This window comes from Sorex fumeus, unplaced genomic scaffold (assembly GCF_029834395.1).
Source record: "Sorex fumeus unplaced genomic scaffold, SorFum_2.1 ptg000029l, whole genome shotgun sequence".
Taxonomy (NCBI): domain Eukaryota; kingdom Metazoa; phylum Chordata; class Mammalia; order Eulipotyphla; family Soricidae; genus Sorex; species Sorex fumeus.
This window is the reverse complement of record NW_026606086.1, coordinates 5,961,487-6,249,844: the sequence shown is the minus strand read 5'-3', so window position 1 is coordinate 6,249,844 and position 288,358 is coordinate 5,961,487. Positions and strand designations below refer to the sequence as shown.

Genomic DNA, 288,358 nt, shown 5'->3' with positions numbered 1-288,358 from the left:
AACATCCAGAAAAGCCAGTTAATTGCCCCTTTCCTACAGATGTTAAGGAACAGAGCTAGAATTTGGACTCTAGACTTTTTTTTTTTGTTTTTTGGGGGTTTTTTTGCTTTTTGGGTCACACCTGGTGATGCTCAGGGGTTACTCCTGGCTCTGCACTCAGGAATCACCCCTGGTGGTGCTCAGGGGAGCATATGGGATGCTGGGAATTGAACCTGGGTTGGCTGCATGCAAGGCAGATGCCCTACCCGCTGTGCTATTGCTCCAGCCCCTCGACTCTAGACTTTGAAGCAGTGTTTTAACCATTATTGATATTCTATGGAACCAACAACTCAGACTCTTTTCCTGGGAAATCTAAAACTTCAATAATAAATGTATTTTTAAGGGCCAGGAATGTGGATCAGTAGACTTACCTTGCATGTTCCATTACACACACACACACACACACACACACACACACACACACACACACACACACGAGGAAAAAGAAGAATGAAAGAAATGAAGAAAGAGAAGGAATGAAGGAAGAAATAATAAAAAAAAAGAAGACTCTGCTTTGTGAGTAATTTTAGAAATCTTAATAAAAATGAAGTTAAGTTTAATTCAAACAAATTTAAAAATATTGTAATCATTTCTAAAGCAAAAAGTTTTAGAGACACTAGAAGATTACTATTGTACATATTCTTTCCCATATTTTATAAATACATTTACATTACCATACACTTAAAAAATAACTTTAGCCAGATAGTGATAACTGTGTGTAGAATTTGTCAACCACAAGAGTAAAACTGGTTAATTTTTTTGTATCTCTATAAATAAACCTACTTAATTCTAGAACTGATTTTGAGTTAATTAATTCAGAATCATGAACATTCAGAAATTTTGCTGCATTCTGAATTTGGAAAACAATTCCTGAAAATACCTGGACTCAGTGTCAGGTACTTTCAACCAGTTTCCAAGAGTTCCAAATACTTCCAACCAGTTTCCAAGAGTTTATTTAGCATTTTGCCTATCAATAGAACAATAAACACTAAGGTTCAGAACAGTGAACCAGTGACTTGCAGAATTTTGATAAAAATTTAGTTTAATCATGTGTTTAGTCCAGTCACTTCCTACATTCAAATATTCCATTAGAAATGTGAGGCCACAAGAACAGACGACTGGTTAAAGAAACTTTGGTACATCTACACAATGGAATACTATGCAGCTCTTAGGAGAGATAAAATCATGAAATTTGCTTATAAGTGGATAGACATGGAGAGTATCATGCTAAGTGAAATGAGTCAGAAAGAGAGGAACTGACATAGAAGGACTGCACTCATTTGTGGAGTATAAAATAACAAAACATACGAATGACACCCAAGGAGAGTAGACACAAGGGCCAGGAAGATTGCTTCATAGTTGGAAGCCTGCCTTATGAGTGGGGGGAGAAGGCAGCTGGAATAAAGAAGGGATCACTAAGAGAATGATGGTTGGAGGAATCGGTCGGGATGGGAGATGTGTACCAAAGGGTGGGAGAGATACTGGGACCCATGGTGGTGGAAAATGGGCACTGGTGGAGGGATGGGTACTTGATAATTGTATAGCTGAAACCCAAGCACAAAAATTTGTAAGTCTACAACTGTACCTCATGGTGTTTCACTAATAAAAATTTTTTAAAAATTTAAAAAGTAGATTAAGGACCAAACATGATAACCTCTCAGTATCTGTATTGCAAACCATAATGCCCAAAAGTAGAGAGAGTATGAGAGAAACTGTCTGCCATCGAGGCAGGGGAAGGGTGGAAAATGGGTCGTATATTGGGGAGATTGGTGTTGGGGAATGTGCACTGGTAGAGGGATGGATGTTTGATCATTGTATGATTGTAACTCAAACATGAAAGCTTGTAATTGTATCTCACGGTGAAATGTGGGGCCAGCGATTGAGATAGATGGGAACTCCCTGAGAAGTCACAAGCCCCACTGCCGTGTGGAGACAGAACTTCACCTTCCCTAACAGCCCTCAGGGCAGAATGGAATTTCTCTGAACTACCAGACACCAGTATCATTATTGCCAAGGGCAGAGACCAAACATATCCAGGTGCTCAGTTAAAAAAATTTTAAAAGGCAAACTCTTTTGGAACCCTTTAATACCCTCTCCATGGAGACCACCAGCACATTGCCTAAAAAAGAGCCCCCTACTATGTGCCAAATCCTCCCTTAAGGCAAAAGTAGACCTGTCCCCTCAATGTTGGTAACATTTATTTTTAATTCTTTTTTTAAAATTTTTTTCTGGGCCCGCTTGAGAAAATTGATGAACAGCAGGAGGACAGTGACAGTGAAACACCATGAGGTACAGTTGTAGACTTATAAATTTTTGTGCTTGGGTTTCAGTTATACAATGATCGAGTACCCATCCCTCCACCAGTAACCATTCTCCACCACCCCTAATCCCAGTATCCCTCCCACCCCCTATCCACCCCATCCCACCCTGCCTCTGTGGCAGAGCATTCCCTTTTGTTCACTGGTAGAACTCCACAAGAAGAAAACATCCAACCCCATCACAAAATGGGGCGACTAAATGAACAGAAACTTTCTCAAAAAAGAACCTGTTGGTGACTTTTTGTCTGTGGCACTCAGTGAACACAGTTCACGCTGAGTCTTCTTGCTCCCCAGTGAGGGTTTTCCAGGGTTCAAAACTCCAACTGCAGTAGAATGAAGTGTCACTAATGTAAATGAAGTGCTTATGTTTTGGAGACACCTTATTTGCACCTATGCTTCTTCAATAGAATGGCTGGGTCTGGAAATTTTCATTTTACTAAGAGTTAACGCATACCTTTGTTTTTTTAAGACAGGTCTCAGTGATATCAACACAGAAGTACCGCATGCAAATGGATAATGTAGTAAATGGAAAGAATGAAGTGATTCTACCCTAGTTTTTATCTCTATGATGACTAACTTTAGCCAACCACTTAGGATTTTCTTTTCCATTTGAGAACTTAATTCTGTACTTTATGTTTTTTTTCCCCTTTTAGCTTAAAAATGGCAGGGTGTGAAAAATTGGAGGTATGCAGCAGAAACAATGTCTAAATATAAAAATATTTACTGTCACTGTCCTCCCGTTGTTCATTGATTTGCTCGAACGGGCCCAGTTACGTCTCCAATTCGAGACTTGTTACTGTGTTTGACATATCGAGTATGACACGGGTAGCTTGCCAGGCTTTGCCGTGCGGGCGAGATACTCCAGTATCTTGCGGGGCGGAGGAATCAAACCTGGGCCGGCCTGGTCGGCCTCTTGCAAAGCAAACGCCCTACCGCTGTGCTATTGCATTTCCTTTACCTCCCCACACCTCATTCCGGTTATTCAGGAAAATTCATCACTGAAACAAAGGAGTAAACAAAGGTGATTTCCAAAAAAAAAAGAGAAAGAAAGAAAGAAAGAAAGAAAGAAAGAAAGAAAGAAAGAAAGAAAGAAAGAAAGAAAGAGAGAGAGAAAGGGACTCCCTGCAGGGTGATCCAACACAGGGACTTGCTGGCATTTAGGGTGGGGTGCGAAGCTACCGAGGAGGCGGCGGCGGTTTATGGCTGCCTGTAAACCATCACCTGGGGGAGTGGGGGACCACCGCGGGATGGTGTTCTAAGGTGGGCGTGGGGTGGGGAGAAAAGCAGAAATAGCTTCCGTTGAGAACATCTCAGATTCACCCAACCCCCACGCTGGGGAGACAAAGGGCCCTTTGGGGAGCTCAGGTCCCGGCCCTCGTCCTCTAGGGGACCCTGGCGCCCCTACCCCGCCCTCCCACTGGAGCTGGTCTCCAGCCTTAGCCTTTCTTCCAGACCCCACACCCGGGGCTGCCTCCCCTTTTCCCGGCGCGGACCTCAGGGTTCCTAAGCCCCAGCCCGGCGCTGTCAACTCTGGGCACCGCGGGCGGACACTGGGCCGAACCCGGCTTCTTCCCATCGCCAGGACGCTGGCAGGCTGGCATCACACGCGCCCACCCCCTCCCCATCCCCAGCTGGCGCGGCCAGGGCCCGGATGCTTACCGCGGGGACCCGAGGGTGGCGGGGACGGCGCGCAAGCTCAGCACCACGGTCAGCTCCGAGCCGGGCTGGTGCCGGGAGGCGGCGGGCGGGCCCCGGCAGGCGGAGCTCCGGGCTCGGGGCCTCGGCCTCGGTTCGGGCCGGGCCGCCTGCGAGGTGCCGCGCTCGGGATCTGGGCCGGGGGCTGCTGCGCGCGGAGCCGCGCCCGGGGCTGGGCCGAGCGCTCGCCGGGGCGGCCCCAGCGCGCTCGCTTTGTTCGTGCTCCTCCCGCCCCCGTCGCGGGGTGGGAGTGGGAGTGGGGGTGGGGGTGGGGGTCTCGGCTCCCGCTCTGCAGCCCCTCGGACCGCGCCGCGCACACCCGGCGTGGCCCGTCCCCCCCCTGCTCCTCTCGACTCCGTGGACCCCCTCCCCATGCCCCGCCCAAATCCTCAACCCCGGGAGCTAATCAGAAACCCTGGCATCATTTCCATCCCGCTTAGAAGAAATTGGGGGTGCAGGCTTTCTGGGGGAGCAGAGCAGCCTTCCAGAACATTCCTTATCAAGACCCCTTCTCAGCTCCAGTGGAAAGGAAAGAGCTGCCTCCCGTCCAGGTACTCACTGGCCCGCCGCTGCTGGTGCTGTGTCCTGCCGCAGTCTCGGGGGAGGAGCAGAAATGTGGACTCGCTGGCCACCGCCGGGGCTGTGGACGGAGCGTTCGCAGCGTTCGCGCCGCGGGGCAGCAGTGAAACCTGGGCTGGGCAGGAGGACCGGAGCAGTGCCAGGAGCGAGGCGGTCAGTCGCGCCCGCCGGAGCAGGAGAGGGAGCAGGTGCCCCGAGAACAGGCGCTGAGGCGATGAGACCCTAGTCCAGGCCAGCAGAGGGAAGACGGCAGGGAACTCCCAGGGTACTGCAACCCAGGTTTGGGATGAGGCTCAAAGGGTTTTTTTCTTGGTAAGTTTATGATAATGGGACATGTAAAAAAAATAGGAAAAAAATCCAGAGACAGTGAGTGTTGATGAGGATATGACATCCCCTGTTGGTGGGAATGGCCTCTATGGAAAGCAATATGGATATCTTTCAAAAAATGGAAGGGAGGGAGGGAGGGAGGGAGGGAGGAAGGAAGGAAGGAAGGAAGGAAGGAAGGAAGGAAGGAAGGAAGGAAGGAAGGAAACTCTCATATGACCCAGTAGTACCACTTCTTAGCTTCTATCACAAGAAACAAAAAAAAAAAAACATTCATTCAAAAGGATCTATGCACACCATGTTCATTGCTGCACTCAATATCCTGGCTGTACAATAGCCAGGATTTGGAAACACCCAAATGTCCAACCAGAGATGAATGGATCATGAGGTTGTGGCATATATGCACAATGGAATACTATACAGCTGCAAGAAAGGACAGTATCATGCAATCTTCAACAGCATGGATGGAACTAGAGGATCTCATGTTGAATGAAGTCACAGAGAAGGGACAGACACAGAATGATCTCTACAGAAGACCTAAGATTCACCATGAGAGAGCAACAAAGGGTCAAAGGCAACACAATGGGAGATCCTCACAATTGAGTTGAAGGGGATGGAGGAGGAGGGGCATGGGGGCTTTGGGGGAAGGGAGACAGGTACACAGTGATAGGTGTGGTGTTGGAATTATGTGCATAAGAATCCATTTTAATAGTTTTGTAAACCCCCCCAAAAAATACAGGAGGTCAGGGCTTGGGAAGATGAGAGGTCATGCTCTTCTTTGGTCCTGATGAGCCCCCTTCCTGTTCCCATGCTCAGTAACAACCCTAGACACCAGCATATTACACAAAAGTGCCCAACCCCACTTTCTGAATTGTGTGGACATAATTCAGCCATCTTAAGTATTAGTCTTTGGGAGTGGGCTTCACCCTGCTGCTGGGTCTTCACAAATTTAAGATGAGCCACTTTCTTGCATTTCTCGAAGTTTGACTTTCTCACTACCTGGTGACGATCTCTCCCTGCTCCCCACTCTCCTTGATAGCACTATTAGAGTGCTCTTGGTAGTTACCCTCTTAAACAGAAAACATAGATCCAGGTTTGTTGCCACCAGGATCCAGGAAATACACCCCCAAGTCAAGAAAGAACTCCCACTGGTTCCAGAGTTTGGTCTCCTGGAGGTCGGTCAGCATTTAACCTTTCCTATTATGTTCTGCTTCCCTTATGCATCACAAGGACTTTAAAAAAAATTATTGCAGAGGCTGGAGCAATAACACAGCTGGTATGGCATTTGCCTTGCACACGGTTGACCCGGGTTCAATTCCCAGCATCCCATATGGTCCCCTAGCACCGCCAGGAGCAATTCCTGAGTGCAGATCCAGGAGTAATCCCTGTGCATCGCTGGGTAAAGGTAAAGGTAAAGGTAAAGGTCCTCCCGTTGATCGTCGATTTGCTCGAGCGGGCCCAGTAACGTCTCCATTGGAGACTTTGTTGTTACTGTGTCTGGCATATCGAATACTCTCGGTAGCTTGCCGGGCTCTCCGAGAGGGGTGTGACCCAAAAAGCAAGAAAAAAACAAATTTTATTGCTTAAACTTTCCCCCTTGAGCATAGCTGTGGACTCAATTCTTCAAGTGCTCGATTTCTCATCACTGGCCAGTTAAAGCTATCCTAAGCAATCCCATTTGCCTTTCAGAGTGCCTAAAAACATCCAATTTGGGGGCTGAAGTGATAGCACAGCAGGGAGGACGTTTGCCTTTCATGCGGCAGACCCGGGTTCGATTCCCAGCATCCCATATGGTCCGCTGAGCTATCACCAGGAGTAATTCCTGAGTGCAAAGCCAGGAGTAACCCCTGTGCATCGCCAGGTGTGACCCAAAAAGCCAAAAAATAAAGAGAGAGAGAGAGAAACATCCAGTTTTAAGTAACAAAATACAAATACATGTACTTTAATATGTGTTGGATCACTAGCACAGCGATAGGGCATTTGCCTTGCACGCAGCGAACATGGCCGACCCGAGTTCGATTCCTCCGCCCCTCTCGGAGAGCCCGGCAAGCTACCGAGAGTATCTCGCCCGCACGGCAGAGCCTGGCAAGCTCCCCGTGACATATTCGATATGCCAGCCACAGTAACAACAAAGTTTCCAATGGAGACGTTACTGGGCCCGCTCGAGCAAATGGATGAACAATGGGAGGACAGTGACAGTGATAATATGTGTTTCCTTTCCTAAAATATGGTATCAGGTTTTCTCCACAGGTCCCGGGGGAGATTTTTCACACCAAGATTTCTCAATTCAGGGTTTATTGAATCAGTGTTTTTCAATGTTCTCCTATAAATTTACTTTATGCTTCTTTTTGTAGCATATTGACTTAAATTTTCTCATGCATTGCTAATTATTTCCCCTTCTTGCTCCTACTCTTGGGGTTCTCTAGCCCTGCTCTCTTGATCACCTGATTGACACCCCTGGTGTTCCCCACAAGCCCCTACAGATTTCACTTGACTTTGAGCACAAATGCTCCTATTCAAGCAGATTCATCAACAAGGGTGCAAATGAATTTGCCCCTGGGGCCCCATATCTGAAACTAGAGCCAGTGAGAGGGACCTCACATATTTGAGGAAGACTGTCAAGGGTAGGATTGCAAACCAGGATAAGAACAAGCTTCAAGGTGAAATTATGGGATAGGTAGCTGGTGAACAAGAAACCCTAGGACCCTGAAAATGCATGTGAGATCCCTCCCGTGGAAGAAAGATATGTTCTTTTGTTGCCAGACAGAGGTTGCTTGCTTGTTCTTTAAAAATCATTTTGAGCCTGTGGAGAGATAATACAGTACACAGAGCACTTGCTTTGGAGGCAGCTGACCCAGGTTCTATCCTCAGCTCCCCATATGGTCTCCTGAGCCCCACCAGAAGTGATCCCTGAGCACAGAGCCAGATGTAAACCCTGAATATAGCTGGGTGTGTACCAAAATTAGAAATAAGTAAAAATTGTTTTGAAATCCTTGTTTTTTTTCACAAAACAGAAGTTTAATTTTTCTTTTAGAAATCATGGCAAAATATATCTAATAGATTTTTTTTCATTTTAAGTGTACTATCTTATTAAGTAGATTCACACAATTATAAAAATGCCATTATTTCTAATATTCTATCACTTCATACAGAAATTCTATAACATTTAAGCTCTTGTTCTCATTCTCCATTTCCCTTAGCTTTTGGTAATCATGATTTATTCTTTTTCTCTAAGAATTTGTTCTAAGAACTCACCATACAATCTTTTCAAGTCATAAATTTTCCCTTTTATGTCAAGTTTATTTTATTTAGCATAAGAATTTTTACTATGCTATAAGACACTGTGTTGACATAGTAAGATTTCATTCTTTTTAAGACTGAATAATAGTCCATTGCATGTACACCATATTGTTTTTATTCATCTGTCCAAATACGTAGGTTGTTTCTACCTTTTGTGTATTTTAAATAAGGCCCCTATAAACACTGCTGTACAAATATTTCCTGTGTTCCACATTCCCCCTATTTAAAGTACATAGCTAGAAGAGAACTTGTATCACTGTATCACTGTCACTGACCCTGTCATCCTGTTGTTCATCGATTTACTCGAGTGGGCATCAGTAACATCTCCATTTGCCCCAGCCTGGAGATTTTAGCAGCCTCTCCTAACTCATCTTTCCCTCCAATTGGAGGCTTTTTCAGGCTCAGGGGAATGAGACCTGTTATTGTTACTGGTTTTGGCATATTGAATACGCCATGGGGAGCTTACCAGGCTCTTCTGTGCAGGCGGGATACTCTCAGTAGATTGCCAGGCTCTCCGAGAGGCATATATATAGAAAGAGAGAGATATATAGAGAGAGAGATATAATAAATATATATATATTTCCCTCTATGGTCCAGGAATATGTATAGATCTAGATCTAGATCTAGATCTAGATCTAGATCTAGATATAGATATAGATATAGATATAATAAATATATTTCCCTCTATGGTCCAGGAATATGTTCACTCATGTGTGAGGCTCAGTCCGAGAGTATAGAAAGCAGCCTGAGGCATGGCGGTGGTTGGGTAGTGGAGAACTTGTACTACACCAAATTTAATATTTCATGTTTTGATGTACGATAGTATGTCTCTTCACAGTGGCTGCATCAAGGACTCCAGTTACTCCATTTGACTAATAATTCTCTTCTCTGTGTTGTTATTTTAAGTAAACATAATGGACAATGGATGTGAGATGGTATTTCACTGTAGTTTTTGGTTTGCATTTTTCTAATGATTAATGATGGATAAGTTTTTTTATTTCAGGTGATTATTGGACATTTTAACATTTTTCTTTAAATGAGCATTTGAATCTGAGGTTCATTTTTTAACTGGATTGCTTGTATTTCCCTTCCACTCACTGCCCTCCACTAGTGTTACTGGGGAATTAATGAAACACAAGTGTGATTTAAAGGTGTAGGCAATGATCTGAGACACAAATATTACAAAATATAAAGTTAGTTTATTCCTTCAATTCCTCGCCTAATAACTTTGGGAGGGAGGTATGGTGATACATTAAAGATCTGTTTTTTAAAAGAATTTTAAGTACAGGGCCAGGGATATGATACAGCACTACAATGCTTCCCAGATGTGTGAGACTCTGGTTTGATTCTGGCAACTGCCAAATACTAGTAGTAGTAGTAGTAGTAGTGTAGTTATTGTCATCATGCTGTACTATTCAGTCTCTAGATCTTATTAAGGTTGTGACTTAAAATTTTTGCTCTTTGACCAATCATCTCCCTCACCCTGCTATCACCATTCTATTCTCATGTCCAAGTTTTTTGTTTTTTGTTGGGTTGTTTTTTTTTTCTTCAGATTTCACATACAAGTGTAATTAAACAATTTTGTCTCTCCCTTGTTTGACTTATTTCACTTATAATAGTAGTCCTCAAGATACATCTGTATTATTCCATTAGGCAAAATAACCTTCTGAATAATATATCATTGTGTGTTTGTGAAGGCATTTTTCTCTGTTCTTTCATCTGTCCACAGACACTAGGGTTTTTACTGTGTTGATTGTTTAGCATGATGCTGTAATAAAGTGGGAGTGCGGATAGTTCCTCGAAGCAGTGTTTTCATTTCCTGTGCTCTAAGCCAGGGAGAGAAGTTGGTGCATCATATGGAAAATCTACTTTTTAATTTTTTGAGAATCTTCCCTACTATTTTCCACAGTGATTATATACTATTTAAATTTCTGTGAATAGTGCTCTAGAGTTTCCTTTATGTGCTTGGCAACAGAAGGACTAGCTGACTCTTGTACTTTTGATAATAGTTGATCTACATGTGGGAAGTGATATGATTTTGATTTACATTTCCTGATGATTAGTGATATGTAGCATTTTCATGTACCTGTTACCCATTTATATGTCTTCTTGTGGGGAATGTTCTTTCAATTGACCTATTTCTTTTTTATTTATCAAATCACCATGAATTATAAAGTTACAAAGAAATTCATGATTGTGTTTCAGGAGGACCATGTTTTAAATATCAGTCCCTTCACTGGTGTACCCTACCATCCAGAAATGGTCTCATTTTCCCTCCCAATCCCCCAACCTCTGTCCATTTTTAATTAGATTTTCATTTGTCACTGTGTTGAGTAGATTCCTTGTTTATTTATATAATATATCCTTTAAGATGGTTGGTTTGTAATGTTTTCTCTAATTCCATAGGCTGCCTTTTCTATTGTTGTTCTTTTCCCTTTGTTTTGCAGAATGTTTTTAGTTTGATATAGCCATACTTGTTGATTTTTGCTCTGGCTTCACTGTCAAGACAATATAATAAAGTCTTTCCTATATTTTCTTTCTGTATTTTCCTATTTCAGGTTGTATACTTAGGTCTCTAATTCATAGCTTTTATGAGTGGAATAAAATTGAGATTGTTTTATTCTTTTGCATGTGAATATTCAGTTTCCCCAGCATCATTTATTGAAACAACCATTCATTCACTATTGAGTAGTCTTAGCTACCTTGTCAAATATTAGCATGCATTTATTTTATTCATTTATTTCAGGGGTTGACCAAGCAGTGCTCAGGACATCCTGGGAACCCCACGTGGGGTCCTCGATTTTTAGCCACCAATTGGGCTGGTGGTTCAAAGCAAGGGCATGAGGATTCTGTGCTGTTGATACCAGGTGGTTCTGGGGAAACTGGGGTCACATCATGTGATGCCTAAGGTCATCCAGAATAGCACCTGGCAACACTTGAAGGACCATCTGGTGCTGAGAATCGAACCTGGATCAGGTTCTAATCACAGTGTTAGGGAACAGTTTTCCCCCTAATGGTGCCTGAACACGTTGAGCACCGGGTCCGGACAAACATGGGATGAAGGATGAATGGTGCTCAGAGAAACACCCTCCCCCGGGAGCGACTGATAGCTGTTCACCTTATTGTCAAATACACACATATTTTATAAGGGATCCCAACTTACAGAAAGATCCAGTTACAGAAAGTTCAGCATTATTGGCCTATCACCTCTCCAACTCTGCTTTGCCCTAGTCGAATCCCAATCAAGGCTAGATGTTGCAGTTAGGATGACTTGCTAAGCCCACCTGACAGTTTCTGTGTCTAGGACTCAAGTGAGTAGGAGGTCAAGTGAGGCTCAAGGCTGAACACCCAGGGCTGGATAACACGCTGTTCTTGCCAACTCTGCCCAGATACTCCCTCTTTTGAGGCTTTGCTTCTGGGCTGCTTTGCAAGGTCTTATCTGCAACAGTGTCTCTCACCATGCTCCACATAATCACAGTACCATCCCTTAGTTTCTGCATTTGTATTTTGACTCTTCATTTCATTCTGTTGACCATTTTGCTTTTATGCCAATAAAATGCTCTTTTGATTACTATAACTTTGTGATAAATTTTCAAATCAGGCAGTCCCATATCTCAGACTTTGCTCTTTCTTGGAACATCAGCTACTCGGTATCTTAGGCTATTCTGGGTCTTTTATGGTAATCTAAAGTTCAAATGGAGTTTTCTATTTCTACTGAAAATTTCATTAGGATTTTGATAAAGAAAGCATTGAGCCTGATTTTGGCAGTGTGGGCATTTTAACAGGTTTGATTTTTTTTCTGATCCTTGATTCTGAGTTTTTAAATTTAGTGTCACAAATTTCTCTTTTATAATTATTTTTTATTTCTGCTCTCTTGGTTTTCACTAACATGGGACATCTTTTTTTATCCCTTTATTTTGAGTTTGCGTCTTTCCTTAAGCTAAGTGAATCTCTTATAGGAAACAAATAGTTGAGTCTTATTGTATTATTTTTATCTATTTTGCCACCCTATGTTTTTTGAAGGAATACTATTTACATTTAGCATAGTTATTGATTTTTTCTGTTTTATAGTTCCTTTCTTTCTTGTTGCATTCCTTTGTAAGTTGATGATTTTCCATAGTGGTATGCTATGATTCTCTTTATAGTTTTTTAATTTGCTATGGGTTTTTGCTTTTTGGTAACCATGAGACCTAGATCAAACATATATAAATATATACATATATGTAGCACTGTAGCACTGTCCTCCGGTTGTTCATCGATTTGCTCTAGCGGGCATTAGTAACGGCTCCATTGTGAGATTTGTTGTTACTGTTTTGGGCATGTCGAATATGCCACGGGGAGCTTACCGAATATGCTTGGTAGTTTGCCAGGCTCTCTGAGAGGGACAGAATAATCGAACCCAAGTCAGCCACTTGCAAGACAAATGTTCTACCCACTGTGCTATTGCTTCCTCCACACACACATATATATGCATATATATTACACATATATATGACTGTATAATTTGAACTTACAAACCTTAACTTACATCATATACAAGAATTCATTTTTTACACATCCCACATATTGTTTGGTAACATTAGTTTGTCCTTTCTCCTCCACCACAGAGAGCTTCGATTTATTGAATAACGCCCATCCCAGTGCTCCAGAGGCACTCCTGTTACTCTGTGTTTGTTTTTAACTTCTCCTTGTGCTCTGCTTCCCCTATTTGTTGATCACTTATATCCCCAAACCAGACCGTGTAACTTGTAAAGTCAGGTTCTCTGAGGACTCTAGATTTTGTATATGCAAGTGAAATATTTTTTTCTCTTTCCTTTATGTTCTGTGCATAGTTTATTTTAGAGCAATGTCCTTTTTGTATTGATACGGGAAGACAGTTAATGCTATGCTTTTGTAACTTGGGAGTTAATTGATTGAATAATATTTACTCCTGGGCATCTGTCATATTTACTTGACTTAAGCCTCAGCTGCCCTACGTTCCTAACATCCTGAAACAGGGATCTCTCCAAGGGACATGGATAGGGCCAGGGCAAGTTGAGAGCTATCCTGGCATCAAAAAGGGACAGGCTAAGTGCCATAAAACATATAATAAGTTAGGAGCATGGTCATGAAACAAACTATGTCATGACCCGAAAAGAAGTAACTGGATAAGGACCCTGATGGAATTAGGAAAGACTAACACCTGGCCTGAAGATTGTAGTGTAGCCTGGGATATATACAAGATGTCCCCAGGAAGAGCCACCCTTTAAGCTTAATATATCTCTTACTGTGTCCATAAAAATGACTAGAAATATTAAGAAGTAAATTTAAGATGAGTTAATGGATTTGAACTAAGGAAAGGAGAAATACACTTTCAAATGGAATTTCGCCCTTGAGTGGATCTCCTAGCAGAATGAGATTTTGTCCTAGAAGACCTTCTCCTGAGGGAAGGGCTTTACATTTGTAAATTGTGCAACCATGTCAATGTGTATTGCTACCCTCAGCCCTTCATGATTGCTCTATAACTAACACTGTGAGACTGGAATAAATGGCAACTGATTACCAACTAGCCTGGAGGCCCTCGTTCCCTCCTTCATTACTCATTGCCATCAGTCAGCCTGAGTGGGAAGTCAGCTCTTTGGCCACTGAATGCACGAACCCACCCACACTATGAACTCACAACATATATTCTTTTTTAAGATTTTTATTTATTTTTTTCTTTTATTGAATCACCATGAGATACAGTTACAAGCTTTCATGTTTGAGTTACAATCACACAATGATCTAACACCCATCCCTCCACCAGTGCACATTCCCCACCACCAATCTCCCCAGTACACCCCCCTTTCCCACCCTCCCACTGCCTCCATGGCAGGCAATTTCCCCATAATCTCTCTTTACTTTTGGGCATTATGGTTTCCAATACAGATACTGAGAGGTTATCATGTTTGGTACTTTATCTATTTTCAGCACACATCTCCACTGATCCCTCCAACCATCATTTTCTTAGTGATTCCTTCTCTATTCCTGCTGCCTTCTTTTTCTAGTTTCTTAACATGTGTAGTTAGGTCATTGATTTGAGTTTTTCTTACTTTTCTAATGTGGTCCTACTTGATCACTTGATCACTTGACTTCCCATTAATCATCGATTTGCTCTAGCGGGTGCCAGTAACATCTCCATTTGTCCCTGTCGCGTGCTAGTGTAGCCCAATGGCATCTGTTCATTCTAGGAATATGAAGAGCCTCAAACCGATCGTTCATGATCTTGATGAAGAAGTCTGACCATCTGATAGGTGGGCAGCCATGCAGTCTTTTGACATCCCGTGGAATCCAGTTGGTAACAGCTCCAGTTCAGTGGTCATCTCTAAATCTCATTACGTGACCAGCCCATCTGACTTTTGATACCTTGGCAAATGAGACAGCGTCCCTGATTCTTGATCATCAACAGAGGTCAGAACTCCGGATTCTTTCTCTCATTTGAGTGAAACGTGATATTCCAAGCATAGCTCTTTCAATTCCTCTTTGGGAGACCCGAATAGTGTTCTCATCCTGTTTGCATAGGGTCCAGGTCTCTGAGGCGTATGTTAATGCAAGAAGAACAGTGGAATCAAAGAGATGTGCCCGGAGCCGGAGGTTCTTGGTCCTCTTAGCTATTTCTTCAACGCTCTTGAAAGCGTTCCAAGCTGCTCTCTTCCTCCTTTGCAGCTCGGGTGCCAGGTCATTTGTCATGTTGACTTCTCGACCTAGGTACACATAGCTGTTGCATTCGGAGGTGGTCGTTCTGTTGAGAGTGAATGGGGCGTCAGGAACAAGGGCATTGTTTCTCATAAACATTGTCTTCGTAAGATTCAGCTGTAGTCCTACCTTTCCACACTCACGGTCAAAGTCGGCCAGCATTTGTGCCGCTTGGCTAATGTTTGGTGTTATTAAAACAATGTCATCAGCAAAGCAGAGGTGGTGTAGTTTCTGACTATCTATCTTTACTCCCATTCCTTCCCATTCCAGTCATCGCATGATGTTCTCGAGGGTGGTACTGAAGAGTTTCTGTGAAATAGTAACACCCTGCCAAACCCTCTCTTGACATCAATGACTACTTCTTTGTAGAATGGTGAGATCCTGGTAGTGAATCCATAATACAGCTCACGGAGGATCCTGATGTATTGAGTTTGAATGCCTTGATTGGCTAGGGCTTCAATGACTGCTTCCGTCTCAACAGAATCAAAGGCCTTCTATAGCAATGTGGTCCTACATTGCTATAAATTTCCCCCTTAATACTGCTTTTACTGTGCCCCCGTAGGTATTTGTAGCTTATTTCTTCATTGTTTCTTCATTTATTTTGAGGAATTTTTTAAATTTATTCTTTGATTTTATCTTTGATGCACTCGTTATTTTACAGCATTTTGTCTGGTTTCCAAATGTTAGAATTATCCACCTACCTTCATTTTATGGTTAATTTATACCTTCATGGCATGGAGGACTGCAACAATTCTTGATATGACTTCTGTGTTTGTAAGTGCATGAATGTTGGAGTTATGCCTTTGCATGTGTCTATCCTGGATAATGTTCTGTGTATACTTGAGAAGAATGATGTGCACTCAGCTATTTGAGCTAATGTGCATATATATATATATATATATATATATATATATATATATAATTGCCCAATACCAGCTCTTTCAATTTTTTATTTAAGGGCATTGTATCTTTACTGATATTCTATCTGGTTGATTTGATCCATTTAGCAGACAAAAATGGAGTGTTTAAGTCTCCCTCTTCAACTGTGCTGTTATCATTGTATTATTTTAGGACTGTGAGCAGATTTATGAACTTAGCTGTCCTTTTATTTGAAACCTATATGCTAGTAAGAGTTAGGACTTCTTGATCTGTTATTTCCTTAACCAGTAGGTAATGTCCATCCTTATTGATTACCTTCTTTAGCTTGAATGCTATTTGGACTGATGCAAGTATAGCTATCCTTGGGTTATTTGGGGTGGTGTTGTTTTGTTTTTTGGTTTCCCAGGGATTTGTTTTCCATTTTTTCACACTAAGCCTATGTTTATCCTTTGAATTCAAGTGTGTTTCCTGAAAACAATAAATCATTGAGTGTTTTCCTAAGTCATCCAGTACCTCTGTGCCTTTTGATGAGAGTAATTCAATGACATTCAGAATATTAATTGATATATATGAATGTTACCATTTTTTTCTGTGGAAATTTTATGTCATTAGGTAATTTTGTGTCTGTGTGTCAGAGGTCATTCCATATTCATCGCGAGACTGGATTAGATACAACAAATGTCTCAAGTTATTGTTTGTTTGATTTGAATAACTAAGCAAATTCAGATTTAGAGTGTCTTCCAATTTTGAATAACAGTTTTGGCAGGGTAGCAAACCCTAGGCTGAAGATTTTTCTTCTACAGTGTGTTTAATGTGTCATTTGTCTACTTCCTTGTATGATTTTATGTGAGAGGTACATTGTGAATTTTATGTCCTTTTGCTTGTATTTTAGATTTCACTTGTTTCTTGCCAGTAAGTAATCTGTTTCTCTTTGTGACTCTGGCCATTTTGATTATGATGTTCCTCAGTGCTGTTCCATTGGGTCTATTTTGCTTGGTCTCTTTGGACCACTTGAATCTGTGCATAGGTCTCCTTGAATGACCAGGGAAGTTCTTCACTATTATCTCTTCCACGGTCTTTCATCAACAATCTCATTTACCCTTCCTTCAGGTACTCCTCTAGTTTCTTTACACAAACTCCAATTTGTGCAAAGAATTTGGGGCAAAGGTGATTATGGAAAATATCTACACTTAACCTTTCCCACAATACTACTTTGGTATTTTCTCCACTCTGGAGAGTTTTATGTTCTCTCTTGAGTATGTATTGGGTTTTTGGTGGGTTTTTTTTTTTTTGGCTTCTGGGGAAACACCTGGCAGTGCTCAGGACTTACTCCTGGCTCTGCACTCAGGAATTAGTCCGGAAGTGCTCAGAGAACCATATGGGATGCAGGGAATTGAACCTGGGTTGGCTGCATACAAGGCAAATGCTATCAGTCTGGTCCCCTTGAGTGCATATCTTTAACTACCTTTCTCCTTTCCTCCCTTTAATTCTCCAATACATTTGCTTTACTTTAAAAGAATTCTCAGATAAATAAGAATTAGAGCCATTTGCTACATATAAGCCAGCCCTTCAACAAATATTTAAAGATCACCTGCACACAAAAATTGAACACCTAAGGGCAAAAATAACAAAAATCACCAAGAAAAATTGATGAAAAACTCGCTATCACTAATCCCCCTGAACATCAATGATGAAATTCTCCCATCAAAACACTAAATGGATTATAAAACGGAACCCATCTGTTTGCTACTTATAGGAAATAAACCTAAATTCACAGGCTAAATACAGACTCATAGGGAAAGGATAAAAAACATCAAACAACCCAATGGTAGAACCAAGAGAAGCTGAGAGCCATCTTTGTATCAAACCAAATAGCATTCAATCTAGAGATAGCAATTAGAAATAAGGATGGACTTTATTAAGGAAATGATAAATTAAGAAGTATTACCTCTTATAAACATAGACATGCCAAAGCTTCTACTCACACATAAGAAAAACATTGATAGAAACAAAATAGTAGTGAGGGACATCAATACCTCACTTTGCGGGGCTGGAGCAATAGCACAGCGGGTAGGGCGTTTGCCTTGCACACGGTTGACCCAGGTTCGATTCCTCTGTCCCTCTCGGAGAGCCAGGCAAACTACTGAGAGTATCCCACCCTCACAGCAGAGCCTGGCAAGCTCCCCATGGTGTATTCAATGTGCCCAAAACAGTAACAACAAGTCTCACAATGGAGACTTTACTGGTGCCCACTCGAACAAATCCATGAACAACGGGAGGACAGTGCTACAGTGCTTTAGTGCCTATCTGGGTGCCCCATCTTTTTCCTCCTTAACTGCTATTGCAAGTACTTCCAATACTATATTGAATAGAAGTGACTAGAGTGGGTATCCTTGTTCTGTTCCTGATCTTAGAGGGAAGATTTTCAGTTTTTCCCCATTTAGAATAATGCTTGCCATGAGATTGTGGTAGATGACTTTGACTATATTGAGGTAAGTTCCTTCAATTCCCATTTTGCTGAGTTTTTATCATAAACAAGTGCTATATCTTGTCAAATGCTTTCTCTGCATCTATTGATATGACCATATGGTTATTATCTTTTCTTTTATTGATATGATGGATTGTGCTGATTGATTTCCGAATATTAAACCATCCTTGCATCCCCAGGACGAATCTCACTTGGTCATGGTGTATGATCTTTTTGATGAGTTGTTGGATTCTATTTGCTAATATTTTGCTGAGGATCTTTGCATTCATGTTCATTAGGGATATCATCCTGTAATTTTTTTTTTGGTGTCTCTGTCTACTTTTCTTATTGGGTGACATGTGCCTCATAGAAACTGTTTAGAGGTGTTTCTGTTTCTTCAATTTCCTGGAAAAGCTTGAAAAGGACTGGAAATAGGTTCTCTTTAAATGTTTGAAAGAATTCACTAGTGAATCCATCTGGACCTGGGCTTTTGTTTGGGTAAGACTTTTGATTACTATTTCAATTTCCTTGACAGTGATAGGTCTATTCAGGTATTCCAAATCTTGGTTCAGCCTTGGGAGGTTATAGGAATCCAGGAATTTATCTATTTCTTCTAGATTCTCCTGTTTTGTGGCATACAGACTTTCAAAGTAATCCCTGGTGATCTCTTGAATTTCTTTGGTTTCTGTTGGTTTCTGTTGTGATGTCCCCTTTTCATTTCTGATTCCATTTATTAGGGTTCTCTCTTTCTTCCTTTGTGAGTGTTGCTAGTGGTTTATCAATCTTGTTTATTTTTTCGAAGTACCAGATCTTGGTTTATTGATCTTGAGGATAGTCCTATGGCTTTCCTATATGCAAATAATGGCGCCGTGTAATCCCATCAACGGCCAAGACTCAGAGACTCTAAAACCCAGCTTCCGGAAGAGAACAGCGCAGAGCCTCCTGCCCCCGCGCCTGGCTGTTCTCGCTGGGGCCCCTTGGAGGGGAGCGGGTTGAGTTTCCCTCCCCGCCCCGACCAGGGTGCCGGCAGCCGAAGACCTCCAAAACAAGCCATCACCATGCTGAGACCACTCTCCACACACATGAAGGTACCGGCAGAGGAACAAAGACATGCGGATCCCGGGGCTGAGATCTCCCAGCCTGTTCAGATCAGGGTTGAGCATCCTCCACCCAGATCCTCCAAATTCCAGTAGGCGGGGGTCACACCCACCAACTGGCCCCCTGACGCTGTGTAATCCCATCAACAACCAAAACTCAGAGACTATAAATCCCAGCTCCCGAAACCACGCGACATCTTAATATCTCATTCCTACTTTGGACAAACTGGTAGGCTACCGAATGTAACCTGCCCACACAGCAGAGTCTAACAAACTCCCCATGGCATACCCAATATGCCAAATACCAGTAACAATGATGGGTCTCATTCTACTAACTCTGAAAGAGCCTTGAATATGGCACTTTTTAAAAATCTCAGGGCTAGGACGAAGGAGACGTTACTGGGGCCTGCTCGAGGCAATCGACAAATAACAGGATGGTCGTGATTGTGATCGTGAGAGAGAAGAAAGTTCACAATCATGCCTCAGAAAATCAAGTACCTCAGAATCAGCTTAACTAAGGAGGCCCTTTACCCTGAACAAAACTAAAAAACGCTATTTCAATAAATAAAAGAGGAATGTAAACACATCTTCTGCTCATAGATTGAATTAACATTGTCATAATGGCAATACTCTCAAAAACATTATACAGATTCAATTCAATCTCTATAAGGACACCCATGACATTTTTCAAAGATTGATCAAACACTCCAAAAATTCATATTCAACAGTAAGCCCCCACAATAAGTTAAAGCAATTATTGGGGGGAGAGATGGGAGGCATCACCTTCCCCACCTTCAAACTGTACTACATAGTGGTAATAATTAAAACAGCATGGTATTGAAATAAAGTCACATCCACAGACCAATGGAATAGGGTTGAATATCCTTACACACACTCTCAAATTTATGATCATTTAATCTTTGATAAGGGGGCAAGAAATATGAAGTGGCACAAGGAAAACCTCTTTAACAGGTGGTGCTGGCGAAACTGAAAAGCTACATGCAAAAGCAAAGGGGGGCGGGGGTGGGTTCAGACCTCTACTCAATACCATGCACAAAAACCAGATCAAAATGGATTAAAGACCTCAACATCAGTCCAGAATCCATAAGGTACATTGAAGAAAAGTTTAGGAAAACCCTTCACAATATTGTAGCTAAAGGTATCTTCAAAGATGAAACACCACTGACCAAGCAAGTGGAAGCAAAGATAAACAAATGGGACGATCTTAAATTAAGAAGCTTCTGCACCTCAAAAGAAACAGTGACCAGGATACAAAGACAGACTATGGAATGGAAAAGGATATTCACCCAATATCCTCATGATAAGGAGTTAATATCAAAGATAATATCAAGGCACTGGTTGAACTCTACAAGAAAAAAGATATTAAATCCCATTAGAAAACAGGGAGATGAAATGAACAGAAACTTTCTCAAAGAAGAAATTCAAATGGCCAAAAGGCACATGAAAAAATGCTCTTCGTCACAGATCATCAGGGAGATGGTATGAGATATCATCTCACACCACAAAGACTGACAGACATACAAAAGAACAGAAGCAAACATTGTTGGCATGGATGTTGGAGGGAATGCTGACTGGCCGAGTCTTTTCGGGAAAAAAATATAGACATTTCTCAAAAAACTAGAAATTGAACTTTCATTTGATCCAGCAATAGCACTTCTGGGAATATGCCCTGGGAACCCAAAAACACACAGCAGAAACACCATCTGTACTCCTATATTCACTGTAGTACTATTCACCATAGCCAGAATCTGGAAACAGCCTGAGTGCCCAAGAACAGACGAAAGAATAAAGAAATTATGGCACATCTACACAATGGAATACTATGCAGCTTTTAGGAAAAATGAAGTCATGAAATTTTCCTATAAATAAATGGACATGGATAATATCATGATGAGTAAAATGAGTCAGAAGAAGAGGGACAGATAGGGGCTGGAGCACAGCAGGTAGGGTTGCACGCGGCCAACCCGGATTCGATTCCCAGCATCCCATATGGTCCCCCGAGCACCTTCAGGAGTAATTCCTGAGTGTAGAGCCAGGAGTAACCCCTGTGCACCACTGGGTGTGACCCACAAAGCAAAAAAAAAGGAGGGACAGATAAAGAATGACTGCATTCATTTGTGGTATATAAAAATATATATACATATATATATATATTAGAAGACTAATATCCATGGCCAAGGAAAACGGGTTAGGAGGACTGGTCAATGGTTGGAACTAACACAAGTGTTTGTGGGGCTGAGGGAAGGTAAGATAGAGAAGAGACAAGAATGACAATAATAGCTGGGAATGATCATGCTGAACAAGAACTGAGTGTTAATAGAAGATAAAGGGATATTCTTGATAACCTTTCAGTCAATATTGCAAACCACAATGCCCAAAAGGAGGGAAGGGGAGAGAGAGAGAGAGAGAGAGAGAGAGAGAGAGAGAGAGAGAGAGAGAGAGAGAGAGAGAGAAGAAAATCTCCTGCCATACAGGCACGCAGGAGAAAAGCGCCTGCCATACAGGCAGGTAGGGGACGGGGGCCAGGGGATGAGGGAAGGAACCTGGGGACACTGGTGCTGGGAAATGTACACTGGTGGAGGGATGGGTGTTGGAATACTGTATGACTGAAATCCAATCAATCATGAACAGGTCTATCTCACAGTGATTCAATTAAAAAGTTTAAAAGTTTAAAAAAAGAAAAAATTTCTGACGAATTTCTCTGATGAACATAATGTAAACATATGTATATTGTAAAAATCCTTAATCACTTAATCACTTAACTTCCCGTTAGTCGTCGATTTGCTCGAGCGGGCGCCAGTAATGTCTCCATTTGTCCCTGTCGCGTGCTACTGTAGCCCAATGGCATCTGTTCGCTCCGGGAACATGAAGGGCCTCAAAGCGATCATTCATGATCTTGATGAAAAAGTCTGACAATCTGGAAGGTGAGCGGCCACGTGGTCTTTTGACATCCCGTGGAATCCAGTCGGTAACAGCTCTAGTCCAGCGGTCGTCTTTAAATCTCATTACGTGACCAGCCCATCTGATTTTCGACACCTTGGCAAATGAGACAGCGTCCCTGATTCTTGATCGTCGACGGATGTCAGAACTCCGGATTCTTTCTCTCATTTCTCTCATTAAAAATCTCTCATTTCTCTCATTAAAAATCCTTATCAAAATCTAAGTGTACTGAATCCAACAACATATCAACAGGATCATACACCAGTATGAAGTGGGATTCAGGTCAGAGATACATAAATGGTTCAACTTAGGCAAATCAATTAATATAGTGCATCAATAAGAGAAAAGAAAAGTATATGAATCATTCAGAGAAAGCATTTGAGAAGATTCAACATCCATTGATTTTTAAAACCCTCAACAAAATAGAACTGGAAGGAATTTTTCATGCTCTCATGGAGCCAGGAATGGGTGACCTCCCCACATCTTCCGGTTCTTGTGGGAACCTGACAGTTAAACCCAAGAAATGCCTCTGATGCCATATAAGCTCATTAATGGCCATGACCCAGATTCACAATTATTTGTGAATTATTCACCATTATTTGTGAATCTGGGTCATGGGTCTCTCAGAAAAGAGCCACAAGTTGCAGTGATGCCTCCAGACCCCCAGGTCACCATCCAGTTAAAACTGTAACTCCAGTTCTACCACCCTATTGAAAATTTTAGAATTTCTAGAGTGACGTCTCATTCTCTAAAATACTGATATGCCAGGAGTAGCATACCACGTTTGGTGGGTATAAAGCAGAACGCAAGCAATCTCAATTAAAAAAAATTAGAACACAAAGCTCAACCTGTAACAACATGTTAGTAATCTCTTAGACAAGAGCTTAATATCTCAGACGAGACATAACAAGCTTCATACAGTTTCCTATAAGAAAACTTTTGGGGATCATTTTTAACTGACTATTCATAACAAGGAATACAAAATAAATTATTTAGGATATGCCTTTGGGGCAGGCTTGAGTGGTGGTGGGAAAATCCAAAATAATGGTAATGAGAAGGTGCAACGGTGGTGGGATTGGTTTGGAATATTGAGTGTAATAAATTATTGTGAAGAATTCTATAAGAAGAAGTGCCTGTTAAGGAGGCAGGCTGGGATTTGCAAGGGTTATCTGTGGGCATTAATGGAGGGAAATTGACACTGATGGTGGGATTGTTCTCACAACATTGTACGTTTGAAACTCTATTATGAACGTGTAAGTCAAAGTTCCTTGAAAAACAAAACTTGAAAAATATTTTGCATCAGTTTTTCTCTGAGTTGACTAAATTTCTCTTCCAGTTTTCCTTTTATTCAGGGTATAGACTATGGTTCTGAGGTCCTCCTTGAAGGGTGTCAAGAGTTTTGATACCCTTAAAGACTACCTTGGGCTTCTGTCCCATTGTGCTTTATAAGCTCATTTCCTAGGATTTTTTTTTTGTATTACTCTTAGTATTTTGTGTGTGGTAGCAATACAATCTCCGATGGAAGATCTCGGTGGTGATAGATAAGAATTTCACATATCACTTATCCTTCTATTGTTTTCCCACTATTGCCAACGACATATGAGAATATTTCAGCAAAGCAGGCTGAGTAAAACCAGGTTCCATGTTTTAATGGTGGAAACTTCTGAGGGTCAAATGGAGTTCTAAAATGGCGTTTTGTGTGTGAAGCTGGTAAAACAGAGCTCCTGGTGCCATGGGGCAGGAGAATAACTAGTGGCCACAGCACTAGGCCGTGACCTTTGCTGCTGAGGTGATGGTGGCTGGAGCACTGCAGCCCCAATATCCAACAGCAGGGATGGGTGGTTCAGGTCTTTTGGCACCATTTATTTTGTTTCTCTCTGGAAGCATTTAGCTTTATTCACGCAGCTTTGAAATGTATCAGTAATATATACACCTTAGAGTCTTGTTTTCCTTTATTGTGAATACTAAGTGAGCTTGTTAGATGTGAAAACAAAATTTGGAGCAATTTATATAATTAATATTTTTCCTCTTTCTGGAACTCCTGGTATTTTTATTGTGGGCTTGGTGAATTAATCTTAGGACTTAGTTAATTTTTCCTACTTCTTAACATATTTTACCCTATTCTACTGAACTTTTGACTTTCCAGAACATAATTTTCATTTCTAAGAGCTCCTGACAGGTCTTAGAAGTGCTTTGTGACAGTTTGTTTCTTATCTTACAGCCTTTCTTCTTGTGCCATGGATTCTATATTTTATTAGTTTTATTGAAATTATCTCTTCGAATTTCCTTATGACACTGCTTTGCTAAATTTTTTGTAAGATCTCATTTTATCAAAAAGCAATCATTTTTATCTCTATATTTCACTTTGAATGCTTTTCCCAAATGTTTGATACTCTGGGCTTTTATGTAAGGATCCTGCAGGCAATGGCGTGCTCAGGTCTGCTCACACACACCTCCATGCCTATGCAATATCTGGGCTCATTTCCTATGAAGAGTTCTCCAATTTCCTGCCTTTGAGTCAAGGGTCAGACTCCTGGCACCTGGTGCAGACACAGGCCCGGGTCCCCGGAGCTACAAACACTCTGAGCAGTAGTTCTCTGCCTCCTCTCGGGCCTCACTTCTGCTTGCCGCCATGTGAATGTCTAGAACTCCGATCTCCCCGGGGAAGGGGAAAATCTTGGAGCTCACGTTCCTTTAGTTAATCACCTTGACTACAACTCCCCTCTTTGGGAGCATGTCTGGGAACTTTCAACATGTCACTGCTGTCTCTGCTCAGGTGGCTCAGCTTCTCCGTGATTGCTACCCTTCTTCCTTTCCGTCTGTCTTTCTTCCTCTCTTGCAGCATTTGATGTTGTCTTTGCTTCCCATTTTTCTCCCTGTAGCTTTATACCTTTTAAAAAGTCCATGTAAAGTAAGGGCTTAGAAAATAAAGAAGTAAAGATAAATGTCCCATCAACTATTTTAATAAAGAATATTTCTCTTGGGGGACAAGAGTGATAGTATAGGGTAGAGTATTTGCTTTGCACATTACCAACCCAGGTCAGAACCCCAGCACCACATATGGTGCCCTGAGACCATCAGGAGTGATCCCTGAGCAGAGCCAGGGTAAATACTGAGCACCTCCAGGTGAGGCCCCAAACCCGTTCTTGTGCCATGGATTCAACATATTCAACATATTCAATATATTTATCCAGTATATGTATACCCAATATATGTATCATATATATCCAACATATATTTATCCAGTTCCTGTGTCTATACAAAAAGGACACTGATCTGAATTAACTATGCAAAGGACATAAGGATAAGAGAAGAGCAATATTTACAAGTTAACAGAGTCTGTTTAGGAGAGAAAGGTGACTGACCAGTTGGGGAAGCAGAGCACAAAGAAAGAGGTTACAAGTAAACACAGAGGAATGGGAGCACTGTGATGTGTGTAACACAACAAACCTAAACTCCCTGTAGCAAGGCAGAAAGGACAAACCAATGGTATCCTACACTGCCTGGTCATCTCCTCTGGATGCCTCTACAGACTTGCTTGATGAACAAATCTGCATTTGTGTTGCATGTGACCTCTGCCTCTCATGCACAGAGACGTTACTCAGTTATGTTGATTCAACAGCTGACAAGAGGCCTGATGTGTTTCCTGACCCGCAGCTTCAGGGAAGGAAGCATTACACCCTAGGAACAGGCATCTTTCTGCCCTGGATGTGCTTCCTTGATCCCCAGATTGTGAGATGGAAGCATTACACCCCTGCAGCAAGCATTGTGGTACCTTAGAGCTTATCACAGAGTTGCTGGGCTCTCATGGAGTCAGTCATTCAGACCTCCCTGAAATTCCAGTAGCCCCACCAGACTGCAGACAGCCATAAGCTCTTTTCTCTTTTAACACATCCACTGTTGGACATATTCCAAACCATTCCAACCAAGAAATGGAGGAGGAGGAGAAGGAGGAGGAGGAGGAGGAGGATCGGAGAAGTAGGGAAGAGGAGATAGAGAAAGGGGGTGCTGTGGGGAAAGGAAAAGGAAGAAGATAGTGTGGAAAGGGAGTCGAGGGAAGGAGGAGGAAGAAAACTAGAGACCTGGTAAAACCAAAGGGCCAGGTGGGCTACCCCAGGAGGCTAACATTGCATTGAGGACATACAGCAGTATCTCCAGGACACTGAGTTTGTCCCTTCACCCTCGTGCCTGAGAGGCAGGGAGTCTGACTGGAGGCCTGTAGATCTCTAAGCTTTCTCTTCAGATGTGCTTCCGAGTCCAGAGAGCCACTCTCAGTGATAACTGATCCCAAAGTGTGTGTCTGATGTATACTCAGGCCTAGTAGTGCTGGGGCTCTTCCGTTATACTGAGGTACTAAGGTACCATCAGGAGTACATCTGGTAACACTTGCAGAACGTGCCCTGGGGAATGATCAAACTTGGAACCTTGAGTTTGCAGAGTATAAGGTCCAGTCCTGTGAATGACCTCCTCAACCCTCTGACTGCTCATATATTCTTGTCAATCTGTACTTCTGGGTCCTGGAATGATGCTCAGGGTCCCCTGTGCCGCTGTGTAAAATAAATTCAGGTACACACCTTTGAGGTTTGGATCAGGGGGTCAGCATAGAGTCCTATGTGTAGACTTTTCAAACCACCCAGATCATTCTGAGAACAGCACCTTACCACACCACTTGGCCCCAGGCCAACTTAAGCCCACTCTGAAGGAGCACAAGGGGATTGTTTTACATAGTCCGAGGAATGAGTGTCCCTCTCGCTTCAGCCCTCCTCACCCATGTCCTCTTTTTCCCCAGGGCGATACTGGTGGACCCCTCGTCTGCAAAGTAAATGGTGTCTGGTATCTCATTGGGGTCTCCAGCTGGGGTTTTGAATGCAAAGACTCCGTTAGCCCCAGTGTTTTCACCAACGTCAGGAACTTCAGAAACTGGATCGATAATGCTAAGAAACTCGTACGTGAGCCTTCTGGTGCTGTTGAATCAATGAAATTAGCTCCTCCATTATCTAACCATACTTTTAGTTCCCAAGACTGTCTGGCCCTGAAATCCAAAGCCAAGATCATCATTTTGCTGCTAGTTTTCCCTCTCGTGAACTTTTTGATAAACTCCTGCCCCTACTGACCCTCCTCCTACAAGTCTGTATTAGTGCTGAGGGCCTCTGCTCTCTGCAAATCTCTCCCGCTCTGAGCTTCGCAAGCAAACTCTCTGAGGTGTGATCTGAGATTGGCAAAATAAAAGTCATCAAATAATCCTCTAATTTATTTTTCTGTTGCCTCAAACACTTCCCTGCTCCTTCTCTTACCACTGTGCTATTTCTACCTGCAGGTTTTGGTGAAGAGAGACAGGGGCAGAAAGTGAACTGTCTGGTATCAAAGCTCAGTGTTTAGTCTCTGGGAGTTTTCCAGATGAGCTATTGTGGCTCAGGGGTCTAGGGTGTTACTCCCTTAACAACTAGCATGCTTTGAGGCCTTCTGAACACTGGTGATCTGTACAGAGGGGTTATCTTAGCAGTGATTGTTTTCCCTGAGCTGTGGGGAAAGAAGCGTCTGTGAAGACTTTGCCTTTCAGTGCTCTGCCCAAAGACTGAAAGGTCTTCAGCACCAGAGACTCTGGTCCTGCCTAAGGTCGGCAACATTCGGAGTTCTGCTCCCGGCCTCCTCTTACACCTGACTCCCATTGGGCCCATGGCTCTAGCCCACATTGTCTCCGTGGGCCAGCCCACCCCTGTTGTGGGCATGTGTGACCTGTTGTTTTGTGACCCAGCACTGAGTCCCGATGCTCTGTCCTGAACTGACCTCTAACAGAGCTAGCCTTAATTAGCCTTAATTACTCATCAGACACTTCCAACTACATTGCCTGAGTGAACCCTCCATAATCGTGGGGCAACTATCAGTTATTAAAGGTCCACTGTGTTGTCGGTTCAGGGTAGGTGATATTACCCCCTGCCCAACATGCACATGTGCATGCCCATGTGTCCACACACACACACACACACACCTTACAGTCATTAGACTGGCTGAAACCTTCTGCCTTTCTTGCAAATCATTCTTCACCAGCTCAGCAGTCTGCAGATGAGAAGAAAGGTGTTGCCTCCCTAAAAGGAGACTCAGTATGGACTCCAGATTGCTACTCCTTGGGAGTCAGCACTTAAGACAGTTCAGTCTTGACCTGTCAGCTCTTCTGTGTTCTAGACCTCCATCCCCACTCTTCTTCAACCTATGTGCTTATGAGCTAGCTACCCTTGGCCTCTCACCACTCCTGTTTCATCCATCCAATGGCATGTTTCTGCGTGATTTGTGTAGTGTTAGATGATGGTTTACCCTTCTGTCAAGTTCCTCGTGTTTCCTCATCCCTGCCAACCCAATGGATGGAAACGGCTAGGACCATTCTACAGAACTGCTAAAGGACGACTTTCATCCACATTGCTTCCTTGCCCATGTAAACAGCAGACTGAATAGAATTACTATCCGGCTTTGGTCTCACTTTACACAACCCAAGACTTAATACGGCTTAGTACCTCTTCTTGGTATTGGAGATGGGGGGGTTGGAGATGGGGGGGGCTGTCTCGGGTAGCTCAGCACAGCAGGAGACACTTCCACACCACACCTGTCTGATTTTCATTACCATCATAAAAAGAAATATGAAATAGACAGGGAGTAAATTAATTTTATTTGGGAATCACGAGAGCAAGAGAATTGCTTAACTAAAGGAAAGAGTGCCTGAAAGGAGGGCACAGGTAACTCCAGAGGAAGATGGCAGAGAAGAGATCACGGATCAAAAATGAGATTGGACACTTCTAGGCAGGCTGTGCACTACTTGCTTTGGAGAGCTGATGTTACAGATCCTTTCCCTCTTAGCTACCTCAGCATGGGCTGAGGATTGTCTTTGGAGGTTGTCATGGGAAAAGGACTTAGAGACTGGTGGGTTTCTTTGTTTCCCTCATCCCTGTCAGGGCTCATTTCTAACCACCATCAGTCATCTGTGAGTCTGCCTGCCTGCCTGCCTGTCTCCCTCCTTCCCTCCCTCCCTCCCTCTTCCTTCCTTACACAACCCAAGACTTAGTATGACTTAGTACCTCTTCTTGGTATTGGAGATGGGGGGGGTTCCCTCAGGGAGCTCAGCACAGCAGGAGAAGTTCCACAACACAACTATCTGATTTTCATTACCATCATAAAAAGAAATCTGGAATAGACTGGGAGTAAATTAATTTTTTCCACCACCAGAGTTAAATATTCATTTTATTAATCCATAGTATAAATATACTCCCTATATAGTTATCAGTCCCAATTTGACAAGGTCCTTAGCAAATAGCTTTCTTATCTTCCTCTTCCTTCTCTTTTTCTTCCCCTTCTCCCCATTTGCCTCCATTTTTTTCTTCTCTTCCTCCACCTCCTCCTTAAAAAAAATTTTTTTAACTTTTTTATTATTAGTGAAACACCATGAGGTACAGTTATAGACTTATAAATTTTTGTGCTTGGGTTTCAGTTATACAATGATCAAGCACCCATCCCTCCACCAGTGCCCATCCTCCACCACCACAGGTCCCAGCATTCCTCCCACCCCCCATCCCCCCGTCCCACCCTGCCTCTGGGAGTAAATTAATTTTATTTAGGAATCACTAGAGCATTGCTTAACTAAAGGAAAGAGTGCCTGAATGAAGGGCACAGGTAACTTCAGAGGAAGATGGCAGAAAAGAGATCACGGATCAAAAATGCATAAAACACTTTGGTCTCAGATGTTCTGATGGCCGGCCTTTCACTTCCTTCCTCCCTCCCTCCCTCCCTCCCTTCCCTCCTTCCTTCCTCCCTCCCTCCCTTCCTTCCTTCCTTCCTTCCTTCCTTCCTTCCTTCCTTTCTTCCTTCTTTCTTCCTTCCTTCTTCCTTTCTTCCTTCCTTCCTTTCTTTCTCTTTCTCTCTCTCTTTCTTTCTTCCTTCCTTTCTTTTTCTCTTTTTACCCTTTTGTTTCCAGGAAAAGTAGATTTTATTGAAAGAAATTTACTTAAAGCAGTATGAGAGAAGAGACAGAGAGGAACACATGTTTAAGAGAGATGACAGGCTTGGAAGAAAGGTCCTCTTTCTGACATAGTACATGTATTTATGTGGCAAAAGTAGTGTTAATCTTCCTGGTTTTGATGAAAAACATGCCTGCACCTTCACTGCCATAAAGTGCTCCTTCCACTATCCCTGGGGCATTCCTAATCCTCAACTGCCAGTGGAGTGACCCTTTTCCAGAATAGATCTGTTGTCTCCAAACATTTCTCAGTTGCTTTATTTTTTGTCCCTTTCTTAAATTTTCTGCCAAAGAGTCATCTCCTGATTTTCCTACTTCAATCTTGGTCACACAAACTGTAAATGCTAGTTAATCCTAAAAAAAAAAAAAAGAATAACTGGATGAAAGGACATAATGGATTGACTAATAGAACTAAAACAAAAGAGAAAGGCCAATGTTACTTGGGATATTACTTAAAGTAGGATCATCTGTACTTGCAAAAGCACCAATAACAAACGTGTAACTGGGGTGTACAGAAAGAGGGCACAACTCAGTAGTTGGCATATGGTGCAGCACCAGAACATCTGCCCACACCCCAACTCTAAGGGTCAGGGCTGAGAGAGAATGGAGAAGAGGCTGTTTTGAGAGTAGCAAGGACCTTCAGCTGAAGTACATAGTGGGAGGAAACTCACATTAAAGGAGCATCAGGGAAAATAAAAACCCAGTCCTTTGTCTCTTCAATAATTATTCAGCTGAGTATCCCCATTGCCTGAACCCAACTTGACCAGAGGGCGCAGGGACTTATGGACTTAGTTTTCATAGCTAGAGAGGGTAAGGGGGTACAGCTGGAGGTACAATTAGAAGATAGCTTCTACAGGTGGTCTGGATGGTTTGGGTCAACTCACCAACTAAGAAATGAAGAACTTTGAGAAATTTGTTTTTATCTAGACTCGGAATACAAGATGATTAACATAAGAACAAGGGTCCAGTCGCAACCTCCCTGCCTGATTGTTGCCTCAAAAACTCTTTCTCAACCCATCACTGTGTCTCTGGACAGGGCTGACCCTCCAGTGGCAGCTACACTAGACTTCCTCCCACATGGAAGATGCTTGAGGAAACGTTGAGGGAAGGCCTGCTGGCAGAACATCTGAGACCACAGTGGTTTATGCTATGTGGATATTCTCACATTTCAAAACTGTGTTTCAGCAAAGGCTGAAGCAAAGAGGAGCAAGAGAGTGGGGAGCTTGCTTTGCGTGCGGGTGACCCAGGTTGGATCCCTGGTTCCCCATTTGGTCAGGAGTGATCCCTGAGCACAGAGCCAGGAATAGGCCTTAAGTATAGCCTGCTGTGGCCCAACTCTGACCCCCAAATAAAGGCTGAAAAAAAGGCTATAAATCCACTGGAAAAGGTTACAGGAAGATAGTCATGTTAGTCAGAATTCTCCAAAGAACCTGTAAAATATGCACCATGATTCCACAGGCAAATTTTACAATAATATTAGATAACATTTGATAACAATTATAGCATAATGGAACATTTTATTAAATGTTTAACTGTAGGGGCTGGAGTGATAGCACAGTGGGTAGGGCGTTTGCCTTCCACACGGCCAACCCGGGTTTGATTCCCAGCATCCCATATGATCCCCTGAGCACTGCCAGGAGTAATTCCTGAGTGCAAAGCCAGGAGTAACCTCTGAGCACAGCCGGGTGTGACTCAAAAAAGCAATAAATAAATAAATAAATAAAAATAAAAAATGAACGTTTAACTGTATAACATATAGTTGAATTTGACTATAGAAATGAAACCAGAATAGACATTTCAGAAGAACTGACTTACACATCTTGTTTCTTAGGACCTCTGGACTGGATCAGACCACAATTAAGTATATGTAGTAAGCCAACTATTTTAAGGATTGGTCATGGTCACGGTCCTCCCGTTGTTTATTGATTTGCTCGAGCGGGCCCAGTAACATCTCCATCATGAGAATTGTTACTGTGTTTGGCATATCGAATAAGTCATGGGTAGCTTGCCACGGGTAGCTTGCCAGGCTCTGCTGTGCAGGTGAGATACTCTTGGTAGCTTGCCGGGCTCTCCGAGAGGAGCGGAGGAATCAAACTTGGGTTGTAAGGATTAACATTGTTAAATTGACTGTGATAAGTAAAGCAATAAGCTGATTAAAAACAATATTTACCAAAATACCAACAGCATTTCTCACTGAACTAAAACAAAAATTATGGGATTATCTCAGAACTACATCAGACTCTGAATAGCAAAAACAATTTTGAGAGGAGGTGCAATACAACAATAGAGGCATTATACTCCTTGATTTGAAATGTTTGAAAATGTAACTTAGCTAGTATTATAACATAATAAAGCATATACAAAGATCAGCAGAACAGAATCAAGAGTTTCTGAACTCTTGATTAAAAATAAATGCGGCCATCTTTGAAACGTTCAGAATAAGAGAAGGAACACATGGAGGGTGCGGGATCCCGGAGGAAAAGAAAAAAGAAAAAACAGGTTCCAAAAAGAGCCGAGAGCACCGGCAAGTTCCAGATGGAGTAGGCGCCGCATCCCGCCTCCCCCAGATGGAACCCTGGTGACCAGAAGCCTCTACAAACACAGCTCGAGTATGCGGGAACGAGGACTTTTTCTCAAAACCGCGCGGCCACTTACACGGCCGCGTGACATCTCTCTATATACAAAGTGATCAATGAGAAGTAAACCACCCAATCTTTCTCCCTGAAAATCAGAGTTAAGTTTGGAGCATGGCCACAGCCCCAGAAACACAAGGACTTAATGCAGAAACCAGCAGCTTAGAGCAGAAAAGTGAACGGACTATGCGTTAATCCAGGCCATCAAGTCTGCCAGAGGGGAAAGGGTGTTGCCCCATTCGCCCTCTCCTCTCTGGAAAGAAAGATGGCGGCCACATGGGAGCCTTGTGGACAGCAGGTATGAGCCGGGAGTGTGGGGGCGACTAAAACCTCATGGGAACGGGGGCGTTCCGGTCCGTCCTTCACGCCCTACCGAGGTCACCAGTTGCCCCCCACGAACGGCTCTCCAGCACGGCCACAGCCCCAGAAGCACAAGGGCTTAATGCAGAACCCAGCAGCTTGGAGCAGAAAAGTGAAAGGACTATGCGTTAATCCAGGCAATCATTTCTGCCCAGAGGGGAAAGGGTGTTGCTCCCTTCCGCCCTCCTCCCTCTGGAAAGAAAGATGGCGGCCACATGGGGGCCTTGTGGACAGCAGGTATGAGCCGGGGGTGTGGGGGCGACTAAAACCTCATGGGAAGGGGGGCGTTCTGGTCCGTCCTTCACGCCCTACCGAGGTCACCAGTTGCCCCTCACGAGCGGCTCTCCAGCACAGCCACGGCCCCAGAAGCACAAGGACTTAATGCAGAACCCAGCAGCTTGGAGCAGAAAAGTGAACGGACTATGCATTGATCCAGGCCATCAAGTCTGCCGGAGGGGAAAGGGTGTTGCCCCATTCGCCCTCTCCTCTCTGGAAAGAAAGATGGCGGCCACATGGGAGCCTTGTGGACAGCAGGTATGAGCCGGGAGTGTGGGGGCGACTACCGAGGACCAGTTGCCCCCACGAGCGGCTCTCCAGCACGGCCACAGCCCCAGAAGCACAATGACCTAATGCAGAACCCAGCAGCTTGGAGCAGAAAAGTGAAAGGACTATGCGTTAATCCAGGCAATCATTTCTGCCCAGAGGGGAAAGGGTGTTGCTCCCTTCCGCCCTCCTCCCTCTGGAAAGAAAGATGGCGGCCACATGGGAGCCTTGTGGACAGCAGGTATGAGCCGGGGGTGTGGGGGCAACTAAAACCTCATGGGAAGGGGGGCGTTCTGGTCCGTCCTTCACGCCCTACCGAGGTCACCAGTTGCCCCCCACGAGCGGCTCTCCAGCACGGCCACGGCCCCAGAAGCACAAGGACTTAATGCAGAACCCAGCAGCTTGGAGCAGAAAAGTGAACGGACTCTGCATTGATCCAGGCCATCAAGTCTGCCGGAGGGGAAAGGGTGTTGCCCCATTCGCCCTCTCCTCTCTGGAAAGAAAGATGGCGGCCACATGGGAGCCTTGTGGACAGCAGGTATGAGCCGGGAGTGTGGGGGCGACTAAAACCTCATGGGAAGGGGGGCGTTTCGGTCCGCCCTTCACACCCTACCGAGGCCACCAGTTGCCCCCCGCGAGCGGCTCTCCAGCACGACCAGGACTCCAGAACACAGAAACCAATTTCTTAACTATCTGACTTTCAGTAGAAATACTTCCAGGGTCAATAGGTAAAAGAGCAGAAATCCAAAACCAACATTTAATTCTTGAACCCAGCCGTAGAAAGCAAATCACTTCACAATGCTTTTTCAGCATGTCTGATTTGGGGGGGGGGGGGTAAACTCTAAATAATAGTGGTGAATCTTTTATTGAAACAATGAATCTAATCAAAGCAGATAGAGTGTTAACTAGAATTCATCTGCTTCACAGGGATGGGGAGGGGTGGGGGGTGGGGTTTTATTGGGGTTCTTCATGGTAAAAAATAAGTATTGGTAAAGGGAAATGCGTTTGATATTTGCATGACTGAGACATAAACCTGAAAGCTTTGTAACCTTTCCCACAGTGATTCAATAAATAAATTAAAAAAATAAAAAAATAAAAAAAATTAAAAAAAAAGAAAGAAAAAAAAATAAATAAATAAATGCACAAATGTATGGACAACAGTTTCATCAGCATACAATAAAAAGAAAAATTTCTTCAGAAATGTTGATGGGGAAATTGAACAGCAATGCACATAGGAATTGAAATTAGACCAACACCCTATCAAAAAAATGGATTTTAGATGAATATAAGACCTGAGGTAAAAAATATATATCTATATCTATATCTATCACTTAATCACTTAATCACTTACCTTCCCATTAGTTGTCGATTTGCTCGAGCGGGTGCCAGTAACGTCTCCATTTGTCCCTGTCACGTGCTAGTGTAGCCCAATGGCATCTGTTCGCTCCGGGAACATGAAGGGCCTCAAACCGATCGTTCATGATCTTGACGAAGAAGTCTGACCATCTGGTAGGTGGAAGGCCACGCTGTCTTTTGACATCCCGTGGAATCCAATCAGTAACAGCTCTAGTCCAATGGTAGTCTTTAAATCTCATTACGTGACCAGCCCATCTGATTTTCGACACCTTGGCAAATGAGACAGCGTCCCTGATCCTTGATCGTCAACGGATGTCAGAACTCCGGATTCGTTCTCTCATTTGAGTGAAACGTGATATTCCAAGCATAGCTCTTTCTATTCTTCTTTGGGAGACCCGAATAGCGTTCTCATCTTGTTTGCATAGGGCCCAGGTCTCTGAGGCATATGTTAATGCAGGAAGAACAGTGGAATCAAAGAGATGTGCCCGGAGCCGGAGGTTCTTCATCCTCTTAGCTATTTCTTCGATGTTCTTGAAGGCGTTCCAAGCTGCTCTCTTCCTCCTGCGCAGCTCGGGTGCCAGGTCATTTGTCATGTTGACCTCTCGACCTAGGTACACATAGCTGTTCCATTGAGAGCGAATGGGGCGTCAGGAACAAGGCTGTTTCTCATAAACATTGTCTTCGTAAGATTCAGCTGTAGTCCTACCTTTCCACACTCACGGTCAAAGTCGGCCAGCATTTGTGCCGCTTGGCTGATGTTTGGTGTTATTAAAACAATGTCATCAGCAAAGCGGAGGTGGTGTAGTTGCCGACCATCTATCTTCACTCCCATTCCTTCCCATTCCAGTCGTCGCATGATGTTCTCGAGGGTGGCACTGAAGAGTTTCGGTGAAATGGTATCACCCTGCCGCAACCCTCTCTTGACATCAACGATCACTTCTTTGTAGAATGGTGAGATCCTGGTAGTGAATCCGCAATACAGCTCACGGAGGATCCTGATGTATTGGGCTTGAATGCCCTGATTGGCCAGAGCTTCAATGACCGCTTCCGTCTCAACAGAATCAAAGGCCTTCTTTAAATCAATGAACGTTAAGCAGAGCGGCATCTTGAACTCCTGAGAAACCTCAATGAGCTTGGTTATCATGTGGATATGGTCGATGGTGCTGAATCCTTTGCGAACCCGGCTTGCTCGCATGGTTGTCCTTCATCTAGTGTTCTGCCAATCCGATTCAGGATGACTCAAGTGAACAGCTTGTAGATGACAGACAATAGGCAGATCAGGCGATAGTTGCCAATGTCATGGATGTCTCCCTTCTTGAACAGTAGTATGGTCCTGCTGGTTTTCCACTGGGACGGAACTTGGCATTCAGACAGGTAGCGAGTGAAGAGCCGAGCCAGCGTATTGATGAGTACTGACGGCAGGTTCTTCAGGTGTTCAGGTCTGACCTTGTCTGGGCCAGGTGCTGTTTGTTTCTTTACCGAGGAAATGGCGTGTCGGATTTCGGAAGGGAGAACGTTGGGAACGACATATCCATCCTGTGGAATGTGGTATGTCGGCAAGTGGACATGGCTATCGAAGAGATTTGAGTAGAAGTCATGGATAATCTTCTCCATTGCCGTTCTGGAGGATGTGATGGATCCATCAGGACGTTGGAGGGCAGTCATCTTGGTCTTATAGTTGGCGAAGGACAGGCGGGCGTTACGAATACTTTTCCCGGCTTCTGCCACATCTACCAGTACTTCTGCTCTTCTCTCTTTGAGGTCTTCCTTGATCGCATCTCTGCACTGCTTTGCGAGCTCGGACGTTAGCTTGCGGTTGCCTGAGGCATGCGCCAAACCACGCTGGCGAATTAGCTCAAGAGTTTTCAAAGATAGGCGATTTTTTGTGGCTATCTCTCTCTTGGCGTTCCTCGCACATTCATGGAGGTGCTGAACCAGTCGATCGTATTCCTCGTCAATGTTGTCAACAATGGCATCTTCCCATGTTGCCGCAATAGTACCAAAGAGTTCCCAGTTGGTGGTCATTCTGGGAGTTCTCTTTTTGAACTTTGCAGCCCTTTCTCCACGCTCTGTGAAGTAGAATTTTGCATGAAGGAGACGGTGGTCCGATCCCGTTCGAAATTTTGGGACACCAGCGACATCAGTCAGGCAAAACCGTCGATTGAATATGATGTGGTCTATTTCGTTGTGGAATCGTCCACCGGGAGACTCCCATGTCCATCGTTTAGATTCTGCCTTCTGGAACTGTGAGTTACCATGAATGGTCTTCGTCGACATGATGAACTCAGACAGTCTCTCACCCTGTTCGTTCCATTCTAGGCCATGGGTCCCGCTGTGAAGTTCTTCAGCTGATCTTCTCGGTCCTATCTTGGCATTAAAATCACCCACAATGATCTTGTAGAAGGTGTGGTCTTCTTTATAGAACTTCTCTAGCTCCATGTAGAACTTCTCGATTTCTCTTTCATCATAATGAGATGTTGGTGCGTAGACAACGAAGATAGAAACTGCAGGCAGTGAGCCACATCTATTCAAATGTAAACATCCGATTCTGGTTGTTAGGCATTCGAATGAATCAATGCTCTTGGCCAAGTTTGTGTTGACAAGGACACCGACACCTCCAACACCTCTTTTATCGCATGTTCCGAGGAACAATTCTTCTCCAGTGTCGAAAACGGCATGGTGAGATTCGTGCCTTCTTGTCTCGGTCAGACCAATGATGTCGTACTTGATCATTCACGCTTGTACCATCAGGTCCTCGATGGATGCATCTGATGCTAGCGTACGTGCATTCAAAGTACAGACGATCATTTTTGTCTTCCTTCATTGTGGCAGCCTAGGTCGGCCTTGAGATTTTGTCGGCCTCTCCTTTCTCATCCTTCTCAGTGCTGCCATGTCGGTGAAGCCTTCAGGGTCAGGTGAATATATCTATATCTATATCTATATCTATATCTATATCTATATCTATATCTATATGATCGTGACCATCCTGTTGTTCGTTGATTGCCTCGAGCAGGCCCCAGTAACGTCTCCTTCATCCTAGCCCTGAGATTTTTTAAAAAGTGCCATATTCAAGGCTCTTTCAGGATTAGAAGAATGAGGCCCATCATTGTTACTGGTATTTGGCATATTGGGTATACCACGGGGAGTTTGCCAGACTCTGCTGTGTGGGCAGGTTACATTCGGTAGCCTGCCAATTTGTCCAAAGTAAGAATGAGATAATAAGATGTTGCGCGGCTGTGACATAAATATATATATATATATATATATATATATATATATACACACACACAGAGACGAATAAATAGGATACCTAGGCAATATGTTTCCTAAATAAGCATGATTTATTTGGTTTTATTATGCCCTAAGCACATCCAGCAGTGCTTAGGGCATATTCCAGGCTCCATACTCAGGGATACCTCCTGGCAGACTTGGGGAACCATATGGTGTATCGAATTGAATCTAGGTTGGCCATTTGCAAGGCACATGCTCTGCCATTGCACTGTCTCTTTGGCCCTCTTAAAGTCAGTTTTAGAGGTATGTTTGGGGGGTTGACTCAAGATCAATGGAAACAAAAGTAAAAAATTTTAAACGGCATGATAAGCAGTTTCTTACAGTGAAAGAAGTTTGTATTGAAATGAAATGACTTCCTACTGAATGGAAGAAAACAAAGTACATTTGACATGGGGTAAATATCAAAAATATATACATTCATAAAAATCAACACCAAGCAACCAATTTTAAAATGTACAGAGAGAGCCTGAGAGCTAGTATCAGAGTTCAGCCACTTGCCTTGCATGCAGATGAGCCTGATGTCAATGGGCCCCATGGGTGACTTAAGTGAAGTGGGGAGGAGAAAGATGGTCACTTTCTCCCCATTCGCCTCTGCCCCCCGGGACCCAGGGTTATTGGGTTCTTGTCTTGCCTCGCAGAAAGGAATTTCAGGAGTAGACGAGCAGTGAAGTAAAACAGACTTTATTGGAGGTTTTTGAAGGGGAGGAGGAAGAAAAAGTGGAAGAGAGTGGAGAGTCAAGTGCTCAAGAGAGAGTGTGGGCTTTTCCAAGGGCGGAGAGAGCCCCTACATACATCCCAGAATTAGACAGGAATGCATGAAAGTACATATCTCAAGAGGGGAGATGCGGGTGATACATGTGCTCAGTCACTTGGGCACAAGCAGCACATGGGCTCGGGCAGCATATGTGCGCCCTCCCTTTGTTCAAGGTGGCCTTTGTAGGGTTTTTCCAACCTGCCCCCACGTGGGGCTTCTACCTAGATGAGTCCATTGCAAGGGTTGTTGCTAAGTGGGTAGAATTGGGGGCAGACTTTGAAACTCCTTTTCTTGATCTTTGGTCCTGCTGGATTTTCTCTCAGAGGATGGGTCCAGCCTTCTCTGGTCTGGGCTAACTGAGGGTTAATCAGATTAAAGGAAGGAATTGAGGGTTCTCAGTAATTTCCCTCTGGCCCTTTCTGTAGGGAGGGGTCCAGTCTACTCAGGGTCTGTTGGAGAAGTCTTAACAGGTCTTGCTTTCTGTATCCACAAGGGGGGGTCACACTTAGGACTGGTGGCTTTATTACTTCCAGATATTTCATTGCCATCCTGGGGCTGGGAGAGGGGGGGCGGGAGGGGGCTTCCCTAGCCTAACTGCCTGCATCGTAATCCTCCCTAGAGATTTCACCGCCTTAAATCTTTAAGGGGAAAATGGTAGAAGTTCTGACTTCTGGGGCTGCTTCATGCTGACAAAGGGACACTGACCCCACCTGCACAAGGGGTGAAATCTCACGCTACCTTAGCTTTTTTTAAAAGGCCTCAGGCAATGAATTGCTTGGTTTCCTGAAGTTATCAACATCTGAAGGAAAAGATCAGATCAACTAGGCTGAGAAATGCCACTTTGAAATGATTAGACCTTGGAAGCGTAAAAGACCCTCTCCAACCTAGTAAGGGCAGAGTGGTTTGCTGTTTTGAAAACACAAAAGTTAAAGCCACAAAACTCAAGCAACATAATGCCATACCCATTTCTATCATATAAAGAAAAGGAATAATTCCTTCACCCATGGGTTTGGTTGATATAAAATGTGTCCAGATTTTTCTAATGGACATGGAAACACCAAGCCACCTCTCTGGCTCTCTCCGTACAGACTGGAAAAGCTTCTGCCCATCCACTGAAGTAATTAATAAGAACCAATAGATATTTAAACCTTGAACATTTGATCATTGCATGAAGTCAAGCTGCCAATCCTCCCTGGATAAGTTCCTTGATGTTGAACAGGTAGTGTTAGGAGAGGAGGCCCAAGATTCCACTAGGTTTATTAATGGCACAGAAAGCACAGTTCTGAGTTACTTCTACTGTCCTGTTCAGTTTCTTCCTATGAAAGATGGTTAAGAAATCTCTCCCTAGGTGGGAAGCTTCATGTAACTCTTTAATAACGTTCTACTGCATTGGTACAGGGATTAGCAATTTTCTTTGTTTGGTAAACTATCCACTAACTTCCTTTTGGAAACCTCATTCCAATGTCCCTTGTTCCTCTTCTGCAGAGTATTCTGGCTTAGAGAAAATATTCTCTGGATGGAATTAATCCCATGATGGACCAAGAATTAAGAGCTATTAAAAATCCTTGTTCTCTCCAAATGACTATATGTGCTTATAGGACTAAAAATGGATACTTAGAACCAGTTTAGATGTCCTCTTGGAAGTCCCTTTGGCTCCTCTTGGGAATGTGCACTGGTGGAGGGATGGGTGTTTGATCATTGTATGATTGTAACCCAAACATGAAAGCTTGGAACTGTCTCACGGTGATTCAATAAAATAAAATTTTAAAAAAGGCTGTCTTTTTGCTGACATTCTCCTTGGTAAACCTCTGGCTTCAACTATCTTGGTCAGACTAGTGACAGCATGTACAACTTGGAGTTTCTTTAAAGACAAGGCTGGAGATGGCCTCGAGCCTGCAGGTTTAGCTAGACATGGCCTTGGACCTCATTTTTCATAAGAGTGTCCTGACAGAAAGGAGCCCATTCCATCCCTTTTTCAGAGCTGGGCAAGATCCAGGTTTCCAGTTTTTTGACACTGAGAAACAGGCCCAGCCTGAGTCAGTTATTGCAAATCTCCAGATTCCTCATTTTCCATAGCACAGATGATGTCCAGTCCTTCCTTGAGCTGTCCTACCTCTAGAATCCCCCTGAGGTTTGTAGGGTACTTGAAATAGTACCTGTTAAGTACCTGCTCCTGTCATTTAGACCAATCCCTTGACTATTTCCCTGGAAGAGGGCTTTGGGATCCCATAGCTGGTTTTCCTGTCTGCATGAGGAGTAGACCCTATTACAGAGAGGAAAAACACTTATCCGAATTAATGCAAACATGAAGCATCAAAAACATACTTAAGGTACAAAGAAGAGAAAAGCGAACATTTTACTTTACTCACAGTGAGATAACACCCATCTTCTGTGGGTCCTAGTCAAAATAAGCTAAAATCTGTAGAGATAAAGCATACATTTTATCGTGTTTAATTCATTTAATCCCGTGTTGAAAAGCCTGATTTCCTGCAACTTTTAAAGAATTCAATTATCTAAGAACACTATAACAGGAGTCCTGATAATTCGTCTAATATCTTTTCCATAGATCTTGCCAAAAAGACATTAGAATAATTCTGCTCATGTAATTTAAAGATTTTCTTATAACAATATAGTTTGATCATAGTTTTTCCTTAAAACATATCCTCAAATCTACACATTCCTTTATGTTCACTCTTCCTTTATATAACCTTTCTTCATTCCATTTCAAAACCAACTTCACTTTAATAGTATTCCTTTCCTTTCCCCCACTGATATCTCCATTCATTATCTTTCTTATTAAAAACATATATTTAGATTCCTATAGTCACATCCCACAAGTTTAAATTCCTTAATTTACTGGACTTAGTACAACATGATCTCCCAAGTTTGGACACAAATTGCTAATCATCTCACTTAGCATGACAAAATTATTCTCTTCACACTATTTCAAAAGCATTAGATCAGTTCTATAAATATTCAAAAAGGCTTACAATGCTCACAAAGTTCATATAACATATACTCACTTGGCAAAAGTTCACTTCACATTAAAAATTAACTGGGAAACATCTTTAAAGTTCTTTTTTCTAGGAAAAACAGATATAAAAGGATTAAAACACTCACAGGTTACCATGAAACAATAAGGATTTCACACTTGTGTATGAAGTGCTGTTAAGGTCAGAACTAGGTTGATACCGGGGGATGGAGCTTACATGAAATAAGGTTATCCTAAAAATAGCATGCATTTTCATGTACTGGACAGTCTAGTTAACAATATAGTCATGAAAAGTTAACTAGTTATTTTCCCACATTTTCCATGCAATTCTTCATTCTCAGAAACCTCTAAAGCCGAAGAGGCTATTCTTACCTGCTTGAATTTTAAAGTGTCTCTCTTTTTTAAAAAAATAAAAGGTTCTGAAGCTGGTCTGGAATTCCAGCAGGAAAACCTATTATTTTTGTTTGTTTGTTTGTTTGTTTTTTGCTTTTATGGGTAACACCCGGCGCGCGCGATGCACAGAGGTCACTCCTGGCTCATGCACTCAAGAATTACTCCTGGCAGCATTTGGGGGACCATATGGGATGCTGGCAATTGAACGTGGGTTGGCTGCATGCAAGGTAGGTGTTTACCCTACCCGCTGTGCTATCATTCCAGCCCCAAGTCTGTTATTTTTTTTCCCTTCGTGCCTTTGATTTTTTTTTCCAAGCCTGTTATTTTTAAAATTTTTACCAAAGCACAATGATGTGGCTTCAGGATATCAGGCTGAGGTCTGAGATTATCTCATTATTAACTCTTTGCTAAGTTGCTCTAAAAATTTAAGTTACCAAAAGTCTTAGATCAAATAAAACATTGGTAGGATCAGTTTTGCAACCAGTTTTATAACTCTAGAAATTCATGTTTTAAATGTAACCTTTACTCTTTGAACCTGTTTTTATGTACCACAATTATTTCAACTCACAAGATTTTCTGGGTCAGATATTCTAATAATCCAATGCAGATACAAACAAATATGTACATTGACATACCAGCATAAGAAGACCTTAGAATCATTCATTTTTATGAAACACGAGAAAACCTTCTTTGGCTTAATTTCAATAGTTCTTGCGCCTTAGTAATTCCAGATCTTGAGCTTTTTACACAAGATACTTCAACAATTGCACAAGAATACAAATACGCTTTCAGATACAGGAAAGGGTCGTTGGTTCTTACTAAACTTTTAGGTATCAGCATAACACTAGAACTACCAATGTTTATGAAAACATGAGAAACTTTGTTTTGATGGTTTCTATACCTCTGTTGTTTGTAAAACAGCCTAATTTCTCATAAAGTTCATGTCTGCACTGTCTCGCAAAGTTCCTATTGATGTCGGTGGGCCCCACGTGTGACTTATGTGAAGCGGGAGGAGAAAGACAGTCATTTTCTCTCCAACCCCCTATGCCACCCGGGACCCAAGATTACTGGGTTCTTGTGTTCCTCACAGAAAAGAATTTTAGGACTAGACAAGCAGTGAAGTGAAACAGATTTTATTTAGAGCGTTTTTGAAGGGAAGGAGGAAAGGGAAAATGGGAGAGAGTGGAGAGTAAGAGAGACAGAGCAACGTGCTCAAGAGAGAATGTGGGCTTCTCCAATGGCTAATAGAGCCCCTACACATACCCCAACATTAGATAGGAAAGCATAAAAGTACACATGTCAAGAGGGAAGATGCGGGTGACACATGTGCTCAGGCACTACATGTGCTTGACCACGTGGGTGCAAGCAGCACACAGGCTCGGGCAGCATATGCTTCCTTCCTTTGTTCAAGGTGGCCTTTATAAGGCTTCTCCAACCTGCCCCACATAAGGCTTCTTCCCAGGTAAAAGTCCGTTGCTAAGGAGGTTACCAGGGAGGTTGGGAGTGGTGATGGTCTTCTTTGGGCTGAACCACTAAAGTTAATCAGACTGAGGGAGAGGTCCAAGGAAATTCGAGGAATTTCCTTCATGGGGAGGGGTCCAGTCTCTTCAGGGCCCCCTGCTCAATATCTTATCAGCTACAGTGTGGACCAGCCTTGGAATTTTCTTTCTTTTAAAAATAAAATGTTTATGATAAAAACATGATTTACCAAGTTCTTCATAATACAGTTGTTTCAGGGATTAAGCATTCCAAAAGCAATCCCAGCACCAGTGTGACCTTCCCTCCACCAGTGTTCCAGAACTTTTGCTGACCTGTTTCATTGTTCAGGGCCTTTCCGTATCTACCTGCTTACATCACTGTCTCTCTGCTGCTTTTGGCTCTAGCTTCCCACCCTTTCTAAAACAATACAGGTTCTGCCAAGTTGAAATCAGAAGTAGAAATCCTTAGACCTGGGCAAGCAGCTTCTTCACAAGAGGTCATAGTGATATGCAACCCAGAAATTTAAACGGTTTTGTCATTTTGAAAACTTGTTAGAACTGGTTTAAACAAAGATTTCTCATCAGAGTGTTGAGCCTTAAGAGAAATTAAAATTCTCAATCTAAAATTTCTTATTGGAAAAACATTAATGGTCATTAAAAGTTGAAATTCCTTAAGTTTCAGAATCTGTACTATCTAGAAAGAGCTGCAGAACTGGAGCCTGAAATAAAGTGAAATAAGAGTTCAGAATATGTAAGGCCTTATCTTACAAGCCTCAGCCAATTTTAACAAAAAATTAGGCTGTTTTTACAAACAACAGAGGTACAGAAGCCACCAAAAAACCTTGGTAAATGTTCTAAAGATAACAGGCTGTACTGCCGGAATTCCAGACAAGTGAGTCACTATAGAACTCAAGCAGCTAAGAATAGTCCCTTTGGCTTAGTGACCTTGAAGCTGAACAGAGGCAGCTGCCCCCCTGGCGAGTCCCCCTCCCTTTTTAGCTGAGGCACTAGAGAGCTGAGAATGGTGACATATCACAGCATTATGCTGATTCCAGTCTTGAAGTTAGGAAGTTAATATCTAAGTGTTAAAAGTTCTGAATGCCTTTTGAATAGACAATATCCAGAAAACAAAATATGTATTTGTGGCAAAAAAAAAAAAAGAATTTAAAGTTTAAAACATTCTGGCAGAAGAATTGTATCTCAAGAAAAATGAAAGGAAAAAGTAGATAAAACAGAAAACTAGAAGGAATATTTGACCTTCATACTAAGATAAATATCACTTCACTTGATCAGTTGACTTCCTGTTAATCATCGATTTGCTCAAGCGGGCGCCAGTAACGTCTCCATTTGTCCCTGTCGCATGCTAGTGTAGCCAAATGACATCTGTTCGTTCCAGGAACACGAAGAGCCTCAAACCGATCATTCATGATCTTGATGAAGAAGTCTGACCATCTGGTAGGTGGGCGACCACGCGGTCTTTTGAGATCCCGTGGAATCCAGTCAGTAACGGTTCTAGTCCAGCGGTCATCTTTAACTCTCATTACGTGACCAGCCCATCTGACTTTTGATGCCTTGGCATCCCTGATTCTTGATTGTTGATGGAGGTCGGAACTCTGGATTCTTTCTCTCATTTGAGTGAAACATGATACTCCAAGCATAGCTCTTTCAATTCCTCTTTGGGAGACCGAATAGCATTCTCATTGTTTGCGTAGGGCTCAGGTCTCTGAGGCATATGTTAATGCAGGAAGAACAGTGGAATCAAAGAGATGTGCCTGTAGCCAGAGGTTCTTCCTCCTCTTAGCTATTTCTTCGACGCTCTTGAAAGCGTTCCAAGCTGCTCTCTTCCTCCTGCGCAACTCAGGTGCCAGGTCATTTGTCATGTTGACTTCTCGACCTAGGTACACATAACTGTTGCATTCAGAGATGGCCATTCCATTGACAGCAAATGGAGCGTCAGGAACTAGGCTGTTTCTCATAAACATTGTCTTCTTAAGATTCAGCTGTAGTCCGACTTTTCCACACTCATGGTCGAAGTCGGCCAGCATTTGTGCCGCTTGGCTGATGTTTGGTGTTATTAAAACAATGTCATCAGCAAAGCGAAGGTGGTGCAGTTGCCGACCATCTATCTTCACTCCCATTCCTTCCCATTCCAGTCGTTGCATGATGTTTTCAAGGGTGGCACTGAAGAGTTTCGGTGAAATGGTATCACGTTGCTGAACCCCTCTCTTGACATCAATGATTACTTCTTTGTAGAATGGTGAGATTTCCTGGTAGTGAATCCGCAATACAGCTCACAGAGGATCTTAATGTATTGAGCTTGAATGCCCTGATTGGCTAGGGCTTCAGTGACTGCTTCAGTCTCAACAGAATCAAAGGCCTTCTTTAAATCAATGAACATTAGACAGAGCAGCATCTTGAACTCCCGAGAAACCTCGATGAGTTTGGTTATCGTGTGGATATGGTCGATGGTGCTGAATCCTTTGCGGAACCCGGCTTGCTTGCATGGTTGTCCTTCATCTAGTGTTCTGCCAATCCGATTCAGGATGACTCAAGTGAACAGCTTGTAGATGACAGACAATAGGCAGATCGGGCGATAGTTGCCAATGTCATGGATGTCTCCCTTCTTGTACAGTAGTACAGTCCTGTTGGTTTTCCATTGGGACAGAACCTTGCATTCAGACAGGTAGTGTGTGAAGAGCCGAGCCAGCATATTGATGAGTACTGACGGCAGGTTCTTCAGGTGTTCAGGTCTGAACTAGTCTGGACCGGGTGTTGTTCGTTTCTTTACAAGATAAATATAAACAATCTAAATTTCTCTATAAGGGAGTATGGTGCTGGCAACAGGTCAATCTGTACCTGTGAGGCAAGTGCATCAGCAGCCTGATGGCAGCGTCAGGCTTTCAGATACCCCTAAATTACTGCTGTGCCTTTGGCCAGACCCCAAAACTTGGGGCAAAGTTTACCAAGAAAGTAAACGGCCAAAAGTTAGGTATGTGGGAGAAACACCCACAAACCACCTCCAACCCAGCTATATAATTGGAGGCATGGCCTCTGTGTCTCCTGATTGAACTGCTTAATGGCCATGATCCCAGAGACTCAGAAAGGAGTCTCGGAACCCAAAGGCTTTTGGCAGAAATGCGTCCTGTTCCTGCAGTAGGTTACTGGCACTGAGCCACTCCAGGTGGAATAGGTTTCATGCCTTGGCCTGTTCCCCTTGGCGGCCCAGTGACTGCCATCCTCCAAAGGCACAGTCAGGTTTGGGCCTGCAGTGTTGAGACACGTGGGGCCTCACCAGATGGGGTGGAGCGGCCCTTTCCTCCCCATCCCAGTGAGACCCCGAGTCACCGCCTACAAACAGCCTCTCTGGTTCCTGATCAAGCAGCTTAATGGCCATGATCCCAGAGACTCAGAAACAAATCTCGAAACCCAGCGGCTTTTGGCAGAAATGCATCTGGACTGCATTCAAGGTGGCCGCCGCCTCAGAGCTTATAGGAAAGCCAGGTATGAGCTGGCAGTGATGGGGCAAACTGCAGTCTTACGGGAAGGGGGTTGGTACCGGCTCATCTTTCACGCCCTACCGAGGGTCACGAGTTGCCCCCCACGAGCAGCTCTCCGGCACAGCCATAACACCAGACACACAGAAACCAATCTCGTAATTATCTGGCTCTTTGCAGAAATCTAAAATCATTATATGATTCTCATAACCAACTATAGAAAACAAAGTATTTCACAATGCCTTTTCAGCAATTCTGATTGTTGGGGCGGGGATCGGGGAATTCTGAACAATAATGGTCCATCTCTTGTCGAAATAATGAATATAATCAATGTAGAGAAGAGTTAAGTAGAAATCATCTGCCTCACAGGCATTAGGAGGGGTAGGAGAGGGGGGTATATTGGGGCTCTTGGTGGTGAAAAATGAGTACTGGTGAAGGGAAAGGTGTTTGATCATTGTATGACTGATACTTAAACCTGAAAGCTTAGTTACTTTTCCCACAGTGATTCAATAGATAAATATAAGAAGAAAAAAATAACTAAAATTAGGGGGAAAAAAGTAAGGTGGAGTTCATGCCCAATTCAATCAGCTAATCAGTGGCTGAATAAATAGCTGTACTCCTACATTAAAAAAAAAAAAAATAAAAAAGCCGGTCTGGATTCTAGCTCGAGTGCACAGTTTCTCCCCTCTGATCAAGCGAAAGAGGCAACTCACGCTACAGGAGCATCACCTGCTGAAGAGAAACGTACCAATGTGACAACACCTGGAGTACCCATCAGCGACCGGTAGCAAAGACACCACCCATATGTCCAAAAGGCTGCCTTACCTCTGCTATTTTTCTCTTAGCTTTGCTGACCTTCATTTATGCTTGTACCAATCTCCCAACCAGTGTTCAGTGGGAATTTTCCGTAATTCAGACTACCCTAGGAAGCACCACCATTGAGGCCCAAATAGCGGGATGTGCCTGCTGCCCAAGGACCGGGTGTGCCTCGGCCATCGAGATCCCACTTACCAATGGCATGGATAACACCTGAGTCCATACTTACATCTGCTTTCCATACCGGCTAGCTAAAGAGTCCTGCCTCCAGCAGGTTGTTATCATGTCTCCTGCAACCAGGAATACTTTCTATTCAAACATGGGACCAGGCTCACCATTGAGCTCACCAGGCTCACCAGGCTCACCACTTTCTACTTAACACCCTAACAGGAAAAACAGTTACAGATACGGGACCCCTGGCACCAACACTGGCAGGAGGGAGCTGACGGGTTTCTGTATACCTTCAGTCGGGCAAGTAAACGCGCAGGTAGGCTGCGGATCTCCAGAACACTGGTCCCTGTCCTGGCATCGCTCTAGTGCCACAGATCATCCAGGGGTCTGAGTTTTTCCTGAAAGAGGTATCAAGAGGGACCACCTTGCTCCCTCCTGGCCCAGTACCTACAATATTCACTTAATCTCCTGAGGGACTAACATCTGCAGATGGCAGAGATTGTTTCCTATGTGCCTTCCTCTAACGGCCACTGTTTGTGGCACTGCCTTTAACTGGTGTGACTCTTATGACATGTTCCACCCTCCCCAGTAAAAACCTGCTTTTTAACTGCTATTGTCCCCCGGTTTACTCTCTACGGTTCAGGTGAACTTGCCTGGCTCCTGCCCAGAACTTGACAGAAGCGTGCAATTTTCCTGCCCCTTTTGGCTGCCTCTGGTCTACTAGCCTCGGTGGGACTATCCTCTGACACACTCCTGACAGCCCAAAACTTCGCCAACCAGCTGCAGGGAGTGATTGACCCCACTACATCATCCCTGGCAACACTGCAACTGTCGGATTAATTCCCTGAAGTTGTTCTTCAGAATCAGAGAGCACTGGACTTAATAACAGCAGATGAGGTGGGGGGAGGGGGCGGGATCTGTGTGTTTCTTGATGAACTATGTTGTTATTTTATTAATGAATCTGGGACAGTTGAGGATAATGTTAAGAATATGGTTAAAATTTGTGATAATCTTAGGAAATGCTTCAATGACCACCCCCTCTTCTCCCGGTCCATTGCCTCAGTCCCACCTTGGATATGTGCTTTACTTACCACTTTTCTTGTGATTCTTTGTTTATTAGCCATAGCCCCTTGCTTACTTAGATTTGCACAAGCATGTCTTCAGGAGATGACTCAGGTAATGCTCCATCAATTTACAGTCCAGCAATATATGGCCCTAACAACCAATTTTCCTACATGTGGCAATTCCCAACTGTAATCTATGGGTGTGCATATATTCCTTTTCTCTGTCCATTATGTCCTTTCCATAGTTTATTTTAGAGCAATGTCCTTTTTGTATGTACACAAGAAGACCGTCAACGCCATGCTATTATATCATAGGACTTAAATAGACTCTGAATAATATTTATTCCTGGACATCTGTCATATTCACTTGACTTCAGCCTCAGTAGCCCTTGTTTCCTGATGAAGGGACTGGATGGATCCCCGTTTCGATGCTATCCTGGCATCCAAACGGGATAGGCCAAGCGCCATAAAGCTTATAGTAAGTTAAGAGCATGGTCGTGAACAAATTCTGTCATGACCCTAAAAGAAGTGACTGGACAAGAGCCCTGCTAGGGTTGGGAAGGAGTAATCTGGCCTGAGAACTGTAATCTGATAGTGAGAGTTCCCCAGGAGGAGCCGCCTTTTAGCTTAATACATCTCTTGCTGTGTTCATACAAAATGACTAGAAATCAATTTAATATGATAGCTTAAGTGTATTACTAGCAAAAGAAATGAAAAGGCAATATACCTTAAAACAGGATTAACCCTTCACGATCTTTTTATTATTAATACTGTAGCCTTTGAATTAAATACAAAGGGGGAGATGTGGAGCATGGTGACGGTCACTGGAGCAGACAAGACCCAACCTTGTAAAGCAGCCCAGAAGCAAAACCTCGCAAGAGGAGTATCTGGGCAAAGTTGGCAAGAACAGGGTGTCAGTCAGCACCGAGTGTTCGGCCTTGAGCCTCACTCGACCTCCTAGCCACATGAGCTCAAGACACAGAAACTGTCACATATGCTTAGTAAGTCATCCTAACCTCTGGATCTAGCCTCAATTAGGATTGGACCGGGCAAATCAAAGTTGGAAAGGTGATTGCCCAATATTGCTAAACTTTATGTGATTAGACCTTTCAGTAAGCCAAGATCCTCTATAAAATATGTGTGTAGCACTCAAAAGGAGAGCGATAACAAAAGGGAATACCCTGCCACAGAGGTAGGGTGGAGTGGGGGGTGGGGGGTGGGAGGGATACTGGGATCAGTGATGGTGGAGAATGGGCACTGGTGGAGGGATGGGTATTCATCATTTTATAACTGATACCCAAGAATAAAAATTTGTAAGTCTACAACTGTACCTCATGGTGTTTCACTAATAAAAATTTTAAAAATAAATAAATAAAAATAAAAGGAACTGATTTAATAGGGGAAAAATATGTGTGTATTTGGCAATAAAGCTAATGGCCATCAGCTGCTCCCCAAAAGTGTTTTTATGCCCACCCGTCATTCTTCACCCCAAGTTTGCTCGGACCTGGTGTACAATGTGTCCAAACACGTTGGGGAAAACTGTTCCTCAACAAAGTCTATGTCCTCTGATACTGGTATGGTCTCCTCAGCCTTTTTTAAGGGGTTGTCTTGAAGAATTGTCTTTTAACCTTTGACTGACTCCTCTGACTATTCATATTCAGGAAGAAGAATTTTAAGTTCAATTTTCTTATCCATCATGCTACTCTGATTCACTGAGAGAGATTATTGTCAAGGCATTTTGTCCCATTTTACTGCAGGAATTTGGCATGTTTGTGGCACATGTCTTGTCTTAAAGTAATTCTCTTTATTCTTCTTGTAAAGATGCTAGAGCGATAGCACAGGGGTAGGGCATTTGCCTTGCACGCAGCCAACATGGCCGACTCGAGTTCGATTCCTCCACCCCTCTTGGAGAGCCCCGCAAGCTACCGAGAGTATCTCGCCCGCACCGCAGAGCCTGGCAAGCTACCCGTGACGTACTCGATATGCCAGACACAGTAACAAGTCTCACGATGAAGACATTACTGGCCCGCTCAAGAAAATCAATGAACGGGAGGACTGTGACTGCGACCGTGACTTCTTGTAAAGATAGATTTGAATCTACGAAGTTTCTGAGTTGTTTGTTTACCAATGAAGTTGTGTATCATTTCTTCAAATCTGATGATAGCCTGGCTGGGTAAAGTATTTTTGGTGAAGTGTTTAGTTTTTTTATATTTTTCTACTGTATCCCACTTTATCTTCAGGCCAGGAGGGTTTTGTTTATATACACAATTCTTTGTATATAATTTCTTCCTTTGATGAAATTGCTGCTTTTGGCATCCTATCTCTACTTGTGGTTTTCATCATTCTTATTGGGATATGTCTTAGAGTAATTTTATTTGTATTTACTTTAGCTGGTATCCTTCAGGTCTGCTGGAACTGGGTGAAAGCACTCTTCAGCTCTGAGAATTTCTCAGCAATGATCTCTTTGACTGTTGCTTCTTCATCGGGATTGTCTTCCTGTCGCTCTGGGACCCCAATGATTCTTATGTTATTCCTTTTGAATTAATCCCAAAGTTTTTGAGACTTCCCCCCCTCCCCCTCTTCTGCGACTGTTTTTCTGTACCTCATCTTGGATCTCACTGATTCTGCTGCTGAGGCCTTCCAGTGAGTTTTTCATTTCACCTACTAAGTTTCTCAGTTCTGTCATTTTTGTTTATAGTTTCCTCATTTCTGCTCTCATATCCTCTTGTGTTTTATTGATGGTCTGTTTCTTTGAGCTTCATAAACACCTTCAATTATTCCTCTCAGATTTCCTCATAAGAGATGATACAGCTTGTTGTTACTGGTTGAGTCTTCTGGGCTAGCATCTTCACTCACTAAGCTTGGTGGGGTTCTGCATTCCTTTACCATTATGACATTTGCAATTTGGAGTTGTTTCTTGTGAGTTTTTTTTTTTTGTGGCTATGCGACTACAGTTAAAATACCTTGGTATGTTTATGGTGAGTTCTGGAGAGGTGAAGAATGTGCAGCCTTGGATAACCCCAACCTGGGGGCAAGATAGCCATCAGGAATACCAAGTCAGGCACCGGCAGCTGGCTGCTGCCACACTTGCCTTGGTGTCCTGTCAGGCCCAAATCTGCCCCTGGCTTCCCAGGTCTGTCGCCACATCTCACAGGAAAGAGTTTCAGGAGAAAAGGAATAGTGAAGTAAACTAGTTTATTGGTGGAAATACAGGGAGAAAAACAGAGAGAAATATAAACATGCTTACAAAAAAAAACATGGGCATCTCCAATATGTAAAAAAGCAAAACACACCCCCCAAGCATAGATGTACAAGCCGTTTGCCGAGAATGGGAAAATGTGCCCCAGAGAATGAAAGTCCAGAGCTCAAGTCAATGCAGGCCAAATGGGCAAGACTGGGAGTCCACATCTCAGGCCACTGTGGGCCAAGTGAGCAAGGCTAAGGCAATCCTCATCACAGGGTGCTGCAGGCCACTGATGAGGCATGTTTTACTCTAAGTAACTTTATACATAATTTTCCCAAACCACCCCTCCCTACCCCAGGCAGTTCTATGGTGGTTGCTAAGGGGAAGAGCTCAGAGCTATTTTCAGCCTGATGTTGAGGTCTAGCCTCTGTTCCCAGGGTGGCCAGAGCTGCTCCTTCCAGCCAGCCTTTCTCACACTTGGTAGCTCTGTATCTCGGTGATATCCAGACTCCAGACCGTGCTTTTCCCAACATCCATTGCCAGAGTTCCCCTATTTCCAGCCCGCAACAATGTCATCAGATGGTAAATGAAATGTCTCCAACTAAATTGTTTTTGGCTCATTTAAATTCATTGTTCCTTCAGATGGTTACCGGTAGTAACAGTTTAATAGGAAGGTATTAAGAAGAACAGCAGGAAGGCTGCTGGTGATCACAGTAAGGAAAGAGGATGTAGGGCCACAGACATCCCAGTAGGTGGCGATCGTCTCCAGCCAGCTCTGTCCCACAAAGCCTACAGTGCAGACTGCTCCGAGTCCCACCAACATCCCAGCTGTGTCCCTGGTCCTCAGGCCATCAGTTTTTTCCCAGAATCCCCTGCTGCATCTTTCCTACCAAAGGCTCTGGCTAAATCCTGTTATCACAGGGACCCTTGATCTGGTATTAAGTCCTGGGTTTTGTGTTCATTGCTCCCTTTCCCTTTATGTTCCTTCTGTTGGACTAATGTTTACAGAAAGATAGTGAGAGCTCAAGGCACTTGCCTTCCCCGCGACTGATCCAGGTTGGTCCTAACTACCGCATGCGATCCCCCAAGCATTACCAGTGGTTTTCCCTGTGTCATGCACAGAGCCAAGAGTAAGAACTGAGCACTGTGGGGTGTGGGCCAGAAAACACCCACACCCCAATAAACAACAATAACAAATGGGCAAAGCAAAAGAACCCTGAAAAATCTAATGTCCACAAGGAAAGGTGGCACAGATTTAGTTTTAGCCCTAATTTCCACATGTGACCCGTTGCTTGATCTCTTGTGCCTGTTTCCTCATATCAGTTGGCTGGAAAGAGAGGGCAACCCAGGGGCATGGTGTTAAGCCCAGGATTCTGGGTTCCCAAGCGGCGAGACAGAAACACTAACTCGATAATGCAAAAGCAGTAGTTTTATTCCAGTACACTGGGGTCAACTATCTCACCCATAGACTGGTCTCTTGATAGCGACCCCAACTTCAAAGAGCAAGCAGTTTATATAGGGTTTGATTACTTAAGCAGTACATGCCTTATTGTTTCAGAAAAGAATCTGACTTAGTTACCAAACACAGGTGTTTTGGTAAGTGTCTAGGGTAACAGTGCTTAGGCAACAATTAAAAAATAATTTCCAGTATCAGTACCAATTGTATGATTACATAGACTTCTAGTTCTTTTAGGGTTAACAAAAAGCAACTTCTGGAGCATTATGAGAATTGATTAATTGAGCCCACTTGCTGAGCCCAGGAACTTTCCCAGGCAGGTTCAGGATGGCTAGTTACGTGTTGTTTCATGGCCGGGAAACTGAATCTGTTTCAGTCCCAGGAACTGAAGCTGAGGCCTACCTGATTTTTCTTATTCCTGTTGCCTGTCATGGCATCAGTTTCGCCATTACAATGGAATAAAAAAAATCTGGAAGGCCATGAGCAGGGAAGGGCTGCATTGTCGTGGAAGGCCTCCCGGCTCCCCCTACAAGACCATAAGGAATTACAGAGGGAGTTTGAGTAGAGAAGAGGAAGCATCCTGAGGAAGGATCCGCTTACACCCCCAGAAAGACCATGAGGAGTGATAGAGGGTGTGTGAGCAGAGAAGGGGCTGCATGGTCAGGGAAGTGCCCCGCTACACACACACACACACACACATACACACACACACACACACACACACACACACACACCAGTTCCCCCTGCTCCAGGGCATAGCTATAACTTTGTTCAGTCCAAGCCTCATCCATGACACTGGTGGCTGCTTGCTGTCTGAGCCCCACTCTGGTGACTGCCACCAAGTCTGAGTCAATGTGGGGTCACTGGGCCTATGTGTGAGGTCTGGAGAGCTCACTGCAGGCTGAGACCTAGGGTACCCTTTCCTGGAGCATGAGAGGTGGCAGCAATGGCACTGAGCAGTCCCCGAGAAAGCTCCTGTGAGGAACAGAAATGGGCTGAGCAGTTCAGGGACATGTAGGGTCCATGGATGGTCTGCCCTGCCCGACGGTGACTCCCTGTCCCCTCCATCCACGTGAGCCTCTGCTTCTGGGCCTCTCCTTCTCCTGCTTCTACACTCTCAGCCTCTCAGTCTGTGTCCCAGCCTCTAGCTAGAGAGTGAGCAGTGAGTCTGTGATGACCTCGAGCTCCGGGATCTCCTCAGTTCCTCCAGAAGTGAAAAGATTCAGTAATATAGATCCTCAGACTCAGAGACAGAAACAGATAGAAACATTTATCCCAAAAGTCAAGAGAACTCCCCTTCCAGGAAGAACTTAGCCCAGTACCACATTGAGCCGCCCCAGTGGTGCAGGGGGTTTGGAAAGAAAATTTGGGTCTTTGAGTTTCTAATCCAGTGACGGGGACAGGGCTGTGATGGGGAATCAGAACCTTCCCAGCTGTTTCCTAGAGATGATTGGTTGATTGATAAGATGCCTTGGGTGTTGCTAAAATTGGCATCTGGTGTATTAGTGTATCCATCTATGCTGAAGGCCATCTGTGCATTTAAGACCTTTGCAGCTGTCATTTAACTATTGTCCCATGAGCCCAAGGTCCAGGACACAGTTTGTGTTCTTGAGAAACTGCGTTCCTGCAGACCTAAGGAGAGCCCCAGGAATTCACAGGAATGTCTCCAATGCAGACTGGCAGCAATTCAAGTGGAACCACTCTTAGCAGTTGAGACCTCCTCCCTCATACCTACCTACCCCCTGTGGGGCATGTCTCCCTGGATTTCTTCCCATGCCTCCTCTGTGTGAACTGTCTCTTCCCTTGTCCTGAGCCAGCCCACTCTCCACTACTGTCTCTGTTACCCCACTTGGCTGGTCAGATGAGGGATTAGATAATACTGTGAGTTACATCGTCCCTGACACTTGTGAGGAATGGGTGATCAGTCCTCTCCCTGCTCCTATTTTAGGTTGAGTGTGATGGTCAGAGTAGGAGTAAGAGAGTTAAAACCTCATGTCAACCTGGTCCTCTCAGGGAAACAAGATTTCTGGACACTCAGACAGCTTTCCTGCAACTGAAAGTATGAGAAGGACTGAAATCAGACAGAACTCAGACCTCAGATCTAAGATCTTAGAGAGCAATGCCATCGGATCTCAGACCTCAGCATCAGACACCAGGCTCAGACATCAGAACTCTGACCTCAGATGGCAAAGTCACACCTCAGGCTTCAGACCCAAGACATCAGGTGTCACAAACCTCAGACCTAAGAATTCAGACCTCAGACCTGAGATATCAGCCATTAGACCTCAGATCTCAGTCACCAGACGTTAGACCTCAGGCATCAGACATAGACATCAGGCATCAGGCCTTAGACATCAGACCTCAGACGTCAGAACTCAGACCTCAGATGTCAGCTGTGACCCAGTCCTCAAACACCAGACCTCAGACACCGGGCATCAGACATTAGACCTCAGAACTCAGACCTCTGATGTCAGATATTAGAGTATTAGACCTCGGACCCTCCCACCAACATGAGACTTCAGACCTCAAACCTCTGATATTGGACACTAGATTAGGCCTCGCATTCCCCTAACCCCTGCCCAATGCCTAGAGAGGAACTTGCAAACCCACACCCAACACTGCCTTGGGAAGCTTTGGGCCTTCCCCCATGTACCTCATTTCTCTCTCTATGAGTGTTTTTTTTTTTGTTTCGGGCCTGAGAGAAACCCACTCCTCGTGAGCAGGCCTCATTCTTCTGTATTCCTGGAGATGAGCCAGTAGCACTTGGTCTCTCCACCTGTTCTCCACCTGTTGCTGGACCCAGCCTTCTCTCAGGTTTTGAGTTGTATCTCTGCTCACCCCAGCCACACAGAGATGGAGAGAAACAGAGGAAGGACTCAGGGCCGGGGTGGACGGGGCTGCTCCAAATCAGGGGCTGAGCCCCGAGACCCTGCTCCATGGAGCCGAATACTGCAGGCCTTGCTCATCTCATCTCAGTACTGCCTTCACTCCCAGAGAGTTTCCCCATGGCCACAGGCCCCTCAACTGCCTCTGACCCCCCCCTTCGTCTTGCTCACTGCCAAGCTTACCTCCCATATGCCCCTACTAATGGTGCTGCAGCCACAGCTTCAGCTCTGATGGATGGAAATCGGAGACTTCACTCAAGCCCCACTCACCCACCCCTTGTTGCTGTTGTGGTTGCTTCTTACAGAGAAGGACCGACAGTGGGGTGTGCTAGGCCGGGCACCTTGCTCCAGACCACTCCAACCCAGACACAGCTAGCTGCTGGACCCAAGCAGCAGTCTGGAAGAATAACTTGGGCTCTCTGTTGTAGAGTTAGGTTTGTTTCCGTTCTACCAGGCATTTTTCCACTGAGCCCTGCCTTTTAGTGCTTTTCCTGCAGTGACTGGTAGAACATGCCTGGTTCTCACGCTCCGCAGGGCTTACACTCCTGGACAGTTTGATGTGGCTGCACACCTTAGTTGGGATCGCACACATCAGACTGTGTGCCAGAGATCGCGCACTTGGTTGTGGCACCAGGGGTCGAACTTAGAGCCTATCACTTGCAAGGCAGGTGTATTTGACCACTGAACCATTTCCTGAGCCCTGAATCTGCCTGGGTTGTGGGTTCTGTCAGATGTGAAAGGGGAAACCTGAGAATAGTAAAGGGGTCACACGACTTGCCATGCCTTGCACATGGCCAACTTGGTTTGAAAAATCTTGATGGTTTGGGACTTGGTGAAGAGTTAAACAATTACTTTCTAACTATGGCAAAAGGTGCAAAACATAACATTCGCCCTCTGAACCACTTCTAAGTATATAGTACAGTGGAGAGACTAGGGATATGGCTCAGGCACTTGCCTTGCATGTAGAAGGTTGTGTGTTCCCATCTCTAAAACAAATACAAAATCAAATATGGAAGCTTGATCCTGTCTGACTTTAAATTATACCCCAGACATAGTAATCAAAGCAGTGTGGTGCTGGCATGAAGAGCTAGAGTGACCCCAGTGGTATAGAATAGCCTGGAAATAGACTGTTGGGCTGTGTGTGTATGTGTGCATGCTTGTGTGTATGTATGTTAAGGTTGTTTGGCTAGCCAAGGCTCTTTGAGATTACATAAGAATTTTAGGATGGAAAATATCATTTTAGGATGGAAAATAACATTCTCCTGCCACCATCATGGAAACTCATCTATTGCCTGACTTCAGTAGAAATTTCCTCAGATATAACAATCTTTGGCTGAGGCCTCCCAGGCATCTCAGGAGGGCCCAGGCCAAGTTCCTGCCAAAGCCCCTGCAGCCACACTCACACACAACCGTTGCCACCTTCCCTAGGGCCCGACCCCACGGCCTCGTGACTGAGCTCCACAGAGATTGAATCTGCCAAAAATTTCATATACACTTTTTTTTTGGTTGAAAACCCTGGGTCTTCTTGGAGTCAGGGTGGATGACATCCCCACACGTGCCCACCCCCCATTCGTTCGGAAGTTATACCCACATTCATTAAGGTTTGTCAGCTGTTTCATCCTTCTTTTAAGGACACAGTTCTTAACGTTACTATTTTAACCTACTGTTCTTGGATTTTCAATTTACTTTTCTTCTCATCTTCATTTCTTTATTTTTCTCCTGTGTGGTTTATTTTGCTCATTCACTTCGAGTTTCTAAAGTCGATACTTCGTCAATAATTTGAGACCTTTGTTTCTTTCATGCAAGTGTTCATAAGTCATGAATTTCCGTTATCACTGCTTTCACTGCATCACAGACATTCCATTTTTTAATATGATTTCAAATGTTAACTTTTAATTGATAATCTGATTTGTACTATTATTGATGGTTTCCCTGTGTACAGTTCCAACACCTCACTCATTTTTTTTTGCTTTTTGGGTCACATCCGGCGATGCACAGGGGTTACTCCTGGCTCTGCACTCAGGAACTAGTCCTGGCGGTACTCAGGGGACCATATGGGATGCTGGGAATCAAACCTGGGTTGGCCGGGTGCAAGGCAAATGCCCTACTCGCTGTGCTATCGCTCCAACCCCAACACTTCACTCATTACCAGTGTACACACTCCTCAGCTCTCCTTCCTTTCAATACCCCCGAACCACTTCTAAGTATATAGTACAGTGGAGAGACTAGGGCCCCCACTACAGCGACTCATTTGTGTGGAACAGCCTCTCACGGTGCTACCTTTGGCCTTTTGTTGACCCATTGCTGTGTGTCTTTAAGTCCCCCATGAGACAGAGCAGTATGTATCTATCTCCTTCTCTCTGACTTCACATTCAGCAGGATATCCTCTAGTCAGATCCTTGTTGTTGTACATTGCATGATTTTGTTCTTTCTTTGAGCTTCAGAGGCTTCCACTGTATCTGTACTGATTCCCTCCCTTGGCTAGTGTTCTAAGTGCTGTGATAAACATAGGTCTGCATACAGACACACGCAGACCTGCTCCTGGATACTGTGTACTTGTTCCTGGGTGTCTTGTACTAAGCCTGTCACCATCAGGATGGGCAGTGAAGACCCTGTTCCCAGATTTCAGGATCTGAGCTCTGATGGCAAGCCCAGAGAGACTACCTGGACACTACCTTGGGGTGCCCCTTCCTTGTTGCTGTGCTCCTAAGGGCTGAAAGGACCCCAAGCATCGGAAAGCACTAAAACATCCCGTTTCTCCTCCCTTTCTTTTGGACTTCTCCACAGGGAGCTGTATTCTAAAGGCAAGGGAAATGCAAACAACTGAGTGAACAGGACCATGTAGAGAAGCCACACACACCTGGGAAAAAGACTTCGAGAGGAGCCTCAGTGACACACCAGACTGACCCAAGCTCACTTAAACTGAGAAAAATGAAGGGGGTCAGAGAGAGTTCAGTGGTATAAGCCTTCTCACAAAGGCTCAAGGCTACAAGTCTCATCCCCAGATCACAGCCCAACTTCCCTAAAGGGCATGATTGCCTGAGTGTGAGTTGCAGTGCACTGTGCAAGCATTGAGCACAGCACCCCAAAGTGTGCAACTACCACTGCCAAACATGCAATCCTAGTGAGCACCACAGCCAAAATACATGTGAGCACAACTACAGTATGTGTCCCCACCAAGCACTGAAAAGAGAGACCATCACCAAGTCTGCACAATCCCTGATCATCAGAGTTACAACAGTGGGAAGGGAAGGAAGAGAAAAAAATTTCCTTTAGTGGCCATCTTTTTGTTTGTTTCTAGTTCACACCCAGCAGTGTTCAGGGACTATTCATGGCTCAGTATTTAGGAGTTAGTGGTCCCAATGGTGCTGGTGGAGTAAAGGTTGGGGTGGGGAGATTGTCAGGGATGTATACCTCACAAGACACTAGAGACTCAGACCAGGTCAGCAGTATTCAAGATTTTTCCTCCTATCCAGCCATCTATCCAGCCCACAATCACTTTTCAACTGTAATATGACATGATATTTCCTAATTCTAGCAGACTTGTAATATCCTGATCTCAAAAGCAGGTCATGGCAGTACAGGAAATGAAATCTACAGACCAACATCCTTTACAGAGTTCTACAAAAATCCTCAACAAAATGCAAAACTTGTGAGCCACACCTTACCCAAGAGTAAGCCCTGAGCAGAGCCAGGTGTGTAATCTCCCTATAAAAAAAATAGTCATGACAAAGATAGCATAGGAGATATGTTACTTGCATGTGGCTAGTCCCATGTATTGCCCCATCATCACATCAGGTTTCCTGAGCACTGCTGGGTATGGCCTGAAATAGTGCCTCAAGCTCCCCAAAGCAAATTGACCAACATACCCACAGTAGCAGCAGAAGAAAGTTCTGTTGATGTGGATAAAAATAGACAGAATGCTACCTTTGTTCACGACAGAAATAGTAAAAACCCAGGATAGGTAAAACTTCACCTTAAATTCAAGAGGAGCAACAAAATGGATTAAAAAATTCAATCCAACATGTTTTTTGCATACAAGCAACACATTTGAATAGTTGGAACAAAGGCAGACTCAAAGTTAAAGGCTGGAAAACTATTCTTCAAACAAACAACTCCTTCCAAAAAGGCCGGTGTGGCCATAGTATATGATCATTTAACCTTTGATAAAGGACCAAGTAATATAAAGTTGAGCAAGGAAAGCTTCTTCAGCAAATGGTGCTGGGAAAACTGGGCAGCTATAATGCAAAACGATGAGCTCAGACTTCTTTCCAATGCTATTCACAAAGTCAGATCAAAATAGATTTAATACCTCAATATCAGATATGAATCCATAAGGTTCATGGAGGAAAATGTAGGCAGATCTCTCCGTAACATTGAAGCTAAAGGTTTCTTCAAATATGAAATACCACTGACCAAGCAAGTGGAAGCAAAGAAAACAAATAAACTAAAAAGTTTCTGCACCTCAAAACAAACAGTGACCAAAGTGAATGGACTATGCGTTAATTCAGGCCATCAAGTCTGCTGGAGGGGAAAGGGTGTTGCTCCCTTCCGCCCTCCTCCCTCTGGAAAGAAAGATGGCGGCTGCATGGGAGCCTTGTGGACAGCAGGTATGAGCCGGGGGTGTGGGGGCGACTAAAACCTCATGGGAAGGGGGCCTTTCGGTCCGCTCTTCACGCCCTACCGAGGCCAACAGTTGCCCCCCACGAGTGGCTCTCCAGCACGGCCACGACTCCAGAACACAGAAACCAATTTCTTAACTATCTGACTTTCAGTAGAAATACTTCCAGGGTCAATAGGTAAAATAGCAGAAATCCAAAACCAACATTTAATTCTTGAACCTAGCTGTAGAAAGCAAATCACTTCACAATGCTTTTTCAGCATGTCTGATTTGGGGGGGGGGGGTAAACTCTAAATAATAGTGGTGAATCTTTTATTGAAACAATGAATCTAATCAAAGCAGATAGAATGTTAACTAGAATTCATCTGCCTCACAGGCACTGGGAGAGGTGGGGGGGTGGGGTTTTATTGGGATTCTTCATGGTAAAAAATAAGTATTGGTAAAGGGAAATGTGTTTGATATTTGCATGACTGAAACCTAAACCTGAAAGCTTTGTAACCTTTCCCACAGTGATTCAATAAATAAATTAATTAATTAAAAAAAAAACAGTGACCAAGATACAAAGACAACCATGGAATGGGAAAAGCTATTCACCCAATACGCATATGATAAGGTTAACATCAAAGATATATAAGGCACTGGTAGAACTTTACAAGAAAAAAGCATCCAACCCCATCAAAAAAAGTGGCAGAAGAAATGAATAGAAACTTCCTCAAAGAAGAAATTTGAATGGCCAAAAGGCACGTGAAAAAAAAATGCTCTATACCACTAATCATAAAGAATGCAAATCAAAACAACAATGAGATGTCATCTCACACCACAGAGGCTGGCACACATCCAAATGAGTAAGAACAACCAGTGCTGGTGTGGACAGAGGGAGAAAGGGACTCTTATTTACTGCTGGTGGGAATGTCAACTGGTCCAGCCTTTTTGGAAAATATGACATTCCTTAAAAAACTATAAGTTGAACTCCCGTTTGACCCAACAATACCACTTGGGGACACAAAAACATACAGCAGAAATACCATGTGCACTTCTGTGTTCTTTGCAGCACTATTCACAATAGCCAGAATCTGGAAACAACCGGAGTGCTTGAGAATAGACGACTGGATACAGAAACTATAGTATATCTACACAATGAAACACTACATGCTATTAGGAAAAGCGAAGTCATGAAATTTGCCTATAAAAGAATGGACATGGATAGTATCGTGCTGAGTGAAATGAGTCAGAAGGAGACAGATAAAACTAGAATGATTGTCACTCATTTGCAGGATACACACACATACACACACACACACACACAGAGTATATGAATAATACCCAAAGACTAGCAACAAAGGCCAGGAGGACAGGTCCATGGTAGGAAGCTTGCCACTGAAGGGGAAGAGAAGAGCAGTTAAGGTAGAGAAGGAACCACTATACAGTAGTTGGAAATAATCACTCTGGACACAAAAAGTGCTGGAAGGAAGTAAAGTGATATGCATGATACCCTTTCAGTTAACCACAGTGTTGTAAGAGAAGGGAGAGAAGGAGAAAGAGAGAAGAAAAGTGTCTACCATAGAGAGAGGGCTGGAAGGATACTGGGGACACTGGTCATGGGAAAGGTACAGGTGTTATAACATTGTATGACTGAACTCAATCATAAACAACTTTATAATTGTGTGTCTCATGGTGATTCAATTTTTTAAAAATTTTTTATTAATTCACCATGAGGTACATTAACAAAAATTTCATGTTTGAACTTCGATCATATGGTCATCAAAACCCATACCTTCACCAGTGCACATTTTCCACCACCAAAATCCCCAGTATTCCGCCCCCCCAATTCCACACTTTCCCCTGCCTGTGTGGCAGAAATTTGCAAAATACTCTTTCTCTACTTTAGTTGCCTTCGATATTTTGAGATCAGTCCTACCACCCCTCACACCTGACAAAAATACAATGCTAGACAATATGTTTTGTATTGCTTGTTATGGATATAATATGGATACAATATAATGTTACTCTTGCGGCCGCATGCTCCAGAAATTCTAAGATTTTAATAATTAGGGTCTGAAGAGATTGTCTCAGCAAGTTGCTCGGGTTCAAGGTTCGTTTGTGTCTCTTTGGATCATGGCCGTGTGGGAGCTTAAGTAGCCGGTGGGCATATGTGGCATTATCTCGAAATTTCATCAGGTTGGGGGGGGGGGCAGAGGAAGGAGGAGGGCCCACTCCTCCCCTGTCCCATGAGACTTGAGATTTGCCGTGGTGATTCAATTTTTTAAAAGAAATGTCCCATACACTGCAGCTGAAATTTTGTGACCACCCAAAATCAGGCTCCAGCTGAACCCGCGGTGCCGGCACCATGTGAGCATTGCAGCCAGCCCCAAGTGCACCCAAGGCCGCGATCATGCAACACGACTCAGAGTGGGGGCCCAGCGAGCCTGAGTGTGACCACTGCATGCCTCGAGAAGCCCAACAAGAGCTCTCGATTGAAAGCGCGCACCACTGCTCCGATGGGGACATATGAGTACATGGGCCCCCCACCAAGCTCCACAGCTGCGTGCACACCCTCAGTATCCACAGTGACAGCAGTAAGAGGGATGGGATCATGACACACACCTGCTTCCAAACTGAATCATGGCCAGGGGCATCATATGGGGATTAGGGCGTGCTGTGCATGAGTCTGATCCCTGACACCACAGGGCCTCCTGAGAATCTCTGGTGCAGCCCTGAAGGCCCTGAGCATCGCTGTGGATGTCCCCAGCACCATCAGGTGTGGATGGCCCCAACACCACAGAGCCTGAGCATCCTGGAGAGCCTACCGGAGAATCTGCCCCCACCCAGAGAATAAAATCTTTCCTTGGTGTGTTTCACACCTACACACATGTCAAGTTTAGGTTCAGTTGAGGCCTGGAACCTAAACCTTTATGTCTAAGACATAAAGCCCTTGAAGCATCAGAGCAACAAAGAGGTCATAAAACCCCTGAGATGCAGATTCCAGGACCCAGAGCATGGGAGCCCCTGGAAGTCAAGACTCCTAAGACATATAATAAGAAAGATCACGTGAAGAATATCAAGGGAGGGTCAAAGTGATAGGACAGCACATAGGTCCCATGCCTTACCCAGGATCCATCCCACCAGGAGTGATCCCTGAGTGCAGTCTGGAGAAAGACTGAGAATTACCACGTGTGGATCAAAAATCAAAATCAAAGATTAAAATAATATGAAAAGACCACCAATGGCTCCAAGCACCCCTACCTCAGCACCACCCACCAGTAACAGAATTTTAGGATGGCAGTTTGAAGGAACTAGCTTGCCAGAAGCTAAGCTCCCCTTTCCCCCTTCTAGAGCAGTGCCCACGTCTTTGACTGAGGTGGCCACTTTATTAGCTGGGGGCACTCATTCACCAAATGGAGACTTGGGATGGATTTGGTTTCTTGCCATTCTGATCAAGCCCACGCTCTCTCTTTTTTGGGGGGGAGTCACACCCGGCAATGCACAGGGGTTACTCATGGCTCATGCACTCAAGAATTACTCCTGGTGATGCTCAGGAAACCATACGGGATGCTGGGAATCAAACCCAGGTCAGTTCCGTGCAAGGCAAACGCCCTACCTGCTGTGCTATAGTTCCAGCGCACACCCCTCCCCCCCGCGCTCTCTCTTGAACAGGAAACTTCTCTCCCCTCATTTCCCAAATCATCTTATCTCCTTTCACTACTATTCCCTTCTTGAAATTCATTCCTATGATGGAAGTAAGCACCCAGCAAAGCCTGGTATAGAAGTTGGATTGATGCTCCTTTCCTTCCTGCGTGCCACAGCACCCCAGACACAGGGTGGTGGGGAACACCTCCCGTGCCAGGTGTAACAGTGAAACCTAGCACGGATTGAACCATGGAGGTGCTGAGACCTGAGGTCTGCATCTCGAAGGAGCTCAGAGCAGACTCCCTCCAGTCCTGAATTTCCCCAAGCCCTTCCTGGGGTGACCCAGGTGGGGAGAGAGGGAACCAGTAAACTCTCTTCTCCAGGACGCCTGGTCCTCTTCACTCCACTTCCTGTAATATGTGTTACGCAGTGTGTTAGTTGAAAATGAAACATGGGGCCACGGCCAGAGTATAGCCAGTGAGGTGACCGCCCAATATGTGGCTGGCCTGGTTTCAAGCCCCAGCACCTTACAGGGTCCTCTAAACACTGCCATAAGCGAGTCCTAAGCACAGATTCAGAAGCGAGCCTGAGCACAGTCCTGTGCAGCCCAATATCAAAGATCAAAAACAAAAAGAAGCCCCCGCCCCAAAGGAGACCACCAGTCGCCTCCCACCAATGAGCCCTCTGGCTACTCAACAAGCGGCTTAAACCTACTCAACAACAATAGGTGGGAATAGGTTTTGTGCTTTGGCCCGTTCCCCCTGCCAGATGGGGGCCTGCAGTGAGGAGATATGTGGGGCCTCATGGGATCGGGGCAAGACCAACCCTTTCCTCCCCCGCCCCAACGGAGACCCCAGTAGCCCGCCCACGAACAAGTCCTCTGGCTACCCAACAAGCGGCTTAAACCATGATCCCAGAGACTCAGAAACAAATCTCTGAACCCAGCAGCTTTTGGCAGAAATCCCTCCAAATTTAATTATTAAGATTTCAGAATTCCAAAAGTGGTAGCAGCTGCACAACATTGTATACTCTTCATTATCAGCAATAGAAAACAAATTGTCTAATGTTGCCTTTTCGGCAGATGTGAGTGTTGGGGTAAAATCCCAATAATAATGGTGGATCTGGTGTCAAAATTTGCATGTAATAGAGAGTAATGTGGAAACCATCTGCCACACAGGTAGGGGAGTGGGTGGGATGGGGAGTATAATGGGGAGTTTGGTGGTGGGAAAGGTGCACTGGTAAAGGGATGGGTGTTTCATCATTCATTGTAAGACAGAAAAGCGATAGCACAGCGGTAGGGCGTTTGCCTTGCATGCAGCCAACATGGCCGACCCAAGTTCGATTCCTCTGCCCCTCTCGGAGAGCCCGGCAAGCTACCGAGAGTATCTCGCCCGCATGGCAGAGCCTGGCAAGCTCCCCGTGACGTACTCGATATGCCAAACACAGTAACAACAAAGTCTCCAATGGAGACGTTACTGGGCCCGCTCGAGCAAATCGATGATCAATGGGAGGACCTTTTTTTTTTAAGACAGAAACTTAAACCCGAAAGCTTTGTAACTGCTCTCACGGCAATTCAATAAATGAATTTATAAAAAAAAAAAAAAAGATGTAGTCAATTAGACCAAAGAGAGGTGCTCTTTACATTCAAACTGTTGACACACATTGTGTTTGATTTTAATTCGGAGGCCTTGGGCTTGCACATAGCTCAGAACTTTCTGGTTCTCAATATCGCTGAGAATTTCTCCCTAAAACCCCTCTACTCCTCACATGTGTTCAGCCCTGACCTGAGGGCCTTCAGTGAGATGCTGAGAGCAGGGTCAGGAAGGGCCTGGCCTGTGATGGCTGCACTTGGCCGATGTCTTCTCAGGGTCTTTCCAAATGCAGTTGTCTCCATAAAGTTTCAGGCCTCTGGATCATTCTGAGGTGCAACTGACCGGTATGGGTGCCCTGCGACCCATGTAACAATATTTTTTCAGGCCACAGTGTCTCCAGGCAGCTGGTCCTTATCTCAACAAGGAGTCGAGAGGCTCCAACTCACTGAATTCATCCTGTCAGCAAGGGGAGGTCTTCAGAGCAGCTCCACTGGACTTCTCTGTCCCTCTTTCCTCTGCTTTCTTCATCCCAGCCTGTCCCAGTCAGGAAACAAAACCTTCCCTCCTTCCATGCCTTCTGTGCCTGCAATGATCCACCATGCCTGGGAAGTCAGGAGACCAGAGAGTTCATTTTCATATTTCTTCAAATCACCATTATTTAGTGCACGAGTGGATGCGGGCAGGCTACCAATATTTTGTGCAAACAGACACAATGCTTTTGGACAGAGAACACAACAGACCTGCGCAGGAGCACACAACACTTTAGTGGGCCCACGGGGGGGGGGGGGGGAGCAGCAGGGGAGATGGTGCTCCCTAGCATGATCCCCCAGTGCTCAGAGACTTGCGTGCCTGTCTGTCTGGGGCTCTCCTTGGCTCCTCTTTGCAGCCAGCTCAGCCACACGGGGACCCTGCAGGACTCTGCATCAGCCACAGATACCAAGGTCAAGCTCTTACTCCCCTCGCATACATTGCAGTGGGCACTTGGAGGCAGCACTAAGGCCGTCAACCGTGTCAGTTCACATCCTCACCACCCTGAACCCATCAGTGTCGCCACACAGTGCCCTGCAGCCCAGACACAGCCTGACAGCTCTGGGTCCGAGTCCAGGCACAGGGTGGCCTGCCACGTCAACTGCACTGCCGTTCACTGCTCCTTCATCCCAGGAGTGCCTGGAGACCGTCCACCCACACTCTGCCCGCGCTGGCAGGGCCCAACTCCCACCTGCCCCTGAACTCCAGGTCAGTCACCCCTCAGAACGGTTCTCCTGAACAGATGGGACTCATGTCAACACCACCTCCTGCCCAGGTATGGCCTCCTGCAGCCCCCTTTCCCACCCACGGGAGGCCCCTCAGACAACTTCTCCTACCAGATAAAGCCACAACAACACCACCTCCTAGCCCTGTTGGTGGGTAGAGCTCCCACCTGGGCCCTGACCTCCACATTCTCACCCCTCGGAATCCCAACCCCAGGAACTCCAGGCCCCCAAGGCACAGGTAGTGCTGGAAGCCAGACTTCAGAAATCTGCACGAACTTCACAAAACTTCTGTTCCCAGAACTCCACCCCGCACGGGTCAGACCCAGCCCCTGACCGCCCTTCCATAAGCCCAATGCTCCCCCTCCAGGAGAGGGACAGACAGTCCCAGCAAGAGAGCAGCCCAGCACCCTGAGTCCACCCTCAGGGGCAGCTCCCACAACAGGAACCCAGATTTGTGACATTTTCTTCCATGGGTTTTCAAGCTCAGCTACATCTAGGAAATCGGATGCCCCAGTTTGGGTGGCAGCTTAGACAACTGGACCCGCTCTCAGGGGCAGGTTATACAACAGCCCAGTGACCTGGTATATATCACTTGAGCATGTTTTCAGGAAAAACTTTAATAAACTTGGCCTAAACTTTCTGCCATTACCACAGAAGAGAAAAATTGTGGGGAAACATTAGCCTGTATAAATTTGAACATCATTTCAGTAACCCTCCAGACCCCTACCTCTAGCTTCAGGACCTAGACTGCCAAGAAGGACACACAGTCGACCCCAGCCTGGAGAATCTGGGGCCTGGCCTTTATCTCTGAGAGTCCAGGTGGCACGTGACTCCTGGAGGTATTCGGTCATACAGTGACATTTTAGAAAAATAGGTCAAAAGTGCAATTGAAGAAAGAAGATTCAGCTGAATAAAGAAGACTGTGTAGTCTTCTTGCCCCGCCAAGACCATGAGTTGCCCCCCATGAGTGGCTCTCCAGCATAGCCATGGACCCTGAGGCACACAAACCAGTCTCAGAACTATGCGGCTTTCGGCAGAAATCCCTCCAGACTTAAATAGTAAAATATCAGAAATCCAAAACATCATATGGTCTTCGTAACCAGCAATAGAAAACAAATTATTTCATGATGCCTTTTCAGCAGGTTTGATTGTTGGGGGAAAATTCCAAATAATAATGGTGCATCTTTTGTCAAAATAATGAATGTAATCAAAGTAGAGAGTTAGGTGGAAATCATCTGCCTCACAGGCATGGGGAGGGGTGGGATGGGGGTATATTGGGGTTCTTGGTGGTGGAAAGTATGCACTGGTGAAGGAATGGGTTTTTGGTCATTGTATGACCGAGACTTAAACGTGAAAGCTTTGTAACTGTTCTCAAGGTGATTCAATAAATTTAAAAGAAGAAGAAGAAGAAGAAGAAGAAGAAGAAGAAGAAGAAGAAGAAGAAGAAGAAGAAGAAGAAGAAGAAGAAGAAGAAGAAGAAGAAGAAGAAGAAGAGGGTATGGTGCCGCCAGCAGGTCAATCTGTACCTGTGAGGCCAAGTGCACCAGCAGCCTGATGGCACCTTCAGACTTCCAGATACCCCAAAATTGCTGCTGTGCCTTTGGTCAGACCCCAAAAACTTGGGGCAAAGTTTACCAAGAAAGTAAACGGCCATAAGTTAGGTATGTGGGAAACACACCCACAAACCACCTCCGGCTCAGCAATATAATTGGAGGCATGGCCTCTCTGGTTCCTGATTGAACTGCTTAATGGCCATGATCCCAGAGACTCAGAAACAAATCTCAAAACCCAGCGGCTTTTGGCAGAAATGCATCCGGTCCCTGCAGTAGGTTACCGGTGCTGGGCCAACCCAGGTGGGAATAGGTTTTGTGCCTTGGCCTGTTTCCCCCAGCGGCCCAGTGGCCGTCATCCTTCAGAGGCCACTGGACAGTCAGGTTTGGGTCCCCAGTGACAAGACACGCAGGGCCTCACGGGATGGGGGTAGAGGCGGTCCTGTCCTCCCCACCCCAATGAGATCCCAAGTCATTGCCCACGAATGGCCTCTCTGGCTCCTGATCAAGCTGCTTAACGGCCATGATCCCAAAGACTCAGAAACAAATCTCGAAACCCAGTGGCTTTTGGCAGAAATGTGTCCGGACCCCACAGTACATTACTGTCGCCAGGCCACCTCAGGAAGGAAAGGGTGTTGTCACTCCGCCTGCTCTCCCTTGGCAGCTCGGTGGCCATCATCCTCCAGAGACCATTGGACAGTCAGGTCTGGGCCTGCAATGACGAAACTTGTTGGGACTCACAGGATGGGGGTGGGGAGCCAGCCCTGGTCTCCCCGTTCCAACGAGACCCCAAGTCATCACCCACGAACAGCCTCTCTGGCTCCTGATCAAGCTGCTCAATGGCCATGATCCCAGAGACTCAGGAGAAAATCTCGAAACCCAGTGGCTTTGGCAGATATCCCTCCAGATTTAAGTGTTAAAATTTTGGAATTTCAAAATCACATGGCCCTACTGCAGGCCCACAACATCATATGTTATTCATAACCAGCAATAGAACACAAATTGTCTACTGTTGCCTTTTCAGCAGATCTGAGTGGTGGGGTAAAATCTCAAATAATAATGGTGAGTCTGGTGTCGAAATATTGAATGTGATCAAAGCAGAGAGAGAGTAATGTAGAAATCATCTGCCCCACTGGTATGGGGAGGGTGTGGGATGGGGGTATACTGGGGTTTTGGATGGTGGAGAATGGGCACTGAAGGTATGTGTGTTTCATTGTATGACCGAGACTTAGACCCAAAAGCTTTGTAACTACTCTCACGGTGATTCAATAAATAAAATTATAAAAAATGAAAAAAAAATAAAAATAAAATCACCACTGGGGAAAAAATAAAATAAAACCACTGGTCTATGACCAGAGCAATCGTACAGCAAAAAAAAAAAAAAAAAAAAAAATTAATTAAAAAAAAAGAAGACTGTGCTGTGTAGTGATGAGTTTGAAGATAAGAACAGCAACAACAACAGAAGAGGCAGAAAAAAGAGATTTTTTTTTCTCTCCCTGGAAGATCGAAACCCAGGACGGACAGGACATGAAGCACTTGCAGGAGGGCTGGACTTCCCTGGGTAGGAGAGCAAGTCAAGGGGGCCCAAGTGCAGCCTGTGCAGCATCGAGGCTGAACTGGGCTGCTGTGAGGATACCCAGTGCTCCGAGATGGAGGGGAGCTGCGGAGATGTCCGGTGCAGAGAGAGCAGAGCTACTGTCACAGGCAGCTCTCCCTCGAGGGGCAGCCTCCCCCCAGGCCAAGTAGGCACTGTACCTAGCACCCAACAGCCAAGTCTGAGACACCAGTTTTGGAAAACAACATGAAAACCCAGATCCCAAATTCGAGGGTCAGCTAGGACATTGGAGAACCAACCAGGTCCCCACATAATGGCCAATGCCCAACTTCAGGGGTGGGCTTGGACTGTTAGAGCTGCTGCCACTAGTATCCAGGGCCCCCTGGGTCCTTGTCCTCTTGCGCCCCCACCTGCCCAGCGTTCTGCCCCTCAATGCTCCTTCAGCAAGACTGAGCTCTGCGCCCTCAGTTCACTGGCAGCTGGGATAATAATGTCACCCCAACAGCCTCTCGCCCTAAAATCCTCAGAGCTCCCTGGACCTTAACACCAGCTCTTCCCAAACCTGGTAGTTCCCGGTGCCCCCACCCAGGAACAAGTCAGATCTGAACCCAGTCACCAATACAATATGCAGTGAGCCTCCAAACCAGACCATGATAAGAGTAACCCTCAGACCCAAGCCTGACCCCAGAGTGTTCGACCTCAAGAGATGGGGTAACTAGCGCTTCCCCACTTCCCCACGAAGTCCAGTGCTCAGCTGGTTCCACTTGCCCCGATGCTGGTTTCCCAGTGGCCAGAACAATTTGGGACTTGAGGCTATATCTTCACTTGGGCTTGTTTGTGGGGGAGTAATATTAACCCTTGGTAAATCATGCTGCCACATTACAAAAAAAAAACAATTTTCATTAATATTTTATTTTTCTGGACACATGTGGCATGATAACCACAGAGCCGTCAGAATCCCTGGACTCACTCTGAAGATCTGAGTACTCCCCACCCCCTGCTGTCCACAGCTGAGAGATGTGCAAGGACCCCAAGACTGTCCACACTGCACAGCAGGAGTCCCGTCCTCATCTATTCCTCCTCCACTTGACAAGCTCAATAACTCAAGAATCACCATCTGCCTGTGGAATGCAGGATACTGATGGGCCAAGGTCACAGGCAACAGGGAGCTGTTACCTGCTGTGGAGAAAGATTTGACTCCAACCACGTGGCACCCACGGGCTCCCTGGACCTGGTGCATCAGGTACAGACATCCCTGCAAAGCTGCACTATTCCCTCCCCAACCCCAGGCAGACCTGGAGGCTCCCAGGGGCTCCCAATTCAAGGGACAGAACAGACCCAAGGGTCGGCCATTAACAATTCGGCCTTGGGTGCTGGTCAAAAATATCTGTACACAAATTCAGGGGTGAGCTTTGACCAACTGAATAGCCAATAGTTCAATTAGATGTACTCCCAACAGCCTGGATTCCTGTGACTTGCAACCCTTAAAGCCAGCACTCTGTCACTCAGTGACCACTCAGCATGGCCCAGCTCTTAACTGCCCCAAGTGCCTTCCCATCATAGTTCTGAACCTAGTGGCTCCCACAGCCCCCATCTAGGGTCAGACAGACCTCACCCCTGTCATCAACACAGGATGTGGTGACCATGGAGAAAGGTGCAGAGCAAGGGAGCAATTCTTAGTCCTAGAGACCAAATCTGGGGTGTCCTGGCTCTAGAGACGGTCATTGCTTTCGAATGGAGTCCAGTATCCAGCTAGTTCCTGTGTCCAGCTGATGGTCCCAATGGCCGGAACAATTTTCTGCTTGGGTCTACCCCATCATACAAGCATGCTAGAGCAGACAATCTGCGTCCACATGACCCAGCTATGAAAAAAAAAAAAAAAACTTTTGAAGTGTACATACATAAAGTTTCACTAAAAACAATGAATAATCCAAGCGATTGGAAGGAAGATTCTCAAAGAACATCCTTGGACTTAGGTCACATTGGGCCTGAAAGCAAGTACCAGGAGGCCGTACTGCAGCTTGAGTGCCGTCCAGGCTGACTTTCTGTGTGAGCCCTGTGCTCCCTGTTGGAGGGACTGCGGGTTTCCAGCCACTGCTGCAGCCACAGGCACCTCACACCCCCCGCCCCAGGCTTCCCTACCCCCACGCCAAGCCAGCACTGTCTTTCAAGTGGACACTGTCCCCAGCTTTCCGACAGTCCACTCTGAGCCTTCCTCAGAGGGGCAGTTGGATGGGCCGCGGGTGCCCGCCTGAATAACAGTGGATGCGTTAATGAAACTACTCTTCAGCAGGACTCCCGGTGGGCACGTTTGTCCCCGTCATCTGTTTCTTGTCCCCACACTGACCCTCTGTCTGTTGGCGCCTGAGACAGGGCTTGGTGTCTGAAAGGCTGATCAGACCATAGAGGGACCCCACACTCTGCCCTGTTTGAGGTGAACCTGCTGACCAGCTGGCCATGTCATGGAGGTTGTGGTAAGGCGAGACGGTCACTGTAGAGCAGCCAGGCCTGCAAGTCGTTGGCTGGGCCATCCTCTGACTCTGGGCTGGACTGGAACATGCTGAAGTTGAAGGCCTTGGCCCGCGGTGCCCCCTACTGACCCCATGGCCTGCTGGGACAGGCCGTGGTCATGAGACTCAGAGGTCAGGCACTGCTGCACGGTCAGCGGCAGGAGTTGCCTCCCACTAGGTTTTCGTGTGTGCCCATGTGTGTTGCTGACACAGGGGAGACTTGTGATCGCAGGCAGTCACCCAGCTTCTGAGAAGGGGGAGGGAGCTCCCAGCCGGGGGTCTGGGCTGTGGGGGCACTCACCAAGCCCGACGAGGAAGCACCTCCGGAATGGACTCGATGCTGGCACACCTGTGCCCTCCTAGGTGCCCGTTGCAGTCATGTAACCCTGCAGCACAGGGCGAGGATGGGGCAGGGACATAAGGGACACAGGGCAGAGCCGGCCACATCCTCTGTGGATGCAGCAGACATGTCACACACAGCAATGCCTGAGGACAAACATTGACAGTCACGGGAGGTGTCCCGCTGTCACAGGAGGCACGACCTGGGTCTGAGGCCTCATGACCTTAGTCCTAGAGACCAAATCTGGGGTGCCCAGGCTCTAGAGATGGTCATTGCTTCCTGATGGAGTCCAGTATCCAGCTAGTTTCTGTGTCCAGCTGATGGTCCCAATGGCTGGAACAATTTTCAGCTCACTGGAGCCTGCCTGCTTAGAAGGACATGGCCATCAAGCCCATACCAGTGGTGGGTCAGACCCCAGCACCCACCTCAGCCTCCCTGGCACACAACTCCCCAGCTAAAGGTCCTTGAGCCTCCCTTCCCCCATTGCCCAGTGTGCACCTGGACCCTCTCTCCCCGTCCCCCATGATCCCCTGGACAGCCTCCCCTAGGCCTTGTGCTAGGAGTGCTGGACCTGCTGACCAGGCCCTATCACCCTGTCCTGAGGCTCAGTCTCCATCTGTGCCTCCTACAGCCAGTGACCAGTGTGTGAGACCTACACACGGTACCTGGGCTGGCTCTTCCCTAGCCCCCACCAGGTTCCTGACACACAAAGCTCTTTGGGTTTTTTTTTTTGTTTTGGGTTTTTAATTAATTTATTTTTATTATTGAATCACTGTGAGATACAGTTACAAGCTTTCATGTTTGACTTTCAATCATACACTGATCGAACACCCATCCCTCCACCAGTGCACATTCCCCACCACCAATGTCCCCAGTATACGCCCCCTTTCCAGCCCTCCCCTGCCTCAAAGGCAGACAGTTTCCACCACACTCTCTCTCTACTTTAAACAAAGCTTGTTGTCTCTGACACTGCACCCCCCTCCTCAGCCCCCTATGAGGACATCACCCAAGGGACTGGCTGGGCTGCTCTCTCGATAGACAGCTCCGATGACACTGTCGAGTCCCAGTTACTCTCGGGTCCCCCAGTCAGGCCAAAAGGAAGCTAAGTGACACAACTGGGTCATCTTGGAAGACGGGGCAGACCCAGAACCACTCAGCCCCACACTGTTGGCACCTTCCCGGAGAGGCTGCCCAGCACCAGCAGCTGGTGAACAGGGGACAGGGGCCTGCAGGGGCCCACAAGAGCAAAAGACACCCAGAATAGCAGGTCCCACACTTGGGCTGCCCAGAACAAAGACTGTGCCAGGGTACTGGTATTGCATCTGTGGCCAGGGCAGCATCAGCCTGCCGCTTCCTCTGATCCATATGACTTCACCTGACCCTGTGACCTCACCCCACCTCTTGTGACTTTCCCAGCAGGAACCCCCAGAGCCGAGACCCCTTCTGGCACACGGCCGCCCCCTCTCTGGGCTCTAGGGCTGCCCGAGAGACCCCCAGGTGTGTGGTCACCCACCCGCCAGGGAGGGGCAGGGGACTCGTTGCCCACGCTGAGGCTGACCACTAGGGTTGCTGCCTCTCTGCACATCAGGACAGCCTCCTGTTCCTACCTAAGCCACTAACAGACCTGACGTCCACCTGTGGTGGCCAGTGCCCACATGCCCAGGGAGCTGCAGGGCCTTGACCTTCTCCAGGCCTCCCTTGTCTGTTCCTAAGCACAGCCCCTGCCCGTCCAAGAACTCGCGGGTCCCCAGGAAGGTCTGCGCTCTGGGCATGGCCCGCTGTGCCACCCAGAGGTCACAGATCACCTGTCCCACCCAGCGGGAAGGTCAGTCTCATCCCTGTAGCCTGGCTGCTCTGAGCAGAGGGGTGTGAGCGCCCCCTCTTCAGCGCTACAGTGGGAGACAGGCCTGCCACGCAGTGCCAGCAGGGCCGTTTGGCAGTTGGTCCAGCGGCAGTTGGCCAGTCACGCCTACCGCATCCTGCCCATCCCGCCCCGCCTCGCTCCCCTCACCCCACCCATCACATCCGCCCCGCCCTTGCCTCTGCCCCGCCCACTGGGTTCTCAGGGTCAGCGGGGCCCAAGACTGCAGACTCCCGCTGAGTGGTTGCACGCAGCAGGCCTTGTTGATGGCCTTTGCTGGACAAGCCCCTCTGTGGCAGGGGTCCTCTCCAGTCCTCCTGGCAACCCCGTCAATGGGCACGTGTTCCTGACTCTCACACCTTTGTCTGGCTTCTGCTCAGACCTGTCTCCACTCCAGGTGTCCTGAGGGGTTCCCTACCTTCCCTATTTCTAGGTGATGCTTGGGGGGAGGGAGACCAGGTTCAGGGCTCCATGGGCTCCTGCAGCTAATGCTTGTAAGCTGCAAAACCCCAGTTTCTCTCAGGGTTTCTTCCATGTCGTCAGGACCCACTTGCAATTGCTCCCAATGCTGGGGGCTGAGGGGAGGGGATTGCAGCTGCTGCCAGGGTGCAAGGAGGGGCCCCACAGCCCAACCCAGCACCAACAGGGAACAGTTGGCATGACAGAGCTCCAACACAAGCACCCAGGGACCACACACAGACCAGAACACTGCAGTCTTGAGGCACTGGGCACCACAAAGGCATCTCAGGGACCCCCCCACCCACAAGCCAGCTCTGGGGTCCTGCTCCACTGATGACAGCCTATTCAGTGTGTGGATTCCAATACTCCTTTCTGTATGTGGATCCCAAATACTCCCCTCTATCTCTGGATCCCAACATCCTCCTGTTGATTCTGTTGATTCTGTTGATTCAGAATCAATCAACCTGTTGATTCTGACAGCCCTCTCTGTGTTGACTGAGTGAGGGGACCCCTGTCATTGCCCAGGTGGGGTGTCACCTGCGGCTTCAGTGCCTTGATGCCATGGCTCCATCTCCTCTTGCTCTCCACATTGCCACAGTTGATATTGCAGGATGTGCCATCGGGTATATGTGGTCATGAGAATGGTAGTTCTGGGTGAAAAGAGTGGCTTTTTTTTCCATCTAAAAGTCCCAATATTTGAGGGGTTTTTTTCTTTTTTTTGTTGCCAGAGAGAAAACACTGACCCCTATCAGATAAATAAATCCCTAGGGTTTAGAGCCATTGTGCAGTGACTAGAGCATGTGGCTTGCAGGTGGCAGACCCCATTCAATCACTGGCATTCCCTGAGGTCCCTGGAGCCTGCCAGGAGTGGTCCCTAAGCAGATTCTGGTGCAAGCCCTGAGCAATGCCAGGTGGGGCCCAAAACACAAACCAAAAAACAACAGGGGCTGAAGAGATAGCACAGTGGGGAGGGCATTTGCCTTACACGTGGCCGACCTGGGTTCAATTCCCAGCATCCCATGTGGTCCCCCGAGCACCACCAGGAGTAATTCTTGAGTGCAAAGCCAGGAGTAATCCCTGAGCATCACCAGGTGTGACCAAAAAAAAAAAAAAAGCAAAAAAATAAAATAAACAACAACAAATAATCCCATCCAGACATGACATATTGAATATATCTGCATGTTTTTAAAAAAAATTTCGAACTATATTTATTTGTAGCACTGCACTGTCCTCCCATTGTTCATCGATTTGCTCGAGTGGGCCCAGTAACGTCTCCATTTTGAGACTTGTTGTTACTGTGTTTGGCATAGTGAATACATCACAGGTAGCTTGCCAGGCTTTGCTGTGTGGGCGAGATACTCTCGGTAGCTTGCCGGATCTCCGAGAGGGGTGGAGGAATCGAACCCGGCTCTGCTGGGCTGGCTGTGCGCAAGGCAAATGCCCTACTGCTGTGCTATCGCTCCAGCCCATGTTTGTTTAATTTTTTTATTCATGTTTTCTCATAGTGATTATTTAAACTTGTTTCCTTGCAAAGATCATTAAGAACAGCATGAACTGGACCTCAACATCATCTCTGTTTGTGGATTCTGACAGCCCTCTCTGTGTTCACAAATTGTTTTATTTGTATTACAATGCATGGAATTTCAGGGGTGTGCTTTCATGCCTCTGTGTGTATGTGATTTTTACCACTTTCTCCTTCAGTGTGCTACTATGGTGAAGGTATTAACAATTATACATTATATAGTCAAAGCTTGCAAAACTTAAAAAGATCCCTTTGCTCATTCTTATCATTCCCTTCCTATGCCCTTTAAACTACCGTAGTTTTCACAAAGTTTAGCAGTTAGTTTTGTATATTAATAGTTCATTTGCTTTAGTTACTCATATCCCACTCATGGGTAAAACAGTAAATAATTCTTTTTTTTAATGTTTTTATTGAATGACTGTAAATTTAAACACTTTTAATTATACTTTCATATATACATTGTTGCAACACTATACACCCCAAAGAGTTGCTTTCTCCACCCCTGTCCCTAGGGCCCCACCCAGCTAAATCTATAGATAAAACCTCCAGTTCTTCGGCCTTTGACAACTTGTTCTTTTATTGTATTATAACCCACAGATGGAAAGAGATTTTTTTTAACTGTGGAAGTGGTGATATCTATACACATATATAGATAGATGAAGCTAAACCCAGATATTCCACAAACCCACAAAGAAAAAGATAAATTGACTCCAAAAACTCTCTCAAGGGCTGGTGAGAGTATATAGTGGATAAGGTACTTACCTGCATGGGGCTGACCCAGATTCGGTTTCCGGGTGGTCCCCCAAGTCCTGCCAGGAGTGATCCATTAGTGCGGAGCCAGGATTAAGTCCAGAGAACCACAGAGTATGGCTCAAAAAACTAAACCAAAACAAAATATGTATGTCCTTATTTTTTTTTGAGACACTGTGATTTACAGAGTAATTCAGGATTGGATTTCAGGCAGACAATATCCTATCACTAATCCTGTCACCTGTGTCCACTTCCTTCCACAATGTCCCCAGTTTCCCTTCCACCAACCAGTCTGCCTCTGCAAGAGGCATCTTCTTTTTGCCTTTTAGGCACTGTGATTTATAAAATGTCACTGTTATGGTTTCATGCATAACACTCAACCCCTTTCTAGCTCCCTCTCTTCCCCCAGAGTGACCACTTCCCTCCACCATTGTTTAGTGTTCCCCTCCCCCTCCTCTCATCACTCCACCCCAATGTTGAGCTTCCTTCTGAAGACCGGTTCTCATTTTCTTAGTTTCTATTGCCTACTGATTCTTTGGGCTGGAGCTATAGCACAGCAGGTAGGGCATTTGCCTTGCACGCAGCCGACCTGGGTTCGATTCACAACAGAGCCTGGCAAGCTCCCTGTGGTATATTCGATACGCCAAAAACAGTAACAACAAGTCTCACAATGGAGATGCTACTGGTGCCCACTCGAGCAACTCGAGCAAATCGATGAACAAGGGGAGGACAGTGCTACAGTGCTACTGTTTCTTTATATCCCACAGGTGAGATAGATCATTATGCATCTGACCTCCCTCCACTCACTTCCACTCAGTATAGTACTCTCCAGATCCATTCACGTAACAACACATTGCATGATTTCATCTTTAATACTGCTGAGTAGTATGCCATTGTATATATCCACAGTTTCTTTATCCAATGATCTGTTCTTGGGCACTTGAGTTGTTCCAAGATTAATTCTTGTGGATAGTGCTGTAACAAGCATAGAAATACAAATGTCTTTTCTGTGTTTTGCTCATGGACCTTTGAAGTATAGTCCAATAAGTGAAATGGTTGGATTATATAGAAGATCAACTGCTAGGGGTTTTTTTGAAAAGTGTCCATAATGTTTTCCCAAAAAGCCAGATCAGTCAACATCCCACCAGCGGTGAACAAACATCCTTTTATGCCCACATCCCCACCAACACTGGTGTTTTTTGTTCTTTATGATGTGTGTCAGTTGCACTGGTGTGAGCTGATAACCTCTTTGTTTTTATATTTCCCTGATTATTTATTACTGATGCAGAACAATTTTTCATATATCTTTTGGCCATTTTTATGTCTTTTTTGAAAAAGTTTTTGTTCATCTCTTCTCTCCATTTTTGATGGAGTTGGAATTTCTTTTCTAAGAAGTTCTACCAGTGCCTTACATATCATGAATTTTAACCATTTTTCAGATGAGTGGTGAGCAAATAGTCTCTCCCAGTCTGTGATCTGTTTTTGTATTCACTGTAGAGTTTGTTTGCTGTGGGCTTGTGGCAAATGGCTTTAACTATGTTGAAGAAAGTTCCTTCAACTCCCATTTTATTGAGTTTTTATCATGAATGGGTGCTGGATTTTGTCAAGTATTTCCTCTTCGTATGATTATATGATTTTCCTCATATTGATGTGGTATGTTATGTTGATTGACTTGTGTATATTGAACCATCCTTGCATCCCAGGGATAAATCCCACATGGTCACAATATATGATCTTTTTGATATGTTGTTAGACTTGACTTGCTACTATTTTTTGTTGAGGATCTCTGTATCTATGTTCATCAGTGATATAAGTCTGTAGTTTTCCTAATTTGTGCTATCTTTGTCTGATTTTGTCAACAGGATATTATATGTCTCATAGTAATTGTTTAGGAGGATTTCTATCTCTACAACTTTCAAAAATAGCCTGAAAATGATTGGCAGTAGGTCTTCTTTAAGGTTTGGCAGAACTCACTAATGAACCCATCTGGGCCCAGACTCATACTTTTGAGGATACTTTTGATTTATTATTTTAATTTATTCAATAGTGATTAGTCTGTCTAGTTGTTTGTTTCTTCTTAGTTGAATCTCTGGAGGTTGTAGGAGTCCAAAAACTTATCCATTTATTCTAGGATTTCTGTTTAGTTACAAAAAGATTTTTAAGGTAATCCCTGGTGATCCTTTACATTTCTGTGGTATATGTATCCCTTTTTATTTCTAACTCAGTTTACTAGGGTTCTCTCTGTGAGTCTTACTAGTGTTTTGTTGGTCTTGTTTACTTTAGAAAAAACCAAAACCTCTTGGTTTTATTAATCTTTTGGTTATTTCCTTCCTTCATTGATGGAGTAGGAATTCAAAATATTAATCTTTTATTATTTCCTTCCTTCATTCTGGGTCTTTTCCTCTTTCCTAATGAACACATGCATTGTTATGACCTTTCCTTTTAACACCGTCTTAGCTGTGTCCATAAGCTCTATCAGCTAGGATTCTCATTGTTTCTAGGAATCTTTTGATTTACTTTTTGTATTACTGGCTGGGGCTGGAGCGATAGCACAGTGTGTAGGGTGTTTGCCTTGCATGCAGCCAATGTGGCCGACCCGAGTTCGATTCCTCCACTCCTCTCGGAGAGCCCGGCAAGCTACCGAGAGTATCTCGCCCTGACATATTCGATATGCCAAACACAGTAACAAGTCTCACAATGTTACTGGGCCCACTCGAGCAAAATTGATGAACAACAGGAGGACCGTGACCGTAACCACTGGCTGTTCAGTTGTAAGCTATTTAATTTTCAGTTGTTTGAGTTTTTCTGCATTTCTGTTTGCAATTAATTTCTATGTTCAACTCATCATGTCTAAGAAGATAGTTGATATAATTTTTTTTAATTATGCCATATTCAGCAGTGCTCGGGGCTTACTCCTGCAAGTGCTTTGGCTGCTATACTATCTCTCCTTCCCAGTCAATACAATTTCTATCCTCTTGACTTTATAAAGGTATGTTTTGTGGGTCAACATGTGGTCTATTTTGGAGGCTATTCTATGTACCTTGGGGGAGAGTGTGTATTCAACTTTGGGGGTATAAAAATCTCTATATATCTCTACTAAACTCATCTCTCTAATTTATAGCTTCAAAGACAGTTTTTTCTTATTGAGTTTAGTCTAATTGATCTATCCAGAGGTGATAAAATGATGTTAAAGTTTCCAACTATTATTGAATTGCTATCAATGTCTTCCTTCAAGTCTATTAGCAGCTGTTTTAAGTATTTTGCTGGTGTATAATTAGGTGGATAAATGTTTAGGAACATGAATTCTTTATGAGATCTCTAGATCATTAAGAAACAACCCTCCTGTTTCATAACTCTTTTTAGCTTAAAGTCTATCTTGTCTAATACAAGTGTAGCCACCCCAACCTTTTTAAGGAAATCATTTGCTTGAAATATTGTCTTCCAACCTTTTACTTTGTGTCTGTGTTTGCCCTTACTATTCAGTTGTGTTTCTTGGAGGCATCAGAAGGTTAGATTTAATCTTCTAATTCAGCCTGCCATTCTGTTTCTTTTTATTATTATTATTATTTTATTTTAATGAATCACCGTGAATTCAGTTACAGACTTACAAACTTTCATGATTATATTTCAGTCACATAATGTTCGAGTACCCATCCCTCCACCAGTGCCCATTCTCCACCACCAGTGTTCCCAGTATCCCCCCCGCCACCCCCACCCCATCCCCCACCCCCCAACCCTGCCTCTGTTGTAGGCACATTCCCTTTAATTCTCTCTCTCTCTTTCTCTATCTCTCGCTCTCCTTTTGGGTGTTACAATTTGCAATACAGGTACTAAATGGCCATCATGTTTGGTCTATAGTCTACTTTCAGCATGCATCTACAGTTCCAAGCAAGCCCTCAGACCATCATTTATTTAGTAATCCCTTCTCTATCCCAACTACTTTTTCTCCCAGAACGTGAGACCAGTTTCCAAGCTGTGCAGCAATCCTTCTGGACCTTATCTCTACTATCCGTAGGTGTTAGTCTCCTGTTATGTTACTTTATATTCCACAAATGATTGCAGTCATTCTATATCTGACCTCTCTTTCTTACTCATTTCTCTTAGCATAATACTTTCATGTCCATCCACTTATATGCAAATTTCATGATTTCATCTTTTCTAACAGCTGTATAGTATTCCATTGTATAGATATACCAAAGTTTCTTTAATCAGTCATCAGTTCTCAGGCACTGGGGTTTTTTTCCAGATTCTGGCTATTGTAAATACTGCTGCAATAAACATACAAGTGCAGATGTCATTTCTACTGTACCTTTTTGCATCTCTGGGATATATTCCCAGAAGTGGTATTGCTGGGTCAAATGGGAGCTCAATTTCTAGTGTTTTGAGAAACGTCCATATTGTTTTCCAAAAGGTTGGACCAGTTGGCATTCCCACCAGCAGTGAAAGAGAGTCCTTTCTCCTCACATCCATGCCAAGACCAGTTGCTTTTGTTCTTTTGGATGTGTGAAATGAACAGAAACTTTCTCAAATAAGAAATATGAATAGTCAAAAGGCACATGAAAAAAGTGCTCTTGGGGCTGGAGCAATAGCACAGCGGGTAGGGCATTTTCCTTGCACGTGGCTGACCCAGGTTCGATTCTCAGCATTCCATATGGTCCCCTGAGCACCGCCAGGGGTAATTCTGAGTGCATGAGCCAGGAGTAACCCCTGAGCATCGCTGGTGTGACCAAAAAAAAAAAAAAATGCTCTTCATTCTGTGTTTCTTAAATAGTGTATTTAGGCCATTATTACTGAATGGGATTATTATCATAGTTTTCTGCCTTTCTGTAGAAGTTTGGCATGTTTGTGAGATTTAACTTGCCTTAAAGAAGTCTCTTCAATTCTTGTAAACTTGGTGTCAAGTCTAGGAAGCTTCTGAGCTGTATCTGTATCATTCCTTCAAATCTGAATGTTAGCTAGGTCTCATTTAATAAATCTGCTGTGAATCTTAAAGATGCTCCTTTGTATATTATTTTCTTCCTCGATCTTGTTCTTTCAATAGTCTATCTTTGGCTTTCATCACTTTGATTATGATATTTTTTGAAGTATTTTTATCTGGGTATCTTTTTTGCTGGGATCCTTCAAGGCCTTTTGAATTTGGATGCATGCAGTCTTCTACTCTGGAAACTTCTCAGCTGTGATTTATTTGACAAATGCCTCTTCGTCAGATTTGCTTCTTGGTTCTCCAGAATTCCAGTGATTATTATATTTTCCCTTTTGAACTCATCCCCAAATTCTCTTGTCAGCTCTTCATTTATTTATTAGAGATTTTTTTCCATCCTCTGCTATTTTCTAGAGTTTTTCTCCATCTCATCTTGAAGCTCAATGAGTTTTTTCCTCTGCTGCTGTTTCTCTGCTGCCAAGACCTTCAGTTGAGTTTTTCATTTCTCATACCAAACTCTTCAAACTCTTCATGCATGTCACTTCTCATTGTAAAGAAAATTTCTGCTCTCTTACTGTCTTGGGCATTCTTCACTACATGGACCAGTGTTTCTTTGAGCTCATTAAAATGTCCTCTCTAATGTTCTGATCTGAGGGGTAATCCAGCTGACTGGTACTACTGTTTAGTCTTCAGGGCTATCTTCTTAGTCCACTAGGTGGATGGGCTCTGCTCTGCCTTCCCATTGGGCCTGCTGCCATTTGGGTGTGAGTCTGCAACTCATTCTTCATGCTCTGCACCACCAGGGGGCTCTCTGAGGGCTTGGGGGATCAGCTGGTCAGTGCTCTCAATTCATTCCCTGTCAAAGTTATCCAACCCAATTTGTTGTTACTAGTTGGAATTTCTTTTCTCATACCAAATCTGCAGGATTACATGAAAACATGATGTTGTAGGACCTCCAGTTGTGAGAAAGCTCCGACTCGCCTAGGACCAAATACATCCTTAGAGGCGAAGGCAAAGTGTTCTCATAAACCCACAGATGCCAGCAAGAGCCGGTCTCAACCCTGATCCAACCTGAATAAAGCATATAAACACATGATGGCGCTAGACAGCAGCTGTGCTGATATGCTCTGCAGGAACAGTAAATGCTATTAATAAATCACCGGAACTGGATCATTAGGGAGGAGGGAAGTGATGGAGTGTGTAAGAGTTAGACACAAAGAAATAAACTTTGCCTTGGAGCTCTTCTCGGTCTCTGCTGCTTACACCTGAGAGTGTCAGTGTTACAGGAGCCCAGTCTCCTCAAGAGGATGGACATTGGTCCTGGGAGGCAGTCAATTCAATGTCACTCACACTATTGCTGCTCCATTGATAATTTAGGGCTTTATGATCTCTTGCTACCACTGCTGCCTTTGTAAGTTTTGTGTGTATGTGGGAAATGATTGGAGTTAGGGTTGAGTAAATATTACAGCTGTGTGAGTGGGGAAAGCCTAATTAACACTGCATGAGTTCATATAAGAGTTCGGTTTAAGTGTGTTCCATGTGGAATGTGTAAGGGGGATGTACTGTACAGTGGTGGTTTTGCTGATGTGGTAGGTAGGGCCAGATCTGCATATCTTTTTTTAAAACAGGTATATAAAAATTTAAAATCAATAGTATGAATAGTTCCTTATTGATACATTAAATAGATCCTACAGATATACATTAAATAGATCCTACAGATATATTTATTAAATAAATCCTACAGATATACAATTTAATAAGAATGATGTTGGACGTGTGGTGTGGTCAAAACCACCACATAGCCATACTTGACAGACACAGAAGTATTCCCGGGAAGCTGAGACCACACTCAAGCACAGGTCTTATTGTCAAGACTATCTGCAATATAGCCCACATCTCACATACTCCCTGAGTTTCTTTTGAAAATAGATAATGATAGCCCCTCCCTTCCCTGAAGCCCTGTCAGTCACAAGCCTGCAAGACTGGGTGGCCCCAGCCTTCTGGACTGAGCACCACACCCCTCCCCAGGCCAGGGATTTGCCCTGTCTGCTGTCCAGCCTGTGTGCTATTGCTCCAGTCAAAATAATTTAATATACTTACACACCCTCCATAGCACAGTGGGTAGGACATTTGCCTTGCATGAGGCCGACCCCGGTTCGATTCCTCCATCCCTCTCGGAGAGCCCGGCAAGCTACCGAGAGTATCCAGCCTGCACGGCAGAGCCCGGCAAGCTCCCCGTGGCATATTCGATATGCCAAAAACAGTAACAACCAGTCTCACAATGGAGACATTACTGGTGCCCGCTCGAGCAAATTGATGAACAACAGGAGGACAGTGCTATAATACATTGAAAACAAACCTGCTGTGAACATGAAAGCCAAATATCCTTCCACATTAGTGTTTTCAAATCATTCTGATAAATGTCTAGTAGTTATATTGATGTAGCATATGAATTATGTTTGTTTGGATTTTACTATCTTTCCCCCCCTACAGTGCCAAGCATCAAACCCAGGACTTTATATGCAAAACATGTTCTACCTCCAGCTAGAATTAGAGTTCTATCCCCAGCCACAACCAGGTGGTAGGGTCAGTGAAAGGGCCTGAGGGAGCTGATGCTTGGCCAAGCAGCGCTGGGGGCCTCCAGGGCTTCACCTGCCAATGTGTAAGGGACCATGTGGTGGTAGGAACAAAGCCAAGTCAAGGGCATGCTCAGCATATGGGTCCTAACCCCTGGACTACCTCACTGTTGGGTTCATAGGTCCTTTAGTAGGGCTTTTCTTCTCCCGTCACTGTGCTCGTCTCTGCCCTGATGCACATGGCATATTCTTTTATCTCCCTAGGAAGAAAGTCAAATTTCACCCTGATGTTAGTCCCCAAAGATCTTTTGCTTTTCCTTTTATTTGTTTTAAGTATCTTATACATCACACCAAGACCATCACTATCACAAGTAAAGGAAATAGATTTTCCACAAAGGAATGACATTATTGTTGGCAATTGTAGTTGAAACAGAATATTAGGCTTCATTTGGGAGATTTGGAGAGGATGTCCTCCATCTCTGCCCCATAGCTTATCCGCCGCCTGGGGACAATCTACCCAGGAGAGAGTTCTGTGTAATTGCTCTAAGCTTTTACTTCTGTGGAGGGTTTACTCTGAAACTGCCAGTGAATGAAATAAGTCAAGCGAGGAAATCCCAAGGGGGGAATTTATATCTGATGCTAAAAGTATTTGAGGGATCAAGGACTAGTATCACTGCAGATGCTCCATGGGAAGAGACCAAGAGAGAAGGATTCCAGTCCTGAGTGTAGAAACGAGTCTCTTCCAGAAACTGTAGGACCAGAGAAGTGAGAGAAGGGGCATAGACTTTGGCATCCAGGCACCCAAATTCCAGTATCCAGTTTCCCATTTCCACACTCTTTCACCTGCTTACTCACTCATCACTCAAGCCTCATGTATCAAAGACAGTGATGTTGACCAGCAATACCACTTCTGGGAATATATCCCGGAGAGGCAAAAAAATATAGTAGAAATGACGTCTGCACTTGCATGTTCATTGCTGCACTGTTTACAATAGCCAGAATCTGGGGAAAACCCGAGTGCCTGAGAACAGTTAACTGGTTAAAGAAACTTTGGTACATATACACAATGAAATACTATGCAGCTGTTAAAAATATGAAGTCATGAAATTTTCATATAGGTGGATACAGTTACAGACTTATAAACTTTCATGCATTACCGGGCCCACTCGAGCAAATCGATGAACAATGGGAGGACTCTCCTCTCTCCTACATTTCAGTCATACAATGATCGAGTACCCATCCCTCCACCAGTGCCCATTCTCCTCCTGAAATGCAAACACAAAAATTTTTAAGTTTGCAACTGTACTTCACTGTGAGAGCCTGGCAAGCTACCGAGAGTATTCGATATGCCAGACACAGTAACAACAAAGTCTCCAATGGAGACGTTACTGGGCCCGCTCGAGCAAATCGACGATCAACGGGAGGGGTGATTCACTAATAAAAAAAATTTTTAGAAAAAAGAATTATCAGAAAATAAATTCATAAGAGCCAATTAATGGTTACCAAATGATTTTGACTTGTGTCACTGTCATTGTCACTGTACTCCCATTGTTCATTGACTTGCTCGAGCAGGCCCAGTAATGTCTCCATTGTGAGAATTGTTGTTACTGTCTTTGGCATATAGAATACTTCACGGGTAGCTTGCCAGCCTTGCCATGCGGGTGAGATACTCTCGGTAGTTTGCTGGGCTCTCCGAGAGGGGCGGAGGAATCAAACTCGGGTCAGCCATGTTGGCTGAGTGCAAGACAAACGTCCTACCCGCTGTGCTATCACTCCAGCCCTTGACTTGTGTAAGAAAATTAAAAACACTGATACAAATTTATTAAAATGCCTATTCTCATTTACATATATATGGTTTCAACTCTGAAACCTAAAGTATATTACATTAAATTTTATTTTATACTTGGGAAAAAAATTTTTTTAATTCAAATAAAAAAAGACAGTGATATTGATTTTCTGTTCTCATGATTGATCAAATTCTATTAGAGATATGTAAAAGCCTGCTCCGAGGTGAGATTTATTAGTAGATGGATTTTTATTGACTATATGGTAGGATTTTATTATCAGCAGGATTTATTATTAACTATATAACATAATTTATTACTGACAGTATAATCACAGGACTCTGAAACATGATTTTGTCTATAAAATTTTGTGAACATTTTCTTGAACGGTGATGGTATATCCCCCAGGTTTATTGTACCTCTGGCATACAACTCTATGTCTACTCTAATTGTCCAGTTATTCACTGTTCTGGTGGGAACCTCTGTGTGAAAATTACCTTTGTGAAAATTCAGTCAGCGCTATATAAAAGATTATTTTGCTAGCATTTGCAGGAACTTCAGCAGTGATGACCCAGCACTAATGCTTGAACAGGTCTTTAAGCCATTATAGTGCTAGTGGAATGAGAAGCTTTTGTGTATTTGTATTTAAATTTAGTTTCTATGAATTAGGAATGTCAAAGCATTAAAAACAAAATTTAAGGGCCAGAGTGATAGTACAGTGGTTAGGATGTTTGCCTTGCATGTGGCTGACCCAGGTTTGATCCCCAGCATCCCATATGGTCCCCCGAGCATCACCAGCAAAGCCAGGGATAACCCCTGAGCATTGCCAGGTGTGACCTCTGAAGCAATCATTGTATCACTGTCATCCTGTTATTCATTGATTTGCTTGAGCAGGCACCAGTAATATCTGTATTCATCCTAGCCCTGAGATTTTAGCAGCCTCTCCTTACTCGTCCTTCCCAACTATGTGCATTGGAGGCTCTTTAAGGGTCAGGGGAATGAAACACATCATTGTTACTGTTTTTGGCATATCGAATACGCCACAGGAGCTTGCCAGGCTCTGCCATGCAGGCAGGATACTCTTGGTAGCTTGCTGGGTTCTCCGAGAAGGAGAACTAGACTATAAGAGAGCTTTGTTTTATAGTCTCCGGATCTTGGCCATTGATGGGATTTCATGGCACCAGGGACAGTTTGTGGGTGTAACTGCCTAGCTACTGAAAGGTGGGGGATCTGGGTGGAGGATCCCAGTCTCAATCCAAGCAGGCTTGGAGATCTCAGTCCCGGGCCCCACGCACCTGGGTTCCTCTGCCGTTTCCTTCATGCATGAGGTTCATCCGAGCATGTGGAGAGTGGTCTTAAGCATGGCTATGGCTGGGGTCCAGAGGTTTTCAGCTGCTGGGGCTCTGCTCGGGGCAGGGAAGGAAACTCAACCCACCCCCTCTGAGGGGCCTCGATGAAGACAGTGAAGACAGCCAGGCGTGGGGGCAGGAGACTCTGGATATATATATATATGCACATATGTATATATATATATATAAATATATGAACACACACACATATATAGAGAGAGAGAAACTGCACCTTTTCTAAAATAGTGGTTCAAGCAAACATTAGGGATGATAAGCTCTCTAGTGATATAAACAGAAGAGAATTAGGGTGAGATTAGAAGGAGAATGGTACCAGAGAAATGGGCCCAGGAAATGCAGAAAATAATCCCATCTTGGGGCAGAAGATAGTACAGCAGGTAAAAGCATTTGCCTTGCACTAGATCCCAGGCACCATATATGGTCCTGGAGCACTGCCAGGAGCAAGACCTGAACACTGTCAGCTGTGGCAAAAAAAAAAATCCTCCAACATTCTAACATTGGACCTAAGAGATCAAAACAATATTATCTATTTATTGCCCCAAAGCAATAAATCATCTCAAGAGGACTTGCCATGCAGGTCCACAAGGGGAAAACACCAGGATCAGCCAGGAGGCAGGGGAGCCAATGTACAAAGTAATAATGGGCACCTCTTAGACCCCAGAATTTGCTGAATTATTCAAACAAACCAATACTAAACTTCCTCACCTTACCTCACCTATTTTCCTCATGAGAGTCCAAGTTAACGCTTTTGCCTAGATTTTTCTTTCAATCCTTTTCTCTCTGACCAATACTGGCACTCCCTAATGTAACTTGTGTGGCATTCCCAGCTTCTTAGGAAGTCTGTATTATTTTTTTCCTATTTAACAGTAATTTCTGTGTCTGTATGTCTTGTTGCACCAGATTAAGAAAGATCCCGGCCTCTTCAACAAGTGGTATTGGGAAACCTGGTTAGTTATTTGTAGAAAAATAACTCAACTGGGGCAGGTAATGTGCTTTGCAAGTGGTTGACCTGAGTTTGATCCCAGACATCTCATTTCATCCCCTGTGTCTTTCCAGGAACGATACTTGAGTGCAGAGTCAGGAGTAAGTGCTGTGCACTGTCAGTTGTGGCCCAAAAATAAAAATTTAATTGAATGAATGAACTCATACCCCTATTATAGAAGAATTCTTCATGATATTGAATCTAGAGGCATATTCAATCAACGCCACTGGTCAAGGAAACAACACAAAGATAATTAAGTGTGACTACATCAAAATAAAAAGCTTCTGGGGCACAAAAGAAACAATGACCAGAATAAGGAAACAGACTTGTATAAAATAAGTTCTCACCACACATCTGATAAAGGATTAGTCTCCAAACTATGTAATGCACTTAGTAGCAGGGCCAGAGCAATGGGTAGAGCACTTACAGTGGGTAGAGCACTTACCTTTCACCCAGCTGACTCAGTTTGATCCCCGGCACCCCATGTGATCCCCCCAGAACCACCAGAAGCAATTCCTGTGTGCAGAGTCAAAAGTAACCCCTGAGCACTGCTGGAGGTGGCCCCAAAACAGAAACGAGAAGACACAGATGGCCAACAGATAGATGAAAAACTGCTCATCATCAGGAAAATGCAAATCAAAACAATGAGATATCACCTCACACCAGTGAAAATGACACCTCAAAAAGAACGAAAACAACCAGTGTTAGCATGGCTGTAGGGACAAAGGAACCCTCATCCACTGTGATGGAAATGTCACCTGGTTCAACCTTTTTGGAAAATAAAATGAACAGTTCTCAAAAAACTAAGAATTGAACTTCCACATGATCATTCTGGGCATCTGCCCAAAAACTGTTCAGAAAAGACATTTGAGCTTCCATGTTTATTGTAGCACTATTCACAATAGCCAAAATTTGGGAGCAATACAAGTGTCCAAGAACAGGTGACTGAATAAAGAAACTATGGTGCTTATACACAATGGGATGCTATTTGGCTATAAGACAATGTCATGCAATTTGCTCCTATGTGAATGGATTTGGAGAGTATCATGCTGAATGAAATCAGAAGGAAAGGGACAGATGCAGAATAATCTCTCTCATATACATAGAAACTAAGGAATAACAGATGCCCAAAGGCAACAGAAACTAAGAACTGATCAACAGAACTTAGATTATTATCACTGGAAGGAAGAGGAGTTGGGTTCGAGGTGAGGGACATTCTGATGAAGTATGTGAAATCAGAACACAAAATTATGCCATTAAAAGAATACCACAGTACCTAAATTAAAAAAAGACTTTTATAGACAAATCTGAATTATATCACAGAACAGGAAATAATACTCATGTCCAAAAACAAGTGAAATTTTCTCATATGTAAGTGTCAATATTCATAAAGATTTGTATTTACTTACAGTATTTTTGTAAGAATTGGAAGTAGTTTTGTCATAATTTACTTTCCAAATTTAATGAGAATAAGGTTACTGGAGAGAGAGGCAGTGAACAGGATGTCAGCTTATTCTTTGATCACAACCATCGATTGGGTGCAGATATAAATTCAGTAAATATCAACAAATTTATTGACTTTATTAAATTAATATGTTACATATTTTATTTATATCAAACTACCGAGAGTATTCCGCCCACACGGCAAAGCCTGGCAAGCTACCTGTGGCATATTCGATTTGCCAGAAAACATAACAACAAGTCTCACAATGGAGATGTTACTGTTGCCTGCCCTAGCAAATTGATGAACAGCCAGAGGACAATGCTACAGTGCTACATGTATAATAAATTTTTCAAAAGATTGGCTAGTGAATATTTACCAACAGATCAATGGCTAAAGCACTGTAGAAATGTACAGCTCATCAGCTTGGTAGTGCATCAGCTGAGGATGATTCTATCATCTCTGTGTGTACAAACTTCCCTAGCGCCTGGTTTCACAGGAACAAATGCTAATCGGAACACTAGGGGTGTGGCTGTAAAGAGAAACATAGTCACTGGTTTCCCTTTACCAACTGCCAGTAGTTCAGGAAGAAGAGAAACGTGGAAATCTAATGCTTAGAGAGTTCAATTAATATATTCAAAACAGAATTCAACAGAAAGGGCAACTATAGACCTGTGTGATGCGCAGCTACAAATGTCAGTGACTTCTACCAGCAGCAGAATCTGAAGAAGCATCCAGAGGCTGCTCCCGAATGCAGCCAGAAACGGTCAGTTGCTGCCTGTGTAGAAAGGGGGAAATTGTGACATGACTGAAAGGTGCCACAGGGCCCTCTCTTAACCAGCAGGCATTGGCTCAGCTTTTCCTGAAGTAAAGTCTAGAGCTGACAGGCATGGGCACCAGGAAATACAAACCAAGGAACTGATACAGATCCTGCAATTTTCTCTGTTTCTGTTCCTTCAATAAGAATACACAATAACAATAACCAGTGAAACAGCACTTCCGTTCCTAGGGCGGGTTCGGGTAGGTGGGGAGAAAAGTAAGTTCCTTCTGCCATCAATCTAGAGTGGAGAGAGCGTTTCCCAAAGGCAGGTACCCTCCTGTCAGGGTGAGCAAAACCAGGGATACCAAAAAGGCTCCACCCTGGGGAGTGAGCACTGAGATAAGGGGCCAGGAAGCCTGTCTCCACCAGCTCTCAACAGCAGGAGACAAGCCAAGGAGATAAGCCAAGTGGCACATTTATGTGAAGATTTCAGCCCTCAGCCAGGCTCTTTTTATCTCCCAGAAAGTTCCTACTCTTTACAGATCACTCTGAGCACCAACGGTATCTTTTAAGGGGAAAAAAAAAAATACCTTTTATTCACAAAATCTCAAAGCATAATAGAATAGTCAGTGGTTTACTTGTCACCGTTCTTGCATGAGATTGTAAATTATTTTTAGTTAGCCAGTTAAGAATTCTCAATTATTCTGTTTGTTAACTGGCCAACGACTAGAGAGGGAAATAGGTAGGTAGACAGGATTAAAAATCATCATTACGTAAAAAGGCTTATGTCTCAAAAGCCAAACTACTATTTCTCATGAACCAATTTCCAAGTCAATCATTTACTAAATTTCACCTTTTCCTTTAATATTCATCTATTACATTGGATTTCTACTTCCATAGCCAATGGTTAAAAATAGTATAGATTAAAAATAAATAAAATAATGTGCTACATGGGCACAAAAGTGAATTTAAAAAACTAAAACTCAATAGCTACGCTTCTGTGTGCTGTTTGAGGGAATGCAGCTCCATGTGCACGAAGCGTCATCTTCCTCCTAGGCGCCTTCAGCACCTCTAGCCCACCTATTCAGGTAGTTTCACTTCCAACTTTCAAGACTGTGTCACTGAGCCCTTTATACAGTGAACTTCAAAAATATTTGCAGAGAGAAATTGAAACCCAAGCACAAAAATTTGTTAGTCTACAACTGTACCTCATGGTGTCTCACTAATAAAAATTTAAAAATTTAAAAAAATTAAAAATAGGGGCTGGAGAGATTTGCACAGCGGGTAGGGTGTTAGCATTGCACACTGCAAACCCGGGTTCGATTCCCAGCATCCCATATGGTTCCCTGAGCACCACCAGGAGTAACTCCTGAGTGCAGCGCCAGGAGTAACCCCTGTGCATCGCCAGGTGTGACCCCCCAAAAAAATGTGTGAAAAAAATTTTAAAATAAAAAAATAAAATTAAAAAAATAAATAAAATAGATATAAAAATAAATAAATAGATAAATAGGTAACACTTTACATGGCAACTATGCAAAAAAACTATTTGCAGAATTGTGTGCGCATGCGTGTGTGTGTGTGTGTGTGTGTGTGCATGTTCGCACGTATTATGTAGAACCCATTAAGTTCTACATGACTTTCCATTGCAGTTATCACACTGTGCTATCTGATCCTGTACGTGAGCTCTCCTAGCCTCTCTGGGTCACACTGATATAGCAGGAGAGGAAGGGTAAAGGATCAAGAGAACTAGCTAATTTAGCTGTGGTCAGTTTAAATCCCACACACCAAAAAGATCTCCAATCAGAACAGGTAATGGGATGGCTGATGGGTGGGAGATAACAGCAGATAAAAGTAAGTCCCCAGCCAGGCTCTCTCTGCCCTGTCACCTACGCCCAGGCAGACAGACAGCAGGACCAGCTCGGCTCTCATGACTGGACACTCGGACAGGGGTTGTACACCCAGACAATGGCCAGGTAGCGGAGACCTCAGCCACGCACAGGTAGCTGTGGCTGGAAGTTAAAGAAAAGCAACCGGTGCTGGCGCGGATGTGGTGAGAAAGGGACCCTCCTTCACTGCTGGTGGGAATGCTGACTGGAAAACAGTATGGACGATTCTCAAAAAATTAGAAATTGAGCTCCCTTTTGACCCAGCTATAGCACTCCTGGGAATATATCCCAGAGAGGCAAAAAGGTATAGTCGAAGCGACATCTGCAATTGTTTGTTCATTGCAGCACTCTTTGCAATAGCCAGAATCTGGAACAAACCTGAGTGCCCGAGAACAGATGACTGGTTAAAGAAACTTTGGTACACCTACACAATGGAGTACTATGTAGCAGTTAGAAAAGATGAAGTCATGAATTTTACATACAAGTGGAACTACATGGAAAGTATCATGTTAAGCGAAATGAGTCAGAAAGAGAGGGATAGACAAAGAAAGATTGCATTCATCTGGGGAACATAAAGTAACAAAATAGGAAACTAACACCCAAGAGTTGTCGAAACTAGTACCGGAATTTTGCTCCGTGGCTTGGAGGCCAGCCACACATGCTAGGGGAAAAGGGAGCTGAGCTAGAGAAGGGAACACCAAATAAAGAGTGTTGGGAGGATCCTCTCAGGATGGGAGAAGCATGCTGAAAGTAGACTATAGACCAAACATGATCGCCACTGAATGCCTCTCTTGCAGGCCACAGAACCCAAAAGGAGAGAGAGAGAACAAAAGGGAATGCCCTGCCACAGAGGCAGAGTGGGATGGGGGAGGGGGGTTTGGGAGGGATACTGGGACCCGTGGTGGTAGAAAATGGGCACTGGTGGAGGAATGGGTATTTGATCATTGTATAAGTGAAACCCAAGCACAAAAATTTGTAAGTCTATAACTGTACCTCATGGTGTTTCACTAATAAAAATTTAAAAAAAAAAAGCTTTAGAAAATCAGGGGGGAAAAAAGAAAGAAAAACCAAAATGACGGAGAACTGCACAACCCAAGAGAGACCCAGCAACAAAATTTCAGAGTAGGAAAGTGCACACTGGACAGAGCTCAGCCAAGGGGCAAGACCAGGCCATCATACCCTGCAGATGAGCAGCTGGTGAGGGACTTCGGACATTTTCCATAGACTGAGCATGGAGGGACAGGACGAGACGTCCTCCAGGGCTGAGAGGAAAGGCTGGACACTGGAAAGGAGCCTAGGCCCAGGCACTGGAATCACACAATCAATTCTAACTACCTAATTTTCTGAGTTTTCTACACAGATCTTTCAAACAATTTTCAAAAATCTATTAGAAAAAAAATCCACTTTCTTGTTAATGACACCTACAGCATAGTTTTTCCTTAGCCAAGCACCAGATAGATAAGTGTCTGCTGGGAAAGGGGGTTTCTGAGTACAGAGTGAAAGATGGTTTTCTGAACACAAAACTGCTCTAGGGGCCAGAGCGATAGTGCAGAGGGTAGGGCATTTGCCTTGCATGCAGCCATCCTGGGTTCAATTCCCAGCTTGCGACATGATCCCCTGAGCACCGCAAGGAGTAGTTCCTGAGTGCAGAGCCAGGAGTAGCCCCTGAGCATCGCTGGGTGTGACCCAAAAAGACCAAAAAAAAAAAAAACTGCTCTAAAGGCATAAGCCTCTATCTCACATGAGCAATAAACCCTGTGGTGGTTTCTTCAGTGAATTTAGTTTTGAATATTTTAAATGAAAGTCCTGAGGTTTATAAAAGATCATGAGTTTGGTCAACCAATTTTCCAATTGAGGCCATCTATTCAGCGTCTCTCTTCCCTTTCAGAGTTTATTCTCTTCAGCGTATTTGAGAAATGTGTTGTTTGTGCTTAGGGGCTCTGCCCAGCAGTGCTCAGAGGATGCTCCTAGCTCCGTGCCTGAGACTTCCCTCCAGCAAGCAGTGCATGCACACTAAGCTTCTGAACTGCCCCGGGTCCTCTGTCACTCTTTCTATTTCTCCTTCTTGCTGGACAGACTGTGAATCACCACTGGAGCTGATATTAGCACCTGTCTCCAAGTACCAAGTAGTTTGGATTTCTTTTATTTGTTTGTTCGTTTTGCTTTTTGGGTCACACCCAGCGATGCACAGGGGTTACTCCTGGCTCTGTGCTCAGGAATTACTCCTGGCGGTGCTCAGGGGACCATATGGGATGCTGGGAATCAAACCTGGGTCGGCTGTGTGCCAGGCAAATGTCCTACCCACTCTGCTATCACTCTAGCCCCCCGGATATTTTGTTAGGCCCTCAAGCCCTTTTTATTTTCCCTGTTGGAGTTCAGATTTGCTAGAAGACAAGACTGACTTTCAAGAGATAATTAGGGTCCTTAGAAAGGATCTAACTCTTCTCCTTTATTAGAAATCTAAAACAATTTTATTTATTTTGTCACTTTGAATGGGTTGGAGCGATAGCACAGCAGGTAGGGCGTTTGCATTGCACGCAGCCAACCTGGCTGTCCCAGGTTCGATTCCTCCACCCCTCTCGGAGAGCCCAGCAAGCTACTGAGAGTATCTCGCCCACACGGCAAAGCCTGGCAAGCTACCCGCGATGTATTCAATATGCCAAACACAGTAATAGGTGTCACAATGGAGACCTTACTGGCCCGCTCGAGCAAATCGATGAACAAAGGGAGGACAGTGACAGTGACAGTGACAGTGAATTATAGTTACTTATGACTAGGTTTCACGCATACAATGTTCCAACACCAATCCCTTCACCAGTGTCCACTTCACTCACCATCATTCACTTCTCTCCCTCAGTGTCAACTTCTCCTCAGTGTTCCCAGTTTCCCTCCCACACCCCACCCTGCCTCTGTAACAGGCTCTTTTAAATAATCTTTTTTTTAATTTATTTCATTTTAAACAGGCACTGAGTAAATTTTAGGCACAGTGGTTAGGATCTAACTCTTCTGACAGAATTCTCTCTCTGCTTAATTATTATAAAGGGTTTATAATTATTATAATTATTATAAAAACCTTTATAATTATTATAAAGGTTTCGCTGTGTAGCATCTTCTTTTTTTAAGGGAAATGTTGGTGGAAGGTCTTAAGAAGTGCCGACTGGCCTGAAAGGGTGTCACAAAGGAGCAATTACAGGAGGGTGGGAAATAGGTGTTGGTGCCCAGCTGTCTGCCTTTAGTCTTCAGTCTCTGTTCTCTCCTTGGCCTTCCTCCTCCCTCTCCTCCTTCCTGTATGTTTGGAGCATTTTTAGGCAGCTGCTCTTTGCCAAAGCAGTAGTGCTGACTGGCCCTCCAAGGACTTAGAGTCAGTGCTGTTGAGTGTGGAAGGATCTGCGTGCATCGTGCACAAAGAGCTCAGGGCACTCAGAAGGACTTGATCAGCTATCTCAGAAGAGGGCTTCTGTGCTCTGCGGGCTCTGTGTGAGGACCCAGGAGGTCCCAGTCTCTAATATTCAATCACACGTGTCAGTCATCTGCCTGGATGACACAGGAAAGCAAGACAGACTCCTCTTGAACACGTTTATTAAACAAAAGAATTGGTAGTGAAACAGGACACATATCCAAGTAATATTTCAGCTTCTAAGAAACCAATCAAATCTGTTGCAACCTAGACAGTCAGAAGCGATGCCTAGAACTGCCGGGGCTTCCGTGGTACCCCAGAGTCTGAGCAATCCTCTCTTCCTTGAGGATGCTTTGCAGCAGGAGGCAGGGCACAGTGAGGAGGAAACTCAGCAAGTAAGGTGAGCTCAGTCCATTAGCCCTGGAGGCCAGAAAGTCTTGCAGGTCTGAAACAAAATATCCAGAGTCTTTTAGATGTAGTGTGGCAAGCTTGCTTTAGAAGAGAATTGTCTATTCTCTCAAACCTTTCTCTCTCCTTGGCCTCCTCACAAGACCATGGCCCCTGGGCAGTGGATGGGCTAAAAACTCCACCTTCACACAAGAGCCACAAAAGGAGGAACACGGAGTGAGCAAGACTCGCCTTCCCTTTAAACTTTCTTTTCCTCTTTGTTTTGTTCTGGTTTGGGGGTCACAGCCGGTAGTGCTCAGGGTTTAACTCCTGGCTCTGCTCAGGGATCACTCCTAGAGGGGCTTGGGGAACCATCTGGGATGCTGGGACTCAAGCGCAGGTGAGCTGAGCAGAAGGCAACACCCCGTCCTGTACTAGCCCTCAGCCCTCCTTTAGACATTCTATCCCTTTCACTGCAAGCAGAAACCAGGGGATTTTTATGGAACCAGGAGAGGTGAGAGAGAAATTTTGAAGGCTAACACATAAATAACCTTCCTCAGCTTCAGAATTCCACACAACTGAGTCAGTCACTGCGGGCTCAAAGATCTAATTTAAAATAAAATAGTGGTGCTGGAGCAATAGCACAGCGTGTAGGACATTTGCTTTGCACGCGGCCAACCCGGGTTCAACTCCCAGCATCCCATATGGTCCCCTGAGCAACACCAGGAGTAATTCCTGAGTGCAGAACCAGAAATAACCCCTGTGTATCACCAGGTGTGATACAAAAAAAAAAAAGCAAAAATAAATAAGTAAAATAGGTAGCACAATTAGGACATGGAAGGGACCACTATGGTAATGGTAGTTGGAAATGATCATTCTGGACAAGAACTGCATGCCAAAGGAGATAAAGGTTATACATAATAAACTTTCAGTACCTATATTGCCAGCCTTAATGCCCAAAAGTAGCAGGGGTATGGCGGGGGGAGGGGGGGGAAGAGCAGGGAGGGAGAGAGAGGAGGGAGGGAGGGAGAGAGGAGGGAGAGAGGCAAGAGAGGGAGATAGAGAGAGAGAAAGAGAAAGAGGAGGGAGGGAGAGGTGAGAGAGAGGAGGGAGAGAGGGAGGAAAAGAGAGAGAGAGAAGTGTCTGCCATAGATTCAGGCTTGAGGGGCAGTGCGGTTGGGGTGGTGGGATGATGGGAGGGAAACCAGGGACATTAGTGATGGGAAATGTACACTGATGAAGGGATGGATGTTGGAGCATTCGTGTGTGACTGAAACCCGATCATGAACAACTTTGTTATTGTGTATCTCCCGGTGATTTGATAAAAAATAAATACATAGTTGACAATAAAATGACAGTTAAAAGGAAATCCAACTTGCCTGTCCCCTCCCAACCCTCAAGAAGTCCCGGCCTGGTTTATTGACCGGAGGCTGCTCACACAAGAGTTGACTCCCCGTTCCTGAAGTCTTGGCTACTGCACAGCATGACAGACCCTCTCTCCCCCCGTCCGGCACCGTCTCCTCCTGTGCCCATACCCTCAGCTGCAACCAAGTGGCTGTAGTGTGGCAGCACTGACTCTGAGCCCAAGAATCCTAGTGTCTGACTCTTCCTCTAGCTGGGATCCCCAGCCAAAGCTGCTGAGGATGGATCTCTGCATGGGGACCAGTGCAGGGGTCTCTTTAGCTAACAATCTGTTAGCAAGCAATGAGCGTGTGAAGCTGACAAGCCCCACAGCCTGGATACCAGCAGAGGGGCCAGCAACACTGAAATATTCTCACGAGCAAATCTGGGGCTGGACATAGGAGGCCGGCAGAGAAGCCTGCAGACCAGCACCCAGCTACTGGGACGTCTTCTCAGGGATGCCCAAGAAGAGTCACCCGACTTTCCCCTGCACAGGCCTACGTAGCCCTGCCATCTATCATCCTGGTGAGTCTGAAGTGGAGATTTTGAGTAATGAGAAAGGAAGGCACTGCAGCTGGGACTCCTTCTGCACCTGGGCACAGCTGTGGGGAAGGTGGTGAAGAGGGATAGAGACAGACTTGCTCTGAGCCAGTCACTGCGGCCTTGCTCTCCCCTACCTCGGGGAAGAACCACACAAAAAAAGGAATCCAAGCATCCAGTCCCAGAGGACACTGGTGAGGACACAGGGCTGATGAGGAAGAGCTGACAGGGACACTGTGTGAGAACGAGGTTTGCTCTCTCGAACCTGGCATTGACTTCCCCGGGCACAGGAGGGGATTTTGTCCTACAGCCGAACGTAAGTGCTTTCTTGTGCATAAATTCAAGGGCCCCTGGTTGGACCAGCTTTGTGAATGTGGTTGGAGTGAACAAACCCCTCCTCCAGGCAGGCATCCCCAGAGAGATGTTGGAGCAGCAGTGGGTCTCTGTGGAAGGGCTCGAGGTCACGGGCTGAGCTTAGAAGGAAAATCTTAGAACTTCCACCAGTACTTATAGAAAACTTTTCAAATAAGCATTTTCAAACTTAATGCGTTCATCACACTCCATGAAATCAACAGATGGGTCCACTATTATTTTATATAATTGCAAAAAGAAAAGGGCAATTGGTAAGTAAATAATGAACCTACTGGTAAAGGAACAAGCATGATAACCTCTCAGTATCTGCATTGCAGATGATAGTGCCCAGAAGGGGAAAGAGAGAGAGAGAGAGAGAGAGAGAGAGAGAGACAGAGACAGAGACAGAGACAGAGACAGAGACAGAGACAGAGAAGGAAAGTGCCTGCCATAGAGCCATAGAGGCAGATGGGGATGGGGGGGGGGGGGGGGAAAGAGGTTACAGGAGGGAAACTGGGTCATTGTTGGTGGGAAATGGACACTGGTGGAGGGATGGGTGTTGGATTATTGTATTACTGAAACCTGATCATGAACAGCTTCGTAACTGTGTATCTCACAGTGATTCAATCAAGTAGCAGTGTAGCACTGTAGCACTGTCCTCCCTTTGTTCATTGATTTGCTCAAGCAGGCACCTGTAAAGTCTCACAACAAACTGTAAGACTTGTTGTTACTGTTTTTGGCATACTGAATACATCAAGGGTAGATTGCCAGGCTTTGCCTGTGGGCCAGATACTCTCATTAGCTTGCCGGGCTCTCTGAGAGGGGTGGAGGAATTGAACCCACGTTGGCCACATGCAAGGCAGATGCCCAACCCGCTGTGCTATCAAAAAAAGTAAAATTTAAAAATAAGTAAATAAAAATAATGAACCTCAGGGGTACGGTGCCACCCAGCAGGTCAACCTGTACCTGTGGGGCGAGTGCATCAGCAGCCTGATGGTGCCGTCAGGCTTCCCAGGCTTCCCGACACCCCAAAATTGCTGCTAGGCCTCTGGCCGGACCACAACAACTTGGAACAACGTTTCCTGAGAAATATGGGAGTCACACCCAAAAACCGCCTGCAGCTCAGGTATGCAAGCTCAATAAACTATTTAGCATCTGCCCAAGGGGCAGATTGGGGTGGTGGTAGGAAGACTTAAAGTAATGGTGGTGGGAAGGCTCAATGGTGGTGGGATTGGTAATGAAATAGTGAATGTAAACAATTACTATGAACAACTTTATGAAAAATTTAAAAAGTAAAAAAAGAAAAGAAAGAAATTTCAGTTGCTACCAGCTACTCCTGAGAGTAGGGATGGAATCTAAATAATTTTAAGATAAACTGATGTAATAGCGTACGTGTGCAACCTCAGGGAACCAGCACTTGTGTAACTTCAGAGAGTCGGCATGCATGCACAACCTCAGAGAACCAGCACCCGTGCAACCTCAGAAAGCCATCCTGCATGTGCCATCCCATACATCTAAACAACAACCCCCATGACAAAGGGAGTTATTATTATAAGAATAATAGTAATTTTTCAGTGTGTGTTGTAACAAGCAATAAAAACTGAACAATTTTGTGCCCGCCTAGGGGGCGGGCTTGGGGATAGGTGGGAAATTGGGGTGGGGACAATGGTGGAGGGAAGGTCCCACTGATGGTGGGATTGGCACTGGAATATTGAATGCCTGAAACAGCTGTATTATAAACAACTTTGTAAGTCAGGATGTTTAAATAAAGTAATAAAATAAAATAAAATGCATTCAAAAACAAATTTTTTTTTTTAAAAAATGAACCTACCAAAAAGCCTTTCAAGATTTCGATCCAGCAGAGATTTTTATCATGCATATGAGTATGGCACATATGGGAAAGGCATAAAGTAAAGTAAAAGTAAAGGCCCTCCCGTTGATCTTCGATTTGCTCATGCGGGCCCAGTAACATCTCCATTGGAGACTTTGTTGTTACTGTGTTTGGCATATCGAATACGTCACGGGGAAAATGTCATTTATGCATATGGTTCAGCAGCTGAATGAGGCCCTTGCTCAGATATTCTTACTGACAAGCACTGGGGTACCCTGGATGATAGGAGTATGGTTCAGTACAAGGATGAGAAGCAGCCTTCATACTCTCCAATGTGCAGACTCAAGTGTCTCTGGAAGTCAGAGACTTCCTCTCCAACCAGGATACTAAGAGAATTTTGCACTCTTACGGGATGACATTCACAGACAATTTGACAAAAGTCTACCCTTCTTTTTTCATTTATTTTTGGGAGATTTGTTTTGGTTTCGTTTGAGTTGTGAGCCACACCTGGAGGTGCTCGGGGCTGATTCCTGGCCCTGCACTCAGGGATCATTTCTGGCAGCTCAGGGGAACCATGTGAGGTGTGGCGTTAGAATGGGTCGGCCGCACACAGGGCAAGCACCCTATCCGTTGTACTATTACACCAACCCATTTTGTTTTTGTTTTGTGGCCACACCTGGCAGTGCTCAGGGTTTACTCCCGGCAGGGCTCAGCAGACCATATGGGATGCCGGGGATTGAACAAAGCAATCGCAAAGCAATCGCCCTCCCCATGGTGCTCTGTTTCTAGCCCTGGGTAAAGTTCTAGTCATTCATCCTTACCTAGGGGCTAGAGTCCCATTCCCTCCGCAGAGCACCAGCTGCCTGTTGATTGTTGACTGGCTTTTGCCTAACATGTGTGTTTTATTAGGATTATTGGGGTGAGCTCCTGAGCAGTGCTGGGGACCCACAGGCCTCTTGGGGCAGATCTTGCCTCCTGGACCAGATGGGCTGCTGCTCAGACTGGCATGGCTGTGTCTGGCCCAGAAGTTCTGAGGCCACTAGGGCCAAAGCCTATGTTGCTTAAACGGGAATAAATAAAGGGCAGGATATTGAATGTGGGGCTTTTGCATGCAAGGGAAGCATCCCACCCCCTGAGTTGTGTCTCAGCCCCACAAAATGTATTGTGATTTTCTTTTTGGTTTTATAATTGTGTTTGAAGCGTGAGGTTTGGCTTGGCCTTACCCCAATCTGATATTTACATGGCTTGTTTATCTCTGAAGACTCTTGAGTTTCTTCTTCATGGGCAATGTGTTACAGCTCATATCTATGTGACTTCATGGAAGTTAAAAGAGACAGTGCCATCATTTTGATAAAGATATAGCTATAGAATCATTCATTATGCTGTATAGGTTAGCTGATATAATGTCTTATATCGGGGCCAGAGAGATAGTACAGCGAATAGGGCATTTGCCTTGCACACAGCTGACCCGAGTTCAATCCCCAGCATACCACAATCCCCAAGCACCGTCAGGAGTAATTCCTGAGTGTAGAACCAGGAGTAACCCCTGAGCATGGCTGGGTGTGGCCCCAAAGAGCAAAAAAAAAAAAAGATTAATTTTTTAAAATGTCTTATATCAATTGTCTCTCAAAAAAGTATCTAGCATATTTCAGAGATGTGCTTACTTACACAATGTGAATGATAATAATCTTATTCACAGATTAATATTACATATTAACCATCATTCCATCAATGGTTATACTAATATGACATGGTGTTAATATTTTAAAATAAAATGTTCTTATAATATAGCTTGTTTTCAGGTGAACAATAATCTATCTCTTATGGTTATACATTAAGAAAAAATAGACCCTGTCTACTAGTTTTCAGAGTTTCACTGGCCTCCAATCCCAAAGAGACAACTGACTGTGTCCAGTGCAATATTACAGGTTTTTCCATAGGCTTCCATAGAACTAAATGGTTCAGCTGTATGAACTGCATGAAATACATGGAGAGCTAATAAGCAGTTACCATGATGCTGCCATCATAAACCTTCATTATGCAGCTGCCACAACCCCCATCACTATCATCCTTACCACTGTTTGTACAATTCTACTGTCACCACCATCACTGTCATCCTGTGCTGCCATGATCAGTACCACCAGCAGCCGGAGGCAGGATCAGTGGGTGAGAGAGCAGGGGTCTTCACGTGCCTGACAAAGTACCCTGCGGATGGGTCAAAGAAGACAGCAGCCCCAGACTTGGAAGACTCAGAGGATGTAAAATAGTGACCCCATCTCCTGGAAGTCAGTTTTCCTCCAGTGCTTTTGCCCGGAGACTAGAAATAATCCCTGGTACCTTCCCCACATCCCTGCTGGGAGCCAATGGCAAGTGGGAAGTGACTTACCTGTCCGAACACAGATGCACCACCTACAACTCCCACGCCTGCTCCCTACTTCCTGCCCCCCTTTCTCTGAAACATGGGAGGAGGCCGACATCCTCACACAGATAAGCGGGGTAAGGTGGCTTTGGGGGATGTGCCTGGGCTGGAATCAAAGAGCAGTGGCACAAAGAAGGCGGGAATGAGACCAAAGGGCTGTGCCTTCATGAAGACCCCCTTAACTGTGCTGTGAAGATTGCCTTGCTTCACCAAAAACAGCTGCAGATGGGGTGAACACTGACCCTAGGAGTTCAGGGTTGGACCCTCATTGTGGCCCTGAGCTGTCGCCCACAGCAGGGTATTGACAGGTGGGGAGGACAGGAGGTCGGCTGATAGGGCTACTCACTGGTGCTGCCCTCACGGTAACCTCCCGGTGGGCATGGAGAGGCTGTGGTGTCACTGTGCCCTTCCATAGGGGTTGGGTGGAGGGTGGGGCTGGACGCCCCCAATAGAGAAGCCCCCTGGCCGGCTACTTGGCTATGTCTCGGTTAACGGTGGCCTGACTCTTTCCCCAGGCAGGGTGAGGCCTTCTCTAAGTGCCCCCAGCCCTGCCAAGACAGTCCAGCACCGCAGACCGATTCAGCCGCGCGCCAACCTAGGACTTGCATGTTTCTCATTGCGTTTCAGGAGGGAAACTTCTGCGTGGCCTTAGCTCAGAAACCCCTACAAAGGTTGTTGGTGCGACGCCTCGGTCGCTGTCCTAGGAGCGAAGCTAGGCGGCGGGAGACGTGCAGGGGGCCCGGGGGCTTACCGCAGCGGCCAGGAGCGCGCGGGGGCAGGCAGCGTAGCGCGGCGAAGACGCAGCGGCACAGGCGGCAGCCGCCGAACGTCCAGGCTCCGTGCTCCAGGGCGCCGCAGCCACTGCGGGGACAGACGTCAGTGCCGACCGTGGGCGCCGGGCCCGTGAGAACCCAGGTCGCTAGCGCCGGGCCCCGTTAGAACCCAGACCGCTTAGCGCAGAGAACCCGTTAGAACCCAGACCGCTTAGCGCCGGGTCCCGTTAGTGAAGGATCCCGGTTAGCGGCCCGCGTCCACCCGCGTCTTGCCCCGCGCCCACCCCGCGGCCCACCCCGCGCCCTGCCCCGCGCCCACCTGTGCCTCTGGTCGTGCTCGCAGTAGCGGCCGGTGAAGTGCGCGGGACACACGCAGAAGCTGCCCAGCACGCAGGTGCCCCCGTTCCTGCAACAGCGCCGGGGCTGGGGCTCACCTGTCGGAGAAGAACGAGGGGCGAAGGGGGGCGGCGGCTCAGCGCCTCTGCGCCCCTCGCCACCCGGCCTCTGCTCCCCCACCTACCCGAGACCAAAGCAAAAGTTCGCCTCCCCGACCACCCTCCCCCGCCAGCAATAAAATTAGCACCTGGCGGGAGTGTTTGCTCAGGTACTTGGTAGGATGAAAAGCATCCCGGAGGGGGCGGGCGAGGCTGAAAGGCCGACGGGGCCGCGGGGCGCCGGCTCCGCCTTTGTCATGCTAAGCCCGGCTGCCGGGCTTCACGAGACGGTGATTAAAGACAGGCCTCCCGAGCGACCACCCACGGGAGCCGCGACACCCCCTCCGACGCCGAAAACTCCCCCGCCCCCGCCCCACTGCAGGGACCCCTGGGGACACGAAGTCTTGGATGGAGCCCGAAAGTCTGCAGACAGCCGTGAAGGCCCCTGTTACGAGGAACATTTGTTCCAAAAACATCCCAATCCCTGGACCTGCAAAAAATCCCTGGTCGAGGCAAACGCAGACGCCAAGCGGCCTTGACAAAACATCCAGGAAGTTTTTACCAATGAACTGTCAAAGTCTTTTTCAAAACTAAAGAACACCTCCCACTGTGAATTCTTTTAAACCACAATGCATCATCATGAAGATGAGAAAATGTTCTCTGTTTCTGTTTGTCTATTTAATCTTTTTTTTTTAAATTCTGCCTGTATTGCACTGCATAGTATCAACACACTGGTTTTTGGTTGATTTTTCTTGGGTTTTTTTTTTTTTTTGGTCCAATTTGTTTTAAAATCTTTAAAAAGACTTAACCCAGAAGTGAAAACCAATGATCCAGCGTGAGTGGGCTGGCCTGCCTGTTGGTTCTGAGTGCAGAAAACTGATTCTGTTAGAACTCTAAGCAGTTTAAGGAGCTGGTTATTGGACCCGCTGCGCAGAAGCCTCTTGATGACGCTGTCAAGAGAATTTTATCTATGATGTGAGGCTGGATTAAGTGATGAATTCCCACTTAACTCTAAATTTTGTGATTTGATAACTCCAGAAGTTAGCTCATACTCAGCATACTTTATTATCACAAATAGGTGCTAGATACCTTTAAGTATCTTACGAAAATGAATAATTGCCCATAATAATCATTGCACACTATTCAGTATAAGAAATATGCCATTAATAGAGAAGAATGACGAGGAAGGTGCTTTGAGACAGAGCTCATGTTTTATCCTACCTTTGTGGCCCTCAAAACTCAGTGTCTGATTATTACCAAACGGAGGGAGGGTGCCCCCATTTATATTGAGAGATCATCTGTGAAAATACCTTGTAACACAAGCAAGCACTGCAGAAAACTACTAAAATAAAAGCCATTTTTTTAAAAGTTTCACATCATGGTCACACCCTACATTTTGTGTAGGCGCACACATACACACACACACACACACACACACACACACACACATACCCCCGCAGGCCTATTGTGGTGTAATGTGGCAGCTATTTCAGAATCCACAAACCTCCTTCTGTCTGTGGGTGGGGCAGTACCAAGACTTACTTTCCTGGAAACTCTGGGAGTAAATGCGTGAATCCGGCAGCCTCCAGCTGTCCGCGCTATCATTCACTGTTCTAAAATTGTCCGAGGATGAGTGAAACGTTTTCTGCTGGAACTTTTGAGCTGTGACATTGTGGATTTCTTCTCTATTCTTGTGTCTCTCTCTTTGATGACCTTTTAAAAACATTGAGAATCTGAGACTGATAATGACTGAGAAAGAGACATAATAAAATCAGACTATAAATAAAATGCTGCTTACTGTTTCCCAATTGGATTGTCTGGAATGCCAAACTGATCATAAACAGAAGCCTGTAATAATCAAAGAAAATAATTAAAATATAAAAAGTTAGAAACATAACATATGCATAAAATGTCGTGCAATAATTCTATACAACATTTAAGCATATAAAATACCTAGAAAAATAAGATCATTTTTCAATTATAAATAAAATAACAGTGCAATTATTTTTCATTTATTTTGCTACTTGCTCAGTTTTGTTATGCAAAAGCAAATGTACAAATTACAAATGTACAGAGTATGGCTTGGAAAGATTTTGAGATCCAGAAAGTGCCTTATTCCTTAATGAGAAGAAAAAATTGTGCATACATTTTTTTCCAAAGGCTTTTAAATGCCCCTCTTGGCTCCAATATAGGCACCATCTATGTCCTTACCTAACAGGGCAGCTCTGGGTCATTTTCCCACTGCTTGAGTGTTCTCTCACCAAAACACTGAAGCTAGACGTCCAAGAAAGTTGAATCTGAAATTATCTTCGCACCCAGATCTGGAGAAACTTCATCAAGCGGCAGCATGGGTAAGAAGACAGCAATTTCCTACCTTCTGCTCAAGTCAAGAGAAAGATCTTTGAATTCTGCTATGCTAACCCAAGGCAGTGGCCTGCTGTGACAGGCAGAGCCCATGCTGAGCTCTTTCCTCAATGGCTGGGGGTGGAGTCTGGGCTGAGTAGATACTGTAGTGATTGCAGCTTCAGAGGTTGACCTTTGTAAAAAACACTGCCAAGCCTTTCCCTCACTGAAAACAATCAAATCAAAACAGAATTGAAATTTTGACATGCACAAAAATAGAAAACTTGATTTTGCACTGCATATATTCTGTATGTATGCATCATCGTATGTTGCATATTTTCATAGGCAAATGGAAATTGATGATGCATAGGCTTTGTATAGATAAATGGTCAGGGCCCAGCTAAAAAAGAAGCTTCTTAAGGAGCATTGCTCCCCCAAATCCCAAAGTGAGAACACTGTATCAAAGGATAGTTCCATATCTGCCTGATAGAAACCTGTCACTATTCCAAACCCAGCCTTTTCTCTACATAGCATGATAGCGAACATGTAAGATCTGTCACCAGAGAGAAAAGCACAATCCATCCTGGAAAGGCATTATCCCCCATACAAACGGCAAGCCAACTATGATTGGCAATTTAAGCTCCATTTATGGAGCAATACTGATTCCAAATATATCTGATAATGTATTAAGTTTTTTTGGTGGGTTTGTTTGCTTATTTGTCTTTGGACCAGTGATCCTGTGGCATTGCTCCTGATTTTGTGCTCAGAGGTTGTTCCCAGGAGTGATGGGAACTGGGTGGGTGGGAAAGACCATGCAGTGACTGGGATCAAACCAAGTCCTCTCACCGGCAAAGCAAGTGGGCAATCTTTTAAGCTAACTTTATGACCCTATCAAAGTTTTGATTGTATTTGAAGTTTAATTTTGGGGGAGTCACACCTGGCAATGCACAGGGGTTACTCCTGGCTCATGCACTCAGGAATTACTCCTTGCGGTGTTCAGGGGACCATATGGGATGCTGGCAATCGAACCCAGGACGGCCGCGTGCAAGGCAAACGCACTCCCCGCTATGCTATCGCTCCAACCCCTGAAGTTTCATTTTTTAATGAAAATTTGTACTAAGAACATTTCAAACATATGCAAAAAAATGGACAATGATCCAATCATGGATCACTACAACTGAGGTTAACAGTAGAGAGCTTACTTTGCATGAAGGAGGTCTTAGGTTAGATTCTTGGCACTGCAAAAACATGTTGGTTGAACAATTGATACAAACTTGATACAAACTTTTATCAATCTTCATTTATTTTCTATGTCATTTGGAGTTTACTGGAGGTATTTGGGGCTGTTGTTTTGTTTTGAGGTTTTTGAGTACTGGTAGTGCTCAAAAGTTATCCCCAGCTCTGTAAACAGGGGTCACATCTGCTCTGGGCCTGTATGGTGTTGGAGATTGAACCAGGATTCCTGTGTGCAAGGCATGTACTCAACTCATTAAGCCCTCTCTCCAACCCCTTTTGGAGCTCTTTTTTTTTTCCAGTCAAATCTCAGGCATCATGACATTTCCTTCATCAAATGAGTTTTTTTCAGGTTTGTGTTATATAAGTGGATACTAGAAAAGTATCTTACCAGCAAGAAAGGCTTAAGAGACTAGAACAGCTGTGGCTGGTCCTCTGGCTGTTTGCTGATTGAGCTCAGGGAGAGGTAAATGCCTGTGAATGTGCATATGTGTGTGCATGCGTGCACACACAAGGAGGGGAAGTAGGCTAGAGTTCCAACTTTTTGGAATTCATTTGTTGTTTTTTCTATGTAATGGGGGGGGGACATTTCTAGTTGCATTTCTTTTCATTCATTTCAGAGTCTTTGGATTTTAGGTGTGGTAGAAAAAGCAGGAAACGGAAGAAAGTGATTGTAGCTCAAGAGAATAATGAAGACTAAAGATGGGAAGAAATAAGACTTCTTAACTTAAAGACACAGAGTGCCGAACAAATGGCCTAGTCCTTTCTTAAGACAATTGCATTGTTTGTTTTTTTTTTTATCTCAGTTACCTAAATATTTTTTTGTTTATACATGTACTGGAGCGATAGCACAGCGGGTAGGGCGTTTGCCTTACAAGCGGCCAACATGGCCGACCCGAGTTCGATTCCTCCGCCCCTCTCGGAGAGCCCGGCAAGCTACCGAGAGTATTCGATATGCCAGACACAGTAACAACAAAGTCTCCAGTGGAGACGTTACTGGGCCCGCTCGAGCAAATCGACGATCAACGGGAGGGCCTTTACCTTACCTTACCTTAAATTTATTATTTAAAGCATGGCTGGAGCGATAGCACAGCGGGTAAGGCGTTCGCCTTACAAGCGGCCAACATGGCCGACCCGAGTTCGATTCCTCCGCCCCTCTCGGAGAGCCCGGCAAGCTACCGAGAGTATTCGATATGCCAGACACAGTAACAACAAAGTCTCCAATGGAGACGTTACTGGGCCCGCTCGAGCAAATCGACGATCAACGGGAGGGCCTTTACCTTTACCTTATACATGTACTTAAAATTTTCTGCATGTTTTTCTTTGTTTGTGGTGGAGGTGCACACCCAGCAAGCAGTACTCATGGCTTACTCTTGACTTTGCACTCAGTAATCACTCCTATTGGTGCTTGGGGTTCAGGGATAGTACCTGGAATGGCCATGTGCAAGGCAAATGCCCTACCCACTCTACTTTCTCTCCAGCCCCAAATATTTATACATTTTTTTTATTAGTGAAACATCATGAGGTACAGTTGTAGACGTACAAATTTTTGTGCTTGGGTTTCAATTATACAATGATCAAATACCCATTCCTCCACCAGTGCCCATTTCCTACCACCACGGATCCCAGTATCCTTCCCACCCCACATCCCCCCATCCCACCCTGCCTCTGTGGCAGGGCATTACCTTTTGTTCTCTCTCTCTTATTGGGTGTTGTGGTTTGCAAAAGAGGCAATGGGTGACAATCATGTTTGGTCTATAGTCTACTTTCAGCATGCTTCTCCCATCCTGGGAGGATCCTCCCAAAACCCTTTATTTGGTGTTCCCTTCTCTATCTGAGCTCCGTTTTCCCCTAGCATGTGTGGTTGGCCTCCAAGCCATGGGGTAAAATTCCTGGTACTAATTTCGGCCATTCTTGAGTGTTAGTCTCCTATTTTGTTACTTTATGCTCCCCAGATGAATGCAATCTTTCTATGTCTATCCCTTTCTTTCTGAGTCATTTCGCTTAACATGATACTTTCCATGTAGTACCACTTGTATGTAAATTTTATGACTTAATCTTTTCTAACAGCTACATAGTACTCCATTGTGTAAATGTACCAAAGTTTCCTTAACCAGTCATCTGTTCTCGGGCACTCAGGTTTTTTCCAGATTCTGGCTATTGTATTTACACTTTTATAAAGTTAGTGTCAGCGAGTTAGTTGAAGTTTTACTTTCATGCTGAGACACATTTGAGTCTCTAAATTACATAGTACTGTAAGTGTATGACCTAGTTTTAAATGTATGATTTGGAATCTTATAACAAAAAGTACAAAGTTATTTGTGGATGAACTAAAAAAGTAAACAGCTGAATGAAATTAAACTTCTAATATTATCCTATGAAAAAAAAATTTTGTTCTTTTTCACAATCAAGCTCTCAAACTTTTTGAAGCTTAAAATACATAAAATGTTTATTGTTAAAAAAAAAGATAGGGGCCAGAGTGATAGTACAGCGGGAGGGCATTTGCCTTGCATGCGGCCAACCTGGGTTCAATCCCCGACATCCCATATGGTCCCCCATGCACCACCAATAGTAACTCCTGAGTGTAGAGCCAGGAGTAACTCCTGAGCATCACTGGGTGTGACCCCCCTCAAAAAAAGAAAAAAAAAACAATTATTGTACCTTCATATTAATTAACTATTTATTTATTTATTTAGAAATAAATGTAGAAAACATATGGCAGAGCCTGGCAAGCTGCCCATGGCATTTCGATATGCCAAAAACAGTGACAATAACGGGTCTCATTCCCCTGACCCTGAAAGCCTCCAATGCAGCAGCGCTGGGAAAAACAAGTAAGGAGAGACTGCTAAAATCTCAGGGCTGGGACGAATGAAGATGTTACTGGCACCCGCTCGAGTAAATCAATGCACAACGGGATGACAGTGACAGTGATACAGTGAAGACAACATGAAAACAGTTTTAGTGCCCATAGATGAATGAACAAATAAAGAAATATGGTGGCTGTAGCTACATGTCACCAAAATACGACCACACAGCCTGAAAAAATGTATCATTAGTCAAGTTCATCATTGTGCAAACCTCAGTGAGTGTGATGATACAAGTCTAGATGGAATGGTGTAGTCCAAGGCTCTTCAGCCTTTTTCCACCTGCAGACCATATACTGGTCCACAGAGCCGTGTGTAGAGAATGCTGTTGTGGTGCATTGGGATCATGTGATATATCATTGGCTGAAAGATGGTTAAGTGAAACATAGCAGTAATAGAACATTTTTCAGTCAAAAAAAAAAAAGAAGAAGGAAACTTTGTGATTTGAAACAACATAAAATTAGCTTGAGGAAAGCCTGAAGTAAGTCTGACATAAGCAAATACTGTACGATCTTACTTTACGTTCACTTTAAAAAACAAAATTAAGAATCTGGAGAAATAGTACAATGGGTAGGGCACTTGCCTTGCATGCTGCTGACCGGGATTCAAGCCCCAGCACCCTGGCTGGGCTCCCTGGGCACCGCCAGGAATAATTCCTAAATGCAGAGCTGGGAGTAACCCCCGAGCATTTCCAACTGTGACTCCAAAACTTAAATAAACAAATAATCCTATCTATCTTTAAGTCCCACACATGAAAGAGATCATTCTGCATCTGTTCCTTTTCTTCTGACAGATTTCACTCATGTGATATCCTCTAATTCTGTATATGTTGCTGCAAATAGTCTAATTTTGTTCATTTTTAGAGCTTATCATATTGTGCTAGGTGTGGTATTTAAGTTATGTCCATGAGAAACAATTATTAAATGTATTATAAACCAAAAAATTATATTAAATTTTAAATAAATAAATAAAACACTCCATTTTAAAAAATCCTAGGTTTGGAGGAATAGTGCCTTGACTTAGAACCTCTGCCTTGCATGAGAACTCTGGGGTCTTCTCCGAATAGAGCAGGCAGCCTTCCCCCAGCCCCTGGACTTCTAAAAGCCCCTGCAGCCACCACCACAATAGCTCACCCAGTGGGACTCTCTACAGATTCAAGACTAACTCTCTGAGGGGTTGACAACCACTAAAAATTCATGAAAACCCTAGTCTCCTGAATAAAAACTCTGGGGAACCCTTGGGAGGGGGCAGACAGAGGTCCCGCCCTGCCAGATATCTGACAGTCACCCCAACACTCCAAGCTGCTACCATGCCAATGACCCAACCCTGTGGTTTCGCTGATAAGTTCTGCGGATACACCAAACCACAAAAATCCCATGTGCTCCAGTGTTGGGGCTGAGAACTCTGGGGTCTTCTTGGAATGGGAACAGGCAACCTCTTCATCTGCCCAGCTCTATGCATCCTAAAGTTTCTGGACACCTACAAATTCCACAATACTGACATCCCAGTAGGAGTCACCAAATTAGATGGGAAATTAACACAGAAGCCAACAAAACTCAACAAACAAAAAACAATAACACAGAAAGCTCAACTAGCAATGAACAGCTTAGTAAATCCTCAGAGAAGGACTTAAGGACCCCATGGTGAGATATAACAATTGTCACAAATTTTCTTTTACTGAAGTATAACTGTATCACTGTCCTGTTGTTTATCGATTTACTTGAGGGGGCACCGGTAACATCTCATTTGTCCCAGCCCTGAGATTTTAGCAGCCTCTCCTTACTCATCTTTCCCAACGTATTGGAGGCTCTTTCAGGGTCAGGGGAATGAGGCCTGTTATTATTACTGTCTTGGGCATATTAAATATGCCACAGGTAGCTTGCCAGACTCTGCCATGCGGGTGGAATACTCTCTGTACCTTGCCACAATCTCCGAGAGGAACGAAGAATACAAGCAAGTATGTTAAAACCAAACACATGTGTACTGCTTTAGGTACATCAGTGGGCTAGAGTATAAGAGGTCTTGCAGCCACAGATGCGGCCACGCATTCAAGAAAATACTGCATCGCTCTCTTCCAGGAGCTTTGTTTTATAGTCTCTGGATCTTGGCTGTTGATGAGATTATATGGTGCCAGGGATAGTTTGTGGGTGTGACTGCCAAGCTACTGCAAAAAAAGGGGGATCTGGGTGGAGGAGGCCCAGTCCTGATGCAAGCAGGCTTGGAGATCTCAGCCATGGGGCCCGCATATCTGGGTTTCTCTATTTTTTTACTGAATACTTTCTACTGAAGTATTTTTGATAATAGCAACAGCCATTTAGTTGTAGCAATCAATATGAAATGAATTGTTTTGTGCCTCCTAAGGAGACAGGCTTGGGTGACTGGGAAAATGGGAACAATGGTGGATGGAAGGATAATTTGATGATAGGATTGGTGTTAGAAAATTAGACTCCTGAAACAACTGTATTATGAACAACTTTGTAAACCAGTGTTTAAATAAAGTTAAAAAAAATCATACATGATTTTTTTGTGTGTGTGAACCATGGCACAGCAAGCAGTGTCTGGATGTATAATAGTCGTGTCTGTGAGAGCACCACAAAAGGGGGGCAACCCCTGGCAAACGCAACTGAAAAAGGAGAGAGAGAGAGAGAGAGAGAGAGAGAGAGAGACCCTGCCTTGCAAGTTTCCCACCTGTGCTGAGTTGGGTCCTGGCAGCCCTGCTGCTCGACCCTGGAAGTTCTGCCAGCTGTGATCCATGGTAAAGCAAGCAGCGTCTGGATGTACAATAGTCGTGTCCGTCAGAGCACCACAAAAGGTGGGCAACCCCTGGCAAGAGCAACTGAAAAACCTGTGAGCCCCACAGCCGAGCAGTGTGAACCCTGGGGAGAACGTGTGTGAGAAACACAGTGAGATCTTCATTACCATAAAGCTTTGTAGTAGGTATGTTTTCCACACTGAAACTGGTGTTCAAATACTATTGTTTTGAGTCTCAATAAAAATGAAAAGGAAATTTCCTTATTTCAAAGTCTGTTTGCCTGTGTAACAAAGAAGCTTCTGTATAACTTCCATCTGTATATAATCCACCTGCAATGTAATGACATGCTAATGCAATTAGCAAGCAAATGACTCAAGAAATATCTTCCAAAAACAGTATGGAGAGTTCTCAGTAAACTTAAAATTGAGCAATGACGCAGCAATTCCACCTTTTTTGGTATCTACCTGTAGAAGAGGGCTGGAGCGATAGCACAGCGGGTAGGGCGTTCGCCTTACAAGCGGCGAACATGGCCGACCCGAGTTCGATTCCTCCGCCCCTCTCGGAGAGCCCGGCAAGCTACCGAGAGTATTCGATATGCCAGACACAGTAACAACAAAGTCTCCAATGGAGACGTTACTAGGCCCGCTCGAGCAAATCGACGATCAACGGGAGGGCCTTTACCTTTACCTTTACCTGTAGAAGAACACAAAAACATTCATTCAAAAGGACATACGCACACCGTTATTCATTGCAGCACTCAGTACAATAGCTAAGATTTGAAATCAACCTGAATGTCCAACAACAGATCAGTGGACCATGAAAATGTGGTATATGATGAAATCATGCAATTTGCTACAACATTGGTGGGACTGGAAGACATCATGTTAAATGAAGTAAGCTAGAAGAAGGACAGACACAGGATGATCGCTCTTATCTGCTCTTTAGAGTAGCTGGATGAGAAAATGCGATGTTTTGGGGAGGAAGCATAGATTACCCTTAGCCTTATAGGGAGAAGGAAAGAACTAGAGGGAAGGGGACAGGGAGAAGAGATAGATGAGAAACAACAGGGGCTGAGCTCAAGGGCCGCAGGCACAGTGATTGCGTTAAAGGATGACAGAGCTAAATCTCCAAACCAGAGTCCACAGCACTAAAAATGCAAAACCCAAATCTTAATAATCGAATTTAAAAGGTGCTTGTCAAGATGGCAGTCTGGGGGCTGTTGGGGGGTGTTATGAGAGGGAATGTGGGAACACTGGTGACGGGAAGTCGTCATTGATGATGGAACATTGTCAAAAACGCAACTATGAATAACTTTATAATTCATAAAAAGTTTTAATAAAATAAAATTGGTGCGGGGGGCTGTGAAGACTTACACAAAGAAAACTATTTTTTAAAAAAAAGGAAAAAGAAATATCTTCCATAAGTGATCTCAAAGTCATGACTTTATGAATGGATATCAGGATTTGGCAATATTTATGTGAGGGAAAAAAAATGTTCAAAGACATGCTAAAACTCACTACAGATCAGTAGCAACTAGTAAACATCTGCAATTCATTTTGACAATAGGAAAAACCAACTTTGAACCCCACGGAAGCAAAATGTTCTTGACCAAAATAATTCTATTTTTCTTGTTAGTATTTCTGTTGTACTAAATAGTCCTCAGCTATTTTATTTTAAATTTTGTCAGTAAAAATTATGTGGAAATTTGTCTTTCTTATTGCGTAGGACTTAAAATAATTGCTCTCTCGAACTTCAAATCCTAAAATGTTTACTATTTGGTTCTTTACAGAAGAAAATCTCCTGAAAGGGAAAGTTTGATCTATCACAAGGACTTTATAATCTAATTTGAGACAGACAAGACAATGTCCACAACAGTGCAAACAATCCCAATTTCTTTTCTCTCTTTGTTCTTGAAGTTAAAATACTCTTCAGAAGTATAGAAAGGGCAAGGAATTCTTGACCACCCACCTTTCTGTACACACAGTCCCTGTCCCAGAGGTCGACAAAAGGTCACCTGACCTTTCTCCTTTCTCCTCTATCTAACCTTACTGAGCAACCAGAGACGCTGTTGGCAGTCAGGGGCAGCTCTTCACCGTATAATTCTAGTTTCCATCAGGATCACACAGCTACTCCGCCCACAAACATTCCTTTTTATAAGTGGTCTAAAACCATGTCATGTTTTCCCCGATGTAAATATATTGACTAAAAAAATATATTATAAGGATGACTCTGACATGGTGACATATTTTTCTGGGGTTCACGCTCAGTAATGCTCAGAGAGCCACGGCAAACCAGGCACCCAACCCAGCGGCCGCCCAGCACACACTTGGGCCGTGTCCCGGAACTGATAGGACAACATTTAGCAGGAATGTCAACTTTAAGAACTGTGGCACACTAATCGCCTGAAGGAAGCTGTTTTATTACATGATTTATCTTCAGAAGGAAGGAAGGAAGATAAGATGATAAAGGTGGAACGGGAGACATTCTCACATAGCCACAGAAAACTCAGCAACATCACCACCTTCTGGTCTGGAAGTCCAGAAGCTGGGTTGCGTGCTATGGTCCTTGCAGAATTCCACCTATCTTTTTGATTTTTGTTTTCTTTTGTTCTTTTTGGTTTGGTTTGTTTGATTTGGGGGCCACACCTGGCAGTGCTCCTGGCTCTTCACTCAGGAATTACTCTTGGCAGTGCTCAGGAGACCATACGTAGCGCGGGGATTCGAACCCAGGTTAGCCACAGGCAAGGCAAGTATCCTGTCGCTCCTGTATTGGGGAGCTCAGAACTCTGGGTAGATCTGGCTGGGCCTTTTTTATTTCTTAGTCTGGGTCTTCTGTAAATCTATAAGATTCGTGGTTATACCAGTCTGATTATCAGAGGGATGGTTCTGGGACTTCGAGAACATACAAGACTCCCTCCAAACCCTAGGAAACGCCTGCAAAAAGCAGTAGGAGTAGACGTTTCCCTGAGTCTGGCGCCACCTGCAGGTCCTCAGGCAATAATCCCAATTTTACTGTTTTGGTTTTTGGTTTGGAGGCCATGCCTGAAGGTGCTCAGGGTTTACTCCTGGCTCTGCATTCAGGGATCACTCCTGGCGGCCTCAAGGAACCATAAAGGAGGCTGGGGATTGAATCCGGCTACAAAGCAAGCACCCTACCTGCTGTACTAGGACTCCAGTCTCAATGATTTCTGATTTTGTAACACGATTTATCCTTGTAGCTTCTTTTCCTGAGAGAAAAGGAAGCCAAGAAAATGTTCCCAACAATTATAACAGTAAGGCAATAATGGTGACCTTCCATTGTTGTCTTTGGCTTCAGTATTTGTGAAATCTTAAACCCCCTTCCAAGAGACAGCAGGAGTAGGAGTTCACATATAGGATGTGTCAAAAAGAAATTCTTGTCTTCGAATATTAGACTAAAAGCCAACCAGGCATTTTAGTCAATCCCACACCCCAGAGGAGATTTCAGATAAGTTCTCAAAACCACGAAGAAGTTTGTAAGGAAAACACTGTTAACACCCTAGCAGTATTTGTGCAGTAAAAGTTACTCTAGGCCCAAGTAGAGTTTTAATAGCACGTCTTTTTGTTATGCATTATCACACTCTGAAAAAAATTAATCTAAACTAAACTGGCCTTCTGAAGGGAACTGGACTTTTTGTTCGGTTGGTTGGTTTGGTTCGGTTTTGGGGCCACACCCATCAATGTTTAGGGCTTGTTCCCGGCTCTGCCCTCTGGTATCACTCCTGGTGGTGCTGGGAGATGGTGAGGGGCTAATGGAATGTTGGGCACAGAACCTGCATCAGGTGCAAGACAAGCATCCTCCTCGCTGAACTCTTGCTTAGCTCAAGCTGTATGTTTCTGAAGTGGAGACACCCAGTTTTTGAGAGTGGACATGTTTAATCTTAATGTATATAAAGTACAAGATTACCTGAAGCTGATATTGAGGCAAAAGGAAAAAGTGAAATACATGTGTACATGTGTGTGTGTATTTTCTCCTTACATACTCATTTTATCTATTTGGCCCCTGTGTCCCAAAAGGCATCCTCAGTCATTGGTCGAAAGAAATTTTGGTGCTCACTGAATTGAATACGGAGGAATCAAAAATAAACAAAAACAGTACACAAAACAACTACTTCAACTAATGATTATTTTCCTAAAGGAATTGGGGGGTGGAGGGTGTCTAGGCCACACCTGGCTGTGCCCTGGCTCTGAGCTCAGGGTCATTCTTGGTGGGACACAGGGGACCGTATGGGGTGCTGGGATCTAACCCAGATTGGCCACATGCAAGGTAAGTGTCCTACCCACTCTCCGGTTCCTATAAAGGAATATTTTTCCCTTTATTTAATCACCCACCTACCCACCCCCCTCCCCCCACTATGGAAGACCATCAAGATTCTTCCCATTGAAAATTTCAACAAAAATAGTTTTTAATGATTGCTTCCTATTGCATCTTTGTAATAGAGAACAACCTGCCTGATTCTTCCCCGTAAAGTTCTTTCTCAACTGTCACCTTGTTCCCTTATTTGTTGTTGTAATTCTTGTTGTTGTTGTTTTTCAATTATTGAATCATGTAAATCCACAAAATCTGGACCAATCTGCATTCCCACCAGCAGTGAACGAGAATCCCTTTCTCTTCGCATCCACACCAGCAATTGTTGTTCTTTTTGATGTGTGCCAGTCTCTGTGACGTGATATAATATCTCTTTGTTGTTTTGATTTGCATGCCCCCAATAATTTGTGATATAGAGCACTTTCTCATGTACCTTTTGGCCATTTGTATTTCTTCTTTGAGGAAATTTCTGTTTATCTCTTTTCCCCATTTTTTGATAAGATTGTATTTTTTTTCCTTGTATCACTGTGTCACTTTCGTCCCGTTGTTCATCGATTTCATCAAGCGGGCACCAGTAACAACTCCATTCATCCCAGCCCTGAGATTTTAGCAGCCTCTCCTTACTTGTCTTTTCCAACGCTGCCGTATTGGAGGCTCTTTTTTTATGTATTTTTAATATTAACCCCTTATCAGATGAATGTTGGATAAATAATTTTTCCCATTTCGAGTGCTGTGTTTGTATTCTGTTCATTGTTTCCTTTGGCAGAAGCTTTTTAGTTTAATGTGGTCCCATTTATTTATCTTTGTTTCCACTTGCTTCAATATCATGAAGAATTCTGCCTACATTTTTCTCTATGTTCCTTATGGATTCAGGTCTAATATCAAGGTCTTTAATCCGTTTACATTTGGCTTTTGTCCATGGCATTAGAAAGAGATCTGAGGGTTTGGGGTTTGGGTTTTATTTTTGCATGTTACTAACAAGCTTTCCCAAGACCACTAGTTGAAGATGCTTTTCTTGCTCTATGTCATATTTTTGCTCCTTTATCAAAGATTAACTGATCATATCCCTGAGTGCCTGTCTCAGGATATTCAAGTCTATTCCATTATTCTGGGGGTCTGTCTTTATTCCATTTTCTTTTTCCCAAGGATTGCTTTGGCTTTTCAGGAGCAGGGATTTATTGTTCCACATGAATTTCAGTGTTTGGTCTTTTTCTTTAAAAAAATGACATGGGTATCATTATAAGGACTGCGTTGAATCTGTACAATGCTTTGTGGAGTTTTTCCATTTAGATGATATTAATCCTCCCAATCCATGAGCAGGGGATGTGTTTCCATTTCCTTGTGTTCTTTCTTATTTTTTTGGGGGGGTCACACCCAGCAATGCTCATGGGTTACTCCTGGCTCTGCACTCATGAGTTACTCCTGGCAGTGCTTGGGGGACCATATGGGTTGCCGGGGATTGAACCCAGGTCAGCCGTGTGCAAGGCAAATGCCCAACCCACTGTAATATCTCTCTGGCCCCTTATTTCTTGAAGTAGTGTTTTGTAATTTTCTCTGTACAGGCCTTTTACCTCTTTAGTTAAGTTGATTTTTGAGGTACTTGGTTTTCTGAGACACAACTGTCATACAACCAGTAGCAGCAGCTGCTGTGAACTGAACATTCTGTGTTTTTTGTTCCTGGTAAAGTATAGGTTCACTTTACCAGAACTACTTCTTCCTCATCCTACTTCGGCTTTTGTTTTGCTTTTGTTTGGGGGTCATGCCTGGTGGTACTTAGGGCTTACTCTTGACTGTGAGTTCAGGGGTCACTCCTGACGGGGCTTGGGGTACCGTATGGGGTTCCAGAAATCAAACCTGGGTCAGCTTCATGAAAGGCAAGCACCCTGCCTGCTGTTCTATCAACTCCAGGCCCCTAAGCCTATTTTTAATATCACTGAAAAAATAAGTGTTTTCTGAGAGGGGAAGGTGATGATAAAATCTATTTCATAACATTTGGTCAGAGCAGAACCCTTTCTAAGCATGTTTCTCCTGTGGGAAACACAGGGTCCTGAAGGGGGCCCCAAGGACACCTGCAGAGGCTCACAAGTGAAAATTGCAAAAATCGGGGGAGGCGGCGGCGGGCACAGCATGAGATGAGGATGCCAGCCGCAATGACGGGGGTAACATCACAAAACAAGGCTGGGAGAAGCTTGGGCAGTGCTTCTATAGACTATAGCCCGGACTTTTCCTGTCCACCAACTTTCTAGAGAAAATTAGAGTAAGGAGATAAAAGAGACAGTTAATGGTATCTTCACTCTAAGCTGTTCTCAGGATAAACCAGTTTTTGCTATAGAAGTGTAGTTTTTTTGTTTTGTTTTGTTTTTGCTTTCTGGGTCACACCCGGCGATGCACAGGGGTTACTTCTGGTTCATGCACTCAGGAATTACTCCTGGCAGTGCTCAGGGGACATAAGGGATGCTGGGAATCGAACCCGGGTCAGCAGCGTGCAAGGCAAATGCCCTACCTGCTGTGTTATTGCTCCAGCCCCAGGAGAGTAGTTTTCATGCTGAATTGGTCACAGTGTCTGTGCTGGAGTCTTCTAAGAGTTCCCCAGAATGGCGTTAACTTCCATGTGACAGAGGTTAATCTGGAGAAATATTTATCCTGCACTACTAAATTCTGGTCAAGGAACTTTCTAAGGAAAAAAACATCCCCTCACTGTTCACAGTGACTTTGATTCTCCTGTTATCTCTAAATGTGGTTTTGTGGCTTGGTTTGTTGCTGGTAGCCTTGCAGGAACTGGAGGATCATATCTTCAGCCCAATGTCTGTTATGCACGCCTTGCTGGAGCTCAGGAACAAAGCCAGTGTCCTGAGAGTCCCTCTGCTGATCGGCATACCCGCTAAACTTAGTAATTCATTAAACAGAACTAATGCTTCAACCAAAAATGTGCTTCCTCTCATGCCTTCTGTTCTCTTGTCCATGATTTATGTTTTCCTGGGGATGACAAAACACAGGAACTCTAATGAACTGTTTATTATTTTAATAGTTTTAAAAATAAATTTTACTATGCATTGAGAAAACGTACAGGGGCCCTGTGGGATAACTCAACAGCAAAGCATCTGTTTTGGGAGCACAAGCCTGAGTTTGATTTCTTGTGCCACCCACATGCCTTAAACTCAGTCCCTGAAGCTCTGAGTCTGGGACTCTGGTGGCATAACTAGTGTGGTCTCCATCCCATCCAAACTTGGCCGTGTGCAGCACAATTGAAAGGTGTGCAAGTTCCAAGGCCAGGAACACACTTCCGGCCACCATGGATATGGGCACCACAGTGACCCCCACGATCACAGTGGGCATAAGTAAATAAAAATATAAATAAAACTGAAACAAAATTTTCAAAAACAATGTCAAAAGAGGTCAAGGGCTATGGTTGAAATGGTGGAGCATCTGTGGCCTTGGTGGGCCCTGAGAACTACCCAACTCAACACAGCTAGGAGTGGTGACTATTATTTTTATTTTAAAAGTGCGCAGGTTGGGGCTGGAGTGATAGCACAGCAGGTAGGGAGTTTGCCTTGCACACAGCCGACCCGGGTTCAATTCCATCATCCCTTATGGTTCCCCAAGCACCACCAGGAGTAATTCCTGAGTGCAGAGTCAGAAGTAACCCCTGAGCATCGTCGAGTATGACCCAAAAATAAAAAAAAATTAATTAAAATAAAAAATAAAAGTGTGGCAGGAGAGTTAGTGCCGCAGGTAGGGTGCTTGTCTTGCATGCAGCCCACGTGGGTTTGATCCCTGGTATCCCATATGGTCCCCTGAGCACTGCCGGGAGTGATTCCTAAATGCACACTCAGAAGTAACCTCTTAGTATTGTCTGGTGTGGCCCCAAAAACAATACAAGGTAATTTTTAAAGGATTAGAAAAGAAAGAAAATATATAGCAGCTCCCCCTTATCTATGATTTTGCTTTCAGAAGCTCTACTTCTAAAATACAAAGAAGATATTTTGAAAGGAAAGAATCCATACACACATAAATTTTATTACAATATGTGAAAATAATTGCTTAATTTTATTATTGACTACTGTTGTTAATGTGTTACATGACTGATTCAAAATTTAAGCTTTCCTGGGAATGTATGTATATAAGAAATAAACATAGTCTACAGAAAGTTTGATACTGATACTATCTGGGATTTTAGACCTCCACTGACTGTTTTGTTTTGTTTTTGTTTTTTTTTCCTTTTTTGGGTCACACCCAGCAATGCACAGGGGTTACTCTTGGCTCTGCACTCAGGAATCATTCCTGGCAGTGCTCGGGGGACCATATGGGATACTGGGAATCCAACCCGGGTTGGCCATGTGCAAAGCAAACCCCCTACCCACTGTGCTATTACTTCAGCCCACCACTAACAGTCTTGAAAAGGATCTCCCTCCACAAGGGGAGCAACGATTACTAGCAAAATATTGCTATGAGTTAAGGTGTCACCAAGTTATAAAAAAAAGATTGGACTTAATCACTGGTATCATTTGTCATCCCTTTGATCATCGATTTGCTCGAGCGGGCACCAGTAATGTCCCCATTCATCCCTGTCTCATGCTAGTGTAACAGTCCAATGGCATCAATTGGACTTAATATCAGATAAAAATAGAATAAAAATATAGCACAGAAACCATCATAAAATTATCTTTCAGCGACTGACGCTGTGAACTGAGGGTGAGGAGGGAGGAAGGTGTTCTCACTCGGGCAGTATATCCATTCATGCAGAGCCAGCAACCTGCTAAGGACCCCAGTGCCCCCTCTGCAGTGCCCCCCTGCCCTCAAACCTTCTAATGGTAAATGATTTGCTTAATGCCCACATTAAGGGAGTCTTCTACAATGTCTCCTTTCATACAGCTGCTCCACGGTTCTATATGTGTTTCCAGGAAGAGGCCATGTGCACAAGATTATTTCCATGAACATATTTCCATGGCAGTTGTGATCATGCAGATGGTTTGCATTTATTATTCTATTACTTATTCAATTGGATATTATATCAGAACCATTTTGTATGTCAGATATATTTTAATTTTAAGGATTTGTTGTTTCCACTTTTTTTAAAAAAGCAGTGAATATCATTGAACTCATAATTCTTCTCTAAACCTTTAGTTATTTTTTTTTGAGGAATGAATGCATACAAACAGGCTAATTGGCCCAAAGTGTGTTTATTTTCATAATTTTTTAAAAAATTTTTATTAGTGAGACACCATGAGGTACAGTTGTAGACTTATAAATTTTTGTGCTTGGGTTTCAATCATACAACTATTTTCATAATTTTTAACTGTATACCCACTCAGTTTGAGGCCTCTTAACCTATAAAAATAGTCACCTTTGTTCTTAATCCCCTCTCGGAGAGCCCGGCAAGCTACCGAGAGTATTCGATATGCCAGACACAGTAACAACAAAGTCTCCAATGGAGACGTTACTGGGCCCGCTCGAGCAAATCGACGATCAACGGGAGTTGTTCTTAATATGTAAAGAATATTATCAAAGAAAGGGATTTTTAAAAGAGTACAAAGATTAGATATTATCTCAGAAAAAGAAAGACACTTGGCTCAATTCCATTGAAAACCACAAATTTGTATATTCAAACAAAGAGTTACCCGGAAATACTTGTAAAACCCCACCCCTCCCAACCTCGGCACTCCCTGTGGTAAGGCAGAGAAACACCCACACTTTCACTTCATCTCTATAGCCATGTCAGTTGACAAGAACTCCAGCATTCTTGATGTTTTTGTTTTTCTTAGGGGCCACTCCCAGTAGTGCTCAGGATTTTCTCCTACCTCTGCACTCAGGGTTTACTCCTGTCTCTGCACTTAGGTACCATTACTGGTGGAACTCAGGGTGCTGGGGATTGAACCCAGATCAAAGATAAGGACTTCAATCCTCACTCAGCAATTCTAAAGCTCTACCATGCAGACTCACTTACAAAAGCACACATTTATATTCTGCTTATATACTATTTGAATTTTATATTAGAAGGACACAATTCCTTTTTAAATGTCAGCATTGAAGAAAAAGAAAATCTCTTAAGAACAAGAATAATCGACATTTTTAATGTATATAAAAGAGTCAGTGCAAAAATTATGTTGGGAATATAGCTCAAAGCAAGCTTTGCATGCAGGAGGCTGGCTCTCCAAACCCAGCATTACATGGTCCCCCAATAGTGTCAGGAGCGACCCGCAAGCACAGAGCTGGTAGTAGACCCTGAGCACCAGTGGGTGTGACCCTCAACTTTGACAAAGGAGTGGCAGTGTTTTCATCTGAATGTGATGGTGAGAGGGTTCTTTTAGTGGATCTGAGTACCCCAAATTTGGTCTGGGTATCAAAAGTGGATCCCTTTGCTGCTGTCACTGGCTATGTCATAGACCATCTATGACAAACTAGAAACTAGTTGGGAAATTTAAAACTCTTATATTTATTGCATGAGAACAATGAAACCCAGACAATGTTGTGAGTCTTGGGATGCAGAGTCAGAAGAGTGGTGGCCAGCGTTAGCTACAGACTCAGACTCATTTGCTCTCTGCTGTGTGGAAACAGGTCTGTGCACTGACCCAAATTCGCATACACCGCAGCCACCAAATTCTGACCACTGTTCACAGAGGTCAAGAGCAAGCACCATGCAAACTGTCAGCCTTGAGTCAGCACTGTCCAGAGCATAGCAGCACTTCCTGTCGGGGCGGAATGTTCTGGAGCTGTGTAAACAGCCTGCCCCAAGATGGAAGGAGGGCCCTTGGATGAATCTCTGTGAGGAGTGGTACTCTGGGTCAGTGACCTGTGACTCATGATCAGAGAGAGGCCAAATGGAATCTGGCATTAGTATGAGTGAAGAAGAGATAGGATTCTTACTGTGTAGCCTAAAACTTTAGACCTAGGGGATATGGTGCCACCAGCATATCAGCCTGTACCTGCGGGGCGAGTGCATCAGCAGCTTGAGGGTGCCTTCAAGCTTCCTAATATCCCAAAATTGCCACTGTGCCTTTGGCTGGATCTCAACAACTTGGGACCAAGTTTACCAAGAAATTAGCCCAAAGTTAAGTATGTGGGAGCCACATCCACAGATCACCTCCAGCTCAGCTATACAAGCTCATTTATTGGCCTTATTTCAGAGACCCATAAGTAAATCTCAAAAGAGATCAAGTCAACATACACCCGGCCTGACTCCACTGTCTCAAGATGGACCTCACCAAGATAAAATTTGCTGAAAATTCAGGTATGTGGGTTTTGTGACAGAAATCTTCAGTCTTCTCAGAGTTGGAATAGGCTATCTCCCCCACTTCCCAATACTCCTGGAAACACTGATGGTCACCTCCACGAACCAACTCCAGCACCACCACTACCGGTCTTGCTTCAGAGACACATCAATAAATCATGAAAGAGATCAAAAGTCACAGCTAATCTCTGACTCACATATGGCTAAACAGACAGGGAAAAACCAGAGGGAGGAGGGTCAGCCTGGTGCTCACACAAGCAGAGCCCCTGGCAACCACTTGCTCCCACAATCCAAAATTGCCTCCATACTCCTGGTCTGACACCACCATTTCATGATGGACCTCACCGAGATAGAATCTGCTGGAAATTCTGATGTGCATGTTTTGTAACTAAAATCTCCAGGTTTTTTCAGGATGGGCTACCTCCCCCCACCTCCCAGCACTTTTGGAAGCCTCGGCAGTCACATCCACACCCCAAAGCTTCCACAGAATTAAAAATCTACTCCAGTCTTACTTTCCCAATAAAAATACTGAATGCCCTGAACAAATACCATAACCTCTTAGCACCTATATTGTGAACCACAATGCACAAAAGGAAAGGGAGAGAGAGAGAGAGAGAGAGAGAGAGAGAGAGAGAGAGAGAGAGAGAGAGAGAGCAAGAAGAGAAGTCCTGGAGTGGGAGGTGAGGTGTTGGGGGATGATGGTAAGGAAACGGAACTTTGGTGATGGGAAATGTACACTGGTAGAGGGATGGGTGCTGGATCATTGTATGACTGAAACCCAATTATGTATAGTTTTGTAATGCTCATCTCATGGATGTTCAATTAAAAAAAATTTTAAGTAGTGTGGAGTTTGTGCCCAATTCAATCAGCTTAATCAATGGCTGAATAAATAGCAGTACTCCTATGTTTAAAAATTTAAAAATTAAAAATTAAAACTTTAGACCTTATGGCGACAGCACAGCGGGTAGGGCCTGTGCCATGCATGCAGCCAACATGGCCAACCGGAGTTTGATTCCTCCGCCCCTCTTGGAGAGCCCAGCAAGCTACCAAGAGTATCTCGCCCTCATGGCAAAGCCTGGCAAGCTCCCCGTGACGTATTCAGTATGCCAAACACAGTAACAAGTCTCCCAATGTTACTGGGCCCGCTCAAGCAAATTGATAAACAACGGGAGGGCAGTGACAGTGACAGACCTTATGAGTTTTAATTTGTAGGTTTAGAACATACTACGTAATCAACTAAATAACTTAATAATTTCACAGTGACTAATATAAAGAGAAGTTTTTTAAAAAGAAAACTGAGATCAGTTTCGCGCTGAGTTTGGACTGGAGTCTCTTGCTCCCCTGCAAGTTCGCAGCATCTGCCACTTCCGAAGTGGATCACCCGCTGAACTGTGTTGTCACCGTGTCGCAGAACATGGGCATCAGCAAGAATGAGGAGCTGCCGTGGCCCTCACTCAGAAATGAATTCATATATTTCTGGAAAATGACCACCACCTCTTCAGTAGAAGGTGAGCAGAATCTGGTGATAATGGGTAGGAAGACATGGTTCTCCATTCCTGAGAAGAATCAACCTTTAAAGGACAGAATCAATTTAGTTCTCAGTGGAAGGCTAAAAGAACCTCTAGCAGGAGCTCACTTTTTTGCCAAAAGTCTTGATGCTGCCTAAAAACTTTTTGAGCAACCAGAATTAACAAATGAAGTGGACATGGTTTGGATAGTGGGAGGCAGCTCTGTATATCAGTTATGAACAAGCCATTTGAGACTGTCTGTGACAAGAATCATGCAGGAATTTAAATGTGACACATTTTTTCCAGACATTGATTTGGAGAAATACAAACTTCTTACTGACTACCCAGGGATTGTTTCTGATGTCCAGGAGGAGAAAAGGCATTAAGTACAAATTTGAAATGTATGAAAAGAAAGATTAATACTAAGATGTTTTCTAATTTATGTCAAGTTACCATCCCTCTAAAAAGCATATGCATTGTAATATTTTAATATATTTTTAAGACCTTTTGTTCACTTTAGATCTGTAAATAAATGTTTTCAGAGAGTGGCCATAAATTTTTTTAATTTTAAAAAATTTAAAAAATAAAAAAACTGAAACATAATCATAAACAGTTTTGTAAGGGCCTATCTCACAGTGATTCAATTAAAAATTAAAAACAAAAAAGAACTGATCTTCAGTAGAAAACAAGCCACTTGAGTGGGGCTGGGGGACAGGACAAGGAGGGAAGAGACTACGGTGGAGGGAAGTGTTCAGCTGTGAACACAAGATGAGTCAGTTCCAATCTCTGCACCATGACTGTGGGCAGGTCACATCTGGGACAAACTACTTTGGGGAAGTGGAGATAGGCCAACGCAGTGTACTGAGTTTCAATCCATCATTCAACCCATCCTGTCCAGCTGTCCTTTCCATGGCCATCTGGACTTGAGGAAGAAAACACTGTGGCTGGAGAGATAGTACATGGTAGTACATAGTAGATAGTGCATGGGAGCACATGGTACATGGTGAGGCTCTTGCATGCAGACAACCCAGGTGGGATCCCCACCAACACCTAAGGTCTCCCGGGTCCACAAAGGAGGAGGAGAAAGCATAAGAAGGAGGTACAAGGAGTTCCAAGAAGGTCCACGAGGGCACAATGGGAGTCCAGGAGGCACATGGAGAATGTCTTTGCATCACTACTTGGGCACCTACACAGTTCTAATACAGGGTTTCTTTTCATTGCTTCCAAATGCCGCAGTGCACGTGCTCTGCTCAATAAAAAATAACATTGCTTCTTCTTCATTTTTTTTTTTGCTTTTTTGGGTCACACCCAGCGATGCTCAGGAGTTACTCCTGGCTCTGCACTCAGGAATTATCTCTGGCGGTGCTCAGGAGACCATATGGGATGCTGAGAATCGAACCCAGGTCGGCCGCATGCAAGGCAAACGCCCTACCCGCTGTGCTATTGCTCCAGCCCCAACATTGCTTCTTATAAAAGAAAAATTCATCCTTTTTTTCCATTTGCTTTGCTCACCTGTATCATTTACAAATAAAGTTTGAGTAGATGTTCTAATAAGTATTACACCCATGTTTCATAACCTTCTCAATAAAGGAAAGATATATAACAAATTATACATTTTCAGATGTTTCATTATTTTTCTCTCATGTAACTTATGTCTCTGGAATCCAGGGACACACAACTATTTTTCCCATATTTATAATCTGCCCTCTAGTCATGAATCTGTTTCCTTTTCCCTCAACCCAATGAAAACACTCCTCCACACATAGCACAATCCCAGATATTAAGACTTTTTTCTAGAGTTAAGATCTCTGCCATTCTGGTTTCTAGTTTTCATACTTCTTTAAAATTTTCTTTGCTGTTGTATATTTTCTCTCTCAGATGGATATTAGAATGAGTTTGTCAGGTTTAATTTTAAAATTCCGTTGGTGATGTGGTTAGTCATGTAATATGTTCTAAGCCTACAAAGAAAAGAAATGCAGTGTCTGAGGTTATAGGGTACCCAATAAGAGTCATGGGTGTTTTTCCTTCCATGCACATACTAACCCCAGGTCCCACCTGACCTCCCTCTGACCATGAGCCAGGTCTCTCGCTCAGACAGCACTTCTCACACAGGTCACATCCCAGACCCTTCTCTCTTGTATCTAGTTTCTTCATAGCACATATCTAAACCAATCTGGTGATGTTGCTCATGCATTCATGTTTAGATTTGTAATTGTGTCCTGTATAATGAAAGTTTAGTGAAAAGTCGTCAAGATTTCATTGTCCTATTCAGTATTTTATCTTCAAGAGACACATCAAAATGCACTCAATCTTTGTAAAATGAATGAACAAGTTTAGAGCAATGCTGTGTCATCTGAGTCACAATCCTTCCCACCAGAATGTGTCTGTAGGTCCATCTGTTTACTACTCACTGCAGTGAGAGCTAGTGCCCTGGGTATGTGTTAGGCATCTCATGGAGGAGGGGTGTGAAGAACGCAGGCCAGGATTGCCTTAGTCTGTCTGAAGGAGAGGAGCCAAGACGTGGCTCAGGCTGCTACATGGAAGTGGTGGGGGGTTGAGGGGGTGTCTATGATCCAGCATCTTTATCTAGAAGACAGAATTGAGGCTAAAACTGGAATTGATGCCACACACTGAAGCTCAGAGTGGCAGGTGCAGGGCTCTCTGGTCCTGCTGTTTTTCCTGCACCCAGCACAAACTCAGAGGGAAACCTTCTCATGCCTGATGATGATGTTATATGACATGGCCCAAAGGACACTAGGACCTGTTGGTGATGTCAGCTCAGTTCCCATATACCAGGGCTACTATTGTCCTCCTAGTCTTCTTTTAACGCAAGGACTCCACTTGGGAGATAATTAATAAGCAAATATATATGCATGAAAGGAACAGGTATGCACATGTCAGCATTTCTCTGAGAGACGAGTACATTTGCCTTGTGGACCGAGTGTGCGGGAGTGTGGAAGAATGTGGGCAAGGCTGGTGGAGCCCTGGGCTGTGTGCAGGGACTCTGAGCTAGAACATGATCAGTCCTTCAGAGTGACATCTACCAAGACTACAAATGGCTGGAGACATGTCAGGGTTAATGTTAGAGGGAAGAGCCGGGGGCGGGGATGGAGGTAGGAGGTAGACACATGTGACTTGCATGTGGCCGGCCCAGGTTAGATTCCTGGTACACATGTGATCCTTGAGCACAGAGCCAGGAGTAAGCCCTGAACAACACCAGATGTGCCCCCAAAATAATTTTTTTAATTTAATAGAAATAAAACCTATATCCATATAAGTGCATTTTAACAGTGTAAAAGGAAATTATGGGGCTGGAGTGATAGCACAGAGGTAGGGCATTTGCCTTGCATGCAGCTGACCCGGGTTCGATCCCCAGCATCCCATATGGTCCTCCGAGCACCACCAGGAGTAATTCCTGAGTGCAGAGCCAGAAGTAACCCCTGAGCATCGACCGGTGTAACCCCCCCAAAAGACAAAGGGAAATTATTTGTGCAACTTGATTATTATTGAGTATTCTGATCTCTTCTTTTTTTTCCTAAATGGGGTGCCAGAAATCGAACCTGAGGTAGCTGCATACAAGGCAAGTATGTTACAGCCCTGTCCTGAGCTTTTTTTTTTTTTTTTTTGCTTTTTGGGTCACACCTGGCGATGCACAGGGGTTACTCCTGGCTCTGCACTCAGGAATCACCCCTGGTGGTGCTCAGGGGATCATATGGGATGCTGGGAATCGAACCCTGGTTGGCTGCGTGCAAGGCAAATGCACTACCCGCTGTGCTATTGCTCCAGCCTGAGCTATTCTTTTTATTTTGGGATTTTTTAAAAAGATGTGACTTGCACAACAGAACAAAGTTTACATGTCTTCTCCATTTGGGGATTCTGGGATCCTGGGCTTCTGGTTCTAGTGCCCCTTTTCCTTCTAAAGCTAGACAAATCAGATAAATAATTCTCTGCCAGGACTCCATATGTGGTACAATGACTTTTACATTAACTACCATGGGTTTTCCAGAAGGTTCTTGGCACCAAGCTTGTGGTGTAGCTCTTCAATGTCCTGGGTGCTTACTGCTATCCTAGTCTTACTGGGCTACAGTCACTGACTCAGAGGGGCCCCCCTCGGCTTGACCTTCTCGGGGAGTGGTGAGACCCCAACAGCTGGGCTGGTCTTCCTGCAAAGACCCGTGGCTTGGCCAGGTCCTGAGTGAGCGTTCCCCCCAGTCACACTGGGTCTTCTGAAAGTCAGAGTCCCACTTTCCACACTAATTCCAGCCCCCGAAATGACGACTCACTTTGGTAAAAGCTTCTGAAATCCATGGGGCTGGAGCGATAGCACAGTGGGTAGGGCACTTGCCTTGCATGCAGGCAACCTGAGTTCAATTCCCAGCATCCCATATGGTTCCTCAAGCACCTCCAGGAGTAATTCCTGAGTGCAGAGCCAGGAGGAACCCCTGTGCTTTGCCGGGTGTGACCCAAAAAAGAAGAAAAAACGCTTCTGAAATCCAGTCACATTTGAGCTTGGGTGAGACCCTGTCAGGTCAGTCTGGATTCCTGCAGAGACGAAGCCTGTGGACCTCAGGACAGCTGGGGGGTGGGGGGGCCTCTGGCAGGGTAATATGAGCTCACCCCTGAGCTATCCTTCTAAGAAAAAAATTTTTTCTGAGTTATTCTTGAGCTGTCTGTGACTTTGGGGCCAGAGTGATAATAGCAGCTGGGATAATGCTGCAGCTCACTTGCCTGTGACATTCTGGGAAAAAAAAATTAATGAAAGAAAAGCCAGGAATTTAGCGCATGGTAGGATACACGCTTTGATAAAATAAAAGGCAGGGATTTAGTGCAGGAGCACAGTAAAAAGTGCATGCTTTCATGCACTCAGTTTTAGGTGTCCTGTAGCATCACCAGGCCCAGCCCTCCACAGTCCTGAGCAGGTCCCCAACACCACAGGACCCAAGCAGCATCATATCCTCAGCTCCTAGCATTCATCCACTGATCCAGCTGTCTGAGAATCACAGGAAGCTGTTCCACAGTCCCCTGAGTATCACATAGGAACCCCTTCAAGATAGAATGGAATAAAATAGAATGAACTAAAGGATTTGGCATTTAAAAAAGTCCTTAAAAAGGGTGGACGCTGATGCAGGGGCTGGTGTTGTGAAATCATATGTCTGAAGCCTGATCATGAATAACTTCGCAATTTCATGGTGACTAAAAAAATAAATAAATAAATTATTTTTAAAAACGTCTTTAAAAGAGAAGTTGAGGAAGCCCTGTACTAATTCCCTGCACTGCAGGAAGTATTGCCACCAGCTGTTCAGGTCCCTGAATTTGGCCCCAACTTCCACACCCAAAATTGAAGAGGCTTTTGAGTACCAAAAAAATATAATTAATTCATAGTTTAATCATTGCCAGGATGGCTTGTGTAAAGTATGGTCCCAGTTCTCCAGTGCCAGTGGGGAGTTTAGACTCCAGGACTCTGACCCTCGCACACCCTGACTCAGCCCTACCTGCCACCTGACTGACCAGGAACCAAAGCCAAGCAGAGGTGGCTAACAGGGGCGCACCAAGGCATTGGTGAGGGAAAAGGGGGCCCCTGGAGTGAGTGGGCTCCTGCTCTGAAGGTCTGCTCTTGGGGGACTCTCAAAAAAGAGGCTGACTCCTTTGGGGTGATACATCGTGCATGGATATCTATCGTGTAAAACATCTTTCCAGGCTAGAGAGAGTAAAGTAAGGCACGTGCTGAGCTCGACTAGGTTGACTAGTTAACATGCCCAGCACCACACAACCACCATCCCCACCATGCCTCCAACACCACGGCACTGATCCCTGAGCACAGAGCCAGGAGTGAGCCCTGAGCACCACCAACTGTAACCCCCAACCAAGCAAATAAAGGAAACAAACCTTTCTCAAGCTTGCAGGCTTAAGCAGCAGCACCTATATCTCGAGAGCGTGGGCTCTCTCAGGGCAGAGTCGCTCGGTCTGGTGGGGCTGCAGCGCTGGGTTCCGATGGCATCCGTGGTCTGGGGTTCACATGCTGCGTGTTTGTTATTGTTGTTGTTGTGTCTGGGTCAGACCCTGCTGTGACCAGGGGTTGAACCCAGGTCGTCTGCAGGTGAAGCACGTACTCCAGCCCTTGGATCTATTCCCCTGCAGGTACTTTGCAGGCTTGCTTCCAGCAAAACCTTCCCCATGACTACACAGCTAAGCACAAGAAGTTTTGATGCTGGTGTTTTATTTATTTGTTATTTTTTTTCACAGTAACAAAACTCTCATGTTTGAACTTTGAATATACAGTTATCCAACACCCATCCCTTCACCGGTACATGTTTTCCACCAACAAAATCCCCAGTATCCCCCCCCCCACCATTCCACACCTCCCCCTGCCTGTGTGGCAGACAATTTGCACAGTACTCTCTTTTCTCTACTTTAGTTACCTTCGATATTTCAAGACCAGTTCCACCACCACTCACACCTGCCGAAAAGGCAATGCTGGACAATGTGTTTTGCATTGCTTGTTATGGATACAATATAGTGTCGCATGGCCGCTCTAGGAATTCTAAAATTTTAATAACTAGGGTCTGAAGAGATCTCTGCAGCAAGTTGCTTGGGTCCGAGATTCGTTTGTGTGTTCGATGCTGGTGTTTTAAGTCTGAGTATTAAAATAGCTCCTGGCTAGGCCATCTGATTGGATTAAACCTGACCCAGTCTGCCCAGTGCAGTCCATATCAGTGGGCTGAAGTAAGCCCCCAATCCCCTCTCTTCCTCACTTCCCTGAGTCAATAGGGTACCTTGCTCAGGGCAGGTCTAGCGCCTGACAACTCCTATTCCTTAGTGAAATCATGGACCCACAGGGGCAGGGCTGCCTGACTTTTCCCGAAATGAAGATGACCTGAGATTGATAAACTGGATTGAACAAAATATAGCTCACATTCCGTTTGCAGAAACTGCTATACACAGATGCAGTACAACTGCTGTGCAGGAAAGAAAAACAAGCAAAAACTCTTATGTACACATCTTCATTCCTGCTTGTCTCTGATCTTCAGGGCAGATACGCAGCTTAAGTTCTGTTGCAAGGGGCGGGTGAGGGGGGGAGATGTAGGGTGGGAGTGATAGTATAGAGGGTAGGGCACATGCCCTGATGTGGTTAACCTGAGTTTTGATTCCTGGTACTCCATTTGGTCCCCTGAGCCCATCAGTAGTGATCCTTGAGCACAAAGCCAGGAGTAAGGCCTGAGAACTGCTTCGTGTGGCCAAAAAAATAAATTTTTTTTTAAGAAAGGAAAAAATGCAGAGAAAACACATAATCATCCAGGAAGTCATATGACCCAATGACCTCAGGGCCCGTCCTGTTGATTCTGAAACCCACTTCCTGTTCTTCAAGAAATAGAAGTTTCGGTCGCCCTTCTATCTCTATAAATATTCTCTCACACAGATGGATGAGATGTAAACCAACATTGCCTATAGGCACATAAGAACAGGGTGTGATAGAAAATATATTTGCTAAATGAATAACATCGGATTTCCACGGACTTTTCTGTACCAGATACTAATCTAAGCTAATCAAGAATATAATAAAATGTTGGTGTGGGCTCCATCCTCTGTCAGAAAGGGAGGAGATTGGGGCCATAGCAGTAGGACAGTAGGTAGGATGCTTGCCTTGCACACAGTAGACCCAGGTTCTATCCCTGGCATCCCATATGGTCCCCCAAGCCCACTAGAATTGATCCCTGAGCGCAGAAAAAGGAATAAGCTCTGAGCACAGCTTAGGTTAGGTGTGGCTGAAAAAAAAATTAAAAAAAGAACAAGGAAAAAGCAGAAGAAAGAGTGGAGACCAAGAGTCCAACAATATAGAAGATGCTGTTTAGTACAAGTAGGAAATTTCAGTGTTGTGGGAATTCAGGTTGGAGACATTATTTTAATTTTTTTTAAAAACTGTATTGAATCACCAAGTTACAAGGTAATTACCAAGTTACAAGGCAATTCATGATTTTCAGGTGTACATTGATCAAGCATCTTTTGTTCCCTTTCCTCCAACAATGTCCCCAGTTTCCCTGCCATTCTGGTGGACAGCTTTCCCTTTCTTTCACCTTGTAGGCACCGTGGCTAGCAATACTGTTGCCGAGAGGGTAGTAGACAGAGCAGGCTGTCCTGTCGCTTTCCCTCCTTTCAGCACCCAGGCCTTGTCCTGGGTGACCACTGTCCCCTATCATTGTCCTAGTGGCAGAGACACTGTTAACCCTGCTATTAACCTGACTTGAGCTGTTAATTGGCTCCGTAAGGCTGACATATGAGTGCTGATGCAATTTAAATGCCCTGTCTAGAGAATATAAATGAGGGCAATACAGATAAGGTTCTATGAGGTAGACTCCCTAGACACAGAGAAGCTAAGTAGGGCAGGAGCTTCAGTGACTTAAAGTTGCTCCTGCGACTGGGCAGAGAGCTCAAAGGGTGGTGTGTACATGCGGGATTCCCAGTCCAATCCCTGGTACCATACATGGTACCCCCAGCATCACCAGGAGCTGTAGGTGTGGTCCTGAGACAAAAACTGAAAGCTGAACTCAGAGAGCTGCAGGCTGAACCCAAGGAGACTCGGTGTAGAGAAGCACTGCGCCCGGTGCCCTGAGGGCTGATCCAGGATCCTTCAGGCTCCCAGTGTTCCCCAGTCCCACATCCTTCTGACTCCGCGAAACCCCAGTTACACTGTGGGCTGCAATTAGACTCTCTCCTCCCTTGCAGGTGTCCGCGTCCGAGTTTGGCCTTGTGGTACACTGGGAAGTCAGCTCATACTTGGGTTCGTTAGTCCCACAATCCCATCTTACAGGCCAGAGACTAACACCCCTGGTCACTAGGCTGGTCACATAGCCTTCCCCCCACTGCCCATCTCCGGTTCCCCTCGCTTTTCCTTCCACACATTAGAAGTATCATTCCTGTGGGTATAAACGTGGGGATGAGATCCAGAGTGGCCAAAGGTGCTGGAGGAAATTCTGTCCTGCACAGCATGGAATGGGAATCAATGCAGGTCTCAAGTTCTAGGCCTTTCGCCCCATGGTCCCAGGGCCCTAGGCCCGCGCCCCAGCAGCTCATCAGGCACACACAGGACTATGCGGTGTTGTATATGCAGAGGGAACATTTGTGGGGAAGTTTGGTATCCCTGAAAACAGTTTTTTGGAGTTTTGAGATAGGGAATAGAAATGTGTTTCAAATGCCTGCTTCATCTTGTCAGCCCATTTAGAATCCTTCCTTTTTTTTTTTTTTCGCTTTTTGGGTCACATCCGGTGATGCACAGGGGTTACTCCTGGTTCTGCACTCAGGAATCACTGCTATCGTGCTATTGCTCCAGCTCCTAGAATCTTTTTCACACTCACAACTTTGCTCATGAAAGTAAGAGACAGCCACGAAAAAAAAAAGTCATTCTTGTGTCCCCCTTATGTTTTGCTTCTCTGAAATATGAGAGGAACAAGGGCATAGATGACAGCTTGTCATACATTTACTATTCTCCCCCACCATGCTGACTGATAACAGAACCCAAACGTAATTGAAGTAACTCTGAATTATAAGTTCCAGATGTAACATGTCTGGCTGGAGCAATACTGCCATGTATAAGCCATCTTTCATGTGGCTGGTCCAAGTTTTATCCGTAGTACCTTATATAGTCCCCTGAGTGATGTCCGTAGTGTCCCTGAGTGCAGATCCAGGAGTTAAGCCCTGAACACCACTGTGTATGGCTTCAAAACAAAAGAAAATTACCAGGAAATCAAAGTTTAAAATCAATTTTTGTTGTTCAAACAAGCTCATGTATTTCTCATTGTGTGTGTATGAGAGAGAGAGAGAGAGAGAGAGAGAGAGAGAGATCCATCTGTGCATGCACTCGTGTTATCAGGGACTAAACTCGGGGCTTCACATATGTAATATACATACTCTACCTCTGAACTTCATTTCTGACCCTTCTATATTTTCTTAAGGATTTATATGCCATGAATCAATTCATATAATCTTAAAGAAATATGCCAGCAGATAAATAAATGTAAAATTTTAAACTTTCAGGATGTCAACTGAAATACCAATTCTGGGAAGTGAATTAAAAGTTTAGTAAGGGGCTGGAACAATAGCACAGTGGGTAGGGCGTTTGCCTTGCATGAGGCCAACCCAGGTTCGATTCCCAGCATCCCATATGGTCCCCTGAGTGCCTCCAGGGGTGATTCCTGAGTGCAGAGCCAGGAGTAACCCCTGAGCACCTCCGGGTGTGACCCAAAAAGCCAAAACAAAAAAAAATAGTTTAGTAAGATAATGGTGGTTGGAAGGTACAATGGTTGTGGGATAGGTGTTGGAATATTGGATGTCTATAACAAATCATAATGAACTCTGTAAACCACAGTGTTTATATAAAGTGTAAGGGGAAAATAATTTTTTATTGTTTTTTAAATTTTTTTATTATTTTTAATTTTATTAAAATTAAAAGATCCCTGGACAAGGAAGGAAGGAAGGAAGGAAGGAAGGAAGGAAGGAAGGAAGGAAGGAAGGAAGGAAGGAAGGAAGAGGGAGGGAGGGAGGGAAGGAAAACAGGCAAAAAAATCAAACTGACAGCTCAGCCTGCTCTGTCATGGATACTGGCAGTAGATAATGCAATGATCAGAGACATTGGCATAAACAAACAACTGCAGTTCCTGGCCCGCTCTCCTGAAGGCATGAGAGGTGAGTTCCAGCCACACCAGGGCTGCATCTCAGCCTAGCAAAACTGAACTCAAGTGTGGGAGTGGCCAGAAACCCTGGGATTAATTAATAAGGGGAAAGTCAAAGCAGACCCGAGGTTATGAGGATGGTGAAATTAATGTGCTTGACCCTTAGTAACTAGAATTTAGGAGCAGAGAAATCACCATGGGCAAGATCAAGTACAGAAAGGTTGTGTGCATGTGAGACAAGGTATCATGGTATCATGTTTTACTAGAAATAAGAAAGTGTAGGAATAACAAGAGGAAAGAAATGAATTTGCATGTGAATTAAGGGCCAGACACTGTACTTGGAAATGAAGTTGTTAAGATAAAAGTTCTTGCACTCACCCAGTCTTCTCTTCAATGGGAAGACAGAAAACAAACAGCAGCAAAGGTGCATTTTTCTAATTTGGGAGAAACCATCCCGGCATAAAACAGCTGGTGCAAATTTTTGTGATTATAAGAGGCCAATGGATATAAAGTTAAACACTTTGAACCTCTGAGATTTGCCTTTGCAAGTTAAATATTCTGCTCATTTTATATCTTTATAGTTAGATATCTGGATCAGAAATAGTTCGTTACTAATCGTAAAAACAGCGGCTGAACAGTCTCTGTGAGTTTCCCACATCATATTCCCCACAAGGGGATGCAATGTTCCTGTGTGCACAGCAGGTTTGCATCAAAGATGAACCTCCACATCAGAAGATCCGGACCATGTATCCCAGCTGTTCACGACCTGCCCTTTCCCTCCTAAAATCAGAAATTGCCCAGCAGTATTAGCAGTCAAGAGAGAGTAGAAAGAAGCGTCTTTGAGCATATTTCCTGGACTACAGGCTGGTCTGCAGAAACAGGGAACTTGACAGTCCAGAAACTCTGTCCTCTGTTTGCCATTCAGTCGCCTGATCGACCTGGCTAGTACCCTATGCTGTGATGTACAGCAGTATGAGAATCAGGACAACTGACTTCCAACATGTGCAGAGGTGCATTGGGAGCAAGGACAGCTTCAGGATGAGGTTCTACTGTGATCAGCCCTTTGACATTTATATACAAGAGGAAAGTAAAGGGGTTTCCAGACTAGTCGTGATCCAGAAGTAAGTCCTAAGCACCACCAGTTTTGACCCAAAATAAATAAATAAACAAACATCAAAACAATTCATGCCCACTAGCACCATGACCGGCAGAGCCTGGCAAGGTAGCCGTGATGTATTCGATATGCCAAACACAGTAACAACAAAGTCTCCAATGGAGACGTTACTGGGCCCATGACAGCTGATATTTGTCATGACCACTCAGGAAATGGTAAACATGGTCAGAGCCTTATTCCACCCATTGAAAGAGGGGAATAGGAAGGACCTGAGAAGCAAGGAGTGTGAAAACATCAAAGAAGAACAAGCAGGAGAAGGCCAGAAGTGGTATTCCCTACCCCACCCCCCTGGGATGCCCTCTCCCTTTTAAGGGCTTCCTATTTCCTTCTTTCCTAAATAAATGCTTCACCGCACCACCTGCAAGGTGCTTGCTTTTTGTTTATTTTCTAAAATAAACACTTGTGGTAATGCTATGTGTTCCCATGACATCTTTCCTAGGAAAACACAGGAACCAGAGAACAGAGCAGCCCAAGTGTCAGACTTGAATGGCACTTTTACAATGAGAGCCTCGAGCAGTGGTCCTCAGCATCTGTCCATGGACTGGTGCAGGTCTGAAAATGCAGAAAGTCTGAAAATCACTGGTTAACCGCCTTGGTTAAAACTGTTGATCCAGGGGCTGGAGTGATAGCACAACGGGTAGGGCATTTGCCTTGTATGTAGGTTCAATCCCCCAGCATCCCATATTTCCCCTGAGCACTGCCAGGAATAATTCCTGAGTTCAAAGCCAGGAGTAACCCCTGTGCATTGCTGGGTGTTACCCAAAAAGCAAACAAATAACAACAACAACAACAAAAACTGTTGATCCATGGACCTGGGTCAGGACAGGTGCCCCATCTGTGAGTGTCAGGAAGATCAAAAAATCCTAGTATAGAGCATACACATTTAAAGTGATATATGAGAGGCACTTTTAAGTTTTGTTTTTGGGTCACACCAGGCAGTGCTTGGGGAAAACTATTCCTGACTCTGTGCTTGGGGAGCCACTTTCAGCAGTGTTCAGAGGACCATGGGATCAAACCCACATGGAGAGCAAGTACGCTGCTGTTGAGCTCTCTGTGTGAAGAATGGCATAGAAAGGGGGCCTGGGGCTAGTGTTTTCTAGAACCCCACATCATTTGTAGTGGTCAATGATTCCTCAGACTCTCCTGGTCTTGCTGGAGATGATGTGTGGGAGGGGATCGTGTGCAAGAGCAACTGGCCACAGGGATCATTCATGGGGAAGCAACAGTTTCTTGCTGCAGCACAGTTCTGGGTCGCTTCAGCGAGACATCGGGCAGGGGTGGCAGTGGGGGAGGTGGCGGCCAGCAATGAGTTCTTGGAACACAATGAAACCAAGATGGGATTTGAAGAAATTACTCTGTTACTAGCCTGAACGCAACCAAATGTATTATTGCCGGACACACTTTGTGGACACAGGAACTGAGGTCTAATAAAAACTATAATTGGTGCCAAAGTTGACTTAGGAGAAGCCTCAATCCCTGCAGGAGAGGGCAAATTTCAGCAGTAACAAAAAGCTGTGATACAACTAATCTCAAAGAGATGCCTTAGGGCCGGAGCAATAGCACAGCAGGTAGGGCGTTTGCCTGGCACGCAGCAGACCCAGATTTGATTCCCAGCATCCCATATGGTCCCCCAAGCACTGCCAGGAGTAATTCCTGAGTGCATGAGCAGGACTAACCCTGTGCATCACCGGGTAAGAAAAAAAATATACCTAACTCTGGTCTGACAAAGAACCCTCAAAGTTCACAGCACTACAGCAGAGTAGGAGCAGAGAAAAGTAGACGGGAAAATTGTGTAGAAGCCCATTTAGAAGCTCAATGAGTGAAAACAATTACACAGAAGGTTCAACAAGCACCTAACAGCTCAGTAACTCCTCAGACAGAGGACTTTAGCAACACCATTGTGAGATATTTGCTGTAATAAGCAATATAAGTATATTATTGTGTGCCTGCGAAGGGGAAGTGCTTTAGGGGGTGGGGAGGTTGCTGGGAAATGAGAGACATTGGTGGAGGGAAGGTCCCACTGGGGGTGGGATTAATGTTGGGACACTGAATATCCAAAACAACTGTATATGCATAGCTTTGTGGATCACAGTAAATAAATAGCTTTATTTACTTTTTAAATAAAGTTTTAAACATTTTTTTAAAAAGCTGTGATAAGAACTTGAAGGAGGACCACCAAAATAAAGCTCTTCCTTTATTACAATACTGTTATCAGCTCTTGTCCACTGACAGCTCTAGGCAAGGCAGCCTGAAGAATATCCATATTTAAATCAGTCTTAAAAGCCATTTAAGGCTCTTGCTCCTTGCTCTAGCTGCCTCTAGAAGTCCATATGCACTCTCTCTCTCTCTCTCTCTCTCTCTTTCCCTTTCTCTCTCTTTTTCTGTGAGTTTGTGTATTTATGTGTGTGTGTGTGTGTGTGTGTGTGTGTTTCTTATTCTTCAAGACAGAGTGGTTTATGTATAGCAGAGAAGAGCAAGATGACCACTTTCTCCCAACCCACCTTGGCTACACCAGAAGGAGCTGGGAAGTCTAGAATGGTTAAAGTCTGCTCTGAGGCCCTTCTCAACGCAGACCTCAAATCCTAGGTAGCTAGGTAGCCAGCAAGCCACATTTGGCATCCACTTGTTTTGCCCAGCATGGGCATTAATTCCCACCACCTGATTTCTCAAAGAGCCATGGACGGAGGCAGGAGCAAGGAGTTGCTCTCTGCAGGAAAGAAAAACCAGTACTAGGCCCTCCTCAGGCCTTCCAGGTCCTTGCCTTCTCTTGGAGAATTTCACGAGAAGGTGAGCAGTAAAATAAAAACATTTTATTTGTAGGGTTTCTGAGGGAGGGAAGGAGGAAAAGAGAGAGTGTGTGTGTGATATGTGTTCAGAAGAAAGTGTAGACTTCTCCAAAGTCAGAGAGAGCCCCTGGTACAAGTCTCAAGAGATGAGATGCAGGTTGTAGGATAACATTGGTTTGTCCTTTGCCCCTTGCTACAGGAAGCTTATATTTATCAGGTTACACCCATCACAGTGCTCCATGAGTCACTCCCATTCCTCTGTGTTTATCTGTAAACTCTTCTCTGGCTCTCCTCCCCAACCAGTTAATCACCTTTCCCCCCAATCAGATTCTGTTAACTCATAAGCTCAGATTCTTCTAAGGACACTGAACTTGTATTGCAAGTTAAATATTGCTTTTCCCCATCTTTTGCATAATTTACTTTAAAGCAATGTCCTTTCTGTATGGACACAGGAAGACAGGTAATATTATGCTTTTGTAACTTGGGAGTTAATTGACTCTGAATAATATTCACTCCAGGGCAACTGCTTCCTTGGCTTAAGCCTCAGTTTCCCTTTGTTCCCAGCACCCCAAAAGCAGGGGTCCCAAAGAGGGACTGAATGGACCCAGAGCAAGCTGTGATTTATCCTGGCTGGCATCAAAATGGGCCAGGCCAAAGCACCATAATACTCAACTATAAGTTAAGAGCATGGTCATAGACAAACTCTGTCATGACCCAAAAGAGGTAACTGGATAAGGACCCTGCGGGGGTTAGGGAGATTAACCTGACCTGAGGACTGTGGTCTAGAATATATAGTGAGATGTCCTCAGGAAGAACCAAACTTTAAGCTTGATATTTCTCTCGCTGTGCTCATACAAAATGACATTGCTAGAAATATTAGAAGTAAATTTACTACAACTATTTAAGTGGATTACTAGCTGGTGAAAGAAGAAAGCAACACGCCCTGAATGGGAATGGCCTTACCTCTCTTTGTTGACTTGTTAATGTTCAACCCCACTTTTGTATCTCCGCCCTACATGATTTCTATATAAACTAGGCTCTAAGAGTGGACAGGGGGAACAAGAAGGAGAACAAAGGGGGATCCAGAGAGAGAAGCCGGAGGGGAATCAGAGGAGACTAGAGAGGAGATTGGAATAAACTGCAATTGATACCGACCAACCTGGCCCTCGTTCCTTCCTTCGTCTACCCATCGTCATCAGCCCCCCCACCACGGGGGTGGGGAAGTGGAGACCACCAAACACAGGCAGCTAGAGAGATTGAGAGCCTCTGCCCTTTAGTAAATACAGAGCAGATGACATATGTGCTCGGGCACCACATGTACTTGGCAGCACACAGGCAGCACACAGGCTCCAGTAGCATATGCACACACTTACTTTGTTCAAGTTGACTCTTGGAGGGTTTCCCCAATGTGCCCATGAAAGACTTTCTGCATAGGTAAGAGTTTTGCTAGGGTTCTTGCCAAGGGGGTAGAGTTGGGGTGGTCTTCTTTGAAACGCCTTTTCTTGACCTTTGTTCCTGCTGGAGCTTCTCTTTGAGGGTGGGTCCATCCAGCCTTCTCTGGTCTGGGCTAGCTCCAGGTAAAGGTCTCATCAGTTCCTGAGCTCACAAGATGGGTCCTGGTGGCCTTAGGACAGGTGATTATTACTTCCTGGGAATTCCACTGCCCTCTTCCCTCATTTACCTGACTTCATCAAAAGTCAGGCAAAGCAGGGCATGTACATCATGGCAATTTATCAGTATGACTACAGGGAGGTTTTCTTAGCATGAAACAGGGAGGTTCATCCAAAGTGCAGACAGGGTGAGCATCTTTAAATTTTTCCACCCACAAACAACATTTTCTCTTTTTGAGTATTATCTCTATTAACTCATAAAGTCAGTGCTATAAATCAATTATAAAAACTAAAGATACATGTAATAAATTTCCATCATAATATGTCATAGGAACATATAGGGCCCCTAGCAATGGAATTTTTGGGAAGTAATAAAACCAATTTAGCCCCAAGGCCGTCAGGACCCACCTTGTGGACACAGGAACTAAGGCCTGATCAGACCTTTACCTGCATCCCAAACCCCCCAGGAGAGAAACTGCAGCAAGAAAGGAATTTCAAAGAAGACCACCAATTAATCCCAGCTTTACCCCCTTGGCAAGGACCCTTAGCAACAGAAAGCCCCATGTGGGGAGCTTGGGAAAGACCTTATAAAAGCTGACGAACAAAGGAAGCCCTGGCATATGCTGCCAGGCCCATGTACTGTTTGTGTCCATGTGTCATGGTCAAGCTCATGTAGTGCCCGGGCACATGTGTCACCAACATCTCCCCTCTAGAGATGTGTACTCTTCATGCTTTCATATCTGACATTGGGATGTGTGCAGGGGTTCTCTCCATCTTTAGAGAAGCCCGTGCTCTCTTTCTCTTTCTTCTTTTTCTTTCTTTTCTTTTTATAGTTTTAATGAACCACTGTGAGATACAGTTTACAGACCTACAAGCTTTTGTGATTACAATCAAACAATGCTCAAGTACCTATCTCTCTACCTGTGCCCATTCTCCGCCACCAATGTTCCCAGTATCCCTCCTGCCACCCCCGCCCCTTCCCACCCCCTGCCTCTGTGGTAGGCACATTCCCTCTTACTTTCTCTCTCTCCTTTAGGGTGTTAGTACCTATATTGCAAACCATTCTTCCCCTTCTTACAAACAAACAAACAAACAAACAACAAAATACCTCTAAATAAAATGTTTTTATTTCACTGCTCATCTCCTGAGGTCTCTTTTCTGTGAGAAGGCAAGGACTGGAAAGGCCTAGGCTTTCCTCTCCTGCAAAGAGCAATTCCTCACTCCAACCTGAGTCCACAGCTCCTCAAGAAACCCGGTGGTGGGGATCAACTCCCATGCCGCGCAGAGCAAGTGGAAGTCAGTTGTGACTTGTGGCTGCCTGGTGGGGTTGAGGGCATGTGCTGTTCATGCCAGGCAGGGCCTCATCACAGGCTTTATCAGTCCTCACCTTCCCAGCCAGTCCTGGGATGGCAGAGGTGGATTGGGAGAAAGTGGCTGTCTCTCCCCTCTCTGCTTCACTTAAGTCACCCGGAGGTCCACTGGCATCAAAACCCAGATCAACTACTGCAAGGCAAACACCTTACCCACCATACTATCACTCCAGTCCCCCCAAATTATTTTTCACTTTTTATACACACCCAGTGGTGTGTAGGGATTACTCCTGGCTCTGTGCTCAGGGATTATTCTTGGTGGGACCTGGGGGACCATAAAGGGTACCAGGAATGAAACCCAGGTCTTCTGTGTGCAAGGCAATTTCCCTGCCGGCTATACTATCACTCTGATCCAAAAAATTTTATTTTTAGTTTTTAGTTTTTGGTTTGGGGGTCATATCTGGCAGGGCTTGGGGGACCATAAGGGGTGGTGGGAATCACCCAAGATTAGAAACAATCAGTGCTGGTGAGGAAGTGGTGGAGAAGAAGTGCTCATTCACTGTTGGCAGGAATGCTGACTGTCTTAATGGAAAACAGTACAGATTCCTCAAAAAGAAAGGTAAAGGTAAAGGTAAAGGCCCTCCCATTGATCGTCGATTTGCTCGAGCGGGCCCAGTAACGTCTCCATTGGAGACTTTGTTGTTACTGTGTCTGGCATATCGAATACTCTCGGTAGCTTGCCGGGCTCTCCGAGAGGGGCGGAGGAATCGAACTCGGGTCGGCCATGTTGGCCGCTTGTAAGGCAAACGCCCTACCCGCTGTGCTATCGCTCCAGCCGACAGTTTTTATACGATCCAGTGATCACACATTTTGGTATTTACCTTCCCCAAAACACAAAAACATTAAATCAAAATATGGACTAAGGAAAGGAGAAATACACCCCTAGATGGTATTTTGCCCTTAGGCAGATCACCTTGCTGGATGAGAGTTTGTCTTAGAAGCTCTCCCCACCCCCACCCCAGGGAAGAACTTTACATCTGTTGACTGTATGACCACACTTATATGTTAATTGCTACTCCCAACTCTTCATGATTTTCTCTATAACTAAGGCTATGAGGGTGGGCATGCGGAGACAGAATACGGGTACTGTAGCACTGTCCTCCCGTTGTTCATCGATTTGCTCGAGCAGGTCCAGTAACGTCTCCGTTGTGAGACTTGTTACTGTGTTTGGCATATCGAATATGTCACGGGTAGCTTGCCAGGCTTTGCTGTGCAGACAAGATATTCTCGGTAGCTTGCTGGGCTCTCAGAGAGGGGTGGAGGAATCGAACCTGGGCCGACCAGGTCGGCGCATGCAAGGCAAACACCCTACCCACTGTGCTATCGCTCCAGCCCCCCAATAAAATAAAAAATAAAAATTATGGACAGAGGAAGGGTGGATTGAGACTGCATGCCCTGCATGTGAAAAATGTTCAGTCTCTGACACCATATGGTAACCACCCGCCACGAGCACCACCGTTATATCACAGCCTGTTAGATACTGCAGTAATATTGAATTGGTAAAGAAAACACTGTTGGAGCAAGTAAGGGTTAAAAGTTTTCCCCTGAGATTTATGGGCACCCATCTATACTCTAACTCCCTGCTAGCCCTTGGATATGGGCAGTGGATGAAACTGGAAGGAGGCAGAGGGAGACTAGATTGGAATAAGCGGTGACTGATCACCAGCCAGCCTGGCCCTCATTTCCTCCTTCATTCACCCATCGCCATCAGCCATCCAGGGTGGGGAAGCAGCTCCTGACCACCAAAAGCACGCAGTGTGCACCCACACTTTTGTGAACACACAGTCATGCTCAGGGAGAACATATGATGCGAGAGACCGAAGCAAGGCTCCCCACATGCCAGGCATGCCCTCCAGAATGAGCACTGTTTCCCTGGCCCTACAGTTCACTGCTCAGGAGTGCCTCGGTCTGCTCGTCTAGGAGACCTCCTTGTGCTTTGAGTCAGGCAATCTGTCTACAAGGCAAGAGGTCATTCTCACACTTGCCTGCTACACTGTCAGTCTGTGTGCATCTGTCAGCACAAGGGCTGTGTGTGCAAGGACAGGGCTCTGTGTGTCTGGGGGCTGGAGGTCTATCCAAATGGTACCTACCACCTATTCCTCCGATTTGAGGCCATCCTGCTCTGGCTGAGGGACATACCTCACTGTCCGACTGGTAGTCCGACAGTGTCCATCAGCCTTGTGGGGATCCATCTGGCTAGCAGGACATGTCTGTGCTGATCTACAATGTCCACCAGACTGCACATGGTCCAGAATGAACAGAGGGAACTGTCCGGTTCTTTATCTGTGGGTTCATCTGCCCACCTGGCTCCTGACTGCCTGGAGTCTTTCTACTTAGCTGCAGGTCCGGGTGCCTGGCTGACTGTGAGGTTTTTGTCTATCTAAGAGTCTGTCTTGGTCCTCCTCCCGCTTACTGTGTCTGGCATATCGAACACACCACGGGGAGCTTGCCAGGCTCTGCTGTGCGGGTGAGATATTCTCGGTACCTTGCCGGGCTCTCCGAGAGGGGTGGAGGAATCGAACTCGGGTCAGCCATGTTGGCTGCGTGCGAGGCAAACGCCCTACCGCTGCGATAGCACAGCGGGTAGGGTGTTCGCCTTACAAGCGGCCAACATGGCCGACCCGAGTTCGATTCCTCCACCCCTCTCGGAGAGCCCGGCAAGCTACCGAGAGTATTCGATATGCCAGACACAGTAACAACAAAGTCTCCAATGGAGACGTTACTGGGCCCGCTCGAGCAAATCGACGATCAACGGGAGGGCCTTTACTTACTTACTTTAAGAGTCTGTCTTACCAGACAGTCTGCTCACTTAGAGCTAAGTCTGTCTAGCGATCAGCTTGTCTGTGTCTCTGGCCATCCAAGGGCAGCCTGCAAAGGACCCATCTGGCTACTGCCACACTGTGGGGAGGGGTCTGCTGGTCTCTCTTGCTGGCAGTGGACCTCCAAGTGTCAGTTTGTCTGGGTGGTCATCCATCCAACTGTGCGCTGCCCTGCTGCAGGTCTGACTGTCCAGCTGCCTGGTCAACTGGGGGCCTGTCTGTCTACCTGCTCATCCAGGGGTGTGTCTTGACCTGAAAGGTGTGTGTTGAAAGTCAGTCTCCTTTGACTGCTGCTGTATTTACCTGGGGCGGACCTGCCATTGGGGTGCTGCAATACTGGGGAGCAGTGAGGAAGGTCAAGTCCTGGAATGAAACTACACGGTGATGGACTCATCCACCACTCACACGAGGACAGCCCCTGGGTGGTCTGGAGGAGGAGGCCATTCTCAGATGGGAAGGCGGTCATTCTCAACTGCAACCCAGCAATCTCGGTGGCATCTGCTACCTTCGACGCTGCAGTCACAGGGGCGACACTGCAATGGTTCCCTCCCCTTAAGAAACTTTATTCCGCTCACATCCTTGTCCCCACATTGCAGCCAGAGGGCAGCGGTCAGGGCGCCCCCTGAGAAGCCGCAGGCAGGGGCTGGGGGCCAGCAGCTCACATGCGTGTCCACTCGGCAGGGGGGTCACGGGGCCCTTTGGGCTTTCCAATGCGCACATTGAAACCTGGGAGAGGAAATGTGCCACGGGTGAGTGACACGAAGAAGGGAGGTGAGGAGCAGTGGCACAGGGCAGAAGCCACCCCCAGCATCGTAGCTCTGCTGTGCCGCGGCCACGCCCACCAGCACTGGATGGTGCAGGCAGCCACCACCTCAGGACCCCCGAGCTCCCCGCATCCAGGGGAAGCTGCCTGACTGGGGCTGCCTAGGGTGGACTTACCCAGACTGCCTGTCTGCACGACACCTGTCACGTCCTCATAAGCGCCCCCCGCAGCTGGGTTCTGAGTGCTGGCCGCTGTGAACAGGGAAGTACAAATTTGGGTCAGGGAGCGCAGAGCATGGATGGGGGACTGCGGGGTCGGGTCAGGGAGCTCAGAGCATGGACGGGGGACCACAGGGTCGGGTCAGGGGGATCAGGGCATAGATAGAGGACCACAGGGTCAGGTCAGGGAGCTCGGGCATGTAAAGGGGACCACAGGATCGGGTCGGGAAGTAGGGGTGTCCAGGGAGCTCCCGGGTGGGATTCTTATGGGTTGTGGGTGTGGTCAGCCTGGGGATGGGGAAGGAATGGAAGCCTGGATGTTCTCAGGACCTGGGGCGCCAGGGTGGGTAGGGGAGGGAAAGGTCAAGGGGTCCCTATGTCAGCCCTGGTGGGACACGGGCCGGATGTCGGCCCGGGTAGGTCATGGGGCCCGCCCCGGTGGGCCTCAGGCGGGGATCTCAGGCCACACGGGTCCCCTGTCGGGTCTGGAGAAGGAGCGCGTGGCCGCCCTTCCCAACCCTGGACTCACCGTGGCCGGGCAGCGGCCCCAGAGGGTCCTCGGCCGGCGCCTGGGAGTCCCGAGCGCGCCGCACCACCCGGCTGTAGAGCGCGTCCGCGTCCCCGTCCCCGCAGCGGCTCGCCCCGCCGCCAACGACGACGCTCCCGCGCTTCTGCACCACCGCGTAGGTGTCTGCCATGGCCCGGCCCCGGGCCCGGGACGCCGAGATGCTCCTGCGGGGAGGGAGTCAGCGCGGTCGCTTCCTGCACCCGAGGGTGGCGGCCCCGACCGGGGCAAGGAGATGCTCCAGCGGGGAGGAAGTCGGCGCGCGCGGCTGCTTCCTGCACCCGGGGGGCGGGCCTGGAGAGCGGTGGCGGCGGGTGGGGGCAGGTACCCACAGCTGGAGGGAGGGCGCGCGGGGACCCAAGGGACAGGCTCCGAGTGTGCCCGCGTTTGAGGAAGTGGCGTCTAAAGAAGAGGAAGAGACGGCCCAGCAGAGACTACGGCCTGGGCGAGCAGCCTCTGTCCAGGGGCTGGTTCTCTGCGTCCTCCGCGCCCGACCACCAGGGCGCGAGGGCAGGGGGCGCGCGGGGCACGCGCAGGGGACTCCTGATGAAAGCCTGGAACAGGTGGCAAGGCAGAGAGAGGGGGGTATGAGGGCAGGCCTGGTACCTGAGGACTCCGCCGGGCAGGTCGGGCGCGCGGAGAAGGGCCGGGGAAGTGCACAGGGATTTGAGGTACTCATAGTGCGGAGCGCAGTTCTGGGGGGACAGCAGGAAGGCACTCGATGATGCGTGAAGGGGACGGGGACCCTGGAGTGGCGAGGGTGGAGGAGTATAGGGGACAGAGACGGGGCGGGGGGCGTCCCTGCTGCCAGGGCTGGCCAGGGTTGAGCCCACGGGAAGGGGCCTGGGTACCTCCTTGAGGTTCTGGTACTGGGGGCTGGCATCCTGCAGCGCGGCGTTGAACAGCTGCGTCACCGCGTGGTGCAGGAACCGGTACTGCTCCTGCGAGTGAGGTGGCGTCAAGAAGGGGGGCCAGAGAGGAGGGGGAGTCTGGGGTCCCAGGGACGGGGTCCCACCTCGGTCTGGACAACAGCTGGCCGCTGCCGCCGCATCTCAAGGACCACTTCGAAGAGACTGAAGTTGGGTGGGATCGTCTGTGGCAGAGACGGGGCGGTGAGACCCTTGAGCCGGTGGGGGTGGGGCCATCCCGGCAGTGCCCCCCCACAGCCCCACACCTGTGTCAGGAGCAGCTGGCGCACGTAGTCCACGGTGCACAGGACCCCTGTCCGCCCACAGCCAGCGCTGACAGACGTGAGCAGAAGGAACGGTCAGGGCTGGGCTGCGCATTCGGAGGTGAGTGGGAGGGTGAGTCTCCCAGGCACCTCCTGAGTCCCCAGGAGCCTTATATTATCACCTAAAAGGAAAACTTCTTTTCGTTTTGTTTTGTTTGTTTTGGGGAGGGGGGTGCCACACCTGGTGGTGTTCGGGGTCTGCACTCAGGGATCACCCCCAGCACGACCCGGAAGACCATGTGGGATGTGAGGCATTAAATCTGGGCCTCCTGTGTGCAAGGTAAGCGCCCTACCCGCTGTACTATCTCTCTGGCCCTAAAAGAAAAAAACTCATGAATTGCTTACACTTTCAGGCATCAACTGTGTGCTCCCGCCCGCCCGGGCAGGCGGCAGCCGAGACTCAGCAGATGCCGAGCATCCAGCGTCCGCGAACACACGTGATCAGACAGGCACCCAAACATGCAGGACTGATGCTAAGCCCCAGCCTGCTCTCCTTTCTTTCCTCCCTCCCAAACAGATCCCTCTGTCTCACCACCCTCCCACCTCCCCCAACACCTGTTTCCTAAACCTGCAGTGGATGCAGAGGGGGCTGCGGTCAGCTCCCTGCAAGCAGCGGGCTTTCTCCACCATGGCAAGGACATGCGCTGGCTGGCTGGGGACCCCGCGGTCTGGCCAGGACACAAACTGCAGCTGGTGCACACAACGGGATTCCTGAGCACCGGAGAGAGAGAGAGAACGGGGAGAGGAAAGTGAGAGGAGCAGTTGGCCACGCAGTCCCCATCACCCATGCTTATTCACAGATGAGAGAGTGACAGGAAACAGCTCTCCCCGGTGCAGAGCCTCAGAGCCTCCCCGGACCTCACCTTCCCCATAGTACCTTCTGGAAGGTGACCTGCAGCGTCCTGAGCATGATGTCCACATTCAGCCATGTCTCTTCTGTCTGAGGAGGTGGAAGGAATAAGAAAAGAAAAGCACTCAGATCCTGGGCACCGACATATGCATTTGTAGGGAAAAAAAAGCATTTATTTTTATTTATTTTATTATTATTATTTTTTTGCCTTTTGGGTCACACCCGGCAATGCACAGGGGTTACTCCTGGCTCATGCACTCAGGAATTACTCCTGACGGTGCTCAGGGGACCATAGGGGATACTGGGAATTGAACCCGGGTTGGCAGCGTGCAAGGCAAATGCCCTACCTGCTGTGCTATTGATCCAGCCCCAACAAAGCATTTTTGATCAAATACAAACCACGTATTTGTTTAATTCACTTAGCCAAAGCATCTCTCACATTATTCACGGAGAGAACATTTGAGAGCCTGGAATATGTGATAAAAAGAACAGAAACCCAAATAAACTCATTTACAGTCGTAAACTATTTCCTTTGTCCCAAAACAGAACAGTTTTCTTGTATTTATTAAGCATCAATTTATGATGAGGTGAAAGATTATCCTGAATTCTTTGGAAATGGTGAAGGAAATGAAGATTTTAATAACTTTACCAGGCACATTTGCTGTACAGAAATTACAATCATCATAGTAAAATGGAAAAGCAATACAAATATCAAGTCCTATGTGCACGCTATGCCACTTCCCAGTGGTGTGAGAGAACTATAAGAAAATGATTTAACCTTTCAAGTCAGCTTGATATTTCACGGAACAAATATTATCCAAGACTCCAGAAAACACAGTTTTAGCCTGTGTTTCTTTTCAGCTCACCAGGTTGATGCAGAAGCACCCTATCTGCAGTGGCTCCTGTGCTTGGGCCCAATAACGTTCACACTTTTTCTGCAAAAGGCAAGAAGAAAAGGGCAGCCATGAAGATGGGGAGTCTCCTTCACAGCTTCAGCGCAGTGCGTGCACGTTTCACAGGCTCTTCTGTGGGGAAGTACAGCTGGAGTAGAAGGCAGCTGGAAGGGGTTTGTCAAAAGAAACAAACACAGATTCAGTAGAGACAGACTTGGGCTTCTCATTGTGCAGAGGAAGACAGTCCAGAAAAAAATGCATGTAAAGGTGGCAACAGAGATTCGAATGCTGCAATATAATGGGAGAACTGATTCATACAATTTAGTTTTGAAGTTGGGGTGGTGTTGTAAAAAGGAGGGGCGTTGGAGCCCTTGGGTGAAGAATGCGTACACTAGTGATGAGAATGGTGTTAGAATCATGTGCATGAGAAATGACAATTAAAAACACTGTAAATCACAAAATCTCAATAAAATGTGTGTATATGTATACAAAAAAATATTCTTTAAAAAATTGGACAAAAAGGGCTGGAGCGATAGCAGAGCGGATAGAGCATTTGCCTTGCACGTGGCCAACCTGGGTTCGATTTCCAGCATCCCATATGCTCCCCCCGAGCACTGCCAGGAGTAATTCCTGAGTGCAGAGCCAGGGATAACCCCTGTGCATTATTGCCGGGTGTGACTCAAAAAGGAAAAACAAAATTGGACAAAATACATGATTTGCCATTTTCAGAGTCTGGGCCACAAGCTATGCAAAATAACAAAGGATCTGGAGCCTCTGGTGATCTCAGACTTGAGGAACCAGAGATCACAGCCAGAGAGGTCAGAGCAATTAGAATTTGAAAGGCAAAGTCCTAGAAAAGCAGAGTTATGCAACCAAAGCAAAATCCCAAAAAGTCTCCTCCAGTCTAGCTGAACAATAATCTCATGCTAAGTAACATGAATTTCCATAAGGCCAAACAAAAATAACTAACCATAAAAAAATGTTTGTTTGGCAAAATCTGGTGGTGCTCAGAGGCTATTTCCGGTTCTGTTCCCTCCAAGCAGTGCTCAAGGATCCATGTGTGGTGCCAGGGATCACAGGCTTCACACATGCAAAGCATGAGCCCAGCCCTTTGAGGTTTCTTTCTGTTCCCACTAGTCTTGAGAGAATATTAAGGATCAGTGAGGCAGCCATTTCCTACAGCTCGCACTGGAACAGAAATGACATTGATTTCAGCAAGAAAGGAGAGACCTGACTGATTTTATAAGGAACATTCAGTAGAGAACCCAGATAGATTTAATTTAAATTAAAAGTAGAGCAAAATTAGTTCTTAGAACTAAAGACTTCCTAAGAAAAGCTTATAACTGTTGACAATAGCCAGAATCTGGAAACAACCCAAGTGCCTGAGAACACACAACTGGTTAAAGAAACGTTGGTACATCTACACAATGGAATACTATGCAGCTGTTAGGAGAGATGAAGTCATGAAATTTGCTGATGAGTGGATGGTCATGGAGAGTATCATGCTAAGTGAAATGAGTCAAAAAGAGAGGGACAGACATAGAAGGACTGCACTCATTTGTGTAATATAAAATAACATAATATGAGACTAACAACCAAGGACAGTAGAGACAGGGCCAAGAAGATTGCTCCATGGTTGGTAGCCTGTCTCACATGCTGGGGGGAAAGGTAGCTGGAATAAAGAAGGGATCACTAAGTCAATGATGGTTGAGGAGATCATTCGGGATGGGAGATGTGTGCTGAAAGTAGATAAAGGACCAAACATGATGGCCACTCATCATTTGTATTGCAAACCAGAATGCCTATAAGTAGAGAAAGAGTAAGAGGGAAACTTCTGTCATAGATGCAGGGAGAAAGGTGGGATGCAAGTGAGGGGGTAGGGATACTGCGAACATTGGTGGTGGAAAATGTACACTGGAAGAGAGATGGATGTTCGATCATTGTATGACTGAAACTCAAACATGAAAGCTTTGTAAGCATAACTCACAGTGATTTAATAAAAATTAATTAATTTTAAAAAGAAAAGCAACAAAAGAAAAGCTTATAAATATTCTTTAAGTGATCAACATTCAAAAGTGACAATTGCTTTTAGGAGAAGTCTAATACACTCTAAAGAAAGAGTAAAATGCAACACAACACTTAACTGTGTAAAATTCAAAATATCCAGCAGTGAATAAAAATTTACTACAAAATATGGAGAAGCAAAACAATGTAACTCATAAGCGGGAGAAAAATCAGACAGTACAAAAAGACCCAAACTATAAGAAAAGAAGATCTCAAAACAGATTTATAAGTACTATAAATATACTCAAAGATAGTTTTATGAGTATTATAAACATACTCTATGATGAAAAAAGAAAACATAAACATGATTGTTTAGCCACTGTAATATCTCCCAACCCCCAAATTTCCAGATTTGGTGAAACTATGAACCACCTATCAGTGAAAATCAACAAACATAGTGAGAATGTAAGAAAGTCATAAAGAAAGATCAAACTGTTGAAAAGCAAGGAAAAGAGGACATTTTAATCATATTGCACAGAGAGACATATTATATGCTGAGAAACAAAGTTAATAACAGCAGAATTTCTTCTGAAACTGCTAGGCTGAGAGGGTGACATCCTAGAAATGCTAAAATTTAAAACGCAATTTCAGAGTAACAGAAGCTGAAAAAATTATCATGACAAAAATTACACTATGAGAAGTATCAGAGTAAGCTCTTCTTACATGATCTAGACAGAATCTAGATTGAAGAAAGAGTAAAGGGGCTGGAGCAATAGCACAGAGGGTAGGGCATGTGCCTTGCATGTGGCTGACCCGGGTTCGATTTCCAGCATCCCATATGGTGCCCTGAACACCGCCAGGGGTAACTTCTGAGTGCAGAGCCAGGAGTAATCCCTGTGCATTGCCCGGTATGACCCAAAAAGGAAAAAAAAAGAAAACAAAAAGAAAAAAAGAAAAAGTAAAAAAATAAATATATGAAAAGGTAAATGTGAAAGAAACAAAAGAAGATGGTAAATATGAAAAATGTTCTCATTTTTAGGGGCCAGAGCGATAGTACAGCAGGTATAGCATTTGCCTTGCACGCGGCTGACCCAGGTTCGATCCCCAGCATCCCATATGGTCCCCTGAGCACTGCTAGGAGTAATTCCTGAGTTCAAAGCCAGGAGTAACCCCTGAGCATTGCTGGGTGTGACCCAAAAAGGAAAAAAAAAAGAAAAATATTCTCATTTTTTACATTGGGGGGTTTGGGGTGTTTGGGTACCTGGTGGTGCTCAGCCATCAGTCCTGGGGGGGGGGGCTTAGGGCCCATATATGATGCCCAGGATTGAACCCAGGCCAGCAGCACGCAAGGCAAGTGCTCTACACACTGTACTATTTCCCCACACCTTGTTATTAGCATCTTTAAAAGATAATCTAATATTAATCCTTTACAAGCTTTTCCAAAATAATGAAGATATTTCCCAATATAATGTATAAGGCCCATATTAACTGACATCAAAACCACACATAGCCGTCACAAGAACAATTACTAACCACAAAATTCCTCAGTAAGTATCATGCAGAGTGAAGTTAGTGGGAAGGAGAGGGACAGCTATAGAACGATCTTCCTCCTCGACAGGAAATAAAGAGAAGTAATGAGGAATAACAAGGGGCTAAAGGCAGCGGAAACTGAGAGCTGTCCTTATAAAAAGCTTCCCATGGCAAGGGTTCGGGGGCACAGAGTACAGTGGGGGGAAGTAGACACGGAGGAAGGTGTGGTGGTATAATGTTTTATGCATAAAACCCTGCCACTAACAGCATTGTAAATCACAGGTACCAAAAAGAAATTTTAATTAATTTATAACCAAAAAAAAAAATCTTCAAGAATTGGTAAAGGATTATACACAATGATCAAGTGGATCAATGCCAGGAATGCAAGGTTGGTTTAATACATGGCAAACCAATCAATGCCATACACAATATGAATATAAATTTTTAATTACAAAAGAAAACAAAAGCATCTAAATAGATGCCAAAAGAGTAAGCAAAATTCAGTATTATCTCATGATAAAAATCTCAAAGGAAAAAAAAATTCCCCATAGTTGAAAAAGGAATAGGAATGTATTCAGTTCTCAAGTATGTGCTGTGTAAGTAAGACCCAGAATATAAATCTGGCACCAAATGGGCAGATTGCACAGTCCTGTCAAAATCCCAGATGGCCCCTGGAAGGCTGCACTGAGCACTAATGTGGATTCACACCTGTATCATGGGCTCTGAGGACTTCCCTCAGGTTTGGGGATTTGCTAGGAAGACTCACAGAATTTCAGAGTAGTGGTTGGGGCTGTAATAAATTGCAGTATAAGAGTAAAGATTAAAATCAGCATAAGGGGGTATGGTGCCGCCAGCAGGTCAATCTGTACCTGTGAGGCGAGTGCATCAGCAGCCTGATGGCGCCTTCAGACTTCCAGATACCCCAAAATTGCTGCTGTGCCTTTAGCCAGACCCCAAAAACTTGGGGCAAAATTTACCAAAAAGTAAACTGCCAAAAGTTAGGTATGTGGGAAACACACCCACAAACCACCTCAGGCTCAGCTGTATAATTGGAGGCATGGTCTCTCTGATTCCTGATTGAACTGCTTAATGGCCATGATCCCAGAGACTCAGAAACAAATCTCAAAACCCAGCAGCTTTTGGCAGAAATGCATCCGGTCCCTGCAGTAGGTTACCAGAGCTGGGTCAACCCAGGTGGGAATAGGTTTCGTGCCTTGGCCTGTTCCCTCTGGCAGCCCGGTGGCCACCATCCTCCAGAGGCCACTGGATGGTCAGGTTTGGGCCCACAGTGACGAGACACGCAGGACTTCATGGGATGGGGGTGGAGCCAGTCCTGTCCTCCCCACCCCAATGAAACCCCAAGTCATTGCCCACGAATGGCCTCTCTGGCTCCTGATCAAGCTGCTTAATGTCCATAATCCCAGAGACTCAGAAACAAATCTCGAAACCCAGTGGCTTTAGGCAGAAAAGTGTCCAGACCCCACAGAAGGTTACTGTCACCGGGCCACCCCAGGGGGGAAAGGGTGTTGTCCCTCCGCCTGCTTCCCCTGGCAGCTCAGTGGTCGTCATCTTCCAGAGACTATTGGATAGTCAGGTGTGGGTCAACAGTGACAAGACATTTTGGGCCTCATGGGATGGGGGTGGAGTTGGTCCTGTCCTCCCCACCCCAATGAGACCCCAAGTCATCACCCACAAATGGCCTGGCTCCTGATCCAGCTGCTTAACGGCCATTATCCCAGAGACTCAGAAATAAATCTTGAAACCCAGTGGTTTTTGGCAGAAATGTGTCTGGACACCGCAGTAGGTTCCTGTCACTGGGCCACCCCAGGAGGGGAAAGGGTGTTGTCCCTCCACCTGCTTCCCCCTGGCAGCTCGGTGGCCATCATTCTCCAGAGACCATTGGACAGTCATGTTTGGGCCCGCAGTGACGAGACATTTTTGGCCTCACGGGATGGGGGTGGAGCCGGGCTGGTCCTCCCCACCCCAACAGGACCCCAAGTCATCACCTATGAATGGCCTTCCTGGCTCCTGATCAAGCTGCTTAATAGCCATGATCCCAGAGACTCAGGAGCAAATCTCAGAACCCAGCAGGTTTTGGCAGAAATCCCTCCAGATTTAAGTGTTAAAATTTTGGAATTTCAAAATCATGTGCCCACTACGCGTCATCATATGTTATTCATAACCAGCAATAGAAAACAAATTGTCTACTGTTGCCTTTTCAGCAGATTTGAGTGTTGGGGTAAAATCTCAAATAATAATGATGGGTCTGGTGTCAAAATATTGAATGTGATCAAAGTAGAGAGAGAGAGTAATGTGGAAATCATCTGCCCCACTGGTAGGGGGAGGGTCTGGGATGGGGATATACTGGGGTTGTTGGGGGTGGAGAATGGGCACTGGTGAAGGTACGGGTGTTTCATTTTATGACCGAGACTTAGACCCGAAAGCTTTGTAACTGCTCTCACAGTGATTCAATAAAAAAAATTATAAAAAAATGAAAAAAAAAAAGAATAAAATCAGCATATGGTGGGCCGGAGTGATAGTACAGAGGGTAGGGCATTTCTTTACACTCAGCCAACCTTCAACCTTTGATCCCCAGCATCCAAAATGGTCCCCCAAGCACCACCAGGAGTCATTCCTGAGAGCAGAGCCAGTAATAACCCCTGAGCATTGCCGGGTGTGACCCAAAAAGCAAAAATAAATAAAATAAAATCAGAAGTAGGCAGAAGTTCCAGCCCCAAGCTGCAATCTCACTGCGCCCAGCCCTGCATTGCAGGACACACACTAGGCCAAGTCCTGCTACATGTGGCCCCTATGCAACAAAAAGTAAAGCAGGAAGGAGGTAAGACAAGTGCAGGGGAGTCTGCAGGAAAAAAAGAAGAAGCCTCTATCAAAGACAGCCCAGAGGGGCCATGTGGGCAGTGCTTAATTCCCCAACAATGAACTTTGGTCACATGAGTGAAGTATCCACAAGAAAGCGCATTATGGACTTGGCACAATTTTTATTGGAATGCCCTATATAGTTACCCGTGATGTATTTGATACACCAAACACAGTAACAAGTCTCATAATGGAGACATTACTGGGCCTGCTCGAGCAAACTGATGAACAACAGGACAGTGCAGTGCACTGCTACCCTATATAGTCTATAGGCACTTTCTCTTGGAATGTACAACTTCAGGTTCCCAAAGAGAAAATAGGTGTCACATAAAGACTGGGCTACTCTTATCAAGACTCCAATTTCTGGGGTCAGAGGGACAGTACAGTGGTTAGGGCATTGGTCCTGTACTTGGCCTACCCAGGCTCAATCCCCAGCATCCCATATGGTCCCTTTAGCCCATCACAAGTGATCCCTGAGTGGAGAGCCAGGAGTAAGACCTGGGTATGGTCTAAAATCAAACAAACAACCCTCCCCTGCCAGGATGAGACTGGAGTGCCACCCACGAATGGCTCCTCTGCTCCTGAATGGCCATGATCCCAGAGGCACACAAACCAATCTAGGAATCCAGCGGCTTCTGGCAGAAATGCTTCTGGACTGTGAACTAAGCTATGGCCCGGTGCCGCCCCAGGAGGGGAAGGGTGTTTGTCTCTCTGCCTTTCCCCCTCAGCGGCAGCATGGAGACCGCCATCTTTCAGAGCCTATTGGACAGAGAGGTACGAGCCTGCAGTGACAGGGAGCACAGGGCCTCTCGGGATGGGGACAGAACCAGCCCCTACCCCTCCCCAGACAAGACCCCAAGTTCCCGCCCATGAACAGCTCCTCCACTCCTGAATGGCCATGATCCCAGAGGCACACAATCCAATCTCGGAACCCAGCGGCTTCTGGTAGAAATCCCTCTGGACTTAATTACTAAAATACCAGAAATTCAAAATCACGTGGCTGCTGTTGCGGCCATGCAACATCAAATGTTCTTCATTATTAGCAATAGAAAACAAATTATCTAATGATGCCTTTTCAGCAGTTCTGATTGTTAGGGGGAAATTCCAAATAACAATAGTGGGTCGTCTGTCGAAAACTTGAACGTAATCAAAGTAAAGAGAGAGTAAAGTGAAAATCATCTGCCACACAGGCAGGGGGAGGGCTGGGATGGGGGGGACACTGGAGGTTTTGGTGGTGGAACATGTGCACTGGTGAAGGGATGGGTATTTGATCACTGTATGACTGAGACTTAAACCTGAAAATTTTGTAACTGTTCTCACGGTGATTCAATAAAAATAAATAAATAAATAAATTTTTAAAAATAAAAATAAAAACAAACACACACACACTGTCCTCCTGTTGTTCATCGATTTGCTCGAGCAGGCCCAGTAACGTCTCCATTGGAGACTTTGTTGTTACTGTGTTTGGCATATCGAATACGTCACGGGTGGCTTGCCAGGCTCTGCCGTGCGGGCTAGATACTCTCGGGAGAGAGATACTCTTGGTAGCTTGCCGGGCTCTCCGAGAGGGGCGGAGAAATCGAACTCGGGTCGGCCATGTTAGCTGCGTGCAAGGCAAACGACCTACCGCTGTTTACTTTAAAATATGTTCTATTGAGGATTTTTAAATTTGTATTTGTGTGTGATGCTAGGAACCAGTTTGAATGAACCTTATTCATACGCTGGGCTCAAGAGGCATCTTAGTGGGCTGTAGGGGCGGGGGTGGTGTGTGTGTGTGTGTGTGTGTGTGTGTGTGTGTGTGTGTGTGTGTGTTTGGGCTATATCTGGAGTTACTCAGGGACTACTTCAATTTTGAGAACCAGGTGTTACTAGGAATTGATCCTGTGCCTCTTGTGTACAGGGCATGTTCTTAGCCCATTGAGCTATCTCCTGGCCTGGAAAGCAAGCCTTCCATGCGTGAGGCTTGGCTTTCATCCCTGGCGTCCATTACTTTTCTCCAGAGCTACCTTCAGGAGCTATCCATGAGCACTGCTGGGTATACCCTAATGCCCCTCATAAATAGTTACAGAAATTCCCCATACTTAAGTGATTCAACAGATTATTATTGCCATGTGTTCCTTCACGGATAATGAAATAATAGATTGTTTTGTTCATGCATTTTGCTTAGAAGAGGGAAAGGGTTGTCTTGTATCCTGGAGGAAGGGCAGCTACAGCTCCTGCATCGTTGAAGAGGGTTGCTCTGCCTCACTTTTCTTTTCTCTGCTTTCTTTTGCATTAGGACTGCTGTCCCTTCCTGTGAACGGTGCTGAGGTAGCATCAATGATGATGAATGTGATCCAGACGGTTCCTAACCTGGATTGGCTCTCTGTGTGGATCAAAGCATACGCTTTTGTGCACACTGGTGACAAAAAAACAAACAATCAAAAAAAAATCCAATTTCAGGCCAAGTGCCAACCTTACAAAGTGCCAACCCAACTGAGAACTCTGGGTTCAATGGTACCAGGGCGAGTTCCTCTGCCTGTATCTCCCTGTCTCCAGCAACTCCACAGTCACGTCCATAAGCCACCCCTGGTTGGCACTAGATAATTGCTTCATCATTCACCATCCAGATCGCATGTCCTTCTCTCCTGGAAGGGAGCAACATGACACTCGCCATAATCATGCCACCATAGCCATGCCACCGGACCCCGCGCCAGGCTGTTTCACTTGGGCTCTCCAAAGGAGGGTGGGTGAGACCACCCCCCCACACACACCAAAGGACCCAGTCCCAGCAGCCGAAAACCTCCAGAACTCAACTGTGGCCATCATCACGGCCACTCTCCACATGCTTGGGCCGAGCCTCACCCATGAGTGAACCTATTCCTAAACCACACGGCCGCAAATGTGGTCACACAACACTTCATAGAACACATCCTACCTACCCATACTCAAAGAGCACCGCACCACATTTGATGGAATTCAAAGTAGGAGACAACCAATCTTAGAAGGAAATATTATATTATTTCAGTTCTGCTTTGGGGCAGGGAACAGGGTTTGGGATGGAAACACCCAAAATATGGTGGTGGGAAGGTGTAATGATGGTGGGATTAGTGTGTGAATATTAGAGGTAATCAAATATTGTGAACTACTTTATAAAATTTTTAAAAAGGTCGTTTATTTATCATTTTTTTGGTTTGGGGTGATACCTGGCATTTCCAGGGTTCAAATCCAGGGTCATCAATGTATAAGATAAGCACCTTAACCTCTATCCTCCTGCCACAAAAAAAAATCTCTTGTTTTGTAAACAAAAGAAGTTATGCTTACTAGAAATACTTTCCTGCACATCAAGTGACCCAGAATAATAAAAATAATCCTGAAAAAAATATGAGCAAATCTGGAGGCTTCACAGTTCATAACTGAGAATTTGTTCCAAATTTACAATAATGAAAACCATTTAGTACTGCACAACAAAGAAACAAATCAATGAATGAAGCAAGAATTTTTGTTTTGTTTTGGACCATACCTGCAGTGCTCAGGGATGACTCCTGATATTAGAGGTAATCAACTAATGTGAACTACTTTATAAAATTTAAAGAATTTAAATTTTTAGAATTTAAATTCAAGAATCACAAGTAGTGATGTTTGGGGGGCCCTAGAAAGTGCCAGGGACTTAACCCTTGTGGGCTATGTGCAAGGATAGCACCTTGCTTGCTGTACTGTCTCTCCAGCTAAAAATAAAAATTGGTTTAAAGTCCAAAAATAAAATTTTTACATTTATAGACTATAGATTCTCAATAGCATCCAGTGGAGAGCAATCCTTTCGATAAATGGTGTTGGGGAAATAAGATGTAATTACACGCAAAAGAATGTATTGGGACCCTTATCTCACACTATTTACAAAAATTATGAGTCAACCAGCGCCAGGCTGTTTCATTTCTGGCATCCTGGAGAGGGGCGGGTGAGGCCCTTCTCGCCCCAAGTGACCCAGCCCTGGCAGCCAAAAACCTCCAGAACTCAACTGCCATCATGTGCATGGTGGCTCTCCACATGCTCAGGCTGAGCCTCACCCACGAGTAAACCTATCCCTGGACCATGCGGTCGCGACATCTCATACCTCACACCACTCATACTCCAAGAGTAGCGCACCCCATTTGATGGGGTTTAAAGTAGAAGGCAGCCCATCTTAGATGGAAATATATTTTATAGATATATGTACACATATGGCTGGAGTGATAGCACAGCGGGTAAGGCGTTTGCCTTGCACGTGACCGACCTGGTTCAATTCCTCCATCCCTGTTGGAGAGCCTGGCAAGCTACAGAGAGTATCCCGCCCAGACAGCAGAGCCTGGCAAGCTCCCCGTGGCATATTCGATATGCCAAAAACAGTAACCACAAGTCTCACAACGGAGACGTTACTGGTGCCTGCTCGAGCAAATTGATGAACAACAGGAGGACAGTGCTACAGTGCTATACATATATAAACACACAAGGCTCAATGCTTAAGAACAGGTGAGTAATCTCTTATAGAAGGGCTTAATGGCCCCTGGATGAAATACAACAATCTTCACACACTCTCCTCTCAGAAAAGTTTTTTGGAGAATTTTCAGTGGTTTATTCATAATAAACCATACAAAATAAATTATTTCGGTTCTGCTTTGGGGCAGGGGTTGGAGCTTGGAATGGAAACATCCAAAATATAGTGGTGGAAAGTGTTAGGGTGGTGAGATTGGTGTTCAAACATTAAATCTAACCAAATATTGTGAATTACTTTATAAAAATAAAATTTAAGAAAAGAATTACAAGTCATAGCTAAATGTAAGGGATAAAACTATATAACAACTAGAAGAAAACATAGGAGTAAATTGTTATGTTTGGTTAAACAGTGACTTCTTAGTAAAACATCAAAAACACAAACAAAAAACTCTCAAGTTTAGAAAACTACTTCAAAGGATTTTTATCAAGTAAATAAAAAGATAATCCACAGAATGAGAAAATATTTGTAAATCATATACTGATAAGGGGCTTATATCCATAGGACTTTCATGAAAAGGCAGAGCTGCATGCGTGTCTGAGACCTGGGCTCACCCCTGGCAGCACATGGTACCCTAAGCACTTTGGACTGTCTCTGAGCACTGCCAGGGTGCCCCAATCCTGAAACACAAAAACAAACCTATATAACATAACACAGCAAAAACAGCATAAATCATGGAAAAGAAAACTTGAAATATGTGATTTTAGAATCCCCACATTTTATATAAAATGGTATTTGTAGGTTATAAGTTAAAATATATCTATCTATCTAGGTAGATAGATAGGTAGATAGATAGATAGATAGATAGATAGATAGAAAATATAGACCCTAATGGCCCCCAAATAAGCAAATAATGCAGAGTTGTAGAACCAGTAAGTAAATAATGACTATAAGTGAATTTATAAGTTCCTTTGTTGTTTGTTATGGGGCCATACTTAGCAGTGTTCAAGAATCACTTCTGGTGGGCTCGGGGGACCATGCAGGGTGTCAGGGATCAAACCTATTCAGTTGTATGCAAGGCAAGTGCCCAACCCACTGTCCTAACTCTCAAGCCCCCAGAATTCTTAGTCTGGAAGAAAAGGTTTCTTTTGAAGAAAAGAATCTCAGAATTCATCAAAGAACTTACTTTCCTACTGTTCCAAGAAAGAAAGAGAGAGAAATAAAGAAAGAAAGGAGGGAAGGAAAGAAGAAAGAAAGAAAGAAAGAAAGAAAGAAAGAAAGAAAGAAAGAAAGAAAGAAAGAAAGAAAGGAAGGAAGGAAGGAAGAAAGAGAAAGAAAGAAAGAAAGAAAGAAAGAAAGAAAGAAAGAAAGAAAGAAAGAAAGAAAGAAAGAAAGGGAAGGAAGGAAGGAAGGAAGGAAGGAAGGAAGGAAGGAAGGAAGGAAGGAAGGTAGGTCATTCAGCACCCCTGAACATCTACCTTTCCCTTAAGTGACCAAACAGAAAGGCCCCCTTAGCACCAGAGGCTCCCACAGCCTCTCCACATGCTTCCAGCACCACAGGGAGAAGATACACTCTTTCTTCGAGTAGAAACAGAGATAGCAAAAAGAAAGCAAGATGGCAGCTTTCAACAACACTGCTGGTGGTTCCATGAAATCTAATACTCCAATCAAAGGCAGAGATTGCCAAACTGGTTAAAGAGCTAAGCCTCTAGTAAGCCACCAACAAGAAATTCACTCTAAGAACAAATATGACAAGGTCCTGGGATATGGCGCAAATGGTGAAGCAAGTGTTAAGTACGCGTGAGACCCTGAGTCTGGTACCTGAAACAACATGATCCACCATGTTTCATCAGGAGCGGCCCTGGGCCCCAGTACCACTGTTCCCACACACTGAACCATCCTGCCCACACAGGCGCGGCAACACTGGGAATGCCTCGGGGGCCCCTGGAGCTCTACTGGAAGTGAGGATGACAAATGTGAAACCCATCTGAGCACTGCTACCAAGTCTGCGTCACAAGCGAGTGCTTGCAGCCCATAGTCATTGAGACACAACAACAGAGGGAAGAAAAGGGAATAAAGAGATCAATCAAAATAAGTAAACTAAGGAGAGATAATTCAGTGGGAAGGGCATTTGCTTTACATGCAGCTGACGCAGGTTCAATCCCCAGCACACTGGGCCCTACCAGGAGTGATCCTGGAGCACAGACAGAGCTGTAAGAGAGAAAGAAGGAAGAGAATGAGGAGGAAGAGAAAGAGGAGGAAGAAGATGATAACAACACTTAGGGCATGGTTTGTGTGACCCTCAGTTGCAACACCAGAAAAAAAAATTAGTTCCAAATTAAAATAAAGAAATCAGAGAGCTAGTACAGGGATGAAGTCACTTGTCTTGCATACGGCTGACCCCAGTTCAATCCCCAAACACTGCCAGAAGTTACCGCTGAGCACAGAGACAACAGAGACAGGAGCAAACCTTGAGCACACACACACACACACACACACACACACACACACACACACCTCCAAAAATAAAACCATGAAACGCATGGTGCAGCCAGTTAAGCCAACTGTGCTCTCTGTCTGTGGGAACAGTGTGCATGGCTGATCACAGCAGCTTCCGTGGAGTGGAGCAGCCTGTGGTCTGGGTGGGTTATTATTGGGGACCTTAGAGACAGTACTTGTGTGCACATTCCTATCTGCCCTCATGCTGCCCCAATCTTAGACTCTACCCAGAGATATGGGATACTTCTGGAAAGCCCCAGGGCACTCCAGGGTCCACAAAGGCCAAGTCACCACATCCATCCACACTAAATGCAGAACTAGGAACAAAGGCTGCACCGGGCCAACTTCAGGTTCCCCAGCTGCAGGAGAGACACATCTCCAAGAGGTGGGGCTTTGCCAAGTTTAATGTGGAAAAGTGGCTTATCCTAGATATGTAGGATCACATACAACCCAAATTGTGGGTCTCTGCACACAAGGCAGGCACTGCACACCTGCACACCTTTGCTCGAACTACTGACATGAGAGAGAGAGAGAGAGAGAGAGAGAGAGAGAAAGAGAGAGAGAGAGAGAGAGAATGTGTGCTTCAGAGCTGGCCTCATTCCCTTCTCCCCACACCACCACAACTCAGCCTGCTTATTAACCAAAATAAATTAATTAAATTTAAAACTAAATTAGGGGCTGGAGTGATAGTATTGTGGGTAGGGCATTTGCCTGGCCCATGGTCAACCCAGGTTTGAAACTCAGCACCCAAGGACACCAGGAATGATCCTAAACACAGAGCCAAGAGTAAACCTAAGTATGGCCGAGTGTAGACCAAAATCCGAAAAAAAATACTAAATTAAAACAAAAATAAACATAGATTAAAAAGCAAAAGAGTGATAAGATATATCATGCAAACTCTAATTTTAAGAAATTTAAATTGCTATATTACTGTCAAAGTATCACTGTCACTGTCACTGTCCTCCCACTGTTCATCAATTTGCTCAAGCGAGCCCAGTAACGTCTCCATTGTGAGACTTGTTCCTATGTTTGGCATATTGAATATGGCATGGGTAGCTCAAAGTATACTGCAGAAAAAAAATATTACCAGAGGGGCATTAAATAAACAAAATATTAAAGAGGGACATTATGTACTATTAAAGGAATCAATTAATCAGGAAGACACAATCCTAACTGTGTGTGGACTCAGAGTTCTAAAATACCTAAAGCAAAAACTGACAGAACTAAAAGATGAAGTAGATATACCTGTTGTGGGAGTTTTGCATACTCCTTTTTTAAGCAAAGTAGACTCAAAAAATGAAAGTAATAAGACTGGAATAATACTACTGACGGCTAGAGCAATAGCACAGCGGGTAGAGCATTTGCCTTGCACGCAGTCGACCTGGGATCAATTCCTTCGTCCCTCTCGGAGAGCCCGGCAAGCTACCGAGAATATCCCGCCCACATGGCAAAGCCTGGCAAACTCCCCATGGCATATTCGATATGCCAAAAACAGTAACAACAAGTCTCACAACGGAGACATTACTGGTGCCCGCTCGAGCAAATCTATGAACAACGGGAGAACAGTGCTACAGTACTACAGTGCAATACTACTGACAAATATGTCCTAATTGACAAGCATGGGATAGTTGGAAATCTCACCACTTTTCTCTCAACAACTAATAGAACATTTAGACAAAAAGAAATGTGTGTGAGTACCACAATGAACAAGATCAATCACCAGGTGTAAACTAAAGGGCAAGTCCTCAGCAAGCACCTGCGTAAGTTCCCCCAGCCAAGCAGCAGGGTGGATTAGAAACCAGCTGAAGTCTGCGTGTCTTTGCCCAGCTACTTGACATGAGAGAGAGAGAGACAGACACAGACACAGACACAGAGACACAGACACAGAGACACAGAGACACAGAGACAGACGATGATGATGATGATGATGATGATGATGAAAAGGAGGAGGAGGAGGAGGAGGAGCAGAAAGGGCATCACTACAGATCATATAGACTGTCTGTCAAACAAACACTGTCCTCCTGTTGTTCACCTATTTGATTTGCTCGAGAGGGCCCAGTAATGTCTCCATTTTGAAACTTGTTGTTACTGTGTTTGGCGTACTGAATACGTCATGGGTAGCTTGCCAGGCTTTGCCGCGCGGGCAAGTTAGTCTTGGTAGCTTACCGGGCTCTCCGAGAGGGGTGGAGGAATCAAACCCAGCTCGGCCGGACTGGCTGTGCACAAGGCAAACGCCCTACCACTCTGCTATATAGACTCTACCAATTATAACAACCCAGACAGATGGTATCAATCCATCATCCCAAGAAATATTTACCCCCTCTTCCAACCCTGTCATGGAGCAGGCAGACCAGGACGCACAAACCACACACCTTCAAAGATATTCCACAATACATATAATCCAGTGATACATATTTTTAGTAACTAGCTTTTACTAATGGGCAAATCATGGGCAGGGGAGATAGTCCAGCAGGCAGGGTGCTTGCCTTGCATGTGATCAGCGGGGGTTCGATCCCTAGCACTCTGTATGGTCCCCCAAGCACTGACAGGAGTGATCCCTGAGCACAAAGCCAGGAATAACTTCTGAGCAACACAAAGTGTGACCAAAAAAAAAACAAATTAATTCATTAATTAACAAGCAGAGCAAAGATGCCTGCCCTCCTAGAACTTCTATCAGGGAGACTGAAATAAACAACATATAGAATACATTTATAGTTTATCTTACATAGTGTAAGTTGGCAGAAACTGTAAAAAAAGGGAAACCAGGGAAGGAAAATTGGAGTGCTGTTAAGTTCAAATGATCTGAAGTCCAGTAAGGTCTGAGTGGAGAATTATAAGAGTCAAATAGAAATTCAATTCCTCGGAAACCCCACTTTTCAGAATATACCCCCAAGCGCCCAAAAACAAAATGGAGGAAAGACACTGACAGACAACCCTATGTTCCCTGCAGCACTATCCACAACAACCAAAATCTGGAAACAGCCGGAGTGTCCAAGAATAGATGATTAGATAAAGAGACTGTGGCACATATATACAAGGAATATTACTCGGCCATAAAAAATATAAAGTAAAGCAGTTTGCTGCTGCACAGAGGGACCTGGAGAGTACCATGCTCACTGAAGTTAGTCAGAATGATCTTTCTCATATGCAGGGTCTAAGGAAACATACTGGGGGAATAATGAATGCCTAAAGACAGTGGAACAAAGAACATGAGAACAGATATTCAGCAGGAAACACGCCACCTGAAGGGACTGGGGTTGAGACAGGGAGGGCATAATATGGCGGAGGGAAGATCAAACAGAAAGAGAAGGTGGTCCTGAAAGATGGTCAAGGGTTTGTATGAAACCCTCTCGACAGCAGTGCAGTGAACCACAATGCAGAAACTTAAATATCTTAAAAAGTGCCCCTCAGAGAGAACAGACTCGTGGGTGGGAGGCAAATAAGAAGTTGGTGGAGGGAAGTGGTACTGGTGAAGGGATCAGTGTTGAAACAACACGTGTTTTGCCATGAATATCTCTGTACTTTCACCGTGACTAGTAAACATGGAAGACAAAGAAAGAACTATCTGAGTCAAGACCTGAGAGAGCCAGGGAGAGAAGCCCGCAGGCAGAGTAGAAGTCCCTGTGCAGAGCCCAGGACAGAGCTGTCCTGGCCAGGATGACAGCCAGGGCTAGAGAAGTCAGAGTGGAGTGAATACAAGAGAAAAGAGCTGGAAATTAAGATCGGAGCCTTCTCAGCTACAACAGAGAATGAGGCAGAAAAACCAGCAGGAATGCTGCCAACCCTGGCATGAAAAATAAAAGGGAGAAGTCAACAGAAAGATTAATAACCGAGCCAAGGGAGTCCCCCAAAGACTGACACCAAGAGGCGGACAGCAAGTCTTGCCCTCCCTGCACAGGGCAGACATCCTAGGGGCTGGGGACACCTACCCGCCCGTTCTCCACCTCTCGACATGCCATCAGGATGACCTGGACAAGAGAGGTAAGGAAAGAGGGCAGGGGTTTGGGTTAGGGGGGGGGGCAACAGGGCTGCACAGGGCCCATAAAGCTGTCCCACCTACCCCTCCCACAGCTGACCTTGACCCCATACTCCCAGATCAGGCGCCAGAAGTCCAGCAAGGTGTGAGGTAGTGGGCCCTGTGTGGCGATGTAGGTCTGACTCCCATCTGTGCCCTGTGAAAGCCGACCTTACTGCCATGGCCTCCCACAACCCCACCAAACCCCCCTCTTTGGGCTGCCCCCTGACCCGGATGAAGTTGCCATTGATGTAGTCACCAAGTCCCTCCTCCTGGAGCAGGGAAAGGATCACGCGTGTCTGATCATCTGCCAGCGGGAGAAGGAAGGAACAGGGATTGGGGGGTGATGGTCACCAGGATGCCGGCCAGCAGGAAGAAGGCTTCTCAGCCAGGTGTTCAGTCGTGCACTCAGGGGGCAGGGGGCGGGGCTGGGGCGGGATGTGGTCACTAAGACTCTGGGAGGGCAAGGGCTGGAATACAGTGGTGACACTGACCCACAGCAATGCCTCACGGTCACACGCGGGTGGGGAGTCGTGCAGAACTTACACGGGAGCACGTCTTTGTAGCGGTTCTTGTTCACATTCTCGGGCCTGCTGCCTGCTTCGGTGGAGCATGCAAGGTCTGTCTTCCAGGAGGCCGAGTGGGCCCGGATGTCCTGGGGGCGGTGGGAGAGAAAAGAGAGGCCCAGGTCAGTGCTGAGACACAGAGGCAGTGCACAAGGCACCTGTGTGGGGCTGAGCAGACTCCTGAGGCAGCACGATACCTCATGAGGTCCATGGGTGCAGTGACGACCATGACTCAAAGCACTTCCTCCATGTCAGCTCTGAGTTTGGGGACCATCAGGGACCAGGTCCCCGCACAGCGGACACCAACACTGACTCACTCGCTGTGTAAGAGAAAGCTGAGGCAGCCCCAGCATTCACCTCAGGTACACGCAGCCATTCTGCATTATGTTGTGATGCCCGTATTTTACACAACATGACTATGTAACGCTTTCATGTATTATACAATATATGTGATACACCATATAATATTACTAATGAAACAAGACTCTAGGCACTTCACTGCTGTTCATTTTCATGAGTCACTGGTGTCCACTGTCACCTGGGGTGCTCACCCACCACGCTACTCGCCATAGGGCGCATCGTGACTCTAAGCTCTCTCCTGAGCTCACCCATCACTAGCTCCAGAATAGAGGTATCACTGCTGATGCCACTATACTGATATGGAAACTGAGGATCAGAGAAGTCCAGCAACTACTGTGGCCTCTAGTCATGTCACAGGCACCCCCAGCTGGCACAAAGGGGCTGGCTCACAACCTACTCGCTGTCCAGGGCTGGATAGAGCCTGAACTGAGAGGGTCACATGCCACATGTATCTTTACCTTGATCATGAGAATTTCCATATCGTATACATCACATACCTTTCATTAATTACACATTTCCTACTATGCTAAGATGTCTGTCTTTGTATGTGTGAGCTATTTAACTTTACACTTTTCTGTTTGCTTGTTTTGTTACTCTTTTTCTTACTCCTGGCTCTGTGCTCAGGAATCACTCCTGGGGAGCCATCAGGGGCACAGAGCATCACCTGGGCTGACCATGTGCAAGGCAATTGCACTGCCAGCTGTACTATTTCTCTGGTCCCTGCTTTATCCATTTTATCTATTACCTTATTACATCTTATTATCTCATTCCTACTTTGGACAAACTGGCAGGCTACCAAATGTAACCTGTCCACACAGCAGAGTCTGGCAAAGTCCCCGTGGAGTACCCAATATGCCAAATACCAGTGACAATGATGGCTCTCATTCTCCTAACCCTGAAAGAGCCTTGAATATGGCACTTTTAAAAAAATCTCAGGGCTAGGATGAAGAAGACGTCACTGGGGCCTGCTCGAGGCAATCGACGAACAACAGGATGGTCGTGATCGTGATTATATTTACTTTGAAATGTACTGGCTTATGCTTATTGAGCTTATTTTATAAGTTTACTTATAGTATATAAGTACTATATATAGTACTTATATACTTATATAAGTACTTATACTTAGTACTTATATAAGTACTTGCTTTCCCTAACTTTATAAAGTTACATGCTTATTGTATAAACTATAATCTATATATGTTCAGATATTTTTATTATGTAATGTGGTTATAATAAAATTATAACATAGGTGCAGTGTGATGTTGATGCTTATGGTATTGATAGGTATTTACAGGTCCTGCGCCCCAGCACCCTCAGATGCCCAAGACTCTTCATCACTATTCACAAAATCTTAAACATTTTTATTTCTATGTATTCAGCATGGACTGGAGCGATAGCACAGCAGGTAGGGTGTTTACCTTGAGCGCCGCCAGCCTGGCCGAGCTGGGTTCGATTCCTCTGCCCCTCTCGGAGAGCCCAGCAAGCTACCGAGAGTATCTTGCCCACACAGCAAAGCCTGGCAAGCTACCCGGGACGTATTCAATATGCCAAACACAGTAACAACAAGTCTCACGATGGAGACATTACTGGGCCCGCTCGAGCAAATCGATGAATAACGGGAGGACCGTGACTACATTCAGCATTTATTTTATATTTATTAAATAAAATATCAAATTTGGCTATTTTATTACTTTTAATGATTAAAATTTACATATATTCATCAAACTAATTTATATCATATCTAAATTTCTAAATTTGCCGTCACTGTGTACTTTGCTTTTCTATCTGCATAGCATTTTTCTATCGTTTTTCAATTAGCTATATTTAAAACATCTCACCACGTGTAACATGAGGTGCCTAGAGCTAGGAATTAACGATCCTGACACGTGGGTTGCACAAGCCCACAGTAACGTCCGAAATCTTTGAACCTGGGCGGCAGCGCCAGGACAGAGGGCAGGGCCCTCGCCTTGCACGCGGTCAGCCAGAGTCCAATCCCGGGCAAGGGACAGGGTCTCCGGCCTGCCAGGAGTGACCCCCGAGCATAGAGCCGGAATCGGCACCGAGCACCAGCGCTAAGACCCTTGCAAAGGGAGCACAGAGCCGGAATCAGCACGGAGCACCAGCTAAGGCCCTTGCAAAGGGTGCACAGAGCGGGAAATAGCACCGAGCACCAGCGCTAAGGCCCTCGCAAAGGGAGGACAGAGCGGGAATCAGCACTGAGCACCAGCGCTAAGGCCCCTTGCGAAGGGAGCGCTCGAGGCTGGCTGCAGCTTCCCCCGGGCCGGGGACCCGGGACAGCGCCCGGGAGGGCCGGGACCGACCCTCGCTGCAACCGGCTCTGGGCTCGGCGCCTGCGGACATGAAGCAGGTCCACTGTCAGGGGCGGACAGCTGCGTGCGGGGAGTGCGGGAACAGAGGGGCCGGACAGAGGGGCCGGGCAGAGGGACGGACAGAAGGACGGACAGAGGGACGGACAGCGGGCCGGACAGAGGGGCCGGCGCGGGGCAGGGGCGCGCAGCAGGGGCGGGCAGCAAGGAGGGGAGGCGAGCAGAGCCCCCAACCCCGCCGCCCTCGCGCACTCACGCTGAACTCGCTCGCGAGGACCGTCCCCTCCCGGCCGCCGCGGGCCGCCAGCGAGTCCAGGAAGCTCCGCGCCGCGTCCAGGCTGCGGCTCATGGCGCCGCCCGCGAAGTCCGCCGCGGCCCCGGCCGGTCTGGACGCGTCCGAGCCCCGCGGACAGCGCCCGCCGCCCGGCCCCGCCCCCTGCCCGCTCGGCCAATAGCGGCGCAGAGCGGCAGAGCTGTCGACCAATCAGGCGCGGGGAGCCGCCTGGCCCCACCCCCGGCTCGCGGGAGGCCGGCCGGCCGGGCTGGGGTGCGCGCCGGGGCGCCCGGGCAGCGACCAACGCCCGCCTGCAGCTTCCCTTTTTCGGCCGCCGAGTCTCGGCATCCCGAACCAGCTTCCGCCTGGACCTGGGTCTGCGCCAGCCCCGACTGCAAGTACTGGCGCACCCTGCCCCCGGGCCGGTTCTCCAGGGCCAAGCTGCGCGCGCGGCGGCGAGCCTGCTCGGGCCCGGGTGCAGATAGCTGCGGGCCCGTCTCCAGGCCCCCGGCCCGGCGCCCCGCACTGACCACACCGTAGAAGCCGGGGCGGGACCGAACCGGTCCGGGAGGGGCTGCCGGGGAGGGAACTCGGCACCGCTGCGCTTCCCGACCTGTGCTTTCCCCGGGTTCTGCCTTGGGCTTAGTCGGGCAGTGGAGACGGGGTGGAGGGACGCGTCTGCGGGCGTTAGGGCCAGTCCCGATCTGAGAGTTTCGATCCGTAAGAGCCCAGAGGAACCAAACCGGGGCTCTGAAAGTGCCTCTTCCTAGGGAAAAGGCATTTCCAGCTCGGCCGCGCCAGGAGGGAGCTGGAAACGCGCTTCGGCCCGACCCCCTCGCGGGCTGCGGGGGCAGGGGGTGCGGGGCAGCCCACCCCTCAAGGGCGCCACGAGAGAGGCCGTGGAGGTGTGAAGGGTTAAAAGAGCCACTGGCCCAGGTTGTGGATTTAGTTCATCAAGAGGTTCTCAGGATGCTAAGTCAGAGACTGGCAAAACTTCTTTTTTTTTTTTTTTTACTTAATGTAATTTAGGTTTTTAGGCCAGACCCGCCAGTGCTCGGGATTTACTCCTAGCTCTGTGCTTGGGCATCATTCCTGGAGGTGATCAGGGTCAAACCCGGGTCTAGCGCTGCACTCTCTCCCCGCCCCAGACAACCCTGTCCTTTAAATGACTTTGGCCCCTACCCTGCACTCCACTTCTTCCTCCTTTGAACACAGCCACACAGTATGCAAAGGAATGAGCCCAGTCAATAAAAATTTATGGACACTGAAATTTGAATCTGATGTAATTTTCACGTGTCAGGATATTGTTTCAACGATCTATATCCCGGTGGCCTGCAAGCTGTGGTTTGCTGACCAGGGTTTAAATGGCTGGAATTGCAGTAGGTGAATGGGATGGAACAGCTGGAGAGGTTTTCTTTTGGAAGTCACTGTGGTCTCTGAGTTTGACTGGAAATAATGCGGGAAGGAAGGGGCTGGAGCCATCGTGCAGCGGGGAGGGCACTTGCTTTGCATGCAGCTGTCTTGGGTTCAATTCCCAGCATCCCACAGGTTCCCTAGAGCACTGCCAGGAGTAATTCCTGAGCTCAGAGCTGGGTGTGGCCCCCCAAAAAATAATTCAAAAAATAAAAAAATAAAAAGTGAGTGAAGGAAATGAGTTCAAAGATAATGGGCTCTCAAAAAAAGAAAATCTCTGGGGCTGGAGCAATAGCACAGCGGGGAGGGCGTTTGCCTTGCACGCAGCAGATGTGGGTCTGATTCCCAGCATCCCATATGGTCCCCTGAGCACCACCAGGAGTAATTCCTGAGTGCATGAGCCAGGAGTAACCCCTGTGCATTGCCGGGTGTGACCCAAAAAGAAAAAAATTAATAATGGGCCCAGTTAAAGGGACCCAGGAAGGCAAGACACAGAGAATGAGGACTCTTGAGAAAATATGAAAATTCACTTGAATAATCCTGGAGACTCAAGTTCAGAATTTGGGGATACAGAGTGCAATCTGGGACTAGTGGATGGAGAAGAGGCCCTGATTGGACAAGGATTTGTGGAACGTGGTGGCAGTGGGTACCATCGGAAGTCACTGGACATCTGTGTCACTTAGCACCCAACCATATCTAGTGTGACCAGAAGCAGAGGCTACTCTGGCCAGCTGGAGTTTGTGTGACTTGGAACTGGGGGTTCATTTGTCTGGCCAGGTATCTGTGTTCACCTGGCTTGAGGGTCTTTCCAGCTGCGCGGGAGAGGTGGGACAGAGAGCCAGGCCCTGTATCCTGCTCAGGGTCTGTCTGGCTAGGGTTCATCTGTTGAGCTGAGTCTAAGCAGGTAGGACATTCCTCTGTTGGTTTAACCTTCTCCCACTTGGGGTGGTGACTGCCCTGGAAGGATTCTCTCTTGGCTTGCTGTCCCAACTGACAAAGATGGGGTTTGTGGGGGTCTTTCTGGATGTCTGGCTTATTATCTTCCCTCTGTCCGTTTGCTGCACTGGACTCTGTTTCCCAGGGTCTCTATCAGTCTAGAAGCTTAACTAACCAGGAGTCTGTGTCTTCCAAGGTCTTCCAGGTTCTCAGGGTCTACAAACCTAAGTGCTGATGCTGTGACCATCAGTCATGCTTCTACTCAGTTTAGGGGTGTCCTTCTAGCTGCATACTCAGCCCCACTCTGTGCTTCTGCTCTTGGTAACAAACTTCCTACCATGATCATTTTTCCCAAACATCCAGACTTTCCCAGACCCCAAGCCTCAGGGCTAGAAAGAAAAAACAGAAGGGAGAGTGTTTCCTTGCATGCAGCTGCTCTGGGTTTAATCTTCAGCACCCTATATGGTCCCTGAACACTGCCAGGAGTGATCCCTGAGCACAGAGCCAGAAATAACCCCTGAGCATCACCAGGTGGACACTGCCCCCCCCCCCAAAAAAATAAAACAAAAAATAGATCTTCAGCAAAATTCCCCTTCCCCAAAGGGATACTGCCATTAATATTATATCCAATGGGCACCATAATGATCAGAGCTTATTATACTTAATTAAGATTTTATACACACCAGTTCCCCCACTGTCCCTGTCCTCCCATTGTTCATCGATTTGCTCGAGCGGGCACCAGTAACGTCTCACAACAAATTGTGAGACTTGTTGTTACTGTGTTTGGCATATCGAATATGTCACGGGTAGCTTGTCAGGCTTTGCCAGGGTTGGGGGGTGAGATACTCTCGGTAGCTTGTTGGGTTCTCCAAGAGGGGCAGAGGAATCGAACCTTGGTTGGCTGCGTGCAAGGCAAATGCCCTACCCACTGTGCTATCGCTCCAGCCCAGTTCCCCTAGTAAATGAAAATTTAACAAGAAATTAGACATGTCATATGTTCAAAATACTCATGGTAATCATTTGGCATTCCTTCAAATAGAATTGTTTTATACTGTAAGTTGGAGGCGAGTGTAACTTATTTTTGTAATTACGTTTTTATTTTTTTATGTGTCATTTAATATAAATGTATGTTAGTGTAGAAATATCCTGGTTTAAAACTTAGAATTGCACACATTTCAGTATGTTTATTCGTACTAACATAATTTTAGAGTAGTGGTTGCCAATAGCCTGTATGTTTCACATTAATTGATTTTTTTTTTATTTCAGTAAACCATTTTAGTATGTTGTATGTCAGTTACTGAGCTAGCTGGGACATAGAGTGTAATTTAAAATTTGTCAATAAGTATTCATTGGAATATATGTAAATGTGCCTTGCCGGTTATTGAAACTTATCTACAAAATGAGTATGTGGTGACAAAAAAAATATATATATATGTATATATAAATAACTTGTGCAAGTTATATTCTCGCAGTGGCTCCCTACGGCTGGTGGCCTTTTGTTCACGCACTTGTGGAGGCTTCTGCTTTCTGCCACCACCCCTGCCCAGCACCCAGTACCCACACGCAATCTTCCCCCTGCTTAACTCCAAGAACCTGCAGCAGAGCTGAAGAGTCTGAGCGCTGAGGCTGAGTTTGCAAGGCTTGTGAGGAGTCCAGATGCACACTAACGGTGCAAAGGGGAACATCGGAACCCTGCAGGGGAGAAGCCTCAACCTCGCTGATACCACTTTAACCACGGAAACTTGTGAGGAGATACTACTGACAGCCCCCTTCTACCACTCTCTGGCTTCCTTTCTTGCTAGGCTTGAAAAAGAAAGAAAAGTCAAAGAAATGCGACAGAATTCTCATACTGCTCCACTGTGTTAAGACTGTGAGAGCCGGCTGGACTGACCCCGGGCCCACCCACAAGTCTGGAACTTGGCAAATAGAGAATTGCCCACCAACTCTCGCAGGTACCAGCAGAGCATGTGCTATCTGCCCCCAGAGCCAACTGCCCTTGGGAAGATCCTTGCTACAATCTCCTCTAACTCCCCTCCAGGTTTTGTTCTGCACCAAGAAGGGCTTCCAGTTTCTAGAAAAATGCTCAGCAGCTTTTATAGAAAATAGAGCTGACCAGGCTCTCACGGCGTCAGGGATGGGCAACCTCCCCCCATCTCTCTGTTCTCCCAAGAGCCTGGCAGTCATGCCCACGAACTGCCTCTGGCACCACACAAGCTCATTAACAGGCCATAATCCAGAGACTCACAAATAAATCTCAGAAGAGATCAACAAGCTGCAGAGATGCCTCAGACCCCAAAGTCACCATCCAGTTAAAAAGTTAACTCCAGCAGTATTACATTTAAATTTTTAGAATTCCTGGAGTGACATCTCATACTCTATACCACTGATTACCAGGAATAGCACACATTAAATAGGAAGTAAAATAGAAAGCAACCAATCTCAATAAAAAAAAATATTAGCACACAAGGCTCAACCTGTAACAACATGTTAGTAACCTCTTAACCAAGGGCTCAATGGCTCCAGGGTGAAATACAACAATCTTCACACACTTTCTTCTAAGGAAATCTTTTTTGTTCATTTCTAGGGAATTATTCATAACAAGCAATACAAAATAAATTATTTAGAGCCTGCTATTGCCGCAGGCTTGGGTGATGGTTGAGAAAATTCTAAGTAATAGAAAGGTGGAAAGATGTAATGGTAGGGGTATTTGTGTTGGAATAGTGAATGTAATAAATTATTGTGAACAACCTTATGAGAATAAAATAAAATTTAAAAAATTTTTAATGAAAATAGAGCTGGGGTAGACCAGAGATATAGTGCAGCGGTTAGGGTGTTTGCCTTGCACGTGACTCATCCGGGTTCAATCCCCAACATCCCACGAGGAGTCATCACAGAGTTCAGAGCGAGGAGTAAGCCCAAGCCCAGAGCACTGCTGGGTGTGGCCCCCAAACCAAAAACAAAAAAAGTGAAAAAATAAAATAGAGCTGAGATAACAAAGCCCAAGGAGCCAGCCATCCCACTGCGGCCTCAGACAAGCTCTATGGGGGATGGCCTCTGCCTGGGGAAATGCCCTCTTGCCCTGCTTCTTTGGGGTGGGGGTGGGGGGAATGAAAGTCCTTTCCCTAGGCTATCCCCTTTCCTTCCAGGGCAGAGCCACTTTCCCCAGAGAAGTCCCAGGTATTAAAAGGAGCCTCTGCAGGAAAGGAATTCAGCACTGGACTTTCTGATCCAATAGTAAGGGCTTCTGCGGGCTCTAGGCGATGGTCTATGAATTTGGGAGAATCCTGGGCCCTTTGGGCAGGTGTTCCCAAACTTGACCTACAATTTCTTTTTTATTTTTGTGCCACATCCAGCAGGGCTGGAGCAATATTACAGCGGCAGGGCGTTTGCGTTCCACGTAGCCAACATGGCCGACCCGAGTTCGATTCCTCCGCCCCTCTCGGAGAGCCCGGCAAGCTATCAAGCGTATCTCGCCCGCGCGGCAGAGCCTGGCAAGCTCCCCGTGACGTATTCGATATGCCAGACACAGTAACAACAAAGTCTCCAATGGAGACGTTACTGGGCCCGCTCGAGCAAATCCATGAACAATGGGAGGACAGTGACAGTGACAGCCACATCCAGCAATGCTCAGGGCTTACTTCTGCCTCTGCATTCAGCAATCACTCTTGCCAGGGCTCAGGGACCATATGGGATTCACATGGGCTCTCGGCCAGCCATATGCAAGGCAAGTGCACTATTTTGCTGTACTATTGCTCCTACTCCTGCAGTTTCTACACCTCAGTGTGCAGCATTTGACTTCAATGGAGAAGACCAATGGGCTGTACTTGAAATTGAGGCTAGCAGGGGTCCCGCACAGCTAAGGGTCATGCGAGGGTGCTTAGGAGAACACGAGTTCACAGCATCCAGAGGGAGATCTGAGCTGCCTGCATATTGGATATTGCCATTTCAGTTAGAAAACCAAAGAGAAGCAAGTACCTGCATGAGCATCAGAGTTCACTGGAGGAATTCCTGTCTGAGCCCAGGGGCAAGGGCAGAGCTAGGGAGCTGCTGTCACAGTTGCTGTTGGGGACCCTGAAGTCTGAGCCAGTGCCCAGGGCAAGGCAGAGGGAGGCTCTGTTGGAAACACTGGTTGGCACAAAGCATGATTGGCGAAAAGCTTCAAGAAACTCTTAAAGAAGCCCTAAGGTTTATTTAAGAGGTATACAGTGAAAATAATAATGTGCACACACGACACACAAATAACACACACAAATTCACTTTCCTGTACAAAAGCAAGACCTAATTTGAAACTTTGATGTATGAAAAGAATCCAGGGGCTGGAGTGACAGCATAGTGGGGAGGGTGTTTGCCTTGCACGCGGGCCAACCCAGGTTCGATTCCCAGCATCCCATATGGTCCCCGAGCACTGCCAGGAGTAATCCTGAGTGCAGAGTCAGGAGTAACCCCTGTGCATCGCTGGGTGTGATGCAAAAATAAATAATTAAATAAATAAAAACCACCTTAATGCTAAGAGAAGCCACAAAACACCACACATCTTACAACCTCATTCCTATGAACTACCTTTTCTAGGAAAATTTAGAAAGACAAATTTGGGGTTGCAAGACACTGAGGGTAGAAGCATGGTTGGGGCACTGGAGAGTGACTGCTAATAGGTCTGAGTTTTCTTTTAGGAAGAGCAAAAATATTATAAATTTAAATTGCTATGATACTTATACAACCCTGTGGATATTTTAGAAATGAACACTTTTTTTTTGTTTTTTTGTTTTTTTTGTTTTTGCTTTTTGGGTCACACCCGGCAATGCACCGGGGTTACTCCTGGCTCATGCACTAAGTATTTACTCCTGGCAGTGCTCAGGGGACCATATGGAATGCTGGGAATCGAACAGGGTAGGCCGCGTGCAAGGCAAATGGACTCCCCACTGTGCTATCGCTCCAGCCCTAGAAATGAACACTTTAAATGGTAACCATGATATGAATTATATCTCAATGATGCTATTTATAATAAAGACATTCAATGCCCTGGGTACCACTTGACCTCCCAAGCACAGGATCAGGGAATAGCCCCTAAGCAAGTCGGAATGTGGCCCCAAAATCAAAATAAATAAAAGAGCAGAAAAATATAAGGCTGAGGAGGTATCTCAGTGGTACAGCAATTGCCAGACATGTGTGCAGTCTGGGCTCAATCCCTGGCATTGCTCGAACAAAAATAGAAATATAAAAGATAAGTAAAATAGCTAAAGCTAATCCTTAAGAAAAAAATGACATGTTAATTTTCAATGAATGAATCTAAGTTTGGATTCTAGTAACACAGTTCAATAAATATACTGTAATCAGGGAAAACTGGGTATTTGAAATGATGTCTTTGGGCCATATAATATATAATTTTGGCTGGAGCAATAGCACAGCAGGTAGGGTGTTTGCCTTGCATGCGGCCGAGATGGCCGACACGAGTTCGATTCCTCTGCCCCTCTCAGAGAGCCAACAAGCTATTGAGAGTATCTCCCCTGCACGACAAAGCCTGGCAAGCTACCCGTGACGTATTCCATATGCCAAACACAGTAACAAGTCTCACAATGTTACTGGGCCCACTCAAGCAAATCAAGGAACAACAGGAGGACAGTGACAGTGACAATATATAATTTAGAACAACTGCTGACCTTTTTTAATGATTGCAAAATGTTTTTCATGCATATACGTATGCTTTCTTACAATTTCATACAACTGTACATGAGGATATACACATTACATAAATGTATATGTCTTATAAACATGCACAATATACTTGTAATTACATATGTACATGTCACATATACATGAAATAAAGCTATTCTACACTATATTCTACACTATAACATGAGATATAATTTCACTGAAAGTTTAGAAAGCAATTCAGAAAAGAACTTTTAATATCAGTTTAAACTGCTTACAATTCATGAAGCTTTCCCATATTCCATTACCCAGAAACAAATTTGCCTTTCGCCTTCTGGGGCTTATGTCTTGGTACCACTTTCTGAGAAATTTTTTTTTTAATTTTGTGGGCCTCCCCACAGTTCCAAGGGCCACCAAGTTTCCATCTTAATGGGCTCAGGAGGCTGTTCAGTGCCAGAGCTTGAACCCTAGCCCTGTACATGCAGGGATGCCTTCCAACCCTTGGAGTTCTCTTCCTGGCCTTGGTAAGCTCCTGACACTTTTGTTGCTGTTTTAGGGACACTCTAGGTTTATGCTCAGGGATCAGTCCTGGCGGTACTGGGGACCAAATGTGATGCTAGGTCAGCCACATGCAAAGCAAGCACAATACCCGCTGCACTATCTCTGGCCCATTGCTGACTTTTATTTAGATGACAATGGCACTGTTGTTATTGTTGAATCTATTTGTGCATGAAATGATGCTCTCCGGGATTTGCTTCAAAATGAAACTAATATAGAGGAACTGGTGCAATAGTACAGCAGGTTGGGCACTTGCCTTGCACATAGCAGAGTTTGAGTCTTTGAAATGGCACTCATCCTTTCAATTAAAGAAATGCAAACTGGGGTCAGATAGTGCAGTGGGGAGGAGATTTGCCTTGTATGTGACCAATCCAGGTTTGATCCCAGGTACCCCATACGACCCAGAGCCCAGTCAGGAGTAATTTCTAAGCACAGAGCCAGGAATAACCCCTGAGCATTGCTGGGTGTGCACCCTCCCTCCCCCCACAAAAAATGTAAACCTAAATGGGAACCAGTTTACATGTAGACCTGGGCAAAGATATAAAGTATGATAGTGCCCAGTATGGACAAAAGCACTGTTGACAGGCACTTAGAGCACATGGCAGTGGCCAGGACAAACCTTCTGAAGGACCAGGCAGCAGCGCCTATGAATGTTAAAAAGAAAAATTCCTCAAATATATTTGCGTAAATATGCACAGAGATATCTTCAATGTTGTACTTTAAAGCAATGCTTATGGAAATAAACAGGAAACTTGAAAAGAACACTCGTTAAAAGAAAAGAAATACCCCATTACCAGATGTCTGAGGTGACATATCTGAGGGGGGGAGCTCAGTCACGGGGGCATCAAGCACTGAGAGGCAGAACAGTTTCAGAATGTTGTTCACATGGTCCTTTTGGGGTTTAAACAATGCCATAAATAAAAAAGGTCTGACCACATGTGGTTGGGACGAGGGGTTGGGGGTTGGGGGTTGGAACTTGTACCAGGGTCCAATCCAGGGCTGTAAAGTCTGCAACTGACCACTGAGCTACAAACATCCCCAGTCCATAACCAGAGCTTATGATGAGGTTATGTATGTGCTCTGTGAGCTCATTAGAGGTCATCCTCTAATTAGGAAGAAGGAAGGTGGGTTGTCTCTCTAACCTGAAGCTGTTAACTTTTACCACTTAAAGAAAAATCAGTACTAGAGAAATAGCTAATAGTATTCTTTGTTGTTTGCTTGTTTTGCTTGGGGGCAATACCCGGCAATGTTCAGGGCTTACTCCTGGCTCTGCATTCAGGATCACTCCTGGCAGTGCTCAGAGGAATATGGGGGCCAGGGAACAAACCCAGGTCTGATGTGGCAAGGCGAGTATCATACCTGCTGTACTATGGCTCTATCCCAAATATTCTTAAACTCTTGTGAACCAACAGACTAAATGCAGTGCCTCACCTGGACCCCAAAGGAAAATGAGAAGGAAGCAACTCCCGAGTGCTGAGCAAGTAAACAAGCTTTATACCCCACAGAATCACTGTCACTGTCCTCCCATTGTTCGATTTGCTCGAGCGGGCCCAGTAATGTCTCCGTTGTGACAATTGTTACTGTGTTTGGCATTTCAAATACGTCACCAGAAGCTTGCCAGGCTTTGCCGTGCGGGTGAGATACTCTCGGTAGCTTGCCAGGCTCTCCGAGAGGGGCGGAGGAATCGAACTTGGGTCGGCCATGTTGGCCGCTTGCAAGGCAAATGCCCTACCCGTTGTGCTATCGCTCCAGCCTACCCACAGAATCACTCAGGAAAAAGTCTCTCCCCTGGATTGCCCAGTGCGACCCCCTCCCCACTCTAAGCAGGCACAGCAGGTCTACAAACAGGCCAATACAGCCACATCCAGACACAGGCCCTACCTGATCCCTGCAGCATCATTACTGCACTCCAGTCCTCCAGTCTGGATGTGATCACATGTGTTACTGCAGTCATTAATATTATCTCATATTACTGCATTCCTCGATGTGATCTCATCTGTTACTGTAGTCCTAGATGTGATCTCATGTTACTGCATTTCTGTTGATGGATATTAAGGCCTTTGCTCTGCTTTTGCCTCTGCCAGTTGTGGATCTGGCCTCTTTGATTCCCACCAAGTGCCTGACGTGGAGCATGTCAGCCATACTCCTAGAGGTCCTGCATTGGGGAGAGTAGATGTGTCACTACTTTGAAATTCAAAAACTGCCCTCTAAATCCTAGGGATTATAAGACCTACCACCTTCACCAACCATATCACTCATCTTTGCCAGCTTGGTCAAAATGGTCTCTTCCCACCAACTATCTGACAGTAAACATCAAGAAGCTTAGACTTAGGGCCAAGGCAATAGTAGAAGCAGCAGGGTGCTTGCCTTGCACACAGCTGATGCAGGTTCAATCCCTAGCATCCCATACGGTTCCCTGAGCACTGCCAAGAGTGGCCCCTGAGCACACAGCCAGGAGTAATCTCTGAGCACAGCTGGGTGTGGTCCCAAAAACCAGAGAAAAAAAAAAGGCCTAGATTTGTACATACCCTTGAGACCGGAAACTCTATTTGTAGAATATACCATTTTGGGGGTCTGGGGTGGGGGGAGGGTTTGGGCCATAACTGATGATGCACAGAAATTATTCCTGGTTCTGCCCTAAGGAACAGCTTCCTGTTGGTGCTCAAGGTACCAAACGTGGTGCCTGGAATCACTCAGGTCAGCTGCATGCAAGGCAAGAGCCCTAAGCATTGTATATCTCTCTGGCCCCACAGAATATACCTTTTAAAGGAAGAGTAATGGGGATGGTCGTAATGATCCCTGTAGCATTTAGGGAACAGGAGCCTAAAATGCATGTTATGCATAATTTTTCATTTTTTGGTACAAGTGAAAATAAATCTATTCTTTCATAAGCATTCCAAATACACAGACATGGAATAAATTTCTCTATCACACCTAATTCTCAGTGGCTTTCAACCATCAATATATTAGCAAGTATACTCTTCAATATTTTTTATAACTTTGACAGAAAAATATGCAAACAATGCCAAAGCACTTGCAATGATTTTCCTTTTAATATTTTACTATAAGTTAAAGCACACAAAACGATGTCAGAGCTATAGTATAGCTGGTAGGGTGCTTGCCTTGCAGGCAGCCAACCTAGGTTTGATTCCCAGCATTCTATATTCACCTGAGCACCACCAGGAGTTAATTCCTGAGTGCAGAGCCAAGAATAACTCCTGAGCATCACCGAGTGTGGCCTAAAAGCCAACAATAATAAAATTTAATTAAAAATTAATTAGGAATTACTCCTGGTGATGCTTGGGGGACTTTATAGGATGCCAAGGATTGAACCCCGGTCAGCTGCGTGCCAGGCAAGCGTCTTACCTGCTACAGTATTGCTCTGGACCTGGAACCCTAAAACTTTCAAGTTAGTTGCAGGTGGGACTAGAGGCATTTCTTGGGTCGCTGTGGTGTAGTGAGACCTCACTCTGAATACCAGAGCCCAACCTGTCTCTTTCGTTCTTACGAAACTACTTGCTAAAAAAATAAAAGAAGAAAAAAAGGAGAAGGATGGTCCTGTCATGTCTGTAATATCGGCATTTGCAACAGAGGCCACACCTGCAGCCAGGTAACAGCCAGCCCTGAAGCCAGAATCAATCCCTAATTCCTACAATCCACGAATGGGATCTTCCTTGGGAACAAGGTCTTGGCAAAAGTAAACCTTGAGGAGGTCACATACATTTTCCGATAGGCTAAAATTTCAGTGACTGCACATGTAGAGAGCTAAAGATTACATGGAGATGAGGCAGAGCTTGGGCAGTACAGTGACAGCCAAGAACCTGAATCAGTTACTGGAGGTCGCAAGGGGTGAGGTGGATAGAGATGGACACAGAGGACACTCTGACCTGGCCCTTAGGTGAGTCGTGTTTTCAGCCACTCCATCAGTGGCAGTTGTGACATCCTGTCCCCACCTCCCCAGAAATACAAGCCATCATATTCCTCTACTTCTGTGTCAGAATTTCCACACCTTACCCAAAGACCCCTCCATCTGCCCCATGGCCCAGGCCGCCCCAGCTGGGTGAGTGGCCCAGGGCCCACCAAACGCAGGCAGTGAGGAGGAGAGCTGTCGGGGCCTCCCCTGGCTGCCCCAGGAGATTTTATACACAAAGGTATGAACACCAGGAGGCAGTGGGTATTGGATCACCATAATATCTGATCTTCACATTGTAATTAATTTTTCAAAATCTTGCAAGATTATTATGTTCTTATTATTTACATTGGAACATTTGTATCTATGCTTTACAATAGGTAAATTAAAATTCAGAGATTTAAATTTTTTAATGATACATAGCTTGTGGGGCTGGAGCGATAGCACAGCGGTAGGGCGTTTGCCTTACAAGCGGCCAACATGGCCAACCTGAGTTCGATTCCTCTGCCCCTCTTAGAGAGCCCGGCAAGCTACCGAGAGTATCTCGCCCGCATGGCAGAGACTGACAAGCTACCCGTGACATATTCGATATGCCAAACACAGTAACAACAAGTCTCATGATGGAGACGTTACTGGGCCCGCTCGAGCAAATCGATGAACAACGGGAGGACCGTGACCGTGACCGTGACATAGCTTGTGGGCTGGAGCGATAGCACAGCAGTAGGGCGTTTGCCTTACACGCGGTCCACCCAACTGACCCGGGTTCAATTCCTCCACCCCTCTCCGAGAGCCCAACAAGCTACTGAGAGTGTCTGGCCTGCACAGCAAAGCCTGGCAAGCTACCCGTGACGTATTCAATATGCCAAACACAGTAACAAGTCTCACAATGTAGATGTTACTGGGCCCGCTTGAGCAAATCGATGAAAAACAGGACAGGGACAGGGACAGTAACCATGACATAGCTTGTACAGCGGGTAGGGCATTTGCCTTGCATGCAGTGAAACTGGGTTCGACTCCTCCATCCCTCTCGGAGAGCCCGGCAAGCTACCGAGAGTATCCCACCCGCACGGCAAAGCCTGGCAAGCTCCCCGTATTAGATATGCCAAACACAGTAACAAGTCTCACAATGGAGATGTTACTGGTGCCCGCTTGAGCAAATCGATGAACAATGGGAGGACAGTGCTACAGTGCTACCCAAAGACCTTAATGACACTTTTCCTCCCTAGTTTTGGAATCATACTTGGAAATCCTTTGGGGGTGGGTCTCGGAGGGAACCAAACCCAGAGCTCCTACGGGCAAAGTGCATGCTCCCGTCCATTGAGGGGCCCCAGACAGTAAGAGTATCCTCTTCCTCTTCTGTCCACACCAAGCGGTACTTAGGTTCAAACCTGGACTGGACGTGTGCAAAGCAAGTGCCCTATCCCTGTACTATCTACCAGTACTCTTAATTCCTGTGGTATGAGACAGGCTGGGAAACTCTGAGAGACTAAAGCCTTTCTGAAGAGACTATCCTGAAGGGGGAGGCACAGCCCTTCTTGCAGCCTGACTGCTCTTCCTGAGTGCCATGGCCCGGAGGGGCCTTCCTGCCCCAGAGCCTCTCGGAAACCACAAGCCGCCCTCACTTCCCCAGCTCTCCTCTCCTGGGCCCTCTAGGGGCCAGCTGGGTCCAGGTTTGCACTGTCCATCCACATGGCCCATTTTTTTTGGCATGCTGTTGCTTTCAGGACACTCCCCACCCACTCTCCAGCCCTCCCCTGAGGTGACATCTGCCCATCACCATCTAGCACAGTGTCCTTCCTCCTCACTCATCACTGCGCAGCAAGTTCCTCTGTGCACACTTGACGGCCGTGACACCCATCGTGGGCAGAACCAGGGCCCTTGGGTACAGACTGGGAAAGTGGGCATGGAGGGGGTGCAGAGGCAGAGCCCAGCCCTTCCTGAAGCTCTATTCTCCGTGATCGTAGATACATGTTTCTGACAGAAAGCAGGGAAAGGAGCAGAGGTCCCAACTGTCATTATTCCAGGGAATGCCGCAAGGGTCATGCACATCCTGCACGGACCATGTGTGACCTCCCCACGCCCCCTGAACATTGTGTGACCGCTCCAAGTCCCCACACTGTGTGATCCCCATGTGACCCCCCCCAAACCCCTGTGAACACCATGTGACCCCCCACACCCATGAACATCATGACTCCCAAACCACTATGAATACAGTCTGACTTCCACACCCATGAACACTGTTACACCACACCCATGCACACTATGACCCCCACACCCACGAACACTATGACGCCCACATCCAGGAACACTGTGTGAACACCCTCCTGTTCAGTCCGCATCTAGGGCACCTTACCTGCTGCACCAGGCCCAGTGTGACCCCAACCCCAGGGACAGCAGCACAGCACCCCTGGGCCCAGGCTGAGAGGCACCCGCCTTGTCCGAGACTTGACACTGCCCAGATTAGAGAATGTCCCTCCTGCCCAGTATGCCCAGCTGGGGCAGTCACCGCCTAGAGGACACTCCCACAGACTGTCACACGGAGCCCTGGGACAGAGACTGGATTCCAGGCTTTATTTGTCCCCGCCCGTCAGGTCCCCTCAGCACTGAGGAAGAGCCTCTTGTGTGCGGTGTTGGTGTAGGGGTGCCAGCGCCACTCCACGTCGGCTGTCGCCTCCTGCTCCAGCGTGCCCAGGCGGATCATGTACACTGAGGAGGGAAAAGAGTTACCCCCGGCCACAACCCCGCTCTTCCCGGCCCGGCCAGGGACAGACGAGACTCACACTTCAGCTCGAAGCGCGGTCCGACCTCCGTCAGCTCCACATTGCGGTGGTCCATCTTCTTGTACACGTGGTGCCTGGGTGAGGGGCAGACAGGTGAAGGCTGCGGAGGCAGCTGTGCCAGGAACTACACAGCGTACACCCAGCAGTCAGAGGGCAGCAGCACACCTCCCAACACCCAGCTCCACATACGGTCCCCGAGCACTGCGGGGGACGGCCCCCAAACCAAAATAATAAATAAATAAAGCAAAATACTCGAACCGGAGCGACAGTATGGGAAGTAAGAGGATTCCTTGCCTTGGATGCAGCCAAACTGAGTTTGATCCCCAAATGGTCCCAGGATGATACCTGAGCTCTCCTGTCCAAGGTTTACTCCTGGGTCAGGGTTTTGCTCTTGAGCCAGGTGTGGTCCCCAAACCAAAATAAACAGAGCAAACGACTCAAACAGAACAGCGACTCAAACAGAATAGCGGCATTCAGAGTTAGGGTGGCCTCCAGGGGCCCGGTCTGGGACATACCGAAAGGAGATATAGTCATCCTGGTTTGCGAAGGTGATGACGCGGCGACTGTCGTCTTTGGGGACAGGGAACAGGTATCGAAGTATGTCAGAGACCTGGGGAGCAGGGAGGCAGAGCCGTGAACGCCCGGCCCGGCCCGCTCTTCAGGTCCACCCGCCACCCAGGGCCCCCGACTCACGCGCTTGCCCAGCCGGGAGGAGAAGCCGTGCAGGATGAGGTGCGGCTTGGCCTCGGACATGGTGCCCAGGTCGGGGATGTCGTGACGCATGACCACGTTGCACAGTGTGAAGTAGGCGGTGGGCCCAAAGGGCAGGTGGCTGACAATGAGGCCCACTGGGGGGCGGGGGACAGGCTTTCAGCGACCTGCCTGACCACAGGCCCCTCACCTGCCCCGACCCCGTAGCCCCTCTGATGCCCGCAGCCTCACCAGGCGTGCCCCTGTGCTCGTGCACCACCAGCAGGTCTGTGACTCCGTTGGCCTTGCAGGCCCGCACGAGGGCGCCCACCTCATGGCGACCACGGTTCATGCGCTGGGCGCCCGGGAACACCAGCTTCAACTCCTGGACACGGACACGATCCAGTCAGCAAGCTCCCCCCTTCCCCCTCACGGCTCAAGGCAACACCTCAACCCTTCCACGCTGGTACCTTGGCAAACATCTTGAGGCGGGAACTGGGGTCACGGGAGGTCGTGATCATGATTTTGGGATCCTCCACCCCTGCCCATCGGTATTCGTCATCCATGTGACTGGTGACACCTGATGAGGGAATGAGGACCAAGAACTGGACATTACTGGGGAAGTTACACACTAACGTGGGGGTGGTCGACTCTTTCTAGAGAAACACAGGCAATGCCGTTGGTGATAGATGGTCTACACTGCCCTGGGTTTGGAGGGTAGGGCAATGCCTCCCACACCATGAGGTGTGAAATACAGGGAGGACAATGCCACAATACTGTCTACGATGGATGGTCTACAGTGGGTGTGGAGGGCAGGGCAATGCCCCCCCACACTGTGAGGTGTAGAATCCTAGGGAGGACAATGCCACAGTACTCCCAGTGATGGGTGGTCTATATCTGCATGGGGTAGTGGGTGGCTCTGGGCATTTCAAGTACGGGAAGTGGGAACGGAGCAGTGGACACCAGCTGCCCGGAGAGGGGAGAGAGGGAACAGAATGGCAAACATCAGGTGTCCCTGGAGCAGGGAGAGGGTGCAGAGCAGAGATGCCAGTCACCCCAGCAGAGCTCACAATCCAGTGGGCAGGATTCTCAGCAGCTCAGAGAACCGCATAAAATCTGGGTGTCAGGAAAACAGGACCAAGAGCCTCAGGGAGGACCTCGAGGTAACATCCAGCCAGCGTTACAAGGACAGCTGAGGGGACAGTTCTGGAAGCAGGTGCAGGGAAGGAAGCAGAGGCCAGGGGAGGTCACCTTCAGCGCCAGCATCGTCGAACTCCAGGGACTTCTGCAAGGCCAGAGCCTCCCGGCGCAGTTCCGTGGGAATCAGGCGGTTCTCTGGGGGAAGAGGGGCCAAGTGAGACACAAAGGTAAAGGTAAAGGTAAAGGCCCTCCCGTTGATCGTCGATTTACTCGAGCGGGCCCAGTAACGTCTCCATTGGAGACTTTGTTGTTACTGTGTCTGGCATATCGAATACTCTCGGTAGCTTGCCGAGAACAAGGAACTATCAGCAGCTCTCGGCTGACGTAACCCTGTGGTCTGTCAATCAATCTATCCACAAGCTAGAAAAAATCTTTCTTTGTGTTCTCTTTTCTCTTGTGTTTTTTGGGCCACAACTGACGAAGCTTAGGGATGACTCCTGACTCTGCTTCACTCCTGGTGAGCTCAAGGGGCCATATAGAGGTGCCAGGAATCGAACACGGGTTGGGCGCATGCAAGGCAAGCACCCTGCCTTCTGATAACCCTCTACTATCTCTCTGGCCTCTCAAAAGACCTCTCTTAATCTTTCCTGATCAGGAATGGAGACTGGGGGAACCAATTCACATATGTCCTCATGCCCAACTAAGCGAAAGCCAGGGGTGCCTGTGTTGTTTCCATTGTTTCGTGAGTCTTAGGGTTTGATGACTTGCTTTACAGCCATAAGTATGACTTACTTATGCAGTCAGAACAATTTTTTTAAAAAAATTTTAAACATTAAATACAAAGTTCTCTGTATGAAGGTCTACCGGAATCTTTGAAACCCTCTGACAGTGAAAAGGTAGCTGAGATGCTCTGAGTCAAAAGATTTCCTCTGAAACGTTGGAGCTGGCGGAGACAGTCACTTGGAGCACAGAGCTGAGTGCAGGCACGAATCTCAGCATGGCCTGGGGAATCTTCCAGTTAGAAAACAGGTCTTAGGGGGCTTGAGCAATAGAGCACAGCTAACCTGGGTTTGATCCCTGACACCCCACATGGTCCCACGAACTCTGCCAGGCGTGATCTCAGAGCCAGGAGTAAGGCCTGAACAGAGCAAGGCCTAGGGTATAGAAAAGCAGAGAAAAGTTCTTAAACAACGCCACGAACCCAAACTTAAAGTCATTTCCTAAATCTGACCAAAAGAGACACAGATAATTCCCAAGGGCTGGGAATAGGCCTTAACTTACAACTGAAGCTTCACCCACAGTTATGCTCAGTTTTACCCAGCCGCAAAATGAATGCAAACATTTTGGGAGCCAAGTTCTCGGAACACAAAGAACAGATGCAAGGAAACAGGCATCTGATGGTTAGGGGTTGTCCTCCTTCACAAGAAGGACACAAAGGACAGTGGATGGCGAGGCGAAGGAAAACAGAGAACAGTCAAGATCTCAGAAGTTTTTGAGTAGCAATGAAAAAAAAAGTATCCCATTCATTTTACTTCTATTTTCTAAAATCACAGATTGGGTACAATAACACAAATTGTAGCATCTTAAAAAGCCCCACTGCAGTTATAGTGATTTTTTTTTTAAATCAATTTTTGTGCAATTGGAAAAATTTAAAAGTGCAAAGGCCATATAATCTTTGTACATAAAACCAGTTGGAGGGCTGGGGTTAGAGCAATAGTACAGCGGGTGAGGTGTTTGCTTTGCACGTGGCTGACCTGGAATCACTGACATCCCATATGGTCCCGTAAGCACCTCCAGGATTATTTCCTGAGTAGCACTGCACTGTAGTACTGTCCTCCCATTGTTCATCGATTTGCTCAAGCCGGCACCAGTAACATGTCCATTGTGAGACTTGTTGTTACTGTGTTTGGCATATCGAATACGTCACAGGGAGCTTGCCAGGCTCTGCACTTTGGGCGGGATACTCTCAGTAGCTTGCCGGGCTCTCTGAGAGGGACAGAGGAATTGAACCCAGGTCGGCGGCATGCAAGGCAAACACCATACCCGCTGTGCTATCGCTCCAGCCCCCCAAAAAAGTAAAAGGGGCTGGAGAGATAGTACAGCGAGTGTGGTGCTCCCCTTGCAAGTGGCCAACCCAGATTCCATCCCTGACATCCCATACTGGATGCCCGGTCCCCTGAGCATCATCAGGAGTGATCCCTGAGTGTAGAGACAGGATTAACCCTGGGTCATCACCAGATGTGGCCCCAAAACAAAACAAAACAGTTTTTAAAAGTCTAGCTGTAAAGTGCGAAGGTGAAAATCTGACTTTCTCATCCATGAAGGAAATTCCTCCATGTGAGAAAACTCAACAGGGAATCCCTGCCCCCACGTCCCGCTACATCCCTCCCTCCCCCATCCCAAACCCTGGGCCAAACCACTCTGCGTCCCACCACCCACCAAAGGAAAACACAAGCCCTGGACTGAAAAATGAGAGAGCCCATCTGAGAAGGCCTCAGAGGAGGCAGTGTCTGTGGGACCATTTCCAGGGAAACCAACACTCCAAGGTGGTATCAATTTCACATCTTACTTCTGAACATCAATGAAAAGCAATCAAATATTTATGGAGGATTAAAGAAACACAATCCGCTTAATGCAGAAACTTAAAAATGTTCCCCAACAAACTGGTTCTTGATTGTTGTGGGAAGAAAAAAGGAAAATGAGGTTAAGTGGTTATAAAGAAAATCATAATTAGTGTTAAAGGGCTGTAAAGGAAGTTCACAAAATTGAACACAGAAAAGAAAACTACTGAGTTATAAGGTCTGAGTAGGCCACAGCATTGCTATCAAGTGCGAAGTGTCCTGTTGCTCCTTCTCCACTATGTTTACGCCCCAGCTGAGCAGCCTCAAGAGTCTGAGAACAACCTGTAAAACAGCGCTATCAGACCCAGAACCAAAACGGTCCAGCTGGGCTGAGCCTGTTTCCATTCGTGATAAATCACTGTGAACCCCAAGCATGCATTCCTTATTGTGCCTGGACATTAAGAAGTACATGCCCATTACTTTATTTCTTTGGAATTGCTATTCCATAGTTAAATTTTTAATTATCAAATCTTTTTTTTTTTTAAATTGAATCACCAGGCGATACACAGTTCATGACCTGGTTTCAGTCATACCATGTTCCATCACTCATCCCTCCAGTTTTGCGCAGTCTCTTCCCCTCCCCTTCCTTCTGATTCCCATTACTTTTTTTTTTTCTTTTTGGGTCACACCCGGCAATGCACAGGGGTTACTCCTGGAGGTGCTCAGGGGACCACTGGCATGCTGGGAATTGAACCAGGTTGGCCGCATGCAAGACAAACGCCCTACCCGCTGTGCCATCTCTCCAGCCCCTGATTCCCATTATTTTACATGGGAACTTTAATATAGAAGCTTCCTACACTAAAACTACCCAAAAGAATGTTCCCCTTTTCCCTCACTGTAACACAAGCAGTAATTACCTTTTAAGTCAGTAATGCTTAAACTACTCTTGCCTATACAAAACTGGTTACTATCTTTGTGATCAGATGTCCGTCCTCCAAAGGTTTTTGAAACCAGTGCTATTTCAGTACAAACTGTTAGTATTTTCCCTCCAGGAACTCCGTTACTTTTAAATGTCTTCATTTTGGATTGCTTTCACATCACTGTGTCTAGTTCAGTTAGTGGGTGGCAAATTTCAAATCTGTTTATTATTCACAGGACAGAGAATCCGGAGGTACAGGGATTCTGTCTTTTCCGAATGTTCTCGCCAAACGGGGCAGAAAGATTCATGTGTGGTATTGAAATGTCATCTTCCAAACTTAACCGCAAATAAACTTCAGTTGTACATGAGCTAACAGCTTAACACTGTTGTTAACATGTTAAGAACAATTAGCAGGGGAATCATAACGACAGAAGACACAAAATATTCATTACTTTCTAATGAAAGTAGTAAGAAAAAACCCCGGGCAGCTGATTGACAGGGCCATACAAAAATTAAGAATCTGGCAGGAGCGATAGCACAGGGGGGAGCGCGTTTGCCTAGAACGCAGCCGAACCAGGTTCGATTCCCAGCATCCCATATGGTCCCCCAAACACCACCAGGACAGGTTCCTAAGTGCATAGGCGGGAGTAAGCCCTGTGCATCACCGGGTGTGACCCAAAAAGTCGAAAATAAATAAATAAAAAGACTCTGGTGGGGCTGGAGAGATAGCATAGCTGGTAGGGCGTTTGCCTTGCACGCGGCTGACCCGGGTTCGATTCCCAGAATCCCATATGGTCCCCTGAGCACCGCCAAGGATGACTCCTGAGTGCAGAGCCAGGAGTAGCCCCTATGCGTCGCTGTGTGTGACCCAAAAAGCCAAAAAAAAAAAAAAAGAAGACTCTGGGAAGAAACACTCATTGTAAACAAACAATATCGTAAAGCTGTGAAAATTGGGCACTGTCATTTGAATTGTCATTTGACAAGCGATTCGTTCCATCGCGAAGGACACTTGCAAACCAGAAGGGGCATCTGCGAACCCTGAAACTAAACCGCTGACACTAGCGCGGAGGGCTGAGGGAGGGTCCCGCGTACCTTCGAGCGCGCGCCGGACCTTCTCCTTCTTCTCCTGGGCCGTCCGCTGCGCTTCCTCGCGGGCCTTGCGGTACAGGTACTCCCGGCGGAGCCGGGCCTCGCGGCGGAGCTGAGACACCACGGTCAGCCTCTCGGGCCCCGGAGCCCCCCGAACCCCCCGCCGCCCCGCCGCCCCCCGCACCGAGCCGGAGCATCCTTCCTACCATCCTGCGCGCCGCTCCACGTGGGTCCAGGAGCAGCGGGGCGCGCCGCTCCCGCGACGAGCTTGCGATCCTGCTTCCGCCCTCAACCAAGAGGCCGTCAGTGGCGTCACCGCGCCGTGGTGCAGGAGCAACTACCCAAAGTTAAGATGGCGGACCGTGAGTGGCTCGCGCCGCGATTGGTCGGTCTGGCCGCGCTTCCGCGTCACGTGGGTGCCTGCCTCGTTAGCGGGTCGGCCGCAGTAAATCTCACTGCCGTCAACTGCCGCAACGCACGGTGTGCAATTTTTAGGATGTCAGGCTGATAAAATAATCACAACCTGCGGCAAGAAGCAGCCCAGCAACTTTAAAGGGCAACGTACCGGAGGGTCGTGGCGCCTTTTGGGGTGTCTTCAGACCGCTGCTCCCCTAAAATGGTCGCGTTACGTTTTTGCCATCCCTGCATCAATGCAGCTGCTCAGTATAAAATAAATATAAATATAAATTTATTTTTATAAATAGTCTTAGCAGTCGATCTGCTCAGTATAAATAAAATAAATGATTGTGGGCCTACTACCAGGGCAGGCTTGAGGGGCAGTTCGGAAAGTGGGGTCAGTGATGGAGGGAAGCTGACGGTGGTGGTGGGATGGGGACTGTTATGTTGAATGCCTGCAACAAGTCATGGACCAGGTGTTTAAACCGTGTGTAGAGGGGGGGAAATGCAACCGCTCAACTGGGCCAGGTTCCGGCCGAGGGGGGCTGCGACTCCCAGGAGCTAACGCTCTGGCCAATGGGGTTGCGTCCTTGGCGGTTACCGGGGCAACAGCCGCCGAGGGCCCGCCCCTGGCGTGGCCCTTCTGGCGTCTATTGGCTGTCACGTGATCGCGCTGGGTCGTGATTGGCCGGCGTGCGAGACAGCCATGGCGGCGGCGCCGGGGCTGCGGGAGGAGATGGATGCGCTGCTCCTGCAGCTCTTCAGGGACCTGGAGGAGTTGGAGGCGAAGCGCGTGGCGCTGAACGCCCGCGTGGAGGAGGTGGGAGCCGGGCCGGGGGGGGGGGGCGGCGCGCGGGGTGGGCCGGCCTCTCACGCTTCCCTCCGCAGGGCTGGTTCTCGCTGTCCAAGGCCCGCTACGCCATGGGCGCCAAGGCGGTGGGGCCGCTGCAGTACGCGGCGCGCATGGAGCCGCAGGTCTGCGTGTCCACCTGGTGAGCGCGCGCGGGCGGCGGGCGGGCCGGGGCCGGGGCCGGGGCGCGGGGCCCCAGCGCCCAGCCTCCTCCCTCTCGGTTTCCAGCGAGGCCCAGGACGGACTGCACAAGTTCTGGGTGGTGAAAGCGAGCTCCCAGGCCCCCGAGGAGGTGGGGCCCCGCGATGCAGGTGAGTGCGGCGGAGGCAGTGATTTTATTGAGGCAGTGGCAATGCAGGGGGCTTCCCGTTCTTTATTAGAGTATGCAAATCATTAAGCAATTACGGAGATAGACACTTTATAGGCAAGGGCCTGTGCATATGAAGATATCCGTATAAAACTGAAGGTTCTCTCAGCCGAGCGGAACGTGCCTCTCGCCAGCTTCACGCAGACAGGTTTATAGCACTGTCGCTGTAGCACTGTCCTCCTGTTGTTCATCGATCTGCTCCAGCGGGCACCAGTAACGGCTCCATCGTGAGACCTGTTGCTGCTTTTGGCATATTGACTACGCCAGGGAGCTTGACAGGCTCTGCCCGTGGGGGCGGGATACTCTCAGTAGCTTGCCCTGCTCTCCCAGAGGGACGGAGGAGTCAAACCCAGGTCAGCTGCGTGCAAGCCCTACCCGCTGTGCTATCGCTCCAGCCTAGACAAAACTATAATGTCAGTTTATCATACATGAGACAAGGATCCCAGAGTTGGAGGGCGTGTCGCCTTCATTATGTACAGGCGAAATGGGTGCTTAAGTGTGTGGCCTTGTCACTGATAAATAATAGTATCATCTGCTGGCCTCCTGACACTGTGAGAGTGGACAGAATTTCTCACTTGATCCGCAGGCAGAGGGTGGGCTTCTGTGGCATGTTGTTTTCTAGAACACAGAAGCCTAGGGGAGGGTTTTCCAAGCAGCAGTATGTTTCAGGATCATGAGCTTAAAGAAACTTCGCCATTGTCCACAGCACACAAGGGTCAGACCCTGAGACCCCCCAGCCTTTCTCTTTCCAGCGCTCCGTAGGCGAAAAGGGCTCAACAGTGCTCCAGAGCCACCATCCTCCCCAGCCCCCCAAGACCCTCTAAACTGGTTTGGAATCCTGGTTCCTCACAGTCTGCGCCTGGCACAAGCCAGCTTCCGGGAGGGTAAGTGACCCCTGCACACCAGCCCATAGTCACAAAAGCCCCTTAGGTCTTCCAAAGGGAGCATCTGAGCACTAATGCTCCTCCAGGGTTGAGTATGAAACCCCCAGCTAGGACTGGGCTTAGACAACCAAATGCTTTTCAGGTTTTATTTCCATCGCAGGCATCTGCTGCACATCCACTGTGTTGTGTGTCGGTTGTTGGCTGTAGTACAGGCTCGGGCTAGATATCGGGGATATAGTAGGAAATGAGAAGAAATACTCGCATCGAATCACTGATGGGAGAACAACAGTGTGCAGATACATAAGTATACCTGAGTGGCAGGTGGTGAGAATGAGGACGAATCAGAAGACGGTGAAGTGGAAGCAGGAGAGAGAGGCTGGGAGGCTATTTTGTGAGGGTGAGGCCTGGAGAGACCTTGAGGACAGGAAGGCAGGAGCCCTGCGGGGGATCAGTACATCATTTGTAGAGTAGTACTATATACAGAGGGACCAGCAGGGGCAGCAGGAAGGAGGTGAGGCGTGTCAGAGTGGGCTGGGCCAGGTGGTCTGAGGATTTGGGGAGTGAAGGGTTGAGTGTCTCTGAGCAGAGAGGGGTGACGGGATTCTCCAAAAAAGAGCTGAGCGCTGAGAGAGGCAGCAGGTAGCCAGCTTGCTGTGTACAGGTGAAGCAGCTTGAGGAAGGTGTAAGGCAGGAGCCTACACCTTGCCCTAGGATTTGTGACTAGTGGGGAGGAAGGGGAGGAAAGTGAGAGGTCATGCAGGTGGGGCGCAGTTCCTCCCGCAGTGAACGTGGCTGTATCCCTAGTGCTACAACTTAGAGACTGGGCACACGATCTGGAGTTTGGAAGAGATTCCAGAATCCAGCACATGAGGCAGGGGTTTAAGTTCCTGAGTTTTGGGTTCAGACAGTTGCAGCATTCACACTTCGGTGGGTGAGTGCAGCACCAGCCTGTGAGTGTGAGCAGGAAGTGGGGGGAGGGAGGAGGAGACCAAGCAGCATCAGGGAAGCAGGAGCAGCACCCAGCAGGGAGAGAATCCCCAGGGAGAGTTCCTGGGAGAGCTGGTCAGCCAGCTCTGCTAGGGCCAGTGGACTGGAGAGAGACTAGGTGAGTGAGTAGGGCCTGAGGACCGGACAGCGACCGTCCCCATCGGAGCATCAGACAGAAGCTGTGTGTGTGCCACTTATGAGGGCCAGAGGAAACAGGAAGGAGAGAGGACAGGTGAGGGACCGTGATACCAGCAGAATGAAGAAAACGAAAGCAGGAGATCTGTGGCACTTCTTTCCTCATGAGTAATAAAAGGAGGATAGGAGGTGTTTTAAGGAAGTGGCATAAGCCCAGTCAGTTCTCGAGCAGCCAGTGCAAAGCCGTATCCAGAATATATTAGGGATAATGGGGCCACTGGGACTGGGGGCCTTCCCAGTTCATGGCCACGTCCGAAGCATTGTAAGTGGTGGGCCCCTGCAGGTACCGTGCTGATGGTCGCCTCTCTTGCTCAGGCCTGCAGCTTGCTGCGGACATGGCCAGCCTTCAGACCCGCATTGACTGGGGTCAGAGCCAGCTCCGGGAACTCCAGGAAAAACTCAGGCATCAGGAACGCAGGGCTGTACAACCTGAGACTGCTGCAGCAGGGCAGTGACCACTGTCCTTCCAGTGACGCCCATCTCAATGACCACTGTCCTTCCAATGACCCCCTGTCTCAGTGACCAGTGTCCTTCCACATGACAGCCACCTCAGTGAACAATGTCCTTCTACATGACCCCCCCCCCGTCTTAGTGACCAATGCCCTTCCACATGTCCCCTGTCTCAGTGACACGGCTGTCCTTCCATGTGATCTTTGTCTCAGTGACTGGTGTCCTTCCATGTGCCCCCCCTTAGTGACACAGCTGTCCTTCCATGTGGCTCCCCATGTCCGTAACATGCCACATGACCCCTATCTCAGACCTCTCTCCTATATTGTCTGTACCCCCCACACAGCTAAATCTCTAATGTTTCTCTTGTCTGCACCTCTTTAACTTTGTTGAATAAACTTGAAACGTTTAAAGACATAAACTGAGGTTGAAAGCCCTTACTGTGAAACTTATACATTTGTATTTTTCAAAACACACTTACTTGGTTTTGGTTTTTGAGCCACACCCAGCAGAGCTCCTGGCTCTGCACTCAAATAGAAGCCATTCCTGGTGGGTTCAGGGGACCATATGGGGTGCCTGGAATTGTACCTGGGTGAACTGTGTGCAAGGCAAGTGCCGTACCCACTATACTATCTCCAGCCCTCTCAGGACTCATGGGGGCAGTTCAGGTTAGTGAACAACTAGAGCCACTTACCAGGTAAATTAACTATGCATTGATTATGGGATGGATGGTGTCCACTAGGGCAGGAAAGTACAAAGAAGTCAGTTCTCATTTTCACTAGTTCTTCAAAACTGATTTTGGGGTGTAGAGAGATGGTACATCAGGTAAGGTGCTTTCCTTGAATGTGGCAAACATTCAAGGATTCTATCCCCTAAACTTTGCCAGAAGTAATCCCTGAGTTCAGATACAGAAATAAGCCCTGATCACTGTCAGGTGTGCTCCCGCCCCCCTGTTCCCCCCCCCCCAAAAAAAAAGATTTGGGGCCGAAGAAATAGTGCATAGGATATGGTGTTAATCTTGCACATGGCTGACCCAGTTTCAGTCCCCCCATCACTGCTTAAGATTCCCTAAGCACCACTAGGAGTGATGCTGGACACTGCTTGGATGTAGCCCAAAAATCAAACAAAAAAAGGACTTTGATGAAGAAAATGTCATACAATAGCAAATTAGCAATGTGATTTCCTGTCAGTAAAAAATGCCAAACAAGACAAGGAAGCCCACCTTGCCAATCCTATTCAATATAGTACTAGAAGTACTTGTCATAGCAGTTAGGCAAGAAAAAGAAATCAAGGGCATCCAAATAGGAAAGGAAGAAGTCAAGCGTTCACTATGTGCAGATGGCATAATAGTATACTAGGAAATCCTAATCTACGAAAAAGCTAGAAACAATAAGTTTGTCTAGTAAAGTGGCAGGCTACAAAATCAATAACCAAAAGTCCATGGCTTTCCTATACACAATTAGTGAAACAGAAGAAACATATTAGAAAAACAATCTTGTTCATAATTGTGCCTCAGAAAATCAAGTACCCTGGAATCAGCTTAACTGAGGAAGTGAAGGACCTATTCAAAGAAAACTACAAAACCCTAATTCAAGAAATAAAAAAGGGCCATCTCAGCACACCAACAGCCCTCGTCCAGGGACGCAGCAACCAGTCCTGGAGAGCACCACAGCCTCAGAGATCCCTCCAGACCTTAAAATTTCGCCAGGCACCTGAGATGAGATGGAGCAGGTGCAATCTCCCAACGTACTCCAGATGGAACCCTGGTGACCAAGAGCTTCCACAAGCAAGGCTCAGGTATGAGGGTTCAGGACTAAATTTCCAGGCCACATGGCAGCAGAGGTGCCAGGCAGTCCCACCCAGCCGGCTCTCTGCGGCCATGTGAACTCTCATGATACTCAAAGTAAGCAATGAAAAATAAATTATCTGATGTCTGCCCCTGGCAGGCAGGCTTGAATGGTGGTGGGAAAATTCAGGAAAAACATAATGCCCAAAAGTAGAGAGAGAGTATTGGGGAAATTATCTGCCAGAGGCAGGATGAGAACTGGGATGAGGGGTGGGGGATACTGGGGACATTAGTGGTAGAAAATAAGCACTGGTGGAGGATGGGTATGGGTTCAATCATAGTATGGCTGAATCTCAAACATGAAAGTTTTGTAACTATCTCATGGTGATTCAATAAAATTTTTAAAAAATTAGAAAAAAATAAAAGAGGACATGGGGAAATGGACAAGTATCCCCTGCTCATGGATCAGGAGGATTAACATTGTCAAAATGGCAATACTCTCCAAAGTATTATACAGATTCAATGCAATGCCTCTAAGGATACCCATGACATTTTTCAAAGAAATAGATCAAAAGTTCCTGAAATTCAATAAACAGTAAACCCCCATGAATAGCTAAAGCAATCCTTGGGGAAAGAAGATGAGAGGCATCACCTTCCCCAACTTCAAACTGTACTACAAAGCAGTAGTAATTGAAATAGCATGATATTGGACTAAAGACAGACCCACAAACAAACAATAGAGTATCCTGACATAGACTCTCAAATATATGATCATTTAATCTTTGATAAAGGAGCAATAGGAAGTGGAGCTAAGAAAGCACCTTCAACAAGTGGTGCTAAAAAACTGGGCAGCTACATGCAAAAAATGAACACAGACCTCTATGTCATGCAAAAAGGCTTAAAAAGGATTAAAGACCTCAATATCGGACCTGAATCCATAAGGTACATGGAGAAAAATGTAGGCAGAACACTCCATGTCAACTGAAGCTAACGGTATTTTCAAAGATGAAACAATACTGGCCAAGCTGAAGCAAAGATAAATGAATGGGACAGCTGTGCCTCAAAAGAGGTGACCAAGATAACAAAGACAGCCCACGGAATGGGAAAAATTGTTACCCAATACCCATCTGATAAGCGGTTAATATCAAAGATATTTAAGACACTGATAGACTGTTACAAGAAAAAAAAATTCAACCCTATCAAAATATGGGGGGGGAAAAAGAACAGAATCTTTCTCAAAGAAAAAATATGAATAGCCAAAAGGCACATGAAAAAAAATGCTCTCCATCGCTGATCATTAGGGAGATGCAAATCAAATCACATACCATAAAGACTGGCACCTATCAAAAAGAATAAGAAAACCAGTGGTGGCGCAGATGCTGGGCGAAAGGGACTCTCATTCATCGTTGTGGGAATGCTGGCAGGTCCAGCCCCTTTGGAAAATAATATGGGCATTCCTCAAAAAACTAGGAATTGAGCTTTCATACGACCCAGCAATACCACTTCTGGGAATATACCCTGGGAACCCAAAACCCCACAGCAGTAAAGCCTCTGGACATTTATGTTCACTGAGCACTATTCAAAATAGTGAGAATCTGGAAACCTTAATGCTTGAGGACAGGTGACTGCATAAAGAAACTGTGGTACATCTACACAACGGAATAATACACAACCAGGAAAAATGAAGTCATGAAATTTGCTTATAAATGGATGGACATGGAGAGTATCATGCTGAGTGTAATAAGTCAGAGGGAAGACAGAATGATTCCACTCATTTGTGGAATGTAAAAAGAAAAATAGTATGAGACTAATACCCAAGGACAGAAAAAACGGGGGCCAGGAGGACTGGTCCTTGGTTGGAAGCTTGCCACAAGTGGGGAGAGGCGGGGGGAAGAGTCAGTTAGGCTAGAGAAGGTACCACTGTGACAATTATTTCTAGAAATGATCACTCTAAACAAGAATTGAGTGCTGAAAATAGGTAAGGTGACAAACACGATAACCTTTCAGTACCTATTTTGCAAACCATAATGTCCAAAAGGGGGGTGGGGGAGGGGAGAAGAAAAGTGCCTGCCACAGGGGCGGGGGTGGGACAGGAGGGAAACTGGGGGATATTGGTGGTGGGGAAATGTACACTGAAGAGACGGGTGTTATATGACTGGGTCCAATCATGTACAACTTTGTAACTGTGTACTTCATGGTGATTCCATAGAAATATTAAATTTTTAAAAAAGCAAACAAAAAAACACCAGTAGATAGGCCTCCCTCAGCGGGTTTTGAACCATAAACTAAAGATCTGAGCTAAATTTTCAAGGAAACTCTAGGCAAAGGCTTTTGCATTTTTGTTGTTCTTGTTTTTTAAAACTATCTTCCCAGCAATGAGAGTAAGCCTCTTTTTAATTTATTGAAAGGCTAATTGCATTTCCTGCGTGGGACTCTGCATTTGTTTTGACTTCCTGCTGGGTTGTTGATATTTTTTTAGCAATTTTTCCTAGGATTTATCTTTGAGTCTGGCAGAAATTAGTTCTGTGTTCTTATTATGAGATGTAAATATTTATAGTTTGTCTTGTAATTTTTCTTATGATGGTTTTAGAATATTTTAAAATAAATGCATTGCATTAAACTGCACTGAATAATTGCTAGTTTCGTAAACACAGTGAAAGCTATAGTAACCTCGTATTTTTACTTTTTTCTCTTTTGGAATTTTGGCCAGACCTGGTGATGCTCGGGTTGCTCCTGGCTCTGCATTCAGAGGTCACTTCTGGCAAGTTCCTGCACTCAGATATCACTCTTGGCAAATTCAGGGAACCATATGGGATGTCAGGGATAGAACCCAGCTTGGCTGAGTGCCAGGCCAGCAGCCTACCACATGGCTCCAGCCCCACCCTTGTGTTTTTTCAATCAAATTTCTTTTTTTTTTCTTTCTGTTTTTATTTTGAGCTGTGCTCAAGTCCGTCTCTTGGCCCTGCATTTGAGGATCATTCCTGACAGTGCTCAGATGACCATATGCAGTGTCAGGGATAGAACCCAGGTTGACTGCATGCAAGAGATGCTACACTACCTCCTGCCCTTAGTTATAATTTCTTTATTAGTTTTTAGGGTTTTGTTCTATTTGGGTGCCACATCCTGCGATCTTCAGCGTTGACTCCTGGCTCTGTACTCGGATTAGTTCTGGCGGTGCTGAGGAACCATATGGGGTGCCGGGGATTGAATCTGGGTCTGTTGCATGCAAGATGAAAGCCCTACTTGCTATACTATTACTCTGACCTAACAGTCAGATTCCTGAATAGAATTGTGTCTATCAGTCAACTGTTGTATTTCTGGACGCAGGGATTTTATTGATGGAGTGATGTGGAAATTTCCTAATTTTCCCCCCCTATTTTCAAGAAATTTTGGTTTTACCTTGATATATAGAATGGTCCCTGTGTCACTGTCTTTATTCCACAGGTCCACATACCATCTGGTTGATTAATTCACCCTTACTATCTATTTGAAACTCCACTTCTTTCATTTATTCCTTTATATTTTTGAACTTTCATCTGTTTCTTTGATCACACTGTCGGTTGATAAATAAGTGCCATACTGTTTTTATTGTTGAGCCTTTAAAAGAAGCTTTAGTGAGAGTAATGCTGATTTCTTTCATTTTTTTTTGACCAGCTGTCCTCAGGGATTACTCTTTATTTCATGCTCCAGAATCACTCTGACGCAGCTCAGGAAATCGTAATGATGCTGGGTATTGAACCTGGGTTGATTGTTGGCAAGGCCAGCACCTTACCTGCTGTACTATCTCCAGAGAATTGTATGCAGGTTTTTGGTTGAAAAGTGGCAGGACTGGAGAGGGGAAATGGTGACAGGAAGACTTTGGCCACTGAGCTTGATTACCCAGTGAAAAGTCCAATGGAAGTATGAAATGAAAAACTTGTAACTGGAGGTGAGAACTCCAACCTGCACAGTTGGTGGTGTCTTGTACCTCAATCCCAACAGTTTATGTTCAGTGTAAAGCATACTTAATATCTGTAATTTCAGTCACTGCCTATCATGTAAATAGTTTTCATTTAATTAGTATTAGTAATTTGTTAGCATGTGATGAAAACTGACATTTCTATAAAATGGGGCTTTCATTTATCTGGTTTAATTAGGGGAAAGGGGCAGGAAATTTGCACACCAACAACTTGGATTGTGGGTACTCAGGAATTCAACTAATAGGGCCAGAGTGATATTACAGTGTGTAGGTCACTTTCCTTCCATGTGGCCTACCCAGGTTCAATTCCTAGGATCCCAAGTGGTTCCCTGAGCACCAGGTGTTACTCCTGAGCACAGAGCCTGAGCAAGAGACAGTGTCGGTTCCCAAGACCATCCTCTCTATCAGCTGCTGGCAAAAAGCTCCACATTGTCATTTTTGTTTCTGTCCAACCAGCTAAAGATCAGAGGTTCCTATAGCCTCAGACTTCGGCCCATTACATGCCCAATTACCCCCTGGTTGAACCTTGTCAGGTTCAATTAATGAACATAGTTGAGAACTCAAGGAAGTAGCTTTTAGATCATCATTCTTTGTGTAAACTCAAAAAGACAGCTGCGGCGGCTCTATCTCTCCCCGCTGCCCGCGTTTGGTAGTCCCATGCTGGTTCCCCCACCCTGGGGAGGTCGATGGCAATGGGCAGGCGAAGGAAGGAAACGAGGGCCAGGCTGGCTGGTCTTAGTTGCAGTTTATTCCATTCCCATCTCCATTCTCCTCTGATTCTCCTCCTGCTTCTTCCTCCCCCGTGCTACTTCATTCTCCTCCTTGATCCCCCTTCATTCTCCTTCTCACTCTGGAATCTGGATCTGGATCCCCTTTCTCCTTCTCCTTCTGGAGTCTGGATCCTGATCCCCCAGCCCACTCTAACAGTCTAGTTATATCCCAACGCATGAAGTGTTGGGGCTTACACATAGGTGTGGTCACAATCAATAGGGGTAAAGTTCTTTCCCTAGGGAAAAGCAGCTTCTAGGACAGATACTCTCTCAGCAGGACGACCCACCCTAGAATGGAATCCCCTGGGTGTGTTTCTCCTCTCCTTGTCCAACAAACATATAAGCATACGTAATATAAATCATTTTGTATGGATACAGTAAGAAATACTTTAAGCTTATAGGATTGCTCTCCTAGGGCCATCTCGATCTCAGACTACAGTGCTCAGGCCAGATAGTCTTTCCTATCCCTAGCAGGGTCCTAGTCCCATTGTTACTTTTGGATCATGACAGCATTTGTCTATGATCAAACTCTTAACTTACAGTTAAGAATCGTGGCACTTTGGCCTGGCCCATTTCGATGCCAGGGTAGCTTACCCTGAGTCCATTCAGTGCCTCATAGGGACCCTGCTTTTGGGATATTAGGAACCAAGGGCAACTAAGGCTTAAGTCGAGAAAGCAGATGCCCGGGAGTGAATAATATTCAGAGCCAATTGAATCCTAAGTTACAAAGCATAATATTAACGGTCTTCCTGTATCTATACAAAAAAGGACATCGCTTTAAAGTAAACTATTCAAAAAACATACAGAGAGGAAAAAGGCAATATTAACTTACAATACAATTCCAGTGTCCTAGAAGGATCTGACCTTACAAATAATTAACAGATTCTGATTAGGAGAAAAGCTGATTAACTGGTTGGGTAGGAGAGCATAGGGAAGAGTTTGCAGATAAACACAATGGAATGAAAGTGCCTCCAGAGCACTGCAATAAACCTGAGTTCCTCATGGCAAGGGGGAAAGGGAAAACCTATATTAAGCCTAAAATATTTGGAGTATATTCCAACAATTCTTCAACTTCATGTCAAAATACAAAACAAAAACAACCAAAAACATTGCATACAGACTCATGGACCAACAGTTAGAAGCTAGGCAGAGTAGACCAATGGTTTTCAACTTTCTACACCTGCAGACAGCACTGGATTGTGGACCATTGGTTGAAGACCGCTGCTTTAGATCAATCCACAGTCATAAGAAAACATGCAGAGGAGGAAGATAGAACTTCTAGCTCTGTCCCGGCTTAGCATTCTCCCCAGAATCTTCACAAGTTCTCCAAAAAGTTCCTGAAGACAGCAGTATTTGACTTTTGTGGAAGTTCATTATGTGGGTGTGATTGATTAATTCAAGGGTCATTGGCAACCAAACTCTAATCATTAGAAGCAACACACTAAAGAGATGTTCCCTAACCCTGAGGCAGGCTGACTTCATTGGGGAACCACAGAGGGAGGCAGGTGTGTCCCCCTGCCTGCCCCCAAAGAACCCTGGCAGCTGCAAACCTCCAGAGCCTAATCATCACCATGCTTGTGGCAGCCCTTCACAGGCCTGTCCCAAACACCCCACATGTGAGTATTAATCCACTGAAAAAGCCAGGTCTGAGGGACTGTGACTGAAATCTTCAGGTTTGCAAGGAGTCAGGAATGAGTCCCCTACTCCAATCTCCCTGAGCTTCCAGGTCCCTGGCAGTCACACCCACAAACTGCCTCTGTGTGCCACATAAACACATTAACAGCCATGATCCATGATCCAGAGACTCACAAATAAATCTCGCAAGACTCGCAAGAGAGCTGCAGTGATGCTTTCGGACCCCCAAATGACCATCCAGTTAAAAATTTAACTCCAGCTCCAGCAACCCATTTGAAATTTTAGAATTTATGAAGCAATATCTCCTATTGTATGCCAGATACCAAGAGTAACACACAACATTTGCTGGGGTGTAAGGTAGAAGGCAACAGATCTTGATCAAAATATTCCTAACAAGCAACACAAAATGGGAGCAGGCTTGGGTGGTAGTGGGAAAATTCAAAATAATGGTGGTGGTAAGGTGTAATGGTGGTGGGATTGGCGTTGAAATATTGGATGTAATAAATTATTATGAATAACTTTATGAAAATACAATTGAAAAAAATCAACTCTAACCGCCAGCCCTTCTCCCTTCCCTGGAGATCAAGAGACAGGTTGGAGAGTCCCATCCTCTAGCACTTTTGTTTCAGGGTTGGGGGGATCACACCCAGCAATGCCCAGGGGTTACTCCTGCCTCTGCACTCAGGAATTACTCCTGGTTGTGCTCAGAGGATCATCTCTGCCGCATGCAAAAAGCCAGTGCCCTAACCACTGTACTATAGCTCCAGCCCCCTCTGGCACTTCTTAAACTGTGGGTTGCAGCCCCACATGGAGTCATGTAACAGTGTAGGGTCATGAAAAGTTTGGCAGCAACAAAAGGTTTCAGAATGTGCAACAACCCAGAAATTAAACCAAAATCTAATGTGTAATGGATCTGAGGAAGCACTCAGGTGCCACATCACATGAGACACTGGTAGAAAAATCTAAACTAGCTATTCAAGTTGGTTCCCCTGGAAATCCACTCATGCTCAGGCATTTTCCTAATGATGCCTTTATTGACATGGCAAGACACCTTTATCACAGGAACCAAAGGTCCAATATGAGTGTGTATGTACACACACACACACATTTCTTTTAAATCACAATATCATATCTCCACACACAAAGTTTGAGTTTCCTGAGTGATGAAAGAAGTATAAGCCAATGTGGTTCTGAAGTCAAAATAAGTAAAAACACTCTGTCTTCACCTTCCCAGGAAAGATAATGTGGAATCCTGGTTCAGGTGACATGGGTTCACCCCAAGGTCATGCAATAGACTTCCTTCACCTACTGTCTGAAGTAGAGCTTCCCTTGTGGTTGTTACCAGGCAGGTGCTGAGGATAAATGTCCAGCAGTTTGCCCTGGCTCTTTTGTGGGTGGGGAGTGGGGAGATGTTCTAGCCTGTTGGAATTTTCCACCCAGGACATAGAAGGAAGAGTTTTGAAGCTAGGGCTAGTACCCTGCAGTAAGGATAAATTTCCAAGAGTGCAGAGTCTTGTGGGACACAGACCGAGTTTGCTGCAGAAGAGGCAGCAAAGGTGGCATAGGAATGGCCGGGAGACATATGAAAAAGTGCTCATGTCACTTACTATCAGGGAATTGCAAATCAAAACAATGAGAACAACATTCTCACACCAGAGAATGGTACATATCAAAAAGTTTAGAAATCAGTGTCGAGGGGTGGGGTGGTGTGGGAGGGGGTGGTATTTTTTTTTTTAAAAAAAACTCATTCACTATAGGTAGGAATGTCATCTGGTTCAGCTTTTATGAGATTTTTATGGACATGGGGATTTCTTTTTTTTTTTTTTTTGCTTTTTGGGTCACACCCAGCGATGCTCAGGGGTTACTCCTGGCTCTGCACTCAGGTATTACTCCTGGAAGTGCTTGGGAGATCATCTGGGATGCCGGGGATCAAACCCAGGTTGGCCATGTGCAAGGCAAACACCCTATCCACTGTACTATCACTCCGGCCCCAGACATGGGGATTTTTTAAAACACACAGACACATACACACACAAACAAACAAAAAAACTAATAGAATTCCCAAAGGACGAAGATAGGCCTTCTTTATATATACCTCAAAAACACACCGTAGGTGCTGGAGCGGGTAGGGCGTTTGCCTTGCACGCAGCCAACATGGCCAACATAGGTTCGATTCCCAGCATCCCATATGGTCCCCCGAGCACCGCCAGGAGTAACCCCTGAGCATCGCTGAGTGTGACCCAAAAAGCAAACCCCCCGCCCCAAAAAAACACTGTAGCACTGCACTGTCTTTCCATGTTCATGGATTTGCTTGAGTGGGCACCAGTAACATCTCCATTGTGAGACTTCTTGTTATTGTGTTTGACACATGGAATACGTCACAGGTAGCTTGCCAGGCTCTGCTGTGCAGGCGGGATACTCTCGGTAGCCTACCAGGCTCTCCAAGACGGACGGAGGAATCGAACCCAGGTTGGCCGCATGCAAGGCAAAGGTCCTACATGCTGTGCTATCGCTCCAGCCCCCCAAACACAAAAGCATTCCAAAAGATACACGCACACCAGTGTTCATTGCAGCACTTAGTACAATAACCAGGATGTGAAAACTACCTAAATGTCCACCAAGAAGTAAATGGATAAAGAACTGTGATCTACATACATAAAGGCAGCTCTAAGAAGAGAAAAAATCATGCAGTTCATTGCAGTATGGATGGAGACGGAGGACATGCTCAGTGAGGTTGAGTCCGAGGGAGAAGAACAAACACAAGATGTTCTCGCCTGTAGAATAAAGGGAAACAAAACAAGGGAAAAACAACACCCAACAATGACAGACACTCAACCTTTGAATACAACATTACCAAACACTGAGGGAGGCATGGGAGGGAATCATGACCAGAAGTGACATAGGGACAGTGGTGGAGGTTGTGGACGCTTGGCTGGTGGTGCAGAAACTCTCACATCTTAATTCTTTTTACCTGAGACATCACGTCTAGCTTGCTTGCTTTTCTTTCTTCCTTCCTTCCTTCCTTTCTTCCTTCCTTTCTTTCTTTCTTTTTCTTTCTTTCTTTCTTTTTTCCTCCCACCCTCCCTTCCTTCCTTCCTTCCTTCCTTCCTTCCTTCCTTCCTTTCTCTTTCTTTCTTTTTTGCCTTCTTTCTTGTGTCACACCGGGGGCTTACTCCTGGCTCTGCACTCAGGAATTACTTCTGGTGCTGTTCAGGGAACCAGATGGGATGCTGGGAATCGAACCCCTAGAAATTTTTTTCTTCCTCCTCCCCAATTTTATTTTGTTAAAGCACTGTGAATTGGGCTGGAAAGATAGTGCAGCAGGTAGGGTCCTTGCCTTGCATGTGGATGACCCAGTTTGACTCCCGGCATCCCATATGGTACCCAACCAAGCACTGCCAGGGGTGATTCATGAGTGTAGAGCCAGGAGTAACCCCTGTGCATTGCCGGGTGTGACCCTCAAACAAAACAAAATCTAAATTAAAGCACCACGAGTTACATGATTATTTTCTAGTTGGGTTTTTGATGTACAATAGTCCATCACCAATCCTACCACCAGTACCAACTTTTCTCCACCAGGTCCCTCTCCTACCCCACTGCCCAGCCCCAGACTGCCATTCTGACAGCATCTTTTACATTTGGTCACACGTGTGCTTTTACGTTTGGTTGTTCAAACCCTATGGAGAACAAACAGTATGGAGAATTTTCAGTAAACTTAAAATTGAGCTACCGTAAAACCCAGCAATTCCACTTTAGAGTTTCTACCCACAAGATGGAAATCTTTAAAAAAAAAAATTGCTGAATTTGGAGTCACACCTGTCAGTGGTCAGGCATTACTCCTGGTGCTCAGGGATCACCCCTGGCAGAGCTTAGGGGGTCCATATGTAGTGCTGGGGGCGGAATCCTAGTTGGCTGCATGCAAGACAAATGCTTCCCCTATCCCACCCACGCACTGCACTATGGTTCCAGCCCTGGTGGTCCTAAGGTTGCAGCTCCATCAGTCAGTTTCTGCTCTGTCGTCATGTGGCCTGGCCTCTCTGCGTCTGTCCTGTTTCCTAAAAGGACACCAAGTCATTGTCTCTAGGGCCCATTACAATATAATACCCTGTTCACTGCATCTTCTAAGATCCTAATACCAAATACCCAACTGATCCAGAGTTGTGGGTGAACATGAGATTGGGGGAGGGTTCTAGGCAGTTCTACAGAATACATGTCAGAACAGATTGCTGTTCCAATGGATTCTTATAATACAGGTGTGTGTGTGTGTGTGTGCGCGCGCGCGCGCGTTTGAGTGTGAGGTGTGTGAGGGGTATGTGTGTGTGTGTGTGTGTGTGTGCCTGCGTGCACACGCGTGCTCTAGGGATTGATCCCACAGCTTCCCTTGATACTACTTCCCTAGGTAGTATAGTTTTTATAAGCATTGCACTTCTCTCAGTTTTGAGGCCCTAACTAGAATCCTGTCAGTTTCAATTCCCCATCTTGATTAGTCAGTGCCATTCACATTTCCAACCACTTCCACTATCATTTCCTCACACTCTAGGTGCTGGTTTCTTAAACTATAGATTATAGCCCCATATGGATCCACATGGGCTGGAGTGATAGCACAGCAGTAGGGCGTTTGCCTTATGCGGAGCCAGTCTGGCCGAGCAGGGTTCGATTCTTCTGCTCCACTCGGAAGCCTGGCAAGCTACTGAGAGTATCTCGCCCGCACAGCAAAGCCTGGCAAGCTACCCGTGATGTATTCGATATGCCAAACACAGTAACAAGTCTCACAATGTTACTGGGCCCGCTCGAGCAAATCGATGAACAACGGGAGGATAATGACAGTGACAGAGAGCCATATAAATTTTTTAAATGTTGTTCTAAAATATAATTCTTTATGATTATGTGTTTGATTTGGATACCAATTTAAAATACTTTTATACCCGGGGTCATGTAAGAATTTATTGGCTTTAAAGAGTCACACATGGACAACATTTAAGAAGTTCTGCTCTATTCACTGTCCATCCGCCCAGTCACTCGAGGGCCAGATACCAGCCACTAGGGACAGTCTCTGTGATGAATATGCTGAAATCACTCAAGCTGGTCAGCCCTGCACCCGAGCTGCCCTGCCTCACCCAGTCATTCAATCATAGGAAGGAATCTCGCCCACACTTCTCTCCCCACAGCCTCGGGGCCAGTCACTGTCTCTGAACTCTTCTCGCCATGTGAAAATCCACTGCAGAGAAATGCAATTCAGTGGTGCACGGGGTAGAAAAGTTGGCAACCCCAGAGCTCAGGAGCACTTCCCCTGGGCATGCGTGTGTGCGTGAGTGTATGTGTGCATGTGTGCATGTGTGTGCATCCATATATGTGTGCATGTGTGTGTTATGTGCACATGTATGTGTGCATGTATGTGCACATGTATATATTTGTATGTGCACGTGTTGGGAAGAAGCAGAGGATGAGCAAGGAAAGGGGTCAGCAAGTGTGGGAAGCTGGTATTGGACAGAAAATGACAAACATGTGCAAGAGGGAGCAGAGGCCTTCCAGAGCACCCCCTGTCCTGTATCACTGCTGAGTGGCGGTGGCCCAGTACTGGCCCCCACTGGGGCAGGGGGCAGCCATCCTGAGGGACACCCAGTGGGGTGCCCTTTCAGCTGACCCCAACAGACTCAACTTCAGGGCTGCCAGCACCTCCCAGCCCACAGAGCCCTCTGACATGCTGAGCGCTGGGGCTTGTCACAGGGTGCCATTCCGTGCAAGAGCCTCCGGTCAGAGTGTCCATTCTTGTGCAGCCATACCTGAAGTGAGCACCCTCCGGCCGGGCTCACCCCCTGGCCAGCCCTGACAGGACATGCGCCAGACCTTCAGGCAGCCCGTCAGACTTCGACCAAAGCAAGCTCTCGCAAAGGGAAGGACAGCTAAAGCGAGGGGTCACAATGATTCTGTTTGGGGGGCCTCAAGTGATAGTGCAGCAGGGAGGGTGCTTGCCTTGCATGCAGCCAACCCAGGTACTACCCCCTGCATCCCAAACGGTCCCCTCAGCCCTGTGACCTCTGAGCACAGAGCCAGAACGAAGATCTGAGCACTGGGTTGTATGCCCAAATCAAACTGCATTCACGCCTGTACTGATTGTGCTCTACAGACCCTGGGATCCGGCAGCACCCAGGCATGCATGAAACTCCAGTCCCTCCTCAGCCAGGTGGGTGTGGCTACCAGGGCTGCCGGGCTCCAGGCACTCCGCTGTCTGTCTCTGACACTGGGTGGTTTCTCAGGATCCACTGAACAACCCACGGGCATCACCAGTTGGGACTCAAAACAAACAAACAAAAACAAACAAACAAACAAAAAAAAACCCTGAAATACGTAGCTCAGTATCTCGCAAGCCCATGGCCACAGGCCAGGAGGCCCACTGCTCGTCCCTCATATACCTGAGGACACACCTGGAGGCTGCCACCTGGAACATTTGACCTCACAGCACAAGGATTCCAGGGGCCACCATGACCCTGTGTGAGTCTGCTGAGCGCCACAGCACAAATGTCTACGAACACGTGGGATGCCACCACTTGTCACATGGGCAGTAACCTCGAGGGCAGGTGGATAAATCACAAGCCAATCAACATAAGACAGGGGCCTGAAGGGACTTGGAGCCCTGCCTTGCCAGCGGGTGGTCACTGGTTCAGATCCCCAGTTCCCGCATGCACTAGGCAGGATCCTGGCAGCTGAGCTTTAAAAAAAAACTTTATGGAATCACTGTGAGAGAGACCCTTACAAAGCTGCTCATGATCGGATTTCTGTCACACAATATTCCAACACCCATCGCTCCACCAGTGTACATTTCCCAGCACCGGTGTCCCCAGTTTCCCTCCCATCCTCCCCCACCACCCCCCACCCGCCTGCCTCTATGGCTTTCTTCTCTCTCTCTCTCTCTCTCTCTCTCTCTCTCTCTCTCCCTCCTTCCCTCCCTCCCTCCCCCCCTCCCCCTTTTGGGTATTGTGGTTTGCAATAGTGATACTGAAAGGTTATCAAGAATATCCCTTACCTACTTTTAACCCTCAGATTGATCTTGTCCAGCATTATCATTCCCAGCTATTATTGTCATTCCAGCCTCTTCTCTATCTTATCTACCCTCAGTCCCACACACACTTGTGGTTAGATCCAACCACTAACCACCAGTCCTCCTAACCCGTTTTCCCTGGCCATGGACATTAGTCTTCTAATATATATATATATATATATATATATATCACATATATATATCACTTCTATATATATATCACTATATATATCACTTATCACTTAATCACTTAATCCCCGTTATTCATCGATTTACTCGAGCAGGTGCCAGTAACGTCTCCATTCATCCCGGTTGTGTGCTAGCGTAGCCCAATGGTATCTGTTCGTTCTAGGAACATGCAGAGCCTCAAACCGATCATTCAGGGTCTTGACGAAGAAGTCTGACCATCTTGTAGGTGGGCGTCCACGTGATCTTTTGATGTCCCGTGGAATCCAATCAGTAATGGCTCTAGTCCAGCGGTTGTCTGTAAACCTCATTACGTGTCCAGCCCATCTGATTTTTGATGTCTTGGCAAATGAGACAGCGTCCCTGATTCTTGAGCGTTGACGAAGATCAGAACTCCGGATTCTATCTCTCATTTGAGTGAATCGTGATATTCCAAGCATAGCTCTTTCGATTCCTCTTTGAGAGACCTGAATAGCGTTCTCATCTTGTTTTCGTAGGGCCCAGGTCTCTGAGGCATATGTTAATGCAGGAAGAACAGTGGAATCAAAGAGATGTGCTCGTAGCTGGAGGTTCTTTGTCCTTTTAGTTATTTCTTCAACGTTCTTGAAGGCATTCCAAGCCGCTCTCTTCCTCCTGCGCAACTCAGGTGCCAGGTCATTCATCATGTTGATTTCTCGACCTAGGTATAGATAACTGTTGCATTCGGAGATGGTGGTTCCGTTGAGAGTGAATGGAGCGTCAGGAACAAGGCTGTTTCTCATAAACATTGTCTTCTTAAGATTCAGCTGTAGTCCAACCTTTCCACATTCACGGTTAAAGTCGTTCAGCATTTGTGCCGCTTGGCTGATGTTTGGTGTTATTAGAACGATCAGCAAAGCGAAGTTGGTGTAGTTGCCGACCATCTATCTTCACTCCCATGCTTTCCCATTCCAGTCATCGCATGATGTTCTTGAGGGTGGCACTGAAGAGTTTTGGTGAAATGGTATCACCCTGCCGAACCCCTCTCTTGATATGGATGATTACTTCTTTGTAGAATGGTGAGATCTTGGTAGTGAATCCGCAATAGAGCTCACGAAGGATCCTGATGTATTGAGTTTGTACGCCCTGATTGGCTAGGGCTTCCATGACCGCTTCCGTCTCAACAGAATCAAAGGCCTTCTTTAAATCAATGAACGTTAGACAGAGCGGCATCTTGAACTCCCGAGAAACCTCAATGAGCTTAGTAATCATGTGGATATGGTCGATGGTACTGAATCCTTTTCGGAATCCGACTTGTTCACATGGTTGTCCTTCATCTAGTGTTCTGCTAATCCTATTCAGGATGACTCGAGTGAATAGTTTGTAGATGACAGACAATAGGCAGATTGGGCGATAGTTGCCAATGTCGTGGATGTCTCCCTTCTCGTATAGTAGTACAGTCCTGCTGGTTTTCCATTGGGATGGAACCTTGCATTCAGACAGGTAGCATGTGAAGAGCCGAGCCAATGTATTGATGAGTACTGATGGTAAGTTCTTCAGGTGTTCAGGTCTGATCTTGTCTGGGCCAGGTGCTCTTTGTTTCTTTACCGATGAGATGGCATGTTGGATTTCGGAAGGGAGAACATTGGGAACGACATATCCATCATGTGGTATGTGGTATGTGGGCAAGTGGACGTGGCTATTAAAGAGATCTGAGTAGAAGTCATGAATAATCTTCTCCATTGCCCTTCTGGAAGATGTGATAGATCCATCGTGATGTCGGAGGGCAGTCATCTTGGTTTTGTAGTTGGTGAAGGACAGGCGGGCATTACGAATGCTTTTCCCAGCTTCTGCCGCATCTACCAGTACTGCTGCTCTCCTGTTTTTGAGGTCATCCTTGATGGCTTCTCTGCACTGTTTTGCCAGTTCGGATGTTCGCTTGTGGTTGCCTGAGGCATGTGCATATATATATGGGCTGGAGCGATATAGCACAGTGGGTAGAGCGTTTGCCTTACATGTAGCCAACATGGCTGACCTGAGTTCGATTCCTTCGCCCCTCTTGGAGAGCCCGGCAAGCTACCGAGAGTATCTCACCTGCAAGGCAGAGCCTGGCAAGCTCCCCGTGACGTATTCGATATGCCAAACACAGTAACAAGTCTCACAATGGGCCAGCTCAAGCAAATCGATGAACAATGGGAGGACTGTGACCGTAATATATATATATATATATATATATATATATATATATATACACACACACACACACACACACATGCCACAAATGAATGCCGTCATTCTATATCTGTCCTTCTCCTGACTCATTTCATTCAGTATGATACTCTACATGTCCACTTCTGGGAATATACCAGGGGGCCCAAAAACACAGAGCAGAAACACCATCTGCACTCCTATGTTCACTCTAGCACTGTTCACCATTGCCAGAATCTGGAAACAACCTGAGTGACCAAGAACAGATGCATGAATAAAGAAACTGTGGCACATGTACACAATGGAATTCTATGCAGCTGTCAGAAAAGATGAAGCCATGCAATGTGCCTATAAATGCATGGCCATGCAGCTGAGCTTTCTGACCTAGTGCACTGCTGGCTACATCCCCAGCACCAGAAGGATGTTCCGGCCACAGTACAGCCAGGCGAGTGGACACATCATGACAGTAGACCCAGTACTAAGACCCATAGGTAGGAAGAGTGGCATCTGGTGAGCTGCAAGCACACGGAGCCCCGGTGACTACCATGACCATACCTGTGTGTCTCGACTAGAACAGGACAGGTGTTGAAAACTCCACTTACAGATAGAGTTATGGGAACACGGCCCTGCTCGTAAGGAAAAGCATGAAGGCATACGTGTGTAACTTACTTGCCAAATAATTCAGACACTACAGCATGTAAATGTAAGTAAAAGTAAATTATGGCAAATGGGGTAAAATGTAAATACCTGGTAAAAAGAAAATAGGGAAGTTCTTTCTAGTAGTCCTCTACCTTTTTCTATCAATCTGAAATTCTATTAAAATTTTAAAAGCTATCAAACAAACCAAAAATCCAACAAGAGTGCTTGCTTCGGCAGCACATATACTAAAATTGGAACGATACAGAGAAGATTAGCACCAAATAAAGGGTGTTGTGAGGATCCTCCCAGGGTGGGAGAAGCATGCTGAAAGTAGACTATAGACCAAACATGATTGCCACTCAATGCATCTCTTGCAAAACACAGTACCCAAAAGAAGAGAGACAGAACAAGGGGGAATGCCCTGCCACAGAGGCAGGGTGGGACGGGGGGGATGGGGGGTGGGAGGGATGCTGGGACCCGTGGTGGTGGAGGATGGGCACTGGTGGAGGGATGGGTACTTGATCATTGTATAACTGAAACCCAAGCACAAAAATTTTTAAGTCTATAACTGTACCTCATGGTGTTTCATTAATAAAAATTTTTTTTAAAAATTCCAACAAGAAGGAATGACTTAGAATTCTTATGGTAGTTACTCTATAGGAGTTTTGGTTTTGTTTAATTTGTGAGCCATATCTGGTGATGCTCAGAGGTGAAACTTCGCAGTGCTCGGGGACCTGTAATGGCAAGTGTCTGGGTCCGTTATCTAAGGAACGAGCGATCTAAGGAATGAGGAACAAACGGGATTCAGCAGAGCTTTATTTTGCGCCAAGCACAGAATCCAGATACTGATTGATCAATCGATCAGGCTGTCTCCCCAGAAAGCAAGCGAGTCCATTTCGGGCTCCTTTTATACATCGAACCCCAACTGCCAACAGACCCATTCCCTGATTGGTGGGCCTCAGGCGGTTAGGGACCTTCCGGCAGGGGCAGCTAGGGATTGGCTGCCTTTTCCTGGGTCTATTTCAGTCATTTCCTTCTCTCCCACTACTGGACCCCAGCTGCTGACGTTGGCTCATTCCAGCTAGGGGGGCTCTGACGGCAAGGACTGAATCCAGGCCCCCTGCAAGGAAAGCACTCTCTCCGAGGTGGTCTCCCTGCCACTGTGGAGTTTAAACATGACAACAGAGAAAAACACTATGCTCTGGAAAATAAAGGCACGATACAAGATGTCCTGTGTTCATCACCAGAGCGAGCAAGGGCGGCACACAGATGAAAGGGACCAAACCAGAGGAGGAACAGCGGGAGCTGTCGTGAAGGAGACTCAACCTCAAAAACATTGCTGGCCTTGGCAACCCAGAAGGCGCAAGGGCTGGGTGGACACTGGCTGTCTCTCCATCCCAAACCACTTCATTTGGGTGGACATCAGCTGTCCCTCTACCCTGAATTACCTCAGCTGGGTGGACTTTGGCAGTCCCTCCACCTCTTTTTTTTTGTTTTTGGGTCACACCCGGCAACGCACAGGGATTACTCCTGGCTCATGCACTCAGGAATTACTATGAGTGTTGCTTGGGGGACCATATGGGATGCTGGGAATTGAACCTGGGTCGGCCGCATGCCAGGCAAACGCCCTACCCACTGTGCTACCACTCCAGCCCCTTCCTCTAACCTCTTGAGTCACCTCAACCGGGTGGACATTGGCTGTCCCTTCACCTCAAGCCACCTCAGTTGCATGAATATCAGCTATCCCTCCACTGGCTGTCCTTCCCTCCCAAGCCAACTCAAAGCACCTCCAGAGCAGGTGTAGGAGCAGCCAGAGGTGAAGCATCTCTGGGGTTGGGGGTGGGGATGGCAGGGCTCCCCGGGTGGGTGGTCTGCCAGCCTCACCCCACTGCAACGCCCAGTCCTGGAGTGGCTGTGGCCACAGCAGAAAGGAGAATGCAGACAACCCCGCCACCGCCGCCCTCAGCTAGCAGACATCAGGGTGTCTGCTGGTCCCCCCTGCTCAGACAGCAACTCTTCCTTAGGCCTCAGGGAAAGATAAAGCCATGCAATTTGCCGCAACACGAATAGCTCTGGAGAGCATCATGGTGAATGAAATCAGCCAGAGGGAGACTCGGAATGAATGATCTCATATGTGAGATATAGAGAAATTTTGCAAGAACATGAAAGGCCTGATGGCAACAGAAACAAAGAGCAGGACAACTGACCTTCAGAGGGAAGCTTGGCACTGGGGGAGGGGAGGAGTGAGGGAGGGGAACACGAGGACAGTGGGGAGGGGAAGGGCCTGCCACAGAGCAGGGCTGGGGACAGCACGGAAAGTGAGGACATTGGTGGAGGGTAGTAGGCACTGGTGAAGGGGTTGGTGGTGGAATAATATATGCCTGAAAGAATTATAAATATCTTTGAAATTCTGTAATTCACGGTGGTTCAATTTTAAAAAAAAAAAAAAGAAAAGCGAGGATGAATTCCTTCCCTCGAGAAGCTAGAATCAGAATCACACAGACGCAGGTGTCCCTCCGGAAGGGCAGCTGAGAAGCAGCACCACGGCGAGGCCTGAAATGCTGTCGGAGAACCTTCCCCATCAGGATCCTGACCCCCTGCTCCCAGCCTGAAGCAGACATCACCATTCCAATCACATGACCTGATTTTTAAAGATTTTATTACATAATCTTTTCATGGCACCATCAGGAGTAACAGAAAACGTTATTCCCAGTTCCTAACCACATCCTGAAAAATATACATTTGTATTTATATATTTATATCATAGTCCACCCAGCCCATAATTCCACCACCTACTGGAGGTCTTTTGCTTTAAAGCAAGAAACTATTCTCTCAGGTAAGAAAATATATGTGGAAGCTACGGAACAGTTAAGGGTGGCAGGGATGGCACAGTCGCGGGGGGTGGAGGGGTCCAGAGGACGGTCACTGGGCTCCGGCGGAGGAAGACAGAGTGTATAAAAAGGCAGCGTCGGGCAGGTGGCTCTGGCGTCTCTGGTCATTAGGAGATGGCCTTAGCCTCTGGCAGGAAGGCTTCCCAGTACTTGGCCAGCTGCAAGGAAGCAGGGACAGTGAGCAGGGCCCTCAGTGCACTCCCGGGACCAGCACAGGGCAGGGGAGGGGGCCCGGGCTGCCATGGGCCCCAAGCTCCCTCCTCAAAGGTAGTGGGTGACCTCTGGGGACAGCTGTTGTCCTACCCCCTCCCTCGTGGGCCACGGGAGCCATGTACCTGCTGCTGTGAGGACAAGAGGGTCTCAAGGTACTTGATCACGTTGTTTTTGAAATCCTTGGACTTCTCTTTCTAGGAGAGAGAACACTGCACTCAGCAACCACACAACGGCTCTGTGCCTCTTGACAGGCCGAGGGGTGGGGAAATGGCAGGGGTGGGTGGTGGCGGGTGGTGGCTACTGCTAAGGCCGAGCAGCCTCCGAGGGGGAGAGTGGCCGCTGGAGCAGGTCACTCCCCATCAGAAGCCCCTGCAGCCAGACCCACGGCTCTCAGTGGGCGAGAGCAAACAGGACAGGTGTGACCCTGAAGTACAGGACAGTGCCCTGCGTCTCAGGAACACATGCCAGTTCACACCTGCAAGGCGCGGGCACCCCTGAACCAGGTCACGACTGAGACCGGTGAATGCGGGCTGAGAGGCAGGGCCCTTCCTCACCTCAAAACGGATCACTTCCTTCCGGACCACAGTTGAGATTCTCTCGAAGTCCCGCTCGTACAGAGTCACGCGCGACTCCCACTGGAAGGGAGAGAAGGGACACGGCATGACGGGCTCTCCCCTGCCTGTCCCCCAGACCAGGCCAGACGCACCGAGCTCTGGAACGCACACAGACAAACCCCCGGGCTGGCTAGAGACCAGTCAGGGCCCCCCCGCCCCCAGACTGTGCCCGGGAGCCACAGACAGCCCATGTCTGCGTCCGGCGGGTGTCTCTGCTCTAGCTGAGGGCGTCTCTGAGAACCGCGTGGACCCTCCTGCCGAGAGGGGCTGGCCGGCCTGCTCTGGGGCCTCACCTCTGTGATCTCGTCCTTGGCCTGCTGCAGCTTGTCAGGCTTGTTGGCCCAGAGCAGCCGGGCCTCGGCCTCACGCTTCTTCTGCAGCATGGTCTGGGCGTCCTGCCAGCGCTGCCACGTCTTCATGCGCTGGTCGAAGGCAGCCTGCAGGCAAACAGCACAGCCGCGCTCAGGGGCTTCCCCGCACTGCCTGCGCCCCAGAGCGCCGGGAGCAGGGCCCACAGCGGGCAGGACACACGGCTCCCTTCAGAGGGCGCTGATGCCAGGACGGGCCGACAGACACTGCCAGCCTTCGATGCACCCAGGACAACGCTGCAGGGCGGGCCCAGGCCATTGGCGTCACCTGGGCAGCCAGTTCCCCAGAGCACAGCTACTGCAGGCCAGGGAAGGCACTGGTTGAGGCCGAGCCGCCCAGCTCCGCACCCCGTGTCCTGCCAAAGTTCCGGCGTGCGGCTCCCTAGGCCCCTTGAAAGCGCAAAGCTTAGAGCCCAACGCCACCCAGACGCTGCCTGCCTGCAGTCAGGCTCACGGCTAAGGCAGGAGGATTCCACAAGGCCGCCTCCCACGGACAGACAGACATTCTCAGGGTACGGAAGAGCAGAAACCACTGTCCTCAAACCCTCGGCAGCCAGAGGAAGAGTCTGGCTCACCCCACTGGCCATATTCCAGAGCACTCTACAGACCCCTAACAAGGCCCATTCCCCAGAGAGTCCCTCCCGAGGTGGCGCCTCAGTCAAGGCAACTGAGCAGAGCCAGGAGCTCCCAGCAGCCTCACTAGCCTCGCCCCGTCAGCAGCAAACCAACAGCAAAGGGAGAGGCGCGCGGCTGGACAAGGGGTTCTCTCAGGGCCCAGATGGAGGGACTCCTGGCAGGTCACGGGAACAGAGGACGCAGGAGACTCTGGGCCTCCGCGGAGGCTCAACAGGCCTGATCCCCCCCCACATGTGGCACATGCACCAGGCGCCAGGCTTTCTTTAGGCCCCGTGCGTATAGCCGAGGGGCAGACCTCACTGCTGTGCCCCGTGAGGGCAGGACAGTACACAAAGGGCTGCAATGACAAGCTCTCGGCCCTGAGCGCACCTCCGAGCACTGCCAGCCAAGTCTGCGAGGCAACACATGCTCTGCCCAGGCCAGCGGTGACACTCACTGCACAGCAGGCCAAGACAAAAGAGCAGAGGAAAGAGCCACGGGGTGTGGCGACCCTGCCTGAAGCGGCACAAGCAGGGAGGGTCCTGTGGGGGCCTCTTGGAAAACCCGACAAGGTCTTTCCTCCAAACGCATCCAACAAACTGGCTGCGGGTTTCAGAATGATTCCGGCATCACATGGATTCTCCCAGGGAAAGGCGACGTCTAATTCCAACAGGAGAGAAATGAGGACCAGTAGCTCACCCGCACTATGGCCAGGAGGCGGATGTAGTCGCTCAGGAGCTCGGCCAGTAGGTAGAAGTCGTTGTTGGCCTGTTCCTGGTGCAGCTGCTCGATCTTCTCCTCCACCTCGGCCAGCTGGGAGAGGGCTCGCGACAGCGCCGTGTTGTCCTCGGAGCTCCCGAGCATGGCCAGGCTTTTGGCAAACTGGGCTGTGTTCAGTGCGAGCTCTGGAAGAGGACAAAAAAGGCCTGACACTGCAGGAGGACACACCGGCTGGCCTGCACGGCTCCTCAACTGCACTGCCTGTCACCTCCGGGCACTGCAGCAGCCAAGGGGTGTGCACAGATCCATCACATGGGCCAGGAGAGGCCCTTGTTCAAGCGATAATTCCCCCCCCCCCCCCGCCCCGCAACACACACACCTCCGTTCTGTGAAGCTGTGGGGAGAGACTAGGGCCTAACTGGTGTGCGACATAGCCAGTGTACCAGCCTCGAGGTTCCGAACAAGTAGGGAACAGCTGACACAAAGGAATCATTCCGATCCTTCGGTTCCTTTCTGGCCACACCCAGCTGTGCTCAGGGTTAAGTCCTGCTTTGGTGTCAGGAATGGAATGTGGTTTGGCTGCATCCCGGGCAAGGGCCTTCTCCACTGTTTTCAGGCTTCTGCCCCAATTCTGACTTGACCCTTCCCAGATGAGACCAGATACGCATGCCTGCTGCAGTCTTTCACAGCTGATAGCTGGACAGACTTCTCTGACAGGTCCCATATATTGGGGTTTGCAAATAATGACCAATCTTCCACTTTTTCTTTCATTCACCCTTTACTTGGGGAAAGCCAGATCTAGTGATGCTCAAGGGTCACTTCTGGTTGGGTGCTGAGGGAATCCTGAGGTGTTGGGGATTGAACCTGGGCTCCCTGCATGCAAAGCATGTGCCCACTGAGCAACCTTTCTGGCTCGCCATTCACCCTAAGGAACCAGCCTGACAGGAAGAGAGACAGTCTCCGGGTTCAGCACTTTCCATCCTGCAGCCAACCCTACTCTGATCCCAGCACTGCGCGTTGCCTACGCACAGCCAGAAGGGAGCCTGAGCATGGCCCTGAATGCCTCAATACCCAGGCCCCAACAAACAGAAACCAAGTCAAGTTTCATCCTACCGAAACAGACCCACAGAGGCCAGGCCCTATTTGCCACACTTTACCTGTCCTCATTCTAGTGGCTTTGACTTCCATTTCTGATGAAGGAAAGGAGGACGGCATCCAAACTGGCCAATCTCAGAAAAGGGGAGGCCAGGAGACATGTATTTTCTGCACATCTGCCTGTCACTGACTGGACCGTGCCGCTGAAGAGGTGACATTTAGAATACATGCCACAGTCAGGACCCGAGCCCCAGTCAAGCCGTGTCTGGGCTGGCTTCTCCGTGTGCCTCTACTGCCCACACGGCAGAGTCAGGGTCACAGCCAGGAGCGAGGGGTATCTCTGATCAGAACACCAAGGCCCGGTGGGCCGCGAGGCTGGGCACAGCCTGTCCTGCCCTCCCGCCAACGACGATGCCTGCCATGGCCAGCGTGCCCCAGAGCTGTTACCTTTCCTGTGGCTGACGAGCGTCTCGACGACTGTGTGCAGTTTCCGCAAGCGCTGCTCCTCACACTCGACCTCCTGCAGCTTCTCCTCGAACCACTGAAACATATGCACATGGCCTCAGCACAGCCGTTCCTTCCCGGCTCTTTGGAAAGGGAGAGAGACCGAACTGTCTCTGCGTGCCAATGCTCAGAACCTGCGAGCTCCTCTGTGTGCTCCCGGGATGAAGGGGGACGGAAGCTGAGGGGCCCCATACTCACAATGTCAGACTCATTCATCTTGATCGTCATTTTGCTGACTGCATCTGTGGCTTTGTTGAACATCTTAAGGAGACCAGCACCACTTAGTGTCTGGGTACCCACAGCGCGTGGCAGCTACAAGACCAAGAAGGCGAGGATGGCAAGTTATCTGCTGCCCTAGGTCAGGTCGGGAAGAATCGTTATCCTTTGGATAGCAAAACACATGTCAGGTACACACTGGTGTTGTCAAAGGCAGCTAGAGAAACCTACTAACTACAAATGGAGAGAAAGAACGATCATAGGGCTGTTTAAACACAAGCAGCAAATGGCCAACCCTGGCTGCCAAGCACAGAAACAGGGGGCCTAGGAGCGGAACTGCTTACCCACCCTCAACCACAGCGGATCGCAAAGTAAAAGGTTTCTGTGGATAAGCAGCCTGGCACTCAGCTGACCAGGTCTGGAGACTGGAGCTCCGTGTAGAGCCTTACAGAACGAGCCCGGGGTTTCACCTCAGCTCCATATAGCACCTCCACCACAAAAGGAAAGGCACCTGCGAAGCTCTAGGACAACTCCAGGCAGGTGTTCCTTAGTAAGCAAAGGCTCAAGTTTTCTGGACCAAAGTCCAAAGACTTCATTTAGTTTGAAAATATTTTTATGGATGATGCAAATACTTAGAAAACTATTTGGTCAGTCACATCACTTCTTTCCTACAGCAGGGAAAAATTGCTGAATCTATAGTGCATAGAGCTTACCAGGCTAAAAAGGGGAGGACTCTGGGGACAGTTCTCAACTTGGGGACTTTTTGTCCCCTATGGTCACCAGTCATGTTGATCCCGGCATCTCATATGGTTCCCTAAGTCCTGCCAGGAGTGATGCCTGAGTCAGACCCAAGGGTTACCCCTGAGCATTGCCTGGTGCTCCCTCCACCCTCCTCCAAACAAACACCAAAAACCCACACCTGCCCTCATGCAGACAGCCTGGCCCAGCTGCCGAGCACTCTAGAAATTACACCCCAACCCCACGGAGAGGGATGGACAGAGAGGAAAGGTGCTGTGGAGTCTCCTAATATGCAGGAAGCGTATCTTAGTCACATCTTCTCTACAGAGAACAGTGGGGATAAGGGTGAAAGAAAGCAGACGTATGAATCACAGAGCAGGGATAAAAACAAAGCATTATATATTTTTTGAGCATTATATTTTTAATTAAAATATTTCATTTTGGGGTTAAAAAAAGCCATATATTTAGTGCCATTTTTTCCTAGTAGAGTAATAATTACTCTATGCAGATTAAAGAAAAAAAATTAAAACGAAACCTTAAAAGGATATGATAGTTCTACTCTAGTCCTAGTCTTCCTTCCTGAAACACAAGTGTTTTGTTATAGTGTTTTTGAAGCTATATTTATATGTTTCATCCTTCACTATTCACAATCCTTTTAATATATGATTCCAAAGACACCTTCTGTTTAAGAATAAAGGACCTGCCACACTAGCTCTTTTCCTGATGCTTCAACTGTCAGTACAGGGACTATCTTCAATTCTCCCCAACACCCGGTGCAGCCTGTGAATGACTATCTACTTGCATCAACTCTTTCACACCTTGGCGGCTCTGTGGGTTGTGGCTCTGAGCTGAACACCCTCATCCTCGCAAAGCAAGCACCTGACTTGGTCAGTCAAAAGCCTCTAAGACAGGCCAGGAGCATGGCCTGGACCTAGCCATCACTGTAGGCTGCAGGTGACCTCTACAACGACCCACTTCTGAGACAGCCTACAAACCGGGACAGGCTCTATGCACCTCAGATGTTCAAAAAAGCAGCTGAACAAAGCCGTTCAATTCCATCGGGGCAGACCGCTGGCTATGCAGTTCAGTCTGGGTAATACTAACCTCTTCTTTCTCCAAGAACTCCCTGACATCGGGATCCTGTAACATGGTCGGGTGACTCACGATCCTCTGAAGGTACCTACGGAGTGAGTGGTCACCAACTGGTTAGCTGACCTGGCCACAGGATTGGACGCCATGCAGTGCTGGCAGGGTACAGTATCTTTTAACTTAGAAATATCCAAGAAATACAGTATGATTCTTCTCCTTGAGGGGGAACAAGTGCATGTCTGAACCATACCCAGCAGTCACTCCTGGTGGTACTGGGGTAGGACACCTGTGAGACAAGTGTCTAACCCACCACTCTCTCTCTGGCACCAAGGCCCTGGTTTTTTTTTTTTTTTTTTTTTTGCTCTTTGGGTCATATCCGGTGATGCACAGGGGTTACTCCTGACTCTTCACTCAGGAATTACTCCTGGCAGTGCTCAGGAGACCCTATGGGATGCTGGGAATCGAACCCACGTGCAAGGCAAACTCCCTACCCACTGTGCTATTGCTCCAGCCCAAGCCCTGCTTTTACGGTCACGGCAATTCATTCCATAAACAAAGAAAGTGGTCAGAAAGAGCTCTCCAGACACCCTATCTGCTAATTCATAAAGTAAAGTAAAGGCCCTCCCGTTGATCATCGATTTGCTCGAGCGGGCCCAGTAACGTCTCCATTGGAGACTTTGTTGTTACTGTGTCTGGCATATCGAATACTCTCGGTAGCTTGCCAGGCTCTCCGAGAGGGGCGGAGGAATCGAACTCGGGTTGGCCATGTTGGCTGCGTGCAAGGCAGACGTCCTACCCGCTTTGCTATCGCTCCAGCCCTGCTAATTCATAAAGGACAAAATCTTCCGCTCACTCGGGGAAGAACGCTGGTCTAGCTGGTTTGGCGGGGAGGGCAAGAGCAGAGAAACCCACCCCGGCTCCTCTACCCTAACTCAGCACAACACTCCACCTTGGCCTCACTGTTCTCACGCTCTTCAGAAAGTGTGTGGGATCACTCACCTTTCTAGAGCCGCCCTCCGTTTCTCAAGAAATTCTGCAGAAGAAGAATCTTCTTTCCCAACTTTCACTTTAGTCATTCCTACAATGGAAGTGGAAAAGGAAAATGAACCATAAAATCATCAAGCAAAGAATAAACCTGCTAAAAATCAAAGTCCTCAGGTGAGAAGACAGAACCGCCAAACACAGCCCAGGCCAGTCTTTTTGGGCGGGCACGGGCAGCTGGCGCCACACACTAGCCACTGAGGTTTGGGTCCTGATGCCCGGAGTCAAATCCAAAGCCACATTCCTGGCTTTGGATGCGATTTCTTATTATTTGAATGAAATACTTTAATTTAGAAAGAAAAGGGCAGGGAAGAGAAATTAAGAGATGCAAAGAGGAGGGGCAAAGAGAGAGGGAGAGAAGGCAGACGGGGGAGAGAAAAAGGGGGAAGGAGGCAGAGAGAAGAGACGAGGGGGAGAGGGAGAGAGAAAGACATAACGAGGAGAGAAAAGTGGGGGGCGGGGGAGAGGGGAAAAAGAGACAAAAGGGAGACAGAGGGAGAATGGGGAAAAGGAGGAGAAAGGGAAGAGAGAGACAGAGAGACAGACAGAGACAAAGATAGACAGGGAGTGAAAGCACACAAACTGTGTGCAAAATCCATGAAACTCCTCAGAATTGTCTGTGCTTCACTGCACGAGGGCCAGGTTAATCTCTGTTTCCTTCCAATTTTACTGCATGTATGGAGTGATTCTTAAAACTATCCTCGGGGCTGGAGCAATAGCACAGAGGGTGAGGCGTTTGCCTTGCACGCGGCCGACCCGGGTTCAGTTCCCAGCTGTGACCCAAAAAGCAAAAAAAAAAAAAAAAAAAAAAAAACCAACAAAACTATCCTCAAACTGATGAAGTTTCTTAAGTCCAGGATTTGCAGGATTTGCAAGAAAGGGCCCTGGGACTAGAAGAACACACAGCAGCTGATGAGATGGCAACACCTCGCCTGCTCTTCCCACTATGCACAAAGACCTTGCCCCAGGAAGCTCTGAAACTTCCTTCCCTGGGCAGACTGCGAGTTCACAGACACAGCCTCGGCCCTGGGCAGGGCCAGACAGGGAGCACAGTGTGGGCGGCAGTTGGCCAGGAAGGAGTGGGCTTACCGATCAAGCTCTTCTCAGGCGGAGGTGGCACGATGAAGCCGTTCTGAGAGTGCTTCTCGGAGAGCTTCTCATACAGGCCCAGAAAGTCACTAAATCGCCTCTTCACGGAGAACTGTCGACTTCTGAACATTGGTAGGCTTGTCTTAGGAAAGAAAAAACACAAGGCAACTTCACTCCAGAGCATGTAAACGTCCTGAAAGCCGTCGGTGACAGAAAGGAGTCTGTTTCTCCCACCCAGACCTTCTGGACCCAAACCTGACGGTGCTGGGGGCTCTTCCTGGCCATACTGGTGGGGCTCCTGCTCTCTGAACCACCTCCCCAGCCCCCCTGGCTGAGACTCACAACTTTTTCACAATTACTCTGGGAGTCTCAAGAGTCCTTTTCATAATAGTGACTGATCATTTTTTCTCCTTTATATAAGAGTACTGCTATAGTGATTGATTTTAAATATATAAGAGACAGTTTTATAAAGGTAACTATACTCAAATATAGCTTCATTTCCAGGTTCAGAAGCTTGCTTTAAGGGTCCAGAAATAGATGATGAATTCTAGCTTAACGCCAGACTCGTTCATAATCCACTCAACTACGCTGGCTTTGTCTTAGGGTCACACCTGGCAGTGCTCTGCGCCCGTGCAGTGTTGGGGTCAGACCGCTCCAGACTCATGCTCCAGACTGCTGAGCCACGTCCCTGTCCTCACTGATTTACAGAAAATATTATCTGCTATAACTAAAGTAGCCAAACTAAAAACCATGTAACTACACTTCAGAAGAGATGGTGGGGGAATCAGACGAAATGTCTCTGTTATCAACACTTTAATCTCTAATATCACAAATCCAGAACTCACAGAAGTAGACCAAGAGGTGAAGAGAGTGGAGAGAAGGTAAGGAAGACTTCTGGTAAAGGAACAGGTCTACATCCTCATGAGAGACCATTCGCTGTTCACTGCACAGGCAAAATTCAAGGGGGCTGGATTTGCCAGTTAGTGGCAAGGAAGTGAGAACCTTGAGTCACTGCCACTGAGAATAAAAACTGGTACAAAGGCTCTTAAAAACTTGCATGTTCCTTTTCTTCAACATTTGCACACGTACAACCCAGGGCAACTATTCTCGGGACTATTAAGACAGCATCCCTCAACCAGCAGTTGACTGTCGACTCCTGGGTTATTTCAGGGTGAGAACTCAGGGGCAGGGGACATGCAAAGCACAAAATGAGGTCCTAAGCCATCCTGAGGTTGAAGGAGCAGGGGACAAAGCAAAGGAAACAGACATGATGAGAAAAGAACCAGTCAGAGAAAGGCTGAGAAATGCTGTCAGTGGCTATGAAGAGAGCCCGGGACAAACCAGAGGATGCAACTGGGGGGTGTTTTCTGCTTCTTCAATTAGAGTGGACTTGGAGGGCCCAGAGAGATAATGCAGGTCACAGGGCTCCTGCCTCACACAGGGCTGTGACACCCTTGTTCAAAACTCTGGCACCAAATATGGTCCCCTGAACACCACCAGGGGTGACTCCTGAGCACTGCCAGAGGAGGCCCAACCCTCGATCCATCTTCCTGTCTTGATATATTTCCAGAGGTCACGGAGTCAATTTTTTCTGAAAGGGGATGGGGCCAAGGAAGTCTGGAACTGTTGTCCTCAAGAGACACTCCTACATGAGGAACGGCAGGAACTTAGAGCAATGTACTATGTTCCATGACAGGGTGGGCAAAAGAGCGACAGCTGTAGACAACAGGCATGGGCCTGAGGAACAATGGTCCCAGCATGGCACCTTTTTTATGAAACTCAGGAACAAAGTAGAAGAGTCCACAGTTTAGATACACACACAAAGAGTTTTTTTTTTTAAAGAAACAAGAGACACTCAGGCACCTGGACGCCTGTGTGTGTGGTAGGGTCAGAATGGCAGGAGGAAAAAGGGTGAACTCAACTCAATGGTGTTCATCTCAAGAATGGGGGTAGGTTTGGGCTTCATTTTTGTTATTGTCTTGGGTCACTGCTCAGGGCTTACTCCTGGCTCTGAACTCAGGGATCACTCCTGGTGGGGCTCAGGGAGCAACATGGGGATGCCAAGGATTGAACCTGGTTGGCCGCGTGCTGGGCAAATGCCCTTCTCAGCTGTACAGTTCCTCTGGCCCCTGAGCTTCACTTTTTTATGCTTCATAACCTGCACACAACATTGCAAAAGTTGCGTATGCATTACTGTTATATAAAACAGAAGACCAAAGGGGGCAAAAGGTTAGGAAAATTACTCTAAAAAGCTCCTTAGAGGAAACCTCAGAAAAGCTGGCTATTTTTAAGCAGGTGGTTAGTGTGGGCACGCAGCTCCTAAGTGTGACAGCCCCTCAGCACACTGCTCAGAAGAGGGCTTACAAGGCATGACAGCCAAGGGTCAGCCTTTTGAAAGAAGCTCAGATGAGACTCCCGTGGGGAGGGCAGGCTGGCTCAGAGAGGCCACAGAGATACCCAGAAATCACCTGAACAATGACCTTCTTGGCATATATGCTTAAGTCTATGACAGGGGTTCCAGAAGGACCCCGGGACTTACCTGCGTTGTGACTTTGTAGGCTACATAGGCATTCATACCGTCCCCTGTGGGAGAATAAGCAAGTAGAGGAATTAGCTGGAAGCCATAGCTTGTCCATCCTATTCATTGTTAACCAGGAACCCACCCAAGGATCCCTGCCGCATCTCCAAGCTTTCTATACTACCCTGTGATCCGCTTTGGACTTTGCCACAAGGCCTCATGGTGAGTCTTGTGGCCCCACAGTGCTGGCCGAGCCCAGTATGAGCAAGAGAGCCCCTGTTCTAGAACGGGATTCCATTTATAACCGCCACAAAGCAGCAGCAGATACTGACAATCCACTGGTTGTTACCATGCCAATATTTGGGCTGGTTATACACATCTGCCCCAAACCAAACAATCCTCTTGCTGTATACAGCAGGAGAAGGAGAAGGAAGCAACTGATGTCAAAGGAAACAAGCAGTTCTGCCTCGGCTGGCTCTGGGCCCAGGGGGCTCTTTCAGAACCGCTGCCCCAGCCCCTCCTGAAGGACACTGACCTCTCTCATCTCGCAGGCTTGCCTAGAGCAAAGGACCTGGCAGGAAGAGACTGGCTCTCTGATGTCACACAAACCTCCTTTTCCTGGAGGAATTAGTTTTCTAAAAGTCTTTCACTGTTACATAATTTGGGATTTAGGCAATTGTCTTCCTCTTTGGTTGAGTTCTGACCCAACCACTTTGGAACATAATTGCACCATTGACTCTCCCAGCACTAGAAAGATATGCACTGGATAGACACAGCTTCAGGGAAGACGCCGGGGCTAGGACTGTTCCCTTCCCTACCTCTCCACTCCTTTATCTCTTCCGCTCACCAACAGGAAACCAATGACCAGCTGTTAACACTCCCAAACTCTTCTTTGGGTGAGGGCCTAGGAGAAGAGTCACACTGCACTGTGGTGGCTGAAATCCCTACTTCTCATGAAGGGGACATGGGAGAGAGAACCTGTCATCTTTACTTCTCAACCCTGACCAAAAGAGAATACATAAAATGGAGTAATCGACTCGGGGTTCTAGTCTGAACTTATACTATATATTGCTTGACACTACTAAAGACACAGGTACTGTAGGATCAGGCCCTGAACATGAACATGCTTTAAAGTAGCTGTTTTCTCGGCACCAATGTGACTAAGAAAACAGACGCTGGTGCATAGGGATAGAAGCTTACCGTCAAGTACACTCTGTGTTTAAATAGAGCTGATCCAAAGGACGTGTGAATTACTTTTATGAGATGGACTGTGTCCTCTTAAAAAGTCCTAGACCATAGTAGCACAGATTGTGACCTTATTTGAAAACAAGAGTCTTTATAGAAGTAATCAAATAAAAATGAGGTCATTAGGGTGGGCTGGTTCAATGCAACCATGTTCCTGTAAAGGGAGAGTTTGGGCATAGAGACAAGACTTGGGTAGGAGGAAGATGACACGAAGAGCCCAGGAGAATGTGGTGCCCAATGGGCTGGAGTGTATGCCAGGCTCAACTCCTGGCACTGCCTGGAATGACCCTGGGCACAAGAGTGACCCCAAGACAGAAAGAGCGTTTATAGCACTGCCAGTTGTGGCCCCAGAGCAAAACAAAACAAGAGGCAGAATAAGAGTCCTGTGAGACAAGCAAACCCAAGGCCATGGGAGCTGGGGGAGGGCCAGGGACGGTGGCTGCTGGGGCCGGAGAGGAGCACACCCTTGCTGAGCCAGCTTCAGGCTCCTGGGAGTGGATGCGAATGCAGGGGTATCAGTGTGTGGGAGTTAGTCAGAGGCCCCAGACAACTAGTAAGTTCTGCCAACTGTTGGTTCAAATATCATGCTGAATAAAATAATCAGTAATATTTATGTATAACTGCCTAGTTCTATAGAGAACTTCGTCTGTTGGGTGGCCGCTCCATGTTGCTCCTGACACTGATGGGAGGCCAAGAAGTGGCAGAAATCGAACCTGGGCTTTCCGCTTCCTCCTTCCAATTAGGTCCTTAGTCTGTACCTAGGATAGATGTGAATTTACCTACTTCATAAGATATCTGGAGTATGTGATACATGATTCTTGAAAAAAACTCCAAATTCAATGAGTGAAAATACAAAACCCCTTAATTCAGAAATTGTGTTTCTGGAATATTTTAGTGGAGCCTATAATCTGTAAAGGAGAGGCTGGGAAAGCAACGCTAGAGTTCTATAAAAGAATTCTAGGTACCAATGCCTTCAATTTTTCTTCCTAAAGAAAAGTATATAAAATATGGTCTCCTGGTCTCAGAAGCACAGCAGGTGCTCTATAAGGGGGGGGGGGGGGGTGACTACTGGTCACTCCCAATCATGCTCCTGAGGCCCGGGGGGACAGAGCTGTAGGCCTGCTCAGGCCCAGCAGTGCCAGAGCTGCCAGGCACTGCTCTGGGGTCACTAGGGCTACTCGGCTATTCTTAGTAGCGCTGGGGGGACTTGGGGGTGGCGGGAGACATGGTGCTGAGGACTGAACTGGACCTTACACAGCAAGGCAAATGCTCCAGTGCTTTGAGCTGCCCACCGAGCTCAACAGTGATGCTATAGGACAGACACAGAACCACTTAGAAAAGCTGCCCAGACTTTTCACACTCACACCACAGAAGATTTCAAGAATACTGACCTATCTTCTCAGGGTCAGTAATGCCAACTGTCAAATCAAAGTCATCTTCCTGTTCTTCTTCCTCTAGCTTTTCAAAGAGAAGACAAATCATGAGAGTTGACACAAAGAAAAGTCTACTAATTGTACCCTATGTTAGCCCTTCGGCAAGGCAGCATAGTTTAGATCCATTCTTAAAAACATGGGTCCTATAAAGTAACAAAATATGAGATTAATACCCAAGAATAGCTGAGATCAGCACCAGGAGGATTACTCCATAGCTTAGTGGCCAGTCGGGCATTCTAGAGGAAAGGGCAGCTCAGATAGAGAAGGGAACACCAAATAAAGGGTGTTTGGAGGATCCTCCCAGGAGGGGAGATGCATGTCGAAAATGGACTATGGACTGAACATGTTTGCCACTCAATGCCTCTTTTGCAGACCACAACACCCAAAAGGAGAGAGAGAACACAGGGGATTGCCCTGCCACAGAGGCGGGGGGTGGGGGATGGGGGGGGTGGGGGTGGGGGGGATATTATCCATGGTGGTGGAAAATGGGCACTGGTGGAGGGATGGGTATCTGATCATTGTATAATCAAACCCAAGCACAAAAAACTGTAAATCTACAACTGTACCTCATGGTGTTTCACTAATAAAAAAAAAATTTAAAAAAATTTTTAAAAAATACTTCAGTAAAAAAAAAAAAAAAACCATGGGTCCTGTTAGGCATCAGCATTCAGTTCTGTCTATTCTCAACAATCCCCAGAAGCCTACTCCCAAGATATAAACCAGAGCCTACCCAACAGTCTCTGATGGGTCTGTTCTCCTAATATCTTATTTTGAGCAATGACAAATTGCTAGATGTGAGATGAGTTGCCGCTGACAAGTTAAGGAGGGAATGAGGAGATGCCAGTCTCCCGAAGGATAATGGTATCACTGGCAGCCATCTTTCTTGGTTTCTGTATGTGATCTCTGGCCAACACAGACTCTGCCCAAGAGGCACCCTTCACTGGATCCGGGCTATCCGGGACCAGAAGGATTTCCGACACCAGTCAGTCATGCTTTCTCTCAAGGCTCATCAGCAACAGAACAGGCTGCAGCAGTGCTAGAAATCCAAAATAATGAAGACTAATAAGGCTAGGACTAGACTGCATCCCTGTGGGTGGGGCCCCAGGAATATCCCCGCTTAAAGACAGAAAAGAAATCAGACAAACAGGACAGATTCTCACCTCCTCATAGCTGGGTAAGTGGAGCTTAGAAGAATTTGTGGCTTCCTGTGACGGAGAACTGAGCGTTCTGGCTGGCATCTTCTGATTATTCTGTGTGCTGTCCAGGGATAGTTCCACAGTGGCATCTAAGTATAGTATCATTTTAAAAGGAAGGTTGATGATGGGGCCACGATGGCCAAACTCAGTTTTATGCAAGAGATAAAAACAGCGGCAACCACCCTCGATACCGTGAGATTCTCAGATTACAGGAAAAGTCAAGGGGTACTCTTCTGATATGGACGGAGCAGAGTGCTTTACTCCTTTCCAAATACAGTCCCGGGCTGCCCGCTCCTTCCTGAGACTAGGGGAAGAACCAGGGGTGAACAAAAGGAGAGAGAGAACAAAAGGGAATGCCCTGCCACAGAGGCAGGGTGGGATGAGGAGGATGGGGGGTGGGAGGGATACTGGGATCCGTGGTGGTGGAAAATGGGCACTTTTGGAGAGATGGGTATTTGATCATTGTATAATTGAAATCCAAGCACAAAAATTTGTAAGTCTACAACTGTACCTTATGGTGTTCCACTAATAAAAATTTTTAAATAAATAAATAAATAAAAGAACCAGGGGTGAAGCAGAAAGTATGCAATTAAAATAAGTGTCCTAATTAATTCTACTGAGGAGTATTCCTTTGTGATGCTCCAGAGTTTTCTACAATAATAGGGTTCATATAGGTCTTCCTTTAGGACCTGTAAGAAGCCTATTTATTCTTGTGGAAATCTGCTATAAGCCTGCAAAACAGAAGAGGCAGGGATACTGGGAACAAAAGAAAGTGAGAGAACTACAGCAAATGAAAAGTCAGGAAAAATGAAACCAATACATGAACACACAGTAAAAAGCACTGTTCTCTGAGCAGCTTAAAACTGTTGTTACAGCTATAGCTTGAGATCACCTTGGGCTTTTTTTTTGGGGGGAGGAGGTTGTTTTGGGGTCACACCCACTGGTGTTCAGGACTTACTCTTCCTGGCTCTGCATTCAGAATCACTCCTGACAATGCTCAGGGAGCTATATGGGATGTCGGGGATTGAACCTGGGTCCGTCATGTGCAAGGCAAGTACCCTTCCTGTTGCACTATCACTCTAGCCCACGACCTTGGAAAGATTAATATTTAATATATGTTGCCCAACAGGGATAAAAAAGATGTGTGATGTCTGTACCTTTCAACTGAAAAGTTCTAAAAAAATAGTCCTTAAGAGCTCCCTTGGTCTCTCTGGGAAAATCTCAGTTAAGCAGAATAACTCATTCCCAAGTGTTCTAGAGACTTAGAAAGGAATCTTTGAAAAATGCACTCTTTTTAGGCATCATCATTTTCCTGGGAAATAAGAATACACTTTTAATTTGGAGCAACAATGCAAAGATGCTCAAAACCTAAACAGTTGTTTCTTTTTTCATTTTAATAAGTGAAAACATAAGTATCCATTAGGATTTTATCTAGTCAATAAGCATTCAATCGTAGCCTTTGGGAAATGAAAGAAAATCTATTTTGTTCCTAGGATTAAACTGGCCCAGGAGGTTGCAAGGTATCACAAAACGGGAGTCACTGAATCCAGACACTATGAAGGAAGAAGGAGGTGATAATACGGCCTGACCCTGGCTGGCATGGAGGTGTGAAGCATAGCAGGAAGTACAGATGATGGGCAGCAGGAAAGCGATGTTCTCTGGAGACTGAGGCTTACTCTAAAGAGAAAGAGATGCTCTGAATGAAATGAAAGGGTTCTGTGGCTGCCGCGGCACCCTTTCTCTCTGCAGTGTTGTACGTTCTCGTAGGTGGTGCTAGTCTGGGTCAGGCTTTAGCTGCAGTACTCCCACGGGCTGCACTGCAGGCCACAGTGCTCACACATCTCGGCTGGCGTGTTCCAGAAACCGCACACTCCGTAGCAGGGTAAGGCCTCTGGCTGAGCAATCAGGCAGGCTGTGCTCAGTACATGCGGATGGCAGCTGGTTTCATGATCGGAAGAGAGGCACTCAGTCCAAGGACCCAACTCAGTATTTCTAATTGTTCTTCTGATCACGTTCGTCTCATTATTTAACAATTGTATCACATTTTTATAGGGGCACATATAACATCAAAACTAAACACCCGCTGAATCTGCACTTGCCTGCAAAGAGGTCCTGAGGCTCTCGGTCTTGCTCTTCATGGATCCCATTTTCTTTGGAGCCGTGAGAGAAAGGCGGAAGGGAAGTGATGCTCTTTGGAGACTGGGGCTTACTCTAAAGAAAAAGAGACACTCTGAGTGAAAAATGCCATTAGACTGGTGGAGAAAGTGCCCTCTAATGCATCCCTCAGTCCCTCTCATGCTTAGGGGAAGCAGAATGGCCAGTGATTCCAGGGCTGCCGGACCATCAAGCTTGGGAACAGCACTCCCTGAGTTCCTCCCTAATCCCACAACCTTGCTGAAACACTCAGTCCCAAAGCATATAATGCCAACACTGATGTGTCCCAGACAATCAAAGAACCTGCCCATTTCTCTTTCCAACATGAGGGGGCACGATCCAGTGGCCAGGCCCTACCAGGAGCCCAGAGCTAGAGCTGGCTTCCTCCTAGGCTTTGGCTACATGTTTCACTAGAGCCCTGCTGTGTGGGTATTACCTTTACCCTCCTCATCTCCCCCAGCTGACAAAGAAGGGGGTACACTTTACCTCCAATGCTGTCTGGAAATTATCTTTCATCCTTCACTTACACAGACACAATTTTCAACCATGCCAGCAGAATAGAAACTAGTCATGCTTAGCCCAGTGGACGCAGGGTGAAAACATGGAGAGTTGAAGGCCTTTATCAAAAGCTCAGTGACCAGCTGCAAACAAGGGCAGGGTGGGGCCCCAGACCAGTACCAGCAGGAACAAAGCAGGATTGTGAAAGAACAGGAACAGAAAGCTGAGAATCTGACTTCAAAGCACTGGGACAGCTAAGCAGGATTTTTTAAAGTCAAACCCCCAAGGCAAAGTCAGTTTCAAAAGACCTGACTTTAGGAATTTTCTGTGAAGCACTTCCTTCAAGGTGGGGTTTGTGCTGCTGGGTCCTTCAGCACAAAGACCTGCTACTGACCCTAGAGCAAATAGTGGAATAACTAAATCTCCTGAATTCCATACTGGGGTCACCCTCCAAAAAAGAAAACGGTCACCAGTATTTAGATTTATATTGGCAACAATGCTTCTAGTGGAACTTCTTTGTATTAATAAAATGTAATGGGCATTAAGTTGTATGTGCTTAAATATTCTACCAGTTCGTGTGCCAGAAGGTACAGCAGGTAGGGCACCTGCCCTACCTGCAGCCACCCAAAGTCTGATCCCAGCACTACATATGGACCCCCAAGTCCAGTCAGGAGTGTCCCCTGAGCTCAGAGCCAGAAATAGGCCCTGAGCACCAACAGGTGTAGCCCTAAACCCAAAATAAACAAAAAAATATTAAGTCGGGGGCTGGAGAGATAGCACAGCGGGTAGGGCATTTGCCTTGCACGTGGCCAACCCGGGCTTGATTCACAGCATCCCATATGGTCCCCTGAGCACCGCCAGTGGTGACTCCTGAGTACAAGCCAGGAGTAACCCCTGTGCATCACTGGGTGTGACCCCCCCCCAAAAAATATATTAAGTCACTTCTCCCTTTTTAAAGAGATACTGGGGGCTGGAGCAATAGCACAGTGGGTAGGGCGTTTACCTTGCACACGGCTGACCCAGGTTTGATTCCCAGCCAGCATCCCATATGGTCCCCCGAGCACCGCCAGGAGTAATTCCTGAGTGCAGAGCCAGAGCCAGGAGTAACCCCTGTGCATCAGCGGGTGTGACCCAAAAAAAAAAAGAGAGAGAAAAGAGAGAGAGAGAGAGAGAGAGATACTGGAGATACTGATTCTTCTTGCTTTGTATACTAATTTGATCAAACCCAGGGCCTCACACATGCAAGACAAGTACTCCACTGCTGGACTACAATGCCATCCCTGTTTCCATTACCTTCAAAATCAAAAACGACTGCAGGGGGCTAAGATATGGCACAGTGGTAGAACAAACACAAGGGTAAATCCCCTGGTCTGATTCCTGTCTGACCCTAGAAAAAAAGGAGGTGTAAGGGAAAGAAGAATCACGACAGACACAGCAACAAATAGGGTGGAAACAACAGCCCAACCGTCCCTTTTTCCCTCATACAATGGCAACTAACCCACACCCCATCTCTCTCTCTCTCTCTCTTTCTCTCTCTCTCTCTCTCTCTCTCTCTCTCACACACACACACACACATACACACACACACACACTCTCTTCCTTCTTTCACAGACTCTTTCACAGCATAGGGATCTTGTTAGAAGCTGTCTCATTTCTTTCAATTGCATTTTGCATTCCCAGTTACTTTTAAGTGGAAATCTGAGAGATTTAAAACTCAGATACAATTAAAGGAGTCTACGTATCTATGTGTAAAACTCATTTACTGGTAACTCACAATGGTATTACCTTTCTAGAAGTATTTATCCCTGCAATTCAGTGATAAGACAGCTTTTCAAAGTGGGCAAGATCAATCAAGAGCATATAAAGAATATGAATGAGAACCCAGCTGTGACCTTGCACAGCACAGCTGAGGACAGGGAGAGGCATGAAGCCATGTAAAGTACACACACACACACACACACACACACACACACACACACAGAGTAAAGAGTTTCTCAGCCAGCAATCAGGAATGCAGCTCAGGTCCGAGTACATGTGTTGTTAGTAATGAGGCCTGAGGTTCAATCCACAGCACCAAAAAACTACACACCGCCCCTTCTCCCGCCCCCACCAGAAGACAGCGTTTCTTTCCTGACCTCCTACTTCACAAGAGTGACAGTGAGAGAGGCAGGTGTGTGGGATATTGCAATGAGAATTAAGAGCAGGACCTCCTTCCACTACCAGAGACCCTTCACATACATGGACAGTTCGATTCCCCTCACTCCAAAAGTACATTCAGGTGTGATTCCAACTGTCACAGTAACAGTAAAATAAAATAGCCCTTACATAGGCTGTTAAACGGCTTCCAGGAAAGATCACAGCTACACAGTCGGCCTCAGGGCTGCATTCACAGCAACACCAGCAAGCTCAGCTGTCAGAAAACCTGCCAGGCTGCTAAGGTATTGTCATGTTTCTACACAAAAGTTTTATTTTAATTTTTTGTATTGCGGTCACATGTGGCAGTGCTTGGGATCGACTCTAGGTGGACCGTGTGCAAAGCGAGTGCCCTATCTGCTGCACTGTCATCTGGCTTCTTGTTTCTACTTACCTAACCTAAATCCCTGTAACCTGTCTCAATGCTTTGCCCACTTTTTAGTGCTGCCAGCATTATCTTGTTAGAATGTACAGTTTTCTATTTAACAAGGGTCACACTTGGTAGTGCTGGGGCAGGGGAGCATGTGGCACCAGGGGTGAACTGCTGTGTGTCACCTGCTAGGTAAAGTTCGGCCACTCACTAAACCTCCCCACACTGAGGCCCGCTTCCTTCTTACCAAGGACGTCAGTCCTCTGTTTCTGTACGGGACTCCTCGACGTGAAGGCACAGGCTCCCTCCCCAGCTTGATCTCTTCTCACACATTTAATTCTGGACTTTCCAAATTTATTTTCAGTTGACTGATTTGGTATGGACAAAGTGCTCATTTCTTTAGGCTTCAGGACAGATGGATGAGCACACAAACACAGATACCTGGCCCAGCACAGAACTGCCCTCAAGGCAGAATATTCTGTTTTTACTGAAAATCAGATTCTAAAGAAGCTGAGTAGAAGAAATATCTTGAGAGGCAGATACTATGGGTCCCTGTTCATGGTATCCCACATTCACATGAAGAGACTAGTGGCTGTAATAGGGTACTTATTACCCAAAACATACTCCTTTAATTACATAAACACAACCTATACACAAACACTTGTCACATAAACATGACTTATTACACAAATACTTATCACCAAAACACAAATTCACAAAACACATACACCTTTTATATGTTATGCCAAAGATTAAAAAGCTAAACAATAATCAATATTATAGCATAGCGGGCAGGGCGTTTGCCCTGCACGCGGCCGACCTGGGTTTGATCCCTTCACCCCTCTTAGAGAGCCTGGCAAGCTACCGAGAGTATTCTGGCTGCATGGCAGAGCCTGGCAAGCTACCTGTGACGTATTTGATATGCAAAACAGTAACAACAAGTCTCACAATGGAGACGTTACCGGCGCCCATTCGAGCAAATCAATGAACAACTGGAGGACAGTGCTACAGTGCTACATGATTAAGGTATAACAATAGTCAAAACCTACTCCGAACCAACTTAAACTTTTAGGGAAGTCTAATTTTGGAGGAAAGGAGACATACGAAGCGGCAAAATATTAAACAGAAACTTTTGCTCAATACTGAAAATGAGCCTTGCTTTAGAATTCATGAAAACTTCTTAGTAGTAAGTCATGGAACTCTCCCGCTGTCTGAAGGGGACTAGATTCAAAGCAACAGATAAAGTTAATCATGAGGAGGGCAGGGGAGAGAGCTCTGGACTGGGCACAGGCCCCAACACAGCCAGGAGCTGCCCAGACCACTGATGGGGCCCCAGAGCAAAAATCCGATAATCTGTGATGACAAACTAAGAAGTAGCCCTGCGTACATCCCCCACACTCCACTTGGGGAGCAAGGGGCCCTACGTGGCAGTGCTCAAGGGACTAGAATAGTGCTGGGGGTGGAGCTGGGGAGAGAATCAGAGTTAGCACCTTTACCCCTATCTTTCTGCCCTCACTGCCCAACCCCTCCCGCCCACCCCCATCTAGCAAAGGAAATTTTTGCCTTCACAGCTAGTCCCGGGTTGGCCCGGGACAACCAATACTTGCTGGCTCCCTTTGGCCGATAATTCTAGCAGGTGGTTCCGCTGATAAGGCTGCCGGGGGTTCAAGTGCTTCTAAAGAAGCACAAAGCGTAACATCCCAACTCTCAAGCAAGGGACACCAAAGCGAAGGCTAAGCATCCTTGGCCCATTATAGCCCAGGCTGTTTTCTCTGGAGCAGGAAGCCGTGGGCTTGCCCTCCCACAGAAGACTGGAAAGCTACAGCAACTCTGGGTAACTTCCCTTTCTGGGACTCAGTTCTGATTTCATCCTGTGTTGCATAACTGCCCTCTGCTCCTAGCAGAAAACCCTTGATTTTATTACATCATGCTCAAGGGACCTCAGAAGAGCAATGCTGGTGAAACTCAAAGGCATGTAGAGGCCCCAAAGTCATACAGCTTCTGGGGGACCTAGAGCACGCATTTTTTGGACATTTCAGAAAATGAGCATGACTTAGTTAAGGCCAGAGGGAGCGATGGCCTTGTGAGTTCATCTTAATGTTACTAAGGCCAAGACACACAGAAATAACCCAGAAGCATTATTCCGATGACAGGTGTCAGACAAGAGAGTCACGATGGAAGTCTTCCAAAAATTGCCTTGTGGCGCCTTGCATGAACTACTGCTCCTTCAGCCATCTGTAATTCCAGGAAAAATAACAAAGAAGGTGGGGCAGGGTGTGAGTTCACGAAGTAATATGTGGGTGCATGTGTCTGGTGGGTGAGAGCCGTCTCCCAGCAGAGACACAGAAGGGGAACCACAGCCTGAGGGTGAAACTGGTCCGTTTAATGCAGAGCTGCCAGCATACTTCTAGAACATCTGAATGGGCCAGAGGTAAAGGACTGCATGTCCGTGTGATTTACAGACCTAAAACATTCCAGCAGAGACAATTCTTTTGGGGGAGATTAACTCAAGGAGGCGTTCTGTCTCCCTGGGATATCAATATCACTTTTCTCTTTCCCTCTCGTCATACATGTATCAAACAATTAGGTCAAACAATTAATTCTACTTCTTACCAATACTTGTGCAATCGTTTGGATAAGTAAGAGAGAAAGATCCCAAAACTTCGTTCTCTGGGCTTTTATGGTAAATCCCAGACTAAGTCCTCAGGTCAGTTTAGCTTGTCCTTCCCCATGACGGTCCTGCCTCTTATGTCATAACAGCTTGCATCAAGACCATGCTTTTTAGACTGTCAAATTTCGATTCCAGGGTAGCTTCGCCACTCACCCTGGGTCCATCCCAGTCCCACTGCCAGACCTCCCCTTTGGGTTGTTAGGGACTACAGCTACCGAAGCCTGAATCAAGTAATTATGACAGATGCCCAGGAGTAGATATATTTCAGAGTGAATCAATTCCCAAATATTAGGAGCACTGCATTAAGGTCTTTCTGTGTCTAAGCAAAGAAGACTGCTCTATAGTAAAATATGAAAAGGCTATAGGGGGAATAGAAAAGCAAGTTATTCACTACGAATACAAAATCCAGAATTACAGAAAGTTTTGGCTTATAAGTAACCAAGACTGACTTGGGCAACTGTGACAATGAGGAGTAAAACACAAAGGAAAGGTTAAAGATAAACTCGGGATTAGGGGTGCTCAAAAGAGCACTGTAAGCTTCGCTGGGAGGAGGAAAAGGGGCAATTCACTGATGAAGCCCAAAACACTTAGGGTTAATATCCAACTCAGGGTATTATTTTTCTTTTGCTGCTGCAATCACTTATCACAAGTTTAACAGCTTAAACGATTTAAAATCTAAAATTTACTAATCATCTTACAGTTCTGTAGAAGTCAGCACAGATCTCAACGAACTAAAATGAGGTGCTACCACGACTGAGCTCCTTCCTGGAGGTTTGAGGGGAGGATTCATTTCCTTCCTCTTTCTCAGCCATTAGAAGCTGCCCTTTCTTCTTGGCCCATGCCCCCTTCCTGCACTGTGAAAGCTAACAACACCTGAAGCAAAGAACAAAGACCAGGACCCCTGCGCGCACACACACACAAAGCGAACTCTCACGCCAAAACTCAGCATTTTTCAATTAAAAAAAAGAAAAGAAAAAAAGAACACAGACCATAGCAGTTATAAAAGAATCTGAGGCTAACAAATCTAAATCAGATTTTAAAACAAGTATTATGATGGTTACAGATATATCTCAAAGAATACTTATGCTCATCTCTAAAATCTTTACAACTATACTGTACCTGCCCCTAGCTCCTATTAAAGAATTATTAAAGCACATGCTATTAATATGAAATTATACTGACATTTAGGTAACTGCATTTCAGTATAACTGGTTTCTGTATTAATCTTCTATATTTTATCTTGAATTTTTATTGTAGTTAAGGTAACATGGTTAGAGTGTTTTGATGTACCACGTTCCTGCATCTTCACCTTCACCAAAGCACCCAAGCCTGCCTCCGTCCTCCCTCCACACTGTCCTCAGGACACTTAGTTCACCTGGCCCCACCCTCACCCCTATTCCACACATATATAAACATCATCTGGGGCCAGCAGAAGCTCAAAGGTTGCAGTGCATGCTTTGCACGTGGGAGGCCTGGGTGTGAGTCTCCGCATCACAGCAGCACCAGAACACTGCTGGTAGTGAGCAACTCCAGAGCACTGGGGCAGGAGTAGCCTTGAAAGTCAGTGGGTATAACCCAGAAACAAAAATAAAAACTAGTTCTAGGGCTGGTGCTGTGTGGCTCAGCAGTAAAGCTCTGCCCTTCATGCATGAGGCCCTGAGTTGGATTCCTGGCACTGCAAAACAAAAAAATAAACCATTGTTCTAGAAATTGGCCCACAGTTTCACTAGATGGCTAAGGGGTCTGGGACGCCCTGACCTCTGCAGCATGAGGACTAATGGACTGGAAGAGCAGCAAGGGGAAGGGATGTGGGGGGGAAATAAGCCTGAGTCTGACCGCTCGGAGCTGGCTAAAGAAACCTCAGCTGAACATGCAGACTGGGGTCTACCAACATTTAGCTACGGACATTCCACTGAATTCCTCTCTGTGATTTCCCTAAAAATCTTTCTTGAGTTTCAAACAGAACTTCAAACCTGTAGAAGGACCAGAAAACCAAAAAGTGTATTAACTTCTAAAGAGGAAAAGGCACAGCCCTGTCCCCGCCCCAGAAGCTGTGCAGACTAAGCCGGCAAATATCATCCCTCCACCAAGGCGCCTACCCAGCATGGCAGGACGCAGTCACTAGAAAGAAAAACAGCAAATACCGTGAAAATCTGCTTTATCTCCAGCTGTTCACCTGACTAAGTAGAGAGCAAGCCAGGGAAAGTTGTGTAACACGCTTTTCCTGAAGCTCAAGCACGTAAGGGCTACTCTACTCGCTCTGGTAACTAGCATCTCCCTGCGGCGATATGTTTATGCGAAGTTATCTCAGTGTGCTTTCAGGACCAACAGAGAAAGCAGTGTTTGCTGCTCTGCCCCATTTCTACATGCCACCCAACAAACGGGAATTGTCAAACTGTCAGTTACGATACCAATCCCAACAAACCCCATGTCTGATTCCAAACCTTGACGCTACTTCTCTTCCAGCCCAATTTAATTTAAACTTTAGTTCTCTTGGCGCCTAAAGGAAATGTTTAGCCTGTTTTCTCTATTCTTCACCTATTCTCCAACAGTATTTAGTAGCTATTTTTGTTTCCCCTCTATAATCTTGAAAGCTAGGTTAACTGATAGTACACAGTTTGATGGTCAAAATAACAATTTTGGGGCCCCCAAGAGGGCTCAGGGGCAAAAGCGCTGATCTCCCAAGCACTTCTGTTGGCCTTGAGTTTGACTCCTAATGCCACCCACATGCTCCGAGCTAGTTCACATATACTGAAGCTCAATCCTGGAATTCCTTTCTTTTGGAGGCCATACCCGGTGACACTAAGGGCTTATTCTTGGCTCTGTGCTCAGGGTCCCTCCTGACAGGAGTTGGGGAACTATGCAGGGTACTGGGCACTGTCTGGTCCCTTGGTCTATAAGTGCTCTGGAGACCACCAGCACTGCTTCAGTGTGGTTTCCAGTACACTGCATCAGCTTTGTGTGATCATCTGTGATCACTGCAGCTAAACGTGTAAGCACTACAACAATGTGTGTGATACCCCACCACCTGGGAGCACCAGTCACAAATTAGAATTCCACGGGCATCATAACAAAAACTGGGGGGGGGGGAATCTAAACTTACCAGGATGATACTTGCTTACAATTGGAGTTGAGCATTAAAACAATTATTTTGGGGGGTATGGTGCCGCCTGCAGGTCAATCTGTACCTGTGAGACGAGTGCATCAGCAGCCTGATGGCACCTTTAGACTTCCAGATACCCCAAAATTGCTGCTGCACCTTTGGCCAGACCCCAAAAACTTGGGGCAAAGTTTACCAAGAAAGTAAATGGCCAAAAGTTAGGTATGTGGGAAACACACCCACAAACCACCTGGGGCTCAGCTATATAATTGGAGGCATGGCCTCTCTGGTTCCGCTCAGCTATATAATTGGAGGCATGGCCTCTCTGGTTCCTGATTGAACTGCTTAATGGCCATGATCCCAGAGACTAAGAAACAAATCTCGAAACCCAAAGGCTTTTGGCAGAAATGCGTCTGGTCCCTGCAGTAGGTTACCGGCGCTGGGCCAACCCAGGTGGGAATAGGTTTTGTGCCTTGGCCCGTTCCTCCTGGCAGCCCGGTGGCCGCCATCCTGCAGAGGCCACTGAACAGTCTGGGCCTGCAGTGACGAGACACGCCGGCCTCACGGGATGGGGGTGGAGCCGGCCCTTTCCTCCCGGTCCCAACGAGACCCCTAGTCGCCGCCCATGAACGGCCTTTCTGGCTCCCTATCAAGCTGCTTAATGGCCATGATCCCAGAGACTTAGAAACAATTCTTGGAACCCAGCAGGTTTTGGCAGAAATCCTTCCATATTTAAGTGTTAAAATTTTGGGATTTCGGGGCTGGAGCGATAGCACAGCGGGTAGGGCGCTTGCCTTGCATGCAGCCAACGTGGCCAACACAGGTTCGATTCCCAGCACCCCATATGGTCCCCTGAGCACCGCCAGGAGCAATTCCTGAATGCATGAGCCAGGAGTAACCCCTGAGCATCGCCGGGTGTGACCCAAAAAGCAAAAAAAAAAAAAATTGGGATTTCAAAATCGCACGGTCACTACTGCAGCCACGCGACATCATATGTTATTCTTAACCAGCATTAGAAAACAAATTGTCTACTGTTGCCTTTTCAGCAGATCTGAGTGTTGGGGTAAAATCCCAAATAATGGTGGGTCTGGTGTCAAAATATTGAATGTAATCAAAGTAGAGAGAGATTAATGTGGAAATCACCTGCCCCACAGGTAGGGGGAGGGTGTGGGATGGGGGTATAATGGGGTTTTTGGGGGTGGAGAATGGGCACTGGTAAAGGCATGGGTGTTTCATTGTATGACCGAGACTTAGACCCGAAAGCTTTGTAACTGCTCTCACGGTGATTCAATAAATAAAATTATAAAAAAATTTTTTAAAAAGGTGGAGTTCATGCCCAATTCAATCAGCTAATCAGTGGCTGAATAAACAGCAGTACACCTACGTAAAAAAAAGAAACAAATATTTTGGTTGTTGAATTTTGCAAGAATACCTTCGTAAGAACTGACAGAGGAACCCAGGTGTGTGGGACCCGGGGCTGAGATCTCCAAGCCTGTACAGTTTGGGACTGGACCTGCCAGTAACTAGACAGTTACACCCACCAACTGCCGTGTAACTCCAACAACGGCCAGGATCCAGAGATTATCACACTCAGCTCCCGGAAGCGCGCGGCCGCATTTGCGGCCGCGCGACATCTTGTCATCTCATTCCTAATTCGGTCAAACTGGCAGGCTACCAAATGTAACATGCCCACACGGCAGAGTCTGGCAAACTCCCCGTGGTATACCCAATATGCCAAATACCAGTAACAATGATGGGTCTCATTCTCCTAACCCTGAAAAAGCCTTGAATATGGCACTTTAAAAAAAAAAAAATCTCAGGGCTAGGACGAAGAAGACATTACTGGCACCTGCTCGAGGCAATCGACAAACAACAGGGTGGTCGTGATCGTGATCGTGACCTTCGTAAGATCTATGTGAAAAAGGTGAAATTTCAACTACTGACCTCTTGTTGCTTTTTCTTTTTTGTGGTGCTGAGGACTGAAACTGCCCACATATACAAGATCTTGCTCTACTGTGGCTCCTGGCGGCTATGGGCTGCTCAGGAGACCTTGCTGACCCAGGGAGCAAGCGCAGGCCTCCCCAGAAGCCACGGAGCAGCAAGGGCCTTTTGGTACAAATAGTGTTCTAATGTACAAGGTTTGAATTTCCCAGAGAATCAAAACTAAAACACCGTTATGTAGATTAACTTTCAGAAGTACACTTGCAAACAGCGAAGGGACAAGTTATCAGGAAATCTACTAGGGCCAGACCAATGGTGCAGCAAGGAGGGCCCATACCTTGTCTGCAGCTGATCTGGATTTGATCGTTGGCAACCCAGAGGGTCCCCATGCACCAGCAGGAGTGATGCCAGAGTACAGAGCCAGGAGTAAGCCCTGAACACCGCCAGGCATAGCCCAAAAACCAAAAACAAACTAACAAAAAAAGGAAGAAAAAAGAAAGGGGAGAGGAAACAAGCATATCAGCATATGCATAACAAGCATAACAAGCATATCAGCACATCAGTCAGGAAACCCTCCCCTCCCCCATTGGGTATGGCTTAAAAACAAATCAAAGAAGGAAACTTACTGAGTAGAGTACGGCTCTGGGATCACATGATTTTTGCCAAACAGAAAATTGCAGTATTAGGGGAGGACGATGCAGTAGGGGATGAAGGCATATGCGGGGCTCTGTTAGCCCCACACCTGTACGACCTGATCATCACCCTTTGCAGCCTCGAATGGTGCAAAGGGTGACTGTGGCTCCAGAAGTCCCCGGCATGCCTCCACAACTAGCCACCAGCCAGACTGGCCAAAAATCCTGGCAGTGGCCCCGGGGCCTCCTGAGCATCCCTTGGGCAGTTCCTCCCAAAGCAAATAAATACAAAGTATTATCCTGATAAACTATCCAACAGGCTTTAAGACAATGACAAAATTCTGTCCTATAAACAAAGAGCACGAGGCCTGAGAGACAGTAAGAGAGTACAGGGGCTAAGGTGTGTGCCCTGCACTTGGATGACCCTGGTTCAATCCCAGCACCACACACAGTCCAAGCACCACTAGGAGTACGTGATCCCTGAGCACAGAGATAGGAGTGGGCCCTGAGCACAGCTTATGTGGTCCTATCCCCCTAACCCCAAAAAAGAGGGCCATGGGGGAACAGAGAGCCCTCGAGGAGCTGTGGGCACGCGTTGCATGCGGGAGGCACAGAGCAGACATGCTCCTCTAAGCGCACTGGGTACGGTGCCAACACCCAAACCAAACAAAAAAACAACCTACAGACACCTGAATGGGCTGGAGAACCTGCCTCGTGCACAGGGACCCCAGATCTGTGCCTGGCAGGCTCTGGTGGCCGAGTTCTGCTAGACCCAAGCAGCACTGGGTCGGGTTATCGCTGAGCCCCCAGGCACTACTTGGACACCATTCTCAGCGAGAAAGAGCCAAGATGGAGCTGTAAAGGCACTGTAACACGGCCCCGCGACGTGACCAGCAGGGTCCCTCAAAGAGGAAGATAAACCATCACACTCCGCAGCAACCCAGAGTCCGGCAGTCCCATCGCCAAGAGGGGCTTGCACAACTTGCCTCATCGGAGCACACAGTTGCAGCAAAAGCCCAGGGAAAAGACATCCAAACGTCTGCTGAAAGATGATTAAAACATGATGTAAACATCCCTGAGAATACTGTTTGGTCTTAAAAGGAAGGAGTTCGGACATGTGGAAGCCTTTGGGATTTTATGCTAAGTGAAATAAGCCAGTCACAAAAACGACTTGGTCACTACATAAACGAGGTCATCTAAACTGACCAAATTCGGGCGAGAGAAAATGTAGAAGGGGAGCAACCTGGTTCCATGCCCAGCTGGGTGCAGTTCTGGAGGCCCCCAACACACTGGGGTGGTCCTGGTGGCCCCCAGTTCCTCATGGCCCTATTACTGAACAAGCCAAGCTTGCAAAGTGTTGTAGGGAGTGAGTGCCCCACCCCCCAGGTCCTCCAAACACTCCTTGAGAAGCCTCCCTCACCCCCAAAGATTAACAATAAAACTGAAACTGGTCAGGATGGTAACTGGATTGTTTTTGTACCAAGGATCAATCCCAGAGCCTCACACAGCAAGGAAAACAAGCCCCCTACATGGAGCTCAGCCCCAGTCCCTAAATGTGTTTTTCATCAGACACACAAAAGCTGATGGACACATACCTCCACTACATGCTATAAAGACCACAGATGTAGGACTAGATTCTAAAAATACATGTCCTTTCCTGTCTAAATGGGAATACATAACATGTTTATATAATTCTCGGTAGCTTATAAACACTGTCGATCAGAAGCCAACCACTAAGATTTAGAATACCAATAAAGGATATATTGTACTTTAGCCTTAAATACTGGTGGAAATCTGAAAAGAATTCATAATTAATCAAACATTAATGTTCAACGTTGACTTTCCCTGTTATCCCTACTGTATCCTATTTTTGTCTGGCCATTCCTGAATTTGCTAAGGTTCTAATTCAAGAACAGCAGTATCAGAAAAAAATTCTAATCAAAAAAGGTAACAGTTTTGCCAAAATCAAAACTGAGGCTACCATATTCATCTATGCTTTTCTCCCACTTCTTGGCTTAAACAAGGACTCCCAGGTTATTCTCTTAATTAGAGGGCACATCTAACTGTGATTCTGCACTCTGCTTTAAAACTAAAAAGACACATAAAAACTCTTGGGAAGGCAAAAAAGAACTTGAGTCAGTTCTGTCATTCAGGTGTGACAGTATGCAAATAAGCTCAGGGCCATCAAATGAGGTGTGAAGATGCAACGCCATTTGGAGTTTTGGTTCAGTTTTTTTTTTTTTTTGGTGGTGCCAGGGATCAAATCCACCATTGAGGCACATTCCTGACCCTTACTTTTAACATAATTTTGTGAGATAGGAAAGCCAATAATTATTCTAACTTATTCTCCATTTTATTAAGTGAAAAATTAATCCTAGCCCAGAACTACTTAAGTTTTAACTAAAACAGTCTGTCTCAGATATTCAAATCATGTAAAATTTGAGAATACTGGCCAGGGGTGGAGCTCAGGGGTAGAGCATTGTCTGGCTTTGATCTTTGGCAGAGCCCCCAAAAGGACTTTTTTCAAAAAAAACCCACAAAGAAAGAAAAGAGCTAGTCTCATTTATTTTTTTGTTTTTTTTAGGTCATAGCCGGTGATACTCAAGGGCTACTGCTGGTTCTTCATTCAGGGATCACTCCCGCCGGGCACTGGGGAGCCACATGGGGTGTGAGAGATCAAAGTCAGGTGGGCTGAGCACAAGACAAGAGTCCTACCCACTGTCCTACCAACTCCAGTTCAAGGGGTAGGAAAGGTCTTAAGCCTTCCTGTCTCTCTGCAGCGCCAGGTCTCATACATGCAAAGACAATGGTTCTGTGGTGGAACCGTATCTTCAACCCTTAAGTATTTTTTGTTTTATTTCGGAGCCAAACCCAGCTGTGCTCAAGGGCTACTCCTCTCTCGGTATTCAGGGGATCAGACCGCACTGGGAATCAAACCTGGGCCTCCTGCATGCAAAGCTCCTGTCCTCTGAATTATCTCCTCAGGTCTTAAGTATTCCTTTTTGTTTTAATTTTGGGCCACACCCAAAGGTGTGCTCAGAGCTCAGGGATCACATGAGAACGCTCATCAGCTGCAAGCAAGGCAAATAACCTACCCACTGTACTATCTCTGCAGCCCTAGACCCCCACGTATTCTTAAGAACCAAACCTTCTACAAGATGATAAACTAACAACTTTGGATTTAACAATTCCATTATTCTTTCCAGTTCAAGTAGTGTTTGGACTCTGATGTGAACCATGGACTTCTTTTATGATTGTATGTCAAGTCACATTTTTATCACTTCTTACAGTCTCGTGGGTTGTAAGAAGAGAGCAGATGGAATCATTAACAGCAGCAGCAGTTACTTCAATGTCCAGGAAATTACATGCATACCATAAATGGATTTCAAATTTTATAGGCCGTAAGCCTCCCATTTTTTAATGGATCTCTGTATCTAACAAATGAATCAAAACACAGTATGAAGATAAACTCGGTAAGATGCTACTTCAATCATTAATCCCAACTTTGATGTTTTCATCAAATTAATCTTATTCAACTTTGACTCTGATAAACTATATTACATTTAATGTATTTTGAGTGTCAAGGATCAACCCTGGGACCTCATACATATGAAGCTCTAACACTGAGCTATATCAAGCTCCTATATCAAGGGTTAGTTTTTGTGAGTCTTCTGATTCTTAGTATGCCAGTTAACAAAATGCTCAACTGTCCCTTTTTTAAAAAAATTTATTTTTGCTCCCGGGGTCATATCTGGTAGTGCTCAGGGGCTGTTCTGGCATGTTCCAGGGACCATGTGGGCCTCTGAGCTCTCCCTCCAGCCCTGTTTTCACGGTTCTCTAACTTAACCCTCACTGTGGTGGTGCAGGTGACTACTATTATTCATATGATACCAGTACAGGATAATTAAGTACCTTGCCTAAGGATAAACTAGCAAGAGAAGTTAGAGATCCAAATCTGATCAAAGCCCCCCTTCAATTACTTTATTCCTCAATTCTATTCTTTAATACATTGCAATATCCTACTTCTTCACACTGGCTCACAAACACTTACTAGAATATAATTTGCAGTGAGTGATTGCTTAACAAGAAAATGAGTTTAACTTGTGAGGAATTTTGCGGGGTGGGGGGTATAATGGCTTCCTGTCATCACTGCTCACAGGTAGCACTTTAGTCTCCTGAACTCTATTTTCCTAGATCAAAATCTAAATTAAAAATAGGCCTCTGTGGTAGTGCAGGATCATTCTGACACCCTCCTGAAGTATTTAAAAAAAAAAAAAAAAACGCACCCAGCCTTGCTCAGGGCTTAATCCTAGCTCTGCACCCAGGAGCACTCCTGACCGGGCACAGGGGACCACACAGGATGTGAGAGACCAAACTGGGTCAGTCTCATGCAAAACAAATGCCCTATCTGCTACAGCTCCAGCCACTCTCCTTTGGGGGGGGAGGGGCAGGGGGCGTGGTATAGGTCACATCCAAAAAGTTCAGGGGCTACTCCTGGCTCTGCTCTCTGATGGTGCTGGGGGGACCATATGGAATGTTGGGAATCGAGCCTGGGTGGGCCACATGCAAGGCAAACGCCACTCTACTATCCCTACTGCCCTCCTCCTCTTTTAAGCTGGAAATGAGACAAAGGACTTTTACAACATTAACAGATTCTTCTGTAACCCAGTGAGATCGACCAAATCACAGTCTCTTGAACTTCTCAGGACTTCTAGAAAATAATGCCGTGCTCCTTCCAGGCACTTGCTGGAGATAAACTATGATTTGCCCATGCAAACGATCATATTCAGTGTCAGAGTCCCTATTTTTCCGGTCGTCTGAATCACTTCCATCCCAGCATCCGAGCTGCTGTCTCGGCAACAGCTTATCAAAGAACCAGATTTGTCTGGAATGAAATAAAGACGGAATTGGTAGCAGAAGTTATTTCTTGGAATGAAACTACACTACACAGTTTGAGCGGTTTCAATCGCATCGGGGAACACTTTCTGCGTTGCAATTACAAACTCACTCTGAATACAGTACAAGAAAAACACCTATTGTCAGAGGCTGGGGTGGGAGTACAGCAAGCAGGGCGCGTGCCAGCACTGGGCCAGCATGGGAACGATCCCGACACCCTGAGCACTGCCAGGAACGATCCCTGCGTGCAGGGCCGGGGTAAGCCCCGAGCACTGCCGGGCAGGGCCCCCCAAAACAGTCTTCCTCGCGCCCCTCCCCCACCTGGGTTCCATCCTCAACTCCCTGCAGTCCCCAGGAGCGATCCCTGAGTACCACCGGGCGTGGGGCAAAAGAAAACCGACCAAAGAACCCAACCACTGTGAAGGAAGGCATTTTTAGAAACACTTTCTCCTGACGTGACACAAGCCCCAAACGTTCCCAACAGCCACGTTAAGTCGCTTCAGGTCCTTTCGTTCAGTCGCCCCCATTCTGAGCCGCTGCCCCGGCCCGAGACGTGACGAACCGACACGCCAAACTCTGAGCAAGTTTTCGACCTGGAACGGACCGTGCCGAGGGGCACTCGTCAGTTTGCTTGGGAAACGTCCCCCAAACCTCCGCTTTCTGCAGAGCCGAAGTCCACATCCCCGGGGGAGGGGAGGGGAGGGCCCCCGAAGCCGAGCTCGCGCCCCCGGGAGCGGCCGCGGGCTGGGCGAGCCCCGCTCCCGAGGCTGGGGGCGGGCCGGCCCGGACCCCGGTCCCTCCGGCCCGCGCCGCGACCGGACAACGCGACACGGGCTCCGAGACCCGGTCCCCCCGAGACCGGCGCCCGGCCTCCGCCCGCAGCCCTGCACCGCCCCCGACCCTCTCCAGGCTCCGGTCCCGGGGCGAACTCACGGCCGCCGCGGCGCCGGTGAAGATGTCCTCTCCCTCGGTGTCACTGTCCCCCGCCTCCGGCTCCGAGCCGCCGGCCGCGCCCTCGGGCTCGCGGTCCAGGACGGGGAAGGGTGGGGGGAGTCTCTCCGAAGCGCTACAGCCGCCACCGCCCGACGCCATCTTCCTCCACCCGCGGCGGAAGCCGCAACAACAACTTTATAAACAGGCCGCGCCGCGAGCAAAGCGCTCTGGAGGCCCGAAGAGCCGGGCCAGGGCGCGGGGCGGGGCCAGGGCGCGGGGCGGGGCCAGGGCGCGGGGCGGGCCCAGGGCGCGGGGCGGGGCCTGTGTGACGGGAGCCTGGCGTTCCAGCTGGCCGGAGAGAAATGGCCGGCGGGTAAGGAGGCGGGGCCAGAGCGCAGGGCGGGGCCAGGAGGAGGAGCGGGGCCAGAGTGAGGGGCGGAGCCTGTGTGACGCGAGCTAGGCGTTCCAGCTGGCCGGAGAGAAAGAGCCGGCGGGGAAGGGGGCGGAGCCAGGGCGCGGGGCGGGGCCAGGGCGCCGCGGGGCAAGGGCGCGGGGCGGGGCCTGTGTGACGCGAGCCAGGCCGTCCAGCTGGCCGGGGAGAAATGGCCGGCGCGTAAGGGGGCGGGGCCAGGGCGTGGGGCGGGGCCTGTGTGCCTGAGCAAAGCGCCCCAGTAAACCCGAGACGGAAGACCGCCTCCTTGCCGGGGGCTCTGGGGGCGGGGCTAGAGCCTTGAGTGAGGGCGGGACCCTTGTGCCGGGAGCCAAGAGTTCCAGCGGGTCCGAGAGGGAGGGCGGCCGGACCCCAGCCCACAGATTCCCGGGGCGGGACGAGTGGCGCGGCCTATCAGCAGAGCGAGCCCTGCTGGGAGTGGTGGTGGTGGTGGTGGTGGTGGGGGGGGGGGGGGGGGAGGGGGGGGGGGAGGGGGGGGGGGGCTTATGTGCTGGGGGCGTGGCTTAGGCGGCGAGGGCGGGGCCTGCGGGCCGGGGGCGGGGTGGACAGACCAGCGTTTGCATACTCACACTACATAGTCTAGAGTCAGGGCGCAAACACCCTAAACTGAGGAGTAATGGGACAGATAAAGTACGGTTCGGGTTTTTAACAGGGTCCTTGAAAACCCAAGCATCGGTATGCCGCAGTTCACCCATGCTGAACACAGTGCGTTTATAGATGTAAACCCAGTGAAATCGTCCTGCCAGATTCCAACTGTCTCCTCAACGGAACCGAGGACGGGCACTGACTGTGACACGGATCTGGCATGTCATGGTGAATTCCTCGACCACAGGAGCTGCTACTTCCGAGTCTCTGCAGCTTGCGGGCCTCGTCCTGTCTCTGTACCCGCGACACTAAAGACCCAACAGAGTTCGCAGTTTCTTATTCTTATTTTGGGTCACAACCAGCGATGCTCACAGTTTCCTCCTGGCTCCGCACACAGAAGTTACTCCTGATGGTGCTCGGACTACATGGGGTGCCAAGGATCGAACCCGGGTTGCAAGGCAAACTCTCTCCCCCATGTGCTATCTATCGCTCGGGCCCCAGAGTTCGCAGTTTCATCTGATCAGGTGGAAGAAACTTACCGCACCCACCCTGCTGCTGTCCTTCCAGGCTGCGGACTCCTGACTTTGGAACTTTTTTCAAGTTTTTGGGTCACACCAGACGGTGCTCCTGAATCTCACTCCTGGCGGGTTTGGGGGGCTACACGGGGTACCAGGGAGCAAACCAGGGTCGGCCACGTGCAAGACAGACGCCCACCCCGCGGTGCTATGGCTCTGGCCCCACTCTGGGTTATTCTTGATGCTGTTGAAGAACCTCCAGAACCAGCCACCACCATGCTCAGACCACTCTCCGCACACATGAAGGTACTGGCAGAGGAACAAAGGCACGCGGATCTCAGGGCTAAGATCTCCAAGCCTACTCGGATGGATTGGGGCTGAGCATCCTCCACCCAGATTCTCCAAATTCCAATAGGCGGGGGTCACACCCACCAACTGGCCCCCTGGCGCCATGCAATCCCATCAATGGCCAGGACTCAGAGACTGTAAAACCCAGCTCCCGGAAGAGAACAGGGAAGAATCTCCTGCCCCCATGCCTGGCTGTCCTTGCTGGGGCCCCTTGGAGGGGACCGGGTTGAGTTCTCCTCCCCGCCCCAATCAGGGCTCCGGCAGCTGAAGATCTTATCATCTCATTCCTACTTTGGACAAACTGGCAGGCTACCGAATGTAACCTGCCCACACAGCAGAGTCTGGCAAACTCCCCGTGGTGTACCCAGTATGCCAAATACCAGTAACAATGAAGGGTCTCATTCTCCTAACTCTGAAAGGGCCTTGAATATGGCACTTTTTAAAAAAAATCTCAGGGCTAGGACGAATGAGATGGGAGGCAATCGACGAATAACAGGATGGTTGTGATTGTGATTGTTGAAGAACATGCCACCATTGGACCAGGCCAGCTGACCCTCCCACGGCTTCTCTTGAAGGAGACTGGCAGGGAAGTCAGGGTGGGCGAAAGCTCCGACAAGAGAAAACCCGAGTCAGAGTCCATGGAGCTGATGCGTCAGCACCCGAGTACCCCCCCACCACCACCACTGTGGGCCACGAAGCTCACTTCTGGACGCGCGTGGAAGTCGGGAGCCTGCCTGGGCGTCATGGGTGCCCAGCCGGTCCACGCCGCACCCCGCTCTGGAGCCCACGTTTCTTTCCTGCAACCACAGGAGGCCCGATGGGCCCGCTGCGGGGGCATGGGGGGCACCGCACACGCGCAAACAGACACAGGGACACGTGCGCACACGTGACAGACATGCAAGCACAGATAGACGCGTAGACGTGCGCTGACACGCGTGGGGGAAAACACGCACGCACGCGGGCAGACACGCACAGACACTGCTGAAACGCGTACACCCACGCGGACTAGCGTACGCGCACCGTCGCGGGACTACACTTCCCACAATGCACCGCTCCGGCCCCGGCCGCCGCGCGCCCTGGCGCTCGCCGCGGACGCCGCCGCGCGCCCGGAAGGCCGGCGCGGAGCACGCTGGGGCCTGTAGTCCGGCGCCGACGCCCCCGGCTGCTCGGCGCCCGCGAGTCCCGCCCGGCGCGGTTCCCGGCACCTTCGCGCCGCCGCGCGCGGGCTCCGAACAGGAAGTGGACGGGGTGGCGCGGCCGCCGCGCGGGACGGTGGCTCGGGTGGGACAGTCGCCAGGGATGGCGGAGCGGGAGGATGGAGCGGGTGTCCGGGCTGCTCTCCTGGACGCTGAGCCGAGTCCTGCGGCTCTCGGGCCTCTCTGAGCGGAGCGCGGCCCGGCAGCCCCGGACCATGGAAGAAAAAGCGCTCGAGGTTTACGGTAACTGCCTGTACGCCGGCGGCCTCCGGGGCGGGGGTCGGGGGGCGGGCCCCGGGTGAGGGGAGCGGGTGGGCGCCGTGCGTGCAGGGGCGCGGGCGCGGGGTGGCTCCCGCCCGGGGCTTGGCGTGGCGCGGGGCTTTCGGGGCTCGGTGGGGACCGGAGCCCGCCCGGCCCCGCTTCCCATCCTCAAGCCCGCACCACGCCCGCCACGGCCCACGAGGGCACTGCAGAGTGACTGCCCGGCTGGCTGGGGACCTGCCCAAGGTCACGGTCACTCCTCCAGCTGCAGAAGCAGCGTGCGGAGGTCTCAGGGGAGGAGAGGCGAGACCGGCCGGCCCCTGGGACCGCGCCTGCACCGGCTGAGCCGGGGGTGTGCTCACACTCGTCTCTGCAGATGCAGCCTCTTAGCCCTGGGACCGGCCCCATCGTGCAGAGAGGGGACGGGGGGAGACCTGGGGCCGCTCGGCCAGTGGGGGACCCAGAGAGGAGCAGACGTGCAGGCCCTTTCACAGCTGCCTTGGGAGTCTCCCTTTGGACCAGGCTGACTCTGACAAACACAGAGATGGGTGTGGGCCAGCCGGACCAGGTGGAACCATCGGCATAACAAATACAGTTTAGGGCAGGATGGGCAGGAGCAGGAAGCCGGGCCGGACGCTTATCCCGGGAGCCAAACCCGTTAACCTCTAGCTAGAGGCAGAACTTACCCAGCCTGATGATGAATCGCGAGTAGGGTGGGCCCCACAAAGCTGATGCGGGCACTTAAGATTGGCACTGCATACGCCCATCTCTGCACTTCTCACTTCCCTTTACCCACTTAATCCTTCTCTCCTGCGCTTACAGCTTGATGGATTTTCGTACATCTGTGTGTTTGTTCTCCGCCTTTCCTCTCTCTAGGATATAAGCTCTGTGAAGGCAGGAACTTTTTTATGTGTTACTAGGTAGGGCTGGAGCGATAGCGCAGCAGCAGGTAGGGCCTTTGCTTTGCACGCGGCCAACCCAGGTTCGATTCCTCTGCCCCTCTCAGAGAGCCCGACAAGCTACCGAGAGTATCCTGCCCGCATCACAGAGCCTAGCAAGCTCCCCGTGGCATATTCGATATGCCAAAAACAGTAACAAGTCTCACAATGGAGACATTACTGGTGCCCGCTGAGCAAATCCATGAACAACGGGAGGACAGTGCTACTAGGTAGAACACTGGGGGTAAGGTAGTGGATATCCTCTTTTTGATAATACCTCCCTTCCTTTTCCTTTTGTTGTCGGTGTGATCAGCAGCTGACTGAGGTGTCACTGGGTGTCACACTTGCTTTGGCACTTACACCTGGTTGCAGCACTTGGGGTCCTCTCAGGGTCCGCCTGATCTCACCCACTGCTGAGGCACTGCGGGTGTTTCTTAGACTCTCCGTGCCTGCAAGACGGAGGTTCCACCACCGAGACATTTCTGGGTCCCCCAGAAAGTAGGCTGTTGATGGAAATCCCAAGGTCTCGTAATTAGATGTTGAATTATAATGAACTTTTAAGGCGGATGAACCATACTCCTGTTCTGTTAGAACTCTGTTATTCGGGTGGGGGGTTCCCCTGGGAATGCTCGGTGGCCACTCCTGCGCTGGGGGGACCAACTAAACCTGGGCCTCCTCTGTGCAAAGCTGTGCTCCCGCCCACTCTTCACCCTGCCCCTGCCTCTGGCCAAAAACACTAGGGATATAACTTTGGGGTTTTGTTTTCGCTTCGTTTTGTTTTTGAGGGTGGGGGGAGGGCACACACATCTGTGTCCAGGGCTGACTCCTGGCTCTGCACTCAGGAATCACTGGAACCCTGTGGAACATTGGAGATCAAACCTAGGTCAGCCGCATGTGAGACAAGCACCCTCCCCACTATGCCATCTCTCTGGCCCCAGGGATACAGCTTTGGAAGAGAGAATTTTTTGTCTTTAAGCAGCATTTTTTGAGAAAGACATGTGCAAAAATTTTTTTTTTAATTATGTGTATTATAAGTAGGAGGCCAAACATCTGAATAAGAGATACGAAAATTTGCAAGAAGTGATGTCGTTGGGCCCCAGGGGTGACTTATGTGAAGTGGGGAGGAGAAAGACAGTCACTTTCTCCCCATGTGCCTCTGCCACCCGGGACCCAGGGTTACTGGATTCTTGTCTCGCCTCGAGAAAGGAATTTCAGGAGTTGACAAGCAGTGAAATAAATAGATTTTACTTGGAGGGTTTTAAGGTTTTGGAGGGAGAGAGAGTGAAAGAGAGAAGGTGACGAGCTCAAGAGAGAATGGGCTTCTCCAAGGGTGGAGAGAGCCCTACGCGCATCCTAGCATTAGACATGGAAGCATGAAAGCACTCATCTCAAGAGGGGAGATTCAGGCGACACATGTGCTCAGGTGCCACATGTGCTCAGACATGTGGGTGCAAGCAGCACATGGGCTCGGGCAGCATATGCGCGCCCTTCCTTTGTTCAACGTGGCCCTTATAGGGTTTCTCCAACTTGCACCCATATGGGGCTTCTTCCTAGGTAAAAATCCATTGCTAAGGAGATTACCAGGGGATTTGGGAGTGGTGATGGTCTTCTGGACTGAATCCCTAAAGTTAGGGTATTTGAGGAATTTTCTTCGGGGGAGGGGTCCAATCTCCTCCTGTTCCATTGCTACTCAGGGTCTTATCAGACCTTAGTTCCTGCTTTTCCTGTTTTCTGCAAGGTTGCCTTTTGCCATTGCCTTGGGAGGGGGCCTTCCCATCCTGCCTACATCAGAAGAAGGGATACCAATATCTCTAGTTGGATCTGAAAAGATTTTAAGGAGGGGTCCTTTGGGTTGGGCGTGAAGTCTAAGAGTTTGGTTGGCTACTTAAAGGAACAGGACTCTAGAAGAAACCACAAAAGGGTATCTGGGAGGAAAAAAATTCCCCTTTTGGGGAATGGCATGTAGTCAGGGCCTAGGATAGGGTCTGAGGGGAAAGGTGAAGGTCTGGTCAAAAGGGGCATGAAGTGGAATGAAATACTGAAGATTGACGTGTAAATGAAGAGTTTAATGTCAGTGCAGAGGCATAGTAGAACCTTACCAGGAGAGTAATGTGACAAGAGCAACATTGAACTTAAACCCCTGTCTTTGATGGCTAGAAAACAGGATAGCTTTAATAGGGTGCACCTGAGTAAGGAATGTCACACTGCTTGTATAAGTGACCCTTGGAGGGGGGGGGGGGGCGGGCAGCAAATCCCTTTGTTTTGTCTTTTGTTTCTGGGCCATGTTGTGCAGGCTTACTCCTGGTGGCACTTGGGGGGGTCATCTGAAGTGCCAGGGATTGAGCCAGGCTTGGCCACGTGCAAAGCGAGTCCCTCACCTTCTCTGCTGTCTCTTCAACCAGGGTAAATTCATTTGTACAAAACTACTTCCCAGAGCCTCCTAAGGGAGCAGCTTCGTCCTCTTGCCTGTCTTTAAAATTCTGGTTATGATAAGAGTTGGGGAGGAAGTAAAATTTGATTGATTTGTTTTTCCCAGCTGCATTTTTTTTTATTACAGGGGTGCGATAAATAATAGTGAGACCCCAGGTCTAGAGTGTCACCCCCATTTTGTGTGAGCCCTGTCTCCCCACTCCTCTTGAGCATTGCCCTTTTTTATCTTTTCGTCTTTTCCTTCCTATCTCCCTTCCTCCCCGTGGCTGTGACTGCTGTCTCACGGCGGCTCTGCCTGGTTGTGAGGCTCATTCACTCCAGGTGCTGAGCTCAGGGGCCGGGGAGGGTCCTGTGTTTTCTTAGCTGTGTTTGCACATCCGCCCGCTGGAGGCTGGCCTTGGTTAGTGGAGCTGTTCCCTCCTGCTGGTTGTCCTCAGAGCAGGCTCTGACCGGGCCCTGTGTTGCGAGCATGCAGGCAGTGTGTCCTTCTTGCCAGGCAGGTGCTTTAGCTACTGAGGCCCCTCCTGAGGTCTCTCTACGGTAACCTGAGCGTCAGGTGCAGTCCCCGAGGCTCTGTGGGGCCCACATCCGGGTCCTTCCTGCGGTTCACTTCACTAACTTCCCCCTTCCCTTAGCCTTGCTCTCTCCCTCTGTGAAATCCGCTCTCCTTTCCTTCCTGCCTGGCTGTTTTGGATACCCCGGTGCTGGCCCGCCCATGCTCACCTGCCCTACCTGCCTTACCCGATCTCCTGCTTGCAGACCAAGGCCAGCTTGAGCTCCCATCAGCCTGGTTTGATATTGTTGGCCTTTTCCTGCTTTCTCCTTCTGATCCGGAAGTGAGCGGCTACCCGTGGCCCTGTACTTGAGTCTCTTTCTCTTTACACTAGGGCTTCTCAAAGCAAAGTATATTGTTAAATAAGCTGTGGGGGTTGGGGGGGCACACCCAGCGCTACTCCGGGGTTACTCCAGGTTCTGCACCAGCACCACTCCTGGCAGGCTCAGGAGACCGTATTGGGTGCTAGGATCAAACCTGGGCCGGCTGGTCACATTCAAGGAAAGTGCCCTGCCTGCTGCTGGAGCGATAGCACAGCGGTAGGGCGTTTGCCTTGCACGCAGCCAACATGGCCAACGCGAGTTCGATTCCTCCGCCCCTCTCGGAGAGCCCGGCAAGCTATCGAGAGTATCTCGCCCGCACCACAGAGCCTGGCAAGCTACCCGTGACATATTCGATATGCCAGACACAGTAACAACAAAGTCTCCGATGGAGACGTTACTGGGCCCGCTCGAGAAAATCGATGAACAACGGGGGGACAGTGATCGTGACCGCCCTGCCTGCTGTAGTATCCAGTTTCCGAATTTATGAAAAAGTATCTTTTATTTTTTGTCAGGGGTGGGGGGATGCAGTGCTCTGGAGCTACTTCTGACTCTATTTGAGGGGCACTCCTGGAGGTGCTCCGGGGACCATGAATCGCTGGGAATCAAGCCAGGGGTGAGCCTCTTGCAGGCAAACACCTAATCTGCACAAGGCCAGCAACTAACCTCTCTCTCCCTGGCCTCTGGGAACGTTTGTTTCAAAGCTTAGGTGGTACTTCAGTTTCAATCATACTGTTGTTGTTGTTTGTTGTTTGTTTGTTTGGGGAACACCCAGTGAGATAGTTGCTCTGGGGCTTGTTTGGGAATTAGCAGCGCTTCTCTGCAGGGTGGAAGACCATGTGTTTCAGGGTTCGCCCCCTGTGCCCACCACACAGAGCATTCGTGCAAGCCCTTGGAGCTGTCTTCCCAGCTAGACCTTAGGTTTTCGTCCTGCCTTTTGTTTTGTTTCTATTCTGTATTTGTTTTTGTTTATTTTTAATTGCATCTCTGTGAGATGAACAGTTAGAAAGTTGTTCATGATAAGGTTTCATATAGTGTTCCAACACCTGTCCCTTCATCAGTGTACATTTCCCACCACTAATTTCTCCTGGCCCCCCCGCCCCCACCTACTTCTATAGCAGTCACTTTTCTTCTCTCTGTCTCTCTCTTTCTCTTCTCTCTCTCCTTTTCCCTGCTCCCTCTTTTTCCTTTTGGTTTAAAATACAGGTGCTAAAAGATATGTTTGTTCCTTTCCCTCCTTCCAGCAGTCAGTTCTTGTCCAGAATGATCATTCCCAGCTATTATTGCCATCGTGGCCTTTTTCTCTACTAACTGCCCTCTGCTTCCCACATACTTGGGCAAGCTGCCAACCGTGGACCAATCCTCCTGGCCCCTGTTTTTTCTGTCCTTGAATATTAGTCTCGTACTATGTTTTTATACCCCACAAACGAGTACAGTCATTCTATATCTGTCCCTTTCCTTCTGACTCATTGCAGCAGTCACCGTGATGCTCTCCATGTCCTTCCATTTATAAGCAGATTTCATGATCTCATTTTTCCTGGTGCCCACATGTAGTATTCCATTGTTTAAATATGCTATAGTTTCTTTATCTGGTCATCTGTTCTCAGACACGGGTTATTTGCAGATTTTGGCTCTTGTGAACAGTGCTGCAATGAACACAGAAGTGCAGATGGCGTTTTGCTGTGTGTTTTGGGGCCCCCAAGATATATTCCCAGAATATATTGGTATTGCTGTGTCAAATGGGAGCTCAGACAATAAACCCCTACGAATAGATAAAGCAACCCGTGGGAAAAAAGAAGACAGGAGGCATCACCATCCCCAGCTTTAAACTGTACTACAAAGCTGTAATAATTAAAACAGCATGATATTGGAGTAAAGACAGAATCACAGATCAATGGATTAGAGTTGAATATCCTGACACAGACCCTCAAGTATATGATTAAGTAAAGTAAAGGCCCTCCCGTTGATCATCGATTTGCTCGAGCGGGCCCAGTAATGTCTCCATTGGAGACTTTGTTGTTACTGTGTCTGGCATATCGAATATGTCACGGGGAGCTTGCCAAGCTCTGCCTGAGGGCGAGATACTCTCAGTCACTGACTGGGCTCTCCGAGAGGGGCGGAGGAATTGAACTCGGGTGGGCCATGTTGGCTGCGTGCAAGGCAAACGCCCTACCGCTGTGCTATATGATTACTTAATCTTTGATAAAGGAGCAAGAAATATAAAGTGAAGCAAGAAAAGCTTTTTCAACAAATGGTGCTGGAAAAAACTGGACAAAAAAAACTACATGCAAAAAAAAAAATCAATTCAGACCTCTTTCTAACACTAGGCACATAAGTCAGATCAAAATGTATTAAAGATTGTGGTATCAGACCTGAGTCCCTAAGGCACATGGAAGAAAGCATAGCAGAACCCTCCATGACACGGAAGCTAAAGGACATCTTCAAAGACGAAATGCCACTGACCAAGCAAGGGGGACAACATTAAACTAAGAAGCTTCTGCGCCTCCAAAGAAACTGTGACCAAGATACATACACAGCCCATGGAATAGGAAAGATGGTTTTGTTTTTAGTAACATTCCCAGCACTCCTTTGTTGAATCACGTTTAAACGCTCCTGCTTATTCTTTGTGGATTTCATGGATTCAGAACAATTCTCACCTGAGTCTATTCTCAGAAACCCGTGTCACCATTCACTACTTGTTGAATGTTCTATTAAGTACCCCTTAAGCGCCTCAGAATCAGTTCATATGAAACTGGGCTTGTTTGCCACCGCCTCCAGCCCCTCTTCTGTTTTAGACCAAGCCCAAATGTGCTTAGGACTTAATTCTTCCTCTGCTCAAGGACTGTTCCTGGGGGTCCTCAAGGGTCCATATGTCGTGTTGTAGTGCCGGAGATCCAACCCAGGTTGGCTGCGTTGCCCACTGTACTGCCTCTCTGACCCTGCTCTTTTTTTTTTGTTTTGGACCACCTGGCTGTGCTCACAGCCTGCTCCTGGCTCTGCTCAGGGCTCAGGGGACCATATGGATGCTGGAGATTGAACCCGAGTTGGCCGCATGCAAGGCGAGCGCCCTCCCTGCTGTACTACCACTCCAGCCCTGGTGCTTTCTTTTGTTACCAGTTTTTTCCCAGACATGGGGATTAGAAATATGGGTCCTCTTCGGTCTAGGTTGTGGCTCAGTGGTGTCCTTCCTATGTGAGACCCTGGGTCAGTGCCCCTGCACCCCAAAAAGTAACCTCAGTCATCTTCCTTTCTCATCTTCCACTAAGCAGTTATCAAATTCTGTTGATTCTACCTCCAAAATGACCTCATCTTTTCTTCCTTCTTCTCCGTTACCTTTGCCTTGTTCATCTTTTTCTGTTGGCTTAATTTGGGACCACACTCAGTGTTCGGCGCTCCTGGCTTTGCTGGGGGACCGTGGAGTGCTGGGGATCACTCTTGGGGCTCCCATTTGGAAATAATACTGCATCTCTGGTGGTTCTCCAGATTTGATCCGTACTATCCGAGACCCAGAGAAGCCTAATACTTTAGAAGAACTGGAAGTGGTGACGGAAAGCTGCGTGGAGGTTCAGGAGCTCAGCGAAGAAGATTATCTGGTTATTATAAGGTTCACTCCAACAGTACCTCATTGCTCTTTGGCGACTCTTATTGGTAAGGTTTGTTTGTCATTTTTCGATTCTAAAGTATCCTTACTTGTACTTGTATTGATGCAAAATATCAGTCAGCATCCGCAGTCAGAGCTTATGGTATGTAGAGAATTTCCAGATATTCACCACTTGGAGGTCCCACAGTCAAATCTCTCTGAGAGCTGGTGTATTATTATCTGCATTTTATAGCCTCAGAGGATTAGTGACTTGCTGAGGCCCGTGTAGCAGGAAAAGGGTGAATGAAGCTGAGGGTCAGATCCCGGTCACCCCTCCAAATGTGTCACTCCATGCAGCTTCTCTGAGTGGAGATGCAGATGCAGAGAGGCTGTGGTTTTTTGTTTGTTTTTGTTTTGCTTTTGCGGTCACACCCAGCAATGCTCAGGGGTTCCTCCTGGCTCTGCAATCAGGAATTACTCCTGGCGGTACTCAGGGAACCATATGGGATGCTGGGAATTAAACCAGCCACCTGCAAGGCAAACGCCCTACCTGCTGTGCTATTGCTCCAGCCCCCTGTGGAGAAATTTTGAGCAGGTAGTTTTCTGTTAGGGACTGCAGTCCTACTGTTGCAGATCAGTTAGCAAGAAGGTCTCTCTGGCGCAGGGACCTGGCTTCATACCAGTCCCCACCTCTGCGGGGCTCTGAATTCCCACCCCAGTGATCACTCCTGGCCCTGCCTTCCCCTGGTGATCTCCAGCTCACCTCTGGCACTGCTGGGTATGGCCACCACCATCACCACAAAAAAAATATATATATATATATTATATATATATATGGTTGGGCCAGACAGATGAGCTTCGCTGACTGGTGCGTCTCTTTGTGTGCGGAGGCCCTGGACGCAGTCCCAGTGCCACATGGTCCTCTGGGTATTGCCAGGAGCTGGAGCACGGCTTGGTGTGGGCCCCAGTAAGCAGAAAACAGGGCCACAGAAATAGAAAAGCAGGTAAGGCCTGAATGCAGCCAACTCCAGGTTGATCTGAGCACTAGTGCCCCAGAAGTGAACCTTGGGAGCAGTCCCTGATTCTCACCCAGTGTGGCCCAGCCCTCCCCACCCCCAGCCTCAAAATAAAAGTAAAAGTTGATATGGATTTCTTTTTTTTTAATTTTGTTTGTTTTGGGTGCATGTAGTGGTGCTCAGGGCTTAGTCCTGGCTCTGTGCTCAGTGATCACTCCTGGGAGTACTTGGATCATCTGGGGTTCTGGGGATTGAGCCAGGAACTGCAGCATGCAAGGCTAGTACCCTCCTTGCTATACCATTGCTCTGGCCCAGATACGGTTTATTTTAATCAGCAGGGGGTTGAGTAAGCAGTCATTGGCAGTCTGTATTATCAGTGGGATACTATGCACATATTAAAAAAATAGGCATCAGGGACTGAAGCGATAGCACAGCGGGTAGGGCATTTGCCTTGCACACAGCCAATCCAGGTTCAATTCCCAGCATCCCATATGATCCCCTGAGCACCACCAGGGTAATTCCTGAGTGCTTCACTGGGTCACTGTCACTGTCCTCGTTGTTCATCGATTTGCTCGAGCGGGCCCAGAAACGTCTCCATTGTGACAATTGTTACTGTATTTGGCATATCGAATACATCACAGGTAGCTTGCCAGGCTTTGCTGTGCGGGCGAGATACTCTCGGTAGCTTGCCAGGCTCTCCGAGAAGGATGGAAGAATTGAACTCGGGTCGGCCATGTTGGCCACTTGCAAGGCAAACGCCCTGCCCGCTGTGCTATCGCTCCAGCCCTGCATCACCGGGTGTGACCCAAAAAGCAAAAAAAAAAAAATAGACATCACTGGATCCTAAGATGACTCACAGTTATGTGCTTTGTGTGCTGGAGAACTGGGTTCAGCCCCCAGCATGAAGTGAGTGGGACTTGGGGTGTGGGTGGGAGGAAAGGAGCGCTCCCCATGGGCTGATAGAGAGATCTTTATGATAAGCTGTCCAGACATCAAGGCCAGGGGGTGGGAGAGACAGAGATTAAGATGCTTCCCTAACCGTCTGGTCCCACGTACCGCTTAAGTTTCCCTAAGCACTGCCAAGAATGACCCTGAGCAGAGAGCTAGGGAAAAAACTCAGAGAACTGCTGCATATGGCCCCCCAAAACCTTAAAAAGAAAAAAAGAGAAAAAGAAATAAAAGAAAGTATGCTATTACTATATTTGTATTTAAAAAAACAAAAAAAAAAACTATTTTAAAAGGTGCAAGAGAAAGCTCACTGGTCTGAATGCATGCAAGGTCCGAGGCCAATCCCCAGTACTGCAGGGTCTGACCACACGGCTAGGAGTAGCCTACGAGCAAACAGATTAGAATGGATACTTGTGTGTGTGTCTGTTTGCATATTCATAGAGAACACATCAGAAATGATGAGGCAGGGAGCTAGCACTGGGCTTAAAGTGGTTGCCATGCACAAAACTGACCTGGGTTCGATCCCTGGCACCACATGAGGTCCTCAGAGCCTTCCCAGGAGTGAAAGCACCAGAACCAAGCCCTGAGCACTGCCACGGATGGCTTCCAAACCAGAGTGTCTTTTTGTTTTGTTTTGTTTTGTTTTTGGGTCACTCCTGCCTGTGTGCTTGGGGATCACTCCTGGTGGACTCGGGACCCTATGGGATGCTAGGATCTAACTCAGGTCGGCTGCATGCATGGTGGGCACCCTTCCTGCTGTACTTTCAATCCTTCCTCAAACAGAAATCATTTAAAAGACAAATACTTCTTTTTTGTATCCATGTTACTGTGATCATTCTCTTCTCTCTGGGTCATAGGGGTTCCTCTCTCAGTGGGCGTCTTAGAAGAATAGGAGATCTTTAGAGCCCCTATACAGCTTTGGGGGTCTAAAGTTCCAGTGCTATGGCAGGAAGTGGGTGTTGGGGAAGGGATTGATGTTGGAATATTGTATATGTAAAACTCTGTCATAAATAACTTTAATTCACGGTGACACAATAGAAAAACAAAAAATCAAAAATAAAGTTCCAATGCTAGAAAAAGTATTATTGATTATATACTTATTCTTAAACTACTCCTTGAACCTGATTTGTAGGAGATGTTATATCTATAAATGGTACTATTATAATACCTATTTCATAGAACAGGAAACTGAGAAATAAATTGAACTCTGATTTGGGATTAAAGCGGTAAACTGAACTTGAAGGAGCTTGTTTAAGGGAAATTTCCTTTACCTGGTAAGGATAGAGGCAGATGCGAGAGGATCCTGGTCTCTGTAAGTTACTCCTGGTCGGGGGTTGGTCCTAGACCCAAATCTGCCGTTTAACTAGCGTGACGAGTTTCAGTGTGGCCGTGGCTTCATATTTGTAGAATCAGGCTGGCCTCACTGAATGCTCTGGGTTTTCTCAAGCAGTGTCTAAGGTGATTATTAACATGTCTAGTGTGGTCCAGGTTTCGGGCACTCACGCTGATGACGAGGACACCTGTGCAGTTGTGTGCCTTTCTAGAACCGGTAGGAGGAAATAATGGGCCTTTGTTTTCCTTCACAGGACTGTGCTTAAGAGTAAAACTTCAGCGTTGTTTACCATTTAAACATAAGGTAAAGAAAATGGTTTTTGGTGTTTAATAACAGCTTCATTGCAGTTGAATTCATATCCAACTCACCTATTTTTTCCCCTTTGTTTAAAATCATGGTTTATAAAGTTGTTCACGGTGCATTTGTTATAGGTATTTAACATTCAACCCAATCCCACCACAGTGTCACCTTCCCTCAGCTATTGTTCCCATTTTCCCATCCACCCCCCAAGGCAGCCCCCTTCGCAGGCACAAAATAATTTATTTCAGCAAACGAAGAATTTTGAAAATTGTTCTCACCACGGGGTCAACGGCAGTTGTCTGCAGCTTATATGCTAACGTGGTTGGCTCTGTAACCATCACTACTTTCAGTGTAGGAATGCCTTACTCCTGGCTCTTTGCTCGAGGATCACTCCTGTCAGGGGCTGGGGGACCATATGTGGTGTCAGGGACCAAACCCAGGCCAACAGCAAGGCCAGGGCCCTGCCCAGTCTCCAGCCCTCAGTTTGGGAACATTTTCATCACTCTGATCCAGAGAGATGACTCCAAGGCTGTGCTCACAGGAGACCATTGCTCCTCCCGGTGCTGCACATGGTTCCCAAGCACCTCCAAGAGCTCCACACTGGAAGGAACCCTTGAGCATACCTGGGGTACCCCAAACAAAAAGCAAAGAGGAGCTCCAGTTAGCAGTACCTTCCCATTCCTCCCAAGCCCTTCCCCATCCCTAGACAAAAACGACTGTATTTTTGTTTTGACGGACTCCCCGAGTCTGGTTAATAAATGAAGTAAGTGTGTGAGCTATTAAGTCTGTCTCCCTCACTTAGGGTGATATTGTCAGGATTGTCCATGTTGTAGCCTGCCAGTATCTCTTTTCTTTTTACTCCATCAACTATATTTACTTGGTGGACATAGCACATTTTATTTTTCTGTTTGTCCATTGATGGACATTTGGGGTGTTTCCACTTGCTGTTTATTATGAATGATGCTGTTTGAATTTTCATATGCAAGTGTCTACATGGCTTCGTGTTCTCGTTTCTCTTCCACCTGAGAGTGGAATTGATGGTAATTCTGTGTTTAACCATTTTTAGAACTGCCTCAACACCCCCCCTGCAGTGTGTGAAAGGTCCGATTTCATTCTGAAGGAGTTCAGCAGGGCTATCTTGACCCATAGCATAGTTGAGAACACAAGATGGCACTAGATGAAAGAAGGATTCTGAAAATTTTATATTATGATCCAGTTTTTTTTTGGTAAAAGAAGCCCTCAGCTTTGGCAAATGTGTATGCATTTGTGTTCAATCTGTATTGCATGATGTAGATATGTGAAAATGAGGGAAGAAACTATACTGGGTTATATGACTTTTAGGGGACATGGGCCAAGGAGAAAGTTTAGATACTTTAGATATAGATTTGGGATGGCGGGATGACTCAGTGGGGAGGCCTGTGTGCTCTGCATGGGGAACCTCTCATTCAACCCTCTTGGCACCACAGGGTACCCCAGGAGCCCTGTTGGGCGTGGTCCCCCAAATTTAAGTAATGATTTGGGAGGAAGAGGTTGAGTGCAGGAATGCAATATTTATGTGTAAAAGTATATGAGAGCTCGTCTATATAAAATCCTGTTTGTGTGTATCAATACTGGAGTTAATATCCCAGCAGAGCTTCCCAGGTACCCCGGAGGAAAAATCCTGTTCATTCAGGCTGTGTCAGGGTTTGTCTCTAAGGCTTTGGCATTGGAAATAGGATTTGGGTTTTTCGCCCCTAGACTCTTGACGTCACTGAACATTCCATCTCACTCATCATCTTAGAATGTTCTAAATGTTTTTGCTATTTTCCTCCTAGTTGGAAATCTACATTTCCGAAGGCACCCACTCCACAGAGGAAGACAGTAAGTGAATCGTGAGTCATATTGAAAACAGCTTCAGAAAATGCTTCATCCCAAATACCAATGATTCTACCAGCCAAGTATCTATGTGACATTTCCTCCCCAAATGTATTTAAAAAAATATAAAATGATTTATTAGCTTCCTCAAAGTGGGGAAACCTAGATACTTCAAGGAAGGATTTTGGTTAGTGAGAGCCCGGGTAAGGATTTTGGTTAGTGAGAGCCAGGCTTTGTGGTTTGAGCTTTCGTGACTTGGTAAACTGAGGAGCTGGAAAAGGCAGAGGAGAGGAAGAGATGGTAATGGAGTGAGATAACAAAGGAACACAGTGACAGAAAAAAGCATTTTCAGGAAGAGAAGCCCCCAAACAGGAACCCAGAGGCCCTTGCTGAGCAGACCCGGTGCTTTCTGAGGAAGAGGTTGTCCAGGAAACTCACTGCATGCTATCAGGAAAACAACACCATGTCCACTTAGACCATTTCAGACAGGTTATTTTACTCTCATGGGCTGAATTTATACCGGCCCCAAAGTTAATTGACTTCTTGATCATAATTTATGTGATCAGAGAGCTCAGTACCCTAATCCCACACAGCACACAGACGGGGCTTTTGAAATTCCTCTTGACTTGAGGGTGATTTAGTAATGATAGTATTAAGCCTTTGATGTGTCACTTAGTAAGGGGATATTTATTAAGTGCCTTCTACATGCGCACATAGTGTACCTTTGAAACACACAGTTGCCCATGCACCCTCCCTTGGAGAAGGAAGGAACAGAAAGTAGGAACAACTAGATGCTTTCCATGTGTTTGCGCTTCCCACACTGTTAGTCAGGCTGTGGACATTTCTCTTCGCACTCTTCCATCAAGAGTACTCTTAACAAAGTTCGACACTAGATAATGGGGTAACAGCTTTATTACTTGTTGCTCATTGTATACTGGTTTAAAACAAGAAACCCCTTGGGGTGGTGGAGTGAGGGATGAAATGAGCTAGAAGCAACTTAAGGACAGTGCTGAGGGGTTTTGTGGTGATGAAACTGCAATGATTTTGTACATTAAAACATAGATGTGTGGGGCCAGAGTCATAGCAGTGCAGTGGGGAGCCTTCCACATGACTGACCCAGCCTCAGTCCCCAGGATCCTGTGCTGGGGACCATATGTCAGGAGTAATTCTTGAGTGCAGAGCCGGGAGTAACCTCTGAGTACCACCAGGTGTGCCCTCCCCCCCAAATATATGCAAATACAAATTAAGACAGCTACATAAACACACAAAGCCAGTGGTGGAAATGGCTCTAAATTATTGTAATTGACAATTCCTTCTTAGGAGATAGATCCTTTCCCCATAGTTATCAGTTCTTCACATGTGACTTTTCTGTTCATTCCTCTTCCCATTAACCTACTATGTCCTTTTTAAATTAACTTGATAAAATTTGTACTGTAGTTGAAGTAACAGGATTCCAGTAGTTCACGTGAACTCCTGTTACCTCAACTACAGTACAAATTTTATGAGGTTAATAATGGGAAATAATTTGGTGGTGTGAATCAAGCCTTACGAATACCCTGGGTGTGGCCATGTCATCCCAAACAGCTTCATATGCATGCGTTGAACAGCAATCGTGGTACAGAATAATCCTGGGCTTCCGGCGCATGGCCTGGGAAGCAGTCCCACCCCCACCCCCACCCCCCACCTCTCAGAGGAACTCAGGGTGGGGAAGAGTGATGTTTGAAGTTGTATTTAAGCTGGATACAATCATACAGAAATATGTTTCTGGACAAAAACTGCAAAAAAAGAAATAGGTGCGGTAGATGGGATAAATAATAGGATCGCAGGTGGTATTTTTCTCTGAAAGTCTCCCCAGATTAGCCAGAACTGATGAGCCAAAACTCACTCTCATTTCTCCAAGAGCTCAACTCTGTTTATACCTTTTCCTGGTGTGAGGTGATCAGAGAAATGCTCTCATTGGCTAATAAAATACTGTCATTCCATATTGACTCTGCGCCACTAACGTTTGCTGTGTGTTTTGCAGTCAACAAGCAGATAAATGACAAAGAACGAGTGGCAGCTGCAATGGAGAACCCGAACTTAAGGGAAATCGTGGAACAGTGTGTCCTCGAGCCCGACTAAGGAATATTTTAGGAGCCACAGAACTGCTGTTTGTAAAATGTAAAAGACTCGTGTTTAATACCTAGGTGGTTTGTACCTCAAAGCATTTTTTTTAGATTATTTCCAAACAAGAATTAATTCAAAGTATTACCTACTTTGTTTCATGTATAACATTCTCAGGATTTGTAACACTTAAAAATGATCAGAGAAAAAAATATTTTGTAGTTACTATGTGTAAGATGAGTTGCTATTTTTCTGATACTACTTTTCATGTTAACTATTTACCATACCCAGTTGTATTCAATTTAAATCATTGCTCTTTAAAATAAAGCAGAGTTGATTCTTAAAATGATGTACCTTCGAATTTTTTTAAATTGAATTTACAATATACAGGTAGACTTATACATATTTCTGAGCTTGTTTGGTTTTTTTTTTTCTTTTTTGTTTGTTTGTTTTTTTGTTTTTGCTTTTTGGGTCACACCCAGCAATGTGCAGGGGTTTCTCCTGGCTCTGCACTCAGGAGTTACTCCTGACGGTGTTTGGGGGGTCATATGGGATGTCGGGGATCAGACCCAGGTCGGCAGCTTTCAAGGCAAACGCCCTCCCTGCTGTACTATCGCTCCTGTCCCTGAAGCTTTATTTTTGCTGAATTACAATACAGAATGGGCTGGAGCAATAGCACAGCGAGTATAGGGCGTTTGCCTTGCACGCAGCCAACCTAGGTTTGATTCCTCAGCCCCTCTCAGAGAGCCCGGCAAGCTACCGAGAGTATTCCACATGCACGGCAAAGCCTGGCAAGCTACCTGTGATGTATTTGATGTGCCAAAAACAGTAACAGGAAGTCTCACAATGGAGACATTACTGGTGCCTGATCAAGCAAATGGATGAACAATGGGAGGACAGTGCTACAGTGCTACAATACAGACTTGGTCTCGCCTTCTCCCAGGGACAGCAAATTGTTACCTGGAGAGGAATAAACTGGGGAGGAATAATATGGAGAGGCCCAGGTGACAGTGCCATTTGTCGGGGGAGGTTGTAGGGTGCAGGACATGAGGTAATGCTCAGGGACACTCCTGGTGGTATCTGGGGGATCATACATGGTGCCAGGAATCGAACAGGATTTGGCTGGGTGCAAGGCAAGTTCCTTAACCTTTCTCCCATTTTTCTAGCCTCATTGTAGTAGAATTGTGAAGAGCAAGAAGTCCCAAGGAGAAACTTCATTCAACCAGTGTCTCTTCTTTATTTGTCTTGTGTTTGGTTTAATTGAGAAAATAACAGCCCTCTGAAATGTGACAATGTGGTGGGCGGGCTCCAGGGGCCTCCGTGACCCCCCATCCGTGCTCCTGCCTTGAGTGCCTTGCGTAGTCAGTCTGTCCCTTCCTGCTGGGTAACGAACGACCTCGACCTAGACCTGCCGCTGTCTGCAACTCTGCCCCTGCAGTGGCTCACTCATCCTTTGGGAGGTCTCCAGCCTGTCCCAGCAGCACAGGAGCCACTCTAGAGGGTCTACACAGAGGAGTAGCCTCCCCCACACCTGCACCAACCTGAACACCACGTGAGTGACTCACGCTGGGAGGTTCCCCCAACCTCAGTGACAGCCTGATTGGAATCTCATGATTCTGAGCCAGACAGTGCAGCTGCTGGATTCCTGAGGGGGAGGCCTCCAGGAGCATACATGTTTATGCCAGGAAGTTTGGGGTATTTTGTTATGTAGCAATAAAAATAACTAGCATACAAGTTAATAGCTGAAGGTTTTCTGTCCAAATTCAATTGAAAATACTAGACGGGAAAGCTGGAGAAACCTGATCCCTGTATCTACCTTGGGTATATATATGTAGCTTTCGAAAAAATAGGACTCGGTAAGCTTAATGAGATTTCTTTTGGTAAAATGGCTGCTGTAATAGTTCTGACCCTCTTTTAGCATCTGCTCCTTGTGCTGAGCAGAATCGGGTGTTCGGGGGTTACGTATGTTGATGCTCAAAGGCTATTCCAGATTCCAAGTGGTGTTTCCAGGATCGAACCCAGGCCTCCTGGATGCAAAGCAAGCGCTCCAGCCTGCCAATCCATCTCTCTTGGTCCAGGGAGGAGAATTTTAGGACAATGTAGAGTATGAAAATGTGTGCACTTGGCAGGCTCAGAAAACTTGTCTGAGAAAGGCCTGAGAAAGTGAAAGTGTGCTGAAGGCTGGTGTATGATGCCCGCCCAGGAAATCTAGGGGACAAAACAAGGCAAGGTCACGGGCTGATGGCTGAGCTTACCTGCTGCATCCGAGCAGCACAAAACCAACTGTGCAGGAGAGAGGCCATGTTGGCCGAGATAGGTTGAGAGGATGCCCGCCAGCACAGACTGGAGGACACCGTGAGGGGGCACAGGTTCTGGTTTTATGCCTGGCACAGGAAGAGGGACATTGCAGCTTCTTCACACTCAGGAAACATGCGTGAGGGAGGCCAGTGAGCATGCACAGTTGAACCTAGAACCTATGTCACATGTATAGAAAATGGCACAGTAGTGTCATCTGGGGTGTGCGTTGTATGGTAATGAAGACCTAGGAGGTCAAAACAGGTTCTACTGCACAATCTGCACTGGCTGATACTCTACAGCCAGGGGCTGGGGTCCTTGATAGAGAAAAGCTCTAGAGGTTCCTCTGGGCCAATCAGAGCCAACAGAATGCAGCGGAGCAGCTTATCCAGGGAGGGGCGGTCACACCCTTTCAACTACGGGCCTCAGTCCATCTGTTTTTTCCTATCACCAGAGAGTGCTTCTAAATTTGGGAGGGGCGGGGATGCAGAGCAATAGTACAGTGGGTAGAATGCTGGCCTTGCCCACAGCTAACTTGAGTTCGATGCTTGGCACCCTGTATGGTTCCCTGAGCCTGTCAGGAATGATCCCCAATTGCTAAGCCAGGAGTAACCCCTGAGCACCTCTGGGTGTGGACCCAAAACAAAAAGTCCTAAATTTGGGAGAGGGAAAGAGAAGGGCTGAAGTTTCAAAGAGCTTTGACAGTATCAAGGGATTTATGCAACTTTTTCACGAGTCACTGTCAGTGTCACTGTCCTCCTGTTATTCATCGATTTGCTCGAGCGGGCCCAGTAATGTCTCCATTGGAGACTTTGTTGTTACTGTGTTTAAGGTAAAGGTAAAGGCCCTCCCGTTGATCGTCGATTTGCTCGAGCGGGCCCAGTAACGTCTCCATTGGAGACTTTGTTGTTACTGTGTTTGGCATATCAAATACTCTTGGTAGCTTGCCGGGCTCTCCGAGAGGGGCGGAGGAATCGAACTCGGGTCGGCCATGTTGGCTGCTTGTAAGGCGAACGCACTACCGCTGTGCTATGGCTCCAGCCCAAAGTAAAGGTCCTCCCGTTGATCATCGATTTGCCTGAGCGGGCCCAGTAACGTCTCCATTGGAGACTTTGTTGTTACTGTGTCTGGCATATCGAATACTCTCGGTAGCTTGCCGGGCTCTCTGAGAGGGGCGGAGGAATCGAACTCGGGTCGGCTATGTTGGCTGTGTGCAAGGCAAACGCCCTACCCGCTGTGCTATCACTCCAGCGCCCTCCGAGAGGGGTGGAGGAATCGAACTCGGGTCGGCCATGTTGGCTGCGTGCAAGGCAAACGCCCTACCACCGTGCTATCGCTCCAGCCCTTTCACGAGTCATGCTGTGGAATCACATTTGACTCGAAGCCAGGGTCATACTCCACAAAATGGCATTGGGTTATTCAGTAGTATAGTAGCAACACCCTTGCATGTGCGAGACCCAAAGCAAGTGATCACACATCTGCCATGGTCAAGGGGTACAGTGAGACCTTGAGAAAGGTCTAGGCGTGCCCAGAGGGGATGGAGCCAACCAGCCGAGTAAGAACTATCCCATCTCAGGCCTCCCTCTTCCAGAAGGTAGAATAACTAGCAAGTGCAGTTGAAGAGAAAAAAGATAAAGAACTCTGTCACAGTGCTCCCACTAGAAGTGAGGGTGAAGGGCAAGGGGTGAGTTGAGCCACACACACAGTGTTTGGGGCCTACTCCCAGCTCTGTGCTCAGAAGTCACTCTTGGCAGTGTTCAAGGGATCATGTGGTGGCGGGAATTGAATTGGGGTCAGCTACGTGCAAGGCACATTTGCCTGTGCTATCTCCAGCCCTCACTGTGTGACTCCAGATTCTCCAGTTTTCTTCCAGATCCTTACAAACAGGTCACCTGACCTTTACAACTCAGACCCAAAGTAACAGTACATGATTTTCAGTCACCATTGCAATCATTCTGCTCTGTTACAAGCCTACTATAAATGGGCTTTAAGATCCACACTAGGGTTTTGTTTTGTCTTGTTTTGTTTTTAATTGATTCACTGTGAATTACAAAGTTATATAAATATTCATGATTGAGTTTCAGGCATACAGTATTCCAACACCACTCCCTGCACTGGTGTCTATTCCATGCCCCACCCCCCCACTGGCCTACCTCTGTGAAGGCACTTTTCTCCTCCACCACTCTCCCAGTGTTCCCATCCCTAACTTATTCCCAACTCCACCCCAGTACCAAACTTCCTACTGAAGAACAGTTCTCCTGCTCTTTGTTTCTAATCGTGTTTTATATTCCTCCACGAAGTTCTTATATCCCACATGTGAGAGAGATCATTCTGAATCTTCCTCTCCCCCTGACTTCACACAACATAATACTCTCCAGACCCATTCACATAGCAACAAACTGCATGACTTCATCTTTCTTTATGGCTGAGTAGTATTCCATTGTGTCTATGTACCATAGTTTCTTTATCCTGGTATCTCTTGTTGGACAATGGGTTGTTTCCAGATTTTGACTGTTATGAGTAGTTCAGTTTCACTGAACATAGGAGTGCAGATGTCTTTTCTGCATGGTGCTTCTGCAGTCTTAGTCTTGGGGTCTATTCCCAGGATTGGAATTGCTGGATCAGTAGAAGCTTCATTCCTAGTGTTTTGAGGAATGTCCATGTTGTCTTTGAAAAAGGCTGGCCAGGTAGATGTTCTCACCAGTAGTGAATGAGCCCCCCCCCTCTTTTCCCTCACATCCTGACCAGCACTGGTTGTTATTGTTCTTTGGATGACTGCCAGTCTCTGTGGTATGAGGTGATATCTTAATGTGTTGATTTGCATTTTCCTGATGGCTAGTGACATAGAGCTTTATTTCATGTGTCTTTTGGCCATTTGTATTTATTCTCAGAGGAAGTTTCTGTTCATCTCCCCATTTTTTAATGGGGTTGGATGGTTTTTCTTTTAGTATTTTATAGAACTTGGATACTAATACTTTGTTGAATGAGTGGTGGGCAAGTAGTTTCTCCCAGTCTGCGAGCTGTCTTTGTATTCATGTCATTATTTTCTTTGAGGTGCAGAAGCTTCATAGTTTAATGTAGTCTCATTTGTTTATCTGTGCTTTTTACTTGCTTGGCCAGTCATGTTTCATACTTAAAAGTACCTCTAGCTTCAGTTTCATGAAGATTTCTGTCTATGTTTTCCTCTATTTACCTTATGGATTCAGGTCTGATATTGAGATCTTTAATCCATTTTGATTTGGCTTTTGTGCATGATATTAGGAAGAAGTCTGGGCTCATTTTTTAAATTTTTGCACGTGACTGAACAGTCAGTACAAGAAAAAATAAAAATCATATGATCATGTCAATAGATGAAGAGGAAGCATTTGATGAGCTCCATACCCATTCATGATAAAAACTCAATAAAATGATAATTGAAGAAACTTTGCTGAATGTAGTTAAGGCCATTTTCCACAAGGCCGCAGCAAGCATTATATTCAAAGGGCATCAACTAAAAGGCTTTCCTTTAAGATCAGGAACAAGACAAAGTTGACCACTCTGCTGCTTATATTCACTATAGTATTGGAAGTACTTGCCATAGCGATTAGGCAAGAAAAAAATTTTAAGGACATTCAGCCAGGAAAGGAAGAAGTGATAGTTGGTTTCTTGCTTTGTGGCCCTGTGCAATCTGGGATCAGGGCAAGAGCTCCACAGGCACGCCCCTACATTTCCATCTGCCTTTAACAGATGTGGCAGGTGTCATCTGTGAGCCCAGAGACCTCACCACTTCTGATCAGGGAAGCCTTGATGAACCCCAGTCAATCCCCAAGAAGCCACATGAGGCTCTTGAACAACATGGGGACTGTCTGCATACCTCCTTCCCAAGATCCTTACCCACCAAGCTCATCAGACTGAGACGAGTGAGATCTGGACACCAGAGGTTCCTGGTGCCTCAGTGAGCCAGCTATGGCCTGGTGGACACACAGTCCAGACAGTCAGAAACAAAAAGAAAACCCTGCCTCAGGACAAGACAAAAGCGCCCACTCTCACCACTTCTATTCAATATAGTATTGGAAATACTTGCCATAGCAGTTAGGGAAGAAAGAGATATTGAAGGCATACAATAGAAAAGAAGTAAGCCAAGCTCTTATTATTTTCAAGTGACATATTATACTTAGAAAATCTTTTAAAAACTACAAAAAAAGCTCATAGAAAAAACAGATTTGTTTAGTAGAGTGGCAGGTTACAAAATCAATACCCCAAGGCTCCTGGCTTTCATATGCAAATAATGAAATAAAAGAAAGAGATATTAGAAAAACAATCCCATTCACAATTGTGCTTTAGAAAATCAAGTACCTCGGAATCAGCTTAACCAAAAAGGTGAAGGACCTGTACAAAGAAAGCCACAAAACATTGCTTCAAGAAATAAAAGAGGACATGAGGAAATGAAGATGCATCCCCTGGTTGTGGACTGGGAGAATCAACATTGTCAAATAGCAATACTCCCCAAAGCATTCTACAGATTCAATGCAGTCCCTATAAGGATACCCATGCCAATTTTTTTTTAAAGAAATAGATCAAACACTCCTGAAATTCATATGGCTCAATAAACCCCCACAAATAGCTAAAGCGATTCTTGGGGAAAAGAAGATGGGAGGCATCACATTCTCCAATCTCAAACGGTACTACAAAGCAGTAGTAATTAAAACAGCATGGTATTAGAATAAAGACAAACCTGCAGACTAATAGAATAGAGTTGAAATCCTGATGCGGACCCTAGAAAACCCTGCTCAGGGTCTGAGGTGCAGCCAGATGGATCAGTGCTGGCCCCCAGCCTGCTGCACCTGCACCTTCCAGTCACAACTGTGGTCTTGCTACTGCCATCACTGCCATCCTCCGTCATTTCAGAGGCTCACTGAAGCCTCTCAGGCTCTGGCATCTTCAGTTCACCCAGTCTCTGTGGTTCTCAGTCCCAGGTGATCTGGTTCTTCCCTGGCTGCTGAAGAGGCAGGAGAGTGTGTTCTTCTATCTAGGGCCCTCTCCCCGAGCAAGGCCACCAATGGGAATTTCCCCAGTCACAAGGAGGAAGTTGTCCCAATGTCCACCAAGTTAATAATATACTTAAGTTTTTTTATACCTAATTGATCTTAGCAGCGGCTAAGTGAAAAAGAGGTACATATATTCATAAAATGAATTATCTGGTATCAATTCAGAGTTCACACACTTTTTTTGAAAACTTTTTTTTTGGTGGGGGGTCACACCTGGCGATGCACAGGGGTTACTCCTGGCTTTGCACTCAGGAATTACTCCTGGCGGTGCTCAGGGGACCATATGGGATGCTGGGAATCGAACCCGGGTCGGTCATGTGCAAGGCAAACACCCTACCCACTATGCTATCGCTCCAGCACTTTGAAGACTATTTTAGGCTTGTATTTTGTCTCTGTTGATACTATTAATGTTTGTTCCTTGTAGTGCCGAAATAGCGATAGCAGTTTGGAAATGAATGGATGTGGCTGTGTTCCAATAAAACTTTATTTACAGTGACCAAGGACATAGCTCAGTAAGCTGAGTGAGCCCTTGCTTTGCATACCAGAGGCCCAGGTTCCTTCCTGGCTGCACCTGGTCTCTGACCTGGTACTGCAGGAGAAACCTCTGAGCACAGTAGGATATAACCCTAAAGCAAAACTAAACAAAACATCCAAATTTATTTATAGTCACAAATTTGAATTTTATATAATTTTCATCTATGTGAAATCTTAGAGCTTCCTCAAACCATCTAAAAATAAAAAAAAATAATCATTCTTAGTATGTAGTCTGGCTTTTTGCCATGAAGACCATTTGTCCTGATTCATAGGGTTGATCTTTCACCTAAGGAAGTCTCTTACCTCTCAAAGGACGCTAAAAGACTTGCTAGAAGGCAGGACCCTGGACAAAGGACAGGCTGCAACGCTAGGTGAGCTTTTGACATTTTATTTTTAAATTTTTTAATTTTATAAGTTAGTTCGCAATATTTGATTACATTTAATATTCAAACACCAATCCCACCACCATTACACCTTCCCACCACCAAATTCGGGATGTTTCCATCCCAAGCCCCAATCCCTCTCCCAAAACACAACTGAAATAATATATTTTGTATTGTCTGTTATGAAGAACTGCTGAACATGCTTACAAAAAAGTGTTCATACAGGAAACAGTGTGAAGATTGTTCTGTTTTGGCAGGAACCACTAAGACATTCTATAAGATGTCACTAACATGTTGTTAAAGTTTGGGTGATGTGAGCTTTGGTTTATATATCTGAAAATATGTATATATGCATATATATATTTCCCTCTATGATTTGTTGCCTACTATCTGAACCCCAACAAATGTGCTGTGGAGAATGGGTAGGAAGTGTCTTATGATGTGTCCAGGAATATGTTTACTCATATGTGAGGCTCGGCCTGAGCAAGCATGTGGGAAGTGGCCTTGAACGTGGCGGCGGTTGGGTTGTGGAGGTTTGTGGCTGCTGGAGCTGGGTCCCTTGGGGCGGGGAGGGTTATCATCTACTCTCCCCCCACCCCCGGGTCACCCTGAGTGAAACAGACTGGTGTGGAGTCCGATGGCATGGCTATGGGGGCCTCATGTTATGCTCCCTTCCGGGAGAAGCAGCCATGTGATCTGGAGGGTGGCCGATGATGATGATGCCAGCAGGAGGTGGCGTGTGACCCCTGGATCGCTAGAGACTGGGGGAAAGAGCTTTTGACATTCTCATTCTTCAACATGCAGAAACCCCATCCTAGGCTGGGATCCACTGTCTTCTTAGCCTGCAATTGAGGCATGCCCTAATTGTTCGTGTGAAGCAGCTGGCTTGTTACCCGCACACAGATATCATCAGCACTGTGTAAAGAAGGAAGGACGTTTCTTCGGAAGGGGAAGTTTTTCTACAAAACCTGTGTAGCTTCTCCAGCCCTGTTAGTGTCCTTCATGGGTTCCCTGCTATGGTGGAAAGCAAATCCGTGGACCTTGAGGACTGAAAGCCAACTTCCCCACTACCGGAAACACTCTCTGTGTTAGGTTGACTCTAGTATTATTTAGTTCATCCATGTCTTCCTCTTTCCTTTTGCTGCAGGGAAAGTATAGAGGGGCTTGGCCATGTGGATTTGGAAAAGACACCGCCTGGAACCCAAGCCGTTCTCACTGTAGACCCACCAGAGGAACCTGGGAAGCCACTGAGAGGCAGGATTTTGGGATCAGATCATCTGCTAGAACCCTTGAGCAGAGGGATTAAAGGCCACCATACAGCATCAAAGAAACTCATCACCAGTTCAGGCCTCTGGACTACTCACAGCAGCAGACTTTGGGCGTGGTTTGGGAAAACTGAATCCAAACAACACTGAAAGAGACAAAAGCACACATTTCCTTTTTAACTCTGCCTAATTCCTTCTTTTACGTTGTTCTCTGGGGAATTTTCCCACGGCTGTGCTTGGGATTTGTCCTCTCCACTCTCCATTCTCTCTTGAATCTGTGAGCCTTCTTTTCTCCCCGATCATTTCCCAAATAACTTGTCCTTCAGTATTGGTCTTCTTCCTGAAATTCTATTCTGCAAGGGCAGATGGCAGAGCACAGCAGGAGAAGAACCCGGGCAGAGAATAGGATTGATTTTCCTCTTCCAGCAATTCCTGACTCCAGCCTGAGCCCACAGCTTTCTGAGAAATCCTTGGGGTGGCAGAGATTAATTTCTCCATGACTTGTAGCTCAAATGGGACTGGGCAATGTCGATGACTGCTTTCAGGTCTGTGTCATGAGGGTGCTCGGAGCTGACCCTGTACTTCCTGGGTGCCTGGGGTGGACAGAGAGAAGGTTGTACCCCCCCCCCTTTCTGCTATTTCACTTAAGTCACCTCCAACACCTTCACAGTCATTGCTACGGTGTTCAGGGACCTGCGGAACCCTAGTCCTGGGGATGACAATGACAGAGCTGGAGATCACCAAGACAGTAGCTGAGACAAAACTCGGGACTCACATCTTCAACCTTAGTACATCCATGTCACTGTCACTGTCACTGTCCTCCTGTTGTTCAACAATTTGTTCGAGCGGGCCCAGTACCATCTCCAGCGTGAGACTTGTTACTGTGTTTGGCATAATGAATATGTCACGGGTAGCTTGCCAGGCTTTGCCGTGCAAGCGAGATACTCTCGGTAGCTTGCTGGGCTCTCTGAGAGGGGCAGAGGAATTAACTTGGGTCGGCCGCATGGGCTGTGTGCAAGGCAAACACCCTACCCGCTGTGCTATCGCTCCATGTACATCCGTGTACATCCCCCAAAACAAGAGGTTGGTTTTTAAGCTCCTGGTGGTTCTGAATATTTGCTGCTATTTCTTGAATTTTATATATGCAATAATTTACAAGGAAAATCCTTTTTAAAAACATTATTTATGTATTCTTTTTGGGTCACATCTGGCAATGCTTAGGGGTTACTCCTGGCGATACTCGGGACCATGTGGGATGCTGGGGAGCGAACCCCGGTTGGCCAGGTGCAAAGCAAAGGCCCTACCAGTCTACTGTCACTCTGGTCTGGAAACTCCGTTTCTAAATTCATTGGACCTAGCCAGGACCACAATGGCCCTGACTCAGGTCAAACTTCTGCTAGGTTAGACGGAACCCAGCCCTGTGTGAGCTCACCTGGGGCAGAGTGCTGGTGCTAGGTCTCTTCGGACCTTTGTCCCTCAAAAAGGGAAGTGGTTAGAGCACAGACTTGTGCAGTGCTTCCTTGTACTAATCCGGGACATGCCAATGAGTCGCTGTGTGACACAATCTCTCTTTTTCCTCCTAGGTGAAATGAGAGTGAGTAAAAAACCTAATCTAGGGTCATGTGGGAGGGAGCAAAACAAGGACCAGTGCTGAGCAGGAAGTGCAGGAAACTGTATGTCAGGACACACCTATCAGTGACATTCAAAGAGTCCAGAGAAGGTCCACGAGGGGGCAGCACAGCACAGTTCCTAAGTGCGGTTCTTGGTGATGGTACCCCAGCAGTGCCAGCTGCTTAGGATCAGTCACTCTGTGCCCAGTGCCTGCCAGGCCCCACTGACCATTCACCAAGGGTGTGTGTGTAACTGGTGCCAGGTGACAGCACATTGTGCTCTGCATTTTTGTTCATTCTTGGCTGATTCTCAGAGATTTTGTTTGCTTGGAGGATTGTTTCCACATCAGTGCTTGGGGTGGGGGGGCCCGCCTGGTCTTATTCTAGGTCCCATGTGGTGCTGGGGATTTACTCTGGGTCTCCAGCCCCAGAAGCTCTGTGCTAGACCCAGTAGACTTGTTTTGTTTGTTTGTTTGTGGGCCACACCCAACTGTACTCTGGGATTACTCCTGGAGGGGCTCAGGGGACCATAAGTGCCAGGCAAGCACATTGCCCAGTGTACTGTCTCTCCAGCTCCTAGCCCAGAAGACTTTCTTCACAGATCACAAATCATCCTGTTATTCGTCGATTGCCTCGAGCAGGCCCCAGTAACGTCTCCTTCATCCTAGCCCTGAGATTATATTCAAGGCTCTTTAGGAGAATGAGACCCATCATTATTACTGGTATTTGGCATATTGGGTATGACACAGGGAGTTTGCCAGACTCTGCCATGTGGGCAGGTTACATTCGGGAGCCTGCCAGTTTGTCAAAGTAGGAATGAGATAATAAGATGTCATAATAAGATGTCACGGCCGCGCAGTTCCGGGAGCTGGTTTTTATAGTCTCTGAGTCTTGGCCGCTGATGGGATTACACGGCACCAGGGGGCCAGTTGGTGGGTGTGACCCCCGCCTACTGGAATTTGGAGGATCTGGGTGGAGGATACTCGACTCCAATCCGAGTAGGCTGGGAGATCTCGGCCCCGGAACCCACGTGGCTTTGTCCCTCTGCCGGTACCTTCAGGTGTGCGGAGAGTGGTCTCAGCATGGTGGTGTCTGGTCCTGGAGGTCGTCGGCTGCCGGAGACCTGGTCGGGGTGGGGAGGAAAGCTCAACCCGCTCCCTCCAAGGGGCCACGGCGAGGAAGACTTTCTTAGTTGTGGAATTAATCGAAATTGGTATTCCACCAAAAATAGGGGTTTGTGTCCCTGCCTTGGTGCTATTACTACTACTACTACTACTACTACTACTACTACTACTACTACTACTATTACTACTACTTACTGTAGTTTCAGCATATACTCTGGGTTATAATCATGTGTGTTGGGATCAAGCCGGCATTGGCAGCATGCTAGGCAGCACCTTCACCTCTGCACTGTTCCTCCAGACCCCCCCCCCCCCCCCCCGCATCTCGCATCTTTCTGCTTGCTTGTTTTAATTTGTTACAATTAAGGTAATGTGTGAACAATATGTTGATGGTTCCCATCTTGTTGTCCATGGTCACCTCATGTCAGCACCACCACAGTGCGCAGATCACCTCCTCAACACCACGAGCATTTCTCCTGATAATGAAAAACATATGACTTAATAGCTAACAATCCCTGAGTGTTAAAGAGTTTGTACGCACCCATTTAATGAAATATTCATGTGCACAGAAACACCTAATTATATGGAAGGATTCTTTTTTTTCTTTTTTCTTTTTCTTTTTGGGTCACACCCGGCAATGCACAGGGGTTACTGCTGGCTCTGCACTCAGGAATTACCCCTGGCGGTGCTCAGGGGACCATATGGAATGCTGGGAATCGAACCCGGGTCTGCCACGTGCAAGGCAAAAGCCCTACCCACTGTGCTATTGCTACAGACCCAGGATTCTGAAGATAAAATTGAGATAAAAGCAAAATACACAACAAGCAATCCCAGTTACAAACAAGAGTTCATTTATGTTTATTTATTTATTTTTATTGAATCATCATGATTCAATGTGCTGGAGCGATAGCACAGTGGGTAGGGCATTTGCCTTGCACGCAGCCAACATGGCCGACGTGAGTTTGATTCCTCTGCCCCTCTCGGAGAGCCCGGCAAGCTACCGAGAGTATCTCGCCCGCACGGCAGAGCCTGGCAAGCTCCCCGTGACGTATTCGATATGCCAAACACAGTAACAACAAAAGTCTCCAATGGAGATGTTACTGGGCCCGCTTGAGCAAATCGATGAACAACAGGAGGACCATGACCATGACATCATGAGATACAATTATAAAGCTTTCATGATTGAGTTTCAGTCATACAATGATTACTCCTGGAGGGGCTCAGGAAACCATACTTGTTCCCTCCACCAGTGCATATTTTTTTCACCACCAATGTCCCCAGTATCCCTCCCTCCAACCCCACCACATCCCACCCCTGCCTCTATGGCAGTCACCTTCCATCCAACTCTCTCTACTTTTGGGTTCATTTATGTTTAGGTTGAAGAGAATGTATACAATGTAAGAGCAATTATCTCTGCATACATTTTAATACATTTATTTCATGACCGGAGTAATAGTCTAGTGGACCTTGCACACAGATGATGGTAGTTTGGTTCCCGGGACCCTATATGGTCCCTCCAGCTCAGCCAGGAGTGATTTCTGAGCACAGAGCCAGGAGAAAACCCTGAGTACCCCCCGGGTGTGGCACAGAAATAAACACACTAACAAACCAGTTTACTTCCATGGCCAGGAGGTAGTACAGTGCTTGGAGAACACGCCTAGAGTGACCCTGACCCTGGCTCAGTCGCCAGCACCACGTGGTCCCCCTGCACTGCAGGGTATGGTGCTTCAGCCCTGCACCCCGGCAGTGAGCTCCCAGCCGCCCAGCACTGCAGGGCCTGAGCATTGTCATATCCTGAGGCCCTTGCAGCGAGCAACTAGTGAAGTTGCTCAAGAATTACCAGACCCCCAAGTCCCAGCACACAGCCTCTCACTCCTCCAAAATTCAGTTGTAATAAATTTATGTTTTTAAAAATACTCCCCTTACTCTGGGTCAGGGATAGTTTGCCTGAAAATGAATAAAAAGCCAACTCGGGGGAGTAGGCAGTAACTTAAGGGCTAGGGCTCAGGCTTCTTTGCATCAGGAAACTGGCTTAGACCCCCCAGCACTATTCGCTCTCCCAAGACCTCAGAGCACCACAAAAAGTAGAACAGAGATAATCTCGTCATCGGCCACCCTCCAGATCACACGACTGTTTCTCCCGGACGGGAGCATAACATGAGGCTCCCATAGCCAGGCCACCAGACTCTGCTCCAAGCTGTTTTCACTCGGGGCGCCCCAGAGGGGGGAGGGTGA

At 46.6% G+C, this 288,358-nt stretch overlaps 7 protein-coding genes and 3 pseudogenes across 7 annotated transcripts in view; 5 read left to right on the top strand and 5 right to left on the bottom strand.

Annotated features, from left to right (window-relative positions):
* AMER3 (APC membrane recruitment protein 3) overlaps window positions 1-4,703 on the bottom strand; it is a 9,915-nt gene extending 5,212 nt beyond the window's left edge. The window contains exon 1 of the mRNA XM_056115592.1: window positions 4,612-4,703. The gene's annotated coding sequence lies outside the window, so the exon portion shown is untranslated. The remainder of the gene's footprint in view (window positions 1-4,611) is intronic.
* An 87,949-nt stretch (window positions 4,704-92,652) lies between these two features.
* LOC130024620 (cryptic protein-like) lies at window positions 92,653-108,369 on the bottom strand. Its single transcript, XM_056115322.1, has 9 exons — window positions 108,347-108,369; window positions 107,934-107,983; window positions 107,678-107,848; window positions 107,240-107,274; window positions 106,626-106,704; window positions 106,021-106,135; window positions 105,680-105,789; window positions 98,315-98,444; window positions 92,653-92,734 (listed from the first exon to the last, which is right to left on the bottom strand). Exons 1-9 carry the CDS (start codon window positions 108,367-108,369, stop codon window positions 92,653-92,655), a joined length of 795 nt encoding a protein of 264 aa, XP_055971297.1.
* A 19,853-nt stretch (window positions 108,370-128,222) lies between these two features.
* Window positions 128,223-128,809, top strand: LOC130024859 (dihydrofolate reductase-like; annotated as a pseudogene).
* A 20,569-nt stretch (window positions 128,810-149,378) lies between these two features.
* PTPN18 (protein tyrosine phosphatase non-receptor type 18) lies at window positions 149,379-174,372 on the bottom strand. The gene is made up of 15 exons (XM_056115625.1): window positions 174,217-174,372; window positions 171,254-171,362; window positions 170,938-171,014; window positions 170,769-170,864; window positions 170,622-170,660; window positions 153,306-153,374; window positions 152,467-152,529; window positions 152,158-152,300; window positions 151,533-151,599; window positions 151,374-151,451; window positions 151,210-151,299; window positions 150,965-151,053; window positions 150,323-150,525; window positions 149,752-149,826; window positions 149,379-149,538 (listed from the first exon to the last, which is right to left on the bottom strand). The coding sequence occupies exons 1-15, from the start codon at window positions 174,307-174,309 to the stop codon at window positions 149,471-149,473; spliced, it is 1,359 nt and encodes a 452-aa protein (XP_055971600.1). The 5' UTR covers window positions 174,310-174,372; the 3' UTR covers window positions 149,379-149,470.
* LOC130024992 (uncharacterized) lies at window positions 166,739-166,867 on the top strand (annotated as a pseudogene).
* A 14,890-nt stretch (window positions 174,373-189,262) lies between the features above and the next one.
* Window positions 189,263-196,164, bottom strand: IMP4 (IMP U3 small nucleolar ribonucleoprotein 4). Its single transcript, XM_056115580.1, has 9 exons — window positions 196,086-196,164; window positions 195,883-195,991; window positions 191,422-191,505; window positions 190,641-190,750; window positions 190,423-190,555; window positions 190,174-190,328; window positions 189,996-190,090; window positions 189,481-189,554; window positions 189,263-189,406 (listed from the first exon to the last, which is right to left on the bottom strand). Exons 1-9 carry the CDS (start codon window positions 196,086-196,088, stop codon window positions 189,288-189,290), a joined length of 882 nt encoding a protein of 293 aa, XP_055971555.1. The 5' UTR covers window positions 196,089-196,164; the 3' UTR covers window positions 189,263-189,287.
* Window positions 196,165-196,977: 813 nt separating this feature from the next.
* Window positions 196,978-200,078, top strand: CCDC115 (coiled-coil domain containing 115). The gene is made up of 5 exons (XM_056115640.1): window positions 196,978-197,095; window positions 197,164-197,267; window positions 197,354-197,436; window positions 198,245-198,376; window positions 199,874-200,078. Exons 1-5 carry the CDS (start codon window positions 196,982-196,984, stop codon window positions 200,011-200,013), a joined length of 573 nt encoding a protein of 190 aa, XP_055971615.1. The 5' UTR covers window positions 196,978-196,981; the 3' UTR covers window positions 200,014-200,078.
* Window positions 200,079-218,405: 18,327 nt separating this feature from the next.
* Window positions 218,406-218,461, top strand: LOC130024989 (uncharacterized; annotated as a pseudogene).
* Window positions 218,462-220,826: 2,365 nt separating this feature from the next.
* Window positions 220,827-255,387, bottom strand: SNX1 (sorting nexin 1). Its single transcript, XM_056115470.1, has 15 exons — window positions 255,158-255,387; window positions 237,869-237,980; window positions 235,734-235,858; window positions 234,532-234,598; window positions 231,917-231,960; window positions 229,378-229,519; window positions 228,247-228,325; window positions 227,263-227,338; window positions 225,403-225,516; window positions 225,148-225,241; window positions 223,585-223,790; window positions 222,196-222,339; window positions 221,843-221,923; window positions 221,411-221,482; window positions 220,827-221,233 (listed from the first exon to the last, which is right to left on the bottom strand). The coding sequence occupies exons 1-15, from the start codon at window positions 255,314-255,316 to the stop codon at window positions 221,183-221,185; spliced, it is 1,566 nt and encodes a 521-aa protein (XP_055971445.1). The 5' UTR covers window positions 255,317-255,387; the 3' UTR covers window positions 220,827-221,182.
* A 2,819-nt stretch (window positions 255,388-258,206) lies between these two features.
* CIAO2A (cytosolic iron-sulfur assembly component 2A) lies at window positions 258,207-274,228 on the top strand. Its single transcript, XM_056115471.1, has 5 exons — window positions 258,207-258,495; window positions 266,238-266,402; window positions 269,885-269,934; window positions 271,746-271,791; window positions 273,809-274,228. The coding sequence occupies exons 1-5, from the start codon at window positions 258,372-258,374 to the stop codon at window positions 273,904-273,906; spliced, it is 483 nt and encodes a 160-aa protein (XP_055971446.1). The 5' UTR covers window positions 258,207-258,371; the 3' UTR covers window positions 273,907-274,228.
* Window positions 274,229-288,358: the final 14,130 nt, after the last annotated feature.

What these genes read in the sequence shown, in the direction of transcription:
- LOC130024620 (XM_056115322.1), bottom strand. Translation starts at nt 108,369, where the DNA reads ATGACCCAGAGCTGCCCTGTTAG. An exon ending in GACAATCCAATTGGGAAACA is followed by an intron (nt 107,849 to 107,933) that starts GTAAGCAGCATT and finishes TGTTTTTAAAAG; the next exon opens with GTCATCAAAGAGAGAGACAC. An exon ending in CTCCCAGAGTTTCCAGGAAA is followed by an intron (nt 107,275 to 107,677) that starts GTAAGTCTTGGT and finishes TATACTGAATAG; the next exon opens with TGTGCAATGATTATTATGGG.
- PTPN18 (XM_056115625.1), bottom strand. Translation starts at nt 174,309, where the DNA reads ATGAGCCGCAGCCTGGACGCGGCGCGGAGCTTCCTGGACTCGCTGGCG. An exon ending in TCTGGGAGTATGGGGTCAAG is followed by an intron (nt 170,661 to 170,768) that starts GTCAGCTGTGGG and finishes TCTCTTGTCCAG; the next exon opens with GTCATCCTGATGGCATGTCG. An exon ending in CTGCCCGGCGGAGTCCTCAG is followed by an intron (nt 150,526 to 150,964) that starts GTACCAGGCCTG and finishes CCCTCCCCGCAG; the next exon opens with GAGCATCTCGGCGTCCCGGG.
- IMP4 (XM_056115580.1), bottom strand. An exon ending in CGACGATGCTGGCGCTGAAG is followed by an intron (nt 190,751 to 191,421) that starts GTGACCTCCCCT and finishes TTCCCTCATCAG; the next exon opens with GTGTCACCAGTCACATGGAT. An exon ending in ACCGCGCTTCGAGCTGAAGT is followed by an intron (nt 189,407 to 189,480) that starts GTGAGTCTCGTC and finishes TTCCCTCCTCAG; the next exon opens with TGTACATGATCCGCCTGGGC.
- CCDC115 (XM_056115640.1), top strand. Translation starts at nt 196,982, where the DNA reads ATGGCGGCGGCGCCGGGGCTGCGGGAGGAGATGGATGCGCTGCTCCTG. An exon ending in TGAACGCCCGCGTGGAGGAG is followed by an intron (nt 197,096 to 197,163) that starts GTGGGAGCCGGG and finishes TTCCCTCCGCAG; the next exon opens with GGCTGGTTCTCGCTGTCCAA. An exon ending in CAGGTCTGCGTGTCCACCTG is followed by an intron (nt 197,268 to 197,353) that starts GTGAGCGCGCGC and finishes CTCGGTTTCCAG; the next exon opens with CGAGGCCCAGGACGGACTGC.
- SNX1 (XM_056115470.1), bottom strand. Translation starts at nt 255,316, where the DNA reads ATGGCGTCGGGCGGTGGCGGCTGTAGCGCTTCGGAGAGACTCCCCCCA. An exon ending in ACTTACCCAGCTATGAGGAG is followed by an intron (nt 234,599 to 235,733) that starts GTGAGAATCTGT and finishes CTCTTTGAAAAG; the next exon opens with CTAGAGGAAGAAGAACAGGA. An exon ending in CCAAGGACGAGATCACAGAG is followed by an intron (nt 221,924 to 222,195) that starts GTGAGGCCCCAG and finishes TCTCCCTTCCAG; the next exon opens with TGGGAGTCGCGCGTGACTCT.
- CIAO2A (XM_056115471.1), top strand. Translation starts at nt 258,372, where the DNA reads ATGGAGCGGGTGTCCGGGCTGCTCTCCTGGACGCTGAGCCGAGTCCTG. An exon ending in CTCTTTGGCGACTCTTATTG is followed by an intron (nt 266,403 to 269,884) that starts GTAAGGTTTGTT and finishes TTTCCTTCACAG; the next exon opens with GACTGTGCTTAAGAGTAAAA. An exon ending in GTTTACCATTTAAACATAAG is followed by an intron (nt 269,935 to 271,745) that starts GTAAAGAAAATG and finishes TTTTCCTCCTAG; the next exon opens with TTGGAAATCTACATTTCCGA.